Source organism: Balaenoptera borealis (assembly GCF_965194805.1).
Source record: "Balaenoptera borealis genome assembly, chromosome: 3".
Classification (NCBI taxonomy): domain Eukaryota; kingdom Metazoa; phylum Chordata; class Mammalia; order Artiodactyla; family Balaenopteridae; genus Balaenoptera; species Balaenoptera borealis.
In genome coordinates, this window is record NC_138866.1 from 170,622,868 (window position 1) to 170,889,492 (window position 266,625).

Below are 266,625 nucleotides of genomic sequence, written 5' to 3' on the forward strand. Positions count from 1 at the left end.
CCAGGTAAGAAATAAAAACCTACACCCAGGATTATGAAAGCTGATAAAGGTAAAGAGTTGGGAGACACTAAAAATGTAGGCTGGGCAACAGACAAGAAGCAAAATGAGAGGAGAGAGGTCATTCTAAGGTATTTTGAGTTGTCGGGATAGTAAGGGAAATAGGCTCAGGCACGAGCATGTTGAATCTAAGATGGAATTGTTCAGGTGGAGTAACAGCTATCAGTTAGATATGCATAGCTGTCAGATTAGGGCACTGATTCAGCTCAGGAAAAGAGGTAAGAGTTCAGAGAAGCAAATGGCGGAGAAAAAGAGAACAATTTTCAAAGGTATCTTCTAAAAGAAAAGCAATTCACCCTCAAAGGACACTGATGATTGTTCATGCTATACATAGGAAAAGGTACACTCCAGAAACAAGGTGTTCCAAGAGAAAAAGAAAAATTCTCTCTATTCTGTTTTCTTAACAATTCTCAAAACCTACTTTGTTTTAATGGAATGCTTCATTTAAAATATTTATTGAGACACCATTTCATGAGTAAGGAACTTGGAATACAAAAAAAAAAAAAAAAATTATCTGCCCTAAGGGGCTTTTAAAACCTTTTACATATTTTTGTCTGGTTATAAAAATGATAAATGTTCATAGTCTACTGGAAGTAGCAAAAAAGCATGAAAGCCAAGTGTTTGAAATATTGTATCAGAAATTGTTGAACTGTATCAAATACTTGTCCAGCAGCAGATCATTTTTCTTATTTGATATTTTGATCGGTATGGACAGCATATTGATTTTATTATATTATATTAATAGGTGCCCTAATATTGAACCATCCTTGCATTCTCAGATTAAATACTACTTTTTATAGATTATTCTTTGAATAAATACAATTTTATAGCATTTGTTTACATAATAGTACGTAGATGAAAATGCACAAATATGTTCATGACTAGAGCCATTTATGTTGATGAACTGGAGTTTTCTTTTGAGGCTGTCACCTTTTTGTGTGCTCTCTGTCAATTTATGTACTTTTTAAATGGTTGTTCCCTAAACAATAGGACAGATTCATCAATAAGCTGTAGCAGACACATCAATAAATTTGCCTGTGTGAACCATTCTCAGGTCCCAGGCTCTTATGAGACTATGACTCACATGACCTGACTATTCAGCGATAGCTCATTAGACCCAGAGCAAACACCTCACTCGAGGAGAAGTACATTGGCCATTCAGTGAGCAATAAGAAAGTGTTTATGTGTTTGAACCAAGAGACATTTAGCTGTAGATAATCAGATGGTGGTGAGTGCTAGAGCTATAAGGCCAGGTGGGTAGCTATTTTTCAACCATATGCCGACAAGCAGCCTAAGAAATCCTGTATTCAGAGAAAAACAGAGACAAAGAACCGTATGGACGCTAAAACACATGATGAAAGAGGTTTGTTTTCTAAGAACTTCACAGTTCCCATGAACTTCAGCCTTACTTGTTAGAACTGCTTTCTATGAGATTACACGAGATCCTTCCATAAATCCTTTTTTTCTTTAGCCATTTCTTAGAATTAAACATCCCTAAGACAAGATCAGGGACAGGAGCCTTTCATAATTATTTCACAATATTTTTCAATGTTTTCTTTAGTTATTGCTTTGCTCAGCTTTTCTAATTCCCCTAACATCAATTTCGATAATCTACATAATTCTTTTAAAAATCTATTTTATTTGTATTTTCCAGACTTATTAACATAATGCCCTATTATGAGTAGTTAATTTATTGACAAGCTAATCAGAGTCTGAACTAGAGGCAACAACACATCTAAACAGATGTTCAAAACTTAAAAGAAATGTATGAGAGTAAAAATAATGGAAATGATCTTAAATTACCAGGACAACTTTAATAACCAATTAGATATACATTGACTATACTAGCTCTCAAGATTTATTTTTTATATACTAGTAAAAGTTCTTTATAATACAGAGCTGGGATCTATGAATGAAATATGAATGAAAATAAACAAACCTATCATTACAATAATATTTCACCAACAAATACCTTTTAGACATTTAGCTATATAAGACACTAGGCTTTGAAATTTTTAAGGTTGATGTTTTAAATTAGACCTGCAAGCTAACAGGACATATTTAGAACTAGAGAGTAAATGAACATTCTATTAAAAACATAATTGTTAAAACTCATTTCCAAATGTTATCATAACCTTATCACTTAGTTATACAGCATAATAAAACATAAAAGATTATCTTTAAATTATAATCCTTATTAACTAAGTCATCCCTAATTTCAGAAATAACTAGCTTTTTATTTCCTAGGAAAGAAGTGAAACACAATGAATCATAAGATGATTAACCAGTCATCTAGTTTGACTAGATGTTTGATGAGTACAGATTGCTAAATGTCAGAATTTGATAACTACAGGCCAGAATTGTTCTTTATGGAGTTCCCAACTCTTTTTGGAACAAATACAAAAGAAGGGAGGGTGGAAATAGTAGCAAATTATCAAATTTAAAATACAAAAAATATTTAATGTAGGAATATCTATGGTCTTATTATGAAATCTTTCTTAGGCAACTGTGAAGAAAACAATTTAATTTTCAAATACTCCCCTGATTAAAAGCCTCTAACTTTATTTAGGGATAAAATGTGTGCCCAGCTGAAGCTCTTCAAGGCAATAGACTGTTTTATACTCTACCACTAGAGTGACAGACCAGTGATATTTGAAACACGATATACACATCCTGCACTGCGTTGACATGCAGGGAAAATCATTGGAATGTCTATCCACAAATTTTTTTACTCTGAAAATTTAAGATAGAAAACTTTACTAACTGATGGACCTACAGTAGCACATGTATGTAATTTATAAGTAAATATAAAATATACTAGGAAATGAGCTCAGACTTTTATTTACTGATAGGGACTACACAGTAAAAAAGAAGAGTTCAGTGCACTAAATCATAAACCTCTTGATGACAGAAACTACCCTGGGTTAGCCTAATAGTCCATGTGTACCTAGAACAGAGTTCATAAGAGTATTAACTTTTTACAAAGTTAAAAAGCAGGTTGTGAATCCAGAATCTACCATTTTGTTCTCTCCTAGCACACAGACATACAAAATTGCACTTAAAATGCTGCCAGCAAATCACTGTCTTCTGTAATAGTCACTAATACTGTATTTTCACACTGGCCTGATACACTGAATTCATTTCTCTCTTCAAAATGTCTTTGCCATTTTTCTTCTTTCTTACTGATGTGTCTATTGATGTCACCACTGAATGTACACTGCTGAGCTAGGATGCGATTTGAGGCAGGTTTAGAAAATGTCTATTTTATTTACTTCCGACTGCACATTATTCACTATTCAGCCACGCATCACTCTGTACCTCATCTTTAACTCGAAATTTGGGACAATTTGGATCTGGAAAAGACTGGAAAAAAATAAAGGTAGTTATGCAAATTTTAATATAAACAAACTTGCAGGGAGGCTGTTCAGTCAACAGAGGAAAGTAAGCTCCCTCTGAGCATCATGTAAAACGTTGGGCAGGGGCTTCCCTGGTGGCGCAGTGGTTGAGAGTCTGCCTGCCAATCCAGGGGACACCGGTTCGAGCCCTGGTCTGGGAAGATCCCACATGCCGCGGAGCAACTAGGCCCGTGAGCCACAACTACTGAGCCTGCGCGTTTGGAGCTTGTGCTCCGCAACAAGAGAGGCCGCGATAGTGAGAGGCCCGCGCACTGCGATGAAGAGTGGCCCCCGCTTGCCACAACTACACAAAGCCCTCGCACAGAAACGAAGATCCAACACAGCCATAAATAAATTAATTAATTAATTAATTAAAAAAAAAAAAACTTTAAAAAAAAAAAAAAAACGTTGGGCAGCAACCATGTCTATAAAATCAATGTGCTTTTCTGTCTCACACTGGCCTTCACCAAAATCATTCTACTTAATTTTCAAGATACATCTTTGTGTACCTGCCAAGATCTTATGAATAACATCCGAAGGAAAAAAAATGAGAAAAAATATTTTTAACTCCCTCTTCTTACAATCTGATATAAGCAATTTAATTGTGTTAAAAGAAAGGTGATATTATAAACAAAATTTAATATGACCATTGAGGAAACAAGAATGAACATTTCCATTAAAATATTACTTAAATAACAGGGTTCAAAATGGTATACATGGGATACAGTGGGCATAGCGGTTAAAACATAGGGGCTGGAGGAAACACATGAGTAAGGATACAAGCTCCATTATTTACCAGCTCCATTAGATTGGGCAAGTTATTTAACTTCTCAGAGCCAAGCATTCCTCATAAGAAATATTGAAATAATAAAGACTGCATCCCTAGATAGGTTTTGTGATAATTAAATAAGAGAATGGACTTAGAACACTTTAATCAGTGCACTTAGGTAAGTGCTTAATAAATGCTTAATGTTATTGTCATCCTCTCAAAATTGTTTCCACTTAACATGATCATAATAAACAAAAGATTTTGGCATTTAAAAAATTCCAGAAAGAAATTGACCAAAATATTAATATATTTCTGGGAATCAGTAGCAGGGTTCTTTTCCAAATATTCTAAAATGAATATATTATAATTAAAATAAACTAAATCATGTATTATTTTAAATATTCCAAACTAAGAAAATATTTTGTGATAAGAGAAGGCATCCGACCTGGTTCTAGGTCCCTGCTAGGAGACTAGTCACCCATATTTACTGAGAAAATCATATCTTTATGAGAAAATCATGCAATGTAGTAGTTGAAAACATGGGTTCCAGTCCCACTGTTGACTATCTGGTAATCATCTTGGTGATTCAGGATAAGTTTGTACAACCTCTGGAAACCGTCTTTGCAAAATGGAATAATAAAAGTAGCTCATTTGTGTGGTATCTCCAAAAATGCTTCCATTTCAAACTTCACGTTTTTATAAACACAGGAATCATGTCACCATCACTTTTGTTTAAAAACTATTTTTCACACATATTGTAAAGCTCCTGTTATTAAAACTCTATGCTCCTGGAGCATTAATACATAGAATGAGATAAATCAGCCAGAGACAGACCCAAGTACATATGATAAAGGGCATTCCAACCAACGGGAAAAAGGAAGATGCCTTAGTAAATAATGTTAGAACAACATGGGAAAATATTTAATTGGATCCACTCCTCATACCTCACACCAAGATAAATTCCAAATGAAATCTAATTGTACAAAATGAAACCATGGAAGAAAATAGCTGGGGCTTACTTTAGAACCTGGAAGTGGGAAACCATTCCCATCTCAAAATCCAGATCCAGTGGGGAAATGAATGACCACATAAAGATAAATATAACTACAAAAAAATAAGTAATAATTAAAATTTACATGTAAAAATGAAACACTGTAAGCAAAATAAAGATAGTAGGGAAAAAAACTGCAATATATCATGAAGGAATAATAGCCCTAGTTTATATGGAACTTCTAAAAACTGAGAAGGGAAAGATCAACAGCCCAATGTAGGCAAAAGATGTACATATAGTTCATAGAAAAAGAAATGCAAATGGTCCTCAGCATAAGAAAAGATGCTTAACTTCACTAATGATATGAGAAATACAAATTAAAACAACATGAGATCCCATTTTTCACCTTTCAGATTAGCCAAAACTCCAAAAGCTTACAACATACTCTGTTGGTGAGACTGGGAAAATTGGCTCTCTTGTATATTACTGTTGGGAACACAAAACCTTTCAAACCCAATGGAGATGGATTTGGCAATTTCTACAAAAATACATATGATTTACTCTTTGACCCATCAATTCCTCTTATAAAAATCAACCCCCAAAAGTACTAGTAAAAAATATGAGATAATGTATGTACAAGACTATTCACTACAAGACCAATAATAGCAAAGGACTGGAAATAACCCAAATGTCCATCAACAAGGGACTGGTTAAACTACAGTACAGCACACAAGGGAGCTGTCAGATACATAAGGCAGATCCCCATATACTGCTATGGACATCTCTCCAGGACACACGAATAAAGAAAAAAGCACAGAAGACTGTGTACTGAATGTTACAGTTTGGGTGAGAAAGGGAAGAACATATGCTGTATAAACACAGCTACTTACATATTTGAGAAGAAATAAGGGAAAGATGAACCAAAATTAATCAGAAGAAAAACCAAAACAATTTTTATCAAGAAAGGGACAGACCAAAAAGGAAGAAATGGAGATAAAAGTGAGATCTCTCCCCACATACTTCATTCCATAGTTGTGATTTTGGAAAATCATGTAAACATGTTATATAACTGAAAAATATAAACAAAAAAAGACAAAAATAAAGCAACCTCCAAAATTTAAAATCAAACTGAAATAAGTGGACCTAAGTATATATCAAATTAACTAGCATAACCACACAGAAAACAATTCTTCCTAGTATTCTGACACGCTGCATTCAGTGTATTTGGCACCACTAAGGTTGTTATTTTGTCAATACCGTATTTTCCTTTCTTAAAAATATGTGTTTGTTAGCCCTGTCCACTGAAACTGTTCAGAAGTAATGACAACCCAGTAAAAATGGGTAATCGAAATATTAGAAAGACTATTTTCAATCTGTGTCACGAACAGTCTGAGATAATCACCAAGAGAGTGAATTTATGCCTTTTTCTAATTAGGAAACAAACGTTGAGATTTTACCTAAACTGTTAAGAGAATCCAGAGTAGTGCTGGTCCATGGCAAATTTTTCAGGTTTTCTTATTTCACATTAGAGAAATAGGAACAAATTCTCTCACACACTCACACACACACACACAGCTATACCTATATATCCACATCTAAACATACATACACATACTCTCCTATATTCCTATATACACACACAACCACATATATACATACATATAAATACATATATATGAACATATGTGTCTGTGTGTGAAGTCGGCAATAACCCTTACCACAATTTTATGTGAAAATGTACTTTTTTGGAAGGAAAAATAGAGTAAGTATTGGTCCTAAGTAGGTTCCCCCAATTTTTTTTTTTTAATTCTTGGCTCCAAATCAAATGTCTGGACACTGTATGACAGAGCAAACCCCACAAGCACAAAGAAGCAGGAGGGTCAAGAGAAAAGAGCGTGAACCTGGAGAGCTGACAGCCAGGAATGGCATCTCCGCTCTGCATCAGCCAGGCTGTGACTCTGGACCAACAACACAACATCTGCATGCCTTGCTGACTCCTCTGTGACCCAGGGACCCAAAGAAAGGCCCACCCACCTCACAGGGTTGTTTTGAGGCTCCAAATGCACCGAGTGCTGCAGAAACATTAAAAGCATGAGAGGGATATAATTTATTCTATTTAACCAGGATGTGTACAGTGATACACATCAATAATTCAGAGTGTCACTTTACATCCCTCCCTGCCCCCACCAAAAAGCAAAGTGATTCATTTAAGAGCACTTAAGACAGAAACGAACCTTGATGGGAAAATCCAGCCTATTCCTTCTAATCAGCAGGACTGTGTCAAAACCATTCTGGACAGATGGATATTTAGTTCGATTTTTAAAGACCTCCAGGGAAGGAGATTCTACAAACTGCCTTGACAGCTGATGTGCCAACGCATTGTAGGATAACTTATAAATATAAGGACAGTTGAGAAGGGTCTCCAGAATGCAGCCCAGCGTGTGTGTGCACTCACTGAGCACACACACAGCTAAGGAGGTTCCTGAAAATTGTAGCCATCCCTTTGATTGCTCTTCCTCTTCCTTTTAATTATAATTGGTCCTTCAGAAAGTAAGTAAATTAAGTGCAGGGGAAAAAAAGAGAAGACTTTGTGTTAATAAGATAGGTTCTGAATAACATAAAATAAAATGATCATACCAATCACGCAGAAATAGAATACTTCGTACAGAAATAAGGGTGGAGTGGAGGAGAGCGTTTTCTCTCCTGGCACATGGTAGATGCTCAATAAACATGTGTTAGGTGAGTACATCTGAGAAGTATAATCTGCCTCTTATCCATATTAATAAGGAAGTGCCTTCTTGATATGCTGTTTGGAAGTGACCACAACACAGCTGATTGAACGCCGAAGAGTCAGTTAAATCTGTTGTTCCATCTTTCTACAGGGTTACTGGCTCTCAGAATCTGTTGTTTACCAACTCAGGTAGACTTCCAGACTTAGCTCCAGGCCACAGGAAGTCCTCGTAGCCAAAAACCCAGCAGGAATAACAGGAGGGACAAACGGAGGATCAAATCCAGCCTGCACTTCCTTCCCTGGTCCTCTTCTCATTCCTCTGCCCAGAGGGGCACCTCTCCTACTTCTGCACAGAAGCACTTTGTACACTTTCAGAAAGTCTTGCTTTGCCCCACCTCTAGGTCTCCAAGATTTGAAGACTGCTCTTTCAATAAAGAACAATCCTTGGAGACTGAAGAGCAAATCCAAAATCACTCCAAATCAGTGACTGTCAGCTAGGGCAATTTTGCCCGCAGAGAACATTTGGCAATGTCTATATTTTTTATTGTTCTGATTGGAGGATTCGTATTGGCATCTAATGGGTAGGGGCCAGAGGTGCTGCTAAACCTCCTATGATGCACAGGATGGTGGAAAAAGGAATTACGTGGCTCAAGATGTCCACAGTGCCAATGTCAAGAAGCCCTGTGCTAGATCAGAGTCCTCTCTACAGTGTCTCCGAGGCCATGAAAGTTTCATCTATGACGGTTTACAGTGAGCAGTCTGCTTAGGCATCCACCGCTTAACTTACTGACCCAACAAATATTTGCTGAATGCCTATCGTTCTCTACCAGGCATGCAAACAAATAAAAGGCATTACCCTTCCTCAAGCTAGCTGGAAAAGAAAGTGCAAAACATACGGTATTTTGTTGGAAACAAACTAACAAACAAGAAACCCAGCAGGTATTCAAGTACATAACTGCATACAGTGTTTTTGTCATTTCTGATGAGATAAGCGAGAATGTGGTCAGATAGGGCTTCCTGGAATAAGTCTAAAGTCCTCTTTTTTTTTTTTTTTTAAGGAAGGTAATAGACATGAAATTGAGACAAAGTGGGAGAGACAATTTAGTTTAGCATGTTCTCTGGAACACTGTAGAGTTTTCCCCATAGAAAGTGATTATAAATAGTAGTTCAGTTCCAGGTCAGCCCAGAAAAGCTTATTTAACCATAATCCAGCTGAGGTAATAAAACCAGAGGAGTCCTGGGGTATAAGAGCCCTGAGCTTTGGGACTCAGAAGAAAGAAGGTCAAAGAGATTATCTGTCCCCTCCCCACTTCCCTCTTTCTCCTTCCTCCCTTCCCCCACTCCCACCCCCACCAAATCTCCTATGGGTAAGAGAGTAATCCTAGAAATTTAACTAGTTATCTTTTCTTAATTTAAAAGTAGAGAGCATAAAAATTCAAACTGTACCCAAAAACCTGCAAAACAACAAAAAATCCTCTCTCAGACCCAGGTCCCCAGGCTCCTTTCCCAGAGGCAGCCAAGTTACTGTTTCCTATATTTCCTCCGGAAATACTCTCTGCATATACTCATACAAACAAATACAAGCATATATAACTTTGCAAATCTATATACAGAAATGGGAGCATACCATACAGTCTGTTTTGTACTTTCTTTTTAACCGCAAATCTACCTTGTTTCTTTAATGGCTGCAGAATATTCCATCATGTAGATGTGTCGTTTGTATCAACATTAGGTTGGCTCCTGGGAACATTCTGAAAAAGCAAAAGTTTATCCTTCCCCTCTTACAACTCAGGACCCCAAACCCCAAGGTTCCCCTGTTCTTAGTGAAGAGCTGCCCAACCCTTCACTTTCTCTCTGCTGACTGGTTCCCCTCTATCCCCTTTCCCAAAGCCTCCACACTCCCAAAGCATGTGCTTCTCTCCACCCAACACACTTACCTCCTTTCAGAGTGGCTGACCTCACTCACCAACCTCATTCTGAAGAAAGCAATCTGATTCATACTAATTATTACATGAGTACTGACAAGTCCTTAACCCTCACATTTATAAAAGGCCAACCCAATTACTGTAGTTCCACGGAGAACAACAAAATTAAACAAAATTTAAAAGAAAATAAAGCTAGAATAGAAGCTGTCAATAATACACAATTGTGAGTTGGGGGTTACCATATTGACTGCTGACTCATGTCAGAGAATCTAGGCAGAGAGAGTTTCCTGTAACCGATGATATTTTGGACAGTTTCTTCTTTTCTCTCTGGCTAAATATCCAATCATTCTTCCAAAGTTCTAAGATTTTTTACAATACTCTTATTCAGTAGGCTGTCTGCAGGTATGATCATTCATAAACAAGTATTTGTAACATAGGGACCCACCATTCTGAGACTTGCCACCAGTAAACTAAGAGCAGAAAAGAACGTTTTGTTTAACTAAACTCTCCAGTATACTTCTTATGAAATCCTATAGGCCATATAAAAGTACCAATATCTCTTCATCAGATGCACGGAAAACTGCTTGAGTAGCTACTGGCATCTTGTTGCTACATTATAGACAGAAATAACTGTTCCCTTTTCACCAGGGGCAGGAGGGATGCAGACTCATTTCTGAAATTATATCCCTTTTGGAGAGAGACCCAAAGTAGATGCTGACGTAATATGGTAACATGGAACTCCAGACATTATCTATATTAATGGCATTCTTTTGCTATCCTTATGAAATTTGACTAATTTTTCAGAGAATTTAAAACGAACTTGTGATTTGATTATATGGAATTCTGCTTCTTTTACAGTCCCTTACTTTTTCTTTCTTTTTTTCCCCTTAGTTTTCTATTGCAAGCTTTGGCTCATAAACAGTGAACCAAATGCTCTGCCTATACACCTGTATGGAAATCATCCTCAGTTTGTCCCAAGGTTATTGAGTATTAGATATCACATTCTAGGGATTTCTATCCAGTTCTATTCCCCAGAGACATATTAGTTAGGCTCCAAGAAAGAAATCTGTCCCTCATTAGCTGGAGTAGCCAGGGAGAGATTTCCGCTGGATCCACGTGAACCAAGCGGGAACACGGGTACGGCATGCGATCTCGCATTCACCGAGGGCTTGCAGCACTGCTGCAGACTGTGCCTCCAGCTGGGGAGTTACGCTGAGTAAGCTCTGCTACCAGTATTCAGGAGGGAGGGAGAGAAGAATGCGCGTGAAGAGAGCAACGTAACCTGTGAACATTCCTGTCAACAGCACAAGCTCTCAGCTAAGACCCAAAAACCCAAAGATGATAGAGACAAAGGCCCCTCTCGGGAAACTGATGAGTGGGAAAAATAAATAAGTAAACAATCACAAGTGAATGGGAGCAGGAAGAAAAGTTAGAGATGTTGAAGGTCTGAACTAGGCAGTGGCAGTGGGTACAAAGAAGGGATGAGAGAGACCGGAAGGACGTGGAGAGTCACTTCACCGCGACTGATGGCGGCATCCTGGGGGCGATGGAAGAGAACTGGAGTTGAAGATGACACTAAATAAGGCAGGGAATGAAAAAGAGGAGGAATGGATAATGAGTTCAGTCTGAGACGCACTGACCTTCAGATGCCCGTAGAAAATCGTGGTAGGTCATAACCCTTTAAAATTTATATTAACTTGAAATTAGTCCCATGAAAAATAAATAAATCTTTTCTTCACGAGGATCCCTAATGAAAGCTTAACAATCGCAAGACAAAAGGAGTGTATCATCAAGCATGGGATAATGGACTAAGTGCATGCCAGCACCTGGTGATAGCAGATCCAGTGCACAGAAGCAAACGGTGGTCATCATTAGTAGTAAATAAGAAATATGAAAGAGCCGACTGTTAGTCCTTGAGTTCAAGGCCAGGGAGAGGCCTCACTATAAACTGTGTATCCTTAGTGAAATCAAAGCAAAGTCAGTAACAGTACATTAAAACCATACCCCGAGAGTCATAATTTCAACTGCTTGAGTTAAAAACCAAATTCTGTCCTTTAAGTGTCCACGTAAATATCCTTTGCTAGTGTAAACACAGAATAACTCAAGAGAAAGAATGCACAAAATGACTTCCACGTGGTGTATGGCCCAGGGCACAGCCTGCAGGCAGCCAGAGAGCCAGGGTTCAAATCCCAGTTCTGCAGCCCTGAGACCTTAAGCAAGTAGCATCAACCCTCTGAGGTCACTGCTCCTTGTAGTGAGATATGGACTGCTCTTAGACAGGCATGACCAAGCACACACCCAAGATATAAGCCTTTCTTACAGGCACAGCCCTAAAGCAGTGCCGCCCAACAGAAATACGATGTGAGCCATATCTTAATTTTAACTTTTCTAGTAGCTACTTTAAAAAATTTTTTTAAATCAACTGAAGTTAATTTAACAATATAGTTTAACTCTACGTATCCAGATCATCATCGTTGCAACATGTAATCGATATAAAATTATCGACAAGATAATTTACTTATTTTTTTAGCTAAGTCTTTGAAATCAGGGTACAATTTGCACTCACAGCACATCTCAATCCAGACACAAAATTTTATTGGAGGTCCCTGGTATAGTTGAAAAAGTAGATTCACATATCAACTTTGTCCCAGACATAGAAAAAGTTTTTCCAATAACTGAGTCGGGCATCAGTTTTTAAGTTGAAATGAAATAAAATTAAATGTTCAATTCATTCGTTGCACTAACCACATTTCAAGTACTCAACAGCCAGTCATGGCCACTGGCTACAATACGGGACAGCTCAGTGCTCAGGTAAAAGCAATACTCTGAGAACCACCCTAAGGTTCTGGCTATGCCCTCACTTGTAGACACCCACAAGAGAACTTGGACACACACAGGTATGTGATTAAGGTGAGACTGGAGTTGTGCAGAACCAATTCATAAGCACTGAGAAAAAGGGGATTTAGAGAAAGGCAGAGCATGCAGAGTCCAGAAACACAGATCCACAGAAAACAGAAGCAACCCTCTGTGACTCCCTAGCCTTCCCACCACCAACCATAAACCCACCTGTAACTAAATACATACTTTCTGCTTTCCCTTCTCATATAATGGAAGGAATATTCCTGGATCCTAGCAAAGCCAACCCTACACTTGTGCTTTGAATTCCATCCCCACCATCCTCCTCCTGCTGTTATCCTTCTCTCCCCTGCATCACCAGTTTCTCCTACTCCACTGGATCAATTCCATCAACGTTCATTCAAATATGCTGTAGTAGTTCCCATAGGAAAAAAAAGAAACAACAACAAAAATCTTTTCACCTTAAGTTTAGCTCCACCTTCAGCCCTTCCCAGCAACACTTCTTGAACAATTTACCTCTATTCGCTATCTCCAGTTCATCACCTCCATTCCCCTGAACCTTGCCAACGTCAGCAACTCCCTTGAGGGTGCCAAATTTAATGAGCATTTCAACATCCTCCCTTTATTTGACCTCCTCAGCAGCATTTGACTTGTCCTTTTTAAAAACTGTGTCGGGCTTCCCTGGTGGCACAGTGGTTAAGAATCCGCCTGCCAATGCAGGGGACACGGGTTTGAGCCCTGGTCCGGGAAGATCCCACATGCCGCACAGCAACTAAGCCCGTGTGCCACAACTACTGAGCCTGCACTCTAGAGCCCATGAGCCACAACTACTGAGCCACGAGCCACAACTACTGAAGCCCGTGCGCCTAGAGCCCGTGCTCCACAACAAGAGAAGCCACCGCAATGAAAAGCCCGCGCACTGCAACAAAGAGTAGCCCCCGCTCGCCGCAACTAGAGAAAGCCCACGCAAAACAACGGAAACCCAACGCAGCCATAAATAAATAAATTAAATAAATAAATTTATAAATAAATAAAAACTGTGTCTTCTCCTGGCTTCTGTTTCGAATTTACCTAATTCTCTGTCATCTCACAAGACCCATCTTGTCTTGTTTGTCCTTTTCTACCAGACTCTAAAGGCTGGAGAGCTTGGGGCTCGGTTCTGGCCCCTCTTCTCATCTCTACCCTTTTTGTCTAGGTGACCTCAGCAGTTTTCCAGGGTTTGAAATACCACATGTACCATATAAGGTCTGATGACTCTCTCAAATTTATACTTCCTTCCTGGCCTCTCCCCTGAGCTTCATGACATAGAGAGAAAAGCTTAATGGCTGCCTCCACATGGAAGCTCATATCCAACCAAACAGAATTTCTGTCTTCCACTTGTTCCTCCCCTAGTCTTCCTCATTTAAGTTAAATGGCCACGCCATTCAATCATTTGTTAGAACCAAAATTCTGGGAGACATCTTTGTATTCTCTGCTCCTTCATTCTCAACATCTGTTCTTCAGCATGAGGCTGAAGGAGCCCTACCTCCAAAGTAAAACTTGAAATGGTCCTCTTTTCTTCGTTTCCATTGCCACCAGCTTAGTCCAAACCACCATTATCTTACCCATCCCCCATAATTATTCCCTGTGTTCATTCTTGGCCACATACAATCCATTTTTTCCACCCATCAGCCAAGGTTATCTTCTTGAAAACGTAAATCAAATTGGGTCACACCCCTACTTTAAAACTTTCAACGGCTTCCATTATAGTTATTATAGTTACAGTAAAGTCCCCACTCTTTATCGTGGCCCTGCCTAGTCTCCCTTCTTACATCCTATACCACTTCCCCCTTTGCTCTCTCCAGCCTTCTCTTCATGCCTACAACATACCAAACTCCTTCTTACTGCAAAATTTCTACACTAGCTACTCCTTCTGCCTTCAGCCTAAATAGATGGCCTCTCCTTAGAGGTGGACCAAGCAAATACGCACAAGGAAGACAAAACCTTCCTTGCAATGGTTCCGAGCCTCCTCCAACACAGAGAAGCATATGTGACCCAGGCCCCAAATGCTATACCGTAAGGCTTGCCTAGAATGATTCAACTGGAAAACGTTCAAAGAGGCAATACTATACGCCCATTAGAGATCTGGAACATTTTAACCCGCCATCTCTGCTATGTGAATAGTGATAGCTTTGCCTTCCACATATGAAACACAGAAACAAAAATCTGCACCTTCATCCCAGTTAATCATGGAAAATAAGTACTATTTAGGCTTTGAGAAAGGACAGTATAACTCTGAGCAAGTAATTCCTTTCAAAGTCACACCTAAGTCGTTCATAATTCTCTCAACCCTTTCTTTCCCATAAGAAAAAAATTAATTCCCTGGCATTTCAGCTTAAAATCAGCTAAGCAAAATTTCACTGGGAAGATGTTGCTTAAGCATGACAAAGACACACCATAATTCTCAATCTCTTCCAAACAGCTGGTAGATTTTAAATTCCTGGCCAATGGGACGCAAAAAAAGAAATCTTTCACACATCTTTAGACTACAAAACTGATATTTCAGAATCAACTCTGTTTATTCTTGTCCTTCCATGAATTGTTAACATCGGGAGCTGGACATTTACCAACAAATAAGTTTATAAATCAAGAAAAAAACTTTTTCAGTTGAACCTAATAACTAGACAAAGCAGAATCAGAACTATAAAGAGATCAAAGAGAGATTTTCCTCCAGACTCACAAAGGTACAGGGTGGGGGTCAGTAGATCACCAAGCAGTGAGGACTGTCAACCCCTGTGCTTCACAGCAGTGTCCCGGAAACGCCCAGGCCTCCGCAGGGAGGCTCCTTAGATTTCGCAGGGAGGCTGGACCCCAGATACCAGGTTTTCCAGCCTGAGAAAGATCCCAGAAGTCAGAATCGCCTGAGCTAACACGGACAAGCATATCAACAGTGACCATGAAGGGCTGGAAATTGGAACCCTTCCCCTCTACCCAATTCCCCACCATTCTGTCATCCTTTACATTCTCGCGTGCATCCTTAAAAAAGGCAAAGGAAGCCCTGTCCTAACTGAGCCAAGTATTTCTAGGGGTCAACTTCAAGCTAAAATAAAGAAATAAATAATAAAGAAATAGAATATTTCTTACAAAAATTATTTCATTACTAATAGCATGTTTTTTATACTGGCAATATATTAGAATAAATGCTCTTTGTGAAAACCGCTACATATTCTAAAATACATACTCCGTTTTCTAAAATATCACATTGCTAATTAAAGACTTGTAACTCACCCCTATTAAATACTGTTAAATAAAACCATTTTATCTGTCAATATTAGTGCTCGTGCTATTTCTGTGCATGCCTTTTCTAGTCAAGGAAATTTTGTTAAAAGGACAAAAGTTGAAAACTGTAACCTCAGCAATCACTAACTTTGGGGACTTATCCCCTGGTACAAATGTTCATGCATATGCATATTTTTATCACATACTCAGACAGATGCCCTTGCATTGATTTGAATACTTGCATAAATATTAATGTGTACAAATGCTTGCATGCAGAAAGCCCATTTAAGAAACATCCAATTGCACAGATTAGGAACATTAGATACTAACCGTATTAACACTTCACAAAATACATGCACAAGTTTGCATGACAAAAAAAAAAGGGCACAATCCATTGGAAGAGGCCAGATTCTCTCAACATGTTTGCCATTTTGTAGGTGTCAACTGGGAATTTACACAAACTATTTGAAGCCTTTAGGTTACTTATAATTCACTATTTACATGCATCTCTCCTGGTTTGAAAACTAAACTTCCCTTTTACAGAAAATTTATAAACTGTTAGCCATGACCCCAAAAGGACGTGTCAATTTTTTAAGTCACTAAATGGCCTCAGAAGCTTTTTCAAAAAGAATATGACTCGAAAGTAATTTTCACAAAACATCATTCTCAAAACTTAGCTGTATACCATTACATTATACATCTGATTCATTCTTAGAGGTGGCAGGTAAATGTGAACTTTAAAAAGTACACACATACACACACACACACACAAAAATACACTAAAGCCCCTGGTTTAGTCAATTTGGATACAGCACAACTGGCAGTTGGCTCTTGTCCTCCACCCAGCTTCCGTTTTCAAATGCAGACAGGCTAAACTTCTTATCTGAGGGACATGGGTGACGAGGAAGTAACTTCCTTGTGACCATTTGGGACTTCTCAATTCAATAAATGGCCAGCGGGGTACGCTACAAGTTTCACTTTATTTTTGTACTTTTTGGACAGCACAGATTAACTTTAAAATATTTCTTCATTAACTTTGACCAAAAATCAAGTCTGCATTTTACACTTGGACTTCTTGTATCCTCTTTATCATATTATTGCAAGATCTCACTGCCCACTTTAGATTGGACATTAGTCTCACCTGTGACTGAGCCAGCCCTAAGAGACAGGTCCACAGTCAAAACAAAGGACAGAGAAAGAGTTCTCAACCCAAAGTATTACTTCTTCTCCCTGAAACCCAGATTCAGCTCTTACGAGAACATGGCAAGCATCTTAAAAGCTAAAAGGATACACAAAGCATTTGGCACTTTTTCTGCCTCTCCTAGAAGGACAGACTTTTGATAAAAGGTTGTATGGCAGGAACTGACCATGGCCACTAATACCCATTTTTTGCCTTCCTCCTTGGCATACCACTACTCCGTATTTCCAGCCCCCAGCAGTCAAATGAGTTCACAGGACTGAATTCTGGCCTGTGAAACATGGATGGATGTGATGTACCCGACTTCCAGACCAAGCCCCTAACACCTCTTATGATCCACCATGGTTCCTCTCTATGACTGACTGCATGCCAGATGTACTCACCTAGTGGAGAATTCCAAGGCCCAGGCAACAGCAGAGACACTAGACAGAAGGGGCCTGGATCACTGAATGACTCCATGGAGCAGAGCCCTTAAGCACCCCACCCCCACTACCACTGCATTGGCCTCGTATGTGAGAGAGGGATCAACTTTATCGTGCTCAGATCTGAGGATTGTTTATTTCAACAGCTAATCTACTCTGATTCATATAAGGTGTAACCACAGCACATACAACATCACTAACATTTCCTTAGTAGACGAGTCTTTAAGACATTGCAACACATCTCTTCTAGGAGCCAAATGGGAGGAGAGGAGATCAAGGAGTGTGGCAGGACAGGTCAGGGCCTTGTAAAAGTCTGAGTGGAAATGAATCCAGAAAAAAACTTACATGCTGTGCATCAGTGAAGTAAAGGGCCACACAATTTCACTTGTTCATTAAAACGTTTATTGGATGCTAACACATGCCAGGCACAATGTCTGGTGCTGAGGTTAAAAATATGACTGGCCACGTGCCCTGAGCTCAAGGAACCACAGCCTAGCTGACTGGGGAGAAAGAAAATAAAATCAGTTCTTCGCCAAAGTGTGGCAAATGCTATAAAAGTCGCCCTGAGGAAGCAGCTACAATCCCCTCTCAGATGTGGATTTTGTGTAATACACAGCTTGGGTATCCATAACAAAGGTCACAAAACAAATTCATTTCTGGATGAAAAATAACAGAAATTTTGAATCTGCCAAGACTGTGCTAAATATGACAGACATCAACTGTGAGCATACTAGTAATTCTAATATTAACTAATGCTGCAGATGATTCTTGGCATCTCTTTATCAAAGTCGCTAAGCACCACACAGCAAGAACACACATAACAGAACTGCAGATGCCGCCCTCCCCCACCCCGCCCCCGCCAGGTGAGCAAGTCCACTGCAGCAACCTGCCTTAAAATATCCATACCACCTGGACATTGCACCATGGACACCGACGGACCTCCTCCTGCAGATCAAATACTGAATCTGGAATCTGTGCCTTCTGATGAAGCAGAAGCAGAATTTAAGCGTTAGTTTCAACCCCTTTAAGTTAAGATACAGAATTCCAGCAGAAACATGGGTTTTCCTCCATCGTCCATCCACCTCCTCCATCCTATTTAAAAGCTAGCACTTAAATAACCCTGCTGTTTATCATAATGCTTGTGAGGAAGCAAAACACCATTAGGGATTCATCTAAAAATCTTAAGAGTTCTGAGCCTAAATTGGGAAACAACTCATTTGCGAACTTGTGTGTTGTGCTGAGCTGCATTAATGAGATTTTTTCTCTCCTTGAACGCATGAGAATCATTAAATCAGTATGCATACTGTCATTGAAACGACCACCTTCTACACTTACCAATGAAAATTCTATAACAGACATTAGCTCACAGGAAAATTTTGCAACATTGTCTAATCAAGATGTTTTATACAAAACTATGAGTGACCGTAACCAAAATAGTCAAAATAATACTTCAAGGATATCCAAATAAAATAAACTGTTAAAAATGGTGATAAATTTGAAGATTGGAAATACTGTTCCTATTTCCACAAAAACAAAATGAAGTGACTCTTTAAACATTTTCGTGCCAAGATCTTTTCTCAATTTTCAGTTTATTTCACAATAATAACAAAACTATCTGTCACTGAGCACTATGCCAAGTGCTAATATTTAATTCTCATAATTATCCTACAAGTGAAAGTATTTTTTTAAATTAATTAGTTTATTTATTTTATTTTTGGCTGCATTGAGTCTTCGTTGCTGCGCGCGGGCTTTCTCTAGTTGCGGCGAGCGGGGGCTACTCCTCATTGCGGTGCGCGGGCTTCTCATCGCGGTGGTTTCTCTTGTGGCGGGGCACGGGCTCTAGGCGCGCGGGCTTCAACAGTTGTGGTCCGCAGGCTCCAGAGTGCAGGCTCAGTAGTTGTGGCACAAGGGTTTAGTTGCTCCACAGCATGTGGGATCTTCCCAGAAAAGGGATCCAACCCGTGTCCCCTGCATTGGCAGGCGGATTCTTAACCACTGCACCACAGGGAAGTCCCAAGTTAAAGTATTTTTTAATTTCCATTTTACAGATGTGGAAACTTAAGATACAGTGAAATAAATGAAGCAGAAACCCTTTATGACTCTATTTTCTAGAGAAACAGAGGTAATAAAAGATGCTGTCATTTGAACACCAGTCTTTTCTGCCTCTAAAAATCAGCTCTTAAGGCCCAAAGTTCTGCCGAGTACAGAACCTAGGCAACAGCAGGTAGTGATGATGAAATAGGTACAGGCAGAATCCAACCTCAGGTCGGCTTGTCTCTATGGTTCATGTCTTTCCTGTCCCGAGTCACATCGTTCACTGCGTCCATTCCCCACTTCACTTTACAGTTAGATCTGACCTAAGAGCAAGAATCAAGTGAGAGCTTAAATCTGATTGACAGCTTCTTCTCTAGTCTACAAACATTCCAAAAGCAGAAAGCCAGCTGCCTCTCCCTTGGCATGCTCCCACTGAATCCAAATAAATAATGCAGTGTTTTCTGTGTTTTAATTTTCTTCAGGATTACTGTTCATTATGGTTTAATTTCTGCCTGTTGTAATTATTGCCTATTCTGTCCTTCAAACTGACCTTGTCATCCAACATTGTTCAACAGACTTGAACATGCTCCCACCTTCTGAATAAGGTTAGGTCGCTTCTTTTTCGGGGCCATAAACATCAGCTCAATCTCGAATATTCTTCTTAAAAGAACAAAACCATACAGAAGAAGAAAACTGGATCTTTCATAAATAACAGAGGACTTTTTGCCCGGTATTAATCCCCATTTCAAAATATAACACTTTGGGATCCTCAGGAATAATTGCCTCCACTTGGCTTTCAGTGTGTGATCTGGAGGGATTTCAGAGAGCATCTGGCAAGCACAGAGCAGCCCAGTGATGTACACCGGCATCCCCTCCTCTACACACGCATTTCCCTGACTCTCCCAAGCCAGACTATACTGCTTTCCCCGGGTTTCTCAATTACATTTTAATAAAATTATAAAAAGCCAAAAAGGAAAGCCAATCATCCCTCCATGTACCCATCTCCATAGACAGAGCCTGATTTCACATTGTTATTTAACAGTGCCTTTCTTCTGCATCACACAAAGGGCTTTTCCATCAGGCTTTCACTGATCCTCTCAGCTTAAGCATAAGTATTATCATTCCCGTTTGAGATGTAAGAGAAAGAAGCATAATGATTGAGATATAAGGCTCTGCTGAAATAGGTCATTTTAAAAGTTGAAAGAGCCTTAAGACTTTATTATATAATCCACATATCGTAGGAAGTTATTTCTTTTTTGTTCTTTTTTATTATTATTATTTTTATTTATATATGTTTGGCTGCATTGGGTCTTCATTGCTGTGCCGGGCTTTCTCCAGTTGCGGCGAGCAGGGGCTACTCTTCACTGCGGTGCGCGGGCTTCTCATTGCAGTGGCCTCTCTTGTTGAGGAGCACAGGCCCTAGGCGCGCGGGCTTCAGTAGTTGCAGCACACGGCCTCAGTAGCTGTGGCTCAGTATTAGTGGTTCGCAGGCCCTAGAGCGCAGGCTCAGTAGTTGTGGTGCACGGGCTTAGTTGCTCCACGGCATGTGGGATCTTCCCGGACCAGGGCTTGAACCCATGTCCCCTGCGTTGGCAGGTGGATTCTTAACCACTGCATCACCAGGGAAGTCGTGGAAGTTATTTCTTGCTTCTTACCTACATATCTTGCTACAATTCAAAACTAACTTCCTTTGCTTTTAACTAGGATCAAGTCCTCAATTTCTTACACACATAAAAACTGTCATTCAAAACTATTCAACTACAAGGATTTCGTTCCTTTGCATTCTGACTTGAGGAGCCAATGGTAAATCATCTCGGACAGGTATCCTTATAAGCTGCCAGAAAAGATTATTTCCGGACAGTACCCTGAGGACAACAAGGACCCCAGGTCATCTCTTGGACCATCTATATGCACAACATAGTCATCTGTGCTGATTGATGTCTACGATCTCTGGCCTGTTGAATGAGCAAGAGGCAGTTACGTTTTCTGAGTTAAAGTTAGCTGCACTCTGGTTTGTCATCTAACTTTTGAAAACAAAGCAACAAAAGTTTAGTTTAACCTTTATTAAAACATAGTTAAGTTTACCCCAATTGCCAACAGTTTAGAAATGGAGATTTTCCTCTCCATATTTGTATGGAACTAATGTAGCACCTGCACACAATGCGAAAGGCATACATATCTATATGGGTTTACACTCTCAGACATGCCAACCTGACATTGTGTCTGAGACTGGCCATCCCCGGCTTGTGTCACGGTTGGTGCGCGAACACACCTTTGCCCTATTTACATACCATACCGACACCTGTGCTCGACATTTGTCATTCAAGTCTAAATCCATGCAACAAAAGTGCTTAAGTTATTTTATTTTTAATTGGCATAGCTTAAAAATACGGAGATACAAGAAGTCGTGATTTTGTCGTTGTTGTTCTGCAAAAGCAGAGCCCTACAAACACTAGTGTTACAATCGTCACAGGCCCAACAAGAGCCGGACGTAGGGGCTTCAAGATCCATGGTAAAAACTGCAGTGAAATACCACCCATACAAGGGCCAAGGTGACAACAGGACTAGATAAACCACTCCCAACATTTAGACAAACGATGACCCTAAAGTCTAGTGCCATTCCTTTACTAAAAAATACCTTTTAGTTACTCCCCCAATCTTCAGGATAAAATTAGTATTTGCAGTTCCTCAGAGGCAGTTTCATTCTTGACTCCTTGTATACTCAGTTCCCTATGTGGGAAGTTTTCACCACCCACCACTCGCCATCACCTCTTCCTCCCCTGTCTCCATCCTTATTCATTCTTACAAACTCATTTCATGCCACCTCCTTCTGTAAGCCACCTGTGGCCGTCACCACATCCCACCTAGGGCTGGGTTCCTGACTCTATGATACCCAAACCCCGAAACCTCATCTGTCTCCTAACAGGCTGTGCTGTGTGTTCTGGGCTGAGCGAGATCCATGCTTAGATCCTGCGTCCCCAGCTCCCAGCACAAAACCAAGCACAGAGCAGGCACCTTCAGAGGAAGGTAGAACAAGAAAGGTAAGTACATCCTGAAGTAGAATATGCATTAATCCTTAACCTCAAGTATCACATGAGTAAGTCCCACACTCACACTGTCTGGGGCAACGCAGTGCCTTCCTGCACCCCAGCACATAAAGGAACGTTTGAATGGGAGATTCCACTCATCGGTGATAAAGCTCTGTTTCCGGTGGTAACAAATTTGAAACTTCTAAATTTGGTCCTAATATCACCATGTGGCCTCCAAAATGCCATTTAAGGATAAATGAACTGCTGCATTAACAAAAAGAAGTTCCTGGTAATTCCCTGGCGGTCCAGTGGTTAGGACTCAGCACTTTCACTGTTGTGGCCCCAGTTCAATCCCCGGTAGGGGAACTAAGATCCTGAAAGCCGCGAGGCGCGACAAAAACAAAAAAAAACACAGAAGCTTACATCTTGGACATTTGCACTATGGCACAAGGGCTCCAGATACAACATATAAGCAACAATCCCGAAATTCTGGTGTAGAGGGAAAATTCTGCATTTTAAAGTCAGGAAAAAACCCTGGACTCAAACCTCCACTCTGTTCTTCACTGGTTGTATGCATTTAGGAAATTTATTTATTTTCTCTGGGCTTGTTTTATCCATGACATGAGGATAATGACAGCTATTTCTAGGGACTGTTGAGAAAAACAAATGAAATAACAAATGTGAAAGACTGTGCCCAGCACAGAGTGAGCCCTTCATGAACGTTTGTCCCCAGCCTCGTCCTCCATTCAGGGAGGAGGCGTCATCTAAGCATAAACAGTGGTGCACAGTGTCACAATGACTGACATTCTCATGCTTGACTCCCGAACAGCTGATTGAGGATAAACCTGCCGACCGTTGTGTGCTTTATGGTGCAAGAAGCCAATCAGGTTTTCTCCAAAACCTGTACATTGTTTCCATATATGGAAATTGTGTTTTCATATCATCTTTTCATCATTTGGATGTGAAAATCTGTGTTTTCAAGATGCAGTGGCCCTTGTGTTGCTGGTAGCTAGTCAGGGGGATGAGGTATAAACCTAAGAACATCGGGGCCTTCAAATGTTTCCAAAACGCTCTATTCTGTAAGCTGGGTATTGGGTACATGTGTGCCCACTTTATTACTATTCTTTAAACTGTACATAAGTTTCCATAGACAGTTTTGTTTGTGTAATATATTTTACAGTTTAAAAGGGGGGTGTAGTCTTAATACTGGGAGACTGAAATCAAGGTCACAGGCATGGAAATCCCAATGGCATTTACTATGGATAACTCATAAATATTTTGTGTACTTGAAGTGATGAATTCTTTTGAGCCTCTGATGATATTTTAGAGGATTTACAGTTTAATAATTAGGAGTCCTTTTTTAAATACACCTCAAAAGTCTATTTCTGAATGACTGCAAATTTCAACAATGACCATCAATGTAATTCAAAGAGTCATGCATCCAAAGAGAAGGGCAAAACAGGCTAGAGGTCAAGAGACCTTGGTTCTAGCCCCAATTATATTCCTGACAGTGTGGCAGAGTTGCAAGTTAACCTGCAAAGTATTCAGTAAACACAGACTCCATGTCAGGTGGTACTTTGTCTAACACCCTCATCTGGGGTAACTGCAAAATATAGGCTATTTTATGAAGACAGGCTAAAAGCTGCCAAACTGATACCGCCCCCCTCTTCTTGTGCCTTCTCTCAGGACATTTTTTTTTTCTTTTGGTTGTGCCATGCGAGGCATGAGGGATCTTAGCTCCCCGACCAGGGATCGAACCCCTGCCCCTGCAGTGGAGGTGCAGAGTCTTAACCACTGGACCGCCAGGGAAGTCCCACTCAGGACATTTTCTTACCTCCAGTTTCTGGTGTGCTTATGGTGGCAAATTAAAAAATAATTTAACTAATTATCTAATTTTAAAGATATTATTGTAATAATCGCAGTGATGATCTAAGGAGTAATCTGCAAAAGTAAACACAGCACTCACCAGTTTAACAGCCTTCCAGTTGTGTCGTGCTTTGGCATTTACAAATCACAGTCACAGACATTTGTACTGAGAAATCACACACACACACACACACACACACACACACACGCACACAGAGGAGGTGTCAGGAGACAAATGGGTAAGAACGTAGGAAGCAGATGGAAGGACTGTCTCATAAACAGACTGAGCACAGGCTTCATAAACATAAGTGACGTGAGGCACCCCCAAAATAGCAAAGAGTTCGATGAAGTTATCCAGAAGCATGCAATCAGAAAATCTAATAAACTACTCATCATCTTCAGGGTATCTGTGTGTCCTGTGCTTTAGAGGTCAGCATTGTTATTGTGGACTTTTTAATATATTTCATTTAAGGGGAAGCACCATAATCTTTGTAGAATTTAGAACCCTCAAAGGTTATTATAAGCTAACCCTGGAAGCAGAAATAGTCATGGAATAGAGGTTGGAAGCAATGCAAATAATTTTAGCCATCTGTCCTGCCTCGTGCTAAATATTTCACCATTTTTTGACCGATAACATGAAGTCTATGATCAGAAAGCAACGGGCTAGTCAGTTTACTCTAAATAACCCTGTGGTGTGGTTTATTTAATTATATAAGTGACACTAAATTATTTTTATAAGTACAAAAAATGGTTTTCCTCCTTAAATAAATAAATAATGACCTACCCTTCACAGTACTTAGTAATTTAACATGTCGAATGCCTTATCTAGCGAAACATAAATGTGAAATAAAGTTATGAAAACATTTACAATAAATGCCCAGGGGTGCACTGGAGCAACTTTTGGAGAAAATGAGGGAAATAAATGGTTAACTGCCAGCATACACATTCATGCTGGAGGACACAAAGAGGTTCACAGCAGTTGTTAAATTCATTTAGAGAAACTCACTTTATTTTTCCAACAGAGCTCTCACCAGCTAATCTGTATTACAACCTCCAGGAGTCAATATTCTCAGCAGGATCGAGATTCGGGCCACACTGATTCAGCTATTTAATCTTGCAAGAGAACGATATTTGGCAGGAAAAGACCCCACAGCACTGAGGGGACGTCCCAGAGGTTCGCTGTCAGCACAGACTGGGCCAAGAACACCGAAAGTGGAAACCAAATAGCACCAACTGATGTTTAGCAATTCATTTCAGTACCTCTCTACTCAAACACATACGTACACTCTACATACGTGTGCTAACGGACACATCACACGTTCATATATGGCTCTTCCAGATCCATGTATTTTGGACCAAGTCATGAAAATTTTTCAACTCAAAACTATCGCTACAAAGGTTGGGAGTAGGAAAGAGATGAAGAAAAATGGCCATAGTTTTACTTTCAAAACCCTTCAACTTCTTAAGCACTGAAAACCAAAATAGAGAGAACATGTATCTGAACTTTTAAATGCATGCAAATATTTATATGTTAATCTTTTTAGCCATCCTGAAATTAATAAGCCAATCGATACTCTTCTATAGATGAGCATTTTTTACATTTTATATATAATACTATGGTGTGATAAATTTTTAATGATAGTTTCCGGAAGCCCATACTGACAGGCAAACAGGGAATAGGGAAAACAAACACAGGACACAGGAAAACTGAAAAACAAAACTGATAGCACCTACTATACAAATGAACTGTATGAATCACTGTTCAAGAAAATGATTCAGTAAAATTCTCCAAAAACTATTTTAAAACAATGATGGCAAGGGTTCGATTTCTTTACCTCCCAAACCTGGTTAGTTATCCTTCTGATATTAACACAGTGTTTCCCTCTATCAAGCACTTATCACTGCGCTGCAATTATCTGCTCGCCTTTTATAGGGTAACCTACAGGCTCCATGAGGTTAAGGGTCATATCTATTTTATTTCTCATTAAATCCCCACCTGCTAGCAAAGTGCCTGGCACAGAGCAAACACTCAAAATGTTTGTTAAATCAGCAATTGTTGTCAAAAGTGGTTTCTTTTGAAAAAGAAATGGGGGGGGGCAGGCACAGATTTACAGGTACACATTTGAAATCTGCACATTTGAAAATATGATACTAATCTTTCAACAATCTTGCCTCAATCTACATTTCAGTGATGGTGTCTCTCTCTGCACTCTCACAGGTAGATGCTGGGTGTTCCTAACCTTACATTCATTCCTTTCTTCCTTTGCTCATTTCAATGCCATCTCCCTCATCTGTGACTTTACGTTGCATTAAGGCTCTCCTTCTCCATGAAAGCCTTTCCCAAACACTTCACGCATTCTAGTTTGGGCATAAATGCATGCAAAAAGTGGTTTCTCACTTTTTTCTGCAAGCTACAGGGGCTGGTGGAATGCGATGTCCACAGCAAATGTTTAATGTTTAACAAACATGCATATACACGTAAGGGAACAGTGAAGGCAACTTCTACTTCTATCTTATTACTTACAGTCAAAGCACTCCGTTCTGGAGGATTCAAACATGTACAAGAAATGCTGCTTGCCCTCAAAGACCTATAATAATTATACAACAAAAGTAAATATTTAAATCACTTTGTTTGGGGGAAATCAATTCTGTCTATCAAAAATAATAAGTGTTAAGAAGAACAGAATGATTATTTTTAGGTTTCTTTCTTTTATTCTTTCTTCTAAATCTATACCCTTTTTCACAGTTTGCTAATAAACACAGGCAAATTCTGACACTTTCATAATTCTAAGGAGGCAATGATACAAAAGCTTAATTCAATTAAAAGTTGGCTTTGTTACAGTTAATACAGCCACAAGAGGAAAAAATAAATCATAAATATGAGCAAACAAAAAAATGATAACTTCTTGCTTCTTGTTCTTGGAAAAGTCTGGGGGTACTTTACAAAAGCAATAGGTCCTTCAAACAGAAATTTGGAGCTATCCTTTTACAAGCATCATTGCACATGATTCTGTACAGAAAAGGAAAAGCCTACAAAGCAGTCTTGACAATGGGGAAAGAAAAGAAAGCTAGAATAGAAAGTATAAGCAAAAAATAAAGAAAAGCAATTTTCGTGACAATTCTTCTAGGAAAATGAAATGCAAATTAGAGAACATATCTGCATATGCTTGAAAAAGAAAAACATTCTTCTAACTTCCAGTCATGCAATTTTCTTTAATTGTCTAAACTTGGCTTGGGTCACCAATGGGTTTTAATTAAATCTCTGTATAATATCTCCCTTGACTCATGACCTCCTAATAAGTTAAAATGACGTTTGACTATTACACCTATTAACTGAAAAAACAACAGGTTTTAAACCTACCTCCAGAAATCCATTGAAATGATAATTATGTGGCATAATTATTAATGATAGTCACATGTGGGGACTCCACAAATATATCTGTAAGATTCCTGTGTTTTCTTCAACATTTAGTATGTGCTCACTGTAGATACGTCCCAAGAGGTATAATAAAATCTGGAAGAAAATTCAGATACCTTTTAAGTTTTAAATCTGTATAATGTACTGGAAATTGAGACTTTTTTTAAAAAAAGCTAGTCTTTATTAGACTTGCCCTGTGGCATGGGAACATTTCTTTTCTATTGTCACACCTCTGCCCTCTTTTTTCTTCATATCCACCCAGGTCAAACTGCCAGCACAGGACACATGAAATCTATATTCTGAGCTACGTAATTCAACTGAGGCCTGGAGAACTTAAAAATATAATTACTCCTGTGAGTTACCTTTATTTCCATAAGTGACCATCGCTCAAAACCACAAATAAAAAGAGGCCTGGAAGGGCCAATTGGCCCTAATCCTTAATTAAGGATTGGAAAGAGGAACTAGACATTTTTTTAAAGATTGTTCGGTTTGAAAATAGGAAAAAATTTAAAAACTGAATGTACAAGTTTTCCTGGAATAGCAACAGGTGATATCATCTACCTCCACTAAAGACAATGGCTTATGATAGTAGCTTATGTATCTAAGCATATCTAAAACATATGTTACTTATCTCGAAATTATCCTGTGACTTATGTAGATCATTTCTCATAATGCCCAGTTATGGACGGAATTGTGCCCCACCCCCAAATTCATATCTTAAAGCCCTAATCCCCAATGTGACTGTATTTGAGATGGGGACCTTTAAGAAAGTAATTAAGGTTAAATGAGGCCATATGGGTGGGGTCCTGATCCAATTCAACTGATGTCCTTACAAGAAGAGGAAGAGACACCAGAAGTCTCCTTCTCTCGTGCACATGCACTGAGGAAAGGAAAGCAGCCATCAGCAAATGAGAAAGAGAGCTCTCACCAGAACCCAACCCAGATGGACCTTGACCTGGAACTTCCAGCCTCTAGAACTGTGAGTAAATAAATGTCTGCTGTTTAAGCCACACAGCCCATGATATTTTTTGTTATGGCTGCCCAAACAGACTACTGCAAGCCCTATTTTTTTCAGGTACTTACTCATCAAAACGAATTCCCTGGCTATGACATTTTAAAACAGGGGCAGTCCTTGCATTTCTAATATGATGAAATTCTTCAATGCCACGTTAGAAACCAAATGGTCTTGCTTTACTTAGAGAATACTACTATAATCGTTGGATGAAACTACAGAAATCACTGAATATTTAAGTAAAAATAGGAGAAAGTGAAAAATAGATGTTTATCAAGCAGCACAAAAGGAAAAAAATAACGAAATCAAAGCAATCTTAAAAGCTAAGAACGTTCTTTCAAAAAGAAGCTTAAAGAGACTGTGCAAAATTAGTCAATATTTTAAATATTATTATATTCATTTATTCAACACACATTTATGGAGCACCTGCTATGTGTCAAGCACTATTCTAGGCATTAGCAATTTTGTGTTGAAAGGATAGATTAGTTCCCTACCCAACTGTGGCACATATCCTAGGAAAAGTTTAATTTGCCTAGACTGAGAAGTAGATGTGAAACAGGAGGGAAGGGGGCAGGGCACAACCTTTAAAAGAATGATATAGCCATTGGATAGGACAAAAACTGGTTAGAACCAACTAGGTCCAAGATGGCAGAAGATTCGACTTGCAGTGGACCTTGAGCCTCATTATACACTCATTGTAATACATTAGCGTATGCTAAATGACACACCCACCAGCACCATGACGGTTCTGAGGCTGACCATAAAAGGCCAAAAAGTAGGCAGTGAACCAATTCCTGGAAATCTCTGCCCATTCCCCCAAACAGTTGGAATAATCCTCCCACCTGTTAGCCTATGAAATTACCCAGCCCATAAAAACTAACCACCCCATATTTCGGGGCCTCTTGGCTTCTGAGATGGCCCACCCTCTGTCTGTGGAGTGTGCTTCTCCCAAGGTCACTCTAGCCTTTTGAGATGGACCACATTCTGTCTATGGAATGCATATCTCTCTAAATAAATCCACTTCTTACCTATCACTTTGCCTCTCACTAAATCCTTTCTGCAATAGGACATAAAGAACCTGAGCTTCATTATGTCCTGAGACCAGGTGTGTGATCTCAATTAGAAGGCAGTGGGTTCAAGTCCCAATCTGGGTTTTGGCTGAGTTCAAGTCCTGGCCTGTCAGTGTTAAGTCCCAATCTGAGTTGTGTGGTTTCAGATGGAAAGGCAGACTCTTTCGTAAAAGAAAAAAAAAAAGAAGAAATGGAGAAAATAGAGAAAATGACACCCTTAAAGGAATTCAGTCCTTTACTGAACAAGTATATTTAGGTAACTACTTTGTGCTAGAAAATGATGGAATGGAGGAAAGATCTGGGAGTTTTAAGGAAGAAAATCCATGTGATATCTACACAGATCTTAAAAGAGATGTTTGATTAAAATCAATATAGAAAGGTTAGAACTCCTGTAATAATCTCTATTACAAGACAAAATTCACACAATGCTAGAAGGAGTCACTCCTCAAAGTCTCAAAATGGGTATGTTAATCACTGGTAGTCCTGGGTAAGCCGTCCCAGAGCCCGCAGCCTTGGGCAGAGTGAGAAACCAAGGGAAGATCTGTTGGCACAAGAAGTCAATTCATTTGTTTATCAAACTTGGCTCCACGCTAGGCCCTGGGGCTAAAGAGAAAAAGACACAGCCCAATCTTCATAGAGTTCAGTCCAGGAGGAAGATAGTTCATAATGCAACTCTAGAACCACAATGCCAGGGAGGCGAGAGGAAGAGCAAGGTCATGGGAGAAAAGACAACCTCTGAGCTGAGTGTGGCTAGGCGGCGGGTACAATCAGCCTTCTAGACAGACATTTGAAGTGGATCGGGTTCAGGGTCCAAGAGGGACCCCAGGCTGGAGATCTCAGCTGGCACTAAACCAGGGACAGCCTCATTCCATGCTAAAGGTTTTACACTTTAACCCAAAGGCCATGGGGAGACACTGACAGATTTTAAGGAAGAGAGTGACAAGATCAGATGTGCACTTTAGGAACCTTGAAAGAAACCACAAGGAGAACAGCTTACGAGGGAGCAGAGGCAGTAGAATGACAGCTGAGAACAGTCAAAAGACCATTCCCACAACCCAAGCAAGGGATAGGGAGGGCTAAGTTAAGGATGTGACAAGAAAGGTAAAGTGCAAAGCATCATTCTTGGTGATACAAAACATAAACTGAAGAAGACATGGATAATCTTCATCTTCACAAAGTTAGAGAGGTAAAACACATACCACATGAAATGTTAATTAAAACCAAACTGTGGAATGCAATGTGTGAAGTCGGTGCTACAGGTAACAGTGCTGTCGTCAAAGTACTGTCATGATTCAGAGATTAGAAAGATCGCTTTTCCTGGGGTCTGAGTGCGTGCCTGGGATCAGGGGGTGGGAATGTAATTAACAGATAGTGTGAAATTGTTCCAGACCAGAGGAGAGACGCATGAAAAGCCCAGAACAGAGTAAATAGCCAGGCCTAAAAGAAATGGAAGAATAGTGTTGAAGGACAGTGAAAGATAAGGTGAAAAATAATTTAGGAGCAGATTGTAGAGGGTCCTTAGAGTCAGAAATTAAGGAGTTTAGGAGATTAGACTTGATCCTACTCAAAGGGGAGGTCCAAGGGAAGTTTTTTAGTGGGTTATAATTAGGGTCATGATGAAAAAGGTATTTTGAGTCCTCTGGTGACAGTGTTTAAGATACAATGGGAGGAGCAGAAGCAGCCTGAAAGGAGACAGGGCCAATTAGGAGACCCCTGTAAGAACTCAGGCGGGATAAGGGCCTGAACACAGCAGGACAGAAAAGAAAGGAGTGGGCGGGGAAAAGGGATTTCACAAAAGAAGGACCTTCAGAAATTGTTTGCTGAATCCTTAATCTCTGTTTCCAAAAAGAAGTCATATGTGTTAATTCTTTTATTATGGGGGCCTTTCCCAAACCTCCTCTTTAGACAATGCCATTTTTCAATGAAAACTCTTGTACTTGCCATGCACAAGTAATTCCTGGTGTGGGATGTATTTGTTTCTTTAAGTGACTGTGGCTAAAATATTGAGGATAAAAAGAAGAGATCAACCTTTGATGTTCTGCCCTAGGTGGAAAAATAAAGCAAAACCAGGTGTAAGGGAAACCACGGATTTAGACAAGAAAGGACGAAGAGGTAATTTTCCGTACATTTTTCTCATGAATACTTTTATAAGTATTCCTCACAGAAATACTTTCCCTAAGGAGAGGTCGTTCAGAGGATCTAATCAGACTGGGTATGTCAAAGTGTTTTGAAACGAATAAACCATTCATACATGTGGTAGGTATTATAAGGAAAATACATGTTATTGCCCTATCACTTTCTTTGACATATTCGATCTCTGCTTTAAAGATAATGCTACTGACCCACTATTACTCAGCAATGCATCGGAGTTACTGGTTGAGATAAGGTGGGGATAAAGCATAGGTCATTAAGGTAACACATAAATTCACTCTGTGAAAATACTAGATTTCAAGGGCTTAAACCGAAACCACTGACCTCATCACTAATCACCTATGTTAACCAGCCCAGTTATGAGTTATAACAAACTGTCTGTTATAACAGAAATCACCATTCTCCTTTCAAACTACTTGGTGTACTAGATTTCACTACTCAAAATCAGAAGATTCCATACCAGTTTTTCATTAGTTATAAAACAGTTATGCTTCTTGTATGAGGAACAAAATTAACAATCTATTTCAACATGGAATGGTGTTTACCTTTCCCACCTTTAAAAAAAAAATCTTATTTTATGTTTGCTCAATATAAAAAAAAAAGAAAGAAAAACTCTATGTCAGTTGTTCAGGTTCATATAAGACCCAATTGCCTCATACACTATAATTTTGCTACCAGTTTACAATTAGCATGCATTTTTCATGCATGAGTTGACCCAATTACATAACAAATTTTGCCTTTGGGGATTTCTCCTGACTGCTTGTCTTCTGTCCACCATACAACTCAATTTCACACCATCAGCAGCTTGAACATGGCCACAGTCAGTCTCTGTCAAAATGATTTATTTAAATTACAAACAGAGACCAGATCCCCAGATAATCAACCCTACCCTCATGCTCACCCTTACACTCAACATAACTTTGAATCAAATCTTTTAATAGTCCATAGACACTGCTATTCAATTATTAGGCCATGTTTACCTCCAATAATCTAATATTTTTGAAGCTAACTCACAAAATCTCAGGGAACTAAATCAGCAGTATCCATGTGAGCTTATTAATGGGCACATAATTTATTTTGCATTCTAAGAAGTCAATGAAAAATTATGTAGCTGTCTCAAAAAAAACTAAAAATAATTACATTTCAATATCAAATTACAGAGAGACTCTTTTCTATAATGTTAAAAAAAAAAAAAAAAAAGGCTTCAACCTGAACTTTTCTTGTAAAGCAAGCAAGCATTTCTGGGTATGCTAAATGTGAAAATGGCAGTGAAAAGAGGTATTTGGGAAACAGGAGAGATAACCATAAGGATAGATACTTACAGGGTAAGGGACAGAATACAGAGCAGATGAAAATACTATTGTCTGTATTGTCTGTGGGCCAGTGATCTAAGGAAAGGGAGTTCTAAAGACTCCCACTGCAGCCAACACACACAGGCACATATGCATGTATACATATACATACGCACAAGTATTTCCTGTGAGTCAAGGCACAAATCTTCACGAATCACGTAATGGTAAACTTACCATTTCAGTCACTCTGTAAAATACAAGATTTTGTCATCTGGGTTTTTTTTTTTTTCCTTCCCCTTCATACAATATTTCTCCACCACCTGAAATAAATTAGAAAATAAACATCTAGATTTTATCTACAGCACAAAGATTGTCAAAGTCTCTCGGGGTTGAACTTCATCATTTTATTTCACAATTTATCCACAGACTGTCTCAGCTAATTGAAAATACAGCTTATATTAGTGTGTAAACAGACAGAATGAAACACATCAATAATCTTCTTCAGGCTGGACTGAGTCCCTTAGATGTCTGGTGGTGGTTCTGCCTTGCTATCCTGCTGCAGATTCCCTGAATGTACTGATTATAAACTTGAAGGTGGTAACCACATGAATTAGAAACAGCCTTTACAATTACCCACACAAGCTAGAGCTATAAGGACAACGGAGAAAAGGCTTTTTTTAATGTTCAAATGCACAGGAATTCCTCAATTCACATTTGTATGTTGTCCTTTAAGAACATTTTCCTAAAATATCACTAAGTAATGAGGGTGTACTAGGACATTTCTGCCATTTCTGAATTTATGACCTAGAATGTATGACCTAGGGAGGTGGGGTAAGCAATCAGACATCTTCTGGAATTTCATGGAAAATTTTTTTCTTTATTTTGGGAACCAGTTCTTTTTCTTTCCAACCATTCTGTAAACTGTGAAATCCTGCCTCTTTTCTTATTCTTTCTGCAGCTATACTAAGAGAGTAATATAGCAGAAGAATTTTAAATTGCAGCATTTAATAAATCTCCAGGTTCAATATGTTGGCATTATAGACTCCAAAAGAAAGAAGTTAAGGCTAAACCTGCTCTCACCCTTTTCATTACACACAATTTCAAATTTACAGCTGTATTTCATCCCACACCTCAGTAACATATGCAGACTGAGTAGGCATTTCCAAATGATTTCAAATCTTTGACAAATGAATATGAGAGCGTCTGGAAAATTTTCATAACACTGACACAGACACAAGCAATCAAAAATGCCCATTCATCCGTAACATATTACCCAAAACACCTAGGAGTTGTCATTAAATCCACTGTTTTATGTCTTTATATTTTCCTTAGTCCGAAAGGTATTAAAGGCAGCTTAGAAGGATCCAGACAATATTCAAAGATAAACTAAAAACAAGTAAAAAAAATGAAGCAAATGGAAAAATAAAGATTGCAAAGACCCTGACTTAGTTAACCCACCTACATCAACCCATATTAAACCTGGAGCTCAAATCTCATATCCCTTGTGATTCTCAGGATAAGCCCACTCCATCCCAGCATCTCCAGCAGGAAGACGCTGGTGTCTCTTCAGTCTGACCTTCTTCCTCCCAAAACAGACACAATCTAGGCCACTGTTGAAAATATCTGTCTGGATCTGGCCAATATATTTCAGTATTTGGGTTTATCTGAAAGCAATGCGGAAAACTAGACTAGCCAGAGTACCACTTTTCAGATTAACCCAAGTTTCTCATAGAAAAAAGATCCTTGAGTAATATGGAAAACCTGTGAGGTCACAGGAAAATTCATGAAGTTGTAGCCTTACAAATGAATAATAAACTCACTAGACCTCAGAATATTTAACAGCTTCTTTTCTTCAAGAGTAAATCCCTAACTCCTTGTGCACTGTTGGTAGGATCGTAAACTGGTGCAGCCACTATGAAAAACAGTATAGAGGTTCCTCAAAAAATTAAAAATAGAACTACCATATTATCCAACAATTCCACTTCTGGGAATACATCCAAAGGAAACAAAAATACTATCTCAAAAAGATACCCGCACTCCCATGCTCATTGCAGCATTATTCACAATAGTGAAGACATGGAAACAACCTAAGTATCCATCAATGGATAAGTGGATAAAGAAGTTTTGAGATATATGTATGTATGTGTATACACACACACACACACACACAATGGAATATTATTCAACCATAAAAAACAAGAAAATCCTACCACTTCAACAATATTGATGGACCTTGAAGGCATTATGCTAAGTGAAATAAGTCAGAGAGACTTATTGACAAATACTGTATGATCTCACTTATTTGCGTAATCTAAAAAACAAAGAAACAAAAAAAACACACACCAAACTCATAGGAAAAAAGATCAGTTTTGTGGTTACCAGAGGGGTGGAGAGAGGGAGAACTGGAGGAAGGTGGTCAAAAGGTACAAACTTCCAGTTATAAGATAAATAAGTATTAGGAATGTAACATACGACATGATGATTATACGTACAACTGCTCTATGATATATAGGAAACTTGTTAAGAGAGTAGATCCTAAGAATTCTCATCACAAAAAGAATTTTTTTTCTTTTTATTGTATCTATATGAGAAGATGGATGTTAGCTTAACCTACTGTGGTAACCATTTCACAAAATATGTAAATCAAACCATCACGCTGCACACCTTAAACTTATACAGTGATGTATGTCAATTATTTCTCAGTAAAACTGTTAAGAATGAATCCCTAACAGTAATATTATGAAATCTATATTTTCTTACTGCTATTCAAATAGTAATATGCCTCATCACAGCTAAAAGAACTACTTATAAGAATGCTATGGTTGCTAACATCAAGAAAGTTGCACAAATTTTTTTTTTAAAAGATGTTATCTAATTTAAATACTTCTAAAAATCAGCACTGTCTATATTACAGGCTTAATCTAAATAGTATTTTGCACATACTGCTATGTATATGATAAATATAGATTTATACGTACCTGGGTTATAATGGTTTTTTGCATAATTAAGAATGGATCTGCAAACAGCCTCTGGTATTGAATAAAATGTATATTCCTGCTAATGATAAAGGTTGGTGAAATGATCAGTTCTTCTCTTATTAAATATGAATAATGACTTAATTTGAATATAAATTAAAAGGCTTACCTTTGAATCAACTGCAATCCTTACGTTAGCTGTCATGTAGATGTCTTAAGTAGAAATGTTTAGTTCTTTTTGAAATAAATTTGTGAAAGTTGAAGATTTATGATGTAACTTTGTTTTATGCAGCATTATTTTTATTTTTTTAAAAAGGTTCTCCAAAAGTAATCCAAAAAAAGAAACATTACTGAATGTAACTGCCAGTGGGACATATCTCTAATTTGTATTTTAAAAAACAAAAATAGGGTTTTGATTTAAGGAAAGAATGAAGGGGAAGAAAGACGATGGACACAATCTTCAGTATTAATGATTGGTGGGGTTGTTAGGATGGGGTAGAAAAACTAAGGGACAAAAGCCATGAATCCTTAAAATTCAACCCTTTCTCTTCAAACAAAAAAGTCCTTACTGAAATAAAATGTCCATTTAAAGAGCAAACAATGGATAAACCTTAGGGAATATGGCAAAACAAAGTGTCTGCTCTGCCTCCTCTCACTCCCTAAATAAATTTTTAAAATACTGAATAATTCTGTTTTTGAACTTTTGACACATAAAATTCTTTCTCAGGTTATAGCCTATGATTCTATCTGCAAATTGTTACTATATATATGTATATTATGATGATGGCCAAATACCAGTGAGTTTAAAACAATCTGCTAATTAAAAATTTCCTAGAAATTAATGCTACATAACTTAAAACATCTCGACACACAAATTTTGGTGATTGTACAAGTGACACACAAAATAGACTTCTCGTGAAAAATGGTAGGCCTCTTGCATATTTGCTCATACTTTTATATCACGTCCACAGTTGTTGACTTTCATTCATATTTCCTCTTGAATACCTAACACTGAGTTAATTTTTTTCTGGAAAAAAATTCATTTTGACGCACTTCATATAATACTTTAGAAGAAACATAATTACCACTTTTAATAAGTACTCGGTTAACAATTTTGGTCCCTAATGTTTTGAACTTCTGCTAGTCTCAATTTTCTTTTTCAAGAAAACGCTATTACTGAACAAGACGCAGCTTTCAAATCCAAAGCAACTTCATAGGTAAATGTTTATTTCAAAAATTAGATGTAATATGCTATTTCAACAAATATCTAATTTAAAATATGAAATCTTAAATATACACAATTAGCAAATATGAGATTTCTCCAGATAGCTAACCTTATATGTATACTATTCCAGTGCAAAAAATTAACTGATGGCTTTAATATTTACTTATACAAGTCCTATTTTGGAAAAATTCAAAAGCTGAGAATCATTCAAAAAGAAATAAGATGGTAAATTACAATAATGTCTTTTAATAGCAATATTATTATTTCTAAATACACAATTTATTTAATTAAATTGATTTACTAAATAAATCAATTTACTAGATAAATCAGTTTAATAAATAAATTAAAAGTGTATTCAGAAATATACAGGCATACCTCAGAGATATTGCATGTTCAGTTCCAGAACAGCTCAATAAAGCAAATATCACAATAAAGCAAGTCCCATGAATTTTTTGGTTTCCCAGTGCATATAAAAGTTATGTTTATACTATACTGTCGTCTATTAAGTGTGCGATAACATTATGTCTAAAAAAATGTACTTACCTTAATTTAAAAATACGTTATTGCTAAAAAATGCTAACCATAATCTGACAACACAGGGTTGCCACAAACCTTCTATTTGTAAAAAACACATTATCTGTGAAGTGTAATAAAGCAAAGCATGATAAAATGAGGTATGCCTGTAGTCACTGCTATTAAAGTGTTAGGCTCTTGATAACCGTGATGAAATCAAAGGGAAGGAGTTTAAAAGGTGAACTTGGCATATTTTCTGAGGACACCGAGTACTGCTTGCATCCCATAGCAATAAGAACACTTCCAAGTTGCCCAATTTCACTTTCTCACCATAAATACAAGTTAGGGTATTACATCACTGAACAAAAGGTCACCTACATTACTGATTTGTTCCTGAGTCCTCTTCAGCCTCTGTAGTTCAGGAGTGTCTGTAACAATGCTGAAGCCCCTTCCTTTGCTTTCTTCAAAATCTCTTTTGTACTTGACCTAACAGAAATAGAAGTGAAAGAAAGAAAGGAAGAAAAAGAAAAGTAAGCAAAAGAATCACAAATCCCACTCAGGATAGACAGGGGCCATATAAGCTACTAAAACTGGAAGCAGAGTCTCCAGGAACAGCTCTATTAGCAGGTGGCACAGTGCATAGCTAGACTGCTTGGTGTGTGTTCCAGCAACCACTGTGTGACCTTAGGCAAGTTACTCAACCACTCTGTGCCTCGGTGGTCTCATCTGTAAAATGGTGGTAATAACAACAGTAATAGTATTTAAATAATGCTACTTAGTAGGTTGAAAGATAAGATCAAATGTCTTAATTCACATACCTAGCCCACAAGAAGCAAGCAAGTACTCCATAATAGTTATTATCATCATTAATAGTTATACTAAAACTGACAAAAATGTGGAAAAAGAAAGTTAAATCTGCTCCCATGGCTTGTCTTGTCAGTGACAAGGCATCATTTTGAGCCTGGACAGCACTATGGAGGAGGCAGACATACAACATTATCAACAGCAGCCCTGTCCTAACAAAGTTTTCATTCTATTTCATAAGGCAAAGCATATGGATATGATTATACAATGTTGTACTGCCAAATGTTGACTAGGTAAATGCTTACAAAAATATTTATAAAACAGGCCACACCTAGAGATTAAAAGGCTTCAAGCGCATGCCCTTGGCATACTGTGTGAGGTACCTAAGTTTTTTTCGGTATTTAAACATATTTCTTTTCTAATTACAACCCAGTGAGGCTGAATTTTACAGTTTCCTCAGGGGATTGGAATAGCTAGTGCTTAATCTTACTAGGGCCCCAACTCCTATTATTAGCATAATGACAATAACTGTCACACCAGTTAAATATCCTGCTTGTTAATGACTGAGATGGTTACATCACTTGGACTGTTCTTATTTCTTTAAAAGCCTAGATATCAAGACATATGGAAACATATTTTTGATAACTCATATAATCCCCATTTTCACATTCATAATTATCAGCTTCAAATTAAAACTTAAATTAATAACTAACATTTAGGGTAGCTAATAAAAATGATTCTGTAAATGCTACTTTCTATATAAATTTGAAAAGTCTCCTTAACTGAGCATGGAATGACTGTTTTTGTTGAGTTGTGTTTGTATTTAAATACTTGATTCTCTCAGGCATTACTGTCCGTGAGGCTACTGGAAGATTTCCTTTTACCTGAAGAGCTTAAAAAAAAAAAAACTCAGATGACAATAAATAAAAAGAAACAGATACTCTCATCACTTTTAGCCTAAGAATATCTAATTGTCCCTCCACGTTTCGTTTAAATGTATAAAAGTATTAAAACCCTTACTTTATTTCCATAAGTAAAAGGTCAAATAAACCACATTATTTTTTTCTTCTACGGAAAATGCTGAATGAGATTAGCCTTCTAACTCTCAATCTCCCAGCATGTGTGAAGATACACACCAGTACATTCTCAGTGTTTTATGCCTAACTAAGCAGGGAAGACATTTAGCTTTCCTTGAAGTAAGCACTAAGGTGCAGAGCAGTAAAATAATAAAAGTAAGAAAGATGGCAAGGTTATAATAGCAACAGGAATGAAGAAATAAGAAGAAAAATCTATAAGCCAAGTTCTAATATCCTTAACACCAATTTCAGAGAAGACACAATCACATATTCTTTTGTGATTAGCCTGGGTTTTTTTTTTAAGGGCAATTTCCAAAGAAAGAACTGAAAAGAAAAACCAGTAAATTTCGGAATCGTAACTTTTGAGTTAATTACCATTTAAGTGTCCTTTCCACATTCACAAGACACATAAGAAGCATCTGATTTGGGCTTGCCACATGAAGTGACTAGTTTTGAAGAGTATACAATTACTTCCATAACTGGTTTGCAGAGTTCTAGAAGATGTTTAATCCTTTTTTAATGGGGTGATCCACAACCAAGCCTCATATACACTTAGCATCAATTCAAGCACCAATCCACCCAGTAAATCTTTACTGCACACAGGGAGCCTTGGAGCCCTTAGTCAGTCCCTCTCTTTTCCGTACTCCCAGCCACTTACATCCTATCTCTCTACTTAGGTCTAATTTTAAATGTTATATCTGATGGTTTGCCAGGTATGCATAGTCTGATTCTGAGAGATAAGTGGATATAAAAATAAAAAGAGCTCAAAGGTCAGAGGGAGGTAAGAGGATTCCTCTCTTCAGTCTCATGTGTCTCCTCTGCCCTCACAACATGACCCCATCCAGCCAGTGAGAGCGCTGCACCCTGGGCCCAGGAATCGGCCCACACACAGAATCTGGTGTGTGTCCATGCTCTTTCTCCACGGTCTGGCTAGTTTAGCAAGCTGTAAAACTGAAGCTGCTGGCCATAATTTGGCCACTACCCAATGATGATGAAGCCAACACAGAGGCAAGCAAAGCAAGAGATCATGAGAGACTCCTGACAATATCATTCGAGCACCTGGATCTAACTCTTCCTAAAGCCAGAACCACCAGGCTTACCAGTTAAGTGAGCTAATATCTCTCCTTTCAATAACCAAAAGAATTCTGATTAATACACCACCCCTAACATGCCTACAACGTATACACATGTACAGTGAGGTTCCCAGAATTATTAACATGTGAATTTCTCCTCGTTTACTTCTACACTCTGGTTCTATTTGTGACACAAGATTTATGAGTTTATAAAAATAGGGGATTGTATCAGGGAAAAGGCATTGCTTTAGCGGACAAGAGCCTAGATTTCACATCCTATCCCTGTCACTTACCAGTCACCTCACAGGTCTCCTAGCTTCTCTGAGCCAAAGTTTCCTCATTTCTAACTAGAGATTCTGATAAATCCTTAACTAATAAGGCTGTAGGGACTAAATGAAATAAATCACAGGGAAGAACTTTAGTAGGTATAAGGTATTGTGCAAATGCCCAGCATTATCATCATAGTACTGGTTTTGCTTGCCTTGAAAGGGTTACCCAGTGTCTGTCACAGGACATCAAAAAGAACAGTCCTATAACAATCAGACAAATCATGGTTAACAAAGCAAAATATATCATATTAAGAATCAGCTATTAGTTTACATTTACTAATTCTACTAAAGTTATTCTAGAATAGATACTTATTTTTTGTTGGATTTGTGTGAATGATCAGACCCCTACAAAACATCTTGGATGTGTCATCCGGTGACCACACAGGTGGAGATGAATCCTGACCCCCATCTGTGCAGGTGCTGGGCAACAATCTGTCTCCACCAAAAGGCGCACCGCAGGCAGTGCAAATCTGTAAGAACTGTGTGAAGAGTACTCTCGACCGGCTACTCGGGGTTCCTTGTACCTGACACAGTGTTTCCTAACCTCAGCTCACGGGAAGCATAATGCATTTATTCATTAAAGCTCAGCGCCAGTGGTCCTGCTCTGTGAGCTGGACTGGCCTCCCCCCAACCCGTCCCAAGCCTCACAGCTTACACCTACCTATTAGAGCAGTTATCACCTTGAACTGCAATTACAATGGAGTCAGTCTCCTACTCTAGAACACGTGGAACTCAGGGACAAGGGCAAAGTCTTGTGCTTTGCAATCCAAGAACGTAGCATAGCACTTGGCCCATGTGAGTTGATTGAAAAATGATTAAGAAAGGGAAGATGGGAGGGAGCAGGGGAGAGAGAAAGAAGGGGAGTAGAAGCAAGACAACAGAAGTGTGGCCCAGACCCAGAGGTAAGAGAGGAACCTCATATTCAGGGACTGAAAATGGCTCCATTTGGCTGAAGAAGGGGGAAGAGCTGGGAGATTAAGCTAAGAAACAGAGATCTAGATCAGATTTGGAAAGAAATTGCTAGCCATAGAGCTTATCTTAGTCCATTTGGGTGGATATAACAAAAAAGCCATTGAGGGCTTCCCTGGTGGCGCAGTGGTTGAGAATCTGCCTGCCAATGCAGGGGACACGGGTTCGAGCCTTGGTCTGGGAAGATCCCACATGCCGCGGAGCAACTGGGCCCGTGAGCCACAACTACTGAGCCTGCGCACCTGGAACCTGTGCTCCGCAACAAGAGAGGCCGCGATAGTGAGAGGCCCGCGCACCGCGATGAAGAGTGGCCCCCGCTCGCCACAAGTAGAGAAAGCCCTCGCACAGAAACGAAGACCCAACACAGCCATAAATAAATAAATAAATAAAATTTTAAAAGCCATTGACCGGGTGGCTTATAAACAACAAAAATTTATTTCTCACAGTTTTAGAGTCTGAAAAATCCAAGATCAAGGTGCAAGCAGATTCGGTGTCTGGTGAGAGCCTGCTTCCTGGTTCACAGATGGCCATCTTCTCACTGTAACCTCGCATGGAGTAAGGGATGACGGAGCTCTCTGGGGTCTCTTCTATTAGGGCACGAATCCCATTTATGAGGGCTCCACCCTCATGACCAAATTACCTCCCAAAGGCCCCACCTCCTAATATCATCACATTGGGGATTAGGTTTAAACATATGAACTTTGGGAGGATACAAACATTCAGTCCATCGCAGTGCTCTTATATATTAACATTAACTCAACAAGTATTCACTGAGCATATAAGCTGCTCTTAGAAACTCCTGCTCTGTCCCCACTAAAAATGCCTTTTCTTCCCTATGCTTCAGCATTGGCTATAAAATTATCACCTCTGGTCTCCTGTCCTCTATCCTGTTAAAAAGTATTTTATGATGATTCTACAAATAACAATGGCAAATTATTCTAGGAATGTCATTCTTTGGAATCTCCTCAAATATTCACCTATTTAATTCTTTGCTCATTCAACAAATACTTATTGAGCACCTACTATGAGCAAAGTACTGTTCCAGAGGTGGGAACAATGCAGCAAAGAAAACAGTCAATGATCCCTGCCTCATGGAGTTTACATTACAGCGGGAGAGAAAGAAAAGATGTGAAACTTATATAAGTTGAATAAATGGTATGTCAGTGGGGGCTAAGAGAAAAATAAAGCAAGAAGTGAGATGAGAAGGGTCAGGAATGCTGCCCTTTTAGATAGGGTGATCAGGGAAGGCCTCAGTGACAAAGTGACCTTGAAGTAAGACCAGAAGGAGGTGAGGGCTATAAGCAGAGCAGCAACACACTGGACTTCTGGTTTAACAGGCTCTTTCTGGCCACTGTATTAACCCACTGGAGTGAGTAAAACAGAAGCAGGAGACCAGTAAGAGGGCAGGCAATTTTGGTCCTCCCCCCTGCAGTTGTCCACTATTAGAGAACATCCCAGGACCACAGAAGACAGAGAGTTCTTGGGCCCAGCCTGAGACCCTGGTCTCCTCAGGAGACCCAGCCAGGTGATCTGCATCTCCTGTCAGAAAAAGGCAGAAAGGACACAGAAGGAGGGAGCAGAGAATCAAGACACAACTGTGAGTTCAGAAAGAGGACATGCTGTATCTGGAAGGTAATGCAGTCTCAGTTTCCTGTAGGCTTATCCCTTCAAAACTAAATCAAGGCATTTTGAAAATGCATTCTTAAACTCAAATGCAAGAAATATACACAATGGGCAATTTGATGCCATATTTTTCTTCAGAAGTAACTTAATATATTTCCAATACTGAATGCTACCTAATATTGATATGCTACATACACATGTAAATGCATGTGTACACACACATACACACACATATTTATCTTCCTGTATTATAGATTAGAACCCTAAATCAAGAATCAAAAGACCTGAATTTAAACCCTAATTCTGTCCCGTGATCTTAATTTGTTCAATTTCTCTAACACTCCTGATCCTCTGTTATAAAATGGAAAAAGAAAAAAAAAGCAATATGCTACACAATGTTTGGAGGGTTAACATAAATAACATGGGAACATCAAGCAGCAACATGCCCTTACTAGGTCATTAGCAAATATTAGTTTCCTGCTTCTTATTAAATTTCAAAAATGACCTTTATTGCTTAAGTATGATTTCTGTCAATGTGTGCATGCTCAGTGATATTTTGTGTTTGGAGTCATCAGCAAGTAACACTCACAAGTTCAGACAAAGAGCCTGAAAACCAAGGGTGGTTCTGGCCAAGCTTAAGAAAAAGGCTCACAATGACTGAAAAGGAAAACTTAAAAATCAAAATAGTGAACGGAACTGCCAGTTGAATTACTTGCTAATTCTGAAATATAAGTTCTCTCCCCCAATGCTACAAGTACCATAATTATTAATACTATAACAATGTACATAAACGAAGAAAATGAAAACGACTAATGAGAAAGGCCATTCTTAGGCAGAAAGCCATTTCTGATTTAAAAAAGCCAAGTGAACCAGAGACTGGTAAATTGTTGAATGATAAATGAAAAGGAGATTAAAAGAGATCAAAGATGGGCACGTCCTACAGCTCAGCAGCTCCACACCCAAGTATGCGTCTCTCTAAAGGAACCCTTGCCCATGAGCGTCTGGGGACATAAGCCAACATGTTCATAATAACATTTGTACTATCCAAAAAATTGCAAACAACTTAAGCAACCACAGGAGATGAAGAAATTATTGTATATTCATAAAATATAATATTATCCAGGAGTAAAAAATAAATGAACTACGGTTACATGGATCCATACGGCTGAATCTCAGAAACATTTTGCTGAAGAAGAAAAAAAGCAAGGAGTACATACATATGGTGGTAAATAAGTGGGGGGAAAGGGACTTGATCAGCATAACATCCAGGAGAGTTGTGAGGAGATCTGCTCAGAGAAGGATGCGGGGGAAGCTTCACTGTTCATGGTGATGTTCAAGTTCTTCAGTTGGAAGGTAGATCCACATGCGATCCTTTTATCATCAAGCTGTAAAACTTACATGTATGCGCCATATATTCTCTTGCCTTGATCAAACATTTTACAATAAAACGTTTTCAAAGAAAGCAAGGACATATCGAAATGAGAGCCCTGCTTACTACACATGCATCTCACATACAGCTAGGAAAGAGCACGGGAGAAGTGAAAGTAACAGTGAGAAGACAGCAGTCTATGAACCAGGAAGTTGGTCCTCATCAGACACTGAATCTGCAAGCGCCTTGATCTTGGACTTCCCATCCTCCAAAATTGTGAGAAATAAATGTTCATAGTTCAAGCTAAAAAAAAAAGAAAGAAAGAAAGCAGGGACAGCGACTTCCCTGGTGGTCCAGGGGCTAAGGCTCTGCACTCCCAATGTAGGGGGCCCGGGTTTGATCCCTGGTCAGGGAACTAGATCCTACATGCTACAACTAAAAGAACTAAAAGATCCCACATGCCACAACTAAGACCTGGTGCAACCAAATAAATAAATAAATATTTTTTTTTTTAAAAAAAAAGGAAAGCAGGGACAGAGTTTTAAAACCCCAGATGGGGAAGCTGAGGTACCAGAGGTTAAAGAAAAATCATGAGCAAGTGAATAGGAAAAGAATCTCAAGGCCAGGAATTCAGTGGATATTTTCAGTCAGCTGAAAGACAAAACTTGGGTTTTCCATTAAGTGGCAAGTGACTTAGTCAGTGGCCATCATAGGCAGAAAGTTAAACTAGTCCCTCTAAGTGGCTTTATCCTAATGAAGCTGTTTCACTATGTTGGCAAATAATGAAATGAGGCAAAAAGGCAAGAAAGGAGAAATCAAGAAGAGGATGAAAGGGATTCCAAACATGGATTAACGAGCAATAGTAGCCGTACGAGAGAATTCTTGGCGAATCACAATAGACCAGAGGGCTAAGAATAATCCAGCGGCAGAAGAGGAAGCAAAAAGAGAACATTATTGAGCCTTAAAGCAGCTTACCTTGTCCGATTATGCTTAACGGAAGCCTAAAATCTACAGGCATGTTTATTACTGATTCATGTTATTCTGCTCTTTATGTCACACATTTTAAAGTCTCCATCTGATACAATAAAATCAGTGACCAATTTTATGATCTTTCATGACATGATGGATATTTTACTTTTCTTCCACGGGAGTTGTGAGGGTCGTGTCATTTTTAAACTACATGCAGAATTCTTAGTTTGATCTGCAAAATTCAGCACTCAATTATGTACCATCTTGTATAGTTCAGTAGATTTCAAAGTACTGGAGAATGTGTACCATATGCTTCCTTCTATCTCAGTGCATTTTGCTTGGTGCTAAGCATGTATTAAAAGCTTAATAACTATTTCATGATTGATTACTATCAAGTTTTGTATCTTTAATGTCTAAAATGCAGAAAATTGGCTAATCTTACAATGCTAGATGGGAATTAAACAACTACAAAGGAAAAACTGATTAAGGGATTTTTTTTAAGGTGAAGTTAATTTTAACAAATGTTAAGTCAAATGAGCTCAAAAGCGAATTTGTTTCTTATAAATTAATCTCATAATTTGTAAATTTATGGTTAATTAAGTAAAATTAAATTTTTAATTACCTTTTTAAACATAATTAAAAGGCATTAAAAATAATCTTCATAGATTTCTAAGCCTTCAATCAGCCTTCCACTGTATTTGCAGAGGTACTTACTGAATATTTACAGATTTGTCAGTATTCTAGGTATATTCACAATCCAACTTCATCAGTTTCGGAGTTCCTTTACTTTAAAAACATTGAAATCTACATTTTATTCTAAGCAAGTACTCTGAATACATAATAAAAAGCATATCTTAATTAATTTCTCAATAAGCTAAGAAAATTAAAAATCACTTCTAAGACACTAAAGTGTAGCTTAGACGTTAACGGCTCAGGTTTAGGATTTTGACAAACTCATCTTGGGCCCCGGCTCCACCTCTTAATAGCTGTGTGACCTTAAGCAGGTTACTTAATCTCTCTGAGCCTCAGTTTCCCTGTGTACAAAATAAGCATAACTGTAGTACAGCACTGACAGTACGTTTGTGAGAATTAAATAAGATGATGATGATAATGCCTGCCATCTATTAACTCTCTATTACATCCCAGGCACTGCACCGAGTGGTTTATATATCATGCGAGCAGAGCCAGGGTGGGAAGGCTGGCAGCTAATGTGTAAGGAGGGCTGAGCACTCAACTCCTGTAAGCATGTGTTAACTTAACAGTACCTAAACACCTAGAGAACGCTTCCTACCGCATGGGCCAGGCACTGTGCCACCTGTACCTGGAAGCTCCTTCAGTCTTTTTAAGACCAAAAGAGAATATGAATAAATAAAAGAAGAAGAAATTAAAATATGCTTCACCTGTATTATCTTCAGATAAATCCTAGCAGGTACACAATTTAGTGCTCATTTTTATCGATGAAGGGCGGGAGTTTGAGGTGACAGAGCTAATAGGAGGCAGAAGTCTCTCTCTGGCATCTCCCCAGATATTATCTTTCAATTCATCGGACAATGAAAAAAAATGCCAAAATGAAAAAATCAAACTGAACACATATAAGATATAAACAACGTCCTGTAAATAATTAAAGAGGAAAGTGGAAGCAATTGAATATTTTTAAAAACTAATTTTAAAATTTTAAAAACTAAAATTTTAGCTAGTTCATTATCTGTAATGGAATCTGTGGTGCCATAAAAGGGACAAAAATTATCACCCAAAGTAAAGTTTATCACAGCCCATACTTTTCACCCAAAGTGTGTTTTCAGGTCTTTCTTTTGAAGGAAACACTTGTTTAAATTTTCTATTAGTAAGAATCAGGCCAGGGGGAAGAAGGTCATTGCCAAAACTCTGGTACAGGCATACCTTGGAGATATTGTGGTTTCTGTTCCAGATCACTGCTATAAAGCAAGTATCGCAGTAAAGCAAGTCCCATGAATTTTTTGGTTTCCCGGTGCGTATAAAATTTATGTTTACACTTCACTGTAGTCTATTAAATATGCAATAGCATTACGTCTAAAAAAACAATGTACATATTTTAATTAAAAAATAATTTATTGCTAAAAAATGCTAACCATCATCTGAGCCTTCAGTGAGTCTTAATAGTAACATCAAAGATCACTAATCACAGATCATCATAACAAATACAATAATGAAAATGTTTGAAATATTGTGAGAGTTACCAAAACGTGACACAGAGACATGAAGTGAGCAAATGCTGTCAGAAAAATGGTGCCAACACACTTGCTTGACATGGGGTCGCCACAAACCTTCAATCTGTAAAAAAGCCAGTATCTGCAAAGTGCGATAAAGCAAAGCACAATAAAACGACGTATGCCTGTACTGATGGAACTATTGATTCAAACCAAAAAATCATATCTACGTTGATGAAGAAAATTGGTGCCTAAAATGTACACATATAATGCATATTTCACCGAGAATCTCACGGTAGAAAAATGTAACTAATCCACCAAATTCTGCCTATGAGTTACACATTACTCTGGGGAGAACATTAAGTATTTGGTGATGATGATTAACTTTTCCAGGAAACTAAAGTACCATCCAATTAACTATTCAGGTACTAAAGAAGCAAAAAACAATTAATATTCTAATACCTGATTTAGTCCTGAAGAGTAATTGACTCATAGAGCCTGACTCGATGATTTATGTTGCCATGTTACTTTTTAAATAACATATAATAATTCAGACAGTTTATGAATTTTGATTTCTGGACACGTGTTCTCTTAACTATTAATCCTTTAGAGAGAGCCAGTCTCATCCCATTACATGATTATGTTTTTTAAATATAAACGGCCTAATTCACACACAGAGTAGAATATTATTCAAATTATTTTGAACCAGAAGATATCATGCAACTTTAAATTAAGGAGAGGATGGATAAGAAGTTACAACGGGGAACATTCCTGTGTGCGTATTCTGAATTATAAAGTATTAGAAAATGGGTAATTTCCAGTGAGGATAAAGCTAATTAGCAAATCAGTCATTCAGAAAAGAAAGCTACATTCAAACTACAGTAAAGAGATAAGGATAAAATCAAGAATCAAGCAAATGTAAACAGAGCTGAACTAACACAAAACAGTCATGAAAGTGAAAGTAACCTGTTCTTAATCTCAGAGTCACAGCTGATGAAAGTGACAGATGATCCCCCCACCCCCAAGCTTTTCTTACATACGCCTGCTTCCTAACAGATTGATAATGTCGTTAAAATTGGCCCTAACAACCCTCCCACACCTGCAATGGCATTATCCATCAGGCAACATCGACTGTTTTTCTGTAAGAAAACATGCTTCTTCCACTTCTACAAAACTCGGGGGGGAAGGAAAATAAAAACTATAACAGCAAAAACAAAGGAAAAAAGAATGCAGAAGAAGAAAAAATCTAAATACATTATACACTTAATACGCACACAAATGACACTGAGAATAGCTTCCACGATAGATAGTTTTCGCCACCCAGAAAAAACCATGGATCTCAGTAAGGCTTTTTAATCAAAAGAAAATTTTTAAGATTCAATCCTTAATATGGAATTTTATTTAAAACATACATTTCCCAGAAATGTTTACAGGTTATTAACATACCTATACTACAACTAGAAACGTAGTCCTAATTCAGGTCTTCCACAGGGAAGAGACTATGAGAAATAAATACATGAGCAGTGCTGAAGAATGAAGTGAAGAATTATGGCTACTTATGCTTCTTAGTTAAGAGTGAGAGCTGCACACTGATTACAGGTGTCAGTTTTGAGAAATGCTGGCTAGTTGCCTCCCTGCTATGTTATAGCAGCTATGATTTATTAAAGGGCTACAAGGTATCAGACTTTATACTAGGCATTTGACAGACTATCCTGCTTAATCTTCAAAATCACTGTAAAAGAGATGTCTATTTACCATTTTCTACACATGAGAAATGTAATGGAGACGACTATTGTTTGGTCCGCCCCCAACCTCCTCCTGGTAACGGTCCCGGGCCCCATTCACCCATGTAGGTCTTCTCAAGAGCTGTCGTTTCCCTACAGGACACACTTCCTTAACCGCCAAGGATGGTCCCAAAGGCAGTCAGTCATCTGGCCCAAGCTAGTCCAAGTCCAGATGTTGAGGGGGTTTGGGAATTGAGATCCAAAGTGCAGAATTAGCCTCTCCCTCTGGCAAGTAAAACTCTAAGAGATAAAACTTTGGAACTGTCGACAGCCAGGCTTGCCGCCACCAGAACGCAAAGAGGCAGATGCACCCCATCTGCCAAAAAGAGTCCTGGCCTGCTGACTTCTGAGTCCTGATTCACACTGTTCCTGAAGCTGAAACAGGCACATTCCTGCCCATGGATTTGTGTACCTTAATATTCTCAAGAGAAATTATCATTTTGTCCAAGTGAATGAGGGTTGGGTTTTCCATCTCTTACAGCCCAGAGTCCCCAGCTAATACAGGAAACTGTGACTTGGTGACTAAGACACAAGCCTAACATCACCACCTGGTGAGCAGTAGTCAGGATTCAAAGCCAGATCTGCCATCTTGAAAGCCTTGGCTCTTTCCAGCCTATCATGCCACGAGATGGTAATTCAAATGCTTTGCAAACTTCAAAGACCTTCACTTAGACTGACATGTAATTTTGATGAAAATAATCATCATTTCTTTAAAAAGACTAGATTGTAAACAACAGCGTAAATATCTTAATGTTTAAATTGTCTCACATGTTACATACATTATCCAGTACTGGATCTCTAATGGTTACAAACACTGCCAGTTAGGTGCTCAGTTAGGTGTTCATCAAATGAGTAAGAAGCTAAGGTAACCACTTCAAAATGAAACTTTAACATGATTGTCTTCTTAAGCATCAACTTAGAAAGGTCTGTAGATGATTCAATATTTTCACTTTTAAATTCACTCTGATTTCCAACATGAAAAATTAGATACGAAGTAATTCAAGAAAATCCCGAAGTTTAACATTATAATTAGAAAAAGTTACTGCATGTCTGCACATCAATTAATATATTATCTTGGTTATATTCCTATGAAGTTTCATGATTCGGTGTAATTTCATGGTGCTATATAGGTACAATTCTATTCTTCCCTTGCTGACCTAAAAGTCTCCTCTTTGGTCTGAAAACATGAATGGAGTTTTGGTGAGTCCATTTCCCAAAAGGACAAAGGATCTTTCTTTTTCCTCCAGAATAAACATCTCAAGAAGAAATAGTTTTGGTTTTTTTTTCCTCTCTGCCATGTGGAAATAAAAAAGAACTGGGTTTTATAGTTATAAAGAGAAAGAAGAAAAAAATGTAAACGGAAGAGAGTGGCCAGTTTGAGTTGACACGGATAAGTGTTTTAGTGTCTCTTAACAATTCTAATTTTGGAATGTTATTCTGCCTGAGCCCATGAACGTCTCGCTTATACATTTCACGGTCCGTGAGAGTGCAGCTATTTGAGAAACAGGAATAAGTTGGCATTGCCAGGGAACCAGGTGGTTCCACTGTTTGGAAACCATCTGGTCTGAGTTTTCTCTTTGTCAGCACCATCAATACTTCTGTAGCAAGGGCTATTATAGGGATTGTGTGTTTCATTTCTTTAAATAAACTCAAACAAGACTACCCTGAATATAAATTCATTATTTCTTTGAATTGTGCTTGCAGAGTATAATGAAACCCTTGTCAAGATGAGTTACACTTGAATGCCTACATTCATTCCATAACTTCACAAACCCAAGTGGCAAAATACTGGAAGTATCCCTATAACTCCAGCAGCATCTCTTGGACACATTAACCTTTAAGGGGGTAACTACTGTCCAACATACCACTGGTAAACTGGGGGATTTTCTGCTGAGGTAGATGCCAAGGCAAAGCTACATATTCAATGTGGGCAGTAAAGAGATTTAGGTATTGGGATAGCTCAGAGGTACAAGTTACTTAATCAATCAAGAAAAAGACAGAAAGGCTCTAAGAAACTTAAACCTATTAATCCTAGGCTCGACTGACTCCTCATCCAACAGAGGATGTGACAAATCAGTGAGCAATACCCTTCAAATCATTGCCGGGGCTGCAGAACACAGGACGACAAATGTACTGGAAGCCCTGGGCCTTTACCTCCACCTAAAAGAAAGGGGCACTGCTTACTAAAAATACCAGGCTCTCTGTAACACACATATGTGAACAGACACTGGCATTAATAAACCTTGTCTTCTAAGACCTTAATCTCAGCTTCAGTCAAAGATAAAGTTTCCAGACCCAGATGTTTTTATCAGAATACCCAAAGTCAAATCTCCCTAAATGCCAGCATCTACCTTCCAACAGCAGGCCTCCGTTTCACTGCCCTTTAGATAGAAGCTGGAAGTCACCATGTCACATTCACTTAAGAAGGGACAAATTAAAGAGGTTAAAGTACTGACCTAGAGTTAAAAGAGAAAGAAAGTGAGGCCATAAGAGATTTTACTTTCTTCTGTCAGCAGGTCACCCTCATCCCCCTTCTTTGCACCGATGTTTGACTTGTCAAAATTGCTTTGTTGCACCTACACCTGACATCTAAATCATTTGACAGGCACATAACCTTATCAAATTGCTAGTTATAGTACAAATAGAGGTAACAAAGCGTATCCACTGAAATTGATAACAGCTCACACAAAGAACCACAAAGCTGTGATTGCAGAAGAGGAGAGAGCCCCTACAGGCACCCTGGCCTGGGAGCCCACAGGGAGAGGAGGAGGAGCTGGAGCCAGATAAAGGCGAATTCCACCAAACCCAATCGCTGCTCCCATTCTTCTGCTTAGACTGAAGCAACCAAAAGGCCCCTCACGGTGTGTGGGGGGCGGGGGGGGGAAGAAATTGTGAAATGAGTAGTATTTGTCCGCTCCAACTAGCATTTTAACTTAAAAGGCAAATGGAACAAAAGCATCAGAACGGTACCTTTGAAAGGCGCCTGTCAACCACCATTGGCCCTAATACACTGTCAGGTTGTTAGGTACCATTTCTTAATTCAGGAGTGCAATGCAAGGAATAACCAACACATCCCTGGTTTTACCTGTAACTCAAGCCGAATGCTCATCTCTAGTCTTTGCTCAGGAACAAATAGGGAAAACAGTGTTAGCAAAAAAGAAAATATTTTGAGGTAATGGATCGCATTGAAAAAATTAATCTTAAAATCATGATATGAAACCAAAAAACCTTTGAAAATCTGTTTTCTTCGCTTAAATGTTCTGGGCTCCCAATAATTATGGAAAACACTACAGAAAAAATTAAGGAAACAAATATGAAAAGTATATGTAATCAGCGAGACAATTCCCAGTTAAACAGGACAGACACTGAAATTAGATTTAAATTCACCCACCCATAAATATCCCAGCTTCCTAAACACCCCCCTGGTCTGAAACCTTTTAACCCCAGGCCCAGGAAAGATTCATCCAGGATTAAATACTCTAATCCAAACACCAAATCCTTTTACTTTTCTAAATGAGGAATATACAGCTTATCAGTATCAGATTACTTGATCTGTGAGTCTATCCTATTCACCACATTTCTGGGTGAAATTAACAAGTTGCTTTCCAAGTCTCCAGTTTCCTCTCATTTATTTTTCTTCTCCTCATCCCACCCAATTCCCAGCCTCAAGTGCTAATGATCCTCTCTCCTCAGTATCTCAAATGCAACCTACTTTTCTCCATCCCCTTCACCACTACCATTCCCAAGCCACCACCATCACTCACTTGAATGACTGCGATCCCTTCCTACTAATCCTTCCGCGTGTTGGCCTGTCTCTGCAATCTGCATCCAAAATGAGATTTCAAAACTGCAAACCTGGGAGCCCCCATGTCTCCCCTCATTGGTTCCACTTCTTGCCGCAAAAGTTGTTGGTTCCCCAACCACCTAATATACCTAAATTATGGTTAGAGAATTATTCAATATAATTATATATATTTGTATGTGTGTGTGTGTGTGTGTATATATATATATATATATATATATATATATATATATATAAATGTTAAATGGTATTTTTGGGTAGGAACATACATCCACCTTTTAAAAAAGAAATGGGGAAAATGAGCATGAAAACAATAAAATGCATAAAATAATTAGATAATTTCTGAACAACTGAAATTTCTACAGATCGGGCATTGTCCACTGAGTGTCACAGATGAACTTGACAAAAATAGGATGTACATGTGAATATTCAGTAGGCAGTAACAATAAATCCAAAATATACAGGATGTACTTGGATGTTTATTTAATATATGATTTTTTCCCTTTTTAATGGAGATGCAAATGACAAAATCTTGGTATTTCTTACATGAGAAAACCCGGAGTCAAGGTATGAAACCATCATTCTTTTAGTGACATTTGAAAACCAAATACTGAAGGAAAATCAACAGAATTATTTTTTACCGGAAGAGAGAAAGATTTTGCCTGGGAGCAACAAGATAAAAACAACAAATTCAAGTAAGTAAATACAAAACTGCTAGAACATTCATTCTAGTGCATTTCAAACCATCAATAAAAGGCAAAGAAAATTTTTTTAAAATCTGTGCTTTAGATATTATATCAATTTCTTTCTTAATATAGGAAATAATAGAAAAATACCTTCAAAACTCTTAATGAAAATGATTTCACCAAAAAAAAAAATAAACTCACCAGAATTATCTTTCACCTAAAGAGAGAAAAGTTTTGAAGTAGTCTCAGCCAAAACTATTGACCAAGTGTGAAGAGTAGTAAGGACTCAAAATTTACCAACCACATACCTTTTCTCAGAAAGCTACTGGAGGATGTGTTCCACCAAAAAGAGGGAGTAAACCAAGAAAGAAGACATGGTATCCAAGAGTAAAAAAGCAAAGGGAAAGCCCAGCATAATGGTGAAGGGAATCCCAGGACAAAGCTATTCAACAAACTCAGAGAGAAAGCAATCCAGATTAGAGTAGGAGACAAAAAGCTCTGGGAGGAACATCTCAAGAAAAAAATTATAGAATTGATAGATTACCTAATGCATGTAGATCTAGTAAAAGGACTTTTAAGACTATCAGAGCATGGAGATAAAGTAGGGACAAAAGAAATTAGCAACTCTAGGAAAAAAGAAAAAAGGTTTTCAAGAAAGAAAGTATAATCATAGTACATTCATTGGCTCAGCCAGGAACAATATTTAATAGTCCAAATACAGGCATACCTCATTTTATTGCCCTTTGCTTTACTGCACTTCATGGATATCACATTTTTTTACAAATTGGAGGTTTGTGGCAACCCTGCTTCAAGCAAGTCTGTCGGCGCCATTTTTCCAACAGTATCTGTTCACTTTATATCTCTGTGTCACATTTTGGTAATTCTTGTAATGTTTCAAACTTTTTCATAATTTTCATATTTATTATGATGATCTGGGATCAGTGATCTCTGATGTTACTATTATGACTCACTGAAGGCTCAGTGATGGGTAGCACTTTTTATCAAAAAAGTATTTCTTAATTAAGGTATCTATATTTTTTTAGCCATAATGCTATTGCACACTTCAGCATAGTGTAAACATAAATTTTACATGCACTAGAAAACCAAAAATTCGTGTGACTCACTTTATTGCAATATTCATTTTATTGTGGCACCCAACCCACCATATCCCTGGGGTCTGCCTGTAAACAAAGGATACTGAATAACCAAAAAAATGTGACATAACCATATTGGGTGGATCGGGCGGGGTGGTTTAACAAAGAATAAATCTTCTTCTTCCATATCAAAAAGTCAGTAGATAACATCTAAAAAAATTTTAAGCTTACAAATAGCAATATATAGAATAGACAGGTGCCAGAAAGAAAATCAAAGGCTTACAAGTGGCTGTCTCTGGAGAGAAGGAATTAGAGGTAGGAAGAGGTACAGAGGGGACTGCTGTATCTTATTAAAATCATAAGTTATGTACTTTGAAACTCTGACAAAAATTTAAAATGAATAAAATACACATGCCATTCAAAAAAATTTTAAAGGAGAATGAAGCAACTTTCTTTACCACACTGCTTGTGCTAACTAGCTTTTCAAACCCAGTCTTGTAGTAATTTCCCTTTTATTGAGAAATAAAGTCATCGTGGCAAAGATAAAGGTAGATATGATGTCACTATTTCCATTATTGATAAGAATGGCCCATACTTTGCATATTTATCCCATATTCTGTCACCAATAAATACTCTTGATCAATTACTGTAACAAAAACTCAGGCTTGATTTCACATAGCAAATCCCTGCGATAAAAGGGGTGTTGGAGATGTGTACGTAGTGTTATGATTATGAACCGAGATAGACCTGTTTTGGCTACATGTGATGAAACCTACCACATTAACAGCAAATACAGTCATATACAGTGCTGGGGTTGGTCACGGCCAAAAGATCCAAAGGTCATCTGTGAACAGGCTAAGTGATACCTCTGTCCAGCTTTAGTGATCACTAAGCTCAGAAAAGAGAGAACCAGGAAAAAGAAGGAAAAAATTGAGTGCTTGAAATAGTGGAAAAGAAATTGAAAGAAAAGCAGCTGGAGAAGAAAGAAGAAATGGAAACGGGCAGATGCACCAGCATCTACAGCGCGTCTACAGTATATTCATTGAGGTTATGTACATACAGTGTAGAGAGCAGGGCTATCGTGGGCAGCAGTGGAGATGACCACCATTCACCAGTACCCTTACCGGTAAACTCAGCAAACTGTCAGCGGGGGCCACTAACACAGAGACGGCCTCTCCCACCTCAACGCCAGGGTCATGACAAGGATCTACGCACTGCCGGCACCACCCTGAAAGCTAGAAGTGGCTTTGGTTAGAGGCTTAGCAGGTCCTGCCCCAGGACCCAGCTCTCCTTGCTGCTTTTGTTAGCAAGAGTTAGAGTTATTTTCTATTTAGGTATCAATACTTTTTGAATCGTCTTATAGATGGAGCATATTTTAAATTTATTATTTCTCCCTTCTAAGAGGCAAGACTTTCACATTTTCCCAAGTCTGATCAGAACGGTTCAGACATTCCATTGAAGCCTCTTACCACACTGACATCCTGTGGATCGCCCTAACTTTAACACACAGGTGATTTCATTTACTGTCTTACTACATGGGAACAAGCTCAAACCTCATGTGCCGGAAGGAGCAAGGGCTACAGGACACATAACATTCAAAAATAGTCTTATTGGTTCAGGGACAAGTCCTACTGGAGAGACAGTCTGCCGAAAGTGCCTTCAAATACTAATACCAGCCGTCCACCAAAAGGCATTTTAATGTTAGTTTTACAGAAAGAGAAAAATAGTTTATCTCACTCCCTTCCTCGTATTATGAAGTGAAAGATTCTATGACATTTCACAGTAAATGCAAAATCACATAATGATTACTTTATGAGGTGGAAAGCACAAATTATCACCTATATTGTGGTCACTGTTTTGTTATTCTCTGACCACCCAGCATCCACCACCCCTTCTTTTGGTATAACACCCTTACTTTCTTTTGAGAACTCAGCTCTCCCCAGCTCTCTACAAGGGTAGATTATGTGACTTGGAAGTGGCCAGACAGTACAGTGCAGTCCCCTTGATTTGTTCAACCATTGACACAATATCCAATCAGGACCAGAGAGAAACAGTGAGATCACTGACCATTGGTGGGGGCCTCTTTTTCACTGAACTGGCACCTACAGAGATGTAGGCTGAACATATGGCAGCTGTCTTTCGGCCACATAGGTAAGCCAGCCTGAAAACTGAGTTGTCACAGAAGACACAGGATTAAGAGATGGAGAGAAACTGGGCCTCAGCAAAACCCTCTGAGCCCCTATAGGCAGCCCTGCCCTAAAACCAGTTTCACCCTTGGGCTCTTCAGGCACCTGAGCCAACAATTCTAAAGCCAGGTGTGGTTGAGTTTTCTGGCACTTGCAACAAAAAAAAGTCTTAATTAATATACATTTTGTTAGTGGATAAAATTTCAAAATGGGTTTTAGAGCCTTCCAGATTACTTTCCTCTCAGTATCATACCTGTCACCTGTTGGGCTAAGACTTAACACAGCTGTTTGTGATCAAAGCTCAATTATACACACCAACAGAAAAGTGGTTCCGATAATCTCAAAAAGCAGATACCTGCCAATCATCTGCATGTGGTTTGGCAATCCATTGTGTAGTTAAAGAAACAAACAAAAAAAATCGTAAAACACTGTTTAAATTTTTTTTTAAATTTATTTATTTATTTTTGGCTGCATTGGGTCTTCGTTGCTGCCCGCGGGTTTTCCTCTAGTTGCTGCGAGCTGGGGGCTACTCTTTGTTGCAGTGCACAGGCTTCTCATTGCGGTGGCTTCTCTTGTTGCGGTGCACGGGCTCTAGGCGCACCGGCTGCAGTAGTTGTGGCACACGGGCTCAGGAGTTGTGGTTCACGGGCTCTACAGCGCAGGCTCAGTAGTTGTGGCACACGGGCTTAGTTGCTCCGCGGCATGTGGGATCTTCCCAGGCCAGGACTCCAACCCGTGTCCCTTGCACTGGCAGGCAGATTCTTAACCACTGTGCCACCAGGGAAGTCCCTAAATATATTTTTTAACAACTCCTCAAATGGGAGTCCTCTTCCCCAACTGACTGCAGATAAGTAAAGAACAGTTAAACTTGAGCAAGAATTCTGTATTCCAGAATTTGCTGGGATGTCACTATTTGAGATACTAGTGAAAACCACACTTAAGCAAAGCAAACAATAATATAACAAAAATATTATTTAAAACTATTTTCTGAAGAGGAGATAATTCCACAAAATGATTGAAAACAAGATAACTGGGATTTAGCTGTGTATGCCCGGTATTTCTGTTGAAAGGTGTTTTCTCCATTATGCAGAATTCCTAGAAACCTACGAACAGGAACTGCCAAGCATCCCATTTATACCCTTTTGAATTACTTAGCACATAGTAAGTAGTCAAAAGTTCTTACTATCTCCTCCCCCCTCCAAAATCTTTCCTATCTTTTGTTTGTTCTAGTCATTTTGATATTTTCTTTTTCAATAACAGTTTTGTTTAGAAATGCCCACATAAAGAAACAATAAATTCTCATATGAGGACAATTATGTCTTAAGTAAGAAAGAATGCCAAGTTTTACGTAGATCTGAGCAGATCGACAATAAACTTAAAATGCTTCACAGTAAGATCTCACAATACTCACTAATGTTTTAACTATACAGTCATACCTGGGTATCTGAGGGCGATTGGTTCTAGGACCCCTCGTGGATAGCCAAATCCAAAGGTCCTCAAGTCCCTTACAGTCGGCCCTCCATATCCATGGATGCAAACCCACAGATACGGAGGGCCAACCATAATCTGATTTAAGTAAAGAATAAGGAAAATGCTAAGGCTGGAAGCTGATATTCCAGGTGGGTAGAAACCCCACTCCCTGGAAACAGCGTTGCAGGGAGTGGGTCAAGCTGGTGAAGGAACTTGCATTGTAAACTTGGAGCTGGGCCTAACAAGCTATGTGACCTTAGCAGGTTCCCTGAGGATCATATCTCTTCACTTGGTAAGGTGAGAAAGTTAAACTAGATGATCTCAGTAGGTCTTGTAGAATGCTAAATATTTGAGCTTCCTTTTATAAAATCATCTAGAGAATTAACCATGAAAGACGGTGAGAACAATTATCCTGAGACAGCTTATAATAAGCACCAAATAAAAATATAATGACTGTGCTTCTATTCTAATGCAAAAATGTGCACTAAACTTCAACCATGGCTTAGTTTCAATATATTTTAGAATTCTTTTCAAAACTCATCAGAGAAATAAAGGGAGTTTTCTGATTAACCTTTGGCTAACCATAACACCGAACTTGGGAAAAAACCTCTTTCCTTAATCACTCCAGTTCTCCACAGCAATAAACATAACAGTTGTTCTCAAATTGCAAAGACTTGTGCCCAAAATATCTGTTCCTAAGGATTCACAGGCATCCAGTGATAACTAGTGCAGTCTAATGTGTACAGGGTAGAGAGAAATTACAGTAACTGGATTGTCCAGGGACAGAGCCCAAACCTTGGCCTCATTAATAAGCTGAATGGGCCAACTGGGCAGCCCCATCACAAACTAATGAGACATACGCACTTACCTCTGCTAAGAGAGGCTCCAGAAAGATGCTACACATGATACACACAGCCAAGGAAAAAATGCCTAAACATATCAGATGCCACGAAATACTGGTTTCTCACGGTTAACTGTAAGTTATACTTTAGTTAACCAAGTCCTACTTTAAATGCCTCAGAGAGTTGGTTTCTAAAAATCTTTTAGAGCAATTACTTTCTTAAAGAGAAAGTAATTTACCTTAATTTATCTATTCTGTAAATCCATGTCATTTATCAAAAGGTAAAAATATTAAACAGCTCACCCAATTAATTTTTAGTCAAAACTTATAAAGAGGGAAAAGAGCACTTTCTATCAACGCTTTCCAGGCAAACATTTAAAAATCCAACAGAAAGTTTAATTAAAAAAAAAAAAAAAAAAACTCTACAAACGTCTTTTTAAAAAAAGTAAAGATTATATTAAAAACAGGTACACAGAGAACACAGTAAAAATCTAATATCAAACTTGTGAAAGCTACATTGACTTCCACCATCATTTTAAATCAAATTATCATGATGTTATCATGATGTTATTTCAACTTAATAACAAAATTATTTGTTTCCAAGCTACCCGAACAATGTAGTTGTCAGTCTATTTGACAGGGTTCAGAGGACAAAACTAAATAATCTAGTGGAATGGAAAGTTATTTGTGTTTTTCATATAGAACAAAATAAAATTTTGAACTAAAACTATTACTTCTAGAGAGGTGACAAACTGCTAAAAGTTTTCAACTTGACCAAGAAGGACATCTTTGTTTCATCAGGTTTTGACAATGAGAAATTTTTACCCTACCAAACTTTAAATGCAACTTTTTTTTTAAGAAGAAAAGAGAAGAATTGAGGGCATTCTATTAGCCAGGGTCATTCCTTTCATCAAAGGTTTACAAGGAGCCCTGGGAAATCTCCTCCCACGCAAGAGGAGCTCTTGTCCAATGCGGCCCTTGCCTACCTTGGTTTTATGCGCTAAAGAAAATGCCCCCCATTTCTATAATGCCCTCAGTCTCCCCTGGATCCTGGCAACTCCATCCCCACGGGCAAGGTGATCACGGAAGGAAGGTGACTTCACCCGCTGAAAATTGTGTTCAAAAAATATTTTTTTTAAATCAGACTCTGTGACATTCAAATAAGATTATCCCCACAAAAAAAACCAGAACATGGATCAACTTTATTACCATGAAATCTCAAACTAAAGTGCTAATTAAATATCAGACGAGCTTCAGCAAAATTTCTCGAGTCCTGCTACTCATTTTGGTTAGTCAGAAACACCCAAAGTATTGAAAAAACTCTTCTGTTCTATTTGACAAAAAAACCAAACCAAACCAAAACAAAAAACCATGTTCCATAATTACAAGTACTCATCTCCACTAAACATACAATATTCAGGGCAAAGAGCTGAGCTGAATAAAGAGATATATGTAAGCTATGACTAAATCATGTTTTTTAAAAAGCATGCATCCATATATAAGAAGACTGGAAGGAAAATAAAAATGTTGATGCATCAGATCACCTCTACATGATTTCAGAATTTTATTTCCATTATTGCTGTTATAAAATTATTTGTGCAATAAATTAAAAGTGTAAACGCACATCCCTTCAGGTTAAGGGTAACGGTATATTCTTGACCCAGTAGCATTACAAGCATGGGGAATGGATCTTGCTCTACAAAGCAGGTGAAGTGCTAAATGAGGGATCAGAGACAATCATACATCGAAATTCATTGTCCTCCTGCAAAGTTCTAATATATAAGTAGCTGTGTATATGCGCTTTCTCCAAATAAGTAAAATATAACCATATAATATATACCATATATATTATTCATACAAAACAATCCACATATATAATTATCTATATAATCCATATAACAAAAATATATGTGTAATATATCTACTAATTCACAAATAATATACATAACTAATGCAAAGCAACCAAACAGTTCAAAAGTTGATTCAGTTGCTATAAAAACCAGATCAGCCTACTCAAAAACAAATACACACTTTAAAATGGGGCTAACTGTAATGGAAATGTCACATATTTCATTGACCTAAGCAAAATAATTAAGCTGAACATAATTCAATAACTATTCTCTTCTTTTCAAAATTTCCAAAGTACTTTCGGGTTAGATCCTAACAGAGGTAACTTAATATGAGGATTACAAGCAGTCCAGCACCAGTCATCTTTCAAGTGTGCTGGCATTGCAATGGTTTAATTAGCTTAAACGATGGCTTAAGGAAGATTAAATTAAATGATATCTAAAATCACTTTCAGAAATAAATTCTGTGGTTCTCTACTTATCTTAATATACCAAAATACACACAAGTACATGATTTATAGGTTCTTGAAGTAAACTAGCATCGAATTACAATGAACAAGTCCAAGTTTCATAATTTCGTTACATATGTTTAGATAAATGACCTAGAACCTTGTTTTCTCTTGAGTATTAATTTCTATCATATATCTTAGCCAAAACATACTTGAAAATTTTAAATGAAACAAATGAGAATGAAAAAGTGAAATCATACTTTTTCCAAACACTAAAATGAAGAAGCAGGATAATAAATGCAAGCATCTGCTTTATATTTAAAAGAACTTTTTATCTCATTCAATTATGGGGAGTTATTAACACCCCCCCTAAAAAAAGATGCTATTGACTTACTATCTTGGAGTCCTGTATTAGCCAGCCCAAAGCAACATTATTAATTTTTAATTTAAAAATTCATTCCTGATACTACATTTTTAAGGTACTGGTTGGACTAAATGCTGATTAAATGGATAAAAATCAGTCTACTTTTCCTAAGGTACTATACCATGCTGCTGCAAATGTATATACACTATCTACAGGATCGTTACTGGCGTAGCTATAAAGAAGGTCACTGCTTCCTCATGCTAGCTTCCGCTTTTTTACTAAAACACATACATAGGATTCATTCTAACCAAACCCTGGCTATGTCCTACGGACACTGTTTTCCACGAAGCTCCTCAAGCGATGGCAATATTTTCTCCCAGGCCCCACAAAGCTGGGGTGAGTGGCCCCATTACTGCCCACTGCTGCTTCCAGGCCTTTATTCTTCTCCCCCTCCCAGCTCTTTTGGGGTGCATGCTGCTGGATGACACCCCCACTGCAGCCTTTCTACAGCTACCACACCAACATGCCGCCTCGTTTAACCACTGGCTCACTACGCCTCCCTCTACTCCCACTCTGCCAACATTCTCAGGGACCTCAACGTCACTCATACAGTGCACTCAACATGCTGGCTCCGCACTCCCTGACCAGCTCGTCTCTGTCCTCCGCTCATCTCATCCTCCCACTACCAGGGCCAGAGCCTGGAGCACGATGACGACAGCTGTGCCACCTCCAAAGGCTGTTTCAACCCTCTCCATCAATCCCCAGCGCCATTTACTTTTCATCTCCTCTTCTCAATACTTTTAACTCCACCAATTCTCTGACCTCACCAGGACTTCCAATCCACTGACCTACTGCTTACTGTCCATCACTCTCCATGTCCTCACGCCCTCTACATACATCTTAGATTCTATGGCCCATTGTTACAATCTCTTCCCAGCAATTACCCTCAAATACTTTTCCCCTCTCTTCCTCTGATGTACTCTCCTAGCAAAACCCAGCCCTCATAAAAACCCAACTCTTTGCCTACTCTGCATTGCACCCAAAAGGCCCAACGTGGTAGAGACAAACACACAACTGTGCTATCTGATCTCAGTTTAATAATATATGATCATTGCAACTGGGCCCTCGCTGTGTCTGGCAACCTTACAACTTGTCCCAAGTCCATCTCTTTCTCACTAGTCAGGAAAACTATTTCCACACTCCTCTGTCTCCCCAACATCCTACAGCCATTCCCCCAACTGGGAGGCTTCTGTTTAGTTCTATTGACAATTTCTCTGTCCCTGGGCCAGTTATTCTCAATGATAACTTTTTCATTTCACTGTGGAAATGGAACTACTCAGAAGAAAACTTCATTTTCTCCATTTCCCCACCAAAAAACTTACCAACCTTTCTGTATCTGTGCCCACAGTTCTCAACGAGGAATTGAGTCTCTGACTTAATGAACAGTTTATATAGTAGATTTTTAAAGGTAGATTTATGACTGCCAAGCCCTAAAGGAAATCAAACAATGCTACCAGCTTGATGAAAAAGAAAAATGTTAAATTAAGTATATAGAATGGTACATAAATAGATGATTCTAAAGTCTGAGAATTTTTTAACTTAGTGTTATAAACACTGCCATATTGTGAAACTAATAAACCAATTTAGTCAAATTGATTATCACAAATTTTGAGTAAGTGGAATCTAAATCAATGAGATTTTGATGTAAAAAATTTTTCTACTTGATATATTTGTTTTTCTGGCATATTTTAAAGAAAGTACCCAGTTGAGAAATACATACCTATAAGGCCAGAGGTACTTTTGCAATTTTGTTTTATACTAGTGCTCATTTTTTTTTTTAAATTGGATATGGGACTTCCCTGGTGGTCCAGTGGTTAAGACTCCACACTTCCACTGCATGGGGTGCAGGTTCAATCCCTGGCCGAGGAAGTAAAATCCTGCATGCCCCGTGGCACGGCCAAAAAATAAAAAAAAATTTTTAATTGGATAAACTACCTTTATTTTCACTTTTTTAAAGTTACAATACTAATTAACAGTAACTAAAGATTGGTTTTAAAATAGATATTATGGATTTATATGGACATTTTTCAAGCTTTATGACTACCCGGTATCTTTTGAACAACCTACCTAAGTTTCAGTAATTTTCCACATTTTAAGTCTTGCTTTCCTAAGGTAGAAGCTATAAACTCACTTCCTCAGGCTCCCTTGCAGCTAGGATACAGGCATGTGACCTAGGCACCGCCAATGAGCTGTACTCATAAAAGCCTTTCATTCAGAAGAGAACTTGAGGAAGCAGAATCTTTTCTAATAAGGGTGATGACACAGGTTCCCAGACTCAGGGCAGCAGGGACATGAGTGGCAGAGGTTCTAGGGTCCAGTAGCCCATTAAGGCAGCAGAAGCTGTGAGGTCCCATCAGCAGATATAAAAATAAAAGGGTCCTTGCTGACACAGTCATGGTTTACTCTGAGAGCACTGCCCCTATCAGCTTAGCCTCCAGACCTGTCTCTCCTGTCCTCACCTTCTTTGAGCTACCTAATATGGTCTATTAAACTTATTTTCTCCCAAACTATAGCGAAATGAATTACATGCAACTAAAAACTCTTTTACAGAATTTTTCAGTCATTCAAATTTCCTTTTTAAAGCAATCAAAAAGCCTACATATAAGTTGTAAAATATGTAAATTCCCCCAATACATAATTAAGTAGGAGTGTCTAATTATATTAATATATAAGAGGATATATTCATGCAACCTCTGGTCATGAAATCTCACCAGCAAAAGACATCATTGCATTGTAGCCAAAGGACACCACTAAGTTATGAATGATATAACCCACACCCTACGAAGGATGTGGAAATGAGGATCTGAATGTAAAAGGAGCTTGTTAACCCGAATGAAATTCTTACAAAGGCAGGGTTTTTTTTTTTTCAGTATGTACATCTACTAGCTATTTCCACTATTATGCTTCATAACAAACTCGCCCAAAAGTCAGTGGCTTACAATCCTAAGCATTTATTTTTCTTGCTCACAGGTCTGCAAGTCACAGTCTGCTTGGCTCCAGGTTTCAGGTGGGGTTCACTTCTGTTCCACATGCCTCCACGTCCTCCTAAGGCCAGCAGCCAACCAGAATGCATTCTTCCCACAGTGGATGCAGGAGCACCAGAGGCCACGCCAACCACAGAAGCACATCTAAGATCTCTGCGGGCACCATGTCTGCTTAAGTCCACCGACTGACACGAGTCACATGGTCATGCCCAACATCGATGGGGCAGTAGTACCTCCTATAATGGAAGCTCCTACAAAATCACATGGAAAGATGTGGGCATACAATTCTAAAAGGGAGAGGTGAAGAATGGAGGAAAACACTGCCATTAACCACAGAAGTCGCCCACTCCCTACTCTAGGGCACTGCCACCCTAATGAACTCTCGAGCAAAATATATTCGCTTATCATGGTTTAACAGGCTTCAGCCTCACATCACTCACCCACCCGCCCTCACCTTGGCCAAAAGCAACACCCATTCTGCATAAAGATTGGACCAGCACATTGTCATATTAAACAATACCCACAGAAACAACTGCACCCATCTCACAACAGAATCATCTCACAGCAAACACCATAAATATTACATATCTCCAATTACCTAACCTCAGAAGGTAAAGTGATTCTTCTCGTCCAGTAATTTAAACTGTCTTTCAGTCCAGCCAGCTAAATCATGTTTTCTCACATTTTGAACTGTGCTGACCTAAATGGAATATACATTGTCACTGAGTCATTTATTTGATGTCATACCTAATTGCTCTCTTTAGTTCCTCCACATGCAGTCAATTTATCAGACAAAATGTATTTGAACTTGAAACTGACTCCATGTAAGAGGAGCTAGAGGCAAAGTATGGCTAACACATCTCCAGAGGGATCTTTCGCTGAATCTAATCTATCGGATCCAAAAAGAGTAACTGCATCTACAATATACATTAATCTAAGCCCCGAAAATCACTGCAGTAATCAATAGATAGGAAGATGATTCAAATGTCACGAATTCAGTGTCTTTTTGCCTTCAAAATTCACAATACAAGATAATTGGTTTCACTGGCCATAATCTAAGAAGCCAAACTTCATAAAAGCAATTAGCAAGGGGTGCTTCACTTACAAACACCTCTCCTGATAGCCAACCACACACACTCATCTCGGGGTTGGAGAAACTTGAGGGCACTGGGAACCCCCCCACCTTTGAAACAAAGGCCAAAAGTCAGGACAGGGAAACGCAAAAGGAAAATGTTCTTGAAAGGGAATGGTTATTCCCCCTCTGAAAAATGCCCAGCACCTCCTGGTAACCGGAGGGGAGCACAGGACTGACAGAACCTGCAGCACAGATATCAGGAAAAAAAGGATGTTTATAGTCCCCAGGGCTGGGGACAAGGAGCACGGCCTTCCTGGGAAGGAAACAGATTAGTAATCGCATCAGATGTGAAGGTGGTTGCTTGACCATCCTGCCAGCGAGACGAAAGGAGCAGGACAGGAGCTGTCATTTGGGTGCAAGATTAAAGCTGCCACACAGAAGAAAAACGGACCCTGCGCTTGAGCCAAGGCCTAAAAAGTAAAGATCCTCTAGCTCAGTGCGATTACGAAGGGGAATACCAATGAGCAGCGCCGTGGTAACCGCGGGGACAGCTCTATCAGGAAGATAAACAGGAGGACGCCGCGGAAACGAAATGAATGCCCACCTTTCCGTCTGTCTTTTCGTAAACTGTTGCTAATAACCCCTACGTATCAAAACATCCTTGAGTTTTTGTTTTGTTTTTTTTTTAATTTCCACAACGTACTTTTATGGTTTATTCTTGAGCAGTTTTCACACATTCTAAAGCTGACATAGCTGTTTGGGAGCTGTCTCTGCAAATGCTGCTCTCGGTTTGAAAATAATTATCTCTGAGGGGATAAGGCTAGCTACGAGCTAGATGCTGTGAGCAGCAATTCTTACTGCTGTCTCAACCCACTTACTCTTTGTGGTACTAATTCTTTTTCCTTTACGGTATATGTAAAAAACAAAACAAAAACGCGCTTCCACTTTTAATCTTAAGAAGGGAGCACTCCCCCCTCCATGGCCAGCTTCCTTTTCCACAACTAATCCCTGCTTGGACAACAGCGCCCCCTGGCTCATAACTCAGCCAAACCTAACGGCGTTCGTGGCCCATTCACACTCATCATGAACCTTGGGAGTTTAAGTCTTCTAGGTGACCCTTCCCTGGAACAATGCAAAATCAGTTCATGTACCACTGTCTTGCACCATCATGGCCCAGAGCTCTAGAATTATTAGGGGACACCCAGGCCATTAAAGGTACTTCCTTCCCATAGTAGTCTACTTTACATCAAATACACCGAAACTGCTATATCTTCTCACAAAACTGAGATCTGCTGTTCAGAATGCCTTTCAGCATGAATATACTTTTGTTTGATTTGCTCAAAAAAATAGTCTGATTTTAAACCTTGTTCTTGGTTTAAGCCATTCAATACACAAGAAGAAACTGATGTGCCTTAATCGTATTTAAAATACCTTACGATTTGTCAAAGGTTTCTATGGATTAAAAAATAATAACTTTACTTATTTTTATTTTATTTCTTTTACTACCGCCTTAAAATTCCACTAATTCAACAACTCACCAAAAAGTAGGTAGACACTCCTTTACTAAAAGGAATAATCCAGGTCATGAGAAGTAACTGATTAATTTACCTTTTCTCTAATAATCTCTCCTGAGACTATTATCATTCTCTAAACTCTCAAATTACCGCTCCTCCTCAGATATTTTCCATAAGCTAATAGATTATTTAAGCATCCATGATAAATTATTTAATAATTAATTTCACTATTTTTTTATAAATCAGGATTTCATTAAGCTTTAAAACGATGAGCAAGTAATACCTTTTTGCTTTTTTAGCTTTGCAAGTAATAGCACCAGGAACACCTAAATATGCCCTAGGCTGTCCCCATAATCTGGTTCTCTTGCTTCATTTTAACACCCTTTCCCCTCAAGCCTACTGCCCAGCCCCACTGGACTTCCTGTGCTTCAGACTCACGTCATCCTGTGTGATTCTCTCAACATCCATGCGTGTGGTTATCGTAACCACACTTTGCAGAAACAAACTGAAAAATTACCTCCCAAAGCCACATAACTAGCAAGTGACCGCCAGTATTTTCACCTAGATCTGAATCCATGCTTTTTACTCTACCTTACAGGTTCCCCATACCAAGTTTCAGGAGTGAGCTTTCTCCAGGAGGTGAGGCCATCTAAAAAGGTTTAGGGATATTATTTCCAGAATGCTTTCTTGCTCACAAGCCCCATCCCACTTCCACAATTAAGGAAAACAGCTGTCATTTTCAAAAGTGATTGGTATCACCCCACGGACAGTGAAATGAAAATATATAGTATCCTAGACAAAGTGACTATAGTTAACATTTGCTGGGTGCCTGCTTTGTGCCAAGATCCGTACTGGGCCTGCTGGTTCAATATATTATCACTAACCTCACGGTAACCTTTGAAGAGAGAGAGGAAAATCACCATTTTAAAATGAAGAAAATGAGAGTGTAAGAAACTTGTCCAAGACCACACAGTGTTATGTGGTAGAGACAAATTGAAACCCAAGTTTAACTCACTCCAAAACCCCTACTCTTTCCTTCGCATTCCACTGGCTCTCTGGGGGTTAGATTGTCTAAGGGTCAGCTTTCTAGCCAAGCCATTAAACTGCATAAGGTGCCTTCTAAAAAGTGTCACAGTGATCACCTAAAACCACCTAAAGTCCCCCAAAGTTTCACAGGGGTATTTTTTTATATCACTCAATATCAAGACTAATGGCAAAGCTAAAGAAATTTAGAGAGCAGTCATCCCCAATCCTAATTCAATACTCAGATTCTTCTCGGCTCTCTTTCTCTCTCTGTAAACCCCAGAACAAATTTTGAAATGTGTGTGCAATCAATCATCGCTTGGCCACTTTGCAAAACAAATGTTCAAACTGGAAAACAATTCATTATGTATAACTCTAATAACACTTATGTAACTTATCCATGCGTCATAAGTGTTTTCTTTTCAAAACTCAGTCCTTTTATATTGCAACTGAACGTGGTTTTAGAAAGCTTTAGTCACTAATAATTGGCTTTCTCCCGAATGTCACTGTTCATCCATCTGTATGGAAGTCAGTTCCCCCTAAATAATTGCCAAACTCTTCAAGTCAGTGCTAATCCTGAACTCACTCATTCTCAATCCTTTATTCATTCAAACGTTACAGTTGTGGGGTTACAGAGACAATGGGCCCCTGAATTATCCACCCCTGACCACGGGCATGACAACAGTCCCAGCTACTCAGGCCTAAGAGTCACAAAGACCTCAGTCATGCTGGACTCCATCTCTCCCAGTGGCACCAACAAGGGGGTACGGGGTAGGGAGGGAAGTGGCCACAATCTCCATTAGACAACCCCCTACCCCTGCAAACCACACCAAATCAACACTCAATCTCAGTAAAAACAGCAACCTGCTATGTGAACACAGCATCCAGCCACACTGTCTAAGGGCCTCTTCCCACTTCCAACTGGTTTGCCAACTGGAAGCTCCTCCCACAGGAACTCTAGGGCCCGACACCACTTCCCTCACATACAATCATTCTTCAGAGTTCTCTCTCCTCTCCTTTCCTTTCCCTTGATGATCCACTTGATTATCATATACTTTCATTAACAGCAGACATTTCCTAACTTGGCTCCCTATTTCAAATCTCTCCCCATCCAATCCATTTTGCTGCCTGATTAATCTTGCTGTAACATCATGTTCAGCAAATCACTCCCCTGCCCAAGAACTGATAGCTCCCCATGCCTAATGATAAAGCCCAACCTCCTTAGCGTGCTATTCAGGTGCTTTACACCCAGACTTAACCTCTTCTGGATTTTCTGTAGGGTCACTGGTCCACTGATGATCAATCAACACATCAATCACACTCCCAGCCCCACCCACGATTTCCTGGGCCCTGCCGTCTCTCCCACCACCTGTCAAAGTCCTGGTCCTCCGTTAAGACACTTCCTCCTCTAAAAGGCCTTGCTTCCTTTCTTATTATACTCGTAAATATCCTCTAAGTGTTTTCCATTGAGAGTGATGTTAAATCCTCTCTGGCACCAGCAGAGCCAGGATAAAGCTCACAGGCACGCAGGCATGCACACAATGGATGTGCCCAGTGAACCGTGCCCAGCCCACGGCGGTGATCTCGCCCCTCTCGGGGCACCTCTAGTGCTCCCCTGCAGACTCCACTCCGCGGGCACTAACGAGGGGCGCTTCCCTCCTTAGTGCTGAGCAAAGTCAGAAACCACAACTCGAGCTGCTCTGATGCTTCGGAGCCCCTGGAAGCAGCACCATAGCCGCCACCGAGTAAATGAGTGCGCTGGGTTCCTGAGTTGTCTCAGAAGAGAAAGACAAAGGACGTGATGAAATGGAAAACATCTTTGCCAATAAAAATTAGCTCCTGAAGAATTCATGAGTAGCGACCAAGTCTCCAACACACTACGCAGTAACGTGTTTAACCAGTTCCTCGCCATTATTTGGCGAAATATAGCTACACCAAAAATCAGATTTCTAATATAACTCGGTATTTTCTACGATCAGACCTACTTTAAAAACTGTTTTTGAAATGTGAATAATTTACCCTTTTTTCATTGGTTTTATAATACATTAAATGGCAAGACTCTGATCAGTAGAAGTATAGAAATAAAAGTTTAAAAATTAGATGCATGAGGTAGGAGCCTATATAGAATTAGAATTTAAAAATCAGTAAGCTTAAAAAACATGAGAACATTTATTCAACACAAATTAAAATGGATAAAGCAAACAAAACAGCAGAGCTGTTAATAACTAAACTGGCTAAAATCGCTAACATGTAAACAAAAAGTTATTGCATAATTTAAACAAAAGTATTTAATGGCTCCAGGAACGATATAAACTAGACTGAGTGTCAAAATAACCACAGAAGTAAATAAAATAAAATAATAAGACATTTACCAGAAATTACAATTTTAAAAGTCCAAATATAAAAATTCTAACCTCATGAAGAGAACTTGCAGAATTTTAAACCTGAAATGTCATCGCACTGCTATGATATGGTATTAAAATCACAAAAATGTCATTTATAAGAATGGCTACGCTGAGATAGCCTGGCCTGGTAAGGAAGAGCTCAGGCTCTGGAGTCAGAAAGACCTGAGGCCAACGGCTGGAAAGGGCCCAAACTAGCTATGTGACCCCAGGTAGTTTACTGAACCTCTCTGAGCCACAGCTCCCTCATCTACAAAATGAGAATGAGCGTGCCTACCTAAGGAAGTTATCATGAAGATTTACGGAGACACTCTACAAAAAGCCCTGAGCACAATGACTGGCTCATTATAAACCCTCACTAAATAATGTCTCATGTGGTCTCCAATCATTCGCTCATTCATTCATCTGTAATCTACGGGGAAAACAAACACAAGATCTCTATCCTTGCTGGAGCTCTTGCAACACGGGCATTTGGCAACCACAGGTTCTGACTGCTACAAGAATTGTGCAGCTGGAAGAGGGCAGGAGGAATGGTAGAATAATAAAAATGCTATATCTAGGTCTCCTACTTGACATCAGAATAAACAAATATATAACATAGCAGATGGCTGTGAGGAAAAATAGAAACTATAATAAAGCATACAGCAATGATACTATCTCTCTGCACATTATATTCCAAATCCAACTGGCTTTTTTTTTTTTTTTTTTTTTTTAATTTATTTATTTATTTAGTTTTGGCTGTGTTGGGTCTTCTTTTCTGTGCGAGGGCTTTCTCTAGTTGCGGCAAGCGGGGGCCACTCTTCATCGCCGTGTGCGGGCCTCTCACTATCGCGGCCTCTCTTTTTGCGGAGCACAGGCTCCAGACGCGCAGGCTCAGTAGTTGTGGCTCACGGGCCTAGTTGCTCCGTGGCATGTGGGATCTTCCCAGACCAGGGCTCGAACCCGTGTCCCCTGCATTGGCAGGCAGATTCTCAACCACTGCGCCACCAGGGAAGCCCCCAACTGGCTTTGCTTCTAGCACTCTGCAACATGTCGACTCAGATACCCTGTAAAAGTCACAATCTGATTCCATAACTAGCCCCAATTAAGTTACTTAATGCACCACTTTATTTTCCACTAAGTGACTCCTATCTGTCCAGTATGTATAGGTAAGGAGAACAGCGGCAAAGGTGAGATGGCAGGATGGCAAGGATGGACCCAGGAGTCGAGCACACTCATGACAGGGTCCGGAAGCCCCCAGCAAGGCAAGGTTGGCTATCTGGAATCCAGGGATCGTGCTGGATATGCAGGTCAGGCGAGGCCCGGGGTCAGAGCCAAATAAATAAGCCCAAGCAAGCAATTATTCTCTTTCCCAGGCTGTTGTTTTAACTGCTTATTCCCACCTGCAGTGCCAAAATGTTCCCAATCCTAGGACTGCGTCAACCATACAAAAGCCATGGAGAAGCCCAGGTGTGTGTGGGCAAGAAATGGGGGAGGGGGACCATCTCTGAGTAAAGACTTTTCCACTTTATTTCAATAATCATTGATTGATTGCCTAATGCGTGTTAGAGCCCGGAGATCAAAATAAGAACTATCAGTGATGCTGTGTTCTCCTACCCACACAAGAAATACACACCAAATGATTATATGTCCAGGATTCATACACCCGGGATTGGAAAGTGAAAGTGCTTTGCCTGCACTCGTTCAGAGATACATCTAAAGCAATGAGGTACCACGGTTCCGTGTTCTCTTACAACCTCTGCTTTAACTGCCTCTGAGGCCATTAAGCTTTCACATTTATTCAAACATAAACATGAACGTTTCCCCTTCAATGTCTTTTTTCTGCCATAATAATCGGTACTCTAATTCAAAGAAATGCAATTTCATCGTTGGTTCACCAGGCTGATGTTTGAGAAAAGATCATGTGATGCAAACCATAATGACTAAGGAATATAATGAAGGCTCCACGGGCAGATGATTTCAAGCAATACAGTCATTTACTATAAAGTGCTTCCTTCCCTGATGAAAGGTTCAAGGAAATTAAGCTCTAACTGCAACCATGAATTGTTATATTTTGGATGCCAGCCGTCACCATCCTCGTCATTGGTGAATCTCTTAACTCAGAAAGGACTTTGGCCACTAGGCAGAGGGGGCCGAAGAGGACTGTGGCCACCACGACAGATTTATTATCGTTCTGCTGTGAAGCGTTGGTTTCGCCCTAGCGTGACGCCATGTGAAGGGCCACACGGTGGGCTCTACGCTACAGCTGAAGCAGGTGGTTTAACTTAGTGCCTGGAGGGTGCACTACAGAAGATTTTCGTTTTACTTATATCCTCAGTCAGAAGTGACTTTTCCTGGCCAAACAAAGCCTATCACTCTCCCTGTCTGCAGAGGGTTGCAGGATGCTGACCCCTTGCAAACAACAGAGGTCTCTGAAGAGGAAGAAGCCATTCCGAGGTAACCTGCAGATCAGCATTTGCAATGGAGGGACTGAAACAGCTGTAGAAAAAAATCAAGTGGATTTAGAATCTGTTCAAATCTAAACTCCAGACATTTGGAGATGGAAGGGTCAAATACTTACTGCTAACAGAAAAACGGCCCTTGAAACAAGAAAGGCATATCCCAAAATGTACCTAAGTAAGCAAAAGCTTCACATGGACACCAGAAAACGTATCTCCAGTCTTTCTGGGTGCTCTGCCGTTTGGAAGACGGACAAAGATTTGGAAGGAAGCTGATGCACTGAAGGGAAAGCCAAGTGCAAGGAAGAAGAGGAGAGCAGTGGTCAGACGGTCATGGGTGTCTGTGTTGAGAGCGAAGGGCAGAGGACAAGCTCGGGAAAGCCCAGGGGAGAGGTGGAGAGCCCGCAAAGGATCCCCCTATTAGCTTCTGTGGATCCCACTTTCTCTCCAGAAAGTCACGGGCAAGATGTCATAGAGATGAAGGCTGTCAGGAAAAAGCGAGTGTGGAGTCAGACCTGGACACCAGGTTCTACCCCACCAGGGCCAGCCAGCTGACCAAAAGCTGACACCGCCTGGCCGCCACATTCCGTGGGGAGAAGGGCGACTTGGTACAAGAGGACGACTGGCGCGTATGAAGTGGAGCAGGCACCCGTGTCACACACACATTCCACGGAACAGGCTCACAGCCCGTGCAGCAAGTGAGAGCCGAAGAAGCTGCAAAGTGAAACACAGCCAGAAGATTCTTCCTACCCAAAGTTTTCCAAGTTGTAAGGTGGACATAATTTCAAGGTCTACCAAAATAAATGATTTGCAGCATAACATACAGCATTATCATAGGTACTCCAGGGAAATAAAAACCCAGGAAAATAATGCCACTATAGGTAAAGCCCTCTGGTCAGCAACAACTAGGAGATGATGACTAACAGCACTCCACACGTGAACAGACTGTAGAAGCTTAGTGGTCCCTGGCAACTCAACACACTCTTTCAACACTGTCTTTTTTTTTTTCTTTTTAATAGTCATATGCTTTGTTTCCCAATAGACAATATGAACTCGTTTCCTTGCTCTGTTAGGTAGCAATTTGATGTACCCATTCTCTACACCCACTACACCAAATATCCAAACAGTTTCTAACATAACTATTTCTCATATATGGATTGATCTAAAAATATGCACAAGAGAAAAAATAAAGCCAGCTCTTTTTCTCTGTAGGTAGTAATCAAGGTGATTTGTTTGGTTAGTTGGGTTTTTCTAAGTGTTTTTTTTTTTTCCTTTCCAGAGAAAAAAAGTACCACTCAGTGTAAATGTCGACTTCTAAAAAGAAGTATGTACTTTTTAGACAAGAGGAAAATACCCCTGATGTAGGAAGGAGGGAGGTATTTTTATGTTGATGAAACATTGTTCTTTTAAATGGCAATTTACAATAGTCTTAGAACATGAGTCATAAAAAGTTATTCACTAATAGTTGTAGCAGAGCTTTGTGTCCCAGGCAGGAAAAAATGTCTAATAGAACTGCAGATTACCTTGCAAGATAAATACCAGAATTTGTCATCCAGCACTTATTTACCACCTACTGAATGAAAGCCTACAAAGTTATTCTAAACTGCAGAATATTTACCATGTCAAAGGTCTGTTCAATGATAGTTTATGACACAAATGATTTTCTGAAGATCAAAAATCCAGACAATTTAAAATTTAAAAGTCAATTAATCAGGTTTATTCCCCACCACTAATCACTGTTTCCCCTCTAATTTAAAATGTCTCAGATTGATGAGTTTAATACCTTCACAAATATTTTCATTATATGGCTTTATTTTTTTTTCCCCAACTTATCCCTAATATCCAATTTTCTCCAAAAGTAACACTAAGTTTCGCTTCCCTATTTTCATAGCCACGATCCTGATTCAGCCTCCTCACTTCCTCACACTGGAGTTCTTTCATTTCTCCAAGCTTTGCATTTCATAAAATCCCTAGACCGTGATTCTTCAACACCTTTTTCGCTACCCTGATTGAGGACCTCATCATTTCGTTCCAAAGCCTCTCCACCCTCCAGAGCACAGACTCCCCTGACTGACTGCCCACACCCTCCAGCTGACGACTTTCAGATGGAGACAGCTTTCTGGATTATGCTCATGCCTTCCTCGCGTCTTGCTCCTGTTCAGCTGTCTCTCTACAATGTCATGTGCCTGCTCTCCAACACCTTCCCGGTTCCACCATCACTTCTTTGTGTTGTCTTCCCTAGTATTTGTTGAAAGAACCTTTTGTTACGGAACCATGTCAGAGCGTGCACATTTGAACTACCTTCTGAATTAGATTGTTCTTCAAAGGCAGAAACTATGACTCTTCTTCTGTATGCCTCATGGTATCTAATACATAGCCCCGAAACCAACTCTACTCAGTCGATGATTATTGATTGAGGGATGAAGTCGTGGGTTTCTAGCATCGACTCGGATTGTATATATCCTGCTGTGGAGATAAAAGGTTCTCAGACAAGGCCTTTCTAATCAGAACAGTACTAAGGTTGTGGTCTATACAGGTACAATCACATGAGGAATGTAGGAAAACAGTCACTCAGTTCTGCTTTTCATATGAACTAGCCTTTGCTTCAGTTATTTTGACATTTTAGATAAAAGGACTGGGGAAGAAACCTGTGTAAAGGGATAAATCTTAGATATCTGAAAAACACTTTCAGTTCTTGATTCTATTACGAACATTTATAAATAAACCAGAAGTAGTCCAAAGAATCAAGAATTCCAAAACATTTACATCATGTGTGCAAATCCTGGTTTTACTCCTGTCGTTACAAACAACAAAATGCATTGTAACCTGAAATTCTCTCTTGTGTGTATGTATATACTGACTCTGTTACATTAAAGACATTTGAATTTGACCATCAGATTGTTGATTTTTCAAACCATTCTAGTCTTCTTCTGATCTACATTGATTTCTTTACATTCAGAATGAAACTGTGTGTGTTCGGTAGTGACACTATGGTCTGAAAGTTTCTCTTCATAAAATCTCCTCTAAAATGCAGACATCACTAATGAACAAAAAGAGGAAAATACAAAGCCATTTGGATATTGGAAAAATGTCTGTAAGAGTATCTGCTGAGTCAAATGCCTAAATGTCCTAAAACTGAATTAAAGCGTCCCTTCTCCTGTCTATGTTCCCTAGATTTGGATCCTGAGCAGTGGCATAAGCTTTCAGAAGCCTGGCAGCAGCACACGACTCCAAGTTTCCTGCCTGGCAGACGGAGGTCAGTCCATCTGAACGAGAAACCAGTGAATGGGCACCAATTGCCGCATGGCACAATATCTAAGCTCTCCACAGCCACGTGGGAAAGAAGTCCAAGGATATGGAAAAGTCTTGGTAAAATTCTGGGGAAAGACGCCAGGAGGGCTCGTTATTTGAAGCAAAATTTGATGGAACTGGCTCTCAAACATTAACGTGTGTAAGACTTTACATTGGGGACTTAATAACACTGTGCATTTCTAGGCCTCCCTCTTAGTGAGTCTGGGGCCAGCTCCACAAATAAGCATTTTCAACATGCTCCCCAGGTAACTATGATGTGGGAAACCACAATTTTGAGAGGCAATGATCTACAGGAAGCACCTCGTGCTTCTTTTTCCTTTAAAGTCCTTTCAGTACTATCCTCCCTAGAGGTCTTCAGGCATCTCTGAGGAAAATTTGGAGAATTAGGCAGTAGGTCATTTAATGGAACAAAAGAAGGAACGTCAAGATCCTACTCCACATTCTTAGGTTCTTACTGACACGAGAGCAGCAACTATGCTCTCCACCCTACACACCCACAACCAAACAAGCAGATAAATGACAGATTGGGGGGAGGAAGTTCAAATGCAGCTGCAAACAGTCCCTGAGTTGTGTATACACACACACACACACACACACACACACACACACACCCCTTAGTTCTTTGAGTCTTCCCAGCACAAAGCCTAGTACATGACATAAAATAGACATCCAACAAACATTTGCTGAAGACTAAATAACTTTAGAGCAGTAAGTCACAGGAAATCCACCTAATAAGTCAGCAGGGAGATCACAGGCTGGCCAAATTGGCCTAGTTAGCCCCACAAGACTGAACTGAAAAGCTCCAGTGTTACTGGCTGTGAAAGAAGTAAAAGAATGGAATGCTAAATACATACAAGCAATTATATGTTTCTAAGTCATTGTTTTCTTTCTTCTCACATATACCCACCAGCATATAGATAATAAATAGAGATAGACAGATATAGACGGATAAATAGATAATTGCATAAAAACGCATTCATGCCATCATATACATCTTTTAAATTATTTTAACCATTTTTCCCCTTTGTTTGGCTCACCATGGATAAGCCCCCAGAACAAATAAATGCTAACACCCCAGTGTATATTACTTCATATTTTTCTCCCCACACATATAATCTTAATCAGACATATGCAAATACAGACATAGATAGGCACACACATGCACAGAGGGAGAGTTGTGTAATTTATACACTTTTCTGTATCTAAATTTCTCACTGAGTAATACCACATGGACATCCCAACCAAAGGCATCTGGTTTACCTCTAGTTCATTCTTTTTAATGGCTGTATAATATTCTGTGGTCTGGGTTATCATAATTTATTCTACTATTTGTTGATGGGCTTTCATTCAGTTTCCAGTTTTTTGCTGCTACAAACAATGCTGACCTAGAGATCCTTGCCCATGTGCCTTATATGCTGATATTTCTGTTTCTACAGGAGAAATTCCCAGGGGTGGAACTGCTGGATCAAAGAGTATGTGTATTTTTAAGGTTTAACAGTTGTCGCTAGATGGCTTTCTTTAAGGCAGTAACATTTCACGTTTCCCAGACAGTTAATATTTTCATCAAGACAAATTTGTGCTTAGAAGGCAGGGAATCCGTAATCTCTGCGCCACTCCTCCAGTCTCTGCTAAACCTCTAAGTTCAGCCTAGTTTTCTCTGCTCCTCCCCCTGGCTGAGCTGACCACACCTCCTAAAACTTGGGACTCTGATGACCTTTGCTGACCCATGAACTCCCTGCAATTATATCCTAAAGTTGGCATATTTTTGCTTTTGTACCTTTTCCAAAGGAGAAGTTCAATGGCTTTCATCAAACTTCCAAAGGGGTCCATGACCCAAAAAGGGTGAGGAGTCACTCCTCTGGAGTCTGCAGGATAACAAGAGGATTGGGATATTGCTGATGACATGATTTAATTCTCCTGATGATAACCCCCCCCAAAAAAGTGGATTTTATTGGAGAAGCTTTCCTGTGTCCATGAAACAATCAAAAACATTTTATCCACATTATCTTAAGAAGGAGCAAACTCTACAAAAGGTTTACAGAAGGGCACGGGTGCTGGGGAGTTATTTCCAAAACCAGTTAAAAGATCATTTCTTCCCCAATACATAGTTTCTCAGAGCAGCTGGTATTTGATCTATGTAAAGGGAAAGAGAGTCATTCTGGGCTTCCATTCAAAGAACAGGTAAACATTTCAGCGGAGAAAGAGAGGGGAAAGCTACATAGAGCACAGAAAAAAATAACTGTTTGCAGAATTTGGGAGAATATCTTCTGAGGAAACTCAATAAACACCTCTAAGTCAGGGATCGTGTTCCTCCCCAACGCTGCTGGCTTCTGTCCACACACACCTTCACCCCAAGAGCAGGCCGTGTCTGGCCAAAGGAGGTATTCAGTAAATGTAGATTAAACCAATAAATAATTGAAGCAGCTTCATACAGAATTAAATTACAAGAAGTACATGTGGGTCCTTAAATGAGATTTCTTTGCTAGTAAAGGTTTGAAATCAAAAACACCTTGATTTTTCTTGATTTGTAATTAATGCCAAGAAAAAATTAGAAAAGCATCTGTCTGCTTTGCAAGAAAGTATCTAATTCTTCATTCCCATAAGACTCCTGATTTTCATGACATTATTTTCTTTGTTTCTACTTCATTTCATACATTATCACCCTTACCCTCAAATGGTATAAATATAGTCCTGACAATTGCTTAGCCTGGTTATTAAGTAATAACTGTTACATTAATAAGATCTCTAGCTTCTAGTTTAAAATTTAAAACAAAGGATAAAGAAAACAGCTATTAAAAAAACATTAAATTAATTAACAAACTGCAGAGAGAGTAAGGCCCATCAAAACAGGTAAAGCTTTAACGATGTCTCTGCTTGTTATACTGTGAAATGAGTAATCTGCCCTCTGGAATAGGTGATATTTTGAAAAAGATCTCATTACCTCACTTCCAGAAATAATACCCTCTCTGTTACACTTTTTCACCTTAGCTATTTCCTAAAACATATGGAATGACTAAAAGACACAGGAACTGCAGAGCTAATTTACATGATGGGAACTAAGATTGCAAATGGTGCAGCTGTTTCAGTGTCCGGCAGTGAATTAAATCATACTTAGCCATCGATAACAAAAGAGAAAAGATACTTCACGTTTTCTCAGTCTTTCAGATTTTCAAGGAGACTATTTTCTGAACATTGTCTCTCCAAGTTAGCTTTATTATATTATTATATGTACGTATATATATAAATGTATGTATATGTATGTATGTATCTGCATATTATACACAGATGTATATACATGTGTAAACATATATGCACAATGTATATATGTGCATTACATGCATACACACACATACAAACATTTTATATGTAGTATATGTAACAATATATATAGTATATATACATACCTAAGACTTTAAGCGATATTCCTGTAGAGAATAAAATATTCTAGAATGAAAAGTTCTCTCAGAGCCTTGGAGATTATCCAATTCTAAGGAAATCTTGCAAAGTACATAGAAGAAACACAGTTAAGATTTACTTTCATTTTAATTTTAATAATTTATAAGCATTATAGCCATTCTAGAGATAAAGAAAAAAATCTGTATAAGGGCTCTAAGATCGTTTAATTAAAAATAGGATAGGAACCTTGGTTTCGCTATTCTTCACATCTTTAGTTTAAGTAAGAATGTGAAATTTGGTATATTTAGTTGCTTGGGGTCTAAAAGTACCGCATGCTTAGGAAGCTAAATCTGTAGCTGAAGAGGCTTGTTAAATTTCCCTTAGAAGATATTTGCAGATTATAGATTCCCTTGAAATAAAGACAATTTCATATAAATAGGGACTCAGAGTGTCAGTCAAATGGAGCTTTGACTTCCCTACTAGTTAGGACCAAATTTGTGTCACCTTAATTTCTGATTTACTATCATCCTCATCCTTGACTTCAACAGAAATCAAGAGAGGTGAGGAGGGATGAAGGAAGGGAGGGAAATTCCAACTGCTCTCCTCACCCTTTAAAAAGTACAACCAATATTTTCCGAAGCTTAAGTAGAGATCTCATTTCAGAACACAACACAATGATTGTTGCAAATGGAAGCTTTTTTAAAGAATGAAGCCATCATAGTCATCTTTCTGCACAGAATTTCTCGAGCCAGTTTCCATCTGTACAAGGCCCATGTAGAACTCCGGCGGGAGATCCTCCTGAAGACAGTGGACGCTATAAGCAAAGTTCTGAGATAACGTGAAATGATAATTGGACCAAATAATTTCTGGCAAAAGAAAACACAGGTACTTGACAAGAGTTGAAAGATTCAGGGCACTAATCAGACCTACTGTGTGCTGCTGGCTACTACCAAGAGGACTTTTCTGAATCCGATATTGTACTATAAACTTGGTTTTGTTGCCTGATTCCATGCTGAGGCAGTGACCTCGGAGGGAAGCAAGGGTGAAGTGCTGGACCCAGCCCCACGTTCCCTCGTTCTCTCCTCCAACTCGTCTGACCTCGCTGGCATCTCCCTGTCCTCCCGCTCCTTGGGCCCCTGCTGGAGTCCCTGACGAAGCCTCTGGCTGGTGCCCTCGCGGTGTCTTCTCCCCCGGCTCAGAAGGGCACTTCTCGCCGAGGTCCCACCGCTCCTCCCTGCCCGCGCACCCGCCCTGGCTCCCGGGGCCCATTATTCCTCGGTGGCACTGCCCCTGCCAGCTCCTCAGCAAGCACCCTCAGCGTCTCTCTACTGCCTCTGCGCCGGAATGTCTGACCCCTTCTGCGCCACATGAGGGACTAAACTCCGCTTCTCTCCCTGCCCGCAGGCACACGGTGGAGCTGGCAGGGGCCGGCAGGATGCCTCGTGGGGTGGTCGTCTCTGCTTCTCGCTGCTCTCCACCGACCTACCAGGCCTCCCCCATCTTCCCTCTGAGAGACTTCCACCGGAAGAGACGGGGGAGGGTCACGTTTCAGTCTCTGATTTTTTCCTGCCTGTTTTCTACAAGTTACCATGGCCAGAAGAAAGGATAGGCGTCCCCTTCACCTGGGACCATATTCCCTCCTCCTCAAAGTGGGGTTCACTCTTCTCCTTTCTCTGGAGCCGTTAAGTGTGAGGTGGTAAAGCAGAACATGATTTATAGACGAGAAAGATGAAAAACACATTAATTTCATATTTTTAAAATAGTCTCCTCATCACAGCTGTTATATCCATGACCCCAGAGCCACAAAATTGATAGGCTATATATTCAAATGCCTGATTAAAAGGACGAGTAATCGGGCTCTGGCCCACAGAATAATAAGAAGTAGCCCATGGCCTGCCCACCCCCCAGAGTACAGCACCTCCACCCTCTACCACCGGCTGTGGGCACAATGGGCAGGGAGCCAGGATGAGCCGGGAGGGCACCAAAGAACCACTCTGCTGGGACTCTGAGAACAGATGGAAAGAATATGGGTCATTTCAGAAGGGTGAGGAGTAGAAAACCAGGCCCCTGTGATGAAAGGCTCTAAAACTCCATCATGACACAGCAAATCAAAACATCTTGGTTATTTTGCTGTCTGTCACTCCCGACATTTTTGCCTCTTACATCATTTTATCCAGAAGTAAAACAGAAAAACAACCTGACTTGTGGGAGATGGTGGGGGTTAGAGTTAACATCTGCACAGCATGTTCTGTTCCCTGAAAGAAATGTGCCACATCAAGTGAATTAATATTTCTCCTTTGAAGTACTTATTCACATTCAGCCCTTCCTATATGTGAAACATAATCTCTCATCATTTTCACTGCCTCAAGACCTTGAAAAGAAACATGCTGAAGCTTCTCCCTGTGAACTTTTACCTTTACATACATGAGAAAGCGCTTATTGTGAGAAATAAGAAGCATCACCCTAGGATCAAAATACGGCATCAAATGGTGAAAAATCAAAAGATGGGAACTATAAAGCTGCCAAAATTAGGTTCAAAGAAGATGGAAAATTAAAAAGCAAATATGAAAGGCTTCTTGTCCGAGATCAGCGGAATATAAGAATTACCAACGAAAGCTATCTGGAGAGACAGTCTTCCTGTTTAGAAGTATGAGGTTGTCGCATGAGATAAGGGACGGTAAGAGGACCCAGCAAGGAGCAAAGAATCGTCAGCTAAGATCAGGAAATCAGAAAAAAAAAGATATGCATTTAGAAATGGGATCCACAGCTGGGCAGGATGCAGCAGGCCACTCTGAGATCCCATTATGTACCTGTCTGCAGAAAAGCACTCAGGCCTCCAACTCCCTGAAAATGTTTTTAAACATAATTAAGATACACACAGCTCTCTCTCTGCAGCTCTTGTCACAGTTGCAATTTTGCCTATGTTCGTTAATTTTTTATTATCGCCCTCTCCCCGACTAGACCATAAATCCCCTGAGAGTGAAGGTTTATATGATTCTGCTCACTACAGCATCCTCAATATCTAGCACAGAATTTAGCATATCATTGGCACTGGGTGGCAAATGAAATTCAGGTCAAATTTATGATCGGGTTGGGGCCTCTGGGATGAGATTTGACACATACACAGAGGACGCTCTCCAAAGCAGTTCTCCAGTCATCTTTAGACAATTACTGATGTTCCCTAGTCGTGGATCTGTTGCTTTGAAGGAAGTCAGTCCTCAGTGATACCCTATTAAAAAGCAACTGCAACCTGAGAGGAGTCCTGCTTTAGGTGATAACTGAACACCATACTGGCTGGTTAGATGACAGAGAACAGAGAGAAAAAAACCCTGAAAATGGAAGACAGAATGAGGAGGAACAGAAAGGTACCTAGGGCAAGCCAGAGAAAGGGAATGCTGGTCACAGCCCTACCTCCTTGACCTTCCAGAGGTTTATATTAGACATGTGTCTTCATTCCTCCCGCAGAGATGTGTAACTATTATGTTTCCCTAGAAAAAAACCATGTCACCTTCTCACCTTACTACTGTCATATATCCTGTTCCCTGTGCGCCATGTTTTTTATGCCCCCAAAGAAACATGGAAGATTAAAAAAGAATTAACATAGCTTACAAAATGAAGACTCAAGATTCCGGAATAATCTGTATTCGATCCATCATAATTTTCAATTTCATCTTATCAGCACTCATAAATCACACACACTCCATTTAAGAACCCAGGGAGCCCCAATTCTCCATTATTTTCAGCAGGATTGCAAACAGCTAAGCCAATCACATAAACAACCAAGTGGGAAAGTTCGCTAACATTTGGTCTTTCAGCAGTGCTTTTCAGATCTGCCCTACAGAGGCCCAAGGCTTCCTAAGACATTCATCCCAAAGCCCTAGAGGGGGAGGATGGGGAGAGGCAGGGGGAACATGAGAGGGGGGTTTGCACCCCCTCCCCTTGCTAAAGCTACAACAGCCCTGTTTTGCTCTCTTTTCTATGAAGGCTTCCCCTCAAAATTCCATTTGAAGAACCATTTCCCCAGCTTTATGATGTCCACAGACTCCTGATGGAAAGTACTCAAAGCATCTGCGCCTTTTCTGCCACAGCCTGAAAAAAGAAACACTTGCTATGACATCATGTGAAAATAATAAGTTTAAAAAATGTCTCTCCTAAGGGGGTTCTCACCTCACTTAAGTTTTCAAAGTTTAGGGACTGCCCAACTTACAAAGAGTTTGTGTTCCAGAAGTTTAGTTTACCAGGCAAGGCTTTGGAACTCAAGGCTCACCTCCCCACAAAAACAAGGACATCATGCTGGTCCCAAGGCATGCAGTGAAAGCCTGATGCCCCACGTATGAAGTACAATGTTACTAATACCACTAGAAGGAAAAGTCTCCACTTTTGCCCCTTACAGTATTAGTCACTGTGGGCCAGTGGGGGCACCTAACCTCCAGTTATGCTATTCCTTTGAAGCAGTTCATCCTGTGAGATGTGATGGAAAGGGAGCTAGTGACGAAGGAAGGCTTCCCCTCCCCCCGTTGTCTGCAGAGTTCCAGAGCCATCCATAGCCAGCGCGGTCAGTGGTTGCCCAAGGGGACAGGCACCAGTTATCTGCGAGCTGGATAATGCCTGTTAGCCACCGCCTATCACCAGCTCTGAAAAGCTAACTCATGGTTTCCTTGTTTATTCTCCGGTATTCCGTATCATTTTATTATGACAATCGGCACCTAATATAGATCCCAAAAAAGCTTGAGAGGACCTAACACTCAGGCAAAAAAAAAAAAAGAAAAAAAAATGCTGGCAATGTTCATAACCCTCTGAAAAAGAAAGAGACCGAGACAGAGAAGAGAAAAAAGGAAAAGATAACAACATGTAACTATAAATAACTTCCTAGGTTGGACTGAAATTTTATTTTTGTTTTCCCTTCATTTTGGCTCATTTGGTAAGCTAATGAACTAGAAGAAAAAATAGGAGTTTTAACCAAACAATTCTAAAGGATCTCAGAATTTCAAAACTAGGAGTAATGAAGAGATTTGGCTCATTTAGCATCACAGGTTATCAAAACAAGTAAATAAAATGTTAATAGTCAATTTTCCACCAAAACTGTTGAGCTGTTCAGAATTCTTTTTTTTTTCCTAAAATGATTAAATTGTGCACTTTATTTTATTTTATTTTTTAAATGAAAGCTTCTTTCTTTCTTTCTTTCTTTATTTTTGGCTGTGTTGGGTCTTCGTTTCTGTGCGAGGGCTTTCTCTAGTTGCGGCGAGCGGGGGCCACTCTTCATCGCGGTGCGCGGGCCTCTCACTATCGCGGCCTCTCTTGTAGCTGAGCACAGGCTCCAGACGCGCAGGCTCAGTAGTTGTGGCTCACGGGCCCAGCTGCTCTGCGGCATGTGGGATCTTCCCAGATCAGGGCTCGAACCCATGTCCCCTGCATTCGCAGGCGGATTCTCAACCACTGCGCCACCAGGGAAGCCCCAGAATTCTTGATATCAAAACTCAAAGGGAATGCTCTACCACAGAACCAAATCATTTAATAGGTTAACATTAAATGATTTGCCAGTAATGAGTACTACCATTAGGGTAGATATCTTTCCATGTCTTTGTAAAAGGTAGAAACACTCTAGAAGTATTTTAATTGCTCATGAAGAAGGAGAAGGAGGAGGAGGAGGAGGGAAAAAAGAAGAAGGGGGAGGGGAGGAAGGGGAGAGAGAGGACTTCTTCCTATGTGTGACTTTTGCACTTTATGAGAAATTCTACCTTTACATACACTGCCCTATTGGCTTGTACTGAAAGCATCTGCTTACACATCTCCTTTTCTAGGTGCTCTCTGAGTAATGTGACCAGAGTACTGGTTGAGATTGTGGACACTTGGGGCTCACAGATCTAGGTTCTATTCCAAGTTCAATTCCTTGCTAAGTTTGAAAGGGTGAGTTCATTAAACTCTCTAAAGGCTGAATGCTTCATCTAAATAGGGATAATAATAAATACCTGTCTCATAGGGCTGTTTGAGAGGAAATGAAATAGTACACGTAAAATTATGTGCCCTGAATACAGCAAGATTGACGATAATGATGATGATGATGGTGGTGATGTCTTTCCCTCCCCCGACGCCTAGCGCAATTCCTTGCACATAGTAAGTAGTCAGCACGTGTTTCTTGAATTGAGTTGAATTTCCCCATGCCATCTGTCTGATGAAGTCCTACATTTTCTTTCTGAAGATGATTTTTGAGCAAAATTTTACAGAAAATCTGATGCCTTCACCTGACCACTGCTTGGAGACCCCATAGCGCTTTGTGCCCCTCTATGAACTCCTGTCCCATGAGCCCAGAACTATGTGTGTGCTCTGCCTTCTGAAGTTTGCAGCTTGCTGCTACCTACCTGAGGGAGAATAAAATCAGCCTTTCATGAAACAGTAAGCTCCTTTTTTCTTTGCCTTTCCAGAGGTCAGGCGTGTGGCAGGAAAACAATAAATGCTTGTTCCTGCACCAAGTAGACGACACCTATAACCACTAACTGAACCCAAAGGGAGTGGCGTGCTCTCTAAAGGAAGGAGATAAGGGTTCATATCAGATCCTCTGTCAACCTTCAAGGCTCCGCTCAGACCCCCCCGCCAGCACGAAGCATAACCAGACCAACCCATACTCGCCCCGCCATTTCTGAGTCCCTATTTTAAATTAAACATAGTTGCTCGAGGTGGGGGTGGTGGTATGTTAGTCCTGTTTCCTCAGACACCCCATGAACTCTGTGAAGAGAGGATTAACTAATTATAAATTCTATTGCACAGAACAAGGACATGTAACAGGCAGGCAACAAATATTTGGTTGCTTGATTTAGTTCTGTTTTCCAATGTGCTCGAAGTACTTCTCCAGAATTACCTAATTAATCCTAACTTGATGAGAAGAAAGGCATATTGGAGCTGCGCAGACGGGAGCCAAGTCCTGGCACCCTCCGCAGTGTGAATGAGCAAGGGGCGTTCTTGCTGGCTCTGCAATAGTGCCTCTCTTTGGCCGGCACTCAATTTTTTGAACTAATAGCTTAGCACACGGAAAATTAGCATTTTACATAAACCGAAAACTAACTGCCAACCAAGTCTTCATGGCGTTGTTAACCAACAGTAAACCCTACTCGGAGTTTTTTTCCCCTCTAATTAAGTGGACTGAGAAGTGGTCCCAAGTCCTCCAGAAAGAGGATGGAGGGAACTACCATCTCCCCTGTGATCAGATAAACCCACGTGGAAATAATTAGATCCGTTGCAACTGAGAGCTGACTACTCTCATTACGAACAGCTACAACTGACATTTTCAAAGAGTGTCAGCTAGACACCTCCCTCCTTCACGAAGTCTGCTCTTCTCCCTTTTTCACATCAAGGATTCTCAGGGACCACGGTAATCATAATCAGCCTCCACAGTCATACAACCTTTTTTTAACTTTTCAACATGCTTTCACACCTAACTACCTATTTGACACCTGCAGCCACCCCCAAGACAGGTAGACAAGATCAGATAGACTGTCTCACTTTACACCAGCATAAAGAATCCCAGTGGCTGGCCCAAGGCCACAACCAACGAACAGTGGAAGGCGGACCTCAACCCAGCCTTCCCTCCCCGCTCCTCAGTGTCGTTTTACCTCGCCGCTGACCACTGGGCTGCCACGTAGCTGCTCAGCACCGTCCTACACCGTGGCTGGCACAACAACTCCTCTGAAAGAGAGCACCCTAGGTTTCTCAAGAAGAGACGGGGTGTCCCTGAAGAAAACACTGCCATTCAAATCCCTAGTCTTAACCGATGTGTTTCGCCATATTGAAGGCACGTTTCCATCCAAAATGGTTGACTGGGAGCCAATCATGGTGTTCTAATCTTTGTTCATGCTGTCAGCGTGACATATGAAAGAAATATGAATAAAGTGACAGGATGAAAACAAAGCTAGTGGCTGGTGTGAGATACACAGACAGGGTGTTAGCCCCACACTCACTGCAGTTGGGTCAAGTTAACACCTCTTTTTTCCCCTACATATGCAGTGTGGAAAAGCTATTTATAAAATGTTTTTAAATATTTAGGACCAAATAAATCAATATTGTTGGGAAACACTTACTCTGACCAGAACTCATTTACTTGCCCTAGTCCCATGTGGATAACAGAACCGAGAATATCAGGATTATCCAAGACTGGGAATAAAACAGACATTCAGCACTTCTGCCCGGACTGCCCACCCAGGCCCGCTTTCAGTCTGCACACCGGCTGGTGACCTGGCATGAACAGTACGATGACCGAGGAGTGGCCTTGTGAATAATACTTAGAACGAATGTAACAAAAATAGGCCTTTCAGAAATTACCTGACTCTGCAATTCACTTTGCTGCTTCAGGCGAAGATTTTCAGGTGTATCTGCCACCGTGGTGAAGGACTGCTTTGGGTAGTGTCTGTGGAGAAATTTTTTTAAAGAACATAATTAAAATATTGTGACACAAAACAATACTTTAACACCAGTTGTTTTATTCTTCCCTTCTATCCCAATGGAACAGGTGTCTCTCCTCTTAGCCAAGGTCACCTCTCTGTTATTATTCTGGGTCCCAAGCCCTCCTCCATTCTCATGACCCTCTATGACCCACTTGTCTCCCAAAATTTCACCCTAGGCTTCCCTGTTCTATGAGCTACATCCCGTCAGCATCCAAGCACTCTCAAGGCTCCCCCGACTTCTATCCCTCCCTCCACCCACACTATTCTAGCATGAGGTCCAAGAGTCTGTTCTCTCCTTCAGCCAAACTTCCTTACAAAGAGGACTAAGCTCACTGTCTCCGCTCATCTCTTCCAGCTCTCTCCTCAATGCTATGCATTCTAGCTCCTGTTTCCAGACGTTTCTCTGGTTAAAGCTATAATGGCTTCCTGCAGCACAGAGGATCCAACAGACATCTTTTGGGCTTCCTCTTGCTTAGCCTCTCCTCCATCCTCTTCCTCGGTGTCTTTGTCCCCACACACTCCTGGCCAGCTTCTCCCCTTCTAGCTGTTCCTCCTCTGTCTCCTGGGGGCTCCTCTCTGCCCATCCTCCTTCAGGGTTCTAACAGGCTTTCTTCTCTTCTCAGTGTACGCCTGGGTGATCGCCGGGGTGATCTCATTCATTCTCACAGCTCTGGGTATCCCCTATAACCATGCTGATCACTTCCAAATCTACAACTCTAGCCCAGCTTTCCCTCCTGAATTTCAGAGCCACTGGCATTTCCACTCGTGCATACCCCATATTCACCACACATTCAGTCTGAAATCCAACAGTCCATCATCCCACCACAATCCCAAAACGATTTCTTCCCCGTGTATTCCGTCTTTCATTAATCAGTGCCCAGCTGCCCACACCAGAAACCTGGGAGTAATCTTGACTCCTCACACATCTAATCAATCCATCGCCAAGTCTATTGATTTTATCTCCTAAATATGTCTTGATTATATTTACTTCTCTCCGTCTCCACTGCATTTTTTCATTTTAGGCCACGTTTATCTTTTAGGTAACTACAACACTTGCCAGTCTTGCCCTTCCAATCCAACGCGCCAAAGCAAACTTTCCACAATGCCAACCTGATCACCTGACTCCTCTGAGTAAAACCTTTCCATGGCTTCCCATTGATCCAAGAAAAAAGGCCAGCCTCCGGTCCCCCAAGGCCCCCACGATGAGCCTTCTGCGGACTTCTCGCTCACATCCACGCTCTGGCTGAGAAGTTCACCTTCTCTTTCCCACCTCTTCCCCTGTGTGCTTTGCCCTGGCCTGGAACACCCCACTTCTCTGGCTAACTCCTCTGTATCTCTTAGGTCTCGCCTTAGATTTCACTTTCTCCAGAAAGCCTTCCTGGTCTCGCAAATGTGTCCTGGAATGTACTTTCTGTTCCATTATAATATTTTTTCGTATTCATTTCTATGTTCCTATTGACATGTCTCTGTCTCACAGTACAAGGAAAGTTCCGCGGCCACAAGAACAGGCTATCTTGTCCCTTGTCAGAGCACATTCAGCACCTACTAGCATCTGGCTCATATGACCTCAGTAAATATTTGTGGAAAGAAGAATAGAAGGGAGGGAAGAAGGGAGGGAGGGAGGAGGGTAGGAGAAAGAGGGGAGAGAAGAAGCCACATGACTACAGTGCGTGTCAGGCTACAGAAAGCTTCACTGCATTACATCATACATAATGACATATATGCAAACACACAAGCCCTCCTGGTGGTGAGGTGATGGCGTCTACTCCCACGTGTGGTTACGAACACCAGCGACTGCCTCTGCTCCCCATGCCCAGCCGGCACGGAGGGTACATCTCCGGCTGCTGTGACTCTATCACCACAAAAGCTGTGGAGCTCAGAGCCGCCCCCTCAAAGAGCCCCCACTCCCTGTTTCCTTCTCCCTGGCCCCTCTCCTTGGTGATGTCCACCCTCCAAATCTTCCTGTGGTTTCTCAAAAGTCCTCTAAGCCTCACTATTTCACCATAATTTTCTTGCCTTCTTAGAGCAGATACAAACCTAATTTAAATTTTTTCATGATAACTCAGGGTCATCTAAACAGACATTATCAGATCATGATACAAAGCAGTAGTGCTTTCAAAGTTTACAAAGGTTGGGATGGCCTAAATCCCATGAGATCGTTGCACTTCTATGTCTGTTGGACTGGCAAAGAGATCATTTCTCACACACAGCAGTTGGCCTTGCACAGCCTTCTTCCCTTCTGGTTTCCTTCTTCTATCCCAGGGTAAGTAACTAGAGAGTAGTCAAGTTTAGTGAAATGTTGGTAAAACTAGAGTTACTGGTTCAAGTGAGGAAGCTGTAATAGGCAAGGTGTCTCCCTCCCTTTATCCTGAACTCAGAGACTCCGTGTCAGCTACACACTATGGGGGCTACTTCTTTTTCTTTTTAATTTATTGAAGTATAGTGGACTTACAACATTATATTACTTTCAAGTGTACGACACAGGGATTCGATATTTTTATAGATTACTTGGGGGCTACTTCTGAACTGTGCTCCAGACAGGTGAAGCTGGACAGACAACCAGTGTGTTTCAGAATGTTTGCAACTCAATCTTGGAAAGCTGAACTTCATTGGACTTTAAAATGTAGCCATTATGTATGTATTGCTACACTTTAAAGCTAAAATAACAAATTAGCACTTTTTTTTTTCAAAATACATTCTGTGGAATAAAGTTTCACAGAGATTTTCAGGATTTCCACAATGTTTAATTCAAAAATGTTATGTATGTATTTTAACTACGTTTGAAACTGTAATTAAAATCTACTCTCAAATATGTTACAGAAAGTTTAACCCGTTGAGACTGTACTGTACTAACTTGCAGGTTAACTCAGTTTAGGGGCAGACTTTGAGGGGACAACCTTCTCCTGCCATTTATGTTTAATTAAAAATTATGTTTAAAAGCTAAAAATTACATTTTACATTAAACACAAATTAAATATTAAACAGAATTTTTAAGTAAACATAATTTTAAAATTAAACAGAATTTTTAAGTAAACAGCATTCTAAGATGGAAAATTGAACTGTTGGGGGAGCGCAGGACATTCAATTTGCAATTGCTTCTCTGTATGTACATGAACTTGGCCCACACCAGGCAAAAATAATGTCTACTTGGATACTAACAAAACTTCACTTGCCACTCATATCTCCCATTTTAAAGTTACCATTTCATGAAAATAATCTATTCCCACCATTTGATTTTATAATGAGAAGAGGTGATAGATTTGAACTTACAAAATACATGCATATAAATAAAACACCACTTTAACACGTTTGATATTGGGAACGCATACTAAGTTCTATTTGGAACAAGGTTTTACACTGAAAAGAAAAACAAATTGAAAAGCTTCTGCTTTTTTCTTTCTTTCTTTCTTTTTAGAGGACATACTCTGCTCACCTGACGGCCAAAGCAACAAACATACTGACATGCTGAGCAATTATACTGGGACTATAAACAGATTGTAATACTTTGCACTTTTTCCAATATCCTTCCCAATCCTAAAATTCAATGATTTTGTAATAATGGGTAACATAACTTTCTCTAAAGATGAATAACAAGAAGAAACTATCCAAATTTTTGATCCAGAAGAAAAATTCAACTTAGTATTAATAACCACAATATAAAATGCCAAGGAAAGGAGGAATTCATATCTGAAACTACTAGTAGTCATGAGTACTACAATGGATTAAAACCTAAGGCTTTGGGGACCAAAGTTATCTTCAGAGCTAGCAAAATTCAAGTGACTAGGGTCTTAGGAAAAAGTGCCTAACAATCAAAAGAGAGTGGAATGGTCTCATGAGTTGGAACCATGAGACACAGAAGTAGTAAATGTAATTACAGATGTGGCAGCACACACTGCTTACATAAAAAATAATAATTACAACATCTGGAGAAACCTAATGAATTTTGCCAAAGTGGACACATCTGAAAATCCTGGATTTCTCAACATCATGTCCATGTAGCAATGTCCATCTAAACTAATCTGATGATATTCTGCTCTGAAGTCATAGTCTCAACTCCCACCCACTCACCGCCCCACCCACAAAAGAAAAACAGACCCAGAAATAAACTGAGGGCTCAGTGGTCCCTCATGGGATCATAGGAACAGAGAAGCAAAGCATTTTAAAACTAATTGACGATACCATACAGTTAATTCTAGCTCTACACAAATACTGCATTTAAATGATTGTAGAAGGTCTTCCTAAAATAAATGTCTTGAAAAGAAAGCTCCAGGAAAGATGATTTCTTCACTAGGCTTAGAGGAAGAATGACATTTTCTCCTCGTCCATATTAGGGGACAGAACTTGGGGCATAAGGCATGGGGGGGCATGAAAAACGCATGTTCAAAAGGAATCAGGAAAAAAGTAAAAAGAAAAAAAAACAAAAGATGGGGTGGATAAATTGGTACATTAATATATTTCCTGGATAATAAAATATAATCATGGAACCATGACAAATAACACATTGGGAGCTGGTGGAAAGATCTGAAGAATATCGTGAAATGTTTAAGCATCATAAACAGAAGCCTCTTAGCTGAAATATGCAGGAATTGGACGAAGCGTATGCGTCAAGATTAGGCTGACAGCTGCAACAAATCCAGATTTCGATGAAATGCTACATTAAAAATAAATAAAAAGAGAAAGAATCAAGATAATCACAGAAGACTACAACTGAAACAGCAAAGTTAGGTCACAAAAAGAGGGCTTCCCAATTTTTTCATCTCTGTGAGATTCAGTCTACAAGAATATAGGAAAAGTTGTATGTAAACCAGGAGACCAGAGCTGGGCGGAGTGAGGAAAGCAGTGTAATAAGCAAATGGCAACCTCCACAGAGATAGTAATGAGACAGAACACAGAGAAGAGCAAGAATCCAGAACCTCTCACTTTTTATCCAGAGCCCAGGGGTCACGAGAGCACTGGAGCCAAATGGCCTGGGTCTGGACCTGGCTTTTCCACCTACTGTGCGCCTTTGGGCAGGTTTCTTAATCTCTCTGGCCTCAATTTCCTCATCTGTAAAAGCAACACAATGATAGCACTTGTTATGCTTGTTGCAAAATGAACACCTGTAAAGCATTTCAAACAGCGTCTGGCTCGTCATAGGCACTCAATCAAGTATCTATTATTAATAACAAAAAATATTATTATTACTATTATTTCTACTATTACTTTTCTCTTTGCTTTACTGCAAAGTGCCTTAACCTCTGTGTCTCATTGCCTTCATTGCCTTCATCTATATAGCTTCTTGCTAGAGACACATGAAAGAGCTTTATCAATGGAAAACTACTATAAATGTGAGATATGAGTAAACCACTTAGACAGATAAAGCTAAGATCGTTATGAATTTATTTACTGTAAACCCTGTAGTAATACAATGGTTCTTAATCTCTGGGTAGCCAGCGACAGGCAATGTCAGGAGACATGTCTGGTGGTCACAACCGGGGGAGGCGGTGAGGAGACAGGCGCTATTGGCGTCTCGTGAGCAGGGGCCAGGGATGCTGTTCCACCTCCTGCAGTGCACAGGACGCCCCCACCCAAAATACCCGCAGTGCTGAGGCTGGGGTCCCTACATAATAGATCTCTAACATTACAGGAGGCCGCTAATTTTAAGACGGCTAGCTGTTTCCAACTGCTAGCTGTTTCAAGATTTTCCAAGAGACCTTCCAGAAAAAGATCTCTGATCTCTTTTTTCATTCTCACCTGCCTGGCAGAGTCAAATGGCCTGCCATCTCCCTCTAATCCTGTGCCACAGTGCGGGTCAATGATGCCTGTCTGAGTCTCCTCCTCACCAGCACCTAAGTCTACCCACCCTCTCCAGTTTTTTGTTTCTCCGACCACTGTTACAGTTCTACTCAAACTAGAAAATCTGAGAACAGAACTCAGGTGTCAAAAGCATTTGTTATTATATCATTATTTACTGATGGGCCCTGTGCAGAAAAGAGTAAATAGAGCAGGCCCAAACGCTATATATGAAAAGCCAGCTTTCAAGGTTGGCCCTTGGCTAGTGTCTAAGAACTTGGATTCTGGGAGGGTCCCCACCACCATTAGTTGATAAGGGTGGAACACTGTGCCTAAGCTGTTTGTACAAACAGTAAGGTTGATGCAGAACACTTGCTCTCCTTCTGGGAGTCTGGAGTTTGGGTACATGCCAGGCAGAGGTGCCTCTGTAAAGAGCCCCCGGTTAAAAACCCTGGGAGCTGAGTCTCTAACGAGCTTGAGTGGTTGGCAACATTTGACACGTGCTGTCACAGCTCATTGCTGGGGGAGCTAAGGGTGTCCCGTGTGACTTTCTGGGACAGAACTCTGGAACCCCATGCCTGGTTTCCTCTGGATTCTGCCCCACGTGCCTTTTCCCTTGGCTGGTTTTGCTTTGTATCTTTTCGCCGTAATAAATCATAGCCACAAGTATGACTCTAGGCTGAGTCCTGGGAGGCCTCCTAGAGAATCATCAAACCTGGGGGCAGTCTTGGGGACCTTAGGCCCTCTTCTGCCTAACAACTTATCATTCATGAAAGAGGTACTGTATTAACATTTTTAGTATATTATCTGCTTTAAGAAAATGCAACTTTATCTCTTAAGAACACTTAAAAGGCAAAAGTTCTGACCTCACGTTATTAATTTGACTCTTCAGTTCTGCTTTTCTGAGTCAGGTGAGGGCCTGATGACTTTTCTTTGGACCATCTTTTTATGCTCTGATTTTACCCAAGGAAGTAATTTTATCCAAGGGTCAAGATCATAACTATATTGGATAGTGGGGAGATGATAGAAGGTTTGAACATAATTTTAAGTATCTCCCAAATTAGAACAACTCCATTTTGTAGCAATAATGATTGTTTCACATCATTTAAAATTATCTTTAAAAAGTGAAAAATAAAACATTTAAAAATAACCAGGCCCTGAGAGAGATTACCACCACCAGGGTCGTCTATGAAGCTACTTATAAAGGATGCAATTCGGCAAAAAAAGAAAATAATTCCAGAAGGACAAGCTAAAATGCAAAAAGGAATGGTAAAGCAAATAAAACGCTAAATGCAATGCACCACACACATGCATACGCATACACACGCCCACATACACACAACATTGTATGGAAAAAGACAAAGCTAAAACATCTGATGGTAAAATGAGAAGGTAGCATGAAAATAAAGCATTCTAAGGTCCTTCTGTTCTTCATGAGAAAGGTTAAGACATTACTGAATTTTAAACTGTGCTTAAATAAATGTGATAAAATTCTAAGGGTAACCACAAAGAATGGAAATATAACACATAAATTCAAATCCTATAAAAGGGAAAAAGTCAAATTTTTTAAAAGTGCCAAAACTCTAACTCAATAAAATTTTTAAAAAAGAAAGAATAGAAACAAAAAGCAGCGTAGAATAAACGAGACAAATGGAAATTTAACAGTTGGGAGAAACAATTCAATAATCACAAAAATGTAAATGGGTTACATCTGCTAGCTAAAAGATCAATATATAGTCATATTTTTTAACTCCACTATAAAATAGCTATATTAAAATGAGACAAAATATACTTTTAAAATAAAGGCATTATTAAGAATAGAGACACTATATAGTGATGAAGGCTCAAGTCGCCAAAAAAGCATCATCTTAAATGTAGATTTTTTTAAAATATGTGTGTGTGTATATATGTATATACATATATATAAGGAGAGAGGGAGAGAGAGAGAGAGAGATTGTGTGCACGTGCATGCAACACTGATGACAGGGAAAACTAGCATATTCACCAATATGGTGAGAGATTTCAACACCCCTCTCCCATTTATCGCTAGGTCAAGCAAACAGACAGAAAATGAATAAATATATCAAATATGTGAAATACGGAATTTGTGACAGTAACACTAGTAATGTCTTCTCCACGGGGCGGTATTCAACCTATCTAACAACCAGCACATCATGGACACCCATCAATCAAAAGGGGTCTCAGAGCCGACCCGGCCATGAACCACGGGCAGGACGCACCAGTGTGGACTGAGGACCACCAGTCTGCCTCCAAGGCAGGAAGAAGCAGGATGCCAACGTGTGCCATACGGAATGACAGCGGAATCATGAAAAGAAATGAAAACTGTCTCAGTTGTAATATCAACTCTTCATACGTGTATCCTGCCCCATCGGATAGAGCTTTCCTGAGGTTGGCTGCTTTGGAGCCCAGATGTAGTGAGAAAAGGAAACAGCATGAAACTGGGGTGGGGACAGAGGCAGGATGAGAAGGGAGGGGAAGAGAGAAGGAGAGAAAGACTTTAACCCAGGCTGGGATCTGCCATCACACACTAAACATGAGAAACAACCGCCAGACCTCCACGAAGAAAATGCGTCCAGCAGGAGGGGCCGAAGGAGCCCCGCGCTGTGCACAGAGAAGTTTCTAATGGCAAAGGAGCAACAGGGACAAACGCAGTATGAGGACACACAGGTCAGGCACAGCTTTGAAGACTAGATCAAATCAGACCTACTCATGAAGGGATGGGGTCTCAGGGGCGGTGAGATGGAGCTGCTTCAGACAGAAATATGAACTGGTGCGTTTACATCTACCATGTGCTGTGCTCCCCCCAAAACTAAAATGTTAACAGATTTGTTTAAGGAAGACCTCCTCCATGGCCGAAAAAATCTGAACTGAAGCCAGCTCCAAACTGCCACGGGCCTTCCTTTGTAAATGCTTCTGCTGCCTAAGCACACTTTGCCGGACACATCAGGGAGTTTCTCCTACCATTTTCTTTCCCACCTGGAAATCTCACAGGGCCTGAACACCCAAAGCCATGCACTGGGCTTCTTTACCTGGTTCTTCAAGGGCAAAGCATGTAGGCTCTCACATTCCTAGTCTCCATTTATACTTCTTTCTCCAAAAGAATATTCTAAAACTCACGTTCATTGTATTGGAAGGTTTTTCTTTGTTAAAGAGCAATAATGGAAAATGGCATATTATGTAAGAGAAGGAGAAAACCTGGAAGTTTTTTTCCTCTGAATAAAAGTCCCTGGGAAATTCCATAACTATTAATAATTTGCAAAAACCATCCTACTTTGGTTATCCTTTCAGATGCGTAAAATTGTATAAAATAGGAAATTCTCATAGCAAATGTTTTAAGACCTAGATGATAACACTGAGTAAAAACAATTCCACATTATTTCTTCTAATATTCTAGTGTGAGCGCTGACAGGGAAATTAACATCTAATGGGTAGAAGCATTTTAAGATAATATCTTTTTTACATATTGGGGTCAATCTGGGCATTTTCTACCTAATATGACTCCTTAAGTAAAAACTTGTTAGTGTATGATTAACACTATTCAACGTCAGCAAAAGACATATTATAATTTTACTCATGATATTCTTCCAGTATCTTCGAGTTTAACATGCTTCTTTCACTCTCTTGCTATGTCATTGATGTGATGTCTCTTCATAGATTTCTCTCCCCAGCCGTCATCTCGTGCTTAATTCTACCACTATTCTTCCCTGCAGCACCTCCATAAACAACTCCCATATAATGCCACTGGTTGCAAAACATCAATTTTTATGATTTAAAAAAAGACGGTGAATTAGAGCAAGTAAATGGGGAGTGCTCTTCAGAAAGGAGGGTTACGAGAGCCGCTGGTAGATCACATAAAAGCGAAAAATGGATTATGATAATGTAGGCCTCCCGTACATGAAATACAAGCCCAGCTGAAAGGAGGTACAGAAAGCAAACCCCTGGCTCTCTAAAGGGCAGTCACTAACCTAACGATTTACCAAATTCTCTTTCTGTCTGTAAGGGTCAAAAACTTGCCACCCTCTGAATTACTTCCTCGGCGGGACTCCATTGTAACCTCTATCGTGTGTTTACAAAAGAGGCCATGATCAAAGGGATTACACAGAAAACCGACCACACTATGAAATGCTTATCAGCTATTGGAACATGTCACCTAGATTTTGAATTACTCTGTAAAAGGTGAGTAATTAATACACACACGCACACGCACACACACACACACACACACACCCCAGATGCTGTTTAAGAAAAATATGAGCTGGTAGAGGAGAGTCTGTGCCCTATGCTGTTGCCGACATTGACCGTGGGAATGTACAAACAGGGGCGCACGTGCAGCTGGGCAGCTCTGTGATTCGTGCCCAGGAACCACCAAAAGGTGCTGGTGACTAGAGCCAAGAGAACACACGCAGATCTGGGACTCAAGTGTCTGAGGCATTACCACGGTCTGAAAAATATTAAAAACAAAGTTCCTAGGAAAACAGAACATTAGAAACACAAGAAAGATCACATTATCTTCCTTTGCTAAAAATAATAATAAATATAGTACCTATAGCAAATACTCAGTATCCATAAAAATAATTATTTAAAGCCTAAAGGAAGAGGGGGAAGCATAATTCTATTTTTTAGAAAGACCTACGCAAACCTAAAAATGTGATATTATACCCAGCTGTGCATTTTTGGTAAAAATGTTATAGTCTCACAGAAAAATGTATGGCCAGAAATCAAATCAAATAAATTGTGGGAAACTAGGAAGAAGAGCCACTACCACCGGCATATTGGTCTCTACTTCGCCCGTGTGTCACCGCCCATGCTCAGGGCAGACATCGCTAATGCACACCGCTCCTCCTGAAGGGTCCAGAGAAGACCCAACGTTCTTCTCAACATAGCACTCCAGGCAACCACCGCCAAACATCCTGGACCACAGGCTAAATCTCCTTGCCCTCCACAGACTCTACTTATTTGACAATTTGCAGATCAGTTGTTTCCTAACTTTACAGGCTATGAAAGTAATATCAAGAATCTAAAAGCTATTTAACCATCGGCCTCCGCTATGCAATTAGCGATATATTCTGGTGGAGTAGAGGAAGACTTCAACATACTTCAATTTGTTCAGTGCCGAACTGTGTACAATAGTTCATTTGATGTGGTTTCAGAATAGGCAGACTGGGGGGAAACAAAGGAAACTGTACCAAAATTAGCATCTTTTATACCAGTGTGGGTTAGAGAAAAGGAACTCATAGTAGACAACATCACCAACTACTTACGCTGTCCCCGCCTGTCTCCCTCTAAGCAAGTCACATTCCTTTCCTAGGGACCTCAGGCAGAGTCTAACCACAAAACAGACCAACTCTTCTCTAAATGTACTTTTTTCTGGCTATTGATTATACAATGAAACGAAAACCCAATAGGCCTATACTGCCGCTGTGTTCGGTGCCTTGGATGAAGAGAAGGATGTGCAGCTTTAACCCTTTTCCATCACAGGTTAATGGCACAGGGAGAAAAGAGGGCCTCTGTGAAAGGTCTGAATGAAATGTTCTATTTTAAAAGGAATATAGTTATTACCTTCAAAATTGTACATATTCGCTTCAATATGTTTGACTCAAGTGGCAAACCAAGCACCTCCCACCCAAGGTCCAATGGAAATACTTTTTAAATGTACATAAGCACATATATAATAAATACATATATATACATACAGAGAGAGAGAGATAATGTTAGTTGTTTAAAAGCACTGACTGTAGCGAGGAAAGATTAAAGACACCTTAGTTGATAGTTAATGGACAGAGTCAAAACTGTTGACCAGATATAAGGGGGCTCTGGAAATGTCAGCAGGGTCACCAGGCTATCTGAAAACCAGCCGGCTCCTCGGGCCCTTTCCCTTCTCCATTTACTCCCCATTCACAGCATATTCCACTGGCAGGAGAGGTGGTCGGTCACCCAGGTATCATCAGTCTTATGGGCAAAAGTATGGCTTTGAAATTTTGAAGGAAAATAGTTTTATACCCTATCAAACTATGAGGACAAAAATATGACATTTTCAGTCAAGCCAACTCAAGTTTGCAACCTATGCACTCTATATTTTTTAAATATTAAAATAGGACATTTTCCATAGTAACAAGAAATTTTAAGATACACCAAATTCAGTGGCAACTGAGAATGTGTTTTTAAAGCTCTGACTAGAGCCCACAGTAAGAAATGCATCTTACCCCACAGCCCAATACACAAAGTGTATATAAAATGGAGGTTTCCAAACAATATAGACATCTGTTCTGTCTGATGATCTCTAACATTTTTCTACTTTGTTCTAGTAGATTCCTTTTTTTTTCTTTAATGCTGGTCTCAGCCCACCAAATCAATGTCCTAATCCAGGAATGGGTCCAATTCGCAGTTTGAAAAACACTGAACTCACAGAAGCAAAGCAAGAAAAAAATAAATTAAAAACCATAAAAAAATCTGAGGATCCACTGGACCTCCAAGTGTGGTATACTCTGTGACTGGCAGGGTTTAAAGGCATAGGATGATGTGGCCAGGGAAGATTTTTGAAATGCCAACTGATTTTTTTCCTCCCAGTATTTCCCCTTCCATCTCCCCAACCTCTCACTCACTCTGACTCCTTCCAGAGTTCACAGTCTCGTTGGGGGATGACAAGGAAGAAAGCAGAAAGGCCCGGCTAGTCCTTGCTTTTGTATCTCCTGATGCCTGAGACCATTAAGGAGACTATGCTGATTGGCCCTTGAGAGGAAAAAAAATCACAGAGAAAGTGCCCTTAAGAGAGTATCACTCAGATGAAGAGGGGAGGGGAATAAAGAGAATAGAGAGAGGGGACTGCAGGCCTAGGCCTGGCTCAGAGCCCCAAGTCCAGGCAGAAAAAGGGCCACTGGCAGTCCCGAGAGTCAGTGGCCTACGGAGTCCGGGGACCACAGTGCCCTAGTATGTACTTCCATGTAGGACACAGAACCACTAGAACCAAGAAGGCTGTGGACAAAGGAACAAGAGACATCTCAGGGGTGACCTGTGTGAGCCTGGCCTTGAGAACCAGGTGATAAGGTCAAGATAAGGCCTCCTCCAAGGTCCTGGCAGCAAATCCCCAGTAATTTAGCCACAATCTTGGGGAAAGGGGGATAAAATCCTACATTTACTTACATTGGGTTTTCATCACCCCACCAGAATGAGGACTTGAGGAGAAATTAAGTCGTTATAGCAAATTAAAGTTACATTTCTGGTACACTTTAGTTCAGGACTGGGACTTAACAACAATTATATTTCCTTCTTACTGAATCAAGCCACATATGTATCTATTCTCCCAGGTAGACTGTTTATACAACCTAACTTTCAATGCTGTTTTTATAAGATTTAATTTTGTAGGATCAATCTATAAACAAAGCACAGAAAACTTTAATGCATAAATGTAAATATTATAAAGCTTTTAATTGTTAAAATGGTAAATATCAATCAATAAACACAAAAACTTTTCCTTAATAATCTTAAAGAGTTTAAAGGGATCCTGAGGCCAAAAACACTGATAACCGCTGGCTCAAACTACTGTTAGTGAAATTTTGTCACTTTAAATCATAAACATGCCAATCAACAAAATTATCTACTGGACTGAAGTAAAAGTTACACATTAAAGAATTCTGGTTTTAGACTAGATTTTGCCTACCCATGAGATCCAGAAATTTCAGACAGGGAAAATAATTTGAATGTTTTGCTCAATAAAAAAAAAACTTTAATGACTTTTCATCTGAATTTTCAGATTCTAAATTAGTGATGTTCAACTTAATATGATGGTGCTTATTAATTATTTGAAAATATTTCAATGGTTAATATTAAATGATTTAGACTTAATTATCTTATTGATCATTTATTTTTAAAATAACTGATTTTTCCTCTTACTCCGAACCCCAAAACCCCCACTGCAGCCTCAATGTTCACTTGTCTTTTCTGGACTCTGAATAATTTGCCAGCTTCATTCTAAAGCTACAGATGCTTCCTGTATCAAAAGCTTACAAAGATACTCTGGCATCAATACCACAATAGCATTGTGCAGACAGAATAAAGACAATGTTATCCTTTCCAATAAAACTGAGGGAAGATCCAGACTACATGGAAAAAACCATGGAGAAAAAGGAGAATTTTTTATGCGAAAGAGAAACTTCTTTTACTAAAAACAAAAAATACAATTTTAAAAGGTTATACTAATTGAGGTTATGGCCCCTTATTACCAACCTTCAGCTTATGGCCCCTTATTACCAACCTTCAGTTTACACATAAAATCATTTTTATGTATAAAAATGAGTGCTTTAATCTCTTGAACAACACAAGTTTGAACTGCATAGGTTCACTCATACACATTTTTTTCAATAAATATATTGGAAAATTTTTGGAGATTTGCAACAACTTGAAAAAACTCATAGACTAACCACATCGCCTAGGAATATCAAAAAAATTAAAAGTTAGGTATGTAATGAAGGCATAAAATATATGTAGATACTAGTCTATCCTTATATATGCATATGGTAAGTGATATTTAATATAAAATTAATAATGTGTGCCTTTTCTTACTGTTTTATCACTTTGCTTTCAAAGAATTACAGTACCATAAAGTATGCCTCTCTCTCTAAGTGGAGAGACTGCTTATCAGCCTATCATCTCAGGTAAGTGAGTTTTTTTTTAATGTAACGATGTTTCCAATACTGTGTTATGGATATGACTGTAACACTGTATGCCATAAAGATTTTATAATGGTTCATTCATTAGTGTATAGGCTAGGCTACTGTGAGCAATCCTATCGATGACACTGGGAGACCACAAAGCAATCATATTGCTGCTTCTTCATGAGCAATGCATGGATCAATGCTGTAAATAAATATGAATTTCTTTTTCACTTAATCTTTTCACTTTTGATGTCTAGTGTTGTATACATACAACATCTACAGTGTTTTACATCATATAAGACCATATTGATGTAGGTACTGATAGACGATTCACCTTGTAAACAGATGACATATACTTACTGCATCAATGATACAGTACAGTACTGTGAATGTATTTTCTCTTCCTTATGATTTTCTTAATAACATTTTCTTTTCTCTAGCTTACTTTATTGTAAGAATACAGTATATAATACATATAACATAGAAAATACATATACAAAATAACTGTTTATGTTATCGCAGTTAACAGTAGGCTGTTGGTAAAGTTTCTGGGGAGTCAAAGTCAAACGCAGATTTTTCAACTGCACAGAGTACAGCACCCCTAACCCTCGCATTGTTCAAGGGTCATCTGTAGTTTAAAATAACTAGAAGGATACCTATAGAGAGAGCCATCCTGCATTCCCTTTGCTATAAAAGATCAAACACTAATAACTGCTTACATTTATTGAGCACTTACTATAGTGTCAGGCATTACTCTAAGGACTTCTATTCAATATCTCATTTAATCATCCCAACAACCCTATCAGGTAGGTACTCTTATCAAACAGCTAGTCAGTGTTGGCACAGAAATCTAACATAGGTCTGCCCCCACCAGTGGTCTGTGAACTGCAGCCATCTCATGCTAGCTTATCAGAGCCAATCATTAAATTTTCAGGAATGTTGTGGGCAAGCTGCTAAATACAGCCATTTTTTAAAAATTAAATTATATAAACTTAGAGTTAAATAAATTATTATAATACAAGCAAAAGTAATACTCAAATCTTATCACTTCTTAATTATTTTACCACACTGTGTATTATTATCAATGTTCTTGGCATTATTTACATCTACTGTACTGTAAAGGAAAGCACTGTACAATGCATGCTATTGTGTATCTCTTCCGGACTCCATCTTCTGTGATGTCTGGTCCGTGGCTTGAAATTAACCATGGTGGGAGTCTTTTCACCACGGAAAATGGCAAATACTGCAAATCAGACTTTTTGTTCCCAGAGAGCCAGTTGTTAAACATTTATCAGCACACCCTGGATCCCTCCTCCAGACCACAAGCTCTTAACTCTATAATTTTCTTTTCCACCTGATAAGCGCTATACATTACTTTTTGTTTAACGAAAACAAATGGCTTTCAGACACGCTTTGCTTTTACTTAGAAAATTAAACCACATGAAAAGTAAAAGTAGTTCACTCCATTGAAGCATTTAATTAAGTTCTCAGAGGAAGACTTTGCCTTTCTGGTTCAAAAATAACATTTCCCAGGAAATAAAGGGGCGGGGGAGGGGGCGAGACTGCTCTGTAAACAAACGAGAAAGAAATACGTTTTCACCAATGTCTTCCTACAACCTACTTATACCACTTCCGCTAAAGATTTAAATCTGACATAAGTAGTTATCTTTCCCGAATGTAGTAAAATTTGTATCTTAGAAAGGGTCTGAGATTATAGCTCAGCAGTACCCTTTCCTCACCACATACTACATCACCCTTCCGTCTGATGCTTCACATCCAACAGATGGTGGAGCCATTTTTTATGCTTTTCTTCTTTCAATAAAATGAAGCAACACCAACCAGTTGTCAATCTACAAAAAGACAGCACTTGACATTGACTAATTTAGAAGCAGCCTTGTCAGAATTTTGAAAGCCTGCAATCATAAAAATCCAAGATCTCCAAGTGTGCTTTCTATGCACAATGAACAAGATAATTATCTCCTTTCCTTGAATACTTAACTTTCCCATTTAGGAGGGACAACTGCTAGATATCATTCTCCAAAATTTAATTTTCTCTTTAACAAAATAACATGCATGTGACTCATATCTGTGCATACAGACACACATACATGATTAAAGGAATTATGAATTTATTTATAAACTAGATTTTCTTTTTACTCAAAAAGAATTGTAGATGGGAATCCTGTAGATGGAAATAATTTAATATCATCATTTTTCCTACGGAGAGGGTTGCAAGTATCTGCCAAGCCAGAACACTGAGGTCTCTCTAACCTTCATTCTTTCAACAAGTAATGATTAGGTATCTAATAACAATGCTGTTATATTTATTCAACACAGATGCATCAGGCTACGTAATCATATATATATATATGATGTATTTGCTTACTATTATCACCTATCAAATACCATAAAATAAAAATAGTTGTCAAAGTTCAAGGTGGGAGGAAAGAATTGTAAAGTGAGTTATACGCACTCGACCCACTAGTCTATATCCACAACGTAAGTATCACTACCTGAAGCTCCTTTCTACAGAACTGCTTTAAAACAAAGTAGGAAATGTCTTTAAACAGAAAGCTAAGGTTGGATAATATGATTGCTGACCAATGTTCCCTAAATAATGCTGCATGGAATATAGATTCCATGGGGTGTTAAAAAATTGTTGTTCAATATAAAGGGGGGGAAGGTACTCTGTAATCAAATACATTTGGATCAACAAAGTTAAACAGGATCTTTACTGCAGGACTGCTCAGATTTGGCCCTTGCTGGCCAGGAACATCTCACATAGTTGGTGTTCCTCAGATCAAATCCTGAGAAATGCTCATTTACGCAGCACTGTAGCCTAAGTATGTAGATTGGAAAGGATAGTTTAAAAGAATAGAAAATAAATTCACATAACTGTCCACAGATTCTTTCCTCAGCACTGAGATTTCCAGCTGGATACATTTGCTTTTGATTTTCTTTGAACGTGCTCTGCCTGATGGCTGGTAGGCCAACACCAATCCACTCTTTCAGGCCCTGTTCAAACGCCTCTGGTCCATAAACCCTTCTCTGATCTCCCAGCCGCACACTCAAAGCAGCTCTTGCGCAACTCACTTATGACACCCATTATATTGGCATTTGTATACATCCCGTCATCCCTAACTGCCTGTATGCTTCCTGGGGGGAGGAGAGGAACTTGCAAAAACTATTGAGTGAAAAAATGAGTGACTAAAAGACTGATTAACTGAAAGAATGATACAGTAAACAGCTCACTGGAAATGGTAGAAATAAAAAGGTATAACTGACCCAAAATAGACATCCTCAGAAGAATGTTAATTATAGAATACTTTGCTAAAATGGAAATTAAGCTTTTCTCTTCCAATATATCTGGATTCCTAAAGGCTTCCATAAATTGTTAAAATTAAAACTGTATCTTTAAAATTCTTTAAAATTATTACTTTTACTCTGCACCACTTGTTTAAAGTCAGTAACCTTCTTTATGGTTTCTGAATTGTAGGCAATACTACAGTAAATTAACAGAATCCAAAAATTTACACTCAGAGATTAAGTCTGACCGCTCAAGTATTGAACAAATCATAATTCGTAGGAAAATTCAATTTACACATTTAAAGAAACGTGCTTGTCTTCTTTCAGGTGTCAAATCCCAGCCTTGCAGCACTGACTGCTGAAAACTGAAAACCCACCCCGAAATGCTATTAACATCGGTCCTCACAAACCCAGAAGACACCAAAAAACACTGTGAATGTCCAACTTCTTAAAAAAATAAATCCTCTTTGGCCAAGAAATAAAGGCAGACATGTGACTTCTCATTTGCTTCCTGTTTTTAAAATTTTTGGATTCTTTAGTGCCAGGTTATAACCTAATTTTAAGATTTTTATCATTTGCTACTTTATTTTAATAATTAAAGGGGAAATGTCCAATTTGGATGGGAAAAAAGTATACATACAGTTTTAATACATCTTTTATAGTTTTATATTTTTAAGGAAGCATGATTCACAGAATAAAAATTTTATGCATATGTCTGTCAAGTGGCCTTTTCAGCTACACTAGAAGTTGATCACTAATGACATCCCAATAGTGAAAAGGCCGCAAATCTAAACTGTGAGGGAAAGGAGATCATAAATCTAGTCACTTTTACTCAGTACTGTCAGTTAAGTATATATATACACACACACATACATACACACACACACACACACACACTTACGCCTTGCTGATTTACTCAGGAACAAAAATAAAAGATTGTTGCAAGTTACGCACATTGACTATGGTCATGAACGAAGTGATGACTGAGACATCCCTTGTCAAAATGCCTGCCAATACTTGAATGAATCATGTCGTTATCTGGGAGCTCTATGCCCAAAGACGGTATCCAGTCAGGCACTTGATAAGAAGAATGGGACAGAAAGCAAGAAAAATATCTATCGGACTTTGCAATGTTCTAGTTATTTCAAAAGAAGGCTCTATCAATAATAAACTCACGTTTCTCCTAAGCTCATTCAATAACAGATCCCTTTGTATTTAATACCTTCCCAAATGAAGTTATAAAAAGAACTGTTTTTTTAATATAATCTTCTTTGTCCCAAAAATAAATTAAGGTTCAGATAAAGTAAATACTGGCTAAATACATAGTAGGGACCAAACAATCTACTGGACTTCTATGGAAATCTGGTCCCTAAAATAATCTAAGCAACTATTGCATGAATCAGAAGAGATGAGTCTTAATTCTCTGTGACCTTGACCAAGTCACTTCATCTCAAGAGGCTCCTTTCCTCATATTGTAAAGAGAGATTGTAATACCTTTCCCACATGCCTGAGTGATGTTGTCAAAGGCCATCAACTGAAAATAAATCATGAAACAACATATAAACTTCAAGGATTATTTACTTTGCCAAGAGGGCCGCTTTTATCCCACAATGATGCTGTCATATAGCTTATAAGCTTCCTTTCTTTGTGGGGCATGCAAGCACCATAGAATATTTATACAACTGATACATCCAGAATCTACTCAACAAAAGACTTCTGTATGTCACAATATCAACACATTTCAATGCAAAGTGAGCAGCTTTCCAAGATAAAAATTTCCGCCGCAGCAACTCCACCGAGAGGAACAACCTACACTGAATTCTTACAGCATTCCTTGTCATTTGCACGGGCTCTTTCAATCTTGTTATCTTTCCCTCACATACTGTTCTGAAAGAGTTGGTATCCCATCAGTCACTGTGACAGTCCCACATTACAGATCAATGTAATTTGTTTATTGACTTCTGAATACCAAATTCCTCCGAGGAAAGTCACAGATCCACAACATGCTGGGAAAATATGGCTGGAAAACATGTAAATACAGACGTGCCCTGACAGCTCCTGATGGCTGCCATTCAGAATATCTCCCAGAGTGCACTTCTTCCTTTAGGGGCCACTCTACTCTTAAACATGATAAATGTCTTCCTGTGGGGATGGGGAGCGGGGGAGGGAACGGACAACCAAAGGTGAACAACAGATTTAGTGGCACATGAGTTCTAAAAACACCACAGTGGTAAAGATGTAAATGGCTGCTGTATTAGTCAGGTCTCCAGAAAAAAAGACCCAATACGACGTATATACACATAAACAGAAAGAGAGAAGGATTTTAAGGAACTGGCTAACGTGATTGTAGGGGCAGGCAAATCCGAAATCTGAAGGCCAATCCAGCAGGAAGTGCTGAATATTGCAGCTGGAGTCTGAAGGCAGTGTGGAGGCAGAATTCCTCCTTCTCTGGGAGATTCCTTACGTGGGGAACTCAGCCACCAACTGATTGTCACCAATTAGGCACCTGCACACAGAAGCTCTTGGTACCTAGGGCTAAGTCTGTAGAGATGCTTGAACCAAGATTAAACGGCATTGTCTCGACAGAGTATGGATAATCCAGTGAAACCACCAACAGTCAGGAATAGCAGTTTCATTCCAGGCCTGGGACTGGGAGTTTACAGAATGGGTCCTCTTTAGCCCACTGTCTGTGGACATGCCACCTCCTTGCATCCGATGAGGGCTGGAGCCACAACTAAATGTGGCGGCACGGGCATTAAGCGTAGAGAGGAAAGGCCCAAGACCCATCTGCTCTGGCCTAGCCCTCTGATGACCAAAGTCAAGGACCTGGGGTCACCACAAAGAATTCACTGACAACGTTCTTCACCCCCCACCATCCTGACCATGTACAATACAAGATTTGTAGTTTGGAGACTCCTGAGAAGGGAAAAAAGAGGATGAGGTGTTATGGGTTATAATCCCATCTCCCACTTTTTTTAAACAGTGGCCATCCTTCTAGGTGTTTTCTACATGTCCATGAGCACTCACATACACTCACGAAAGTCTTAAAGGAAATACGCGAAAATATTAGCAATGATTGTTTCTGGATGATGGGAATTTCAGGTCGTTTTTTCTTCTTTATTTGTTTAAATGCTTAAAACATTTATAATGAGCATTAGTAGTTGGGGGAAAGATAGTAGATATGTTTTCGCTTTTCAGTTATAAAAATAAGCGAATCCCTTGGAATCTCTGTAAACCTCATCCAATGGTCTCTTACTATAACAATTCCCGAGGAAGTATGCGCATTTATTTAGCAGTTCATTTTTAAAGGTGTCCCTGAGACTTGAGTGAAACCAATATGAGGAGTTGTGTTGTAAGTAAGACAAAGTAAAAATCAACAAATACGCCTAAACACTCAGGATATCAGGGCAAAATGAGCAAAACAGGAAAAAAAAATTTTTTTTCTAAAATACTTTTTTCAAAAGAGTTTCTAACCAACTTGTGATAAGATAACGCTGTGGCTAATGAGCTAGAAACAGTACAAAGGTGGTTTTGGACCCACTGATATTGTCTCTTTTTTATGCTGGTTTTGGTTTTCTGTTTGTTTTTATTGTTATTACTATTAACAAGAAAAACAGAAAGTTCCTGTTAAGGTTGTGTCAGGTCGGATATGTTTAGTTACTATATTTCCTGAAAAAATATTTACAGTTTTGAGGACTGGTAAGAACTCTCTGAGACCTCAAGAGACATTATAAAAAGGGCGATGTTCAGCTAGCAACAATTTTTTAAATCTGCTAATTCACATACCGAAAGGAAGCAGGGCTGGGAAGGGGGGGGGGGGGGTCTGGTGTTAAAGTGACAACTCTTTTAACTTTGGTGTCAATGCTGTATTTACACACAAAGGTTAGGGCACACAATGGTCCTGTGACATATATAAAAAGTCACTCCCCTGCTTCACTAGCTTAAGGTAACCGTCATCCATCTAACTGCATCCTGGCTTTCCCACCCTCCAGCTCTGTCACTTGGGCGTGTTATTTAACCTCTCTGTGTCTCATTTTCCTTCAGTAAGCACCTCACAGAGTTGTTATAAGGATGACGTGAATTAATATTTATAAAGTGCTTCAAACGGGTCTGGCACACGCTAAGTGGTTTGTGTTCAATGAACTGCCATTTACACAACTGCTTGCACCACCCAACTCTATGACAAGCCCATAGTCCACATGATACACCCAAATTAGCCCCAAAAGTAGCCACAATTCCTACAAGAGAATTCAGGGGGCTCCCGTATGAAAATGAAAAGAAACTACCCAAAAGGCCTCGAAGTAGATGCATCATGGTGACACACACATTAGAATCAGCCAGAGTAGCTTGGCTACAGGCTGCCCTGCGGCTACACAGACAAAGGCTTTGTTTGTCCTGAGGCTTAGTTGTCTCTGGGTGATTCATCACAATGCAGACCAATGAACCATGTTCAAAATGTCCTGCATTAGCACTGGAGCTGAGTTAGATGGGAAGCATAGAGAAACTTGTATTCACTGAGCTTTGACATGGGCTAGACAGTGTGTAAGACATCTCCACATCATGATGTAAGGATGACTATCTGTTCCTCGCGGTAGAGAACATTCTGCCATCATGAAGCTAGTGAGCGGTGGGGCCAGAGCTCGCTCCAGGATGCCTGACTGCAGTTTGGACTTTCTCCTACACAGTGCTCCCTCTTGTTCATGAAAACTAGCATAGAATACTTCAGAGAGGAGGGGGAAATTTACTCAATTCTTGAATCCAGTATTTCCCAAATTTGTGAAAGTTTCAATGTTAAAAACTAGATATGCAAACAGGCCTATGGTGACTGTCCTCTGGCACTTTAAAAGCAGTAGGGAAAAAATCTGGAGCAACAGGAACACGTATATGCTGCTGGTGGAAGAATAACTTAGTACAACCACTTTGGAAAACAAAGTGGCATCACACTCAGAAATGCTGGAAATGCACATAGACCCAGCAATTCCATTCCTAGGTATATCCTCTAGACTCAGAACTCTTTCACATTTACACCCACACTGTCTATCAAAAAACTGGATACACTGTACACTGAAATACTACACAACAGTGAAAATCACAGCAGCAGGATTCAATCCCAAAAGCATAATATTGAGTGAAATAAAGCAAGTCAGGAGAGTACACGGTTTTATTCTAGTAGTATATAGTTCAAGAAGATATAGGGCTTCCCTGGTGGCGCAGTGGTTGAGAGTCTGCCTGCCAATGCAGGGGACACGGGTTCGAGCCCTGGTCTGGGAAGATCCCACATGCTGTGGAGCAACTGGGCCCGTGAGCCACAATTGCTGAGCCTGCGCGTCTGGAGCCTGTGTTCCGCAACAAGAGAGGCCGCGATAGTGAGAGGCCCGCGCACCGCGATGAAGAGTGGCCCCCACTCGCCGCAACTGGAGAAAGCCCTCGCACAGAAACGAAGACCCAACACAGCCATAAATGGATAAATAAATAAATAAATAAAATTTTAAAAATAATAATAAATAAATAAAGCAAATAATTTTAAAAAAAAACTCTATTTAAAAAAAAAAAAAGACATAAAATCAAGAAATACATTGTTTATGGAATCATCCACCTGCAGATTAACTACAAAAGGAAGCAAGGAAATTACAAACACAAAAATTTAGGACTGCAGTTACTTGAGTGGGAGAGGAATGTGGTCAAGGAGGGCGTTATGGCCTGAATGTTTAGGTCACCCCAAAATTCACATCCTGAAATCCTCATCTCCAATGTGACAGCAATAGGAGGTGGGGGACGCTGGAAGGTGCTTAGGTCAGGATCCCTGACAAATGGGATTAGTGCCCTTATGAAAGAGGCCCCAGAGAGTCGCTCATCCCTTCCGCCATGTGAGGACACAGGGAGAAGGCAGCTATGAACCAGGAAGTGGGTCTCACCAGACACTGAGCCTGCCAGTTCCTTGCTCTTGGACTTCCCAGCCTCCAAACTGTGAGAAATAAATGTTTGTTGTTTAAGCCCCCCAGGATACGACATTTTTGTGATAGTAGCCAAATGGACTAAGACAGAGGGCTCCATGCGGTACTGGCCACCTCTTTCTTAAGCTCAGCAATTTGTATGCAGATGCTATTTTTATCATTCTTTAAAATGTGCATTTAATTTATAGTCTTTTGCATGTATAATGTATTTTCTAAAACAAAGCATTGTTAAAATAAGCAGAAAAGATCAACTTTATTAACTGCTAAAAGCAAAACAGTCATACACACAACTAGCCACAAAATAAGGCAAAATAAAACGGAGAGATGGAGAGCTGACATTCCCTCAGTGTCTCTGTGCCAGGACCATGGTGGGGATTTTCACATAAAGGAATTCCATTTTAAAAAGCACAGAGGTAATATGAGGTCTCAAAGAAAAGAGAGATGACACCTAGGTGGGAGTACAATTTCCTGAAGAGCGTTGCTTTTTGACTCTTGCTGTAAGACTGGGTAATGCTTTTGAGCAAGTAGCAACAGGGTGACTGGATACCTAGGGTAGAGAAAACAACACTTTGAAAGAGGGCAGCAGAGGGACACTGGGCATGTCCAAGAAATGTCAAATAGTCCACTTTGGATCCTTGCCTTAGCTTATACATATAGCCAGAGATACAGTTTACTATGAACTGGTTCCCAAATCTGAGCTCTGTTAAGAGTCTGGATGACCCCAATAGCCGATTAACTCCCCAAGTCTGAGTTCCCAGTAAGACTCTATTAGAAATGCCTGTACTGTTAATTTATTCACAATGTAATATGACACGAAAAGAATGTTTAAAACTAGACTTGTTTCTCCAAATTTCTTCAGTAAATCAGATAGTCCTGAACATCAGTTTACTCCACTACCAAAGGGGAAATTTCTAACTTTAAATCTATGTCTATGGGAAGATACATCAATTAACTAAAAACAGGACAAACATTTTTATAGTCACATATATAAATATATATATATATATGACTATAAAAGTAAAAGTTAGTTATAGTCATATATATAACTAAAAACATTTTTATAGTCAACTGCAATCAGTTTTGTGTGTTTTCTCAGAAATATGACTAAGAACAGCTATTATCAAAATGAGTAACATTCATTCTAGAGGCTGTGGGACCAGGCTACCAGTGCCACAGACCATCAGCTCCTCCCATTCCGGTCAAGAGCCAGGGTTGGGTCAAATATGTTGGGCTCATCTCCTTTCATTCTGCCTGTGATCCTGACAGCAGCACACTCTCTCTGCTCCAGAAGAAACACATATGATCCATTCCTGCTCTTCTAGATTTTTGGAAGATGCTTTAGCTTAACATGGCATTCAACTAGTCTATCAGATAAAGTTTCACTGCAAGTTTTAAAGTAATCAAAAATAATTTCAAACACACACAAAATGGCTTCAATCACTTAAAAAGATGTGGCTTTAAAATATGGGTAAAGAGAAGGGGGAAAAGCTATCTACCATAACACTTCATATTTGAGAAACTACAAGCCAAAAACTTCTCCTTTGGAAACAACAAAGCATGCATTAAGTTTTATAATGCATTTTTTTTTTCAATATTTCAGGATTTTCAGGTCTTTCAGTCTCTTTATTTTTTTTGGCTGCATTGGGTCTTCGTTGCTGCGCACAGGCTTTCTCTAGTTGCGGTGAGCGGGGGCTACTCTTTCGTTGCGGTGCGCGGGCTTCTCATTGCAGTGGCTTCTCCTGTTGCGGAGCACCGGCTCTAGAGCGCAGGCTCAGTAGTTGTGGCGCACGGGCTTAGTTGCTCCGCGGCATGTGGGATCTTCCTGGACCAAGGCTCAAACCCATGTCCCCTGAATTGGCAGGCAGATTCTTAACCACTGGGCGACCAGGGAACCCCTATAATGCATCTTTAAAGTAACTTCTTCTAAAAGAACCAACATTATTTTACGGCATGCTTATCAAATGCTACATTAAACACAAAATTATCTCAGTCCAAAACTTCAAACTAAACTTTCTTCAAACTTCGCAAAGCTATCATAGTATCAGAGTTGCAGCTAAAGATTTACAATTTCAAGGATACTTAAAAACAGTTCAAACATCCTTTAAGTGATTGCCGAACTGTCAGTTGTTCTAGGCCTGATTTGGTTCACTTCAGAACCAAGGATTTCCTTACCTATGGGTGTAAAACATTTGGACCAGGACTCAGATGCCCTGGGTTTTAGGCTTAGCTCCTATACTTGTACTTACAATTGGTAAGTATAGGAGACGAGCCTTAAACCCAGGACATCTGAACTTGGGCAGGTCAAAGGTACTAAGCCTTGATTTTCTCTCCCAGTCTGCCTATATGTAGAGTATTTATGAGGATAAAATAAAAGGATACAAAAGTAATTAAATATAAAATTGTGAAATATTATTATTGATATAAGTTATTATAAAGTATTTAAAAGATCACATATTGGGAAAGCTCCGCTATCACGTCCCCCCATTCACCATGCTTACCAGTGACCACCACGCCCAGCAGTCACAGGTAAGCCGCCTCATCAGGCAGCCAGAGCGCCTATGCCTGCATCTATTGCTGCTCTTACCGCACTGGATGTGTTAACAAATGCTGTTTGCTGGACTGTCAGCCCCACGAGACCCTGCACTCCTCAAATTCTGCATCTCCCGTGGTGGGCACAGACAGACACTCATCTGTGGGATGTTGACAAATGCCCCAAAGGGAAAAAGTTAACATTTGACACGAGCATAAGCAGGATACAAAAACCCAGGGTACTAAAAGGTAAGTCTCACTCCAAATTCCCTTAGACACATTCAGAGAAACTAGGGGAATACTTTCTAGGACTGAAAGGTAACTCAAATCCTTTCTGACTACTTCAAAGGGGAAAGGGGGATAAATGTCCTCTTGATAAATGTAAACCTCAGAGAGTATGGGATATATATAACCTTGCTAATCTCATGTTTTCTACCAAATAATGTGCAGTCAATATTCTCAAATTAATAGGTAGTAAAGCATAATTCTCTGTGCTGGCCAAACATCTGTTCACACCAAGTTATTTTACTAAAACTGAAGTCAATTGCTGCCTGCTTTGATTAAAACTCTCCGTTGTCTCAACTTTTTTCAGTCCTCTAACATTACGAAAATGAAAGTGAACTTTCATTGACTCAAGAAAGAAGGTATGGCTCTCTTATTGGAAACTGTGTATTTTGGAATAAAAGTGAGTCAAAGAGCAATCACATTAAGGTGATAATACCAACCTTTAGCTACAATTTTGAGGGAACAAAATAAAATTGTACAGTCCTCAGACAAGCCAAACTGGGGTTTTCTTTGGAAAGTTTTAATGGAAGTCCTAGGTCATATTTTATGTTAACTCAATACACACAAATTTGATATAATAGCATTTGGGTATTAGGACATTAATTTGTCATACAGCATTTGAGTCCCGCCAGATACAAATATTTCAAGCCCCCATGACATGCTCTTCACTCCACTGGGGTCTGATGCAGGGTCATCTAAAAATAGCAGTTGGAGACAGAGCCAGATCTTCCAGGCAATGCTGAAGAGGCACCTCTAAATGGCAGAAATTGTAGTTTAAAGAGACAGTACAGCTTACTAAGGCCCTGAGAGTAAAGCACAGTCGGAGAGCTACCATCCCCTATGGCACAACTCCTTGTACATACTCTGTGGTCATATCCATCTGAACTCATTCTTCGTGCACATTAGGCAGTAATCATTATTCTAAACAAAAGGGGGATTTCATTCTCAACTAATGGGGTAAAATACATCACAAGACATAGAATTTTAAAAGGTCCTAGAGATCATCTGAACAGCGGCTCTCCAACTTGGGCGTGCGTAAGAATCACCTGGCAGGCTTGTCCACACAGCCTTCCTCTGCATGGCTATTACATTCCACACCCTCTTGCCACCTCAAAGGCATCGTTCTAGAAATTGTCCCCTTTTCTCTGTAATATTCCTCCTCTCTATTGTGTTGTTCCACACTGGTATATAAGCATGCTGCTATCTCTCCCACTGTTTTAAAATTTTTCCTTTGAACTCTGGTCTCTCCACTGCCACCACCCCATTCTTCTCATGCCTTATATGCAAAATGCCTCAAAAAGCTGTCTACACTTGCTTTCTCTAACTCCTCTGTTTCCATTCTCTCTTGAACTTCAATCCGATTCTCAGCCTAACCACTTCACTGAAACCACTCATGGCAAGGACACCAATGACCCCCACATGGTCAAGCCAACGGTCAGTCCTCAGTCCCCATCTTGTTTGTTCCATCACCAGCATCTGACTCAGTTTATCCATCCTTCCTGTCGGAAGCACATTCTTCACTTGGTTTCCAGAATACCACACTCTCCTGGTTCTCTTACCACCTCGCTGGCTGTTATGAATTGAATTGTGTCCCCCCAAAAGATACGTTGAAGTCTTAACCCCCAGTACCTGAGAATGTAACCGTGCTTGGAAATAGGGTCTTTGCAGATTCCCATATATAACCAGGTTAAGGTGAGGTCATTAGGGTGGGCCTTAATCCAACACGACTGGTGTCCTTATGAAATGGGGAAATCTGGACGCACAGAGGCACAGAGGGAAGATGAAGTGAAGATACACAGGGAGAAGATAACCATGTGACTGGAGTGATGCATCTACAAGCCACTGAACACCACGTGCTGCCAGTAAACGCCAGAAGCTAGAAGAGGCAAGGAGGAACTCCCCCGCTAGAGCCATCAGAGGTAGCATGGTCCTGCTAACACCTTGAATCAGACTTCTAACCTCCAGAACTGTGAGACAATAAACTTCTGTTGTTTGAAGCCACTCAGGTTTTGGTGCTCTGTTTTGGCAGCTGTATGAAACTAAGACACTGGCTAATCCTCCTTAGCATGTATGGCTGGTTCTCATCTGCCTAACTTTGGGGTGGCTTAGGGCTCAGTCACTGTACTTCTTTACTTTCCTGTGTATACCCACACTGACTAGATCTCAACCAGTCTCATGGCTTTAAATACCTTCTCTATGCTGACTCCAGCCCAGACTTGTCTCCTGATCTCCAGGCTCATGGATCCACCTACCTTCTTCACATATCTTGGATGTCTGATAGACATCTCAAGCCTAACCAGTCCCACACCAAACTCCTGATTCTCCCCAGAACACCCATGCCTCCTTGGGCCTCTCCCGTTTCCATAAATTACTACTCACTGACCAATTTCTCAGACAAAAAAAAAATAAAAGGGATATTTATCTCCTTGTATTTTCTTTTTTCTTAATTAATTTATTTTTATCTTTGGCTGCGTCGGGTCTTTGTTGCTTCACACGGGCTTTTCTCTAGTTGTGGCGAGCGGGGGCTACTCTTCATTGCGGTGCGCAGGCTTCTCATTGCAGTGGCTTCTCTTGTTGCGGAGCACGGGCTCTAGGCATGCAGGCTTCAGTGGCTGTGGCACAAGGCTCAGCAGTTGTGACACGTGGGCTCAGTAGTTGTGGCACACAGGCTTTGTTGCTCCGCGGCACGTGGGATCTTCCCGGACCAGGGCTCGAACCCATGTCCCCTGCATTGGTTGGCAGATTCTTAACCACTGCGCCACCAGGGAAGCCCTATCTCCTTGTATTTTCTATGACCCACATCCCAAAGGTAAATCCTGGTGGCTCCACCTCCAAAATATATTCTGAACGTGACCTCTTCCGATCTCTTCCACTATCACTACCACGGCACAAACCCCATCGTCTCCCACCTGGATAACTGCCCCTGACACCTGATGGGGCTCCCTGCATCCACCCCTGCCTCCTACAGCCTATTCTCAACACAGCGACCAGACAGGACTTGTAAAACATAAACCAGACACCATCACACTTTTCGTCTCGGTTAGTGAAAGTCAAAATTCTTAAAATCTTCTAAAAGACCTTTTATGATTCCTGCTTCTTCCAAGCCCCACCTCTTCTGCCCTGTACTCTCTCCATTCACTGTTCTTACTTTTTCCAACACACCACCGTGCTTCCACCTCCTACCTTTATACCTGCTCTTCCCCCAAACATCACAGCTCACCCTCTCACTTCCATCAGGTCTGCTCAAACATCCCCTCCTTGGAGACCATCTCTGATTACCCAGCGTAAAATAGGAACTCACCCCTCAACCCAGCATTCTCTTTCCCTGCGTTACTGTTTCCATAGCATGGAGCACCAAGTGATTTGTGAACTATTAACCATTTTTTTTAATCTGTGTCCTTTCACTAGAATGAACTTCCATGTGAGCAAGGGAACTGCTATATCCCCAGCTCCTAAACTGGGCCTTGTACTTGGTAAGCACTTAATACACGTGTGAATGAAGAAATTTAAAAAGGAGGTAGAAATCCCTAACATGAGGTGACATTTGTTTTTACGTAAATAGCTTTTTCACAAGTTCATCTACCTAAATTTCTCCAAAGTTGGCACAAGCACAGCTCAGTCTCAGCCTTGCAAACATTGTGGCCATAAAAGAAAATAAAATAAAAAAATCAGAGATCCTAGGAAGAAGTAAAACTCTTCAGAGTTACCCCCCAGAAAGTACGCTAATATCATTCTTCCTTTAAATGATGTTTTTGCCCCTAAAGATGGGTGCGTCCCCCTCGGCCTCACAGTCCCTCGGGATTGAGCCACCTACACAAAGTGACTCTTTGGCATCAGTTCCTCCTCTGCAGAAGCTGTACCTGCGTCAGCTCTACACATAATCATCTGTAAATTACCACACTTTACATGAACGTAAGTTACAGCTGCAATCACATAGCCATATGAATCAAGTGTCTGCTTCTGCAGGATGAAATGACCATCCCAAAATGTACTTTCCCAACATGCAAAATGCAAGCCCAGTGAAAACAGCCAAGATGTAAAATGAGAATATTGAAGCAGTCAGTGATGAAGATTCGGATAGCGTTCTCTATGTACACAGCAGCTGCATAATTTGTGAGGTTTAATTTTATCAGACTGACTTCTATTTCATGTGCCAAGTTTTTTTCCATTAGGATTTCAGCAGGTGCAATGTGACAAATCAATACAGCTAAATTCTTAGTCTCTGAACTAAGAAAACTCTCTATCACAACGTGTTAGGGTGAAGGACAGCAAAAGATGGGGGAGGGGAAGAAGGAAAAGGCAATAAAGAGAAAGAAATGAGATTTTAAAAGGAATCTGGCTTTTTCGCAACGGGTTTGCCGCCAGGACACAGGCGTCATGAAAACCACTGCTAAACCTAAGCAAAAATGGGAAAGGAGAAGACCCACATCAACATCGTTGTCATTGGACACGTAGATTCAGGGAAGTCTACCACTCCTGGCCATCTGATCTACAAATGTGGTGGGATTGACAAGAGAACCATTGAAAAGTTAGAGAAGGAGGCTACTGAGATGGGAAAGGGCTCCTTCAAGTATTCCTGGGTCTTGGACAAACTGAAAGCTGAACACGAGCGTGGTATCACCACTGATATCTCCCTATGGAAATTCAAGACCAGCAAGTACTATGTGACCACCATTGATGCCCCAGGACACAGAGACTTCATCAAAAACATGATTACAGGCACATCGCAGGCTGACTGTGCTGTCCTGGTTGTTGCTGCTGGCATTGGTGAATTTGAAGCAGGTATTTCCAAGAATGGGCAGACCCCTGAGCATGCCCTTCTGGCCTACACTCGGAGTGTGAAACAACCAATTGTTGGAGTTAATAAAATGGATTCCACTGAGCCACCCTACAGCCGGAAGAGATACGAGGAAACTGTTAAGGAAGTCAGCACCTCCATTCAGAAAATTGGCTACAACCCCGACACAGTGGCATTTGTGCCGATTTCTGGCTGGAATGGTGACAACATGCTGGAGCCAAGTGCTAACATGCTGTGGTTCAAGGGATGGAAAGTCACCTGTAAAGATGGCAGTGCCAGTGGAACCAACCACACTGCATGAAGCTCTGGATTGCATCCTGCCACCAACTCGCTCAACTGACAAGCCCTTGCGTTTGCCCCTCCAGGACGTCTACAAAATTGGTGGTATTGGCATTGTTCCTGTGGGTCGAGTGGAGACTGGTGTTCTCAAACCTGGCATGGTGGTCACCTTTGCTCCAGTCAACGTGACAACTGAAGTGAAGTCTGTTGAAATGCACCATGAAGCTTTGAGTGAAGCCCTTCCTGGGGACAATGTGGGCTTCAATGTCAAGAACGTGTCAAAGATGTTCGTCATGGCAATGTGGCTGGTGAGAGCAAAAATGACCCACCGATGGAAACAGCTGGTTTCACAGCTCAGGTGATTATCTTGAACCATCCAGGCCAAATCAGTGCTGGATATGCACCTGTCTGGATTGTCACACAGCTCACGTTGCTCGCAAGTTTGCTGAACTGAAGAAGACTGATCATTGTTCTGGGGAAAAGCTGGAAGATGGACCCAAATTCTTGAAATTTAGTGATGCTGCCATCGTTGATATGGTTTCTGGCAAACCCATGTGTGTTGAGAGCTTCTCTGACTATCCTCCTCTGAGCCATTTTGCTGTTCATGACATGAGACATATGGTTGCTGTGGGCGTCATCAAAGCAGTGGCAAGAAGGCAGCTGGAGCTGGCAAGGGCACCAAGTCTGCCCAGAAAGCTCAGAAGGCTAAATGAATATTATCCCCAATACCTGCCACCCCAGTCTTAATCAGTGGTGGAAGAACAGCCTCAGAACTATTTGTCTCAATTGGCCATTTAAGTTTAATAGCAAAAGACCGGTTAATGATAACAATGCATAGTAAAACCTTCAGAAGGAAAGGAGAATGTTTTGTGGACCATTTGTTTTGTGTGTGGCAGTTTTAAGTTATTAGTTTTTAAACTCAGTACTTTCTAATGGAAACAACTTGACCAAAAATCTGTCACAGAATTTGAGACTCGTTAAAAATTTTAATGAGGAAAAAAAAAAAAAGGAATCTGTTAGGTATGCCCAGGAGTGCTGTTAGAAATTGTGTTCCTTTGTTTCCATATCTGAAGGATTTAGATATGTGTCTTGTCCGGCCAACCCCTAAATCCCCCACTGGTCTATTTATTACTGCTACACACAACAGAACTAGGACTTGAAATGGGATCTCTGGAAGGTAACAGTGCTGTGGCATCAATTTCTTTTAATGTATTGAGCATTTGAGAAGAGTGTACACCTAAAGAGCACAAAGAAGGGAGGGGTGGCCAAGCTGTGGTCAAGAAGATGAATCTACAAGAGTGATTCTGCTGCAAAGGAGAACCAAAAGCGGAAGTTGAGTATATAAAAGATAAAGCATTAGAAATAAAGGTTGCACGAAAGGCCACAGGTATATGAAAGCCAGAGTGATTTCAGCTTGGGGACACCTGGGACATTACTATATATGCCCAATTGCTCCAGGGACTGAAGAAGGACACAGCAAAAGCCCTGGTGTTTAAAAAAGACTCTCAACCACACACGCAGTTATGATCTTGCTCTCTTATACCTTCCACCTTATTTCTAACCTCCTCGGGTGTCCACCCTTGCACATGTCACATGCATGGCCCTGCTCCTACATCGCTCCCCATGTGCCAGCAAGGACACAGGCTGTGGCTTCTGTCCTGCATGGTACCTAATGCTCTAAGTTCGCAATTAATATCAAACCACTAATAGTCATTAGAGACCTAATATTTTAGACTAACATTAGAATTACATTTAATTAAATTTAATAAATAAATCGTAATGAGTAACATGGAGCTGGAATGTCTCTTTAATGAAATCCATGGAAACATGACTGAGATTATCAAGGTTTTCTATTCAAACTTTTAGAATCAATGTTGGTTATATTTTCCTTCTGATTCCCACTGTAGAACAGAACTGTTTTTATTTGTTTTTAATTTTTATTGGCGTATAGTTGCTTTACAATATTGTGTTAGTTTATACTGTACAGCAAAGTGAATCAGCTATGTGTATACATATATCCCCTCTTTTCTGGATTTCCTTCTCATTTAGGTCACCACAGAGCACTGAGTAGAGTTCCCTGTGCTATACAGTAGGTTCTCATTAGTTATCTATTTTATACATAGTATCAATAGTGTATAGATGTTAATCCCAATCTCCCAATTCATCCCACCACCTCCCTTTCCCCCTTGGTATCCATACGTTTGTTCTCTGTTTGTTCTCTACATCTGTGTCTCTACAGAAATGCTTTTAAATATCTCTGGAGTTACAGTTAGGTTTTTTTTTTTTCCACTTGGGATTTTTGTTTTATTTTGTTTTGCTTTGTTGTTTAAAAACCACAGCAATGATGGAGGCTTAAAATAGAAAACTAGTACCTATTTAAATATATAGTAGAGGTCAAAAAACAATCTGAATTCAAATGAGATTTCTAAAAATACATACATATTTCCTTTCTGATTTCTACAGATTTGTTCACTCCTTAAAAACTTTTATGCTATTTTGGGATTTTTACTGCAAAGCCAAGATAAGCGTTGATTTTTATCTGTTGAGGGTGTTTCCTACTCAGAAAAACAATCCAGGTCAACCACCACAATAATCATAAACACAATGGCCAAGGATACAGAAAAAGAAAATTCATGAGTTCACATCCAGCACATACGGATCTGACTCAACTTTAAGAAAAAATTAATAATACACACAATCCCCTTTAGTTTTATTGTCCACTTAAGGCAACTGAAAGTTTTTATTAACTTTTACTAATTAAATTATTCTGCTTCTTTATTTAAGTGTTAATGAAGTTTTTAAAGTAATGATTTTAGGAGATGCATTTCTAATTACTATTTCTAAAAATATTGCAAACCATGTTCTTACCATATCAAAAGTAAGCAATTACCTATAAATGCCCATAATTAGAAATGCAGTATAAATTCTGTTCTAACAAACCAAGCCACTGTGTCTTAAAGATAGGATAATTAGCACAGATACTATTAAATGGGTGCTATGGTGATAGGTGCTGTAGAGGTGTACAGACAGACTGGGTGAGGGGAAAAAGCAGCCCAAAAAAGGAAATTGATTTGTGCAAGCAGAAGAAAAAAAATCTTGAGAATGAGATAGGCAACTGGAGGGAAGAAACAAATCAGCAGAGGGGCTTTTTAACTGATATTAGGAAGGTGTGTTGTAACAAATATTTAGTACAGGTAGTTCTCCCTATATATCTGAGTCTGCCAATAATGAGTCATTGAAAGGGTTTATTCCTGGATGGCACTGAACTATATATGGAAGCGCCTGTAAGGAACAGGGAGAAACCTCACTTTGAGTGAAGAGAAAAATCTGACCCACAGCATACACTTTAGTTTCAGAGGAACACAGAATCCTTTCCAGTCTGTTTTATATTTACATCGTGAAATTGATCACCATTTTCTGCTTAACACACTAACATACAAATGAATAAAAGTGCTGTTTTGTTTTCTTCAAACTTGGCAATAATTTGGGAGGATTTGAGATGATTTTTTTAAAGCTTGTGTTAGAGGACAAAAAATTAGGTACACAGCCTCAACCTCATAAAAAGCTGGGATTATATGATTGTTTTTCCACGCACAGTACCTAAAATGAGTTAAGTACTTAGCAGGTGTTCAGAAAGTATTTGTTTAAGAAGAAAGAAAGATGGGAAGGACTGAAGTGTTTCCTCTTGAAATGTAGGCAGAAACTGTTCTAAAACATGTTCATGTCTTAACTCATGTTTCTTACTGCAAAAGCAGCCCCATCAATCACTAATGTCTTCACTCAAATCCAATGGCATTTACTGAGCACCTACTATGTATGAGGATTGCCCCTTTTGCGTCTGTCACTCAGGATTAGTCTTTAATCCTGCAGCTGCGAAGCCCCAGGGGCCGTGAGCAGATGGGACTAGTAATAGGATTTCACTCGACCCAGTAACACTTTCACTCCATCTGGCACGTTACTCCTGGAACAGTCACTGGAAAAGAAATTGCACTAGGTAAAAACATTAACAAAGCCGGGGTGATGGGTTTCAGTCGAAATTGCATGTGACAAGTTGCTCTTCTGGTCTTACCATCGGCAGCTGCACACCTTTCTTCCACCCGGTGCCGTGTTAGCCCTCCTCTCTATCCTTCCACACCTGCATCCTCAATTCATCCTCCTCTTAGACTAATAGCTCTGCCAACTCGGGATCCATCAGTCTCTCCACATCAGCATTAAGCTGTACGGAAAATGAGAGAGTGAAGAACAATCTTCCTAAGATTTGGGTCACCTCCCTCCATTCTCATAGGCTTGGATAACTCATTTAAAGTCCACTCAGCTTCTCCTCCCTGCCTTGCAAGAAGTGTACACTTCTTAAAGACGCCAGATTTCCTTTTCCCCAGACTTTTACCCACCAGACATATTATATGTTGCAGTTGCTGGAAAAATATTATTAAATGAGAACTTTTTCATGAGAACAGTAATCATCACCTAGATAAATGAATAAATTTGCTACTACTGCATTTCTTATAAAGATGATAGCAACTCAATGTTGATCAATCTTATTCTTGCTAATGCTTATAAACAAAAATAAAGGTTAAGAACTAACAAAATTTAGTGATTAAAAGAGATCGATTTAAAGTAGAAAAAACAGGAAACAGAACAATATACACTTTTTCTAAGACAAATCTGTTTAAGATATTTAGCTAAAGGAAAATGACACTGATCCAGAAATGTAAATGGCTAGTAGAGAATCACTAATAAAGAAGTTTTATTTTAAGCCTCTGAATTTCCTCTAAAAGCCAAGATTTTAATATTCTTGGCTTGGACTTACCGTACTAAAAACACAGTAACGCAAGGGAGAACAATGAGACATTCCTTAAGAGTTCATTTACTAGGTCAAGTGTGCATTAGAATCTTAATTCTGATCTACAAAATCATGATTCTCTTACAATTTAACTGAATATTTATATCCATGGACTATTTTAGGACACTTCAGAATTACTGTCATCATGCCCCATTTGCTCCATCTTCAGAATGTTTAGAACACACACCAAAAATGTTTAAAGGCCTATGTTTCTGAAATAATTTAACTTTACTTTTAAAATTGAATACATAAATGTCTGAGAGTTTTAAAATTGAATACATAAATGTCTGAGAGTGCTATTTTTAAAATTCACTTTCATGACAAACTCTTTATATTGAGCCTCAAACTGTAATTCATGAGAAACTTGAGAAACTTCTAAAGATGAATTACATGTCCAACAACTGTTATGAAATCGGGGACACAGAGTTTCCTCCAAAAATGAGCACCTATAAGGTTTCTTTATATTATAAAAAAGAAGGAACAGGAGGAAGCGGGGAGAGAAGTGTACAATGAAGAGAAATAGGTGTGTGTAGCCAAGAGACAAGATGGAATTTGAAAGAGCCACGAGACTGTGGCTTAGAAAGATTAAATTTACTCCACGTGACTCCAAAAGGCAGAAAAGGGACCACTGGCACAAAGTCGGACCATTGGCACAAAGTCAAGAGAGGAGAGGGGAAACTCTCAACTTAATGTGGTAAAGAAGAACTTCCTATTAAAATGGTATATACGCACTTACGGAGTAACAAACTTAACATCTTCAAAGGAATTCAAGTAGAAGCTGAAAGACTACTAGGCATGGACACTGAAATTGTGAATTTCTCTACTGGGTGGGAAACAAGACTAGGAGGCCAGCCCCGTGACTCTCCACTTTACGTGTGTATAGTCAAATGTGTTGAACCCTTCTATGAAGTCAAAAAAGTGTAGGTGAGCACTTTTAAATAAATGCATCAGAATTTACATGTCTGCGATGGACACCTGCATTTTGGTGTTCCGCATCCATTTTCCTCCTGGTAGCATCAACTTGCTCTTCCCTTTGGAATGACCCAGCCCCTCTGGTCTGAGTGTGGCTGGTCGAAGCCCCACCTCTTCAGTTTGTCTCGTCCTCCTGGCCACAGAGATGGGCATGTGACTAAAATCAGACCCAGGCAAATAATCTTGGAGTTTTCATTCAAACTATTAGGGAAGGAAAATTCTTTCTGCGGAGCTGGCTAGGATATAAGGCTGAAGCTTGCTTAAAAGCTATCTTGCCATCATCATAAGGAAAGAGGCTACCGGGAAAAGAGTTACAAGAGAGAAGAGCTGAAACCTGATGATAACCCCAGGACCCACTGACACCTGGGCTTTTCAGCCATCAGCTAGCAAAGCAGTACATCCTCTTGCCTTTCTGCTTTAGGCTAGTTTGCTTTGCCTTTCTGCTTTAGGCTAGTTTGCTTTAGGCTAGTTTGCATTGCCTTTCTGTCACTTGCAACCAAAAAGTCCTAACCGATGTCAAAGGAGGAAATAATGAGAAAGGGAGCTTGAATGTCTAAATACTGGCTAATATATACTGGCTAATAATATAAATACTGGCTAATAATCTAATTCTAAGTTTCGACCTTTAAAACCTAAAATATTTAGGGTACCTCCTGGTACCGTTTGAACTTTCTCATCTTCTTCATCATGACTATTTTCCAATTCATATGGAACCAGCTTTTCTCCCAGCTTTCTGCCTTGGTTTCCCTTAACCTCTCAAGAGGTTCTGTATTGGTTTCTCAATCTCCCAAGAAAGAAATGACATGGGGCACTTCCAAGAGTCATCAGCCATCCTGTTCACACAAAAGAGCCAACTCTCCCCTGTGGCATCAGGCTCACACAAACCAAATGGAAATTTTCCCTCTAAGTGAACAGACTGTTTCAAAAAAAACAGGATTCCAGAAATAGTTTGTCAAGCTGTCCAGGTTTGCTGTTATGAAACCATTGCCCAGGCCAAAAGAATTAATCTCTTTTCTCCCTGAATCAGAATTTTCTCAATGAGCCTTAGGCCCATTAACCAGAGAGGGCATCCAGAATCTCCTCATCACTCCACACTTACGTCTTCTGCTTTTTTGAGCATTTCTAATCTTTCTTTACATTTTCTAAACAAACTAAGAAATGCTTGATTTTACACATTTTAATACAACCTGGCATGGGTCACTGGTCATCATAACTGTTTCTACCCCTCTATAGAACAAAATAAGGTACGAAGAGATTAAAATGCACATACATGTATTCATATCTGATAATATTAATCACACCATCATTTTTTACAAAAGACATAAACAAGTTTTCTGAAAGAATAAGTCTTAACGCCATTTTCCCCTGTTAGTGCAAGTCATGTAAATATCCCCTACCACGTACTTGTGGCAGCTTAGCCAAAACGCAGGCACTCATAATAGAAATGCAGCATCGGATCTGCTGCACACGGTGCCACGTCCACACAAAGCCTCACGCTTTGGACAGGAAGGGAAGAATAATACTGTATCCACTGGTAGCTGCAGGGGGACGTTTTCGGGAGACAAAATGGCATTACTTGAGTTGGAATTTGGCCAGGACACTGGGGCTAAATACCCGGACTCTTGTGAAAAGTGCCCTGGGATTGTTAATGCCCTCCAGTCATCAGGACCTCAGTTTTGTGTCTTCTATGAAAAGAAAAGCTGATTAGATCATTTAAGTAAATCTCTCGGTGGGCTTCTTTAGCGTCTGATTATCTAGGTACGCTTTAATCACCGTCAAGACTGCCCTGGTGAAAATTAATGACAGATTAATGTGAGACACTCCAAGATATCAAACCACCAAAATATATACCTCGATAATATATCACATATATATTTTTCATTTGTTCCCCAGGGGATTAATTTAGAGACCCAGAGATTCCTACTTGGACTAAATCATGTTGTTTTAAAGAGTACATAATATCCCAATTATCCTGTTACCCTTATCTTTATGAGTCTCCAAAGGAGGGATAGCCTAAGTGGGGTGATTAGATTTAATACCACAGCCCTGATCCAAGGTCCTGTTTCAACAGACACTCTTTTTTTCCCTAACAATTACTCTGAACATTAAATCTTCTATGTTATTTACTAAAACACCATAATAAGACTTGAAACACAATTATTCATTTCCTTTGCCATAGAGACATCTAGACTCTATTCAAATTTCTTAAGGGAATAAAAATAAACTGAAAATCTCATTTTAGGAGGTAAAAATATTCATAAATATTTTATACTGGCATGCATGTATAAGAAGGGAAACATTTCTTCTATTACATGAACAAATTCTCTTTTAAATACAGGACTGGGGGGAGGACCCTTGAAAATATTAGCAAATGAGTTCTTCCTCCCCCTCTTCATCACTAGTGTCTACAAAACCCCAAAATGAAATGAATTCATTAATTTCTTCCCCTTTTTTCCCTAAATCTTTATTTTCCCAACACACTCATTCGTCTGCCTGAATGAGTTGTTTTTGTCCTTCCCAGCCTTCACAGAAGGATGTTTTAAGGTTTTCTTTGGCCCACAGGGCAGCTTTGCTGACTCTTGGTTTCCTCATCTGTAAAAATGGGACAGCTAGAAGAGATCAGTGGTTCTGAACCCAGGCTGTGCATTCAAATCACCTAGGATGCTTTCAAAATTTAAAAAAAAAAAAAATTTTTTTTAATCCCTTAACCCAGCCCCCTGAGATTCTGATTTGGTTGTTTTAGGTTTAGGGATCCAGCATCTATCCTTTTTAAAAGTTCTCCAGATGATTCTAATGTGCAGCCAGAGCTAAAAAAAAAAAAATGACTGAATTAGTGTCTCCAGGATTCTTTCAGTCTTAAAGCTCTCCGTGTCCATCTATTCATATAAGGACCACTTAGCTAACATGTCCAACACACGGAATGGGTTGGTTTCCTAGGGCTGCCACAACAAATTACCACAAACCTGGAGGCTTAAAACAACAGACATATATTCTCCCACAGTTCTGGAGGCCTGAAGTCTGAAATCAAGATTTTGGCAGGGTTGGTTCTTCCAGGGGGTTCTGAGGGAGAATCCGTTCCGTGACTCTCCCCGCATCTGGTGACTGCCGGGCCATCCTTGGCGTTCCTTGTCTTCTGGCGGCATCACTCCACTCTCAGCGTCCATCTTCACATGGCCCTCCCCTCTTAGGCCCTGTGTGTCTTCTCCTTTTCTGTCTCTTATAAGGACACCTGTCATTGGATTTAGGGCCCACCCTAATCCAGGATGATCTCATCTAGAGAGCTGTACCTTCATTACATCTGCAAAGACCACTATTCCAAAGAGGATCACATTCTGAGATTCTGGGTGGACATATCTTTGGGGGCCACCATTCAACCCACTACCCTGGAGGTGCCACTCTTATCAGAAGCCAATAACAGAATCCTCTGAAACAGGTGCTAGGACAACTGAAAGGTACACTGCACAGAGGAGACAGGCCACAGGGCTTTTGGCTGCCATCACAGGGAGAACAAGGGACAGAAGGGGGAGCACACGAAGGGTACACCAAGGTGGCTCTGGGCCAACTCCCACAAGCAGCTCAGGACTCAGCTGTCAGGTCAATTCTACTCTAGTTAGAGACAACATGAGCCGGTACCTCCGCTATGCCGGGACAAAGAAGTGCATGCTGTGTGGCCTCCATAAAGAGGGACCGCAGAGTTGGAAAGGCTTTCCGTGACCGCTCAAGAGGCTATGCATTCCTCAACCCTGGAAAAAGGCCCTCGTTTATTATGTTCAATAATCTCACTACTTTCTTTCTCCTACTATCCCCCAAACAAATCCTCAGACCTAATGGATTTCCATGAATCCTGTTATACATAGCAAGGAGGAAAAGAGACGATAATGCTATAAAATGCCTACTACAACTCTAATCTTGTTTTTATGCCAATTCATGTTATTGCTGTCTTTCAAAGCTATGCTCAAAAGTCCTTGCCCTTTCATGGTTTCTCCCCACCCCCAGGCCTATGGGACCATCCCAGTTCACATCCTTTAGCATAAACATGCATCATTTTAAGTGTGTCTGCTTGTACTTATAAACATGTTTACACCACACATCCTATGCCTTTTTAGACCCAGGCCCAGTGAGGTTGATGGCTCACCACAGGCAGAGATCCTGCCACCGGCTTCTATGGGATTCCTCCGAGACACTGATACCGTCCTCCTCACAGAGGATGTTGTTCACTGAGAGACTATTATATTAGTGCATCTCTAGTCAAGTGTTGCTTCTCATTTACTCGTTTAACTTCTTTTAGGACTATCACCCAAAAAAGAAGAAGAAAAAAGAAAATAAAAGAAATGTTTCTCTGTTCTGAAATAAGAGTGGGGGCTTCCCTGGTGGCGCAGTGGTTGAGAATCTGCCTGCCAGCGCAGGGGACACGGGTTCAAGCCCTGGTCTGGGAGGATCCCACATGCCGCGGAGCAGCTAGGCCCGTGAGCCACAACTACTGAGCCTGCGCGTCTGGAGCCTGTGCTCCGCCACAAGAGAGGCCGCGATAGTGAGAGGCCCGCGCACAGCGATGAAGAGTGGCCCCCGCTTGCTGCAACTAGAGAAAGCCCTAGCACAGAAACGAAGACCCAACACAGCCAAGGATAAATAAATAAATAAATAAATAATTAATTAATTAAAGATAGCTACCAAAAAAAAAAAGAAAAAAAAATATGAAATAAGAGTGGCATACCCACTCTCGAAATACAATGATAACATTTTGAATTACAAACCCATGAAGGGATCTAGCAACGAATACTTACATAAATAAATGCTAAGGGGAAAACACCTCTCGAACACCCACCCGTTTCTTCATTTCTTTAAAATGGCTGGAGACTAACTGGGCTGTGTCACTGGCTGATAACAGGAGAGCTGTAAACGGAGAGCTTGTTTCTCTTCTTCAATCCCCTGAAGTAACAAGACCTAAGAACAGCTCCGTCGTTACCTTGATTACCTGGGTCTCACACGGTTACATCTGTGATCCGTGATGTTACACCAAATGGCAAGGATTTCACATAACCAACCTATCACACTGAGGAGAAGAGGTAGCAGGAGCTGTTTTACACTTGCAAACGCAGCCCTTGCAGGAGATGATGTGGTTGCCCGAAGGTGAAAGATTCTGCCCCTGCTCTCTAGCATGGACTGCCTGTCCCGAGGGTAACTTCATTTTCTTCAAACCTTAGCTTTCAGCAGTTGTCTACTACGTTACATCACTTGAATGGTAGATTTTCTCAGCCCAGGGTATCATCCACTTAAATCATCAATCCACTTAAATATAGCCACCCTAAGAAAATATCTGCAAATCCTTTATCTGACAAGAGATGGGTATCCAGAATACACAAAGAACTCCTACAACTCAACAAGAAAATAACAAACAACCCAATTTTAAAATAAGCAAAGGACTTGAACGGACGTTTCGCCAAAGGAAATCTACAAATGGCCACTAGTCACATGAAAGGATGCTCAACATCACTAATCATTAGAGAAATGCAGACCAAAACCACAATGAGATACCACTTCACACACATTAAGGTGGCTGTTATAAAAAAAGAATACTAACAAGTGTTGGCAAGGATGTGGAGAAATTGGAACCCTTGTTCATTGCGGGCATGTAAAATGGTGTAGCTGCTGTGGAAAATGGTATGGTAGTTTCTAAAAAAATTAAACGTAGAATTACCATATGACCTAGCAACTCCACTTCTGGGTACATACCTAAAAGAACTGAAAGCAGGAACTCCAACAGGTATTTGTGCATCCATGTTCAGAGCAGCATTATACACCACAGCCAAAAAGAGGAAGTAATCCAAGTGCCCATTGATGGGTGAATAAATAAACAAAATGTGATATATACATTCAACGGAATACTATTCAGCCTTAAAGAGGAAGGAAATTCTGACACATGCTAAAACACATGAACCTTGAAGACATTATGCTAAGCGATTTAAGCCAGTCACAAAAGGACAAATACTGTATGATTCCATGTATATGAGGTACCTACAGTGATCAGTTCGTAAAGATAGAAAGCGGAATGGTGGTTGCCAGTGGCCAGGAGGAGAGGAGAATGAGGAGTTATTGTTTAATGGGTACAGAGTTTCAGTCTGGGAAGATTACAAAGTTCTAGAGATGGATGGTGGTGATGACTGCACAACAATGTGAACGTACTTAATGCCACAGAACTGGACACTTAAAGACGGTTTAAATAGTAAATTTAAATCATATTTTAATCATAATAAAAATAATATATGAAAATAATAGCCATCCAAATCCAAAACTCATCTACAGTATAATACTTATTTTTAAATTAAGGTTGTTAGAGTCTATCTTGCTTTTTGTTCTGAGCAGTACTGAAAAATCATGCTTCATCTACCTTTCTTTTTAAAAAAAAAAATAAGGAGGAAAAAGAAATAAAAGCTTCTTACCTCACTTATCCCCTTCATATGTGCTGCACAGTGAGGTAAGTTTTAAATTACTTTTGATAGTAAAAATAAAACCACTGTCATTTTCATAGTTAGAATTCATCTGACGTTCTGTTGGTTCCACTCACCCTTTTGCTGTTCTGTGCCTCGCTTCCATCTCGTTCAGAAATCCCCCAGCACCCGTCCCTCCCACCCAATACACCCAGAAGGTAGGAGGAAAGCTCTCTCCTCTGGGGTTAATGGCTCTCAGGCAAAACAGGATTGATAAAGCTTTTAGCAGCCCAACCTATGGGCTCCCCAACACCATTCATGACCACAGGAAAGTGCTTTAGCTCTTAGGAAAGCAATGCCACAAACAGCCAAACCATCGAGTAAAATGAATACTGCAGAGTCAGAGTCATAGCAGGGACAATGAGAGACTGACTCTAGAATTCTGGCTCTCAACACAGTTACTATTCTGAAAATCAGGAATGGAGGGGAAGATGGATATAGAAAATGTGTTCTATAGGTGAGAAAAAAGACAAGTAATGGGGAAAGCAACAATTGAGGCTGGAAGTTCATCTCAACTTTTGCATCTAAAAGTAGACCTAAAAATGAAAACAGCAGCACAAGTACAAATATATTCTTGTCTTAATGACAGAAGAATGGACACGGATGAAGTAGACATCTGCACATCTTGAAAATCTTAACATTTCTGTGTTACTTACAAAACGTTTGAACAAGTAAAATGTATTTTTTTTAAATAATAAATTTTCCAAATTACTATGGTGAGCACTTTTACAATCAGAAGAACAAATCCTCAGTATAAAAACTGAAAATATCACAGAGTATAATAAATGTTTTCCTTTCCTAAATATAGTCCTTTTTACTGTCTATACTATTTAGAATTGTCTAGAGCATATATCATCCTGGCCCTTCATTCCTGGTCGATGCACCTCGAAATACTTCTCACGTCCCAGCACACAGCCCCATGCTGCTGTTTTTACAAATGACCTGTATACACATATGCAGAGGTATCTACCTCCATGACATGCTCAGTTGGGCAGGCCTTCAACAGTTTCGATTGCTTAATAAAGAAGAATCATCTATCTATACTTTGCCACATGCCAGAGGAAGGTTCATTTCCCAGATCATTCTCTCTCTATCCAGCCAAGGAAAATATCCTTGATCTTATTTTTAGAAAAAGAAAGAGACAGAGACAGACACTTGGGCAATGCCCTGGAAGAAGTTGCTGTCTTCGTGTTTCCACTTGCTGATTAGCCCGGTGCCACTTGGTGGCACTGTTGATTCCAGTTTGCTCCCTGATCCAGAGGACGGGTGTATCAACTGATCCAACCCTAATAAGCACGTGTGCCTCTGGCTGACAGCCTTAATAGAAACATCAGAATGCCTGTATTCCTATCTCCCAAATATAAATGGTAAATCTTATAGTAAATGCCCTTCTCTTAGAACCTTCCCTTGCTTTTCTATCTAGAAATCCAACCTTCCCATGAAGGTGCCTATCGGCCTGCCTCCGTGAAACCTTCCCTATAAACTCTGGCCGGAGTCTCCCATAGGGCATGGCAATCTGGGAAAGTTATCTTGGGCACCGCCCTGGTAGAGAGACAAGCGGGCAGGGACTGGGAAAGAAAATGAGTTGGTGAAAAGGAAGCAGCGCCACCATCTTGAGATTTTTTTTTTTTAATACAATATAAAACACAGGGAAAACAACACTTTGATAGACTTTCATTTATGTGATTTATTTGGTGGGTGCTTTCATTAAGCCTCCCAATACACCTGTGTGACCATCCTATTCTAGAGACAGGAAAGGGAGATTCATAGGGGTTAAGAAACTTGCTCAAGGGCAGGCACACAGAATTTGTGAGTTGAAGACTGGAACCTCAACCTTTTCTCCAAGTCTCAACCCCACATTGCCCTGACATAACAGGGGCTCTGAAAGAGCTCCCGAGGTAAATATACACAGAGGCCCAGCAACCTCTAACCCAAACCTAAAGACTGAAGAGGAGCAACTACCCCTCAAGAAGGTCTGTGGCTCCTGTCTTCACTTACCCACTCCCCACGCACACATAATCACACATATTGAGCTGCATATTCCTCTATTTGTTCAACTTTGTTTTCCTCCTTCAAGATTGCCAAAGTTGTTAATTTTTAAAATATTTCAGTCATACAAACATTTGGAGGAACCAACATACACTGACATACATGATCATTGTTTTGTTCTCTGAACCCCTCGGGGAAGCTCTGCCTCTGTTCTACGTTGATCTTTCCTTTTTTTTATGATAAGGGGATGTGACAGAAGCCGTGAGCAATGACAAGATAGAACCCTCAGGGGAGGAGCAGAATATGGATACTTTATATCAATAATTATTATATTATTGTTTTGAACAACATGTATTACGTTCTTTAGTGGTGAGAATAGCATTATATGATGTTGCAGCTAGTAGCTCTGATCATAAATCACCATCAGTGAAGGATAAAACATAGGGAGATATTTCTGGTGGCTGTGATCTTACTATCAGCATTTAGTTTATGATGCATATAAAATACAACTGACTATAAAAGAATGATGCTAATCTTTTAACAAACACCACAACTTATATGTACAATAAAAGAATGTCATCACCTTCTAACTGGGTGCTTTGGAACATTATATACATATTCTTGAGGCTGCTCAAAACTCTGTGAAAATTCCTCTTTTGATATTGTATTCAATGCCTGAGACATATACTTTTGATTCTTCTCAACTGTGGTAAATATTCATACTTTGAGGGTGGATTTCATTTTTGGAAACAGCTGAGTCATTTGGAACTAAATCTGGCACATAAGCTGGAGAAAACTGAACCAAAAATAAGATTCATTCATTGAATTATTCAACAATTATTGCATTGGACACTATGCCACATGAAGACAGCCTCAGCTCTTAAGGGGCTCACAGGGGAAATAATACCATTTTCCCAAAGATGTTTAAGTAGCTCCGGTTGCTTTTAAGTAGGACTCTGACAGGAGAGTAACAAGGCTGGGTTTCTGACCTGGCTCACAAAGCAGTTATCAACGCAGTCCCAGAAGGAGGTGTTCCAAACCTGTTCGAGCAACAGCAACTTCAGTGGCATCAATGGCACGAGCATGTGACCTCCCAACAGTGCTATTCCAACAAAGGATGCTCGCCCAGAGAGTAACATTCCGGTATGTGTTACTTTACAATTTGATCCAGTATTACTTTACCATCACATCTACTAAGCCCAGCAAAACTGCAGTTATGGGTTATGATACTGAATGATAAGAAATCTTTCCATTTGTTTCCTAAGCTGGCCTAAAAATCAATGTGGCCACCATTAAAGGGAGGGGAGAGCTATAGTGCCTTACAGGATGGCAGAGCCTCCCACGGGTGTGGGGTGGGAAAGACGGCCAGCACAGTGACATGCAACTTAGTACATACTTGGCAGGGGGGGGTCAAATAAGTAAATATATAGAAGATGACAGGAGCCAGGCTTCTCACTGTCAAAGAAGCGAGTTACAAATATGGAAAAGGAGAAAATTGGAAATGAAGATATTGGTATGAACTCATAGATACAGAAATTAATGATATTTAACACACACATAAAAATAAATATAAATATATATTTCCTAGTCCTGACAACTAAGAGGACTCAGAAGCAGCAACACCCCAATAGCAATAAGCATACCTAATGCCCTAATGCTTGGTTTCTAAAACCATTCTTCACTAAAAGAAACCAGGGATCCTTGGAGAAATAGATGATTCCAAAGAGGGACAGGGAGAGTATCAGATGAGCCTAGAATATCTTAATGTGTCAGAAACTAAGGAGGTGCCTAAAGAATGACAGAATTGTGTCAAAAAGACACAGAAACTTGCTTAGATGGGGTCACACTAGCCAGGTGTGGGACCATGTTAGGATCAAAATAAATAATGATAGTGATGCATTATAACCCACTGAATGAAATAGGAAATCATAACTCTGTACTGATAAAAATACATGAATGAACAGATTAAAAGTCTGATGAGGACTAGGATGCAATATCTAGTCTCAAAGGACCCTCGACAAAGTTCGTATTAATTACAAAGGGAAAAAAAGTAATTTTACAGAGGAGAAGGCTGGCAGACATGACCTTAATCAAGTGATTAAGTGAACATCACCAGTAATGGAACAAATCAAAAATGTGTGTCACCTGGTAGGAGGCAATGAAAAGAATACAGCACCATGTCCACGGAATCCCTGCCTGCGATGCCTAACCTCAGTACAGTCATGAAGACACATCAGCCAAACTCAAGTTGAGGAACATCAACTGGCCTTCAAAAGCATCATGAAAGTCACTGAATGACTAAGGAATCGTTGCCGGTTGAAGGAAGCTAAAGACACAGGACAAGGAAATGCAGCACATGACTCTAGACTGGATGCTTCTGCTCTAAAGGGTATTATTAGGACAACTGGCAAAACGGGCATGGGGTCTGAGATTAGATGACAGCAACAAATCAATAGTAGTCTCCTGATTTTGATGGTTGTACTGTGACTATGTAGGAGAGTGCCCTGGCTTATAAGAAAGCCACACTAAAATATCCAGTGGTGATGCGGCATCGTGCTGGCATCTTACTCTCAAATGGTTCAGGGGCAAAAGAAATGTTTTTTATAGTGTACTTTAAAACCTTTGTAAGTTTGAGATTTTTTCCCCAAAAAAAGGTTAAAAAAAAGAATGTGTAAAGAGAGTAGAATAAATAGTCTGATGCTGCAACTGGCCATCCCCTCATCCCACTCCATTGCCCAGCTTGGTCCTATACCAGCGACCTAGCACGGGAGGGAAGAATACTGTCCCTAACCCTAAGGACTTGAAAATACGCTTATCTAAAAAGGGAAAATCACAGGAAATGCAGGAGGGATGTGCCCTTTTCCTGCTGACTGCTTCATGGACCAAGGACCACAGCGATGAGTAGAAACATTAACACTTACCAGAGGCCAGCAGAGCCCCGTTGGGTATAAAAGCTTTAAAGATTCTTTAGGGTATAAGAATATAAAGTAAGTTAGGAGGGCCTATCCAGGTAGACCCGGGGCAGCATAGAGTGACCCCAGGGCAAGCAAGAGTCTATTTAAATTGGTTGAACTGTGTAGCTGTTGTGTTTGTCCAGGAAGTTTCCCTCTCCCTCTTCTGGGGACAGAGCCCACCCCTCCCCACCACCACAACAGTCATCTGTTTAAGGGGTACATATGACCCACAATCCGAGTTCTTCCTGAAGTATGTATACAACGCTAGAAGAAAGACGCTCTCTCTTTGTGCTGTGGTCACTCAGCTCTCCCTACAACTCTAACAGATCTGGTACCCTTCCAGAGCCAGTGTTCCCTTTCTTACTGAAGCCACTGCAGACTGGGTTTCTCTCACTTGTCCCCACAGAGTCATGACTAATACAGCTGCCATCTCAGAAAAAGACAGTCTCTGGTGTAAAGTTGTAACCTGAATTTCCAGCACCAGGTCCCACATACCTGGGTACCATATGCTGGTTTCCGGGCCCTAACCAACTGCTGGATGCATAAACCAGCCACTGAGGTCTCAGACTGATGGAACTGAGATGAAATCCTAGAGTCCAGAGAATGGGAGTGGCCTTGAGTCGTCTTCAAATTTCTCTGCCCCTTTAATTCAACCACAAATGTCCGGTTCTGCTCAGTACATCTGTTTATGGTCTGGGTGTTGGATGCAGTTGTATACGTTGTTGCCTTCTTCCCCAACTGCCTTATATATACTGTTCCTCTCCTCGGTTACACTTTAACTGCTTTATGGGCAAGAATCTAGACTCCCTTTCTCTCTGCCTGCTGAATGGACACTCAATAAACATAACTGAAGGGCTGCCCAAGTATAAAAAGATCAGATTAAAGCTCAAGGCTCTGAGTGAAAAAATGAGACTAACAATAGCTGAAGAGTCTCACTACAAACTCACAGCGCCTTATTCGGGATAGACTTCCAAGAAACACTGAATGAATGAAGTAACCTTGCCGTCTTCCTCCTGTTAAATCCCCAGCAACATTCGCCAAAGCACCGGGGTCACACACTCCTGCCCGGGGCGCGCCTGCTTGCTGCCAAACCTTGACGTGACTTTAACCACCTGGTCTGGTCATGGTTCTTGGTCAACTCATTAGGAAGCCTGGCGGGGAGCTCATGCCTGGCTAGCCCTGTCGCACATGAATGCTTTTCAGAGAAGAGACCAGTGGGTTAGTGCAGAAAAATGTGAAAGGGTTATGCCCATCCGATCTCCCCTGTGCTTAGGCAGCGGCACCGGGCTTGTCACCCTCGCTGTGCCTAAACAGCTTCCGCCCAGCTGTGAACCAATACCGTGAACTCTTAGAAGACGAACGACCGCAGATTTGGAAAGAATCACCCTCTAAAGCTGCTCAACTTCCACGTGAGGACCCCTTTTCTTTCTTGTGCTCCATCACATTCTATTCTTGAAATCTCTGTATTTTTTCCCGAAGTATGATATACTTCAGAGACTTGATTAAGTTACATCAGCTTTCTTCTCATTGTTTTAAAAACACTGAATTTTTTACAACAGAGTATTTTAAATGGCGTTTTTAAAACACCAAACACGTAAATGCTCATTTAATTAAGACATTAAAACCATTTTTTCTCCATAAAGATTAAAAAGTTTACTTTTGTTAAAGTAAAATTTTATTCTGATATAAATACACAAATATGAAAATATATATACAAATGAACCCCATGACAGCCAGACAACAGGGTATTTCTTCCTCATTGGCACTATACTCTGCAGGGTAGATAAGTCACTCAGACATCATGAATAAACATAAAAATATTTTAGATACATTGGGGAGAGGTGGAAATGGAAATATGCACTTTTTCATTTAGGATTTTCTTAAAATAGGCTACATCTGTACTTTGCCTTATCTTCAAAATACTCCTTTGATAAAATGTATTTTGGAAAAAAAATCCATAAACATGTCTTCACTGGTCAGGATTTAGTATTCTACTGGTGCAGTGATATAGAAAAGAAACTAAAGAGACGGGAGCAGTACCGTTGATTGTGCTTCACCATAATTTTCACAGGAATTTAAAGGTTCAATTCTATGCTGTTTATTATTAGGGCCAATATAAAATAGAGCTCATTTGTATTTAGTGTTTTGTGTTTATAAATACCCCATAGTCAATATTAGCTTATGCAAAGCTGCACAATTTGTGTAAGGAGAAATCAATGACTGGTAGATTTCTAATTTTGTAGCAATTGCATTAAGACCCCATAACTCAAACAGCATGATGCTATTTCTACAAGGTTATCAATGCTCTTTATCTGTTTCCCTGAAAAAATTTTTCTTTAAAACACTGAAACCAAAGAATGGCCTGGAGATTGTGTTTCTGAAGGTGCAAATTAGAAATCAGACTTCCGGTGAAACTAAAAATCAAGAATAGTTACCAGTAATAAGGAATCTAGTCACAGCTCGTATAACTGCCAATCCTAGGGAAAAGAGAAAGCCAACCTCATCTCCCTCTAGAACCACATGCCCTGCCCTCACCACAAATACACCACACACTTTCATGCCTGGGCAACTTGGTGCTCACTATCTGTTCCCCCACCCCCAGGGTCAATCCTAAGCAACTTGTTTGTCTGCTAAGCTATCCATCTAGACTCCCAACTATTTCTTTTGCAAGGGATCTTTCTTAATCCACCATCTACTCTCCCTCACCAAGAATCTGCCTGCCTCTCTCCTCTGAGCTTCTATCACATCTGGGTACACCTACAGGAAAACACAAGACACAGTGTTCTCATTCATTTATTTTTCTACCTCTGGGTACTCCTGGAGGACAGAGACAGTTAACATCTCCTTGTGCCGCCAATGACTAGCAATGTCTAATGCTGTCAACAATAAGTTTGTTGAATGATCGAACAACTGGGGTTTCTGAAAACTAACACTGTTTTTTACCTCACTTTTACTTTTTTTTTTAAAATATATATATATATATATTTTTGGCTGCGTTGGGTCTTCGTTGCTGCGCACGGGCTTTCCCTGGTTGCGGCGAGCAGGGGCTCCTCTTCGTTGCCGTGCGCGGGCTTCTCATTGCAGTGGCTTCTCTTGTTGTGGAGCACGGGCTCTAGGCATGCGGGCTTCAGTAGTTGTGGCACGTGGGCTCAGTAGTTGTGGCTCGTGGGCTCTAGAGTGCAGGCTCTGTAGTTGTGGTGCACGGGCTTAGTTGCTCCGCGGCATGTGGGATCTTCCCGGACCAGGGCTCGAACCCTTGTCCCCTGCATTGGCAGGCGGGTTCTTAAGTACTGCGCCACCAGGGAAGTCCCTCACTTTTACTTTTTATGGTTAAGTTTCATAAGACAACCCTGCCCTGTCAGGGTATAATACATCATTAAACTTTTTTTCTTGATGACTCAAGTTCATCCTCATTTTATAAATTATCACTGAGGCCCTCTGGCTACTGATTCATACAGGACTGCGTGCTGCAATCCTAAAAGCCTCCCTATGGCAGGGATTTATGAACTCTTGGGTCACTTCTTAAGTTTTCTCTGTCTCCTTTTTTTTCAGACTTTCTCTTCGCCCTGTTTTCAGTAAAACTGCCTCTGGTAGTGCTCACAATCCACCTTTTTTTTTTTTTAATTTATTATTTTTAATTTATTTATTTTTGGCTGTGTTGGGTCCTCGTTTCTGTGCGAGGGCTTTCTCTCGTTGCGGCAAGCAGGGGCCACTCTTCATCGCGGTGCGCGGGCCTCTCACTATCGCAGCCTCTCTTGTTGCGGAACACAGGCTCCAGACCCGCAGGCTCAGTAGCTATGGCTCACGGGCCCAGGTGCTCCGCGGCATGTGGGATCTTCCCACACCAGGGCTTGAACCCGTGTCCCCTGCATTGGCAGGCAGATTCTCAACCACTGCGCCACCAGGGAAGCCCCCACCTCTCTTAATTAGTAGCCTGTAATCTGCTAAGGCAGAGGAATTTGATAACTAAGCTTGTTAAACCTGTGCAACTAAAACTAAAGCCTTTGAATTGGTGCCTATAAAGCAATAATGTCTTGGGGCTCTGGTATTTGGAATGCGTGACAGCTACTTCAGATGTTTGAGATCTTGGAAATTACATGACATTTTCTCCACCCTGGTTTGCAGTCCTGACCTCCACATAATTGAGATTTTATAACAATTAAGCACCTGAGATATGATTTTCCATAATCCATCATTAGAAGAAAAAAATTCACATGGAAATCACTCAGAAACTGAAAGTTTAAAATGAATTAAATGGCTCTTGATACATTCTGAAGTAAGCTAATCAATTTCTGTTCTGAATCCGACCATTTGTAAAACAGAAAACACCACAGTAGATATTGTCTATCAATCAGGATAAGCTTGATTATGCTGTGGGAACAAACAACCCAAAATTATCAGTGTCTCCCACTGACAGTACTTTTTTTTCTCACTCATGCTACATGTCTACCATGAATCACCTAAGGGTCCACATTCTCACCCTGGGACCCAAATATCTATCTCCATGTTGTCACTCCTAGTGTACAGGAAGAGATGCAGAGCATCACATACTGGTTCATAAAACTTCTGCCCAGAAGTGACACCATCACCTCTGCCTTCATTTCACTGGCCAAGGTAAGTCAATGGCCATTCCTGAGTCCAGCCAGGCCAGAAGGAACAATCCTCCTGCAGAGAACGGAAGCATGGGAAAGGAAACTGGAATATTCGGTCAACAGAAACACAGTTGACTACAGTGACTATAAAAGAAGGGAGGCCGATATCAGTCACAGGTGCTGCCAGCAAAGAATAATGACAGCACCCCTTCCCACAGAGAATGGACTTGACCTCAGAATCTCTCTGACCCCAACATTCCAGAAAACTGACTGAGGCTGGCAAGCGAAATAAAAAGTATTTGCCAACCCTTCTGCAGAGTCGAATAATCCAATGTCCGGGGTTAAAGGAAGGCTTCCCAGAAGTAACATCTGAAATGAGCACAGGCAACGTCCTAAGCGGGTAACGAAGACGAAAAGGCTGTTTGAGGCAGAAGCAGCAGCACGTGCAAAGCCCTGGGGGTGGGATGGTGGGGTTCAAAAGAGGGTTCCACAGCACTCCCCATGAAGAAGGACAGAACTGGAACCCATGTGGTGACAGAGAGTGAAAAAGTGAGACATAACAAGGAAATCTAGTTGATCTGACAGGATCTTAGAGGGGTTGAAGGAGAAGAAATCAAAGCTGACATTTGTTTTTCTGTCCTGAGCAGAGTCTGGAGAACACGGACATTCAGGAACGAGGCACAAGGAAGGAGGAACAGGCCTGTGGGGGAAATACGAGGCCATTCCTAGGCACAAGAAGTCTGAGTTGCTCAAGGGACCCGCATTTACACATGTAAGTGGGGCGTGTCCAGGGCACAGCTGGAGAACTCAAGGTGAGAGCTGAACGCCAAAAACGGACCATCGGCTTAGAGATGGTAACTGAAGTCCGGGATCCAATGAGCCTGTTCAGGGAGCAATCAGAGGGGGAAGCACAGAAGCCAGGTCAGAGCTCAGCGGAAACAGCGCTGGAGAAAGGAGAGAGGTGAGCGCGGGAGAGGAAGCCGGAGGCAGAGAGACGCAGAAAGATGGACTGAGCCTCCGAGTTTACCCCAAAAGTGGGGTACTAGCGACCTGCGAAGAGCAGGGGCAGTCGGGGGTTAAGGACCGGCGTGGGGCTGCCAGAAGCGGCTAGAAGAGCGAACGGGAGGTGGGAGGGCAGGGACCGCCCTTCACTCACCACCACGCCCCAAGCACAGCTCCGCCTTCCTCCCGTACCCCGCCTCCTCCCAGACACAATCAATCGCTCCTCTGAATGAAAGTCCCCGCGAGAGTTAAAGGAAGAAAATGAAAACAGACGTGTCTTTCTAAGAAAAATAATTTCACGGTTCTAATATTTAAGTTAACCTTTTGTAGCACTGTGCCTTCTTTTAAACTTAAAAATGATCGCACATCATGTTTTACTGCGTGGTGAAGATACAAAGCACACACTCCGCCTCTAGATCGATGACTCCCAAGCTCGTACTCCCAGCCCGGATCTCTGCCCCCCACGTTCTGGCTGTCCATGGGTGTCCCGCTCGCCACTCAAACCTGCCCTGGCCAAGGCTGACCGCTGCATCTCCCCCAGGGGCACTGTGAGCCCCGGGAAAAAGGAATGCCTGCCCAGTCAGACAAATATGGCACTTAAGCTGTTCAAACAACATTTTAAATCAACTATACTTCAATAAAATAAGTTTAGGTTGTTCAAGAGCCTCTATCTCCGCAGTGAACTGCTTACAAAACAGTATCGCCCCAAGAATCTCCGCCTGGTAAAACTGCAAACATAGATTCTTGCCATAAACAAAGATAATGTCTATCTTCTCAAGCACAAGTACTTGGGCATTCCCTCCTCTGTTTTTTCCCCTTAATTATAAGAATATATTTTTAGAATGAACAAATTAGTCACACTTAACATTTTTATTTTAGTCCTTTTCCACCTCACTGATCTGTGTTACACCAAGACACCTGAGGCCAAGGGCCAGCTGTTAGGAATCAGAAAGTTGAGCAGCCTCGCTGCCCCCATCCAGTTTTGTTATTAGCCATTTCCCACTTGGCTCAGAACTCACCTTTCGTGGTTACTGGTCCCTGCTGTTCACTTCCTGCTCTTCAGCCTAAATACATATCTCTACTGAACTTTAGATATACATATCCAACTGGCTAGCAGACATTTCAGACTCAACATGACCGAAGTCAAGTTCATCTCACACACACGCAAGTGCCCCACCGCCATCTAATCAATCATCCCAACTAGAACCTTGGCATAACTTTGACTCCTCCCTCTCCTCTACAACCCAAGGTCAATTCCACCCCCTGAATCGCTCAGATCTGTCTGTATATTTCCCTTCCTACCACCGCTGTCTGGGTCCAAGCCTCCATCCTCTCTGTCCCGGCTTACTAAAATAGCCCCTGACCACAAGGAAGCAAGGAAACAAGGCAGTACTTCACAATTAGCTAAGAAGACTTTATGAGTCTACAAGTGGAATTCTGGTGTTGTGGGGCTGGGTGGCAGGGGGTAGGTTGCCCCTTGTAGTGTCTCAGTCATAACATTTATCCTGTTGGAACATTTGAACTTAGATCCTTATTTTCCTCAAAAAAAGAAAACAATCTTGAGAGTGTTTAATGTAGCTGTGACATTTCAATAAATGGAAGAACAAATAAAGGATCAAGAATCATAGCTAGATTTTGTTTTTTCTACTACACAGAAATGGAGTATGAGACTAATAAGTAGCCTACAAAATACAGTGTCAATACAAAACAAAAACACATCTTTATCCAATCAGCTTTCAGGTACCTTCAAGTTTCTTCTAAAATTTTCCCCAAATTCAATCACTTAGTCTCCATCTCTCCAACTGAGATTCTTCGTATCTTATGCTTGGATTGCTACTACAGGATAGTTAGTTTTTCTTCATCTTGTATTTGCTACTGATATTTTACCCATAATTAATATAATCTTACACCATATAATTTTTTTAATTTGTTAAGGTCGACTTGAATTTTTTCATATTTTACAAAGTATCAGCAACTCCATGAAATCTGCGAATTTGACGTCATATTCTCTAATTCTTAATCAAATTACCCACAGAAATAGTAAGCAGAACTGGGCCATATGTTCTATCACTCCTCATATCATTTCATTGGTTGTACAAACAAATATAAATGTTCTATGGATGTGACATTCATTCATTCATTTATAAACCATTACTAGAGTCAAGAGAAAGTATCAGCTTACTAAAGTTAAGATGAACACAGCTATTATTGTCCCATGGTTTATCTGTCCTATACACAGAAGGCAGTTAGATTAGTCTACCGCTATTTAGTTTATACAAAACTCAGTTGGTAACTACGTTCCTCCAGAAATGACAGTAAATTATTTGACAATTTGATCTGATATGTCTTTTATTTATCATCTATGTATTCAATGTTAGTCTGAGTTATGTATAATTTCCATGGTCAATCTATTTTGGCTGTGTCTTTTTAAGCTAGTCACAACACGTAACATATTTTAATTCTCACGGACTTTTCTTTATCTACACAATTTAAAAAATAATAATGGCACCTGCCAGTTCCTTCAGTACCCAGCGTGCCTGACTAATACAAATAGTTCCAGTTCTTCAAAGCACTTTTTAACTCTTTTTCTATTTTGACTCTCTTTGCTTTCATCAAAACTGGGAACTGCTCCAGGCCCCTTCACATCTGATATCTCTTATGAAGAGTGAATTGAATAAGACATTAAAAGCCTCTGCCTTTTCACCAGCTTCTGTTATCAGTTTTCTCGTCCTGTCCATCAGGGACCCATGCCAAGCAACTGGTGAAATAATATTACAACAAAGTCTTTCTGAAACTTGCAGTAACTAGCCCATATGGACAGGGTCCAAAGTGGACTCACAGGAGATTCTCCCTGAGCTGGGAAAAGTTTATAACAGGAGAATAGGAGGGAATATAGATTGCTTTTTTTCAATTCATTGTATTTTATTTTTTCTTGGCTTCTTGTGCACCTTCCAAGAGGAAGAAAAAGGAGGGGAAAAAATTTAAGCCCATCTCTAGTAATTTAAAATCAGGTCAGTCCTTTTTTTTTTTTCATTTTAACACAAACAAATGAAGATTCTTCAAGATTTGGTCTCCTTTCACCTGGCTGTGTCTATCTTGGTGACTCAGAGGAGAAGCATTCAGCAAAGAAATGCATGGTGGTGCCGGATTCTACCGGCCCAGAGTGTTTGAGGCATTTTATTAGAGGACCATGAGTTTTAAGGGTAGAAAGGAGAGAAGTCAGCAGGAGAAGGTGGTTTCTGGTCTCCCTTAGTTTGCTTCGGTCTCCTCCTCCCATCACGCAGCACTTTGAAAGAACTAGGTACCCAGAGCCAAGCTCATCAGCCCTCCACCAGCAGTGAAAAAACTCCATCAGTGTTTATTCAGTCTGCTAAGCCCGTGAAAACTGAATAACATTTCCAAAATGTCACTCTTGCCAACAAGCTGAAATAGGAGAAAGAATGTGCAACTATATGTGGTCAAAACGTTTTAAGTGCTTTCTTCAAGATTAAAGAGTTGATAGAATCAAGAAAAGGGAAAAGATACGTAGGCCCTCTTTGGCTCCTGTATGCACAAATCTCTATCTTCATCAAATACATGTAAGTTCACCCACTAGAAGAGGAAAAAAGTATTTTTTCCTGAAAAATCTACTGCTTCATACACAAATCAATACACGTCTTGTGAAAATCTTTTTTTAAAATGTCCTAGACCAGTTTACTAAGCCTCTACTGCAGGTGTTTTTCATACTCCATGAATCACACAAAAGTTCTCGATGACCTTCTTTTGTACAGAGATAAATTTTTCTCCTCAGAATCAGGAAACATTGTGTCATTTTTATGAAAGACTATTTTCCATTCCAAGCTTTCCACAGAAAATTCTATTTATCTGTGGTTTGACACCTTAAGAATCATTATTCAACTTAATTTGCTCTTATGAGTTCTTAACAGTCTAAAGAAGGCCAGGAGTCAGCTATTGCTTAAAACCTGTTTCTTCTAAAATGTCATTCCTTGGTGGTAGCATGTGTTTTCAAGTCCCTTTTAACATCAGATAACACAGTATAGTCACCTCTTGGCTTCCAAGCCTCACAGTATTGAAAGTGAAATTCACTGAACCAGATTCATCAACTGGAAGAATGACAATACTGTATCAGAGACTAGAATTCTTCCCCATCAACTATTCTTAAGTGTTAGTGAGGAAAAGATTAGGGCCAACAGACAGAACCAGTGGCTGGAATAGCACAGAAAAAGCTCCTTATAATTAGGTAAAGGGATCCAAAGTGTAACTGTCCCTGTGATTTATATTAGTGCTTCCAAAATTTGACATCGTTAAGCATTGTGGGTCATGGACCACCTGCATCAAAGTCAATGCTAGTGTTTGTTTAAAATACAGGTTCCAAGGCCTCATCTCAGACCAACTGTATCGGGATCTAAGAGGTGGGGGTCCAAGACTCAGCTCCTGGGACTCTCCCTAGGTCCGCTAAAGTTTCAGAACTCTTGCCCTGAAAGACAAGTCTCACAAATGTCCTAACCAGTAGAGAGTTATCCAGTGGGTGGTAAAATGTGAAGACATCTGGCCAAGGTATGGACTGAGTTGGGGAAAATCTAGCCTAAGAAAAGCAGGCGGAGGGAGTGATAAGGGGATCAAGGTCAGAGTGAAGGAAACTGATGAGAAAAGACGGCCAAAACCAAGTATACGTTCCCGTAGATGTAGAATTTCTTTTAAATTCTAAATCAATAAACTTTCGGAAAACACTGAGTTAAGGATGTTAAACTGGGATATTCACAATTCTACCTTTTAAAATCAAACCACTAAACTGCTAGGCCAATTGTTGAGCTTAAGGAATTTGAAGCAAATCAGATTTAGAGCATAACTCGAGAATGTAACGTTAAGTATGATAAAGTAAAGGAAGTATGGCTCAAATCATACTGGGATCTCGAACATTTTCTATATTAATTTACCTTGAATTGAATTTAGAGCACCCTGTGCTCAAAGACAGAAGGATACCCCAGTGGTGTTCATCTCCTGGCTCCCGGTTAGCTTTGTTCGGTGTCAGTCAGGAGTAGTCTATGGACATCAGCTTTTGGAGAAAGTGACCTGGAAGACTTGGGTTTGGCTTTCTCACGCCTCCTTCCCCCGCCAGTCCTCAGAGTACTTTGCAAACGAGGCCAGAACCGGAATGTAAGAAAACCTGGGTACCTGGGTTCTGATCTCTACTAATCCGCTAACTAGACTGAAAAAGTCATTTAACCTTGTAGGTTGCAGCTGCCTCATCAGTGCAATGAAGAGGTCAGACTAGATTACCTTCCAGCTCTAAACCTCTAAATGTAACATTATCTACAACAGTGATGCAGTGCTTTTTGCTTTAAAGAGGATAGAACTCATAGGCATCTCAATTTATTTTCCCGCACTGAAAAATGTAACATGTCAAAATGATCTTGTTGTACTGTGACTTTGGGAAAACAAAATAGATTCTGACTAAAAGAAAAATAAAATCTATTTGGGCTTCGGATACTAGTGAAATTCTAAGCCCCTCTTCCTTATCTTCCCGCCACCTTCCTTGCTTTAGCTCTCTCTCCTCTCTGTCCTCACCCTCAATCAGCTAATTGCTTTAACTGCATAACATGATTTGCATAGAACACTCAGTCCTCAAAAAGTTTTGCTGGGCTTCCCCGGTGGTGCAGTGGTTGAGAATCTGCCTGCCAATGCAGGGGACACGGATTCAAGCCCTGGTCTGGGAAGATCCCACATGCCGCGGAGCAACTAGGTCCGTGAGTCACAACTACTGAGCCTGCGCGTCTGGAGCCTGTGCCCCGCAACGGGAGAGGCCGCGATAGTGAGAGGCCCGCGCACCGCGATGAAGAGTGGCCCCCGCTTGCCGCAACTAGAGAAAGCCCTCGCACAGAAACGAAGACCCAACACAGCCAAAAATAAATTAATTAATTAATTAATTTAAAAAAAAAAAAAGTTTTGCTGAGGGTAGTATCTTAGATTAGCCTCAAGAAGTCGTTTAGACATTCCTAAAGGGTCTGTAAAGGACAAAATATTTACACAATTTTTTAGAGCTACTCGGTTTTGACTGTATATTTTTAACAGAGCTTTAAACTGGATTCATCACATCAATCTGTCTTTCCTTAACTTGTCTCTACTCTTCACCTCACTCTGGGCCCATCTCTTTCATCCTAACACCCGCATCGTTTCCTCTGCCCTTCTTAATCACAGTATCAATAACCGGCAAACTGTTATACCTCTCAGCTTATATTTCATTTAACTACACTTGTAGGAGTTTTCACTTCTCAGCTACCACTACTTCGGGGATTTTGCCCACACACTGTCAATTCGTTACTGTTTCCAAATAAAATTCACCATAACTACTATTTGTTTACTCTTAGCAAATAAAATGAACTCAATAATAGAGTGCATCTTTTCTGTTCCCTATAGCAATAGGCTTGCCTCCATTTCCGCTAAACTAGTCATTTTCTGTATTGTCAGGCGCTGGGGGCTCTGCTTGTACTATTCTGGTTACAGCATTACCAACAAAAGATTTACAAACAGGTTTCCATGGCAAGCAACAAGAACAAATGAAGAAGTCCAAGAGAAATGTAAACTGAAAAGATAAGGCTGAATCCATTTCTGATGACACTGGAATGCAACCCTCCCAAAAGCAACCACTTTCAGCAAGACAACTGAAATTATTGGCATTTCCCTGAAACATGACAGGAACCATGCAATAAATGAAGACATGAGACTTTTCTGTTGATATAATAGTCACAGCTCCACGCAAAAGACTCTAATGACACAAGGGCAGTCACCTTCTGCATACCAACTCTTTTCCTTGTTTAATGGACTAGACAAGGGTTGCCATTTTAATTCATGGCCCTCCATAAAATGAACACTTAAAATAATCTCCTTTTGAATCTTTATGTTTTCTGTAACCCTGATAGCAAAGTGCTGCTACCAACAATTATCTAAGTGTAAACAGTTGTTAGAAAAGGCAGAATCAGTAACGATGGGTCAGCTGAAAAGAGGCAAAAGAGTGCAGTGGGTGTAGATTTATGACAGTGTTAGGACTCAAGCTGTAGGCCCCTCTCAGGTGATAATATAGCAGCACACACACAGTACAGATATTGAAAGGAGACATCTTCATTCATTCACACAAAAGACAAAGGCAGAACTATGACTTTTTCCTCTTTGTAGCCCTAGAACTCTTTCTCACACACAGTAGGCAGTCGATGCTCATTGAATGAAATCATAATGCTCAGAGTCAGGAAACCCAGTGATGTTGAAAAAAATTATTATGCAAATAAAACCACAGCATTTCACATGAAGAGAATGTGGATGGATTTCTCTATCTCTCTTAGTAATGAGAAGCCAGTCTGAATATCTTATGCTAGAATTGGAATAATTTTTTGTTTCTCAAGTTCCTCTCTCCCAATAATTCTTCCCCCACTCCAATCAACCCATAAAGATCAGGTCATTTAGGACTCTACAAGACTGTTACAAGAAAGCATAAATATTCTTCAATATGTATCACTATAATCTGAATGTATACAGAAAAACAAATTTGATAGCATCTTCCTCTGGCCCACTTCCTCCATGGCCTCTCATTGGTGTTGATTTAAATATTGTTTTGCCTATAGCCACAGACTTAGCAAAGGAGTCAAAGTGAAGTCTGCCTTTTTCATAAACATAATAAAGGTCTATTACAAGACGTGAACTTACTGAGTAAATGATTACACTGAAAGTGTTGGGTATGGATTCAATAATTCTAATTTCTTTCTACATAACCTCAAAAGCTCTCAGTGCCCTGCCCACCAGCTCGGCAGCCTCCCTCAGCCTCCTCGGCAACCTTTTTCTCCCTCTCCCCTCGCTTCCTCCCCCGTCTGGTGCCAGCCTGCGTTCTGTCCCTTCACACCAGCTTGCCATTGCTATTCCCACCATCTGGAGTCAGTCTTCAGTATCTCTGTCTCATCAACTCTCCATCTATTTTAAAATATCATCTGAAAACATATGTTTCCCCCACACACACCCCTTTCAATTTCCTCTCTGCTTTTATTTATTTCATCCTCCGACTTCCTTCAGCTCGGAAAAACCCATCTGATTCCCTTCAGAAAACTGCTCTACAAAGGGCTGTAACTGCATTTGATATGAAAGATTGTAATCTCTCAGGTCTGAAATATCTCATGTGAGTGGTCAGCACATGCTCTTCCATTTTATCTCCATGAAATGATGGAAAGAGTGAGAAAGACTATGAACCAGGAAATGAGGGCATTTCTAACATTAAAATCACCTTGAAGGCTGTGGAGCATTTCCAAGTGTCCAGGGCTGCTCGGCTTCTAGGGCACGAGCCACAAAGAGGCCAACCCGAGATCACCACTGAAAGGCGCTGTCCTGAACATTTTTTAAACACTTAGGACTCAAGAAGAAGCTGCTTAACCCACTTCTAGGGTTGCCAATAAGTGAACTGGAGAAAAACTTAAAAAGCTTCCCTCCATCCTTTCTATAACCCTTCAAAAACTTCCCAATAACCTGGACCAAAAGAAAAAAAAAAGGAACAAAAACCCCCAAAACAGGGGATGAAAGTGCTCTAGACACCCAGTTGGTCAGAAACTTCCAGACTGCCCGGCCACCTCATTCTACTGCCTCTTTATTTTCTCTAATTAACCTCTGCCGCTGTGATTATTCCCTTTTAATTCTCCTGGCCAGCATTTATTAATCATGTGTAGGACGCATGGCGCTCAACCATTCTCCACCATCAGCCAAAGCCTTTCTGCACCGTGCTGTTGATTGTGATTCTTTCATCTTATTTGCCTTTTCTTTCTTTATTCCCCCTCACCACAATGAAGAAGCTGAAAAATGAGAATCTCGCTCTCAAACTCCACTCTATTGTCAGTTCCTCGGGCTGCAGCAGTTGTGAGAGCTGGAAGAATCACTGTTGCTAAGCAACACTTTTGCACCCTGTGTAAAAGATAAAGAGCACCATGCGTGGCTCTGAGGGCCAGGCAGTCCAGTTCCCCATGAACTCTAGGGGGCCGACCTCAGGACAATCAACAGAGAAATGTCGACTCCATTAATACAGGGCTTGGGGAGGAAAGTTCTTAAATTTTCTTTCTTTTTCTTTAGATCATTTCTCATTTTCTCCAAAAGAAAGATGACCTAATGAGCAAAGAAATGGATGGCAAACCCATAATTTGAGTTTCCAGGATTGATCTGTGCCACAAATTCACTCGTTGAACAGAGCTGCTTCATTACACACCCTTCCATGACTCGGTTTCTTCCCCTTGAAAAAGTGAAAATTAAAATCAGCTGCTTCACAAAATTGTAGGCAATTGATTTTTTTAAACAGTATTACAAAGTCCTCAGCAATGACTAAACTACCATCTGTTATTAAATGGTAATAACACATTTCCTGCCAGTCTTCCTCAGATGTCCCTTGTAGCAGTTTTTCTTATCGGAGATTCCATTCCCGCCTATTGACCTTCCGTGAGAACATTTTGTGGCTTTTTAGCAGAAATATTAACCATCAGAACGTAACTTTAGAGAAGGGAGAGTCATCTCAGTCATTCACAGCCTGAAACAGAGATGGATGTGTCAGCGATGGGGCAAAGACTGAGCCACATCTCTCAGGCTCCTCCCTCTTTGTCACTTCTGAGCCGAAGCAAAAAGGGAAGAAGTGGGTGACGTTACGATATCGTGACCGTCTTGAACTCCAGTTATCTGTAAGTCTAAAACTCCTGTGATACTCAGACCCCTCCCTGTGGCTCACACTGCTGGTCAGCCCCACAGCATCTAGCCTCTGTTCTTCCAAGATCAGACTCCATGCCCAGCTCACTTGCAGCTAGGTGTGGCCTAGTAGCAGCTCTGTCCAAAACAATCTGCACAGAGGTGCTGGGTGAAACTTTCTGGTCGTAGCTTCCATTCCCCATGGCCCCCACAGCTTCTTGTTGGAGGGAAAGTGGACATGGTGAGAGTCATCATGAAACATCTGGACAAGGGCAAGATGAAGGGAGAGTGGAAAAACAAGAATGAGCCTGGGTCTCGGATGGCTTCACAGACTTAGGTGATGGAGACATACACTTTCATCTTGTTTAAGCTGCTGTTATCTGGTTTCTCTGTCACCTGCAGATCCTACGTAACATGTTGGATCTGTTCCAACTCAGAGGCTTTCCTAGACCCAAGCAGTGCCAAGCATGCCAATAAAACAACTTTGTGCCCAAAGGAAACTCCCAAAAGTTTAATAAGCGGAAATTGTAATAAGATATACCACTTACTAAGTGCATCTTTCCACTATACCAAGAAAGTGAAGCAGTTCTCATCTATAATTCAGCTTAGGAAACATCATGCTTTCAACTAACCAGCATATATTTACTAAGCACCACTGTGTATAAAATACTGTCTAAAATAGATAAAAGCCACAAAGATGGACAGGACATGCCAGTCTTCCTGGAACTAACATCCTTGGGGGAGTGTCATGAGATGTAGCATTTAAATAAGGCTGAAATGAATGATGTGTGACTATCCTGGACAAATCATTTACTTCTCAGTGATGATAAAGATCACCTCTAAGGTCTCATCTGCTGTAAATGTCTAGGCTTCTACCACAACTGTTAACATGCTACCTCAGCATCTCACCAGTGGTATAAGTTAGGATTCTTTTTACGGCTTTAATGAGGTATAATTGGTGCACAATGCAACGCACATATTTAAAATGTACAATGTAATGGGTTTTGTATGCCCTGAAACCACCACAATCAAGATAATGAACATGTCCATCATAACAATTTCCTCGTATCCCTTTGTAATCCATCTCCTCTTGCTTCCAACTAACCCACACTCAGGGAACCATCAATATGCTTTCTGTTGCTATAGATCAGTTTTCATTTTCTAAAATTTTATTTTAAATGAATCAGTATGTTCATGTTACTGCCTGATTCCTTTCATTCAGTAAAATTATTTTGAGATTCACCCATGTTGTTGAGTGCATTGATATTTTGTTCTTTTTAATAGCGAAATAGTATCAAATTGTAGGAATACACCAAAATTTATCCATTCACCTGTTGGTGGACATTTGGGTTGCTTCCAGTTTGGGGCTATTAGAAATAAAGATATAGGTTATGAACATTTGTGTACAAGTCTTTATACGCATAGGTTGTACACATGTTTTACTTCTCTTGGATAACTATCTTAGAGTGGAATGGCTTTGGGGTATGGTATCCAACTTTTTAGGAAACTACCAAATTGTTTTATAAAATACTTCACCATTTTATAATATATACCCACCAGCAACATTTGAAAGTTCCAGTTTCTCCACATCCTTTTTAACTTTTGATATGGTCAATCTTTTTAATGTAAGCCATTCCAACAGGAGTAGTACAGTGGTATCTCATTGTGGTTTTATTTTATATCTACCTAATGACTAATCATATTGAAAAAAGATACTTCTCCAACTCTTCTATCCATGTTTAATTTAGGTTTTTGTCTGCTTTCTGTTAAATTCTAAGAGTTCTTTACATATTGTGGATACAAGTCCCTTGTGTGATACATACTTTGCAAATATTTTCTCCCAGTCTCTATCTTCCTGTTTCATTTTCTTATTTAGTATCTTTTGGAGAAAAAAAGTTTTAATTTTCATGAAGTACAACTTATCTATTTTTTTTTTCTTCTATAGTTTGTGCTTTGGGTGTCATATTTTTTAAATATTTGCCTAATTCATGGTCACTAAAATTTTTTTCTACATTTTCTTCTAGAAATTTAATTGTTAATTAAATTTTTGCAAGTTAATTTTTGTATGTGGTGTGAGGTAAGGGTTGAGGTCCACTTCCAGTTAATTTTTGTATGTGGTGTAAGATAAGGGTTATAGTCCTTTTTATTTTTTATGTATATGGCTATAACAATTGTTCCAGCACCATTTGTTGTAAGAATTTTCCTTACCCAATTGAACTAACTTGCTGTCTTTATGGAAAATCATTGCTCTATATATCTCCTACCTTTATGCTACTACCACACTGTCTTGACTACTGTAGCTTTATAATAAGCCTTGAAATCAGGTAGTTATATGTTCCAATTTAGTTCTTCTTTTTCAAAATTATGTTCTTAAATCAGCAAGTCGAATTCTACAAAATAAAAAGCCTGCCGGAATTTCAATTGGGATAATACTGAATAAATAGATCAATTTGGGGAGAACTGACAAAATAATATTGAGTCTTCCAATCCATGAGCATGGTATATCTACCCATTTATTTAAACCTTAATGAATTTTTCTCAGCAACATTTTTTAGGTTTCAGTGTAGAGGTCTTATTTTTACACATCTTTGTTAAATTTATCCCAAAGTACTTCATATTTTTCCTCATTTTTTCATATTTTTTGATGCTACTGTAAATGGTATTGTTTTTTGATTTCAAGTTCCAATTGCTCATTTCTGGTATAGAGAAATATAAATAATTTTTGTATATTGATCTTATATTCTTCAATCTTATTAAACTCCCTATTAGCTCCAGTAGCTTTTTTTTTTTTTTAGATTCCTTTGTATATCTACATAGTCATACTGTCTGTAAATAAAGGCAGTTGATCCTTCTTTTCCAATCTATGTGCTTTTAATTTCTTTCTCTTGCCTTATTGCACTGACAAGAACCTCCAGTACTATTTTGAATAGAAGCTGTGAAAAGAGATATCTCTGCCTTGCTCCTCATCTCAGGGGAAAGCTTTCAGTCTTTCACCATTAAGTAAGGTGTTAGCTTTACATCTGTCATAAATGCCCTATATCAGGATGAAGTTCCCTTCTATTCCTAGTTTGCTGAGTTTTTATCAGGAAGGGATGTTGGAATGGTTAAATGCTTTTTCTACATCTATTAAGATACACGTATGGTTTTCCTTTTTTATTCTGCTGGTATGAGTAACATTTATTGATTTTTTTAAATTTAAAAACAACCCAGCGTTCCTGGGATAAACCCTATGTAGCCATAACATATTATCCTTCTCATATGTTGTTCAATTTGATTGGTTTGTTAAGAACTTTTATATCTGTGTTCATGAAAGACATTAGTCTGTAATTCTCATTTCTTATAATTTCTCTGTCTAGTTTTAGAACTAGGATAATACTGGCCTCATGGCCTCTACTATTCTCTGAAAGAGTTTGTGTAGAATTGATTTTTTTTTTCCTCAATTGTTCGGTAGAATTCACCAGTGAAAGCAACCAGGCCTGTAGCTTTCTTTGTGGGAATGTTTTTAAATAAAAATGTCTTTTTTTAATAGTAATGTGGTTATTCAATTTGCTTTTCTTCTCGAGCTTTTGTAGTATGTAAGGCTTTCAAGAAATTTTTCCATTTCATCTAAAAGTTGTCAAATTTATTGACATAGAGCTGTTCTTAATATTCCCTTACTATCCTTTTAATATCTGTAGAATCTGTGGTAATGTCACATCTATCATTCCTGGTATTATTTATGCCTACTCTTTTTTTCTTAATCATTCTAGCTAGAGATTCATCAATTTTCTTTTCAAAAAGTTAGCTTTTGTTTTCATTGTTTTTCTCTATTATTTTTCTATTTTATATTTCATTTATTTCTACTCCTACATTTTATTTCTTTTCTTCTGCTTACTTCAGCTTTAATTTGCTCTTTTTTTCTAGTTTCTTATGGTCTAAGCTTAGGTCATTGATTTTAGAACTTTCTACTTTCCTAATATATATATATATGCATTTAATGCTATAAATTTCCCTTTAAGCACTGCTTTATTTTTTACTCACAAATTGTAACACATTGTTTTAATTTTCATTCAATTAAAAATATTTTCTAATTTCACTTGTGATCTCTTCTTGACCAGTAGTTATTTGTAAGTATGTTACGTAGTTTCCAAGTATTTGGAGATTTTCCAGATGTCTTTCTGTTATTGATTTCTAATTTAATCCCACTATGGTCTGAAAACATACTTTATATGACTTAAATCCTTTCAAATTGATTGAGATTTGTTTTATGGCCCAAAATATGGTCTATCTTGGTATGTGCACTTGAAATGAATGTATCTTTTGCTGTTGTTGAGTGTAATTTCTGGGCCTTTTTCTATAGATTGTTTTTCTCCTCATTATGGGTCATATTTTCCTGTTTCTTTGAATGCTGGTAATTTCGGATTGGTTGCCAGACAATGTGAATTTTACATTGTTGAAGCTGGAGTTTTTTATATTCCTTTAAATATTTTGGGGCTTTGTGCTAGATGCAATAAAGTTACTTGGAAACAACTTAATCCTTCCATGGCTTGCTTTTAAGCTTTGTTAAGCAAGACCAGAAGAGTCTAGTCTAAGGGCTAATTCTGCCACACAATTGAAGCAATGGTCTTCTGAGAACTCCAATTGATACCATGCATGTTAGGAGGTCCTTCCACTCTGCGTGGTGGAAAATATAAACTGCTGAGCTCCAAGAATGATTCCACCTGATTCTTTCCATGTCTTTCCCTGGCCTTAAGCAGTTTTTTATTCACTGCAACTCTGCAGATCCCTGGAGCTGGCTCTCTGTGTAGTTCTCTCCAATCCAGGACCTTACCCTGTGAATTCTAGTGGCTGTAGCCTCTTCAAACCCTGAAGTGCATCTTCTCAACTGAGGGTGACAGCTGGGCTCTGTTACATACCGGAAAATATAATATACTCTCCAGGCAGGAAGCTACAGCAATCTCCTTTGTTTCCCTTCTCTGAAGGATTACTGTTTTGTGCTACTTGTCTAATATCTGAAAACTGTTGTGTCATATATTTTCCCTAGTTACTTTTAGTTTTTTAAGTTTTGAGAGTTATTCCAGTCCCTTTTACTCCATCGTCACTAGAAACATGTCTTATCTCTAAAAAGTCTCTACATCTTCTTAATCTGTTCTCTCCAATATCACCTTTAGAGAGTCAGTTAAGTATAGTATTGTGGTTATAAAATGGGCTGGAGTCAGACAACCTGGGTTCAAGTAGCAACTTTGCCACTACTCTCTGCGCAACCTTACACAAGTTATTTAACCTCTCTGAGTTCACCATGCTTATCTGTAAAATAAGAATATTAGAAGTATATACCTATCTTACTGAGATGTTGTGAGATTTAAGTGAGGAAACACAAATAAAGCATTTAACATTGCTGCAAGTACACATTAATTACTCAATGACTGCTGTCATTTAAAATATTTATCAGCATAATCACCTCATATGCCAAATGACAAAGAAAGCAACCTAGTGTCACTCTGGCTAATTACCAGCGAAACCCATACCCACCACAGGCTACACCTGAACTGTCTATACTAGCTGAAGAATCTTGTCAACAAGTTCAATAACAGACAGGAACGTCTCCTCTAACTAATGGATTATATTTGTTCCCCCTAATTCTTTCCTTGTCATCATTCTTTCTATATAGTTTTCTTTCAGTCAGCGTCAAAATACCATTTTATAGATACCCTGGCCTGTCTCCCTCTGAAGGGGCAAAATATTCACTTTCCATATTCATTCCAAGTACTCCGTATACAATGACTCAGTTTCATATTTAGTGTAGCAATAAAATAAAAACCTAAATTGAAATTATCACAAGATAATAGCACAGCAAGCAAATCTGAGCTTTTCTCTACTTAATGTTCTATTAACTTATGTTAAAACTCTTGTTTGCTCTTTTTCCAACCTCTGGGGAAAGATTTTTCCATAAGTACAACTGGTAAAATGAGCATAAAAAGCAAGTGAAGTTTTGTTTCATTATTGAAAAAGCTAATATTTGTTATATGTAGACACTGTTCTAGACATTCCATAAGGCAGAACTATGCTAATTTCATCTACATGGAGGCAGCTTTATTCTTCTAAATTACGTATGTTTTGGAATGAGTCTTAATAAAGTCACTGACCCACTTTGTCTTCCTATGAATGCATACTTTCTATAATGATAAAATACAGCACTGGGTGTTATAATTCAGCACAAGTTATAATACCCCAAACACAAAGATACTTGGAGACATTATTTTCGCATCTTACAAAGCACTTTCACATACATTATCTCATTAATTCTTACAATAATCCTGTGAGCTAAGGACCCTCAACAAGAGAAAGCCAATATTGTGAAAACAAAAAAGACTAAGATGTCCAACCACAATGCTTTCTCTACACTAAAAATAGTTAATTCCAGACTATCTGAGTCAAGTTCACTCAACAGTTTATGTTTGTGAATACTTATTTTCCGTGGACTGTATCATCTAACCTTGCTTTATTCAACAGTAATAAAATGCCAGTTTCTCATGAGTTTAATAGCTCAACATTTTTCTCCATTACCTCATCCCTAAAACAAAAGTTCTTTTCTTCCCCAACTTTTTAGTTTGAAAAATTTCAAACCTCAGGAAGATTTCAAAAATAGTGCAATGAATATGCTTTCTATCTAGATTCACCAATTATCAACATTTTGCCATATGTGCTTTACACATGCATGTAAATGTGTATATGTGTTTAAAGCAAATATGTATAATATATTTAATATAATGTATTATATTTGAATGATTGTATATATATTTATATTTGTTATTATATATAATAAAAATCATATATAATATATTTTTATCATGACAGTTAAGTAGTAAACACTTCAATATGAATCTCCTAAGAACAAAGACGTTCTCTTACAAGAAATTACTGCACTCAGGAAATTTAACATTGATATGTTATTATCAAATATATAGTCCATTTTTAAATTTCCCCAAATGACCCAATAACTGTCCTTTATAGCTCTTTCACTGATCTAGGATGCAATCTGAGATCATACACTGCATTTAGATGTCATATCTCTTTAGCCTCCTTTAATCAAAAAATAGCTTCCCCTGCTTTTTTGGTCTGTAATGACTGGCATTTCTTAAGAAAACAAGCCCTTACTTTTGGATTTGTCTGATTGTTTCTTCATGATTAGATTCAGGTTAAACATTTGAGGCAAGAATGCTGCCTAAATGACAGGCAGGGCTATCAAATCAGTGGATACATGACATCAATTTGTTCCTCTTTTGGTTATGTTAGAGTCCTTAAATTTGATCACGTGTTGCGTATTTTCCCTCCTAAAGGGGCCTTCTTCCCTTTGTAATCAAGTAGTCCAAAGGGTGACACTTTGAGAATATTCTGCTCCCCAACAATCTTTCACTTGCTGACTTTATCATCCACTGATCATTCTTGCCTGAATCACTTATTAATTACCAAGATTGTAAAATAGGGATTTTCTCTTCCATCATTCCTTCTACATTTATTAACTGGCACTCTTCGAAAATACTTTGTGATCGCCAAAACATCGAGGACCACCTATATGAGAGGATTAGAACAAGAATGAATGTGCTCGCTGGAGAGACCAAAGCACTCCAGAGGAAGGGCACACACCTGAGTGAAGTCTGGGGCTAGTGCTAGATACACACCACTCTGCATCTGCTGCTACGGAGATACTTTCTCTATGGTCAATCTGGTTCAAAGGAATTCTTCCATTGTGTAAGCTGTGGATGTTTACCATGTTCTTTGTTTCAAGATGATGATGGAATACTGGCAAAGGATCTAAAGGAACCACATTTTTTTTCAAGCTTCATACAATAACCTCTAGCTTCCTCCCTGAAGCAGGGGGAGAAACTCTGAAAGTATCAGACTAAGAAAATTGGACACGGCTGAGAAACCCAGGAGATCATTCCTAAAGTGTGCTTGGCTCTGAAACTTTTTTTTACAGGAGAGATCAAGCACCCCAAAGTCACACGCTTTCATCCCTTGTCTTGCATGACTTCTGTTCAAAGAAGGAAAAGGTATTTCTTTCTATCCCCTTCTACCCTTTCTTATGGAGAGATACCCTGAGGCTTTATAACTGTATATCTTTATAAACTTTGTCAGGCTAATTGTCTGCAGACCACCTTAATGCCACAAAAATGCTAAACTCGGTGCTTCCAAGGTTCAGCACCTACCACCAAGTTCCGTGTCAACAAAGTCAAAAGAGTATTTTAGTTTAATTCAACATTTACAGTGTAATCCATGAACACTCTGCCAATGGTGCCACTCTTGGACATCATTGGTAGGTGTTTAACCTTATACTTTCCCAGGTGCTATAGAGAAAGCCAAAACCAATGCATGTTTATTGCCAATATATTATATAACAGAAATAAATTACTAAGTAATTCTCTTATGAATCACTGTAAAAGGATAAAATCTTAATCTTAGAAGGGGTCACAGAGAGCTAGTCCAATCTCCTACCCAATGCCAGGCTCATGTCTTCAGTATCTGAAATAGCAATGCCGTCTCTGTTTAAATACCACCAGCAAGAGACAGCCTAGGACACATGACAGTTCATGCCAGTAATCATCAGCTACACATAAGACAGCCCAGAAACCATGGAGCGAAGAATCAATGTGTTTTGCATGTAAGGCTACCAGTATGCCAGAAAAACACAGTAGTAGAAAAATGCAAATTTAATAATAGACTTCCTTTCAATCCTTTCAAGATTTTCTAAAATATTTAAAGCAAAATTCTACTTATCAAAATTTGATATACCAATATTAAGCAAGTTAACAGGTAACATGTTTCAGGCCAAAGAATGTGAGGATTTCTCCCACTGTTTCTCTTGCCCTGAAACAGACCTTTCTCAGTACCATTAAGTCAAAGCTCCACCATCTCTGTCTTCCATTAGAGTCCCAAGAACATTACTGTATTTCCTTCTGTCCACCACATTTGCCCTGCATATATGGGCTCACTTGATTAAAAATCTCTTCTTTTCTCTTGATCTACTCACGATCAAGAATAGAGTAGCAATGGCAACTGCTAAGCGTAAGGAAATATGTATATACAGAAATAATCAATGACTTTGCGCCTGGGTGATTAGAACAGTGCTATTACAGAAAAAGGAAAAGGAACTTAATCTGGTTAGGTTTAGAGATATGAGGTCAGAGATGATGGAAAAATGCTCAGTGTCCAGGTATGAAATCCAGAACATATCAAACTGAGTCGTCGATAGAGATAGCAGTTGAAAATATGACATAGATCAGTTTCCTAAGGAAAAGAGGAAAGAAGAAAAGAGCAGCAGTGAAGATATCCACCTATACTCCCCTCCAGTATTTCTGCCGTGTATACTGTCTTCTGATTTTCTAATTTTTCCCCAATGAATATTCTTATCCATAACTTCTGTAATGCCAAGAATCAAGTCTCACATACCTTCTGTTACTGGAGTCATAGAAGATACTCAATAAAATCATTTTGGCTGGTTTTAATAACCACCCCAAGATATTTATGAAAAACTTAGTAGCAGTGGGACTTTCCTGACACATAACATATTTCCTGGACAATGAAGTCTACCTTCTAAGGGTGCTCTGGAGTGTCACTTATAATGCCTTTTTGAGGCCAACACCAAAGAATGTCTTTATATTAATGCATTCATTCAATGAAAACTACTAAAAATTCACCCTGTGCAAGGTACTGTGCTAAGATGCACCTCTTGGGAGACACAAAGCTCAATGAGACAAGGTCCTCACTCTTGTAGATCTTACAGTATTGTAACCATCTTGTGCAAGGTCAAAGATAAACCTGTGTCTTGAGTCATTTTAGGGTATTCCACTGTAGTTGCTAATACAAGTGCTTATAATTTGATAGTTTTCTTTTGACTTTGGGAAACAGTCTAAACTACTTAAACGAGTAGTAAAATGCTTGAGTATAATTGCTACTTACTTCATATCTATAGATAAAACTTCATATTTGTAAAGTTCACTATCATCAACTTCATTCATACACTGAAACTATTGGTAAAAAGTTCACTAAATCTCTTATGTACATGAGCTCTCAGTCCAAGTTATCCTGGCCTTCCCAGTGGCCCATAAATCCTCACCACTTGCCTAAATTTCTCCCTCACCCCCACTATACAAATTATCCAAATTCTTCTCTTCCACGTGGCATCTCAAACTTATATACACGACAGTCTCCCTTCTCTGAATTCTGATAATTTTATATATAGCCAGCCTCCATCAACTGAACATTTAGGTTTAAGTTTCCTTGTGTTATTCAATAAATGTTTCATGTAAGTTTTTTTTCTTCTTTACTGGAATATACCAATAAACTCTTTGAGGGAAATCTCCACGTTTATGTATGTGTGTGTGTGTGTGTTCACTGGTACCATTTTATGCGATTTTTTACACATAGAAGGTAGATAATATATGCAAATGACAAATGCTTCTCGGTATTTATAGAATTTCATAAAATACCTTCTATATTTGGTCCTTTGATAAATGCTTTTAGATCATAATATTGCTTATTAGACCAACATATATTCATTCTACTCATAACCTAACTCTTCAGAGAAGGTTCTATTTCAATGGAGGATGAAGAGGGATGAGGGTAAATCTTTTAGCATACTGATATAACTATTATCATTACTGTACTACTGGTCTTTATAATTTAAGGCAACATCACTAACAATGATTAGAAAAAAGAACAATGAGTTATTAATATAGGGATTTTTTAAAAGTATAATACCAAAGCTATCAGACCTAATAATATCTTGCCCTTCATTTGCTGACCTGTAATAATCAGACCAGGGCCACAGAGAGGCAGTTTCTTCCTGAGAAGTCACAAGACCCTCATGGCACCTAAAAACAACCACTTTAGGCTCACTAGGATCACTCTTTAAGTCAAGCAGAACCACCGCCCAACTATATCAGGATCCAAAGTTTCAAACAGAATAGTAAAAGAGTAATAAAAACTGATCAGAAAAAAAGAGGCCAAAAGAAATTAAAAACAGCAGAGCCTGAATCAGTCTGCACTGAAGCCTCGGTGGGGAGGAGTAGCTGGGGGGAAGGAAGGGCAAAGAGGCCACAAAGAAAACTCGCCCCAAAAACATGCCTGAAAGAACCATCTTGTGTTGGTAAGGGAGAGACACAGTCGTTGGAAAAAACCTTGATGCCTCTAATTTCTGGAATTAATGGAATCTCCGGGACTCAAGAAGCTTACACACACACACACACATCACACACATGCATTAGGTTGAAGCTATATTCGCTCATCAGTAAGGTGTCCCATCAGACTGAAATGAAACCAGGACTTCTTTTCACAGCCTAAGACTGCTATTAAAAGGGTGTTTCATTAGTTTTAAATAGTCTTATAAACCACTGTTTTAAATTCTGAAGACACTTATTATGGCGGGAAGAAAGAACTCCAGGAGGGGGGTGACTGACGACCCAGGCTGTCCCAGGCTTCACTTGAAATCATCTAGTATCGCCGTTGTCTTTTTCCTATAAAATAAAGCCTCAAAGTAGGGAGAATGCACAGGTTAAAGAAGTAGAAACTGTCACTGTAGGAAAACTAAGGTGGGCCTTCTAAATGCAAGTGAATCTAGAGGGAATATAAGTTTTGTTTCCTAGCCATCAAAAATAGTTTGGGGGATTTGTGCCAAAATTAGAAATAAAAGCATGCTCTTTTCTCCCTGCACCCTGCAGAGTTGCTTTGAAGTCACATGTGCTCCACAGGGCACAGACAGAAACAAAAATCAGGTACTTCTTAAGTTTTATTATAGGCGGTTCAGTATGAGACAGTGTCCTTCCAGCATTTATTAAAAAAGCCATTTTCAGCTCCTTCTCCTCAGATACGATGAGCTTTTGTCTTATGCCCTGGAATTTAAATCCATGCTTCCCTCTAGTTATACCTTCTGGTCCCAGGGACAGCCTCGGGGACTTGGCCCAGCTGCCTGGATCCGGTTCAGGCTCTGCCTGGACGGACGGGCTCCAGCTCCCGGCTTGTAGGGACTGGGACTGACTCTCTGCAGCCACCTGGCAAGATCTGGCTGGCTTTGCAGCCTTCTGGACTTCCCTGAACAGCTCATTCGGGTGCTTCAAGCCCCCCTTATCTCCCCATTCTGCCTTACCAGGACTACGGGATAAAATGCAGCTATCCATTCTTCCTGCCTGGTGCCCCAGCTAGAAGATGAGAAAGACACCACGTGTGGAATAACAACAACTATAACACTGGTATATTTCGAAAACAATCCATCTTCAAAATCAGGCACTTCCTTGGTAAGCCTCACTACAGCCTTAGGTATAGAAATGTTTATATCGTTTGTTCTGTTTTGTTTTCTGCTTAGATACTGAACTTAGAGTGTGGAAGTGTCCTGAGCCAGTGTCACATAAGTGACACTGGGGGCTAAAAGATCTGAGGGGAGAAACAAAAATATTTCATATTTTCCAATGCATTAATTCACCCACTGGGTGAAAAGGGGGAAAAAATCAGAATAGTGTATTTCCAGCATAAAAGAGTTTATTGTAGGCTATTAAAATTGGCTTTTTTGGAAGGGAAGCTAGAACTAAAGGAAATCTTAAAGACCAACTAATCCAATTACTTAACGAGGTGGAAAGCACTGCCCAGAAGTCAGTGGCTCAGACTGACAGGGTAGCATCAAGAAGACATACAAGCTTTAGAAGGAGCCTCCACTGGCCAAAGTTAGAACAATTTGAATATCAAAAAGAATGACGGCAACTGATTCAAACACATCAAATCTATAAAGTCCATGAGTTTATAATAAGTTGATAAGATGTCCTCCCACCTCCTCCCCCAAAACAGTAGAGAATAGTTCACTGGTGACCACCAGTAAAAGATGCTAGGACCCCAATTCACCATTCTGACAATTGATAAATAAAAGGCAAGGCTGAATAACGTATCCTGTTTTTTCTTTTCAAACCATTCAGGATAACCAAATAATTGATGATGAAAAATTCAAAAATGCAGAAATAATGATGGAACTAGAAAATTTCCATTTTGACTTTATCAGCTGAAATTTAGTCTTTAAACCGGGTCCTAAGAGATGGAACACAGGACAGCTAAGAATCAAGGAAAGTAGAGGGGGGTAAAATTCTACCGTCAGGGTAATTAATTAGTAAAAATGTAAAAGGAATGATTATCTGGAAAAGAAATTTCAGGATGGAAATGGGGCAGCAAAAGCAGAGTCCAGGGAGACAAAGAACACTATCAACACCTTTTCCAAGTTTCAATTTAGCCCAGGATTGTTTAAAAAGAAGAAAAAAGCATGACAAAAGTGAAAATGTAAATGAAGGACGGAAACATAATACTGGGGGGGAAAAGCAGGAAAAAGAGAAGCTGGTCCTGTTCATTGCATCATTTTTCACAACAGCCAAAACATGGAAGCAACCTCAGTTCTACTGACGGATGAATGGATAAAGAAAATGTGATGTATATATACAGTGGAATATTATTCGGCCATGAAAAAGAAAATCCTGACATTTGCAACATGGATGGACCTTGTGGGCATTATGCTAAGTGAAATAAGTCAGACAGGCAAAAACAAATACCGTATGATCTCACTTATATGTGGAATCTAAAAAAAACTGAACCCATAGATACAGAGAACAGATTGGTGGTTGCTAGAAGTGGGGGTAAGGAGTGGGTGAAATGGGTGAAGAGGGTCCAAAGGTGCAAACTTCCAGTTTAAGACAAATAGGTTCTGGGGATGTAATGAACAACATGTTGGCTATAGTTAATAACACTGCAGTGTATATTTGAAAGTTGCTAACAGAATTAATCTTAAAAGTTCTCATCACAAGAAAAAAAATGTGTAACTATATGTGGTGACAGATGTTAACTAAACTTATTGTGGTGATCATTTCACAATATATACATATATCAAATCATTGTGTTGCTCACTGAAACTAAATACAATGTTACGTGTCAATTATATCTCAATTTTTTTTAAAAACCTGGTGCTCAAAGTCCCACTTGATCCCCATCTCTAAGGAACAGCATGAAAGAAAGACATGCTGGGATTAAGGCTGACAGTGGGCTAAGAGCCCAATATCAGATGAGCCCCATGCATATTAACCAGAAACAACAAAGTTTCTGAAACAATGACCCCATGTATCCTCCACAGTTAGGTCTCAGTGGGCTGTACTTGGCTCACTGTGAGGATTCTCTCTGTCAAAATAAATAAGCAGAAGTAACAAAATCAAACAAACAACAAAACCCAACACAGCCAGAGAAAAGCACAGCACAGCACAAGACTAATAAAGGCAGTGAGGAGAGCGTCAACATTGTAAATTGTTGTTGTTTTGTAACACATTTTGGAACCTCTGGAGTGTCTGACAGGTCATGACCTGGAACACTGACCTTGAGATTGAAACAGAAGCATCATCTGTTTTTCTCCCCACTGAACTAGTCATTTCTTCCAACTGCTAAGTTTGAGAGAGGGAGTGAGGAGAAGAAAAAGAGAAGAGAAGGAAACTCATTTGGTGAGGAGCTGGATCCCAGTTTCCCTTGGTTCCTATTTTCCAAATGAAGCTGGTAAAATTTCCTAATGTGGGGGCTTCCCTGGTGGCGCAGTGGTTGAGAATCTGCCTGCCAATGCAGGGGACACGGGTTCGAGCCCTGGTCTGGGAAGATCCCACATGCTGCGGAGCAACTAGGCCCGTGAGCCACAACTACTCAGCCTGCGCGTCTGGAGCCTGTGCTCCGCAACAGGAGAGGCCGCGACAGTAAGAGGCCCGCGCACCGCGATGAAGAGTGGCCCCCGCTCGCCGCAACTAGAGAAAGCCCTCGCACAGAAACGAAGACCCAACACAGCAAAAATAAATAAATAAATAAATTTATTAAAAAAAAAAAAAAAAAATTTCCTAATGTGCTTTTTGAACGGTCAATAGAGACTTTGTTTCCAGCTTTTTCCAGAAGGGCAGATATAGCTTTCTCTTTTGTTTGTTTTTTCAGTATATATATATCAATATATGTATATATATTGAGATATAATTCTAATGCCATAAAATTCACCTTTTCAGAGGGCACAATCCAGTGGTTTTTAGTACCTTCTCAAAAAACCATCTGTATATAATTCCAGAACTTTCTCATCACCCCTAAAAGAAACGCTGTACCCATCAGCAGTCATTCCCCATTCTCCCCTTCTCCCAAGAGTCAACACCAAGGACGAAGCTGTCGCGATGCATTTGCCTGTCCTGGACATTTCCATTGCCTGGCATCATACAAGACATGGCCTTTGGTGTCTGGCTTCTTTCATTTAGCTTAATGTTTTCAAGGTTCACCCTGTGACACCATGTATCAGTACTTCATTCCTTTTTAGTGCTGAATAATGTTCCACTGTACAGATATACTGTATTTTGTTTATCCATTCATCATTTGATGGATATTTCCACTTTTTGATGAATTCACCTTTTTTTTCATAGACTGTTTCCACTTTTTGGCTATTATGAATAATGCTGCTATGAACATTCATGGACAAGTTTTTGTGTGAATGTATGTTTTTGATTCTCTTGGGTATATGACAAGGGGTAGAACTATTGGATCATATGGTAACTCTATGTTTAACTTTTTGAGGAACTGCCAGACCGTTTTCCAAAGTAGCTGCACTGTTTTTACATTCCTACTAGTATTCTGTGAGAGTTCTAATTTCTTCATATCTTCACCAACACTTATTACTGTCCCTCTTTTTGACCATGCATATTCCAGCAGGTGTGAAGTGGTATCTCCTTGTGGTTTTGATGTGCATTTCCCTAAACACTAAGCCTCTTTTCTTATGCTTATCAGCCCTTTGTATATCTTCTGTGGAGAAATGTCTATTCAAATCTTTTGCCCAATTTTAACTGGGTTACTTGTCTTTTAATTACTGAGCTGTGACAGTTCTTCATATATTCTGGATACAAATCATTTGTCAGATATATAATTTGCAAATATTTTCTCACATTTTGTGAGCTGTCTTTTCACTTTCTTGGGAATGCCCTTTGAAGCACAAGAGTTTTTAAATTTTGATGGAGTCCAATTTATTTTCTCCTCTGTGGCTTGTGCTCCTGGTGTCATACATAAAGCCACCACCTAATCCAAGGTCACAAAGATTTATGCCTGTTTTCTCCTAAGAGTTTTATAACTTTAGCTCTTACATTTAAGTTTTGAGTTAATATTTTTAAATGATTTGAGGTCCGAGTCCCACTTCATTCTTTTGGTAGCTTTCTTTTTGTGACACCTTCAGTCTGTTTGTAAGGCTGCAGCCCTCACATCATTTCTCAGTGCAAGTCGCTGCTTCAAGGTAAGAGAAGGAGGTACTATTTTTAACAAAATGAAATGACTGGGGAGGCATACACAGGGCGGTGGTTCAAGTTCTGAAGCCAGATTCTATCTCTGTTCTACTACTAACACGCTGTGTGACTCTGAGTTGAGTTACTCACTTCTCTGTACCCAGATCCTCCCTATCTTAAAATTAAGAGAAGAAAAATTAAAATTAAAAAATTAGGAGAGAAAAAATAGAGCATTTTCAGAGAGTTGTAAGGATTATATGAGTTAATACAGGAAAAGCACTCAGAACAGTGCACAGCCCATTGTGAGCATCAAGTCCCTGTTAGCTACTGTTACCAGTGAAGATCCAATTACATTAATCCTAGGACTACATTTTCCAAAGAAATATAGGTCTTAAAATAAGAGCAGAGTAGAGGCTGGATGGGTGATGTGGCTTCCATGACAACATCTCTTATTCACCCAGGTGGCGTCCTTGCATCCCAGAGCCTCCCTGCTGGGGACCACTTGATGTTGACGGTCATCTTTGTCCTGCGTACAAGTCACTCTCTGTTTTCTTTTCCACAGACGTGCAAGTTTACCTAACAGGTGCCAAATTTTCGATGTTACACACCAAAAAAGTTATGTTTGAATTTACTGGAGTAATACTCTACTCTCTTAGACTCAAAGCCGCTTTATAAGGGCAAAGTATTCTTTCTCTATAGCCTTTTTGTTTCCAGGTCATTTTAGCAACAGTGTTAGAAATACTTGGTAACAGTGGAGTCAGAAGGCAGGATTGATTCGCTCAGTCTCAAATTTTTTCAGGAATTTCCTACATGTTTCATAAATTTTAGGAGACACCGTTCAATCCATGTAAACCCACATCATAAACAACTGTAAGTCTCTCTTCCCCAAGGGCTATCTTTTTTACTTTAATCCCTAATTATCTGGGTTTGAACAAGTTTCCATTCAAAGGTGGTTTCCCATCCATCAGAAAGCTTCTGGAACATCTTCCTTACTACCCTCACAAATATCCCATCAATCAGTGTCTATTTAGCAATTGCAAATTACTTTTAATATTAGCAAATGCAAAATATAATTAGATGGAAAACCTTCTGGGATCAAGTTATGTCCTGGGTGCTTACTGAGTTCTGCCACTGCTGTAACAAGTATCAGGATTTGTTCATCCAGGAGAATGCTGTTCCTTTTCACCTGGGAGGTGTGCTACCCTGATTCTACAATGATGCTTTGGCTTAAAACAGAATTTCTCTTAAGAATCCCGTTCAGACTCTGTTATCTATGTACACACACTTCAGTATTTTATACCTCTTTTAAAAACCAAAAATGGGTTTATTCAGCTTGCTCATTTGCCCAGTCTACCCTCAACTGAGGACATTGCTTGTCCAGGTTCCAGCACGCTCATTCACTTCCTCCCTGGACACCCACAGTGCATCATTTTAGTTCAAACAGAGCTGTGTGTATAGACTCTGTTTCATCCAGGAGCCCAAGCTGAGAACAAAGCAGCCTGAACTCCACCTGCGGGACATTCCTCACTCAAGAAAACACATTTCCCTCTTCCAAACTGAATTCAGGAAAAATATACTAGAGTCTCTCTAAGCTTATAAAAGAGTAAATCCACTGGGTGAGGTGAAGCCACAGGGCCTCTGCCACCAGGATAGTTCATCCTCCCTAAACCCCTTTCTCTGGTATTCCCCCATCCTTAGCCTCCCAGGGGGCTGTTTTAAGATCTAATTTCTCCAGTCTCAGGAAACCCGCATGCTAGTTACAGCCTAAGTGGAGAATGAAAAAAAAAAAAAAAAAATTAAGCTGGCAATGATTCTTGGCATAATAATATTTGACAAAAATGAGGCGTTGATAAGTTACTTCTTGGACCAGGTAAGGTTACCTGCATTCAGCCTCCTGTAGCTGCAGGAAATAAGCCTGAAGAGCCAATGAAAATAACCACAAAGGGCGTCTGCACTAAAGAAAAGGAAGAGCTCCAACTGACACAAGGAATGTGCCTGTCGAGCTACTCATCTGGCCGAGATGCCATCCACCACCCTTCTGTGTGCTGAGCAGAGGTATGATGGGACTACACAATGAGGGCTTCTGTGCAAGCAGGGTGGCCAACCATCCCAGATGTCTGCGACTGTCCCAGTTTCAACACTGAAAGATCTGTGATCTCAGTGGCTACCCTACCACCATCGGCTCTCTGCAGTTGGCCACTCTTGGCCTAAACTGGGCCAGGACAAGAGAGGAGACTAGAAACTAGTAAGAGGTGAGGAAGAGTAGGACACCCTGTCCCTGAGGCAGAACTTTCTGGATCTTAAAGAGTTTTGACTGGTTAGATCCAATGCAGTTCTCAAAGAGACAGAGAGCTCCTTCTTTTATTCAAGAACCTTCAGTTGTCCAGCTAGGGGGCCTACACCCTCATAGAAGCCACCAGATCAAAATCTGAGTTGGGTTGCAGACTTTCTATTAGCTCAGTGGAAGAGACTCCAACCCAAAATTTCCAGAAGTTTGGTCTTCAGATCATCTGCATTAGAATCACCTAGTGAAGTTGATAAAACCTAGGTCCCTGGGTCCATCCCACACCTGCTGGATCAGATTCTCTAGCAGTAGAGTTCAGAAATCTCCATTTCTTAAGAAAGCCCCAAATGTGTGGTGCATATTGAAGTCTAAGAACTACTCTCCTGACTGTTTCCTCTTTCATATCCTCTCCCTCGCCCGCATCCTCAGTTACACTCCAGGGCTCAACCAGGACTCCAGTATCAGGAATCCTCAGGTTAAGCAAAATCAGAAGAGAAGTGAACTTGATTTTGGGCCTCCCCCACTTCTCCTCTGTATCCCGGCCCTTTTCCAGCTTCTAACTCCTTTCTCTCCTCCCTCTGCAGCCCATTACCTTTGGCTGCCCTTTTGCTAGACAAGGCTCACGAAGACCTGCTCTATTCTGAGCAGTCTCTGTGTCCCAAAATTACTTCCAATCTCTCCTCCCTAACCATCTAAACTTTTGTTCAATAGTACATTGCAGTTTGTTGTAGGAAGGCAATCTGCATACATTAATTCATAGTTTGGGCAAAAGGACTGATATAAAGTCTTACTCTTCTTGGGAAGGAAGAACTGCTTATTACCCCAATAAGTCATCGATTGGTGGAATTAACAGACATCTAGGGAAAGTACTGGGGGGTTTATAGGGTTCTTCCTTAAATCAGTGCTTTCTGCTGACTTCCCTGACTGGCACAAAATCTTGATTTAGCAAGGAAAAATCCTTCTAAGATAGGCATTACATAACGCCTTATAACATACACCTACAGGGAAGTGGTTAAAGCATGGTCTTTAGTCCCAGGCAGACACAGGTCTAAGTCCTGACTCTACCACTTATTGGTCATGTCTGAGCAACATATTTAACCTCTTACTCATAAAACCAGAGATTATTACAACACTTACCTCAGAAGGTTGTTGAAATTCAACAAAAACTTTTTCAAAGCATCTGGCATCTGGTGCTTAACAAATAGGTATTATTATTAGCATTATAAGAGTATGTATATAATGAGTATTTATCCAAACTCAACATATTTTCAATGAATACTCAATGAGTATTCATCCAAACATCCAAACTCTGCTGTATTCAACTACACAAAACTATTCTTGTGTGCTTAGTCTTCATGGTTAATTGTTCAGATAGCATTGGTGTTCATTTACAACTGTAAAAAGTAGGGGAAATGTTGGTCATCACCAACCTGGTTTTGCCTTGGACAACAGAGATTTGTAGAATTAGTCCAGTTTACCAAATGATCCTGCTCAGTGTCTAAGGATACCATGGCTACTGCTGCTAATTTCCTCCTGGGCTTTCAGCCTTTAAAAATCCATCGAAGGTCAAGGTCACTGAGGCTATTGCCTCGGCCACTTCCTATTAGGGGCACCACATAAGCAAAAGCATAACAGAGCACGTGGAGAGGAGCTGAACACAGGGGGCACCATGGGCACCGGGATTTCTAACGGTCAGTGGTCAGCTCCTCTTTACCAGGTCCCTCTTCTACAGGGTAATGATGACTAAAACCATGAAGGACAAGGAAGAAAGGAGCATAAAACTGGCTTCTTCAAACAACAGAAACCAAGATAGTCTTGCATTATTGGCACAACTGATGGCACTGTCCCAACCCACACTAAATACTTAGAAAATGTGTCCGTTTTCTGCTGGGAATTTCCAAGACTAAGAAGAGATGGACACATTCAAGAAACAGCCCTCTGAGGGAGAAAGAGTTGATAGCCTTTGGGCTCCTCCTCCTTTGGGCTCAACGTGCAGTGACTCAGAAGGTAAAACTGAGGGGCTTCCCCAGAAGACACAGAGAAGAAATCTTTCAAATAAATGGGCCTTCAACTACACCTCTACCATAACTACAAGGTAAAAAATACAGAGCAAATACAAGCAGCACTTGGCTTCTAGAAAAACCAAAAGAGGGGTCAGAGTTCAACAAGATGAGATGTCAGAGGAGGAAGTGAGGCAGACCAGAGGCAATGGATGATAAAAACACAACAGAGATGGCAACTTAGAATTAGAAAAGAGGATAATGGGACAGGATACCTGCCAAGAAAACAGACAATGACTACTATTACCGCAGACACTGTAAGTAAGCAAAGTGAAATTAAATTTTAAAAAGTAAATGGCACATCATAATAAACAGTAGCCACTATCCATAACTTCGATATTCTTATACAGTACCTACTTGATCCTATCTGTTCAACTGTGATTAAGCCTTCAAATCTGCTCAAAAGCAATTCAATAACAAAAATTCAAAGACAACACACTTTGTCATCTCTAGTTACAATATATACACAGAGCTCTCAGATGTTAAGAGCAGTGGCTGGCCTAGGAATTTTCATAATCAAATTACATAGCACTAGTGGAACTCTTTCTGGGAATCTAGGCCAATCTCTAAAGGCTATAATTCAAAGTAACACGGAGAAATTAGAGAAACACATCTTCATTAGCGTGAAGCTTTAGACATGTGGGCAAAAATTTGAAAGGAAATGCAAAATCCAATCAGATAGAATAAAATGACTATATAATGCTGCCAAAAACTAAAGAAATGCAGAATGTAATCAAGCAGTAGAGGGAATTAGTCTGCATAAGGATGCAGATGTATGTCTACTCAAATCAGATGAAAGGACATAAGGCTATCAACCCAGGAAACCAAGGTTGAAAAATCCATCTTATCAGAAGTGTGTGGACTGCCATCTGTTGTCATAGCAACTATATAGGGTTTAGCCCCCTGCTGTCATAGTGATTATAAAATGAACTTACTGGCAGTTCTAAAAGAACTGGACATATGCCTCCTCAACTCCAACTCTCTGTCACATAAACAAATGCACAGTGGCCCACTCACCCCAACTATTACAGTGGCAACCTCAGCCAACCTCACATAATATATCTTCTTCCCTTAGTGAGCATGTGTCTTGATAACCCTGGGAGGATTTGGAACTAAATATAGAGATACTGAAGTAAATAAAGGCAACAGTATTAATAATTTGTATTAAGTTCAGGATAATCTTGGCACATTAGGTATCAAATCGCATGGAATGCTTGAGAACCTGCCATCTTTGGGAATGTGCCGGATTGTAACAGACTTGTGACTAAGTATAAGTGAAATTGTAAGTGTTTTCCAACAGTATTAGAACGTTTAGAAGAACGTGAAGGCCTTTCAGTTTGCTTTAGTAGGCATTTAAAGCAATTAAAAAGAAGATTGGATATATTCATTACAAATGAAACTTTAAATGCTTAAGAAATGTGATTAACTTTTAAACTAAATGGATTAACGGAAATTTAGTCTGTCCAACTTGAATTTATTGGCCATTATTTAAACCAAACATCTGAAAACTGTTTGTTCTTATTTTATACATTACTTACTAGACTTATATAAAGAATAACAAGTATTTTAGATAAAATAAAAATAAATCTAGTTTTCAACTTTAATAAACCAACATTCCTTATAAGTAAATATTCATTAAAAAAGAATAGTAATTTTAGACCTGCCAAAAATGAATACCCTGAATCTAATAATGAGGAAACATCAAACAAATGTAAAATAACGGTCATTCTAAGGAAGGAAGGGAGGGAGGGAGGAAGGGAGGGAGGAAGGACTGGTCTGTACTGCTCAAAAACGTCACTGTCATAAAAGAAAGAACTGTTCCAAATTAAAGAAGAACAAAGGGACATGACAATTCAATGAAATGCATGGTCTGGGATTTTCTTTTGCTAAGAATGACTTTATTTTTCCAATTAGTAAAATCTGAATGAGGTCTGTAGATTAGATAGTACTACGGTATCAATGTTAATTTCCCAATTTTGAAAGTTGTGTGCTATTTAAATAAGAGAGTTCCATTTTTTCTAGGAAATACACAGTGAAGTATTTAGGGACAGAGACACCATGTCCGCACTTATACCAGTGGTTCAGAAAAAAGAAAAAAACAGAGAAAAAGAGAAAAGGATAAAATGTCATCATTTGGAAAATCTGGATGAAAGGCTTACAGGAATTCTTTTTAATATTCTTGCAACTTTTCCGTATGTCTAGTATTATATTCTATTTAAACTTCAAAGAAAGAAACACAAATATTAAAGTAACAGTTTTTTTAAAAAAGCCACCCTTTGACATCAAAAATCACCCACTGATACAGAAACACAAAAAGATGATTAAAAGCTGGAAAAGTAAATCTGAGAGAGTAGAATTGGATTGAATAAAATGGAGAAAAGGGAAATTAGAGAAAGGATTATTTAAAGTATGTTAAGCTTTCCTCTACTTTGAACCAATAGTCAATTATATCCCCTGAGATGAGGGCTCTAATACCAAGAACGTGGGATGCCCACAGCAAATGCTTGCCCCAGAGTTTAACCTCAACAGGGTAGCTGAGGTTCAGGGTTATTTCCCTCATCCCAGTCCCTTCAGCAGAACTCTCCTTCTGGAAAATCTCCCTCCTGACCTAATACCAAATGCTTCTAGGTAGAAGGCAGGTCCTACGCCTGGTATCCAGATATCTACCCAAGCCAGGCCAGGACTAAAGGGTTGTGAATCACTCTTTGTAACAGGACAAAAGATCTTATTCAGTGGGGAAACTTGTAGGAACAGTAATTCTCCTACCGTTCTCCTTGGTAATATAAACCCCCCATTCCTAAGCATTCCCTATTGGTGGTGTTCCCAGTACACAGATATCTGACTTCAAATGTGCCTGGACCTTCTATGAGCTCATGACCAGACAAACAAATGAAATACAACTTCACCCTGGATTGTACCAACCCCATCTATTACCACGACCTGAGCCACCCTGTGACCTGTAACCATGCAGACTCCAGCTTGCTTTACCCTGAGGGTGCTCTGTGTGACAACACACTGGAGACAACAGCAGCCTAGAACCAGAGACTAAAGCACACAAAGAAATTTCCTAACAAGATCAATTTTGAAAAATCAAAATGAAGGCTGAAGGGGACTTTTGGTGTCCCCTTCTGTAAATGCTTTAAAATCAGGGGAGACTTTTATTTACTCTGAGTATGTCAAATATTTCTATGTCTGAAATCGAAAGACAGACTATATAACCTTGAAAGGGTAAAACAGTGGTGAATTTGGAATTAAGAGCGTGTGTGTGTGTGTGTGTGTGTGTGTGAGACTGAAGCATAGAAATACAAAACAACTACCTCAATCTTTCATTAATTCGACAAGTGCTGACTAAGCTCATGTTATATGCATAACAGAAGCTGCAAAAATGGGCTTTCAAAAATATGCAGAGAACCACCACAGGACAGACAGCAGAAGCAAGAAGAACTACAATAGTGCAGCCTGTGGAATGAAAACCACATTCACAGAAAGATAGACAAATTGAAAAGGCAGAGGACCATGTACCAGATGAAGGAAAAAGATAAAATCCCAGAAAAACAATTAAATGAAGTGGAGAGAGGCAACCTTCCAGAAATAGAATTCAGAATAATGAGAGTGAAGATGATCCAGGAATACGAAAAAGAATGGAGGCAAAGATCAAGAAGATGCAAGAAATGTTTAACAAAGACCTAGAAGAATTAAAGAACAAACATCTAGAAGAATTAAAGAACAAACAAACAGAGATGAACAATACAATATTGAAATGAAAAATACACTAGAAGGAATCAATGGAAGAATAACTGAGGCAGAAGAACGGATAAGTGACCTGGAAGACAGAATGGTGGAATTCATTGCCATGGAACAGAATAAAGAAAAAAGGATGAAAAGAAATGAAGACAGCCTAAGAGACCTCTGGAACAACATTTAAAGACACCAACATTCACGTTATAGGGGTCCCAGAAGGAGAAGAGAGAGAGAGAGGACCCGAGAAAATATCTGAAGAGATTATAGTTGAAAACTTCCTTAACATGGGAAAGGAAATAGCCACCCAAGTCCAGGAAGCGCAGAGTCCCAGGCAGGATAAACCCAAGGAGAAACACACCAAGACACACAGTAATCAAACTGACAAAAACTAAAGACGAAGAAAAATTATTAAAAGCAACAAGCAAAAAAAGGACAAATAACATACAAGGGAACTTACATAAGGTTAACAGCTGATTTCTCAGCAGAAACTCTACAAGCCAGAAGGGAGTGGCACAATATATTTAAAGTGATGAAAGGGAAGAACCTACAACCAAGATTACTCTACCCGGCAAGGATCTCATTCAGATTCGATGGAGAAATCAAAAGCTTTACAGACGTGCAAAAGTGAAGAGAATTCAGCACCACCAAACCAGCTCTACAACAAATGCTACAGGAACTTCTCTAAGTGGAAACACAAGAGAAGAAAAGGACCTACAAACACAAACTCAAAACAATTAAGAAAATGGTAACAGGAACATACATATCAATAATTACCTTAAATGTGAATGGGTTAAATGCTCCAACCAAAAGACATAGGCTCGCTGAATGGATACAAAAACAAGACCCATATATATGCTGTCTACAAGAGACCCACTTCAGACCTAGGGACACATACAGACTGAAGGTGAGAGGATGGAAAAAGATATTCCATGCAAATGGAAATCAAAAGAAAGCTGGAGTAGCAACACTCATATCAGATAAAGTAGACTTTTAACATAAACAATGTTACAAGAGAGAAGGGAGGACACTACATAGTGATCAAGGGATCAATCCAAGAAGAAAATATAACAATTATAAATATATATGCACCCAACATAGGAGCACCTCAATACATAAGGCAAATGCTAACAGCTATAAAAGAGGAAATTGACAGTAACACAAAAATAGTGGGGGGCTTTAACACCTCACTTACACCAATGGACAGATCATCCAAAATGAAAATAAATAAGGAAACAGAAGCTTTAAATGACACAATAGATCAGATAGATTTAATTGATATTTATAGGACATTCCATCCAAAAGCAGCAGATTACACTTTCTTCTCAAGTGCACATGGAACATTCTCTAGGATAGATCACATCTTGGGTCACAAATCAAGCCTCAGTAAATTTAAGAAAACTGAAATCATATCAAGCATCTTTTCTGACCACAACACTACAAGATTAGAAATCAATTACAGGGAAAAAAACATAAAAAACACAAACACATGGAGGCTAAACAATACATTATTAAATAACCAAGAGATCACTGAAGAAATCAAAGAAACAAAAAATACCTAGAGACAAATGACAATGAAAACACAAGGATTCAAAACCTATAGGATGAAACAAAAGCAGTTCTAAGAGGGAAGTTTATAGCAATACAATTCTACCTCAAGAAACAAGAAAAATCTCAAATAAACAATCTAAGCTTACACCTAAAGCAACTAGAGAAAGAAGAACAAACAAAACCCAAAGTTAGTAGAAGGAAAGAAATCATAAAGATCATAGCAGAAATAAATAAAATAGAAACAAAGAAAACAATAGCAAAGATCAATAAAACTAAAAGCTGGTTCTTTGAGAAGACATACAAAATTGATAAACCATTAGCCAGACTCATCAAGAAAAAGAGGGAGAGGACTCAAATCAATAAAATTAGAAATGAAAAAGGAGAAGTTACAACAGACACTGCAAAAATACAAAGCATTATAAGAGACTACTACAAGCAACTCTATGCCAATAAAATGGACAACCTGGAAGAAATGGACAAATTCTTAGAAAGTTATAACCTTCCAAGACTGAACAGGAAGAAATAGAAAATATGAACAGACCAATCACAAGTAATGAAATTGAAACTGTGACTAAAAATCTTCCAACAAACAAAAGTCCAGGACCGGATGGCTTCACAGGTGAATTCTATCAAACATTTAGAGAAGAACTAACACCCATCCTTCTCAAACTCTTCCAAAAAATTGCAGAGGAAGGGACACTCCCAAACTCATTCTACAAGACCACCTGATACCAAAACCAGACAAACATACCACAAAGAAGGAAAATTACAGACCAATATCACTGATGAATATAGATGCAAAAATCCTCAAAAAATACTAGCAAACAGAATGAAACAACACATTAAAAGGATCATACACCATGATCAAGTGGGATTTATCCCAGGGATGCAAGGATTCTTCAATATACACAAATCAATCAATGTGATACACCATATTAACAAATTGAAGAATAAAAACCATATGATCATCTCAATAGATGCAGAAAAAGCTTTTGACAAAATTCAACACCCATTTATGATAAAAACTCTCCAGAGGGAACCAGGCAAAGATGGAACCTACCTCAACATAATAAAGGCAATATACGACAAACCCACAGCGAACATCATTCTCAATGGTGAAAAACTGAAAGCATTTCCTCTAAGATATGGAACAAGACAGGAACAAGACAAGGATGTCCACTCTCACCACTATTATTCAACATAGTTTTGGAAGTCCTAGCCACGGCAATCAGAGAAGAAAAGGAAATAAAAGGAATACAAGTTGGAAAAGAAGAAGTAAAACTGTCACGGTTTGCAGATGACATGATACTCTACATAAATAACCTGAAAGATGCCACCAGAAAACTACTAGAGCTAATCAATGAATTTGGAAAAGTTGCAGGATACAAAATGAATGCACAGAAATCTCTTGCATTCCCATACACTAACAACGAAAAATCATAAAGAGAAATTCAGGAAACAATCCCATTCACCATTGCAAGAAAAAGAATAAAATACCTAGGAATAAACCTACCTAAGGAGGTCAAAGACCTGTACTCAGAAAACTATAACACACTGATGAAAGAAATCAAAGATGACACAAACAGATTGAGAGATATAACATGTTCTTGGATTGGAAGAATCAATATTGTGAAAATGACTACACTACCCAAAGCAATCTACAGATTCAATGCAATCCCTATCAAATTACCAATGGCATTTTTTACAGAACTAGAATAAAAAAATCTTAAAATTTGTATGGAGACACAAAAGACCCCAAATAGCCAAAGCAATCTTGAGGGAAAAAAACAGAGTTTGAGGAATCAGACTCCCTGACTTCAGACTATATTACAAAGTTACAGCAATCAAGACAATATGGTACTGGCACAAAAACAGACATATAGATCAATGGAACAGGATAGAAAGCCCAGAGATAAACACACACACCTACAGTCAACTAATCTATGACAAAGGAGGCAAAGATATACAATGGAGAAAAGACAGTCTCTTCAATAAGTGGTGCTGGGAAAACTGGACAGCTACATGTAAAAGAATGAAATTAGAACACTCCCTAACACCATACACAAAAATAAACTCAAAATGGATTAAAGACCTAAATGTAAGACCGGACACTATAAAACCCTTAGAGGAAAACATAGGAAGAACACTCTTTGACATAATTCACAGCAACATCTTTTTTGACCCACCTCCTAGAGAAATGGAAATAAAAACAAAAATAAACAAATAGGACCTAATGAAACTTAAAAGCTTTTGCATAGCAAAGGAAACTATAAATAAGATGAAAAGACAACCCTCAGAATGGGAGAAAATATTTGCAAACGAATCAACGGACAAAGGGTTAATCTCCAAAATATATAAACAACTCATGCAGCTCAATATTAAAAAAATAAACAACCCAATTCAAAAATGGGCAGAAGACCTAAATAGACATTTCTCCAAAGAAGACATACAGATGGCCAAGAAGCACATGAAAAGCTGCTCAACGTCACTAGTTACTAGTGAAATGCAAATCAAAACTACAATGAGGTATCACCTCACACCAGTTAGAATGGGCATCATCAGAAAATCTACAGACAACAAATGCTGGAGAGGGTGTTGAGAAAAGGGAACCCTCTTGCACTGTTGGTGGGAATGTAAATTGATACAGCCACTATGGAGAACGGTATGGAGGGTCCTTCAAAAACTAAAAATAGAATTACCATATGACCCAGCAATCCCACTACTGGGCATATACCCGGAGAAAACTATAATTCAAAAAGACACATGCACCCCAATGTTCACTGAAGCACTATTTACAATAGCCAGGTCATGGAAGCAACCTAAATGCCCATCGACAGACAAATGAATAAAGAAGATGTGGCGCATATATACAATGGAATAATATTACTTAGCTATAAAAAGGAACGAAATTGGGTCATTTGTAGAGACATGGATGGACCTAGAGACTATCATACAGAGTGAAATTAAGTCAGAAGGAGAAAAACAAATATTGTATATTAACGCATATATGTGGAATCTAGAAAATGGTACAGATGAACCGGTTTGCAAGGCAGAAATAGAGACACAAATGTAGAGAACAAACATATTGACACCAAGGAGGGAAAGTGGGGGGGGGGGATGAATTGGGAGATTAGGATTGACATATATACACTAATATGTATAAAACAGATAAGTAATAAGAACCTGTTGCATAAAATAAATAAATAAAATTCAAAAAAAAAACCTGAATGTGGATTTAACCCCCCACGTTTCCTATTTATCACCTAGCAAAGATGCAAAGCAGAGAATCAGGGTACTTGATGATTTAAGGATGTTAAAAAAATGATCTGCCATAATGGGAAGTTAATAGATAATGCCTAAAATTGATACATAAAAAATTAGAAGTAAAATCATATGTAGAGATATGGACTTCAATGCCCAAAGAAGCTGCTAAAACACCAAAAGTGGTCCTCTGGGAAATAAGACTACAAAGTGAGGAGAGGTCAGGTAGGGGAACTGCATTTTTGTTGTTTGTTTTCGTTATAAGCCTTTTTGTACTTATTTTGGTCAGGCTGTATTATGCTACGCTGCAGTAACAAATAAATCCTGAAATGCTCAGTGGCTTAACAAAATAACAGGTTTTTTAAAAAAAATGAAGAAATGGGGTTAAAATTCAAATGTGAAAATGCTTTTTAAATAACTACTTAGCACAACAGTTGAATGAAATAAGTACCACCAGCCTCACTTTCAAGATAAGAAATCTGGAAGAAAAAGGAGGAAAAAAATAGACAAATTTCAGAAAGATGTCAAATGGTACAACAAGAAGTCCTAATAGAGTTGAAGAGTCCCCAGTCCTAGTCTTTGATTTGGAATAATTGGGAAATCTTGGCAAACCACCATGCTTCCCAAGATCTTAGATTCGATAAGTGAATTGAACCAGATGGCCCCTAAGGTTGCTTCCAGCCTTAAAAAAAAAAATCTAGAATCTGTACCCTAGGATGTGCCCCACTGAACATACATCACAAGCCAGATCAGGATAAGAAGAGAAAAAGTCTAAAATGAAGCCATTTCAGGAAAACTTTATTTCTAGTTTACACAGAAAAGGAAATGGTAATGATTCAATCAGAAAAAGAAGTTCTGATTATTCAAAAGAGGTGCTGCAGAAAACTCAAATAAGGAGAGGATCTTTGTTCTGTTTCTCTCGTGATTATCAAGAATAGTAACATTCTCCAGTGTCTGCAATGCAGAGGCAGCTGAAGCGTAGGGTACTTGTGCCCTTGGAAGGCGGAAAGGCAGCACCCTACAGGGGCTGTCACTCTTGTTCTCCTTTGCCTTTGTATCCACCTCCTAAGGAACAAAGACACGATCATCAGCCCCCAGTCTTCACTTTTTCCCAGGATTAGGTAACTCATGAAGGGCCACTGACACTTGGAAAAGCCTGTGTTCAGCCCCATTCCCCTTCTGTGACCCAAAGGCCTCCCTCATGCTGCTTCCAGCCATCCACCACGGAGGTAACCCACCCTCCCTGGCCTGCCGAGCTTCGCAACTAACCTCTCTGCTCAAATAAAAGCAGACTGGACTAGGAGGAGCCTGGCTCTAAACCAAGTCCCATCATTAACTGGCTGTGTGACCTGTAACTAGCTACTTAACTTCATGTGCCTCTTATCTCCCCTGTAAAATAGCGATTAACATTGGACCTATCATCTCAAAAGTATGTATAGTCAAACATGTTTTAAATGTATAAAACGCCCCTTCAAGTTAATAAGACAAATATATATCTCCCAGTAGATAAAGAGATAGCTAAAAAGGCTAATCATAGAAGAAGTAATAATGGTCAATAAACAGTAAAAGATGCTCATTAATAAATCAGGAATTGAAAATAACACAACCATTAGATACTACTTTTCATCCAACACATCGGTAAAATTTTAAATATCATATTAGCAAGGGTATGGGAAGATGAGTATTCTCATACGTGTTGGGTGGAAAGATAGTTTGTCATTGTCTTTTGGGAAGAATTTGACAGTACCCATCAAGATATTAAATATGCATGCCTTCTGATCTTTTGCAATACTCTTCTAGAGAAATGGTCTCATATATGCCGAAAATATATGCATAAAGATGTTCAATGAAGCACTGTTTACTTAAATGTCCATTAATTGGGAGATGGTTAAATAAATTATGGAACATCTATACCATGGAATATTAAACTGCCGTGTGAAAGAATTAAATAGATCTAGTTATTTCTGCTGGCATGAAATATATTATGAAACTAGAACAGCGCCTGGCACATAGGAGTCACTCAGTAAGTATTTGTTGAATAAATGAATACATATATATCTTTCCACAGCACTTTCACATATCCTATCTCACCTAATTCTTATGGCAATCCAACTACATGAGCCAAGCAGGGAATACTGTCCCCAGTGGAAGGGCAAGGAAATTAAAGTTCAAGGTGATTATGACATGCCCAAGATCACAAACCTAAGGTATTGGTCACTGCTCTTCGGTGACTGACACCCACTCTGCCTGCCGTGAGGCCAACCTAGGAGAAACCCCGTGGGGAAGCGACAAGTTTATAAGCAGCTGCAGGGTCACCCAGTAATTGCTTGGTGACTGGGACAGACTGACTCCTTTTATCAGCAAAGCCGTCCATGAGGTGAGGACCTCTAGTCCAGCCCATTGGGTATCTAACAACAGGTCTGAAAGGAGGTCATTCAACACCAGGTCGTCATGGAAACCCTACCCCACACCCACACCCTTGCCGCTGGATTGGGAAGGGAAAGAGAAACATTTGTAAAGCATCTGCCATGAGCCAGGCACAATGAATAGGAAAAAATTCATCTGAGCCTTCCGTTACAAATCACCAAAAGAAAAAGACACTGTGTGCTGTTAAGCAAAGTACGTAACATGCCTGCATCGCAGCCTAATCTAGGTCAGTCAATGGCTGCAAAGGAGGTTGAGTTCATGTGAAGCCCACTCGGGTCACCCCGCTTGCCAGAGCACACGTCAGACAGTGCAGGCCTGGGTAACACATGGCCAGTCGTGCCACAGCTGCACAGGGACCCTGCCTGCAGCAGATGCTCACTGGTTCACGTGAGGAATATGTACGGCAGACACAACAGAAAAAAATCACTGGCTGATTTGTCAAACACAAACACTCTGTCCTGAGTGAGCTAGAGGACAGCCAATATGGTCAGAAATTTCAGACACTGGGCTCTCACTAAAATATAGTCTTCTTTCACTTGTATTCACCCTACTCTCAACATTATCAGAAAATGGTGAAAATGGTACTGTGCTTGGGCATTGTTACCTTGCAAGTTTCATCTTAATTACAGAGGCTCTTGGTAACCGTTGCTTAGTAACAAACACATTTGAAATAGATTTGTTGACTTATCGCGAGATACTCTGAAAAGACCTTAGCCTGAAATTCACTGATGGGAAAACAGTAACAGCCTGGTAAAGCAAAAATATTTTTTAAATGAAAAAGTACTCGTAAACTTAACGTTTTACCAGATTCCAAAGACATTACTGAATGTCTACAGTAGTTTCATAATATTTTACTATACTTTATTACTGATCTATTAGTTTCTGAAGCACTTCAGATGCAGTTATCTGACTGAAAGGCTAACTGAAGCTCTGTGAGACAGGCCTTAGACTTGGACTTTGAGTCAAAGCAGGATCCTTCACAGAAAAGCAATGGCTTCTGGGTTTCCACAGGTCCAAAATATCCTTCATAGCATAGTTTTGAACTCACTTCTTTCAAGATTTCAGGAAGTGTTTAAGGCTTCTGGTGAGTTTTCAAGTCAGAAGGAAAAAGCAAAAGAAGCTTTCCCTCAATCTTTCCAAGAATATTTCTTTAGCACCTCTCAATAAAATCTGTGATAAAAGTGGAAATGGAAATGCATTTCAGGACTCCGTCCTATACATATCTTCCCCAAAGCAAAACCCCAACCCGACACACCCTCCTCACTGAGTGCATGACCTCCTCCTGCCTCCTGACAAGACCCTGCTGTCCGCTTGCCATGCCCACCTCAGGAACTGGGCATCAACACCCACTCTGCTCTGCTCTTACTACCTCAGAAAAAGGGGTCCTCATTGGTGCTGTAAATCCCTCCTACCCCTTGTATCTTTCTGGTATTTTCCACTGCCCCTGCTTCTGCTCCGGTCTCTTTTCTTCCTTTTTTGAAAAACTTCTCGAAAGAGGAGTCTCCATTCACTGGCTTTCCTTTCTCACATCCCACTCAATCCTCAACCCACAGCAATCCGACTTTCCCTCACGATTTCCTCTTCCAGTCACCATTTCTGCTGATTCCAGAAAGACTTCGATGAAGAGTAGTACACTTTTCAGAAATCTGTTTTTCTAATACGTTTGTCTTTGCAAAAATAGTGCTAGATATTAAACTACTGGTTCTTCTCCCAGTGCCTGCTTCATTTGGCTCTGGCATGGACTATTACATCAACCTCAAAACCTAGTAGTCCTCTGTTCTACTTGAAGACATCCCAGACTGCTAAAACGTTCTTCCTAAACACTCCCTCATCTGATGATTTCTCGCCTCTGCTCAAAAACCATCTTGACACTCCAGGTCCTCCAGCAGACCTCCTTCCAGTTTTCTTTACTACTTAAGTCCACCACAACCTAACCCATATGCCTGGGGCAGTCCTTCAAATTTACCACAGTCCAAGCCTACACCCCTATGATGGGAAGAACTAGCCTCCACTGAAGGAGGGACATGAACATCCACTACGTGGGCACCTGTCCACGACATTCTATCTGGTTGCCCAGCACATGACAGGTCATTTCACTAGTCTCCTTCAATCATTTACTTGGGCTGCTGGCCCCATAGGCATTTGAACTGGAGGACATGAGCCTAAATCTTTCTACTGGCCTTTCTATAGCCACCCACATTCAATCATTCATGGATTTCTTCATCAAACAAATACCTATCAACTGCCAAAATTTATCCTGTGCCAAGCATTGTTTGTAGGCAGTGATGATGCAATAATAACAAAAAATAATGAAACTCTCCCTAATCTCATGGAGTTCCTAGAATAAGTATATTATTCAAATAAGCATAAAATAAAATTTTATACTTTATGAAGAATTATGTAAGGCTATAAAAGTGCACCGTAGAGAGACTAGCCAAATCAGAGAAGACATCCCCATCAAGCGTTGAGAGCTAAAGCAGAAAAAGGCATCGACTAAGCAAGGTTATGTGGTGGCGGGTAGGGGTGAGGAAGGTGATACTCCAGGAAAAGGAACAACATGTGGTAAAGGTCCTGCTCCTTCTCAAATTCTTTACCCAGTAAACAGTCGTCCCACGGTATCCAAGGAGGTTCCAGCACCTGCTGTGAATACCAAAATCCATGGGTGCTCAAGCCCGCGGGTTCCGCTTCCGCGGGTTCCGCTTCCACGGGTTCCGCGGGTGGGGGGCGGTTCAACATCGACGAGAGGTGGTTGATGGAATCCACCGAGTCGCAAACCGCAGACATGGAAGGCTGTACTCGCCGTTAGGAAGCCTCCCTACTAAGTTACACTTCTTTTTCAGTGTGTCACATTGACCTCTAAACAAAGACTCCTTTTGCAAAATCAGAGCCATCGTTGTTTTTGGAAGACAGGCTGAAACAACAGGGCCTAGGTTTTAAAACACATATTTACAAAAATATTTTTCTACATTTCAATACCCTGGTTTATTCACAGCTTGCATCTTTCTTAAACTAAGGATTTAAATCACAGTGTTGTAAGCATTCCCTTTTCTTCAACTTCCTACAAATTCCACTCAGAACAGCTGTGGCCATAAAGTTTAATTTGCCACTTCCCAAAAAAAAGTCACTTTGATGTAAAATAACTTTGCCTTCCTGCTAATATTTTATAAGGAATTAAAACTGAAATGATGGACTAAGAATCCCCCCAGTTTGGCTCCATCCACAGACTTGCACAACTACCGTATGTGGGGAAAAAGTCAGTCATGACTGCTGGAGAACATACAACGTGTCTCCAAACATTTGCACTGCCAAGAAACGAAACTGGTGGGGATGTGTTTGGCAAATATAAAAATGAGATGTGAAAACTTCAGAACAATTATCTGTGTAAATCCACTTCTGTGTTTCAAAGGTTCAACAGATAGTCATGGTGTGCTCCCAATTAACCTCTTTGGTAACCATTGTTTGCATACCTTCTGTACAAAAATCACCACTGAAGCCAACAGACTGGCAAATCACTTTATGTTATTTATTATGAGCCCACAAAATGAAAACTTTCTTCAAATGTTTTCCTAGGTGCCTTAATTGTACAAGAAAATTAAAAGGAAGTAGAACCCTGCCAACCTCTAGCTGCAGAACAAGGTTCCGTTGTCAAAACGCATGCATGCCAAGGTGGAACTCTACATTCCAGAGAGGTGACAGGAATGATTTTTCAGCCAATCCAAGGGAAAGTAATGACCACCACTCAGAAAAATACAGTCTGTGAGGGCAATGCCCTCAGCCCTCATCAACAAGGAAGGGCAGGAAAGGGGACGACGGAATGAGGGGTGTCAAGGAAAGGAATGAGGTCGTCTGAAGGGAAATCAACAAGAATCAATCATTCTCCAGGATTTTTCCAAGTTCCATCTAGATCAATCTAGGCCTACAGTACATTTGGGAAATAAAAGATCTATTTTTGCACATAAAACAATGCCCACAAGTATCCACCCTGATTCAGTCAAAAGTAGTAATTAGTCACCGATGATGATGGAAACCCCTGCTCTGTCCCTTTCCTGGGACCCTTGTGTCCTGGCAACTTCCAGGGATAAAACTCCCTTAAGGACAGGAGCCTCCTGAGAACTCTGGGTTCATTTTTATGATAAAATACACTCTTGTTTACACTAAAGGTGACACCCAATGTGTGACTGTCCCTTTGGCATATACACACCAAAAAAAAAGCATTTGGGGGCCTATTAGTACATTATTTTCACAACAGCCAGAGCGATCCTGTTAAAAACCTCAGTTACACATCATATTACTCTTCTGCTCACTCCCTGGCGTCCTCCAGGTTTTGCTCAAGTATAAGGACTAGATTTCCCTGACCAACTGATTCTAGATTGCAAGCCGCCCCTCCAACCACCGTCGACAAACATCCAACATTAATCCAGAACAGAAAACTCCAAAAATAAAAAGAGAAGCGTGTCATTTCATCCAAACACTTAACTGGCCTAGCCAAGTGTAGATCAGGTAACGTATTTGGTTCCAGACGCAAACTCAACTCAGAACAGTAATTTAACTTCCTGTTTGGAGAGAATAAGGAGATAGATGCATCAAGTTCTGGTCCAGGAATCCAGTGACTACAAATCTTTTCCTATTTATTCTGCTAAAGTGAAAAGTGACTTCAAAAAATAATAATAATAAACTCTGTATCCATTTCCTTGTTTGTAACAATGTGAATTATAGAATAATCCAACAGAAAAATAACACTGCCTTTTGTTCTTAGAACCAAGGTCTTACTCTCCTTAGTCTCAACACCCCTTTCCATCCTTTGTGGATTTTCTCTGGCCTAGAACCCCACATCTCCAATCTGCTAGTCCCATATTGTTACCACACACCATGCACCTTCTATCTCATAAATGCACACTGCTAATGGTAATAGCTAACATATATGGGTCAGGCATTTTACATGCATTGTCTCATGTACATCTCGTAACAACTCCAGGTGGTAGCTGCTATTATTATCCTCATTTTACAGATAAGGACACTAAGGTTGGAGAGAGGAAGTGATATCCAATTGAGTCCAGAGCTCAAACTGAAATGTCCTACTTCAGAACTTGGGCTCTTAATGACTACACCATACAGCAAGGTCACAAAGTCTAATAAATTACAAATTAACTTCTCAAAATAAAAGTACTGTAGTCTTCCCTTATCCGTGGTTTCACTTTCCACAGTTTCAGTGACCCACGGTCAACCACAGTCCAAAAATATTAAACGGAAAATTCCGGAAGTAAACAGTTCATAAGTTTTAAATTTCGCGCCATTCTGAGTACGGTAATGAAATCTTGAGCCACCTGGTCTCACCCGCCCAGGATGTGAATCATCCCTTTGTCTGGCGTATCCCACCCATTGGTCACTTAGTAGCCCTCTGGGGTATCAGATCGCCTGTCGTGGTGTCACAGTGCTTGTGTTCAAGTGACCCTTATTTCACTTAATAATGTCCCCAAAGTGCAAGCGTAGTGATTCTGGTGATCTGAATATGCCAAAGAGAAGCCATAAAGTACTTTCTGTAAGTAAAAAGGTGAAAGTTCTTGACTTAATAAAGAAAGGAAAAAATTGTAGGTTGAGGCTGCTACGATCTACGATAAGAACAAATCATCTGTCTCTGAAATCATGAAGAAGGAAAAAGAAATCTGCATGCTTTGCTTTCGCACCTCAAACTGCAAACGTTACAGCCACAGTGCGTGGTAAGTGCTTAGTTAAGATGAAAAAGGCATTAAATTTGTACAATGAGATACTCTGAGAGAGACCACATTCACATAACATTCATCACAGTGTATTGTTATAATTGTTCTATTTTATTATTAGTTATTATTGTTAATCTCTTACTGTGCCTAATTTATAAATTAAACTTTATCACAGATATGTATACATAGGGGGAAAAAAACATAGTGTACACAGGATTCGGTACTCTTGGCGGTTTCAGGCATCCACTAGGGGTCTGGAACGTATGCCCAGGATAAGGGCAGACTACTGTTATGTACAGAAATAAAATGCAAGTCTTTACAGTGTAGAAGTAAGACGCAGGACTGCATTTATAATATTTGTTAAATGGTGCACAGTGTAATAGGCCACATAGAATAGAACAGGCAGAACACGAAAAAACGATTCATGACATGTTTTTCAGAAATGTTTCACTGTTTTTAAGAAATGTTTGCTAAAAACTACCTTAATGGAGAGAACAATTCCCCAGTTCAGAAGAGAATACCTGGTATTATTAATACCACACAGAAAAATAAATACTCTTTGAAGCAAACACTAAAGTCAAACTTAGAAAGGGAGTCACAGTGTAAACGATCTGAATGTTGACCTTTCCTCTCTGTCTGCTGCGCTCCTGGGCCTGCACAGCACCTGTATGTTTAGAAACTCACAGTGTGAAGCAGAGTATGAAAAAAACCACCACAACTCTCAACACTATTCAGAATGTTAAAGAGACAATGTATGTGCATTTTCCTCAACAATATCATAAAATAAACCTTTAAGATTTTGACCATGAAGATTTTTTTTTATTTTATTTCTTATTTTATTTATTTATTTATTTTTGGCTGTGCTGGGTCTTCGTTGATGTACACGGGCTCTTCTCTCTAGTTCCGGCGAGTGGGGGCTCCTCTTCGTTGTGGCGCACGGGCTTCTCGTTGCAGTGGCTTCTCTTTTTGTGGAGCACGGGCTCTAGACACGAGGGCTTCAGTAGTTGTGGCGCATGGGCTCTAGGCACACGGGCTTCAGTAGTTGTGGCATGCAGGCTCAGTAGTTGTGGCTCAAGGGCTCTAGAGCACAGGCTTAGTAGTTGTGGCACACAGGCTCCTCGGCACATGGGATCTTCCTGGACCAGGGATCAAACCTGTATCCCCTGCATTGGCAGGCGGATTCTTAACCACTGCGCCACCAGGAAAGTCCCACCATGAGAATTTTTTTAATTGAAGCTTAAAACTAACAGAAAAAAAAAAAAAAGTAATTTCCCTCTCAACCTCTCGTTCAAAATCTCAGTCCTACAGAAAATCTAAAATAATGTGAAAAGGTATTCCAATTTGAAAAATGTACGTCTGGAAAAGAGTGCTTTTGAAATCATAAGTAATGTGCCCATAAAAATTGAACACTTCAGCTTTAAAATTCACACTCAAAACCCAGGTAATCTCTGCACTGCTAAGACTCAAACAACTGCTACACTTGAAAAGAAGACTAGAGCTGTGGAATGGATAGAGCATTTCCCAGTTCTAGAAAGAAGAGAGAGATTGGGCAAGAGACACTTGGAAAAGCAAGTCAGGTGGCCATTCATGCTCCCGGTGATGGAGAGCTATGCCTTGATCTTTATATACACTTTTTTTCTTCCTCTTACAATCAATCCCTCTGATTAACCCCACTACATGCAGACAGGGGTGGATGGGCCCCAGGCCACCTGCCTCTGCTGACTCTCAAAAACCAGATGGGTTACTGCACTACGGTCTCAGGCCAGGCCCAGAAATCCTCTTTGGGGTCAAAGATTTTTAGAAAAATTTAAAAGGTCCATCTTACATCAAGGCTAAATTTCTGGCCACTCAAGCGGTAAAAACAGAAAGGACCAGTAGAAACTGTAAAGAAAAAAAAAAAATTAGAGGCCTTCCTTTATCTAGGGGAGGAGAAATGACACTAGGACAACTGGAGAAAGGTGGCTTGGTCCTTTTTTTAAGGCCCTAAGAGCTTTCCATTCGGTATCTTGTGGAGCAAAAAGCAGCCACGTATAAATAGACAAAGAGTTACCAAAAAATTAACTCAAGACAGAAACATCAACAGGACTTGGGAGGCATTGATAGCTAAGATCTGATTACGAGGAGGAAAAAGGAGTGTGTTTGGGGTTTGTTTTCAAAGTCAGGGGGCGAGGGTGGAGAAGCAGTGCTGTTTTTCAAAACACGCATGAACTCACTGGGTGGATAAGATTTCTATCTGGTAATAAAGTTCACCTGGGAGAAGAGGTTAAGCAGAGAGCACGGCTACTGAAAACAAAGCAGGACCCACACAAGCCTTATCACAGGATCCACCTGCCCTGCGGGCCTGGACCTGTACTTTTCAGGAGCCCAGCACTTACACTTAAATGCCTACATGACAAAACTCAGTCTACTCCACTACCTCTTGAAACACAGATGCAATTCTTCAGCACTTAATAAAATAATAAAGGAAGTTTTAAGAAAGAGAAGCCTTCTGAGAAACTTTCATGATCAAATTAATAATTAAATTCTGAAATGGAAAGATAAATCCTAAAGTGTAGGAATATTACGATGATAAATCTCCAGACGGGACTCTTTCACACGAACTAAAACATGAAGTCACAGTCAGGAGATTTCCCCCCCGCCCCTTTCTCAAAATAAAATGATAAGGACAGTCATTTTCTATGAAATTTTAAACCATATTTCTTCTGGCCTTTTCCACTGGAAACTGAAATTCATTTCCCTATAAATATTTTAATGCCATTCTCCTGCGAGCAAGAAAAATCCATCAGAGCACAATTTCGTAATTGTTTCACAAGCTTACAAAGCACACAATGTCACAAAGTAAAGGTCCTGGGTGGACGAGAAGAAGGTTATTACACCTTGAAAATAAGAGTGAGGTCTTGAAAATATAGCATCAAATGAAGAAACAGATACTGCGGCCAATGTGTAATAATTCAAATGCAGATTAAACCCTGTGCCTGCAGGGAAGGAGGGGGGAATACACTCACCATAAATTTCATTTATGAAAACCAATAGTATTGAATACATTTTTTTAAAAAACTCAAAGTTCACTGTGTATATATTTCCCTTCTTCTATACCATCAAAAAAATAAAATAAAATAAGGCTAATTTTGCTTTGAATCTGTTAAGGGCTGAATCCCCTTAAAAAAGACACGTTGAAGTCCTAATCCCCAGGATCTCAGAATGTGGCCTATGTATAGACAGGGTCTTGACAGAGGGAATCAAGTTAAAGTGCGGTCATTTGGGTGGGCCCTAATCCAATACGACCGCTATCCTTGTAAAAAGGAGAAATTTCGACACAGACACATAGGGAAGGTGATGTGAGGAGACACTGGGAGAAGATAGCCATCTACAAGCCATGGAGAGCACCCCAGCACAGGTCCTTCCCTCACGCCCCTCCACCCCAAAAAAACCAATCCTGTGGACACACTGATTTCAGATTTCTAGTCTCCACAACTGTGACACAATAAATTCCTGTTATTTAAGCCACCCATTTGCGGTACTCTGTCCAGCAGGCCTAGCAAACTAATACAGAATCCATAAGGATTCTCCCAAACCATCTCTGTACTTATCTGTATGAGGATTTTGCCAGGAATTAATGCCAAATTTATTAGGCTGTAATTTCTACAATCTGTCTCTTCTTCCCCATTCTAAACTTGGGATATTTTTCCATCTCCAAAACTCCCAAAGCTCTCTTTTGCAGATAATTTCTCAAAGAGAACAGGCAATAATGAGTATAACTGATGCTTAGATGGTATCAACTCTGTCAACTGTTTACACAGATTATCTGATTTATTCCTCACAGTAAACAGAAGAGGTAGTAAGTGTTATTATTATCATCAGCGGAGGCACAGCCTCATTTGGCAGATGGGCTGACAGGACATCATTTTACAGATGAGGGACCAGAGGCAGAGCCAGGGGAAGTAACTAACGCAGCTGAGCGCCCGAGTCCATCTCGTAATTGTCCCACCACATCTTCTCTTGTCATCAAGGGCCAGGGGACCACGATTTCAATTCCAGGACCTCGTCCACAGGGCCTTCTCAGGACCGTACGATGCCATTCATCTGGGTCTAGAGAGTCCAACTTCTTTTATTACCATGAAGAATGCCTTGATGTTTTCTTCCTAACCTTACCCTCCTGGCTTTTACTTTAATTTCTTGATGATGTTTATGGGTCTTTTCTACTTTTAAATATCTTCTTCTTCATTGAAAGGAGGAAAGCTAACTAGGAAGCGAATATTTCTACTTTTTTCTGTGTCATTTTTTATTATCCCAGCATCTTCCCCAAGCTTAAGTTCACCTTTTTTTCTCAGAACATGAGTGCTCTCAAAACTCTTTCGTCGTGAGAATTTTTCACAAGCCATGGCTCATGTCGGCCTTTAGCTTTCCTGACCCTAATCTCACTGTGTGTGCATTTTTGATTTCTCAGTTTCCCATCCTTTAAACTGTGTGTCGTACTAGTCGGAGCTCGGAAGGCTCCAGGGGGTGGTGCCCTATGCTGTTTTTTTGTCTTTTGGTTTTTGTCTTAAGAGGTATTCCTCATTTTCTCCCTCACTGGAATAATTAACATGTTTTCTATCAGAACTTTACGTTTCAAAGTTTTCTACCTAGTGGAGGCCCCTTTCTTTTTATTCCTTCTTTTGTTTATTCAGTAAATCTTTATGAAAGGTCGATTGTGCCCCAAGGACTGCTCCAGCCCCTGGAAACACACGCAGAACTGAACTCATACATGGCTCCTGTCTCACAGAGTTTCTCATAACCCGGGGCTCCCTGAACACACACACCCCCTTTGCTGCTCGCACACTGAACAGGTGTCCTGAAGTCTGGGATGTGGTGGGACCAGCCATCCCCCCTGTCACTCCGATGAACTTCAAGGTAGTGAGACCACTTGCTCTAAAATCCTCACAACCACTGCATCTCCAACCCACGCTTCCTCATTTTCCATGTTCAGTCCGAAGCAGCTTGAAAACAACAGAACTGTATACAAAAGCAAAGTGAAAAATCAACTGACATTCTTTTTTTTTTTTTTTAATTTATTTATTTATTTATTTATTTTTGGCTGTGTTGGGTCTTCGTTTCTGTGCGAGGGCTTTCTCTAGTTGCGGCGAGCAGGGGCAACTCTTCATCGAGGTGCGCGGGCCTCTCACTATCGCGGCCTCTCTTGTTGCGGAGCACAGGCTCCAGACGCGCAGGCTCAGCAGTTGTGGCTCACGGGCCTAGTTGCTCCGCGGCATGTGGGATCTTCCCAGACCAGGGCTTGAACCCGTGTTCTCTGCATTGGCAGGCAGATTCTCAACCACTGCGCCACCAGGGAAGCCCTGACATTGTCTTTTAAACTTTCAGCCGCTGTCTCGGTAAAGCCTCCCTTTACACGGCATCCAGCCTCTGTGCCACAGTGTAAGTATGTGGAGAAACCACTAGTTATCTTTTCCATCCACGTACATGGCCCCGGTCTGCCCTGAGTTGGTTTCTCCTTCATTTTCAGCCTCTTCCAAATGTTCTCCATCACTTGTTCCCCTTCCGGTTTCTTTCCTTCTATACATGGACCCGCTTATGAGATCTGTTTCTTCTTTAGCACCGCAAAGCCTCTCCGCCACCAGGGTTTACTGATCAGCCTGTCCTGTCCCCACCACACACCGGTCACATCTCTGGACCCTATGAACCATCGTTAGTGTCTATGCTTCGGTACGGATGGCCGAGACCATCAGTATTCCCCTGCTGGTATCTTCTGAGGATTACTTGATCTTTCCTCCATCCTCCACTCAGGTACTTCTTTTTTTTTTTCTCTTTATCTTGTTCAACAGACTTTATTGTCAAGAGTGAAAACTGTTTCATAGTTGTCTTTACATCCCTCAGAATTTTGTATATGATTGCCTTGCATTTGATCTGAGTTCCACAAATATTTGTTTAGTTGAATTACCCAAGTTCACTGTGAGGCCCCATGTTTACATTCTTTAGATGAAAACCCCCCCAGAAAACCTAAAGCAATAGTGATAAACACTGAACTGAATACAGATTCTTTATCCTCAAATAGAATACAAGGGGGTGTCACCAAACTGTAAATTTAACTTCTACAGAGTCTGCCCTTAGAGTGAACACCATACATAGCATCCCAGCACCATTTTCTCACTGGAGCTTTCCCCATCCCTCCCCTCTTGGTCAAAGTAGAAAGACATTTGGACATGGTGAGTGGGTAACGCACCACAGATCTGGATGTGTTTGATTCTAGAAATAAGTCACAAATGTAGGCAAAGTTTTACCTGAAGAGACATGGAGAGAAAAAAAACAATAGTTTCTACATACTGAGAACTCGTAGGTACAAGGTGCTGTGCTGAATTCTCTATAAATAACGAGCTCTACTATCACTGCGCCTCCTATTTACAGATAAGGACAGATGAGGAAACTGTGACAAAGAACTCTTGAGTAACTCTCCCCAGCTAGTGAATGGCAGGGCTGGGATCTGAGGTCAGGCCATCTGGCTCCAGAGTCATTACTCTCTGTGCTGTGCCACCTCTTCAAAATGATTGCTAACCTTTCCTCTTCTTTTCAATTTTTTATTTTTATACAGTTTCTAAAGGTTATTTTCCATTTACAGTTACCACAAAATATTAGCTATATTCCCCATGTTGTACAGTACATCCTTGAGCCTATCTTACCCTCAAGAGTTTGTACACTCAGGTCCTTCTTTTATGTTACCACCTTTTTTCTCTTAGGGAATTAATTTTTAAATCCTGAGTAGCACCCTCTCCTGACCCACCAGTCTGCACCAGAGAAAGATGCCAGCATTAGGAGGCTTTCTATCAAATAAAGGACTGTTGTATCCTGTTCAGCATAAATGTGCTTTTAAAGCCAATCCACACATGTTTATTCAGTGGCTCTTACATACCCATCACCGCAGAAAGAGAAAACAAACTGCTTTTCTTTCAACATCTGTCAAACTGCCATTATACAGGACACTTCCTGGCCAGCAGCCCCCATGTCCAAATTATAGGTACTTTCACTGACCGCTCAGCCCCTCGGGTACATATGACACAAGAGGAACACAAATAAACCAGCTTCCTCACTCCTGGCCAATTAAACCTGACGTTACGTAACTACCATAGAAAAAATAAAAATAAAGACCACAGAGGCAAACCTTCTAAATAGGATTTTCCTTGTTTAGCAGCCTCTGAGGAAGAACTGTTCTAATATGGTGTTTCTATTCCTGACAGGAATAATCCTTAATTATTATGTGCCTTAAGCATCTAGACATTTTAAAATAGAATTTGACTTAACATTAAGAAAATCAGGGACTTCCCTGGTGGCGCAGTGGTTAAGAGTCCACCTGCCGGTGCAGGGGACACAGGTTCGAGCCCTGGTCCAGGAAGATCCCACATGCCGCGGAGCAACTAAGCCCGTGCGCCACAACTACTGAGCCTGAGCTCTAGAGCCCGCGAGCCACAACTATTGAGCCCATGTGCCACAACTACTGGGGCCCGCGCGCCTAGAGCCTGTGCTCTGCAACGGGGGAAGCGACCGCGATGAGAAGCCCGCGCACCGCAACGAAGAGTAGCCCCCGCTCGCCGCAACTGGAGAAGGCCCGCGTGCAGCAACGAAGACCCAACGCAGCCAACAATAAATACATTAATTAATTAAAAAAAAAGAAAATCAGATAACTACGTCAGTGACAACAGCGAAGACTTTAGCACAGTGAGAGAGAGCGAGCGCTCGCTCTGGCGTGGGGGATGGGGACGGGGAGGAGGAGGAAGCACAGAGCCTGCTGAGTTGTTTCGGAAGTTCTGGAAATCTGGGAGAAAAGACAGGATTGAAGAAAGTCACTAAAGAAAATTAAATTCTTCCGTAAGAGAATGTAAAGACTTTTCATTTCTCAGGGATTAATGCATTAATCCCTGATTACATTTGTTTCAGGAAATAAATAAATCATACTTATTTCTGGGAAAAAATATATGGATAGGCAAGTGAATGGCTACATGGCCTGATGTCTAAAGCACAGGAGTTCGTCCTGAGACTTTTGAAAAACATAGTTGTAACAAAGTGATTTTACCTACTCCCTCTGTAGACAACATTACTCTTGTCATCTTTTGTTTGGCTGCATGTCAGTGACCAATAATCTAGCTATAAACGTCAATATTTCCACCTATCAGAGGAAGTGGTAGCTATTGTTCATGTGTATTGTCAGCCCAAGCATGGCTAGCTCCGCTGGGACCACCACACGGATCCTCATGGAAAGAAAGTCTGTTCCTTCCTGTTGAGTCTGCTCTCTCAGTGAGGGACGCCTGAGGCTGAGCTGCACCCCCAAGAGAGCTGCTGGGCAGTGGGCTCTATGGGGGGACACTCACCAAGCACATGGTAGGCGCCATGGTGTACAAAGGTGATTGGGACCGTTCCTGCCCTCAAGAATGTAATCTGCTGATAGGGAAGACTTGCTTATTTAAAAAAGAAGAACAATCTAGAGAGTTATATCAAGGATCCTTCCATAAATAGGTCCTCCCACCCACCTCCTGCGTGCAGGCTGTCAACCATTTATATGCCTCACCCAACTTCTACTGATTGACAACATAGACATGGTGGGTTTAGATCGTCATTCTTGTCATAATGGGATATGAAGGTTCATGATATGAAAGGGAGGCACTGTCTCGACGAAGCAAACAAGACATCTGATGAGGACAGTGAGAAGCAGGCCTGTTGTATGATCATGAATTTGACTAGCTTTAGTCCCTGGTTCCTGCAATCTACTCTAAATAGTTGGGATTTCCCTAGAGGAAATATCTTTGATATTCATGAGCCCCAGGGTCCATATCTGAGTTGTGCTAACAAGATGCTCAGGGTGGGGCTGGCCACTCCAGGAATCATGGGATTAGAGGGTTGGAGCTTTGAGTCGGGTGAGGTAAGTGGACCTCCTCTAGGGAGGGGAGAGGGGATGAAGTCTGAATAATCTGAGTCATCACACCTGCACAATGAAACCCCATTAAAAACTCTGGACACCAAAGCTCCAGATTTGGCGGAGATTCCTGGTTTGTGACCGCATGGACGTGTTGGGAGGGAGGGAGGGAGGGAGACCCCTCCTGATTCCACAGGGTGAGGGCAGGGAAGCTCCATGTCCAGGACCCTCCCAGACCTGGTCCTACGTGTCTCCTCACATGACTGGTCCTGCCTTATGTCCTGTATGATAAAACAATAATCTTAAGTATAGGACTTTCCTGAGTTCTGTGAGTCGTTCTAGGAAACTGTCAAATCTGAAGGGGTTGTGGGACCCCCTCCCCAAATTTGTAGCTAGTTGGTCAGAAGTGTGGTTGTCCTGTGGACACCTGAACTTGCAGTGGCATCTGAAGCAAGGGCTGTCTTGTTGGGGACTGCACCCTTCACTCATGGAGTGGTTAGTGTCAGAATTGCACTGCAGCACTGCAATCCCCATTCTCGATTCCTGAAACACAAGCCAGAAATAATCCCTTTAGAAGCAAAGCTCAGCTGACTTGACTTCCCCACCCTCAACCCAGCTCCAACCTCAGGCTAAGAACTTCCATGGTCCAATCTCAGCAGGAAACCACCTTGAATGGGAAGACAAACACAGTTCTAGTACAAGGCAGGCTTTTTGATTAAGTGATATAACTGAAATATAAAAACTACAATGGGCACACAGAGAAAGAGTCCAGTAATTGACTGAGAGATTCAGAACGGCTTCACAAAGGTTGCCATGGCTGTGTGCCTTAAAGATGAAAGCAATTTTAAAACAAGGGAGGATAGGATGGCTTAAGAACAGTGTAAGGAAAGAGTTAAATCACTGTGTCAAGTTTAACAACAATGAATATCCTATCTAACTTTTATTACCTCCTTATTGTGGCTAAACTTATTATTTTGATATTCCAATGAATCCTTAAACCTATGAGGTAGAGTCTATTATGATACCCATTTTACAGGTGAGGCTACTGAGACTTCAGTTAGGAAACCTGATGAAGGCATCAGAGCTGGCAGTCCAGTGTGGCTGGAGAGGAGGGTGAAAGGAAGTGGATAAAGTATGAAAAGCCCTGAGTATCTATCAGAAACCCAATTTTTTTCTTCTGTAGGCAGTGGGGAGCCATCAGAGGTGTGTGCATAAGGGCAATAATATGACCAGAACTGTGGTTTCAAAAGAGAAACTGCAGTGGCAGGAAAAGCATTCAAAAAGAGAAAGACTAGAACAGGGAGACCAGGTAGGGGATGATGGTCAGATCACTGGCCAAACAGGATGAGAGCCGGAAGCAGGGTGAGGACTGAGGGAATGAACATGTGGGGATGGGGAAGGAGGACAAGGACGTCTAGAAGATGACAGAGATACACAGGGCTCTGGGTGGATGATCGGAAGAGCAGCCAGGAGGAGATAGTGCAGGTATCCAAACAGACCATCAAAAATGCATCTGGGGACCTCCCTGGTGGTCCAGTGATAAAGAATCCGCCTTCCAATGCAGGGGACACGGGTTCGATCCCTGGTCGGGGAACTAAGATCCCACATGCCGCTGGGCAACTAAGCCCGAGCGCCACAACTACCGAGCTCGCCCACCTCAACTAGAGCCCACATGCTGCAAACTACAGAGCCCACGCGCCCTGGAGCCCACGTGCCACAACTAGAGAGAGAAAACCCGCACGCCACAACTAGAGAGAATTCCGCACACCGCAATGACGAGCCCACGATGCAATGAAAGATCCCACATGCTGCAACTAAGACCCAATGCAGCCAAGAAAATAAAGAAAATAAATGAATAAACATACATCTGTTTATATGTCTTTCTGTACTGATGTGTGCATTTACTGCACCATTCTTTTTTTTTTTTAACACCTTTATTAGAGTATAATTGCTTTACAATGGTGTGTTAGTTTCTGCTGTATAACAAAGTGAATCAGCTATACATATGCATATATCCTCAAATCTCCTCCCTCTTGCGTCTCCCTCCCATCCTCCCTATCCCACCCCTCTAGGTGGTCACAAAGCACCAAGCTGATCTCCCTGTGCTATGCAGCTGCTTCCCACTAGCTATCTATTTTACGTTTTGTAGTATATATAAGTCCATGCCACTCTCACTTTATCCCAGCTTACCCTTCCCCCTCCCCGTGTCCTCAAGTCCATTCTCTACATCTGTGTCTTTATTCCTGTCCTGCCCCTAGGTTCTTCAGAACCTTTTTTTTTTTTTAGATTCCATATATATGTGTTAGCATATGGTATTTATTTTTCTCTTTCTGACTTACTTCACTCTGTATGACAGACTCTAGGTCCATCCACCTCACTACAAATAACTCAGTTTCATTTCTTTTTATGGCTGAGTAATATTCCATTGTATATATGTGCCACACTGTTCTTGATGCTCCCGCGCGCTGCCTGAATTTGGTGGAGTTCACACTCTTGATGCAACAACAGATAGCGAAGTCAGATTTCAAGATGGAATTCAATGTTGGCGGGCAACCAATTAACTCCACACCCCACATCTCTGGCCCTAGGCTGCACACGGCCATCCCACGCCTCCACGCTCTCTGTGTGGTTGACCGGCGCCTGCTCTGGATGGGTAATGAGCATCAGAGGAGCCCATCAAGGATTTTTGTCTAAATGACTTTTCAGACTGCCGAGCTGAAGCAGAAGTATACCAGGCCACTGGTCTACAAATAGGTCTGAGGCTATTCAAAAGTACACACATCGAACTAAGTTTTCTTCTAGCTCCTCCCAGGATTTGCCGGGAATGAGTCAACAGAGTGTGGAAAAGTAAACAGAAGCTGAACACAACGTGACTCCCTCAAGGACCCCACTAAGAAAAACACACAGCTGACCACAGATTAAAATTAATGCAGGGTTTCCAGTGCTGGAATAAACGATCCTTGCCATTCAAACCTGGTCCTTCCCACAATTTCCTGTTTTCTGGTTATGTCTGTGCCCTACGTCTAGGTTCGACGAGAGAGGCTGTGGAACCGTTTGATTCATTAGCAGAACTTTAGAATCAATAATCATCCTTCTACCAAGTCCTCAAAATGTTCTGGGCACTCAGCTCATAAATATTATTCTAGCTCCCACTTCCCACACTGCAAAAAGCCTAGCTCTTCCTAATAACGCTGACTAGAGGAGAACGAAACAGAAAGGAAAAGAAAAGAAATTCGACTTCCCGTTCCTCTGGAGACGGAGCTTTGAGGGGGCCCTGAATCTCTGGAGGACAAGGTTGTCATGTGTGGGTATGTCTGCTTCCCTCTCACTCCTGACATTCCCAGGAACCACTCATCCTTTAAAGCACTCATCTGAAAACGTTTAAAGAAGACATACCAAAATGCACTCTTACACAGGTCCCTGACACATAATCAATACCCTTTTAAGCACACACATCTGTATCCTGCATTAACCTTGCATCTCACCATAATTTAGGAGATATTGCTGTGCTCCATCTCCAAATGTTTTCTAATCTGACATCACTCTGTAACAGACAGATCATCATAAAGACACGGAAACATTTTCAAATGTGGCGGAACTCAGGACATGATTTGTAAATACAGTCTTCTACAATTTCAAAGGATACTAAAATTCATTCGATGTCATCAATGGTTCAATAGGTAGCTGGGAATCAGATCATTTTGCATATACACTGGAACTTTTTTATTTGGTTCAAATAAAGTGTCTCCTTCCCTCACTTTCAATCATCCAGTTTTAACAAAACAAAAAACAACTGTCATCCTCCCACATCAGATCTGTGTGCAAAAGGTCTAATTTTTTCTAGGCAGTACGTAACCAAAAAGTCAGAAAGGCAGATTATAACTGATGCAAACTAGAATCCCTACATATCACAATATCCTCCCATAGAAATGGTTGCCTGTAACATTTTCTCCTCTCTTTAAGGGGGAGATATGAGACAACAGCTTTCAATTTATTATAAATAAGGGAGGGGACTAACATTTGGGTACTAATAGGTGTCATTTGATGTGCTGAGGCTTACACATATTTCCCCCTTTTCATTTCTATAAAGTTCCTCTTAGGTAGAAATTATCCCGTTTTACAGATTATAATTAAACTCAGAAGAAACTAAATGAGCATCCATAAAGAATCTTTTAGAAAGGTATCATATTTTGAAACCAAGCCTGTAAGCAGTGAAAGGAAATTCCACCACGTTCACTTTGTTTTTATTTATTTATTTATTTATTTATTTATTGGCTGCGTTGGGTCTTCGTTGCTGCACACGGGCTTTCTCTAGTTGCGGCGAGCGGGGGCTACTCTTCGTTGCGGTGCACAGGCTTCTCATCGTGGTGGCTTCTCTTGTTGTGGAGCACAGGTTCTAGGCGTGCAGGCTTCAGTAGCTGTGGCACACGGGCTCAGTAGTTGTGGTTCACGGGCTCTAGAGCACAGGCTCAGTAGTTGTGGCGCACGGGCTTAGTTGCTCTGTGTCATGTGGGATCTTCCCGGACCAGGGTTCGAACCCATGTCTCCTGCATTGGCAAGCGGATTCTTAACCACTGCACCACCAGGGAAGCCCAGCACGTTCACTTCGGATTGGCAAAGGCAAGCCTACTCCTTCAGTGGGAAGACTTTACTCCTTGGTATTCAGACCTGGTGAAGCTTGGCTCCCAGACCACCATTCAGGCTCCGCAACGCCTCTTCTCAAGCCACCTCCTCTAGATGCCCAGCCTCAGAAGGAACTCAGCTGGCCCACATCCTGAACTTGGGGGGGAGGCAGGGACCACACTCTGAGCTGCAGCATAACCATCACACTCCCTGACGCAGCTAATCTCTATTGAGCGCTGACTGCCAGGCTCTGCGGAGATGGGGTGAGCAAGACAGATGCCCTCAGAGCCACCCTACGCTGGAAGAGGGTGCAGACAGGTAGGCTCGTGGTTCCTCCATAGGATGGTGAGGGCTCTGAGGGCTGAGCTGAGTCCTGAGGGACGGCTGGTGTGGGATAGGGTGTGGCTGGCACAGACAGAGGGAGCGAAAGCAGCGGCTGTCTGAATTCATGGACTTTCGGCATAGCGTCGTACAGGCCGGCAGCTCCCAATGCTCTGTGATGTGTGGGGCGTTAAGAATACGGAACTAAGCTAGTGCTTCTCAAACTTTTTTTGACCATATCTTCCAGCAAAAATATGTTTTACATCATGATGCAGTACACACATTACACATATAACTAGGAAAAGAACATTTGCCAAAACAATACTCTTTCCACTACTCAAACCCATTCTGATATTGTCTCTCTTCTTTCTCTCTCTTTAAGTTCTAGATACAACCCTCGAATGGGTGGCAACCCATAGTGTGAAAAATACTGGTATAAACCTTTTAATAGGCATGACTGTCATTTCTTTGATACATAGTTGACCCTTAAACAACATGGGTTTGAACCGTGCAGGTCCACTTATACACGGATTTTTCTTAATAAATACTACAGTACAACCCGATGCCTGGTTGCTTGAATCCGAGGATGTGGAACCACAGAGGCAGAGAGGGCCGACCGTGGACTTGAGCAGCCTCGGATTTTGGTATCCGAGGGACGGTCCTGAAACCAATCCTTCATGGATACTGAGGAACTTCTTCTTCCGCCTTTTACCCTCCTTTTCTTCCTTCACCCCTCAAAAAAGTACCGCCGAGGAAATAAGAACACTACAGTTTCCTGAAGGTCTGTTATGTGCCAGGAACTGGGCTGGAACCTTGACATGCCCTGTCTCATTCATCCTCACATGGCCCTGCAGGTTAAGCATTACTATTCCCATTTTACAGATGAAAAAGCTGAAGCTCAGTGATCAAGAGACTCGTTCAGTAGACCATGACGGAGCCAGGATTTGAATCCAGCTCTGTCTTGCTTCAAATCTCCAGTCACCCTACTGTGCCTTTCATGAAAAGCTCTTCAGTAATTAAAGCTAACGTAAGAGCAAGAATTTCCTAAGCCCCCTTGAGATAAGTCAAGTCCTTGGAGTGTTATGGAACCAGGTTTGGGAGGCCTCAGCAGAGACAAGGGAAATATGAGGTGGAAAATATCTCAGGTTTCAATTTAATTTCCTTCCATGTCCTCTGAGTACCCCTCAGTAAAGGCACTTGTGGGGAGTCACCAACAGAGAAATGGTAAGTGAGAGCTACGGGGGGGGGCTGGCCTAGACAGTCCCCCTCAAGGCAGGCAGGCTGAACAGAGCTGCCTGTTCTGAGTGGCTCATGACCAGGAGCACCTTGCCCGGAATCTTCCAGGCTGTAGACAGTCCATACATATTCACAAAACGGAACGCTAACACAGGCAGAGCGAAAGTAAACACGGAGCATGGCTCCTGCTGGCTTATTTTTAAATTGGTCCAAAATTATGTTAAGCGAAACTATCTGTTGAGAAGGAAGCGTCTTTGGAAGGATAACTAAACGTATTTATAGCACAGACACTTGTGTTCTTTCAGCCCCCTAACTGAAGATACATTTGACACAGATACAAGGGATATTTAACGTGAGCAGGTCAGGACAAATGTTCAGCCCCCCCCCAAAAAATCTCTGCAAAAGTGACGATTTGGGGAAATTATTGGCAATGCTCCGCAAAGCGACTGCATCATAAACTGATCCTTCCCCTGACCTAAAAAAACTTGATGTTTGGCGACAGTACATTAACTGGCCAGTCATTGGCACTGCTATTTCTAAGGGATGATACTGCTGAGAATACTTTAAGAACTGATGTATTTTCTACAAACACATAATAAATGCAATTCTGACACCTACAGTAAGTTAAATTATTTATTTGACAAATGGCCTTTAGGGTTTATATTCTTTGTGGGGCTTGCTGGGTAGCAATACATTTATAGTTTAACTTGGCATACCAACTCACATACAAATACGAGCTGTTTTTTGTCTAATCAGCTAGTGTTATTTTCCTAGCACCTCTTAGCAATACAAATATTGCCTAGTCCTCTTTTCTTTGCAAGTTCCATGATGGGAAAAAAATCCTGAACGTGCAAAAGAATCCATTGCCTGCTGATGAAACAGAAAGGCTTATGAAAACATGGCATGCCCTCAAGTAGGTCAGTTTGTTTTTAAATGTTTTAGTAGGGTACACTGCTGCATTAGGAACTAAATGTGTATCATGCCTAATCTTACATCTAGTGTGTACTATACTTTGATCATTCTATCAAAAGATCAAAATTTAAATATTAGGTAAATTATATTTTATACATGTTCTTTGCATGAAGTCAAACAGGAAACTTGTTTCTTCTCTAAACACACAAGAATATAAACAAGCAACATATTTAGACCGAAGAAAATACTCACTACTTCATTCCATTTAAAAAAATGCCCCCGGGTATCAATTAAAATAAAAAGCCTTTATGTTTTCTTAAAACAATCCTAAATGTCTGCTTGTGCTTTCAAATATTTTCAGCATATTTTAATATTTATTTTAAAGTTTCTTAAGTTAATTACATGTTATTTTTACAAGAAATGCTACGTAAATACTCTTCCTGAAAGCTCTAAGAGGTCATGTAAAACAACAGAAATGACAGCAGAAATTAAAGAACTGATATTGAATCGCCAATAATCAAAAGTTGCCATTTTCATAACAACTGAATGTAAAGTATCAACCTTAATTGGATCCTGTATTTTTTTTTAAAAAGCTATAAAAGACATCCTTAGGACAATGAGGGAAACGTGAATATGGACCAGATTTTAGAAGTTATTATGAAATTTTTGTTAATTTTCTGAAGTGTGATATTGGCTCTGTGATTCTTTAAGAAAAATATCCTTTTTCTTAGTACATGCACGAGGTCCTTTTTAAGAATGAAATATCTTGATGCGTGAAACCAGCTTGATGCCTGAAACTAACAAATGGTCCCAAAATAATAAATATATCTGTACATATACTAGATAAAAACATGAAGCAAATACTGCAACATGTTAATAAGAGTTACATCTCAGTGGAGAATATTCAGACGTTCATTGCATTATTCTTGTAACTATTTTGTATATGAAAATTTTCACAATAAAAAAGTTGCAGTGGGGGAAGAATAGTCGTTTTCATTTAAGCATGTATGTGTATTCACTCCTGAGCCAAACTAGGGGCAGATAAAATATTACTTTATATGGACACAGAATGTTTCATTTCCCAGTAGCAGTATACTTCAGAGAATCAATTTTCCACCACTGACCCAGAGAAATTATGGCAGCCCTTCCGGCCAAGATCACAGGGAACAGCTGACTGACACACACCACCTGATTTAGAGCAGAGGCATCAGGATCCCCAAACGGTAATCCATGCTGACCAGTGAATTGACATGCCAGCCTGCGCCCTTGGAAAAATAAGGGTGGAGAATAGGGGCCTTCCAGCATGGAACCTTTACAGCAGACAGAACCTGCAACTTTGCTAGGCTCGTTGTCTGGGAGACAGCATATCAAGCTGTGACATGAACGTAAAGCTAAATTAGACATTTAAACCATCGATTCTACTCATTCACCCACTAAAGATGGATTTCTGTCTTACCCTGTCTCTCTGCTCCATAAAGTGGACTACCATGTTCAACATTCAGCAAAAAAAAATCTGAGATGCTACTCCCAAAACTCAACTTAAATCTAATAACAAAGCACTAGAATTATATAAGAAATTTTAGAGAGAAAACCTGTAAGCATTCAATGTAGATATAACGAAAGTATTAAAAAAATAAGACTCAGACCTATGAAACAACATAGCAGGATGTTTCTTATCTACAAACAGAGGTTTTTTTGTTTTGGGGTCCAAATCTCAACAGTTCTGGGCACTAGTTCACTACGAAGTCAGAGGGCCAACCAGCCGTCCATGACTTGCTGCAGAATCTGATATTCTTTTTTAACTGGAGTGAACTGAAACTCAGCAGTAAGCATTGAACTTTCAAGTGGCCCGATGCAATCAAAGACTCCACTTCAGTTACACTTCTTTTTTCTGTACTTTTATTTTTATCATCTCTTTTTCTCCTTCATTCAATGCTTTATCTGTATGTGTGTGTATATGTGTGTGCCCTGTGTGTGTGTGTGTATATATACATATGTTTATGTGTGTGTATATATATACACACACATAAACACATTATGCATACATATACACATATACATATATATTTGTTGCTGTCTTCTCCTTTTCTTTTTCCTGTCTTTCCTCTTCCTGTCTTTCCTCTTCCCCTCCCAATTCCTCCAGAGCCACCCAAAGGCATTGGTAAAACCTAGTTAAACTTCAGGCTGTGAGAATTGTAAGGTGGCCCCTTCATGTTCACACCCTGTGTAATCTCCTCCCCTTGAATCTGATCAGGACTTATGAGTATGATGGGATGGCCACTCCAATGATTAGGTTACCTATATGTTTGGCAAAGGTGAAGGGACTTTGATTATGTAAAGTCCCATAATCATTTGACTTTAAGTTAATCAGAAGGAAGATTGACCCAGGTGGGCCTGACTTAAGCAGGCAAGCCCTTTAAAAGATGATCTAGAGGTTAAGAGGTTTTCTCTCCTGTTGACTTTGAAGAAGTAAACTACCATGGATTCTACAGCAGCAAGGAAATTAATTTGGCCAAAAACCACATGAGCTTGGAAGAGGACCCTGAGCCTCAGATAAGAACACAGCCCTGAGCAACAGCTTGACTGCAGCGCTGTGAAACCCTGAACAGAAAATCCAGCTTAAGCTATGTCTGTGCTCTCAACCCATGGAGACTGTGACATAATAGCTGGGTATTGCTTTATGCTGATACGTTTGTGATCATTTATTATGAAGCAATAGAAAATTAATACAGTATCCTATTTGGATTTTGTATTTAAAAGGGTAAACGCATACTGCACTTGCAATGCATGGGTTCATACAAACTTAATCACATTATTATAATTACCCCATCCTACTATGCATAATAGCAATTCTGAGTTTTATTCAGCTCAGGAAATAAAACTCCAGAACCTAAAAAAAAAAAAACAAAAAAAAAAACTTCAGGCTGTGAAGCTAGAAAGAATCCTGATGTGGCCCATGAAGCCTGATGGAATCAGGCCACAGGCTAGAAGAGTTATGGGAAGAATGGTTCACTTTCCTTTAACCAAAGAACAATCATCCTGTCTATGGGCTGTCGAGGGCCCTTTCCCTTCTAGGGACAGCTACCTGCCTTTGATCTTTAACCAGCCCTCTACACCTCTCTTTAAGAGAAGCAGGCGACCACGACACTGGGATCTCATTTATTGCTTCATGTTATTCTAGTAAGAGGCACGATACAGGAGAGCTGAAAACATCAATGGTTTGGGACTATCTGTGGACTTCACTCATCCAAATCATGAATTCTGTTCAATGCCACCATTTTCTGATTTCTTGAAAAGTTTCTGGTGTATTTGTAAGCACTAAGCTAGGACCGAAGGAAATACAAAGAGGTTTTTTTTTTTTTTTTAGGTTATTCATCAGAGAGGTATGAGCACATTACATTCGTTTACCAAAAATTTACCGTCTATGAAAACTCACTCCCATGAGTGAAGCATGAATTAACCATGGACCCTCCATCTCCAGGAGACCTGAATAAACCTCTTTCCAAAACTCCAGGGAGAATGCATCTCTGGCAATGCTCCAGTCAGAAGGCGAGGGATCCTCTGCCGCCTCCAGGCTGGAGAAGCCCCCACAAGGGAACCAGGAAGAAGGCGGCTCAGCAATCAGGGCCAAGAGCCCACCGCTGAAAATAATCTGGGTGGGGGGATGCTCAAAAAGTGGGGAAACACACGGCGAGGGCGCCAAGGTAGCCATTTGGAAGCACTGAACAATGTTTACAATTTGCAGTCTCTAGGAGTGATCTGAGCCCCTTACCGAGGCTTATCCTCTCAATGCCTCAATTTCTTCATCTGACAAATGGGGAAAATAATAGTACTCCTCAAAGTCATAGGGTCTGTAATGATTAAATGAGTCAGTAATGCATAAAGTGCTCAGAATAGGGCCTGGCACATGATAAGCACTGCATAAATGCTACCTAATCGCTAGTATTATAGGCTGGAAGCATGCCAATGGAAAAGCCTACTAAAGAAAACTTACCTTCTTTAATCCCCACCGAGAGACCTACTACTAACCAGCTGGAAATACCCAGGTCTCAATTCTTTGGTTCCCTTTTTAAGATCCAGCATCTCTGGAGTGGTCTCAGCTAAAGCCAAAGGAGCAAGACTCCTTTCTCTAAGCAACGAGGTTCGGGCAGAAAATGCAGTACGGCAACATCATATGATAAAAATGGAAACTGACATATGAATAAAATGCAAATCTATCTGACATGCATTTCAGAGCACAGGTGTTCTCAGTGTCTAAGTTCTGCAGCTTCTAACAAATGTCCCTAACTCTGCAACACTGTGAACCTCAAGAACTAACCTTCTGGTTGAAGACACACAAATGACCCTGCACATCAGAAAGACATAAATGCAATGAACTTCAACAAACTACATGGCCCCAAAGTATGTGGCATAAACAGGTAATTGGCCACTGCCACACCTGGGTGACACAGCAAGTCAATTCTCCAGAACAGGCGAATGCACTCACTTCCATGCTCTGCTGCTGTGCCCCACCTGGCACACTATGTTGACAATACTTACGCATTACAATAGGGCTTCTTTTCATAGCCTTTGTAGTTGTTCATGTTGAGAGCCATCTTGCAGACTTCACAATGGAAACATCCTTTATGCCAATACTGAAAAAAATAAATATTTAAAATTATAGTACAACGCCAGTTCTTTCCAGGATGGGTACAGAAAGGAGACCTTTTTTTTTAGTGCATCCCAAGTCCCCATGTCTGAAAATACTACAACAAAATGACTGTAGGTACCAGTGGCTGTTTGCCGACTTTCAGTTAAGTAAACAAAGCAGGCAGTTATTAAAATGGAGTTTTAAATGACTCTCCGCCACAACGTACAGACTCAGATGGAAGAAATGTCACGGGCTCTACCCGTGTTACACTTCTATGAGCAGCCAAAAAGGAATTCTGCGCTTGGTTAACGGAGAAATGGAGCCTGTGAAGTGGCCTCGAAAGGAAACCGAATCCAGTTCAAAGTGCCTAAACAACACTGTTTGTAACATCCCGATACACATGCGCTCACCGGAAGTCAGGCAACCCGAGGTGGCCGGAGACGCACTATGTTAAGTACCCCCGGCCCCCCCCCCATCCCTGTCCAGCTTCCACTAAATTGCGGGAAAGGCGGACTCTGTCTGGGATGACTGTAGGGATGACGGCGTGCTCTTATGAGGCATCTGTATGACCACACGCAAATTTCACAGGGACCGCCTCCGGCTGGGTTCAACTGTCAGTCGCTCAGGCTAGCGCCAGGGTCTGTCTCCCAGGCTGCTCAACTCCATCCACGCCCGGGAAGGGCAGGGAAGCAGGGCTGCGGGGGCCAGGCTAGAGCCACTTCCTCTGGAATTCCCCAGGCGGGTGGATTAGCCCCCAGTGGGTCTGGCTCGCCGCGCTCAGCCCGGGCTCTCCGGCGGGGCTTATTCTTAGCAATGCGGCAGCGACCGCCCCACGACATGTTAATTACTATCTGCCTCTCCACCTCGCCGCCCTCACGCGAGGCGCTGAGGGCGGCTGGGGGGGGGCGGGGTGAGGTGGCGATCCGGGCGGATCCTTGAGGTGGGCGTGCGGGGCAGTGAGGGGTCGCAGCGGAGGTGGGAGGCGCGCGGTTGGCCGAACTGCCCCTGGGGGCCCAGCCCGGGCCGCTCTCCTCCAGGCGCCCTCCGCAGCCGCTCTGCCGCCGCCCGCACCCCGACAAAAGCCTCTCCCGGTTCCAACATCACGATCGCCAAGCGTGCTCTCTGGCACTCCTGCGGGCATCTTGCTTCGCGTGCCCTCACCCGGGGCCAAGACACACAGACGCGCACACACACGCACAGACCCACTCTTCTCTTTCCATCCCAGATGCCAAAACTTCTCCGAGCAGGTGCAGCCCGGCGCCCCCTCGCTCACCTTATCCAGGCAGTTGACTTTCTCCGTGGGATACACGACTTTCCCGCAGCGGGCGCACTGGGGGTTCATTGTCGCGGTTCCCGGGGGCGGCGGCTGGGCGGAAGCGACGACGGCTGGGGGCTCCGAGGAGCCGCTGTGACATCCCCCGGCGAGCCCCGCACCGCCTCCTGGCAGGCGGGAGGGCGGCGCGGGCCGGGCGCCGGGGTCGGGCGTCGGCGCGGGGCCCGGGGCGAGCGGGCCGCGCGGCGCGCGGGGAGGCGGCGGGGGCGCGGGTGGGTTCGCGGCGGGGCCTGGCGCCGGGGGACGGCCGCGCTCTCGGGCTCGGCTCCGGCTCGGGCTCCGCGCCGCTCTCTCTGCGTCGCTCGCGCTCCAGGTACCGGTGACTCACACAGGCACTCGCTCCCGCCCCTCGCGCTCACTCGCTCCCCCGCCTCGCCGCCGCGGCGCAGGCCAAACCCACCAGCGCGCCCCGACCGAAGTGACAGGGAACGAGCACGTTGGGCCCCGGGGAGGGCGGGCGAAGCGGGGGAAGGGGGAGGGCAGACACACGGCAAGCTCCGCAGACCGCGCGGGCTGCGACCCGGAGGCCTGGAAGCGAGCCTCGCGCCGCTGCCGCAGCGGGGGCGGCCAGGTGGGCGGCGGCGGCGGCGGCGGCGGCGGGAGGGAGCGGTGGGGGTGAGAGGACGCGGGGCTGGGAGGGCTCAAACCCACGCACTCACTGCCCCCCTTCCTCCTGTCTCCTGCCCCGGCCGGTGCAGCCCCACTCCCAGGCAGACTGACGTTCCCGGTACCCAAAGGTCGCGCGGGGAGCGCGGGGCGGGGGTGCGCCCGCCCTCCTCCTCCCGGGCCCCGGGTCGCAGGCAGCGGCGCAGCAACGCCCGCGCAGCGCCCCGTCCCCGGGCGGAGGCTGGTCCGGACGCGCGCAGCGACGCGCTGGGGCCTGGGAACCCGGAGACTCACGTCGCCGCGGCGCCCCCGGCTGTGCCGCGCCGCTCCCACGGGCCTCCTCCCAGAGAAAGCGTCCCCCGTGTGCCTGCGCGAAGTCCTCGGACCCTGGATGGGAAGAGACGTCTCAAACTGGCTCCTCACCGCTGCACTTTTTATATCTGTTCTTGAAGAACGACTGGTCATTTTAGGCCCGAATCAAGCCTTTCCTGATTAACTAAACGGTCATCATTCGTTTTGCTGTGTGTGTGTGTGTGTGTGTGTGTGTGTATACACTGTAAATTTTTGCAATTAAACACCACAGGGTCTAGGAAAAGTTCTTCACCTCCATGAAGGGAATTACAAACTCATGGTCCTAACCGGAAGGGCCAGAAAATCAAGCTGAAGGCTGAGGGTAGGATACCAAACGGAGTAGGAATCGGTTTTTGGTTTTAATAAGGTTACTGGACTTGCTTTGTAAAAGCAGCAAAATGGAGCTACGCGGCCTCAGTTCAAAGCCCAACCCTGCCCTTACTGTCATGTGACTTTGTGCACATGACATACTTCGTGCATAGCCTCTCTATGCCTCAATTTTCACATCTGCAAAATGGGGATAACATAGCGCTACAAAACAGCTCCTGCTCTCCTAGTGTGAGGATTATATGAGTCAGCAGTTCTGAAGTGTTTCAACCTGCCTTGGCTCTTGTTAAACGCTGCGGAAGTGTCAGCGAGGATTATCATTGGCCGGTTGTAACAAATAAGCAAACACATTCCGTTGCTAGCACACAGATTAAGACTCAGTAATGCCACATAGCAACTACTGTAACAAATATTAGTCGTTTTTTTAAAAAATCATAGCTGCAGCCTTTCATGAAAAAAGAAAACTACTGATTTCTGAGCTCCTCAGGCAGGCTGCACTGATGAAATAACATTCATAATGAGGCTGTGCTGTTTGACTTTTCCAAAGATGATTTCTTAAAAAAGATCCATCCACCAATGCAGCAGCCTTTGAACCACTCTTTGCCTGTCTCACAAGCCCACCACAAAAGCAAATAAAACAATAATTTGCTGTCAGAGATGATCAGTTGTTTAAAAACACCCCAGAGCTAATTAGAAATGCTTAAGACCATGGGTGAAAGTGGAGGATTTTATGCTAAGTGAAACAAGCCAGGCAAATACTTCATGATGTCACTTACACGTGGAATCGTAAAGGGAAAAAAAAGGGGAAAAGTGGAACATAGAGTAAAAAGTGGTTGCCAGGGGCTGCGCAGTGAAATAGGGAGAGGTTGGTAAATGGGTACATTCAGTTATAAGATGAATAAGGTCTGAGGATCTTATATATAACATGGTGACTATAGTTAAGATGGTATTGTATAATTGAAATTTGCTAAGAGAGAACTTACATGTTCTCATTCAAAAAAAGGGAAAATATGAGCAGTGATGGATGTGTTAACTCCATAGGGGGATTCCTTTCACAATATATATGTACATCAAATCATTACATTGTACACTTTAAATATCTTACAATTTTATTTGTCAATTATACCTCAATAAAATTGGGGAAGGGGAAGGACCTACATTGAATATTTATTAAAAAAAAAAAAAAAAAGAAATGGCTGAGGAAAAAAGTATGTGATCACCTAGAAGACGGTAACTTTTTTTAGCACTTAGATCTTCATAAATGTAGATCATAAAAGATAGTCTAAAACTCCTATTGTCCTTTTTAAATGGTAAGCAAAAAGTTCTAAGGAGGCATGATGGTGATATGTGACATTTATAGCTGATTTATCAGATATTTTAACTAGGAATTATGTAACTTCCTAGCCAACCAGCACCTATCACAATGCCCAACACATAGTACATACTTATCAAATGTTTTTTTTTTTTTTTTAATTTTATAGCTACTTTATTTATTTATTTATTTTTGGCTGTGTTGGGTCTTCAGTTCGTGCGAGGGCTTTCTCTAGTTGCGGCAAGCGGGGGCCACTCTTCATCGCGGTGCGCGGGCCTTTCACTATCGCGGCCCCTCCCGTTGCGGGGCACAGGCTCCAGATGCGCAGGCTCAGCAGTTGTGGCTCACGGGCCCAGTTGCTCCGCGGCATGTGGGATCCTCCCAGACCAGGGCTCGAACCCGTGTCCCCTGCATTAGCAGGCAGATTCTCAACCACTGCGCCACCAGGGAAGCCCCTCAAATGTTTTTTGAAAGAAAGTATGAATAAGACGAATGAATTAAAATTGGAATTAACTATGGTGTTTTATTCTCTCAAAAGTAAACAGTGAATACTCAAGTTATATTTTCCTCTCAACTATGTTTTTCTTGCTCATTTTATTTTCTGCATTAAGCCAGCTTCTAAGTTTCTTAGTGCCATTTTACTGATGTAAGAAGAGTTTTAATACCATCTGTCTTTAAAGGGCTTCTTTATTTCAAAATTTAAAGAACTATAAACAGAGAATTGGCAGAAACCTGTCATCTGGTCCAGCCTTCCTCTTTCAAGCAGATGAATGATTTAATTATCCACTGGGGAGACCTTTTGCCCCTTTCATGTCTTTTTCACGTGACTAGTCTAGAAATCGGTCCTTATGGTTACTATACCCCAATATCTCTAATTAAATCCTTTTCTGCTGGCTTGGACATCCACAGATATAAAGAAAAACTTACCATCATGACCCTTATGAAAACATTTATAATACTTAAAAAATTAAAATTTTTCTTTAGTTAAAATTCCAAAATCTATTTACTTTTACCTCTGGGACCTATTTACATAGAACCTATTGAAGTCCCTATAATTACCCTTATTATTTAAGCTACATAAAAGGAACTCCAAATTAAAATCCTTAAAGAGTAATTAATATTACAAAAGGCCAAATAGTGGCTTTGACAAACAGAGGATGCAGAGTATGGTGGATTGTATTATTGGTTCACAATTTTTTGTTCCTTTCCAGCCTGGCAACACTTCCTGTAAGCAGAGTATATTTCCCCACTGCAGTAACTCTGAGCTTGGTCATGTTACTTCCCTTAGCCAATGGAATTTCAGAGGGCATGACTTATGTCATATCAGAGCAGAAGCTTTACAACATTTGCATGGTTTGCCTCTGTTCTCCCACCTCCTTGAGCCTTGGCACCTGGCTGTAAGAAGAGCATATCCCAGGGAGTGGCTGCTTCTTTGATTTTTGTCCAGGAATTGAAAGACCTGTCTAGCCAGTAAAGCCAAAATGAATTCAGTAAGTCCAATCATGCCCAGCAGAGCCACAGCAAGTCCACAACCCTCACATAATGGGAGTGAGAAATAATTGTTTCTGTGAGCCACTGAAATTTGGGGGGTTGTTCATTACTGCAGCAAAAGCCGACTGATACACCAATGATAGGAACTGAAGAGAAATGCTTTCCACTCATCACACCAAAAAGAAACTAATGGATTTCCATACAAGATTCAGTATGGGCTATTTTTTTTTCTATAATACATGTTAGAAGTGTAGTAAAGCATCTGTCTCATTACTAATTAATAAATGATTCATTCTCTCGTTACACAAAGTTTTATTATGTGCCTTGTATTTGTCAGACATTGTGTAAAATTGTGTACATTTTTCCAGCTGGCTCAAATTCACCACAGAGGCAACTTTTCCCAGCCAACAATTTGGTAGGTGAAACTAAAAGAAAATGGTAAATTTTAGCTCACAATTTCATTTGATAGCTGTATATGAGCCTTAGCCTAATGACACATCTCTCCAAAGGTCTCATGCACTTTAGAGAAATTACCTCATTTACCGTTACAGTACCACCACAAGTCAATGAGAAATGTAAAATTAAAACTTTAATGGAAATTTAAGATTCAGAAGCTGTTATAGAAACAATTACTACTTTTCATTCATCCATTCAATATAAAAGTATTGGTAGGCAAGATGTTAGGTACAAGGGGATGCAATGGAGAATAAGGCATGATCTCTGCTTATAATAAAATCTAGTGGGACAGATAAGTAAGCAATGAATTACAGTACAATGTGATAAATGCTCTAAAGTAAAACCCTGCCCCCAGATACTGTGGCAGAACAGAGGAGGAACTTGTAATTCAGCTGGGAAGTCAGAAAATGCTACCTAAAGGAAGTGCACACTACGCTTCTTACCAGGAGTAGGAACCAGCTACTGCCACTCCCCCAAGAATATAAGCACCCCTAAAATGAGGGGTTTAGGATAATTAGCCTATTTGTTCCTGTTTCAGGGATGGGATTATTATGCTTTTACCCTCATGCTGAAATTTTTATATCACTTTAATATCCCCTCCTAACATAGCATAGCAACAAACTTCAAATAATGATGATTTTTTTCTCTTTTTTTCCAGTATTATTGAGAGATAATAATTGACAAACAGTTTAGGGTGTACCACATAATGACTTCACTTACATATATTGTGGAATTATTTCTTGATAGATGACACATCTCTTCAAAATAAGGCCCACCAAATCTCCAATTTAACAAAAACATTTGTAGATATCAACTCATAATTGTAAGTTTCATGCAAAACATTTTAAGATCTGGAAAGAGGAAAAAGAAAAGCTGGAGGAGCAGCAACATCTTGTTCTGGTCCTCACAGAACCGAGCCTCCCCCAGATGAAGGACAAGACAGACCCTCTGTGGTAGGCAAAACAATGGCCCTCCGAAGACAACCTCCACATCCTAATACGCAGAACCTGTGAATATATCACCTTACATGGCAACAGGAACTTTGCAGATGTGATTGAGGTAAGGATCTTAAGATGGAGAGATAATCCTAGATTATCCCAGTGGGCCAATGTGATCACAAGCATCTTTATAAGAGGGAGGCAGGTAGGTCTGAGTCAGAAAAGGAGATGTGACAATGGAAGCAGATGTCAGACAGAGAGAGATTTGAAGATGCTGCTGGCCTGGAAGATAGAGGAAGGGACCACAAGGCAAAGAATGTAGGTAGCCTATAGAAGCTGGAAAAGGCAAGGAAGCAGATTCTCTCCCCCAGAAGGAACACAGCCCTGTCGACATATTGATTTTAGGACTTCTGACCTTCATAACCCTAAGACAATATTTATGTTGTTTTTAGCCAATAAATTTATGTTGCTTTTAGCCAATAAATTTATGCTGTTACTGCAGCAATAAGAAACTAATATACCCTCTATGCGTGAATTCTGTTCTGTCTTTAGGACCACACTGAGTTCCAGGACTGCTAAAAGAAGCAGTTGGAAGTCAAGATGGCTGTGATTCTTCATCATTGTTGTCTCCAATGGAAAGATCCTAAAGCAAAGTAGTTAAAAGCACAACATGCCTTCATTCTCTCTCCCCCATCCTAATTAAAAGACATTTTACTGAAAGTCTTCAGATAATTGCCTCACTTCTCCAGTTAATTTCTCACGTAGATACAAATATTCTGGGTTGCTCAAAAAGTCAACATATTTCTCTCCATCTTCCTCTCCTCCTCTTTAGAGTAACTCGATGAGTAACATCTTCATCTTCCCAGCCAGAACCCTAAAAATCAACCCAAATTCCTTCCTCTCTTCCTAAGCAACCCTGTCCAGGTACCCAATCCTGTCAACTTTATCTCCAAAAGAGTTTATGGATCTGTTACCATCCTCACTGCCACTGCCTTAGCTTAGCAATTTATCATATCCACCTTGGACGGTTCTATAACAACCTTCTAAGAAGTCTTATCATCATACAAGTCATGGAAGGACTCCATGAACTGTGAGAAAATTAATTTCTATTGTTTAAGCCACCCACTGTATGGTATTTTGTTATGGCAGCCTGAGATAACTAATATATTACCTCAGCATGACTTATAGTCAATTAAGAACTAGGTCAAGTTCTCAGGAGATGGGCAAAATGGGTGAAGGTAGTCAGAAGGTATAAACTTCCAGTTATAAAATAAATAAGTCATGAGGATGTAATGTACAGCATTTTGACTGTAGTTAATAATGCTGTATTGCACATTTAAAAGTTTCTAAGAGAGTAGATCTTAATAGATCTCATCACAATAAAAAAAATTTTTGTAAATATGTACGGTGCCAAATGTTAACTAGTCTTATTGTGTTGATCATTTCACAATATATACAAATGTCGAATCATTATGCTATACACCTGAAACTAATAGGTCAATTATAGCTCAATAAAATAAAATTAAAAGGTTGCTTTCTGTCAGTGAAATAATTAATTAATTAATTGCAAATTAGATCAACACAAATGTTCTTCTGGCCCAATAAAAATAGTGATAGAAAAAAAAGTGTTTTTTTAAATTCCTTTGTCGACTGAAAAAAGTGCACAATGTGAGAGTTGTGAGTTAAGTTTTATTTGGGGCAAAAATGAGGACTATAGCCCGGGAGACAGCCTCTAAGATAGCTCTGAAGAACTGCTCCAAAGAGGTCAGTATTGTATATGATTTTAGTGATGGGGGCACATGCATCAAGCATGCATTTTGGCAGATGTCTCTGTTAATGATTTTAGTGTTTTTATAGATACGAGAAGATGCAAGAATTGGGGCTCATAAAATCTTCTGAAAATACCTAACTACCTGAAGGCCTGTTCTGCCAGTTTTTCCCAGAGCACAGAGTGCCTCATTCCTGATCTCCGCCCTGAACTCCTTTCAGGGTGTGTTGAAGGTCAGCAACTGCAGTGGCTAGTGACCTAATCCTTAGAGGCAGATGGCAAGTGACAATTTTTATTTGGCAAGGCACCCTCATGGTCTTAAATTCGACCATGGCTTGGAAGGCATTTCATGACCATTTCATCCCATGGTGCTGGAATGCTCATTCCTAGGTCAGGCGAGGATTTCACTGATGGGCTACTCAATGTGCTATCACTGGACTAGGCCCTGTTAACAGCAGCCAAAAGTCTCTGGACCACCTGTCTTACTAGTCTGTTATGGTCCAGGAAAAAAAATTCCCTCTTGTTGCTTCTTCCGATATCTAAAGTTACACTATTACAGTCATTGATCTCATATAGAACTAAATATCTGGTCAACTGGCTCAAGTCACCTGGTCATCATTTTATCAAAGGCTCAGTCACACATTTGGTAATGCAAAAAGCAACAATTTTGTAAAACAGACAAAACACAAACAGTTTATCCAGCAGCATTAGTAAGGTCATGAGTAAGAATTTAAGCCAAGAACTTCCATTAGGTGCAGCTCAGTGTATTCCTAGGTTATCTGACTTAGTCTGTTCTGTACCAGTCCTTATCTTTAAGGGAATTATATATTGGCCTTCTTCATAAGGCACCCAGCCCAATTTCCTAGTGTTACTAGGCTGGTTATCCTTAGTATGGTTTAATCGTTCCCAACATAATGAGCTTGAGTGACCACAAAAGAAAGTTCATATTTATGGCCAGGGTCAGAGCAGGTATTATTAATTTACCAGGTGAGGGGATCCCACCTAGTAATACCAATAGTGGCCTGAACAGAACTATAATTTCTTTCTTCTAGAATAAATTTCCAAAGGGCCATCCAATAAGAGCCTCGGGGTGAAGAAATCCACCAAGGTAACCCAAAAGTACTGGATATAGGTAACTGAACACAAACCCAACAACTGGATTAATTTTAAACTCTGCATAAGATTGTGCCCAAGAAAGAAATATATTTGGTTCATAAGCAAAGGTGTGAGCAATTATCAAAGTAATTGGTATAAAGTCTTGCTCCAGCATCTTGGGTCAGCTGTCTACTTCAGACGTCGTCTTCTCATCCTGGTCTGGTAGTTTCTCGTCTATTTGAGCGTTGTTTAATGGTGATTTTGAGGTCATCAGTCCTCTTTATAGCCCAGTCCAGTGCAGGGGCCCTTTGTAAATGGAAATTAATTCAAGAGTCAATTCCCTTAAGTTTCACTGTGTATGAGCTAGTTAAGAGTAACTGATAAGGGTCCCTCCATCTAGGTTGGAGATAGTCCTTTAAATGATGTCTTTTCCAGTATGCATAATTACCTGGTTGCAGGTCATGGGGCATCTGATCTTCATCCAAAGAGATTACTGAGATACGCTTCAGAAACAAACTTAGAGTGTCCTTTTTTTGTTTATTAAAGTATAGTTGATTTAAATGTTGTGTTAATTTCTGCTGTACAACAAAGTGATACAGTTATATTCAATACATATATATATACATTCTTTTTTTAATATTCCTTCCCATTATGATTTATCACAGAATATAGTTCCATGTGCTATACAGTAGAACTTTGTTGTTTATCCATTCTATATATAATAGTTTGCACCTGCTATCCCTAAACTCCCACTCCATCCCTCTCCCACTTCCTCTCCCCCTTGGTAACCAGAAGTCTGTTTTCTGTGTCTGTGAGTCTGTTTCCGTTTTGTAAAAGTTCATTTGTGTCATATTTTAGATTCCACATATAAGTAGTATCATATAGTATTTTTCTCTTTCTGACTTACTTCACTTAGTATGATAATCTCTAGTTGCATCCATATTGCTGCAGATTGCATTATTTTGTTCTTTTTTATGGCTGAGTAGTATTCCATTGTATATAAGTACCATATCTTCCATATATATCCATCTGCTGATGTACATTTAGGTTGTTTCATGTCTTGGCTACTGTGAATTATGCTGCTATGAACATAGGGGTGCATGTATCTTTTTGAATTATAGTTTTGTCAGGATATATGCCCATGAGTGGGATTGCTGGATCATATGGCAAATCTATTTTTAGTTTTTTGAGGAACCGCCATACTGTTTTCCACAGTGGCTGCATCAACTTACATTCCCACCAACAAAGTAGCAGGGTTCCCTTTTCCCCACACCCTCTCCAGCATTTGTTATTTGTAGACTTCTTAATGATGGACATTCTGACTGGTGTGAGGTCATTGTAGTTTTGATTTACATTTCTCTCATGATTAGCTATGTTGAGCATCTTTTCATGTACCTGTTGGCCATGTGTATGTTAGAGTGTCCTTTTAATAATTCAACTAAACTTTCCAATAATATAACACAACAGCAAGGAACTACATGTGAAGTGAGAATTAGTAAATACAGACCTCAATTAACAGAACTGGAATTTAATATTCACTAAAACATAACCTTTTTCTCTCTAAAATTACCCTCATTTCTACCAAATACAGCCAAATTAAAACTAATTTGTTTGCAAAATAAGTCTGGTTTCAATAAACCTGGCCTGATGATTTATGTAAGTATAATTGATCATATAGGCTTTTTTTGTAATTTTATTTTATTTATTTACTTTTTATACAGCAGGTTCTTATTAGTTATCTATTTTATACATATTAGTGTATACATGTCAACCCCAATCTCCCAATTCATCCCACCACCAACACCAAGAACCCCCCCTAGCTTTTCCCCCTTTGGTGTCCATACATTTGTTCTCTACATCTCCATCTCTATTTCTGCCTTGCAAAACAGTTAATCTGTACCATTTTTCTAGATTCCACATATATGTGTTAATATATGATATTTGTTTTTCTCTTTCTGACTTACTTCACTCTGTATGACAGTCTTTAGGTCCATCCACATCTCTACAAATGACCCAATTTCGTTCTTTTTTATGGCTGAGTAATATTCCATTGTATATATGTGCCACATCTTCTTTATCCATTCATCTGTCAATGGGCATTTAGGTTGCTTCCATGACCTGGCTATTGCAAATAGTGCTGCAATGAACATTGGGGTGCATGTGTCTTTTTGAATTATGGTTTTCTCTGGGTATATGCCCAGTAGTGGGATTGCTAGGTCATATGGTAATTCTACTTTTAGTTTTGAAGGACACTCCATACGGTTCTCCATAGTGGCTGTATCAATTTACATTCCCACCAACAGTGCAAGAGGGTTCCCTTTTCTCCACACCCTCTCCAGCATTTGTTGTTTGTAGATTTTCTGATGATGCCCATTCTAACGGGTGTGAGGTGATACCTCATTGTAGTTTTGATTTGCATTTCTCTAATAACTAGTGATGTTGAGCAGCTTTTCATGTGCCTCTTGGCCATCTGTATGTCTTCTTTGGAGAAATGTCTATTTAGGTCTTCTGCCCACTTTTTAATTGGGTTGTTTATTTTTTTAATATTAAGCTGCATGAGCAGCTGTTTATATATTTTAGAGATTAACCCTTTGTCCGTTGATTCATTTGCAAATATTTTCTCCCTTTCTGGGGGTTGTCCTTTCGTGTTATTTATAGTTTCCTTCGCTGTGCAAAAGCTTTTAAGTTTCATTAGGTCCCATTTGTTTGTTTTTGTTTTTATTTCCATTACTTTAGGAGGTGGGTCAAAAAAGATCTTGCTGTGATTTATGTCAAAGAGTGTTCTTCCTATGTTTTCCTCTAAGAGTTTCATAGTGTCCGGTCTTACATTTAGGTCTTTAATCCATTTTGAGTTTATTTTTGTGTATGGTGTTAGGAAGTGTTCTAATTTCATACTTTTACATGTAGCTGTCCAGTTTTCCCAGCACCACTAATTGAAGAGACTGTCTTTTCTCCATTGTATATCCTTGCCTCCTTTGTCATAGATTAGTTGACCACTAGGTATGTGGGTTTATCTCTGGGCTTTGTATCCTGTTCCATTGATCTATATTTCTGTTTTTGTGCCAGTACCATATTGCCTTGATTACTGCAGCTTTGTAGTATAGTCTGAAGTCAGGGAGTCTGATACCTCCAGCTCCGTTTTTTTCCCTCAATATTGCTTTGGCTATTTGGGGTCTTTTGTGTCTCCATACAAATTTTAAGATTTTTTTATTCTAGTTCTGTAAAAAATGCCATTGGTAATTTGATAGGGGTTGCATTGAATCTGTAGATTGCTTTGGGTAGTATAGTCATTTTCACAATATTGATTCTTCCAATCCAAGAACATGGTATATCTCTCCATCTGTTTGTGTCATCCTTGATTTCTTTCATCAGTGTCTTATAGGTTTCTGAGTACATGTCTTTGACCTCCTTAGGTAGGTTTATTCCTAGGTATTTTATTCTTTTTGTTGCAATGGTGAATGGGATTGTTTCCTTAAATTCTCTTTCTGATCTTTCGTTGTTAGTGTATAGGAGTGAAAGAGATTTCTGTGCATTCATTTTGTATCCTGCAACTTTACCAAATTCATTGATTAGCTCTAGTAGTTTTCTGGTGGCATCTTTCAGATTATTTATGTATAGTATCATGTCATCTGCAAACCGTGACAGTTTTACTTCTTCTTTTCCAGTTTGGATTCTTTTTATTTCTTTTTCTTCTCTGATTGTCGTGGCTAGGACTTCCAAAACTATGTTGAATAATAGTGGTGAGAGTTGACATCCTTGTCTTGTTCCTGATCTTAGAGGAAATGCTTTCAGTTTTTCACCACTGAGAATGATGTTTGCTGTGGGTTTGTTGCATATGGCCTATATTATGTTGAGGTGGGTTCCTTCTGTGCCCACTTTCTGGAGAGTTTTTATCATAAATGGCTGTTGAATTTTGTCAAAAGCTTTTTCTGCATCTATTGAGAGGATCATATGGTTCTTATTCTTCAATTTGTTAATATGGTGTATCACATTGATTGATTTGCGTATATTGAAGAATCCTTGTATCCCTGGGATAAATCCCACTTGATCATGGTGTATGATCCTTTTAATGTGCTGTTGCATTCTGTTTGCTAGTGTTTTGCTGAGGATTTTTGCATCTATATTCATCAGTGATACTGGTCTGTAATTTTCTTTCTTTGTAGTATCTTTGTCTGGTTTTGGTATCAAGGTGATGGTGGTCTCGTAGAATGAGTTTGAGAGTGTCCCTTCCTCTGCAATTTTTGGAAGAGTTTGAGAAGGATGGATGTTAGCTGTTCTCAAAATGTTTGATAGAATTCACCTGTGAAGCCATCTGGTCCTGGACTTCTGTTTGTTGGAATATTTTTAGTCACAGTTTCAATTTCATTACCTATGATTGGTCTGTTCATATTTTCTATTTCTTCCTGTTCAGTCTTGGAAGGTTATACCTTTCTAAGAATTTGTCCATTTCTTCCAGGTTGTCCATTTTATTGGCACAGAGTTGCTTGTAGTAGTCTCCTGTGATGCTTTGTATTTCTGCGGTGTTTGTTGTAACCTCCTTTTTCATTTCTAATTTTATTGACTTGAGTCCCCTCTTTTTCTTGATGAGTCTGGCTAACAGTTTATCAATTTTGTTTATCTTCTCAAAGAACCAGCTTTTAGTTTTATTGATCTTTGCTATTGTTTTCTTTGTTTCTATGTCATTTATTTCTGCTCTAATCTTCATGATTTCTTTCCTTCTACTAACTTCTGATTTTGTTTGCTCTTCTTTCTCTAGTTGCTTTAGATGTACGATTAGATTGTTTGAGATTTTTCTTGTTTCTTGAGGTAGGATTGTATTGCTATAAACTTCCCTCTTAGAACTGCTTTTGCTGCATCCCATAGGTTTTGGATCATTGTGTTTTGTCATTTATCTCTAGGTATTTTTTGATTTCCTCTTTGATTTCTTCAGTGATCTCTTGGTTATTTAGTAATGTATTGTTTAGCTTCCATGTGTTGGTGATTTTTACGTTTTTTTCCCTGTAATTGATTTCTAATCTCATAGTGTTGTGGTCAGAAAAGATACTTGATATGATTTCAATTTTCTTAAATTTAGTGAGGCTTGATTTGTGACCCAAGGTGTGATCTATCCTGGAGAATGTTCTGTGAGCACTTGAGAAGAAAGTGTAATCTGCTATTATTGGATGGAATGTCCTATAAATCTCAATCAAATCTATCTGGTCTATTGTGTCATGTAATGCTTGTGTTTCCTTATTAATTTTCTATCTGGATGATCTGTCCATCAGTGTAAGTGAGGTGTTAAAGTCTCCCACTATTATTGTGTTACTGTCAATTTCCTCTTTTATAGCTGTTAACATTTGCCTTATGTATTGATGTGCTCCTATGTTGGGTGCATATATATTTATAATTGTTATATCTTCTTCTTGGATTGATCCCTTGATCATTATGTAGTGTCCTTCCTTGTCTCTTGTAACATTCTTTGTGTTAAAGTCTATTTTATCTGATATGAGTATTGCTACTCCAGCTTTCTTTTGATTTCCATTTGCATGGAATATCTTTTTCCATACCCTCACCTTCAGTCTGTATGTGTCCATAGGTCTGAAATGGGTCTCTTGTAGACAGCATATATATGGGTCTTGTTTTGTTTTTTTTTTTAATTATTTATTTATTTATTTATTTTTGGCTGTGTTGGGTCTTCGTTTCTGCATGAGGGCTTTCTCTAGTTGCGGCAAGCGGGGGCCACTTTTCATCACGGTGCGCGGGCCTCTCACTATCATGGCCTCTTTTGTTGCGGAGCACAGGCTCCAGACGCGCAGGCTCAGTAGTTGTGGCTCACGGGCCCAGTTGCTCCGCGGCATGTGGGATCCTCCCAGACCAGGGCTCGAATCCATGTCCCCTGCATTAGCAGGCAGATTCTCCACCACTGCACCACCAGGGAAGCCCTGGGTCTTGTTTTTGTATCCATTCAGCGAGCCTGTGTCTTTTGGTTGGAGCATTTAATCCATTCACATTTAAGGTAATTATCAATATGTATGTTCCTGTTACCATTTTTTTAATTGTTTTGAGTTTGTTCTTGTAGGTCCTTTTCTTCTCTTGTGTTTCCCACTTAGAGAAGTTCCTTTAGCATTTGTTGTAGAGCTGGTTTGGTGGTGCTGAATTCTGTTAGCTTTTGCACATCTGTAAAGCTTTTGATTTCTCCGTCGAATCTTAATGCGATCCTTGCCGGGTAGAGTAATCTTGGTTGTAGGTTCTTCCCTTTCATCACTTTAAATACACTGTGCCACTCGCTTCTGGCTTGTAGAGTTTCTGCTGAGAAATCAGCTGTTAACCTTATGGAAATTCCCTTGTATGTTATTTGTCATTTTCTCCTTGTTGCTTTTAATAATTTTTCTTTGTCTTTAATTTTTGTCAGTTTGATTACTGTGTGTCTTGGCGTGTTTCTCCTTGGTGGGTCTATCCTGCCTGGGACTCTCTGCACTTCCTGGACTTGAGTGGCTATTTCCTTTCCCATGTTATGGAAGTTTTTGACTATAATTTCTTCAAATATTTTCTTGGGTCCTTTCTCTCTCTCTTCTCCTTCTGGGACCCCTATAATGCGAATGTTGGTGAATTTAAATGTTGTCCCAGAGGTCTCTTAGGCTGTCTTCATTTCTTTTCATTCTTTTTTCTTTATTCTTTTCCACGGCAATGAATTCCACCATTCTGTCTTCCAGGTCACTTATCCATTCTTTTGCCACAGTTATTCTGCTATTGATTCCTTCTAGTGTATTTTTCATTTCAATTACTGTGTTGTTCATCTCTGTTTGTTTGTTCTTTAATTCTTCTAGGTCTTTGTTAAACATTTCTTGCATCTTCTCGATCTTTGCCTCTATTCTTTTTCCGAGGTCCTGGATCATCTTCACTATCATTCTGAATTCTTTTTCTGGAAGGTTGCCTAGCTCCACTTCATTTAATTGTTTTTCTGGGGTTTCATCTTGTTCCTTCATCTGGTACATAGTCCTCTGCCTTTTCATTTTGTCTATCTTTCTGCGAATGTGGTTTTTGTTCCACAGGCTGCAGGACTGTAGTTCTTGTTTCTGCTGTCTGCCCTCTCCATATAGGGTTTTTTTAAATTGGCTTTGCTGGAACTTTTTATAAGGAATCTCAGACTGAACTTTTAAGAGGGCCAGGAAAGCCATTCCAAGAGCTTGTCACAGATTTAGGTGAATTCCTCCCCTTTCCAAGTCCCCCAAATTACTTGAGATTCCTGCACCTGTTAGCAGGTGGCCCTCCTAATTTATCTGATAAAGCTGCTGTGAATTTAAGAGTTTCCAATCTCTGGGGAAATCAGGTAGAGAGAGAAGATAAATGTTTCAACTCCTCTTACAAAGGTATAATTTACCAAATTTCTGTAAGTCACAATTACCTTGAGGGGGAGGGTTTCCTTATATCTGGAAAACACAGATTAAAAGCCACTAATATTTCAGACAGAAACCATAAAAGTTATAACCATATTCACCAGTTCACTCAGTCCTATGTAACTAATCCTTTTTGTTAACAGTTTTATGAAGCCATCAGGTTTCCCATTAGAATTCTTCAATTCTGGGTAATTTCTTACCCAGTTCAGCAGTATGATCTGAAAGTAATCAGAAACCTGAACTTGTCAGAAAGTCCCTTCTATAAATCTTCTTGAATAGGAAGAATTTTTGCAAAGGCATCAGAGTAAAACCGTAACTGTCTATGAATGACAAAAGACTTAAGGAGGCATGGTTAAAAACCTGATTACAATGCAATTGACAGACCAACTTGGTTACTGCTGTGACAGACTACATTTTAAAACAATAACTAGAATTATGACTGATAACATTTTACCAGGACGTACCAGATTTTTAGGAATTCCATATAATTTCTAGACTATCTATATTAATAACATTTACCATACAATATAACCTAAGATTTATTACTCATTTGACAACACTTCCCATGTAACTTAATGTACCAAAATGAACCCAATTAATTTAAAATCTCTCTTTGGGATGTTTCAGGGGCCTTCTGAAGCATCCCAATGTTAGCTAGAAGTCAAAGGGACTTGATTAGAATTTGATTTGGGGGGTTTGTCAAAATATCAAAAAGGTTTAAAACACTTGGTCAAATAGGATCATAGGTCACTATGAAACAATACTTATTCCCTTAACCAAGGTGACAATAAAAGATTTCAAAGGCAAATATAGCAAGTTATAACAGATTACAATTTAAGGTAAAAGAAACTTTACAATCTGTTATCAAAAGCAGATTCATAGCCTAAGAAAACTTTGTCCTCTTAACAGAGAGAAAAACCAAAACCAAATTCAGGTTTTGCACCAGCTTACTATAAAAATTCATTTACTCAATTAAATTTATTCTAAACTTAGCCAATCCTGACCATGCACAAAACTCTTTTCTAAGGGTTCCCTTTCCACAAACCTTCCATCACTTTCTGTATTCATGTTAATTTGTTCCTTATTTTTTTCCATCCAGAAACAACCAGCTCTAGGACAAAACTCTTTCTTTTCCCTTAACAAAATCATACCTTCTTTGATTAAAAGCACACATCCTACTTTGCTACTGTACACCAAAATGTTTCCTTTATTATTTCTAGTAGCTTTAATCATATATTTAAATTAGAATCTTCAACTCCAAAAAACCTTACTTTCTAGTGAAAACTAAGAAGTAAGCAATTATGAACTATGTCTTACATTAGCATTTTGTAGACTGGCAAACATAAATATCAATAATAATTTCTAAAAACATGTGCTTTCTAATAGAAAATATCTCAATGTGGCACCAAACGTATTTATTAATATAATAACCCTAAATATCATTAGTTTCTCTGTAAAAGGAAGCCAATGTTCAGTAATTAATGTTTTAATATCTTATTTTATTTGAGAATGGCCTAGCTATTCAATAAATTTCTATCATTTAACTTAATTTAGCAGAACTCTAAAATTTCAAGTTATCAAATATCTGGAGGCAGGGATTTTTTTTTGGCCATGACTCATGGCATGCAGGATCCTAGTTCCCCTACCAGGGGTTGAACCCACACCCCCTGCAGTGGAAGCATGAAGTCTTAACCACTGGACCACCAGGGAAGTCCGTGGATGGAATATTTTTAAGTAGACATTCCTAAAATATAACTATTCCTAAAGAGTTCTTATCTCATTTAATTTACTTATAAAAAATTTCATTGTATCAAGTTATTTTTCTTGCTGACAAATTTGCAAGACATATAACAAGATCCCATTTGACTTCTATTAAACCTAGTTAAAATAAAGGTAGCATACTTAATGTTGATGATTTTAAAGACATGCCTATTAAATGAACAAACTTTAACTTTACTATCTGGTATTAATTTAATACTGAATATTTCCGTGTTCACGTGAACCTGAAATTCATTCTGGTCAGTTTCCTTTTATATTTCTGACAATTTATATCAGCGCTTAATTTTCCTTAAGCCAATTAAGTAGAACTCAATTACAAATTAATTTTGATAATACCATCCAAAAGTAAAGGCATATACATAATGCACACATATAGACAGATAGAACCAGAGATGTCATGGCTTCATTTTCTAAACTTAGGCAAGGATCAAGTATTACAATATAAAACTCACTAGTTTATAACAGTTGGAATAAGTTAAATTTTAAAAGGCCTTTTCCCCCTTTTCCCCCTTCAGTCTCAGGAATTAGAGATGATCTAGATAAGGTAAGTGTTCCTGAGAACCCTGGTCTCAAAGCGCTGGGAGAGAAAAGCAAGTTCTTCTAGAAGGACTTGTTCCCTCAGGGTCAGAATTCTGGAGAAAAAAAATTATTTTCAAGCCCGTTTTCTCTAACAACTGCAAATGCAATAAAATAGCCCATTTTGTCCATTTTCAGGGCAAAATTTTCCTTTAATTCCCAATTAAGTGAGTACTTGTAAGTATAAGTTTTGTACATACATAAACCTGGCTGGGGTGTTAGTCAGAGGCTAGCTTTCTGACACCCCTCGCTTCCCTGTTTGAGGTCTCTCTTTCCCATTTTAAAGCTGAATTTAAAGATGAAATTGTGTGGTGGGCCAGCGTGCTGCTTGTGAGCTTAACTTCTCTAAGCATCACTCTAGAGTCATTTCAGCCCTCTTTTGGGGCTCAGTTCTCCCTTCAGTGGTCTAAGACCACAGTGGGTGCTCAGATCACTGAATGGCCAGTTCTTATGCATGACCTCTGGTTGAGCAAGTCTTTTAATTAATGAGCGGGCTTCCCTATGGGACCACTGCACAGAATGAGGACTCTGCCTTCACTGTTCCCATAAATTTCTCAGTTGCCTGAGAAAGCCGTAATTGGTAATCGACCAGGAGGAGTCTTGTCCCTCTTCTTCAGAGCAAAGTTTTCATGTAATACCTTCACTTTTATTCCAACAAATCTTGTTAAGGCAGCCAAACTGAGGAAAGGCATCAGATCAGCCTCTTACCTAACCACTCAGCCCAGACCACTCAGTGTCTTTCAACTCAGCAAACGCCAGTGTCTTTCAACCAGCCCCCGCCCCCAGAATCTTTCAACTGTGTGGGTATTTCCCCACTGTCTCAACCAGCACCCTTGTCAGGCATCTTTCAATTGGATGGACATTTGCCGGGTGTCTTTCAAACTGCTCCCCACCCCTGTATCTTTCAACTGAGGGACCAGGTACTTACTATACACCACCAAAGAAAACTCAGGATCAACAACCAATACAGGAGATCTGAGAACCAGGAGAGACTCACCCAAATTCGTCTGGATTCTCGGCAGAGGTGGATGGGCCCAAGGGCTTCTGCTGGTGCCAAGGCTCTGGTTGTTCGTAGAGTTCAGGCAAAGCAGAGAAGTCTGCTCTGGGTCCCTTTGTTGGTGTCAAAACCATCAATGGAAAAAAAATGGACAACGTGAGAGCTGTGAGTTAAGTTTTATTCAGGGCAAAATGAGGACTGTAGCCTGGGATACAGCCTCTCAGATAGCTCTGAGGAACTGCTCTGAAGAGGTAGGGGGGAAAGTCAGTATTATATATGACTTTAGTGATGGGGGTACGTGCAGTCAAGCACGCATTCTGGCAGAGGCTAGCTTCTAGTCACAAGGAGCAGATGCCTCCATTAATGATTGTAGCACTTTTCTAGATAGGAGAAGATGCAAGAATTTGGGCTCATAAAATCTTCTCTTGAAATATCTAACTGTCTGAAGACCTGTTCTGCCAGTTTTTCCCAGAGCACAGAGTGCCTCATTCCTGATCTCTGCCCTGAACTCTTTTCAGGGTGTATTGAAAGTCAGCAAATGCAGTGGCTAGTGACCTAATCCTTGTAGAGGCAGATGGCAAGAGACAATTTTTATTTGACACCTTACAGTAAGTTCTTTTACTTTTTACACCAAGGCTCTGACTCACTAATTAGCACCAATTGTGAACTTCAAAGGAAAGCAGAATTCTAACCTGCTTGGAAAGAATTGAAAGTATGTTCAGTGGCAAAATTAAGAGATCATCCTCCTCTTAATATACACAAAAGCAAATAAAATTTAACAATCTTAAAGTTATATCAAATTATTTGGTTTAGGGGCAATTGATGAAGGGTCATTTTAAGTATTAAAAAAGACTAGGGGGGCTTCCCTGGTGGCGCAGTGGTTGAGAGTCTGCCTGCTAATGCAGGGGACACGGGTTCGAGCCCTGGTCTGGGAAGATCCCACATGCCACGGAGCAACTGGGCCCGTGAGCCACAACTACTGAGCCTGCGCGTCTGGAGCCTGTGCTCCGCAACAAGAGAGGCCACGATAGTGAGAGGCCCGCACACCGCGATGAAGAGTGGCCCCCACTTGCCGCAGCTAGAGAAAGCCCTCGCACAGAAACGAAGACCCAACACAGCCAAAAATAAATAAATAAAAATAAACTAAGAAAGGGAAAAACTATTTAAAAAAAAAAAAAAAAGATTAGGGTTAGAGTAGGTTGGTTAAAATTCTGTGTGGACTTAACAGAAAAGTGGGAGTGGGAAGGGGCTGGAAAGTATCTAAAGCTCAAAGCTATTTTAGTGGGGAAAGGAGACATTAACTCTAAAAATTATGAAAAATGAAGGTGGTGTTTCCTTTAGATTCTGGTTACATGAAAAAGAGAGCTACTCAAATAGTCTCAATGAGAGGAAACTCATAATGATGTTCTGTAAGCTATCCAGTCTGTGGTATTTCAGTTCTAGCAGCTGGATCAGACTAAGACACCTATTGTTGGGATAATTCAGCTGATCTCCACACGTCTGCTTCTCCTTGTCATTACCAACTTGCTTATTGTCACTCTTATCTTGTCTATCTTACATGCTTCTCCATAGATAGGTTTCCCTGCTCACAAATCCTGTTTACTCATACTGTTTTCCTTATAAATTTGGCTGGCCATGGCCACCCATGGCCTCGATTGCTTCTCTTAGCATCTTTTCATCTTCATCTCCTACAAATAACAGCCTTATTCTTTCCTAATTCCAGATCAGAAAAACATGCTGATGGGCCCAGCTCATGGTTTCACATCTCTGGGTCATTGGTCCCCCTGTTGGTTGACCCAGAGTCAGGTCCAAGCAGCTCTGGAGGAAGAGGGGAGGGGGCTTAGACAAGATCACGTGGGACCTGGTAGGCATTTGGTAGCCTGACCCATCAAGAATACTAAGGGAAGCTCAAGAACAAAAATGAGAGAAGGGCTAGGCTCATTTTTTAAATCTGGATATCATTATAGACCAAAATATAACCACGGATAGGATGTGGCTACAGGGATTTTTCTCCCTTTTAAATTAAATTTAAAATAAATTAGCAAAAGTATATATATATATAATATATGTATATATATTCTTGTCTTTAAGACATACTATTCCCATTTCTAAGGAGCAAAAGTAAATAAGAACAAAGAAGTCATAATGGCGTCAAAAGAAAGCTCTGAGCCCTTAGCATTTGGAAAATGGCAAGTTCTGAGCAACCATTCAAAGACTTGTACATGTGCTGCCCAAGAGAAATAGAGCGAGAGCCACAGATGTGATCCACATGTGCAATTTCAAGTTATCTAGTAGCTACATTTTAAAAAGTAATAAGGAACAAGTGGAAGATATTTTAGTAATTTATTTTATTTAACCTAATTTATCCAAAATATTATTACTTCAACACGTGATCGGTATTTTTTTAATTAATGATATTTTTTTAAATTAATTCTTCCTTTTCATACGAAGACCTCGAAATCCAGTGTGTTTTACACCTACAGCACCTCTTGCTGTGGACCAGCCACATTTCGCATGCTTAATAGCCACTGGTGGCCACTTGGAGAGCATAATACTTGCTCAACCTAAGACAGAAAGCAGGTAGCACGAAAAGGGTCAGGTCAAAGAATGGGGCAGGGGTGAGTGCTTACTTGCTCTTAAGGGCTCCCCGCGGGAGTGATTAAACCCGGGATAGCACCACCCTCTGCTGACGTCAACCTGGGGCGAAGCAGCCTGGAAAAGGCAGCGAGGGCAGGTGCAGGTGAGTGAGAGGAAGGTAAGAAGAGCACAGAAGATGGAGAAGGAAGAAATAAAGTGAAAGGGAAGGAAGGAAAGATGGAAAAGTAAACTGCGATGGAAGAGGCTCGTGTAGCAACCACAGTGCACGAGGGAGCTTGAACAGCATCGGGAAGGGCACCGTGATGCGTGGGAGGGAGCTTCTCAGCAGGAACTTCCGAGCGAGCCCAACCGGGATAACAGACGCAAACAAAGAAAAAAGGGCCCGCGAAACTCCGGGAGGCCTGCGTGCTGCTCTGAACCACAATGGGGCTGAAGTCACCAGGCCCAGAAACGCAGTTCATAAAAATCAAATGCCTGGAAAAATCAACAGAGAGGCATCAAGGGCAAATGCCATTTACGTAGTTGACAAAAGCAGAATATGTTTTGCTTTACATGAACAAATCAATTCCGTTGATTAATGTACTTGAGCTCCTGGTAATGAACTCCATGGGAAGGCTTCGCGTAAGGAGAAAATAATTGCTGGGCAGGATTTTCATGAGTGAAGAAATAAAGACCTCTTCTAATGGAAACTGAGCTACCAGTTCAAGAGATCAACACTTTTTTCTTTCATTTTTACTTGGTCATCATGATTTTTCAGTGGACTACAGGTTCAAGTTCATCAGAATAGCTTTTCCTGTTGGAAACACTGCAGCAAAAGATGTCTTGTGGCAAAACTACATCAGAAGCAACCCACGCTGATGCAAAGGTGCTGAGATCTCAGGGAAAGTTCGGGAAGGTGGTTTCCCCTTTCATTTACAATGACTCACCAAACAAATAAGTTTGGTGTCTGCTCTTAACCACTTTTACAAACATGCAAGGTACAGACCGTGACCATTAGCAGTAGGTACCAGAGCAAGTAAGTGCTCTTCAGCGTGAGTGATATAAACGAAATGAAATGAATGGAACTGACGACATGGAGATGGCAGAAGGAAAGCGCCTTCCTTATATAAAAAAGAAACCTGAGCCCCTCCTGCTGCTGCTACAGCAGCTTCGTCCAATAAAAACAGGTATTAAAGCTCAAACAAAACAAAACAGAGACTTAATGCTGTAACGGAGTACCTCGTAAAAATTAAAGTGAAAAGGTAAAACATAATGTTAAAGAGTGTTTAATGGCACAAAAAGATGTTTCTGATATTTTGTTAAGCAAAAAAAGCGGGTTATAAAAACATATGTTCACTATGATCTCATTTTTGTTAATTTTATATAGGTAAATGTGCACAGAAAATGCTGGACTGGTGTATACTAAAATGTCCGCAGCAGTGGGATTATAGTTGGTTTACCTTTTCCTTTCTATCTATATTTTGCAAATATTGTACAAATTTTCTACAATAAATATTATTTTAACAAGAAAACTCTTCCATAAAGCATAAAGGTGCTTTGTTTTTGAGGCCGCTGCCTAACGTTATTCCGGCTCCCCGGGCTCCACCCCACCCGTTCAAACTGGCAGCTCCACTTGTCACTCAAACGGGCCCTCACGTGCTCCATTAGAAAGGTGGAACCAAGAGGAAGTAATGACCAGTTTTCAGGACAGATTTTAGGGTGTGGGCTTTTGTTTCGTTCACATTTTAAAGAATGTGTCTGGTAACACCCAAGCTTCTCATCCCACAGCCCCTGTTCCAGCTGCTAACAAGAGCCCAAGGGTGTGGAGAGGTCACGAGCTCCCAGAGAGACTGCTAAAACCCCGGGGTCAAAAGCTGATGGGGGAGAAATACAGGTCCCTGAAACTTCCGGTGGTCAGGGAAAGAAGGAGGGTGCGTCTCCTCAAACTTCACCACCAACCTAAGCATACAGAATTTCAACTTCTCTTTCTGCTCCGTTGTCCTCAGACCCTACAACACATAAATGGCTTTCTTAAAAATTCCAGCAGTATATGCAATAGATTTTGCTATTTGGAAAATTCTCATGTCTGGCTTGTGTAGACCTTTCATTTGTCTCTCTTTTTTTTTTTTTTTTTTTACTTTTCAACATTTCAGCTGAAAATGGAAAATTCAATTATATTTCTGATGCTGCTTCAATTCCCAGGGAAACTCACTAGAGGCATCAGAGATTTGGTGTACGGTGGCTTCTGTTTCTGGTGAGTGAACTGTTGTTTTGTAATTCCCATTTGCATCTCTCTAAATTCCCATTATTTAATGAAACAGTGAAGCAAAAGTGACTTTAAAATCTTAACACTTCTGATAAAATTAGTGCACACTTTTAAAACTTAAAAATGTGTCTTTATGCATAAAAAGACGTTAGAGATATATTGAATGTAAAATGTAAAAGCAGACGAAACAGAACATGCTTAATAATTCCCTTTAAAAATTGTTTATATGTCTATATGCATTAAAAGAATCTGAAAGGGTGTTTATCAAGGTATTGACAATGGTTGTTGCTGAATGGTAGACTTTTTTCTTCCCTTTATCTCTCTCTTACACACACATATTTGATGTATGTTCTAATGTTCTATATGCATATGTCATGTAGTATTTTTACTTAATGAAATAAACACAGTTCAAATTGCATCAGCTTATCACCTATGTTATGTCTACACATAGTAGGTACTTAAACATTTTTTTCTAATTCTGTCAGAAAATAATCATAGGTAGCATTCACTGGGTATTTATCTGTGCCAGGCACTGTACTAAAGGTTTTTTATATATTATCTCATTTAAACCCTACAACAACACTATGAGGTTGGTACTATTATTCTACCCTTTTAAATGATGATTAAGACAGAGAGAGTTTAAGAAATAGGAGAGGGACTTCCCTGGTGGCACAGTGGTTAAGAATCTGCCTGCCAATGCAGGGGACACAGGTTCAATCCCTGGTCCGGGAAGATCCCACATGCTGCAGAGCAACTAAGCCCACGTACCTCAACTACTGATCCTGCATGCTGCAACTACTGAAGCCCGCGCGCCTAGAGCCCATGCCCCGCAACAAGAAAAGCCACTGCAATGAGAAGCCCACGCACCACAATGAAGAGTAGCCCCCCGCTCGCCGCAACTAGAGAAAGCCTGCGCACAGCAACGAAGACCCAATGCAGCCAAAAAAAAAAAAAAGAAATAAGAGAAAGTCCCAGAACACTAGACAGTCTGGCTGCAGCCCTTGCTTTTAATCACCCCACTAGGGAGTGGCTTTGATTATAAAAATCAAGTGCTTTTGATTATAAAAATCAAAAAAAGACTTTCGATATATTTGGATTAATAACCACCATATCTATAACTGTTTGCTATTCCTTGCCTTTGTTCTGAGTTCCTTTTTTTGTCTTTCACTCTTTTCTCTTTTGAGCATTTCATATGATTCCATTTTTTTCTCCTCTCCTAGCATATCAGTTATACTTTCTAAAAACTTTTTTTAGTGGTTGCCCTTGAGTTTGCATCATACATTTACAACTAACCCAGATCCTCTTTCAAATAACATTATACCACTTCTCGGGTAGTGCAAACAACTTACAACAGAGAATTCCCAGTTCTTCCCCTCTACCCCTTATAACATTGCTGTCAGTCATTTTACTTATCCATAAATTAAACCCACTGAATACAATGTTGCTGTTATTATTTTGAACAAACTGTTATGTGTTAGATCAATTGAGAACAAGAAAAATAAATGTTTTATTTTAGTTTCCTTTATTCCTTCTCTAACACTTCCTTTTTTATTTAGACCTGAGTTTCTGACATATATATCGGTTTCCTTCTTTCTACAGAACTTCTTTTAATATTTTTTGCAAGTCAGGTCCACTGGCAACAAATTTCCTCAATCTCTGACTGTCTGAAAAAGTCCTTCTTCTTCGCTTTTGAAGGATAATTTCACTGGATACAGAATCCTAGGTTGCTGGGGTTTTCTTCTGACAGTTTAAATGTTTCACTCCACTCTCTTTTCTGTTTGCATGGTTTCTGAAGAGAGTTCCAATGTGACTCTTATTTTTTTTCCTCGATAGGTAAGGTGTTTTTCTCCTCTGGCTTCTTTCAAGATTTCTCTTTGTCTTCAACTTTCTGCAGTTTGAATATAATATGCCTAGGTATGGGGTTTTTTGCTATTTAACCTGGTTGGTGTTCTCTGAGCTTCCTGGATCTGTGGTTTGCCATCTGACACTATTTGGGGAAATTCTCAGTCATTATTGCTTCAAATATTGCTTCTGTTTCATTCTTTTTCTTTTCCTGCTGGCACTCCCATTACACATATGTTATGTGTTTTGTAGTTGTCCCAGAGTTCTTGGATATTTTGTTTTGTCTATTTCATTTTTTTTCTCTTTGAACTTCTGTTTTAGGAGATTCTATCAACATTTCTTCAAACTCACTGATTCTTTCTTCAGCCATAGGTGTCAGAGGTTGAAACTTTCCCTGATGTCCTTGTTTTGTCTCTCCTGTTGTCTTTGGGTTTCCCTAGAGACTTCTTAAATAAGGTCTGAGAGGTACACTTCTTTCAATAGCATTTCCCTGTTATTATAGAAGTCCTATTGATGTGATGGTAAGGTATAGGGGAGGGGAAGCACGCTCTAGTCCTATGATTAGGTCTCAGTCTTTTAGTGAGCTTCTGCCCCTTGGCTGTGACCATCCCAAGTAATTCTCATATTCCCCTACCTGCCCTTATATTACTTAGATGTAATATAAGCCATCTAGAGTAAGCTGAAGTTGAGTTTTTCCCTTCCTCGGGGTAATGAGGCAGTAAAGCAGTTTCTCTTGAGGTCAGGTCTTATTAAGAAGAACAGAATGCTCTGGCTTATTCCAGAATGGCCCCTTTTCCCCTCCCCTACCAGAAGCAGAAGGAGATTTTTCTCTGATCTTCACTGTGAGAACCTGGTAGGGTTCCTGGAGGTAAAACTCACAAAAGTCTGGGGCCCTCCTAAGACAAGGTCCTCCTGAAGTTTTTAACTCTCAGCCATGTCCCCACTGAGCCCCCAGCGATTCATCAATTACAGTTTCTGTTCACGAGCATCTGCTCTGGTAAGCTGTAATTATCTGTATCTGCCTATTTGTCTCTCCAACTTCGGGAACAGTGGTTTGCCCTGTGACGTCAGTTCTCTGATGCATCTAAGAAGAGCTGTCAATTTTAGTTTGTTCGGCTTTCTTCTTGTTGTGTGGACAGGAGTGATAACGTTCTAGCTCCTTACATGCCCAACTGGAAACTGGAAGTTGTCATGTAAGACTTTCCACGGCTTTCTCCCATCCCTCTCCATGACCAGATAGCACATATGTGATCTGAAACTTTAAGAAAATTCCAGTGCCTCAGAATCATTGTCACAAGTGTGGTATAAAAATAGTTGTCATTTCTAGCTAAGACGTGTCACAGTTTGGGAATCTGTATTCCTTATATGATTTATAAATCTGATCTATTTCTTCTCCAAGTTTAATATATGTTATAATAGCAATGCATGTAAAATGTTAATAGCTGCAAAATATTTATGAAATTAAAACGTGTTTGGTGGATACGTAATGAATTTTTAATTATTCATACAAGTGGAGAAATAATAGAGAAGCTCAAAATTACTGTTTTAGAGGAGATATTCTGGCATCTGTATTTTAGCAGGGTACATGAGATTTTTCCGAAGATTTAGAACAGTCATAAAAATGTTGAAAATATACTGTAAAGACAACTGTAGTGGGTTGAATGGTGGCCCCCCCCAAAAAGATACATCCACATCCTAGTCCCTAATAACTAAAAATGTTACCTTATTTTAGAAAAAGCGTCTTTGCCAGTGTAATTAAATATCATGAGATGAGGAAATCCTCCTGGGTTATCTGGGTGGGCCCTAAATCAAATGGCAAGTATCCTAATAAGAGAAAGGCAGAGAAGGAGAAGACACAGAGAAGGAGACACAGGGAGGGAGAGACTGGCGTGATGCAGCCACAAGCCAAGCAATGCTGACAGCCACCAGAAACTGGAGGAAGCAAAGAACGGGTTCTCCCCTGGAGCCTCCAGAACGAGTATGGCTCCCTTGACACCTTGATTTCAGATATCTGCCCTCCAAAACTGTGACAGAACGAATTTCTGCTATTTTAAGCAATCACTTTTGGGGTAATTTGTTTAGGCAGCCCTAGGAAACTAATCCAACAGTTTAGAAGGGTTTTCTAAATGGTCTGTTTTTCTCATTCTGCTCCTCTGCTCAGAATTCTTCCCTACATCACAGCTTCTCACCTGTGGCTGGTGCAAAATAACAGCATAAATCAAGTTACCCTTTTGAAATTTTTCAAAATTCCAGACATCATCCCAGAATTGAGATGTTTTGCATTGAAAGGTCTTTCTGCTTCAGGGCTAAAATGAAGCAATGTCCTCTACTAAATTATGAACTCTCTGAGTGATGGGATAGTGTGGATAATTCATCTTACTACCCCAGCACAAGGCTTGGCCCATTATAGGCACTCAATATTTGGTGATTAATTGATTGAAAAGATAACAAAAGATCCTGGATCTGGTACCCTCTCAGATTAGTTGATAAGAATTTGCAAAACAGAATTATTCAAGGCTAATTTAAACCACAAATGATCCATCTGTTGATTATTAGAAGTGGATTGTACCATGTAATTAATCTCTTAATGCAATTCGAGTGTCATAATCTGCTTATACTAAACATTTAAAGGATAATTAAGAAGATATTCATTAAGAACAAAAAATCTAGGAGTCCAAACTGTTACTGATATAGAAATGTATTCATAGAACATACAATAACTATTATGATGCTTATAGAATGAAATAAAATGCTGATTTTATTAGCAAGTAAATAAAACTATAGAATAGGTGTGTCCTTTCTACTAACCAGCTATATTTTAGTGTTTGAGGGATGTGATATCTGAATGCTTCCAAATTACTGTCTCAGAATTCAACTTTCCCCTCTTTCTCAGGACTGAGAATAGGTACATTTCCGGAAAGGAACTGGGCACTGCTCTCTAATAAGTTTCTTCCTTTGTAATTATTCCCCCCTGACCCCGCCCCACCTTATAACTGATAATGCCTTTTAAGTATCTTCTGTTGGCAGAGGAAACTTAAAAACTACTTACAATAGAGGGATGCAGTTTTGAAGATATCCAGTATTGGTTCAGGAGTATACACGGGTGTTCTTACACAATTTACGGATTTCCCACCAGGGGCCCCACCCCAAGCATTCCTGAATCTGGCATAGCATTAGTTAACACTTCTAGAATGTTTATGATATGCCAGGCACTCATCTAACCATGTCACATATATTGGTTAACTTACTCCTCTCCTGATAACTTACTACACTAGCAGTATTATGATTAGACCCATTTTACAGAGGAGCAAAATGAGGCATGTGGACGGTAAGCAACTTGCCCAAAACTACACAACTGATCAATGTAAGAACCTGAACTTAAACTCAAGCCTTCTGATGTTGGAGTTTGAATTCTTACCCACTGTTCAATGTTGAAATGAGCTGAAATTTCTTTATAATACCTGGATACCAGGTTAGGAAGTCAGGCCCAAGATCTTCCCCATCCGTGAAAGCTTTCATCTTTGGGATGTCCCATCCTATGACCAGGACAACACCTGAGTTTGCTGATAGGAACTTTTGTTGTTATTTCAGCATATGTAGGAGAGGCCTGTTCAGCAAGAAAAGTATGAACCCAGCGTCTGCTAACTGGCTTTTGTAATCCCATTATGTAATTATTTGACCATACACCCAAAGCCTTGGACAATAGGTTATTATTATTATTATTATTATTATTATTATTATTATATATTATATTATTATTATATTATTGTTTTTAGCTGAAGGCGTTCTTGACTCAGAGTTGAGTGTTCAAAGGATGAGAAGTTTGCTGGGCAGTCAAGAAGGAACAGGGCATTCCAGACAGAGGGAAGAATGTGTGCAAATACCCTGAGACGCCCATGCTGTCAGGAATCGGAGAGCCAGTCACCCCAATGGGAGGGAAGAGTGAACGGGGAAAGAGGAGCCGGGCCAGAAATATGGGGGGATGGGGTAGGTCAGCTCCTAGAGACCTGGAAGGGGCCGCAGCCTAGGGATTCAAGGAAGTCAGAGATCTGAGTAAACGGAACCAGTAGGTGGAAGTGAACAGAAAGCTGATTACTGATGACTGCAAACAATTCAGAAAGCCAGAGCCAGGAGCCCAAGATGAACTTAGACCAGCAGGGACATACCCAGTAATGTAGTGGGAAAACTTCAGTGCCCATTCCCACTGTCATCTCCCTTAGCCCTCCCCTCCACCCCGATACCCAAGCATGAAATCCCAGTGTGAAGAAGGGATGAGCTTCCTGTGCAAACACTGCTCAAGCCAAGTCCTACAGAGCTCTTTCCAACCAGATTGCTTGTTCAAAGCTCTTCTCTATAGAATTCTAGAGCAACCACTGAGAACCAGAAGGACAAAAGGAGAAAAAGCTGTGGATTCCAAGACATAAGTCTGAGTAATGATTGATAATAATTACAGCCAATATTGATTGAGGGCTTAGGCACAGTATCCTACACTTTCTCTGCATTATGCCCGTAAATCTTTAAACGATCCTGTAAGGAATTCCACGTGGGCTGTCACTTATACCATAGCACTGTTTATTTGTTGTCGAAGAGATTTCTTCAGTACGAAAATTAACCGCTGTTAAAATGTAGCAGCTTTTTACATGTATGTTACTTTTAAATGTTCCAGATTCAAAGATGAAATGCCAAGCTATTATATTTCTCCCCATTGAAGAATGTAGCTTCTCAACAGTAAACTATATTTTAAAATATTTAAATTCTACAAAGTTACAAGAAATACTGTCAAATCTAGCAACCATTTTTTAATAGAAAGCAAGTTATTGAAGCAAATAAGCATTCATACCAAAGGCAAGAAGTGTAACTATTTTACAACAAATTATCAAATTGTACAGACTTCAATTTTCTCATCAAGAACTTGGAGCTGATTACTAATTTTTATGATTTCAGGTAGAATAATTTGTATAACTTTACAGAAAAACTTTGTAATCATTGTTCTAATCAGAGAAATAAAGTGTAATAACTTAGATGCTTATTTCAGGGAAGAGCACCGTTTCCGAAGTCTCATAAGGCCATTCTAGGGGGGCAGCAGCAACCCTGGGAGAGAAGCCAGGAATGGAAACTATGTCCATTTTTTGAGGCCATGTCAAGCCTCTCCTGAGATCTACCCTTGCACAATTCAGTTATATGAGACAATAAATTCCTTTTTTTTTTTTTCCATCAGCTACTTTGGTTTTCAATTTTCATTTTCAATCACTGGCTACCAAAAGGATCCTAACTGTTACAGAGCAACATGCTCAGACCCACAAGATCCACTTCAGGGAAATCAGATACGAAGCTAATGGTATAGTTTAAGAAAAAGAATGGGGTTTGTCGCAGGAGGCCCCGCAATTGGGATGCACTCAACAGGTGGTCAACAGCCACACTGGATCGATGGGACCTGGGGGGACAAATGGGACGTACGAGAGGAGGGAGAAGATAATCTAAACTGACTCCCACTTCTAAGCGCCCCTTAGAATTTTGTAAATTATTAACTGATAAAATTAGAAGTGTCCCACACCTGACTCACTCTTTTTTCCTCCTGGTATTATTGTCAAATTACTCCAAACAGTCACCCGCAAAGTGTCAAGTGGCTACAGCCATCCTTATGATAGGGATATCCTCAAGTTTTTTGGAGAGACATCACTCAGCAAAATTAAACCACAAGGAAGAAAAGCAGATGATAACAAATGAGGAAATACACCTGGCTCAACTTGAGTGACAGCCATAAAATTAACCCTACTTAGGAGGTTTTTTTAAAAAAACATAAATCTCCAAGTTGTCAGGGTGATGCTCAGCATAAAAATCACAACATATCCAAATATACAACGTATTCTAGTAATTAAATCAACTCTCTGTCACCAGAAAGGACTTTTATTCTCTGAATCTATTCCACCCATGAACCTGCCAGGGCACTTCAAACATGAGACAGGTGCTTTCAATGACTAGCTAAATACTGGATGTCAGCCATTTAATTGCATAACTCTAATTCCCAGAGTTGAAAAACAAACGCATCTTCACTGCTTTTATATCATGTAACCACACACCTCCCTCCCACTATCCCTAGAGTTTAAAATAAACACGTTATTATTCTATTAGCTCTAAGTAAATCAACGTTACCAAAATATGCTATAACCAAATGGAAATATTGGTGCTATTTGATAGCAATTATAAGGATTCTGGTAAGGATGTTAAAATTTATTTCACAAGGGCTATATATCTTGTGCTATACAGCCAAATTTTAAGCAATCAATTGAAATTATACCTATACAAACCCTCTAAAGAGTTTGTTTCATTAACTTTATTTTGACACTATCGATGCTGGCGATAGCTCTTTATTTTTGGATCTCGCTACTCCACTGGCTTCAAGGACTGTTCGGCTTCTGTCCCGCACCAGGACTCTTCGTAACAACTGATTTGAAAAGTAAATTTTTTTTCAGACTACTCATTGGTGTCACTTGGACCCAGTCTCATAAGTGAGCATTCTATGAGTCACATAATTGAGCATTCTTTAAAAAACTCAGGCTCTTGTTCTAAATTTTTTGTTTATAATCCTATCTTTTTTCTTTAATACATGCTTCAGCTCTGCTGCTAAGGAAATGCACAACAGCATTTTCCATAAAGTGCAGTTTTCTAGGACGTTATTTCATTTTCTCACATTTTCAGTTAGCAGTTATGATGGATCTCATACTTACCAACTAAAAGCATGACGAGGCTACATTGGCATAGATTCCACTAAAAATAATGACATATTTAATTTTGATCTTCAACTTGTGAAAGATGATTATTTCTCTTCTGGTGAATTTTATCAAGTGGTTTTCTACAGTCGTGGCGCCCAGCCCTGGCTGTGCATCAGAATCCCTGTGAGGTTGTTTAAACATACAGATGCCCAAGGCCCTGCTGCCAGAAATTCTGAATCTGTAGCTAGCATTTGTATATTTAAAAGCTCCACAGGTAATTTTGATGGGCAGCCAGCACTGAGAACTGCTGTTCTACAATATGACTGAAAGCTTTTCTTCTTAGGGAATGGAGTATAAAGATGAAGTAATTCCTAAGTTTTGAAAGCAGCAATTCAATATTGACTTATATTTTTATGTAATGACTCAAATGGAGCAGGGGCTCTATAAGTAAAATACAGAAAACAAGGGGTACAGCCTTGACCCACTGCAGAGTCTTACATCCTGGTTATCACACCCTTTGCTGACCTCCTCTGAACACAGGCTTCTCCCATGTTACACAGCTGTCTGCTGTCTGGATGTCCCCATGTCCTTCAGCCTGCTGGGATCCCCTCCTTCTCTGAGATCTTAATAAAACTGACTTAAAACCATTTCTTTAACAAGGAAAAACTCAGAGACCTTTCCCAGATCTTTGGGATTTATTGGGAGGGGGAAGAGAAGTGGTAGAACCTTGCATATTTCCTAGTCTCTGTGGTCTTTACATTCATTCGGGCTGCTATCACAAAAATACCTTAGACTGGGTGGCTTAACAACAAACATTTATTTCTCAGTTCTGGAAGCTGAGAAGTCCAAGATCAAGGCACTGGTAGATTCAGTGTCTGGTGAGAACCCACTTCCTTGTTCACAGACAGCCATCTTCTCACTGTGTCCTCATATGGTGGAAGGGGTGAGGGATCTCTCTGGGGTCTCTTCTATAAAGGCGCTAATTCCATTCATGAGGGCTCCACCCTCACAATCTAATCACCTCCTAAACCCCCGCTTCCGAACCCCATCACATTGGGGATTAAGCTTCAACCTTTGAATTCAGGGGGGACTCAAATATTCAGTCCATAGCAGTCCCCAAGTTCCTACTTCCTCCGGATGCCCCCCTCTGCTTTCCTGGTTTTGCCTGTATGCATGCTGCCCCTTTTCTGTGCCACCCACCCCACTGGCTACAGCTTTGACACTGATGTTCTTCCCCACAGCACCACCAAAATTTGTTTTACTATTGATAGTTGAGAAAAGTCTCTTTCAACTTCACAGATTTCTATTGGTAATGTCAGGTAAAACTTTAGGACTGTTGTCAAGATGAGAAAATAAACTATCAGATTTTTTTTCATATAGATTTGAAAGAATATTCTACAGAGTAGGTTGTGGCTCCATGAATATCAAACTTGTTCCCCTATCTACATTTTTCTAGTACCTTACACTGTCCTCCAGTTTCCTCTCATGAATCAACATCTACCCCTGCATGTTTATTTCATGACACCAGGATAATCAACAATGTTGGCAGCCAGAGAAAGTCTGTGAAGGTCATAGAGAATAACACCTGCTCTGTGTACCTCACAAAGTCGTTTTGTTTTTTGTAACATAAGGACTAAATGTGAATAAACGTTAGCAGCACTTTATAAATGGTAGCTAATTTTATTGTGTTCATAAAGTATCATATAACTGGTAGCTACTTTTAACAGTTATTATTTTTGTGAGGTAAATAGGATGCGCTGGGAATTCCTGTCGCTTGTTTTGTGATCTGTTATCCATCCACCCACATTCTAGAAACACATATAACAAAACAACTGGCATTAAGCTTGGACAGAATAGTTGATTCACCTTTTTTTCTTTCAGGTTGTAAAGTATATATTAAAATATTGAAAATGTTTTCTTTAATAAGTAATGGTATTGGTGGCAAATGTATATCTAGGGCAGTTTATCTTGCTTCCAAAGAATTTCTGCTCAGACCACAGAAAACTCCCTACAGACGAGGAACGGCGTATTAGGATTGGTAGGTTTGGTAATGCATTTATTGGGAGCATATTTGCATATTCATTTTAAAAATTAACACTGCAAGATTGGGAGTAAGGTTCTTGGGAATCGAATTCCTATGCTCTTGGAGATTCCTGAATCAAGTCATTACTGTAGGTCTTTTGAAAAAAATCTGCACTGATTAATATGCGGCTTGTTCTCTTGCAATAAGCATGCTCGATGAGGAAGAAGAATGCTACTGTGCTGTTTCCTCATTACCAACAAATTGTCTCTCTCTCCCAAGACGTTCTGTGTACAGTCATTAGCCAGGCCCAGATGGCCAAAAGCTCCCACATCAGAACTTCTCAGAAATCCTGAGCTAAGTATTTTCCCCAGAGGATCCACAGTCATCTATATAACTTAGTGTAAAAAGGACTGAGAAATTGCTTTTATAAAAAAGTTCTCCAACTTGTGGACTGAAATCCCGTGGGTGTTTATCTGGGGAGAAGAATTTCTCACTTCATTTCTCTTTTAGCCTAGGAGTGGTCAGTAGATAATTTTCTATTTTTGCAGAACTGCAGCAAACGCCTTATTACTCCCTCGGTAATTGAAACAGAAGAGTGGGGCTGAATGATAAAGAATAAAGAATGAGAAAATAACATCAGTATTTTCTGTACTAACAATGGCTTTCCAACAGGTCTGAACACAACCTGTTTCCGTATTGGAAAAAGAGAGTAACCCAGCAAAAATATGCAACGACCCCTCCAAAAGGACATTTATTGTTCTTTTGAACTGCCCAGTATTTGAACCTCCACCCTGAGTCTGACAGCCTGAAAACTCCGCTGACTGCCAGATACTTGCATTTCCAGGCTCCCTTGCAGCCAGTATGCTGGCAGGTAAATTGGCTTCCCTCCCAGATGCTGACCCAGAGCACAAGAAGCAGGAAGAGTGCAGCATGCTCTTTCTGCAGTGTCAGCGGCAGCTTTGTTTCCGAAGTAAGCCCATTGGCCCAAATAATCTATCAAGTCAGATTCCCCCAGATAAGGATCTGAAGACAAGTAGGGGCCGTGATCTCTGGAAGCACTGGTCGGGAAGTTAGAGAACAGAAGAAAGCCAAACAGCAAGCGTACCTTGGCGAACAGGTTACTCTTGTGAACGCTGAAAGTTCAGTCCTGCTGAGACCTCTAAGAGACAAAGCAGAACACGTCTCAGCATTTCACTACTGGAGTATTTATCCTCATTTATGGACTGAATGTATGTGCCTCTCAAAATTCATATGTTGGAGCCCTAAGCCCCAGTGTGGCAGTATTTGGAATAAGGAAGTAATTAGGGATAAATGAGGTCATACGGGTGGGGTTCTGAGCCAAGAGGATTAGAGTCCTTATAAGAAGAGACATCTGCAGTCCCATATGTTGATTTTTGCTTTTGTTTCCTTTGCCTGAGGAAACATATCCAGAAAGATATTGCTAAGACTGATGTCAAACAGCAAACTGTCTATGTTTTCTTCTAGGAGTTTTATGGTTTCAGGTCTTACATTCGTCTTTAACCCATTATGAGTTAAGTTTTGTGTATGGTGTGTGATAGTGGTCCAGTTTCATTCTTTTGCACGTGGCTGTCCAGTTTTCCCAACACCATCTAATGAAGAGATTGTCCTTTCTCCATGTATGTTCTTTGCTCCTTTGTTTTAAATTAATTGTCCATATATGCATGGGTTTACTTCTGGACTCTCAATTCTGTTCCATTGATCTATGTGTTTTTCTGCCAATATCATGCTGTTTTGATCACTGTCGCTTTGTAATATAGTTTGAAATCAGGGCATGTGATACCTCCAGCTTTGTTCTTTTTTCTCAGGATTGCTTTGGCTATTCAGAGTCGTTTGTGGAACAAACAAAACCAAACCAAAACAAACATGTAGATACAGAGAACAGAGCAGTGATTACCAGAGGGGAATGGGGGGGAGGTGGAGGGCAAAATGGATAAAAGTGATCAACTGTATGGCGAGGGATGGAAACTAAATTTTTGGTGATGAACATGCTGTAGGGTATACAGAAGTAGAAATAGAATGTACACATGAAACCTATATAGTTATAAACCAGTTACCTCAATAAAAAATAAATTTAAAACAGAAGAGACACCTGAGAGCTCTCTCTCTCTCTCCCTATGCACACTCAGAGGAAAGGCCATGTAAGTACCCAGCAAGAAGGTGGCTGCCTTCAAGCCAGGAAGAGGACCTTCACCAAAAACAGAATCGGCCAAAACCTTTATCTTGGACATCCCAGCCTCCAGAACTTTGAGAAAATTCATTTCTGTTATTTAAGCTATCCAGTCTGTGGTATTTTGTTATGGCAACCCAGGCTGACTAATACATCCTTCGATTGTCACTTGTCCTGAGGTCATTAACACTCCAGTGACATCCAGCCCGCCATCCTGGGATGGGCAGAGCACCACCAGAGGCAGCCTTCCCATGGAGAATCACAGGTACTTGCCGCAACCATGATCACGGAAGGAGCAGTGGGTGCCCAGGGGTTATGGACGGGGCATTGACAGAGTCTGCTGCAGTGGCAGCCATTAAACTATGACATTTAGTGTTTTGTGGCAGCAGAAGTGGGTTTGTTTTGTTTTGTTTTGTTTTTGGCCTTGTGGCATGTGGGAATCTTAGTTCCCCAACCAGGGGTCAAACCCACGCCCATGCAGTGGAAGCGCAGAGTCTTAATCACTGGACCACCAGGGAAGTCCGGGAAGTGGGGGTTTTTTTAACCAGATCAGCTCTGCTCCATCGTTTTCAATCATTTTTCCCGGCTGCTTAGCTTTGCACCAGGGTCTCCTACTCTCCCAAGGATTCAGAGGGCTGCCTTTATTTAATAAACTACTTTTCTGCTTAAATCAGCTAGTTCCATTTCTGCTGCTTGCAACTAAGAGCACTAACTGTATACTCCAAGTTAAATTTAGTCATGAAAACAAGAATTTATCAGTGTCATCTGCGTCTTACTATCCAAAATTACAAAAGCAAAGCTATCTAATTCATGACTGAATTAAGGCAAATTAGTAGATGACCTTGAAGGATACTTTTTGCAAAATAAAATTATAATATTTGCCCCAAATATGTATCAAAAGCCTTAACATTTTGTTTACCATGTGGCCCAACATATCTATTTCTAGCTAACTGTTCTAAGGAAACAAGAGTTCAAAGATGAATACACAATAATTTTTTTCAAGGCATTGTATATAATAGCAAAAAATTAGAAACAAATCAAAATCAAGGTAGTATTTAAATAAATTATAATACATCTATAGTGGAGTACTTCACAGCTACTAAGAGTAACATTATAGAAGTATGTTTTTTAATATAAAAAAGAAAATTCATGATGTAGGTAAAAAAACAAGTTAGAGAACAGTATATTCAGTGAGATCTCTTTTTTTATTGAAGTATAGTTTATTTACAATGTGTTAGTTTCTAGTATAAAGTGATTCAGTTATACATATATATATTCTTTTCATATTCTTTTTCATTATAGGTTATTATAAGATATTAAATATAGTTCCCTGTGCTATCGAGTAGGACTTTGTTGATTATCTACTTTATATATAGTAGTTTGTATCTGCTAATCCCAAACTCCTAATTTATCCCTCCCCCACCCCCTTTCCCCTTTGTTAACCATAAGTTTGCTTTCTATGTCTATGAGTCTGTTTCTGTTTTGTAAATAAGTTCATTTGTATCATATTTTAGATTCCACATATAAGTGATATCACATGATATTTGTCTTTCTCTGACTTATTTCCCTTAGTATGACAATCTCTAGGTTCATCCATGTTGCTGCAAATGGCATTATTTCATTCTTTTTGATGGCTGAGTAATATTCCATTGTGTGTGTGTGTGTGTGTGTGTGTGTGTGTGTGTGTGTGTGTGTGTGTGTGTGTGTGTATATATATATCTCACATCACATCTTCTTTATCCATTCATCTGTTGATATCCATTCATCTGTTGATATCCATTCATCTGTTGAACCTTTACGTTGCTTCCAATTCTTGGCTATTATAAATAGTGCTGCTATGAACATTGGGGTGCATGTATCTTTTCTAATTAGAGTTTTCATTTTTTCCAGATATATGCCTAGGAGTGAGATTGCTGGATCATATGGTAACTCTATTTTTAATTTTTTAAGGAACCTCTATACTGTTTTCCATAGTGGCTGCACCAATTTACATTCCCACCAACAGTGTAGTAGGACTCCCTTTCAGTGAGATTTTTAAAAGAAGAAATATACATAAATCTTGGAGAAAATTCTGAAAAGATATATACCAATATATTAATCAAAGTTATAGTGAGGTGATAGAAAAAAAGATGATTTTTATTTTCACCTTATAGTTAGATATATTTATGATTGTTCTGTACTAAGCATTAACTGCTTACCAAATTTTAATATAATAAACAATACCTGCTCTAACTCACAAAAATATTATAGTATAAAAAAGCGTGATTGTCACTAAAAATTTCATAAACATGCAGTTAAGGAAAGCTTTCATAGCAGAAGATAAATGACAATCTTCAAAACAATTTAACATATAATTTAACAATGCATTACTAGGGTTGCTATGATTAATAACAATAGGCACAAAAATAATGCTAAGATTATGCACGAACAATTAGCTGTCAAGTGTGAATCAATACGGGAATTCATTCAGTACTAAACGTACAAACCTAAGATTGTCTTCAGCATCAGTTGCAACAAGGTGTCCTGGAATAAAACCAATTACAAGACATCCAAAGGTACTGGCCAATAAAACAGGCACTGGATTATGCAAAAATATTGAAACAGTGGATATTACTGATATCATAATTACTCCTAGCAGGAACACTTGTAAAACCTAAGGAGGCAGAATTAAACAAGGAGCTCTGGCAGAAGAATTAAAGCAAATGTGTAAATTGAACACTACTAAATTAAATTCTGTTGTCCTGGCAACTCTAATGCTTTAATAAATAAGTTATTCGACATCTTACAGAACTTGGAATTTATCATGTGTTACTGAAAATTCAGAAGCTATTCCTTCTATGTACTTGTAATATGGCCAAAAAATTTCTATCTCAAAAACAAGTTACAGTCATGGAGTTAGCCCCTAGGGCCTGAGAGGTCACCAGCGAGGTAGAACTGTGGATTGCTCCCCACTATTCCTTTCCCCTCAGCCATCCTGACAGAAGCCAGATTTGGTTTGGGTAATGGACTTGCACACACAGCCTGGGCTGGATGTCCCCTCCAGATCTGCTCTCCTCCCTTCTCTAGCACTTTGACCTGGGACACTGAGCTGCATGGACTACGTCATGGGCGCTCATGACCTTAGGCTTCCAGTTGGGTTTGGACAATGGGGAGCCCCTGCAGGAGATCAGAGGGCAGGAGAAGAATAAGGCCAAGGTATTGTTCCCTCTGGCCCCCTCCGTGCAGACTGGCTGCTTCCCTCACCTAAGGTCATAGGACGGGAAACACAGCCCTCTCCCCACAGCCTATCTGTTCCTGTGGTACATTTGCCTCTAGGTTCTGGAAACCTTTCACCAACACAACCCACCCTCCGGGCTAGGGGTGCCAAGGCTCTGCTCTTACTAACCACGGGGTACTGCACTCATGTGGATTCCCTACATGCTCTCCCATCTTTGTAGGTAGTCACTTTATTAAACTCTCCTCAAATTACTCTTGTTTCCTGCTGGGACCTTGACGGATCACGTGCCCCAGCCCCAGCTCCAGGAATGGTTTGTTTAAGCCATCAGCAAAGTCCATTCTATTGATTAAAGAGTGGACCCAAGATGTGTGATCCAGTGAGAGTGAGTCTCAGGATTCTTGCTTGGAACTCTAGGCCTGAAGCAGCCTCTCTTACAACAGGCAATGTTGACTTAGTTGACCCCAAGGAACCCAACAGCTCAGTGGCTTAACTCAAGAGAAGTCTATTTCTTGTTCACATTATAGTATAATGAAGATCAGCGCGAGGTGGGGAGGGTCTACTTCACAAAGTCATCAAGGGCTCAGGTCGCTGTCATCTGATGTCTCCACTATTCCTTAGGGCCCCTTGTTCTTGCTGCAGACATGGGAGGAGCCGGAGCATGGACTCAGGCCTGAAAGTCACATACATGAGCCCCACTCACATTGCATTGGCCAGAACTCACTCATATGGCCCCCACCTAACTGCAGGGGACTGGAAAGTGTAGTCTAGCTGTGCGGCAAGGACGAAAACAAAAGTTTGGTGAACCACTAGCCAGCCTCTACTTCACCCTTCCAGCGAGGGGTAGCTGTATCAGTTACGATTGCATTTGGCAGCATGAGGCCAGAAACTGAACTACAATGACTTAACCAAATAAGGCCTTTGTTTGTTTTTATGTAACAAGGAATCTAGGGGTAGGCAATTCAGAGCTGCTCAAGGAACCAGGCTTCTCCTCCTTATTTCTCTGCAATCCTTAAAAGACTTACATTCTCCTGGTTGCAAGATGGCTTTAGATAATTCTGTCAGAAGTCCAGGCAGAAGGAAGGGGGAAGGACAAAGTGCAAAGGATGAAAGGAATGTGTCTGGCAAGTTTGGTCCCTTTCTTCAAAAGCTTTTCTGGAAGCCCCATCTAGCAGACTGTCTCTTTCATGGCCATGCTACCTTCAAGGAAGCCTAGGGTAATGTTGCCAGGTAAAGTATAGGACATTCAGTTAAACTCAAATTGCAGACAAACAACAAATCATGTTTTGTATAAGTATGGATGTCTCATGCTGGGCATCCTGTTGTTATTTGTTTTTGCTAGATCTAGCACGTCTAGCCTGTGAAGACGTGTATTTTTTAAGGGCCATATTGCATCTTTGAAAAAAGTCCAGGTTCTGTTGATAAGGAAGAGGAAGAAATGGACATTGGGTAGGCAACTGGAAATCTATGCCTCAGTAACCATGTGACCCAGTACTTGCCAGGAACACAAAAGTAGAGTCTATTGGGTGCAGCTTTCAGGAGAGTTTTGTCCTTCTCCTGATACAAGTGGGCAGACTTGACTTTTTTCTGAACCATGGACATGAGTCTTATAAGCCCAGCAGCCATGTTGAGACCATGAGGTAGCAAACATGAGGACAGAGGCCTATAAATTGAGGCTGGGGGAGTAAAAAGATGCAAAGAACCTGGGTCCAGAAGGGATGGTTGCAATGCCCCAGACTTAAGACCAACGATATACTGCCATCTAAGCCGTTGCTACTATGTGGTTCATTCTTTGCTTCTTTCTCCCTCTCCTATCCCCTTCCTCTGTTTCTTTCCTTTTCTTCAGCAGAACACATTCCTGGCTGGTACATCTCTCCTTCCCGGATTATGGATGTGGAGCCAAGAGTGCTGCTGTGCCTCTTTGTCAGAACAAGAGAAGCAGCCTGAGAATTACACAAAGACCCCAAAGACGGTACAGCTGATGGAATTTGCCCCAAACAAAGCCAGACCCACCAGGCTGAGCTGACCCTAAAACCCACCATTCCTCTAGTTACATGAGCCAACAAATAAATGTCTTTATTGTTTAAGATCATCTGAGTTGGACTTTCTTTCCCTTGGAGGAAGAACATCCTAACTGATAAAACCAGATTCTTCAGCACAATACGTACACTTCAAATGGATTTGACATTTATCTCATTACACCAAGACACAGAAATAAAATCAACATGAGGTCATATAACGTGGCACGCATTTGAAAGTAGGAATACACACATTTTTCATAAGTTCAAAGTAAAAATTGTACAATTAAATGTCTTTGTCAAGCATGTTTTTTCCTTATCACTCTATGTATTTTGTGAGGCCTGTAAATAGATTAAAATTTTTAGTATTAATTATTCCCACTGGTTCTGTAGTCATGCACTGAAGGGCTGCATTTTTAAGTTTCAGTAATTGGACTCTGGAGACTTACAGAGAGGAAGAACATACGTTAACATGTCATACTCTATTCTCAACATGTGACTGTCATTATCTTCCAACTCAATAATGCTTATAAATGTACAAGCTATGTATGAGCTACTGAAAGTCTTTAAAATCCCGCAGCTTGACATTTAGAGCTATCCTCGCCAGCAGGAGATCATTTCAGCTGGGTTGCACTTATTGTTTCAAGTGTGCCCTCTAGGTTCTTTGGAAACAATGTAAAATATTGTGGCAAAAAACCCCCAAACCATGACCCACATCCTCCATCAGGTTTTCTGTGACTGGAGCTCTGTGTAACAGACTGAGTGGGAATAAAGGCCATGAGAGGAAGTGGGTGATGAAGTCTCAAGTCTATGTCTGCACCAAGTGATTTGATCATTCTTATCAATGCCATGTAGGGAGGGAAAATCCGGTAATGAAAAAACAGTCAAAATATCAACAGTTATTTCACTGAGTTGACAGATGCATGCAGTCAAAACCCTTGACCCCATTTGACCTAGACTGGCTCCTTTAACAGTCCCGCATCCCTGATGAAGAAAACCAACTAGCTGTGCTCTCCCCTCACACAGCGACGCCAAACCCAGTTACAGCAACTCCAAAAACCTACCCTGTCCGAGTCCAGGTAAAATTTTGCTGTGCCAAAAGTTCCCTATGTCAACTAAGTGGGCCATTGCCAAGGGACATCTTTTTGCTAGAGAGGGATCCTCCAGCTAGCAGTTATTGTGAGGATGGAAACTGATCTATAGGTGTGGCTTCATTCATCCCCACAAGGTAGTTGAGGAAACACAGAATTTCTCAATGACGCTTGGGTCAGAAGCCTTTCCGAAATGACCCACCAAGTTACCACCAAGTGTACTTTCTCTTATGGAAGGTTACCCAAGCTAGTAAATACATTTCAGGGCTAAAATTACTCAATTCTCTTTCCTTCTCTCTCCCTCTGCCAACCCTATATATTATGCTATACATTTATTGCTATTATAATTATTATACATATATTATTATACATTATATATAAATACATAGTATTATATATATAATAATATAGTATTATCTCATATATCTGAAAGATAATACTGTATATTTACTGTCTGTACGATACTGTATATATTATATGTATAATACAGAGAGAATACTGAATATATTATTTATTATATATTGTATACAATATGCATATATAACAATTTATAGATTTACATATACCTGTAAGAACATTTTGTAAAACAAAATTTTTTAATCTTTAAGAAAATTCATTGAATAAACTGAAGAACAAATATCTCCCAACTAGGGCAATCCTTGTCCCAGTGTTCCTTGCAAAGATTTCCAACAGCCAGCACATGTTTGGGCACCCAGCTCTGGACAGCCTTCTACCCATCCTCAGAGTCAACAGAGGAAGGAACTAAAGGCAGATAATGGCTGAAAGGACAGAATGAATGAACGAACCCTCACCATCATTTCTCAAGATTCTGTGACACCTTCCATTTTCTACTCCTGTTCCTTTGGAGTAAATTAAAGAAGCTTTGGATAAGGGGGTAAAGTTACATAGTCCTTCAGCTTTGCTTTGCTTGTTGGGTGATCTGGGGACAATCTTCAGATTTTCGTTCCTGTGTCTGCCTCCGTTTCCAAGGGCTTTCCAGTGGCCCTGTGGCTACTGAACTTCCACTGGCTTCACACGTCTCTATTCTAGTTTTGAAATAGTTGCCGTTTTTATCGTACCGAATAGCTGGCTTGACTACATTTCTCACTCTTTTAGCTGCTGTGTCAATACTTCAAAACATTCAGTCAGTTAACTCAATTCAGTCAAAAATTGTCACAATGTTTACATTGTGTTGACACAGCCCATGGCATTGGAGGAAATACAGCTCATTAAGTTCTTAGTGATTCTTTACGGAGCAGAGCTACACACTGTAACAGAGCTACAAATGTAACCGGACCACCGTGACAAAAGGAAGGAAATTAGTTACTATTGGGGTGCCAACTACGTGCCAGGCACCGTGTTAGAATTCATCCACATTTTAGCTCATTTAATCACACAATAATCCAAACCCTTCATGCTATCACCCAGAGTTGGACTGAAAATGATAGTTTATTGTGGAGTTCCTCTTTACACACTAATACTCAAAGAATGCAGGAAGAAAAATAGGCTTCCCAGTCAAGTTTCACTTAATGGTTTAATTTTCTTGAACCTGTGTTGGGTTTTGTTGCAAACTGATATGGCTCCTTTAACAAACCGGGATGCAGAGCCTTCAGCCTCCAACCATCAAGCACCCAGGGAGAGTGGACTTCAGAGGGGATTAGACACAGATGCAGAGGTGGCGCTGGTGGAGGGAAGGGAGAGGGGAGGCCCTGGGGAGACTGGAGAGAGGCATGTGCTCAAACCTAAGGACAGTATCTGTGAAATACATATGCAAAACAACCCGTCTGAATGCCTACTGTGTGCAGGTACAGGGCTAACGGAGGGGGTTTAAGGAAACAGGAGGAGACACTAACGAGTAGCCCAGGAGTGTTAATGAGCCATTTAGCAAAGGCTCTAAGGACCTCTCAATGAGAATGTCCTGAGGCGCAGAGTCAGGGCAGAAGAAGGCCTGGGGCAGCCTGGAGAGCAGAGAGCAAATAAAGAAAACCCTAGAAACAGTCCTATAGCAGCTGTTACCTGTAATATAAATGGAGTTTACATTTTAAATAAATTATTCTATTTTTCCTAGAAAAATTTCTGTCTTTAAAAGAACTAGTGAAATATCTACACCTTATATCCCTGCTTGTCCTCGATGTTCCGTGCCCAGAGGAAGTCCAACCCCGGGCTGGCACCGGCCTGAGCCACCCTAATCATTTCTGAAGTAAAGGAAGCGCACGTCCTTAAAAGCAACCAATCCGCCTCCTGGACTTTCATAAAAATATTGATGCAGTAAGGGAATTGTCGCAGGTGGAATAGATTTTCCCCACAATTATAAAACTCGGCAGATTCGTGTCTTGAATGACAATCACAGAGACAGATAATTAGATCCTAATTTCTGCTCCAACGTTCTGCAGTTCTCAACAACTAATTGGTAATTTACTCATGAATCTCTGCTCTGCTTGTATCTCACAGTCACGCACCAAAAAGTCAGAGTCAAAGGAAATTGCTTCCTATCTTATGTTTTTCTCAAATTAAAAAATCTGTATCTCGCACACAGTTTTAAAAGGTATGAAATAAAGCATTCTTTGAAGTTCCCAAAGAGTTATTAAGATGCTAGTAAGCCTTTATGGATTTATTCTAAGGAAAAAGGAGGAGGAAGGAAGAGTGGGAGGAAGGAACGAAAGAGGGAAGGAACGAAGAAGGGAAGGAAGGAAAATGGCTGCAGTAAAATCACACACACGCACGCGCACGCACACACACCCACAGGACTGTGGGTGCCATGGGGAAAGGGTCTTCGAACGCTTCATTTTCTTATTGCTAATACATTCTCAGTATTTACATAAAGAGCAAAAACTATTCTAAAAAGGGAAAAAAATAAAAATCACTTCTAATTCAATCTCCCAGAATTAACCACTGTTGATATTTTTAGGTTGACCCTTAGCATTAGATTCTTTGAAGAGAACATCCTGTGTTCTTTAAAAAACTAATAATAATAAATTAAAGGAGGAATCCTACTGCCTCCCTGGCCCATCTCCTCAGACCTAGTTCCCTTACCTGCCCGTGAGTGGCAATATAGTGTGATACCCACACCCACCCCAGGCTGCCTCACCCCACCCTACCCTAAAACCTCTAACCTGGGGCTTCCCTGGTGGCGCAGTGGTTGAGAATCTGCCTGCCAATGCAGGGGACACGGGTTCGAGTCCTGCTCTGGGAAGATCCCACATGCCGCGGAGTAACTGGGCCCGTGCGCCACAATTGCTGAGCCTGCGCGTCTGGAACTGCTCTTCACAAGAGTAACTCTATACAGTTCGCGCGGATGAGGAGCAACAGCTGTTTATTTATTTAAGTGTGGTGGAGAGCTCTCCCGGATACTGCCAGGGAGGCCAGCAAGTTCTAAATACAAATCGTCTTCCAATAATCTGAAACGCTTAATCTTGATAGAACCCTGCTGTTGGAAAAATGTAGCTTTGGGGCATCTCACAACTCCAGCCTCTGCGAGTTACTGGCTATATGACCCCAGATAAGGTACTTAGCTGCTCAAAAGCTCAGTTTCCTAACGCATAAAATGGGTGTAATAATACCTACTCTAGGTTTGTTGAGGCTTCATGACATTTGTGACAATTAGCCACAAATGAAATTTTCAGCCAATAGTTGCCATTATTAGAAAGCTGCCTTTCCCATTTACTTTGCCATGTTTGGTGACCTTGCCTGTTACACAAATAAATAAGTGCTTGCTTGTTAAATTGAGATTAAAATCCCAAATGAAAACTGAGAGTATGTGGTCAAGCTACATATTGATCAGTCTGGTTTGTTAAAAATAAAACCTTTCTAAGGATGTGAGTTGGGGGTGTATATCTGGGGAGGGTGGGAGTGGAGTGAAAGAGAAGGTATTAATTACAAGTAACAAAGTTTTATTTTTTATAACTGAAGGCTATATAAATTCCAAAGTAGTCAGGACTGATTTAAAGACTAACATTTTGGGGGGAGGGGTAAATTGGGAGATTGGGATTAACATATACACACTACTATATGTAAAACAGATAACTAATAAGGATCTACTGTATAGCACAAGGAATTCTACTCAACACTCTGTGATGGCCTATATGGGGAAAGAATCTTAAAAAGAGTAGATGTATGTATATGTATAACAGATTCACTTTGCTGTACACCTGAAACTAACACAACATTGTAAATCAACTATAGTCCAATAAAAATTAAAAAAAAAAAAAAAAGACTAGATCTTCTACTACTAAAATACGTATCTTGGCAGTTAAAACCCTTGAAATTCAAGAGCATTAAAGTATAGAAGCTTATGTGAACTCCTAGACTCTATTATCGTTTTAGTTTTCCCTCAAATATGCTCATTTTGGCATTTAAAAAATAACTGATACATATTCTAAATCAACTGTATTTCAATAAAAAAAAAAAAATAATTGATAAAAATGTGTTTGCCTACCCACTGGGAACTCAGCCCCACACAGCTACAGCACGCCAAACCGCCATTCAATGAAAGACGCCCAAGTCAGCCCTCATTTCTCTCTAACTTAGCAGTGCTTTCCTTCAAGTCCTGACTAGTTCACAGGGAGAACAGATGTGCGATTTTTTTTTTTTTTACTTTTTCAAAAACTTTTCAGCAAGTGTTATTAGAGAATTGAGTGTTTACATTTCAAAACGCTATGGATTTCCTGGGTTATGTCCTCTCTTATTAAGACCCAGGAACTTATCGTGGTTGCAAACTCTTTGCGGTGAAGGGTGAGGCCCGTGGAAGGAAGTAGGAAGCCTTTTCTTCACGCTGCCCCTGAGAACCGAATGCGGAGCCTTTTGGGCTGCAATGAACACTGCCAGGGTCACTTCAATGGGTTTTAGACTATTATCTTCTTTTGAAGTTTCTATTTTCAAGTTGTGGAATATCCACCATTACGAGAGACTTTTGAAAAGTTTAAATCCTAGAGAATAATTCATTCGAACTACAGATTTTGCATTGTTTCATTTGTTTTGTTTTTTCAAGTCTCATTTTCTCCTATATCCTATAAAATCTACAGTTTAATTGCTGTTATTACTGGTTGATAGCATTAATTTTTTTTCTACTAATACCTTATTGCTGCTAAACCTAAAATTTCTAATCCTGCCAAATCACTACTATTTTATTAAAATATTACATCCCCCCCCCCCCAGGATCTCACATATAAGATCTCACCCAGTTTAATTCTTGATACATTTCCCTGCCAAACAGCTGAAATCTCAAATCAGTGACAATTTTTTGCTGTCACTGGGTGGCTAGACTTAAGCACAATTCTTTTTTATTTTTTTTCCAACTGGAAATTTTCTGATCTGTGAACTTAAAAACCCATTTACGGGACAGTTCCTTGATCTCACTGCAGCCTCCCCCGCGGGAGACCTTTCAGGACCTCCTCCACTCAGCTATTTCCATATATTAGGGCTCTTGTTTGTTTATTGCAAGGACTCCCAAAACTTTTAGGAGCTTTAGCACTAGCTCATTACTTATTTATATACCACCTCCTTTAAAAAAAGAAAAAAAAAAAAAAGTCATATGGCACTTATCTAATTTAAAGAAGATGAATGTTAATTTTGTATCCAAAATGTTGATTCTCCTTGGGATCATCAGAAGTGGTCTCCAAGCACAGAGATACATTTCCTTGGAGGTGTTTGACTTTCCACCCCCTCTGGCTATAAACCATCTCCCCCAGGTCAGCGAAAAGCTATCAGCTTTTCCAAATTGCATTTTACTTTGTCAAGAAACACTGCACTGGGTTTCCCTGGTGGCGCAGTGGTTGAGAATCTGCCTGCCAATACAGGGAACACGGGTTCAAGCCCTGAGCCGGGAAGATCCTACATGCCGTGGAACAACTGGGCCCGTGAGCCACAATTACTGAGCCTGCGCGTCTGGAGCCTGTGCTCCGCAACAAGAGAGGCCGTGATAGTGAGAGGCCCGCGCACAGCGATGAAGAGTGGCCCCTGCTTGCCGCAACTACAGAAAGCCCTCGCACAGAAACGAAGACCCAACACAGCCAAAAATATAAATTAATTAATTAATTAATTTTTTTTAAAAAAAGAGAAACATTGCACTGTCCTCAAATATCTGTAAGGGTCATTCAAGAGCACTTGCTTTATCAGGACGCCTTGAGAGAGAGACAGAAGTATGGTAAAAATACAAATGTTAAGGTTCACAATCTTGGGATAAGCACTGATTTTTAAAATAATACTTAAAATTTGTAAAGGTGCTTCTGAAATGCTCAGAGTTTGAGAACCAGAATTAAGAAAGCAGAGGATGATAGTGTTCTCCTCTGCAGAGGGTATTTTGTTTCACTCTGCTTACTTGAAGTCAGAGCTAATAATCCAAAGTTTTTAATGGATGTTTTGGCCAAAGACAATCAGGCCGTCTTGCTGATTTGCAGCCCTATTTTCCATGTGCATGACTCTCTACAGACAAGTATAGCCCTTGGTACACTTTTTAAAATTAGAATTGAATGAAAAACAAAATGACTTTTAAAAATCACTTTTACCCCCAGCTCTCTGCCTCACTCTCACAGCTGCACCATCTCCAGCTTCAGGAGCAGGTTGCTGGGACACAAACAAGCAGAAATTCCTTAACTTGCACTTACAATCTGAAAAATAGTCAACTAAAACTAAATACTGGGAGAAGCAGTAAACGAAGCCTCGGCCAAATTTGCCTTGGATGGGCTGACCTTCCGAGGTGACTCCAGGCGGAGGGATGCAGGGCCCGTCCTGGGCTCCCGCGCTCACCGCCCCCCGCCCTCACCGTGGGCTCCGCAGGGTCAGGTAGGCACACTCGATGCAGGGGACGGGGGCGGGTCACGGCCTTCATGGGTCAGGCCATTGGCAGCCTAGTCGGGGCTTAGGCGCGGCCATGGCCGTAGGGGGGGCGGCTCCTCGGACACGGCATCCAGGGTAGTGGGATGTGGACATCCGGGTCTCCACTGGAAGCGACCTCGGCTCTGGCCCCCCAGCATCCTGTTGTCTCGCTCAGGCCCTGCGCAGGGTCTCACGTTTTCGGTTCCTCTTCACCTGCATTTTGTGGCAGAAATCCCGTGACCCGGGGCCGTGGCCACTCTGGGGCCGAGCAGAGTGGTGGTCGGAGGACACGCTCTTCCGACCTCAATGTCCAGCACCCGGACGCTGGAACGGCCCATCACTTACCCCATAACGTGCCGGCCGGACGAGGGTAGTGGGATTCCACCTTGGTGGCAACTGTCTTCCCCACGCCGGCCCCTGCAGACAGAGCGCCTGCCCAGCATCACCCGGAGGGGCCGAGGCTGCCCTGTCCACCCGTCCACGGCCACCCAGATGACCATTTAAACAAAGAGCCTAGGGAAGGGCTGTGGAAGCGCTCTGTCCTGACCAGGAAGCATCACCAAGGTCTCTTTTGGGTAAAAGGAGAGGGGACGCCCGTGCAGCACCGTGCAGAGCCGGCCCTTCCTGCGGTGCGGGCGCGGGGTCCCCGTCCCGCCCTGCGAGCTCCAGGAGGGAAGCTGCTGCAGAGCCGGAGCCAGGAGGGAGATGCCATGGATCTCTGTGGTACTGTCTGAACCTTACCCTACAGGCATGAATCTCCCGTTTTACAGAAAGGTTCCTTCACGGAATAGTAAAGCTGCATTTTGACCTGGTCTTCACGTTCCTATAGCACGTGAAGAAACTGAAGCCCAGAGCGGCTAAGGACCTGGCGGGCGGCTTCCAGAAGGCCTGGGCGAGGGCACAGTGCACCCGGTATGCCGTGTACCCTCGCCGTCCTCGGCGGCCCCGCCAGCTGCAGAGAGGGGAGCAGGGAGCGTGCCCAGGGCCAGCTCTCGGGCCTCCAGCTCCACCAGTGTCACCCTAGCCCCACCCAGCCGAGCCCCACCGCTCTGCTGACTTCCACCCCCAGGCTCTTCTCCGGCCCTGCACCTTCCCCGCCAGCGCCTCCTGCCCGGAAGCCCCTTAAATCCCCTTCCCCTTCAAGACCGGCCGTCAGCACTAAACAAGCATTTATTGATCACCTGCCCGTCAGGCCCCAGCGAAACACAAAATGCCTTGAGACTTGCACAGCAAACGGGCCTGGGCTCGCGTGTTGAATAAGCAGCGGCCCCTTCCAGAAGCTTCGTCTGGCTTCTGGCTCCGTCAGCATCTATTTAGCACCAACACGTGTCAGAAGTTGCACCCGGTGTTTACAAATGTCACCCCAGTCTGTCCCCCAACACTCCCATAGGCCTATGTGCCCATGACCTCATCTGACTGAGAAGACAGAGGCCCAGAGAGTTAGTAATGGCCCATGGAGGGAAGTGTGAGACCCTCTTTTTTTCCCTCTGTCACAGCTGCATCCCTGAGTGAAGACAATGACAAAAGGAAGCAGAGCCCCCCACCAACTCATAACTTTTTCTCAAAGAGAAAAAAATAAAAATGCTTGTTGTTTTAGACCACTAAGATTTGGGACTGTTTGTTACCGCAGAGTAATCTAACCTATCCTGACTGCTACAAGTTCCATGTAATGAGATAATAATATTTCACCAATTTAAAATAATGTTAAAAAAATAAACTGGACTGAATTAGTAATTCCTCTGAATTACAGAAATTTTAAGAAAAGATGTTACTTCTGACAACAATCTGCTGTGATATTCACCCTCCCCCTGATTCCACCATTTACTGGAACTCTCTCAGCTGTCCTATCCGTGGAGAGTAAGTGATGTTATTTTAAATGGTTTTATTCCCAGTTGTTTCCTTTCTAGTCTGTGTCTATTAAGTAGGTAGGAGGGGATATAGCCAAATGGATAACAGTGTAGGCAAAGGCAGATGGACCTGGCTTTTGGTCACATCTCTGTAACACACCAGCTGGTAACCCTGAGCATGTCATGCCCCTCCGTGCATTAAAAAAAAAAATGGGGATAATACCTGCCAGCACAGAACCTGGTGGGCGGTAAACCTGACTGGCACATAGTCAACCTCAGATAATGGCCTGACATTGTCAGAAATTGTCCAGAGCAAGAGCTTTCCCTTTTACATTCAACTCACTTTGCATTGTTCTGCCCAGGGTGGCTAGTCTGCAAATGGAGTTGGCAGACAACGTGTTTCAAAATGAATCAACTCTTCTTCTTCCTCCAGTTCATGGTTCATCAGCTAATTCCATCTCTTGGGTTGGAGATTCCTGCTGTGGCATTTTTAGATGCACACATTCAATTTCATTTTTAAATTGGAATTTCGATAACCCATAAAAATAATTCAGATATACCTATGAGAGTCTCACTCCAGTCTCCCCCATGGGAAGCAGTGTTGGGAGATATTAAGAACGTGGGTTTGGGAATGAGTCAGGGCAGGGGTTGAATCTCAGTTCTGCCTTTGACTACGACCTATGGCAAGCACATAATTCTCTAATTCTCCATTTCAATTTCTCTATAAGGGGTAATAATACTCATCCTAGAGCATGGTCATAAAAGTGAACTGAACATGCATGCTGAATAAAGCACATTACCTGGGATACAGTAACTGCTCACTTAAAAAAAGACAAAAAAAAAAAAAATTTAGTTTCCTTCCATGTTGTGTTTCTGAGTTTTTGACATGGTTTACTAAAATTTAACTTCCTGTGAAGAGAGTGGTGATTTCAAGACTGAAGGTGTCAACAATCTCACCTTCTCAGAGCCCCTGCTATTCCCTTTTGTATTGAGAGAGGTCACTTCAACACCATTTGGATTTTAAACTTAAGATCGTCCACAAACTGGAAACCAACAGTCACTAGTGTTAAGAAATGAAAGCAAACTCCAGGCAAGCTGATTTCTTCTTAATCACTCAATTAAGCTGAAAACTATTACAATTCTGCTCTATTTTATGTCTTCAGACCAAATGAAGCAGCATCCATTGAACAAAGGAAAATCAGTTGATTCACTATAACGCACTGCTGAAAACAAGAGTGAAACGGAGAAGGACCCTATGGTCCTTGTCCCCCCCCATGTCATCAGGCTGCCTTTCATCTGTGGAAAAACTTTAGCCTAAGAATAAGTTTAATCAGAGAAATGAGAAAATGCAGAAACAAAGGAAAACAGTCAAAAGAGACCAAATAATAGTAGTTTAGTCATTAAGCATAGTTAAAGACCTTTAGTTCCTTCTCAAGGGCTATAGATCATATTCTGAGCCATATCCCGTGAGCTGTCTTATAGATACTGAAACCCTCACCAGGTGGAAGAAGTTAACTACATGATGACCAGGTTGTCGCCATGACATAAGCTGCTACAATTCTGAGAGCTGGCCTTAAAGAAATGGGAACAAATTGACCCTGGAACTGAAGATTAACTGTACCTAAAACAATCAAGATGACGCGGATCAGACCACCGATGACCAACATCAGGATGACTGTCAGAGCTGACTGTGCTGTTTCTGCGTGTAGCCCCCTCCCCGCGTCTATAAAAGCTCTTGCGCACTGATTGTCAGTGGGGGGAGTCGGCCTTTGGACAGGCGTCCGCCCTGCACCCCCCAGTTGCCC

The 266,625-nt window shown here is 40.3% G+C and overlaps 1 protein-coding gene, 2 long non-coding RNA genes and 1 pseudogene across 11 annotated transcripts; 3 read left to right on the forward strand and 1 right to left on the reverse strand.

Annotated features, from left to right (window-relative positions):
- Positions 1-4,395: 4,395 nt before the first annotated feature.
- On the reverse strand, positions 4,396-217,605 carry LOC309625677 (LIM zinc-binding domain-containing Nebulette-like). Of its 8 annotated transcripts, XR_014242651.1 has the most exons (8): positions 213,097-217,604; positions 211,733-211,827; positions 89,626-89,710; positions 38,566-38,673; positions 36,619-36,683; positions 36,453-36,531; positions 33,709-33,794; positions 27,129-28,045 (listed from the first exon to the last, which is right to left on the reverse strand). XR_014242651.1 is itself a non-coding variant. In XM_082385738.1 (7 exons), exons 1-6 carry the CDS (start codon positions 213,163-213,165, stop codon positions 33,742-33,744), a joined length of 486 nt encoding a protein of 161 aa, XP_082241864.1. In that variant the 5' UTR covers positions 213,166-217,601; the 3' UTR covers positions 4,396-9,694; positions 33,709-33,741. The 8 variants fall into 8 exon arrangements, 5 of the variants coding, with proteins under 5 accessions (XP_082241864.1, XP_082241863.1, XP_082241865.1 ...); XM_082385738.1 differs by lacking the exons at positions 27,129-28,045; positions 36,619-36,683 and adding an exon at positions 4,396-9,694 and having other exon boundaries at positions 36,453-36,528; positions 213,097-217,601; XR_014242652.1 differs by lacking the exon at positions 27,129-28,045 and having other exon boundaries at positions 33,711-33,794; positions 36,453-36,528; positions 213,097-217,595.
- On the forward strand, positions 120,657-122,303 carry LOC309625628 (elongation factor 1-alpha 1 pseudogene; annotated as a pseudogene). The gene has a single exon. The product of its transcript is annotated as an elongation factor 1-alpha 1 pseudogene (transcript).
- Positions 137,011-150,107, forward strand: LOC309625755. Its single transcript, XR_014242737.1, has 2 exons — positions 137,011-139,997; positions 143,828-150,107. It is a non-coding gene; the product is annotated as an uncharacterized lncRNA (long non-coding RNA).
- LOC309625718 lies at positions 213,645-220,456 on the forward strand. The gene is made up of 3 exons (XR_014242700.1): positions 213,645-213,727; positions 218,447-218,758; positions 219,190-220,456. It is a non-coding gene; the product is annotated as an uncharacterized lncRNA (long non-coding RNA).
- The last annotated feature ends 46,169 nt before the right edge of the window (positions 220,457-266,625 follow it).

What these genes read in the sequence shown, in the direction of transcription:
- LOC309625677 (XM_082385737.1), bottom strand. Translation starts at nt 213,165, where the DNA reads ATGAACCCCCAGTGCGCCCGCTGCGGGAAAGTCGTGTATCCCACGGAG. An exon ending in AAGAAGCCCTATTGTAATGC is followed by an intron (nt 89,711 to 211,732) that starts GTAAGTATTGTC and finishes ATTTCTCCACAG; the next exon opens with ACACTACCCAAAGCAGTCCT. An exon ending in CTCAGGAACAAATCAGTAAT is followed by an intron (nt 36,529 to 38,565) that starts GTAGGTGACCTT and finishes TATCATTAGCAG; the next exon opens with GAATATACATTTTATTCAAT.